Source organism: Nerophis lumbriciformis, linkage group LG01, assembly GCF_033978685.3.
Source record: "Nerophis lumbriciformis linkage group LG01, RoL_Nlum_v2.1, whole genome shotgun sequence".
Lineage (NCBI taxonomy): Eukaryota > Metazoa > Chordata > Actinopteri > Syngnathiformes > Syngnathidae > Nerophis > Nerophis lumbriciformis.
Genome location: NC_084548.2, coordinates 36823601 through 37111958, shown reverse-complemented (window position 1 = coordinate 37111958; position 288358 = coordinate 36823601).

Below are 288358 nucleotides of genomic sequence, written 5' to 3'. Positions count from 1 at the left end.
ATTAATACCACGTGGGTGCTCGGGCCCCGAAGCACCCGCTGGATCGGCGCCTACGGCTCCATGAACTATATTAATTTACTTAAAGTGTTTAGTGTTGTGGAGAGGCGGGGCCGGCGGTCCGACACCGGGGCCCGGTCCAAGATGGCAGCGAGGGGGCGTGGCCTGCGGACTCGCGTCCAAATGGACTACAGGTGCGTGGGTCGGGCAGCTGGGCACAATCAGTTAATCTGTCGGTGTATAAAAGGGTGACAGCCGAGAGAGACGGGAGGAGAGGTGGAGAGCAAGAGGCAAGACGCGGAGCACAGTACACCGCGAGAGCGAGACGGAGAAAAGGCAGCTGCTGAAAAGCACGCCAAAGGCGACGTGCTGCTGAAAAGTAGACGGCGAACGACGACGACGTGCTGCTGAAAAGTAGACGGCAAACGACGGTGACGTGCTGCTGAAAAGCAGACGGCGGACGGAAGGAAACCATTTGTGTGCTCACGTAAGAAAAGGCAGCTGCTGAAAATCCCGCCAAAGACTCTGTTCCCAAAAAAATAAAGAAGTCTAAACCATCTCACGACAATGTCGTCCCTGGAATGGTCCTGAGAACTCACCCGGAAGCAAGGGTCTTCCACAAGTGTCCTCTTGTATGCTTAATTGTTTGTATAAATTGTCTTGTCCCCTCAGATTGGACATATATCATATATGTATATATATGACATACATATGACGCAATTACCAAGATCCAAACACCCTGCGCTAAACAGCATGTACGATCTATAAAATAGCGTGTACTATTAGTGGCCGTGTTGCATGCGACTTACTAAGACTGAAGTGGTGCATACCGCCTTATTTAAATGGTGATTTTGTGTGTATTATGTGGGGAATCACCACTGAGACACTCACATTTACTGCACATTCATGCCATCATGCTCCGACTTGTGGTGTTTTGCTATGTCTTCAAACTTGCAGAAGACATGTACAGGGGCGCCGAAAAGGGGGGGTAAAGGAGACGGATTCTAGGGGCCCATGATGGAGGGGGGCCCAGAGAGGCCCCTAATGATGATGAAATTATAATACAGAAAAAATAATGACACTGTGTTGGGGGCCCTGTAAAGATTATTTTCATGGGGCCCAAAATCCCTAGCGGCGCCCCACATGTACTACTTGTTATGGGCATTTTAGAAGCAGTCCTGTGGTGCATCTACATTGACACCACTTTTCTTTTTTACAGCTGAGTGCGCGCTCATTGGTGAAAGGCTGCACTCACTCCGCTAAAGATGCAAAAAAATGCATACATAAAGACTTTTTTATCATATATGAAATACTTTAATGATATATATTCTATGTAAAAAAAACAAAAAAACACCATTAAAAAGAACACTAAAGAACACCAAAATGCATCAATTTAATTTGTTTTAACAAGACCTCAAGTCATTTAGCAGCTTTGAGGATTTCAAATTATGTTTTAAATGATGGCCATCCAAAATGTTGAGACACACACACGTTAGACGGAGGATTCTCTAAATAATATAGAACTTGAATAGATAGATATATATATATATATATATATATATATATACAAATAAATGTAAACACGTCTTGTAACATGCTTCAAAAATGGGTGCAATTTACATTTAAAGGATTTACTCAAGATTTACTATCCAGGAACTTCTTTTGATCGGAAAAATATCCCAGATTACGATCAAACAGTGCAATACATTTTTTGAAGTAGTTGTATATGATAAGATTAAAGGGCTAGAGATTCATTGTCACGCAAACATGGAAAACAGATGTGAATAGAGACACTAAGTCTGATCTCTAATGCATACAATATTAGCGTATGCTTCTTTTCCTCGTTGCAGGAAAAGTTAGACTTATTAAAAGATAGACTATTATCATTACAGTAACAAAATAACATTTACAGCCTTAAAGGGGAGCTGAACTTTTGGGGGGAAATGTGCCTATCATTCACAATCCCTATGTAAGACAAAAACACCTTTCTTTGTTTAATGCATTCTAATTTTAAATATACAGCAAATGCAGCTAATGGAAGACATTTATTGCACTCATGAAGCCCTCCAAAACACATTCTAAAACTGCCAACAATACTCCTGCTTATTAACCAAGTGTTAGCGATATTGTTATTATAAGCGCAACTGCAGAGGAACTACTTCTAGCAGTGCCGTGATTAGAGAGAGGTAAGTAGCTTATGCAGCTATTGACACACTGAGCCGGTGAGCTGCTGCATCGCCTCTGAGTTGTTAAAAGTTAATTCTAGATTATAAATCATGCCGTTCACTTTTATAGTGGAAGGTTGTTGCCATAATCAAAGATGTTGGTCAACATTGACATTTAACTCATCACAAGATGAGATCAAGAGAAAAACACAAAAATAAGCTTGTTTGTGCCAAATTTTGTTTTTCCTGCATGAGGATTATGATTAATTCTTCATCTAAACGGGAAGATATGAACATTTTATCAGTTGGCATCCCAGTGAGAGCTGACATTGTCCAGTTAGTGGACGTTTCATTATGTTCGAAGTTTGTATTTCTTGTTTAGCTTTTAGCAATAGTGCTACTTGCTGGATCTGCTTATCACTCGGCTTCAAAAACTTATAGCTCAACCTACTTATATTCAGGCTCACAAATATAATGTTCTTAATCAATATTTGTCTCAAAGTAGTTGTTGTTGGCTTTTATTACGTCTGCCATTATTATTTTTATTTTATTTTATTTTTTTATTCATCAATCCAACAAAATAATACACAATAAAACCATAATAATACAATTCCAATTCCAAAACCAAACCTGGCCTTGCAACATTCAGAATAGCAATCAACAGAGCAATTGAGAGGACACACAAACATGACACAAAACAATCCAAAAGTAGTCAAACAAAAATGTATAATATCAACAACAGTATCAATATTAATAACAATTCCAACATAGCAGTGGTTAGAAATCCCTCATTGACATTATCATTACAGCCATTTATTAAAAAAATAATAGTGTCACAGTGGCTTACACTTGCATCACATCTCATAAGCTTGACAACACATTGTGTCAAATATTTTCCACAAAGATAAAATAAGTCCAATTTTAGTAGTTGTTGTTAAAAGGAAATATCAAACGTTTTGATACGTTAATGCATTGCTGTATGCTAAAAATGACCAAAATACATAAATATTACATGTTATTATGAATGTGCCATTGCCATTACATATATACTTACAGCATGTATATAAAACATTGATGGAGGTTCTTAGATGCGGAATAGATCGAATGCCAGTACTTCCATTTTTAGTGTACTCTTGCTTGCATGCATTTACGAATTAGAATGCATAAAACAGAATGTCTCACATAACGATTGTGAACGGTAGGCAACATTTCTCAAAAAGTGCAGTTCCCTTTAAAGTTTGTCCAAACTAACTTAGCTCAGGTAACTGAATAAACAACTTGTGTGTAAGTATTTTGTTTTCTTACATGTTTAATGTTAAGAAGCTAATGAATGTTTACTCTAGTAGACATGCGTTACATGATTTTAATATGCTTTTTTTTTTTCCAGAAGTCTCTTCATCTTACTTTGCATGCCTCCAACTAACCTCTTCCTCATTCTGAACCTGAGTCACTTAGAGACCGTCAGTTAACGAAGCTTAGGACATCACAACTCGATGCTGGTGGCCCTCACATTCGGGTTTCGGTGGAAAATTTTGAGATTTTCAAGCAGCAACCGGCTCACACCAGACAGAGTCACGTTGTTAGAACCAGAACAGGAAAGGAGTGTGAACGAGTGGAAACAATGACAACGCATTAAACGTTATGATGAGCAAAGGAGAGACAATGTAAGGGGAAAGGTCAACAAAGATTATAAATACACAGCGGGAGGGCGGGGGGGCTTCGAGTAATCTGGCTACAACTAGTTTTAAAGAGCCCTAAGATAGTTTTTCTTTTTTACATGAAAACACCCTCAGCAGTCGACATACTGTATACACAGTGCTGTAAATCATTACAAGGAACTTTGCTGATGCAAATGTTCAAAAATAAACTAACGGGGATCCGTATGCAGATAAGCCACTTCAGGAACTCTATAATAGCTCCAGAAAATGAGCTGACCAATGCGACCGCTATATTATTCCCCCATGCATCACCTTGTTGTCCTGCGTCACTGCAGTTTAGTACTCACAGCTACAGTGTAGCGCCCAACTGTAACTGTACATATAGTTGTTTTATTTAAAAGACATACGGTGAATTTTACATTTGCAAATATACACTCATCCTTCAGGTACACCTGCATAATCTATCAAGGGCCAACATAGCAGTGCAATTTTTTATAATTATAGTGGTGTAGAGCAGCATCACCGAGGAATACATACAGTCGTGGTCAAAAGTTTACATACACTTGTTAAAGAACATAATGTCATAGGCAGCAAAACAGGCCCAGAGCATAATATTACCACCACCATGCTTGACAGTAGGAGTGGTGTTCCTGGGATTAAAGGCTTCACCTTTTCTCCTCCAAACATCCATCCATCCATCCATTCTCTACCGCTTGTCTCTTTCGGGGTCGCCGGGGGTCACTATAGCCTAACTCAGCTGCATTTGGGCGTAAGGCGGGTTAAACCCTGGACAAGTCGCCAGCTCATCACAGGGCCAACACAGATAGACAGACAACATTCACACTCACATTCACACACTAGGGCATACTTGCCAACCTTGAGACCTCCAAATTCGGGAGATGGGGGGGTGGTTTGAGGTGGGCGGGGGTGTATATTGTAGCGTCCCGGAAGAGTTAGTGCTGCAAGGGGTTCTGGGTATTTGTTCTGTTGTGTTTGTTGTGTTACGGTGCGGGTGTTCTCCCGAAATGTGCTTGTCATTCTTGTTTGGTGTGGGTTCACAGTGTGGCGCATATTTGTAACAGTGTTAAAGTTGTTTATACGGCCACCCTCAGTGTGACCTGTATGGCTGTTGATCATTGCATTCACTTATGTGTGTGTAAAGGCTGCATATATTATGTGACCGGGCCAGCACGCTGTTTGTATGGAGGAAAAGCGGACGTGACGACTGGTTGTAGAGGACGCTAAAGGCAGTGCCTTTAAGGCACGCCCCCGATATTGTTGCCCGGGTGGAAATCAGGAGAAATTAGGGAGAATGGTTTCCCCGGGAGACTTTCGGGAGGGGCACTGAATTTTGGGAGTCTCCCGGGAAAATCGGGAGGGTTGGCAAGTATGCACTAGGGCCAATTTAGTGTTGCCAATCAGCCAATCCCCAGGTGTATGTCTTTGGAGGTGGGAGGAAGCCGGAGTACCCGGAGGGAACCCACGCAGTCACGGGGAGAACATGCAAACTCCACACAGAATGATCCCGAGCACAGGATCGAACCCAGGACCTTCGTATTATGAGGCAGCGCATTAACTCCTCTAGCACCATGCTGCCCTCCTCCAAACATATTGCTGGGTATTGTGGCCAAACAGCCCAAATTGAAACTGCTGCTTTACAGAGAGTAAATGGGACATTGAAATAGGAGGATTACCTCCAAATCCTTCAGGACAACCTAAAATTATCAGCCTGGAGGTTGGGTCTTGGGCGCAGTTGGGTGTTCCAACAGGACAATGACCCCAAACAAACGTCAAAAGTGGTAAAGGAATGGCTAAATCAGGATATAATTAATGTTTTAGAATGGCCTTCCCTAAGTCCTGTCTTAAACGTGTAGACAATGCTGAAGAAACAAGTCCATGTCAGAAAACCAACAAATTTAGCTGAACTGCACCAATTTTGTCAAGAGGAGTGGTCAAAAATTCAACCAGAAGCTTGTGGATGGCTACCAAAAGTGCCTTATTGCAGTGAAACTTGCCAAGGGACATGTAACCAAATATTAACATTGCTGTATGTATACTTTTGACCCAGCAGATTTGGACACATTTTCTGTAGACCCATAATAAATTCATAAAATAACCAAACTTCATGAATGTTTTTTGTGACCAACAAGTATGTGCTCCAATCACTCTATCACAAGAAAAAGAGAGTTGTAGAAATTATTGGAAACTCAAGACAGCCATGACATTATGTTCTTTACAAGTGGATGCAAACTTTTGACCACAACTGTGTATATATATATATATATATATATATATATATATATATATCCATCCATCCATCCATTTTCTACCGCTTATTCCCTTTGGGGTCGCTGGAGCCTATCTCAGCTACAATCGGGCGGAAGGCGGGGTACACCCTGGACAAGTCGCCACCTCATCGCAGGGCCAACACAGATAGACAGACAACATTCACACTCACATCCACACACTAGGGCCAATTTAGTGTTGCCAATCAACTTATATATATATATATATATATATATATATATATATATATATATATATATATATATATATATATATATATATATATATATATATATATATATATATATATATATATATATATATATATGTATATATATATATATATATATGTATATTAGGGCTGTCAAAGTTAATGCAATAATAACGTGTTAACTATAAATTTCAATAACGGCACACATTTTTTTAACGGGCGATTAACGCACACATGTCCATTTTGACCCTCGGGGGGTGCCGTAGGGGGAGAACTTGGCTGCAAGTGAGCAGAAATAGACAAAGGAAATTCTACCTTGTGGAAATATCAGGTTCAAAGACATGGCAAGTTGTTCTCCCGACAAGAATGGACTATTTATCGCCGTGAAAAGAGGCGACAAACACGCGTCATTCAGAGATGGGTGGTGCTTCACTTCCGTGTTCAGACTACAGTTAAGGTTCAGTCATTACATAACATTTGGACTGTTACTGTGACTAATTTATTAGTAAGTAAGATGACATAAAAGTTCAACATTATTGAAAGACGGTCAGCAGGAGGTCGAAAAGAGACTTTTGTATTACAAACAGTTGGTCCAAGACCAAAACATGTCAAGACACTTTCTCGAACCAATCACACACTTTTCCGGCTTCAAAATGAAAGCGCTATGTTATATATCTGGTTTAACTGCATTTACAAAATGAAAATGTCTTACGGTACGATCATGCTTTGTCTATAGGGGTGGGCATCGGATCAGGTAGTTTTTTGGCACCGACCGAAACCGATTTACGCAAGATCCAGCGGTGCCATGTTTTGATGCCTGGGTTGTCTGTTTGAATTAGCACTTGCGAGTGGCGAGTACTTGCTCGTACTTGAGAGGAAAACAGGGGATTTCAAAGCGGACATACTCTTAGTAATCTTGCAACCATCAATGTTTCATAACAAAAACCCAACCATGTGAAATAGAAAGTGTGGCTCGTCTTTTCCAAATGCGTTGCAGATTATGCTCGCGCTTTTGTGATGCCAAAATAAAGGCAAGTGGCAGGAATACTTCCAATCTGAGGAAGCACCTGGTTAAACACATGTTTCTCATGGCTAAAGAGTGCAGCCAAGTTAGATGTACGGCTACAACGCCAGCATTTGGCACCTTTAGTGACTCGGCTGCAGCCAACAACACGGGGATGAAATAGCGTTAACATTTGGTGACGATAAGAATAGGTTAGCTTTGCATTTTAACCATCAATAGTTATCATAATCAGATCGGTTCGTACTGTACTTTGTAATGTTAATGTGAAGTTTTTGCTTCACTTTCATGTGTAGTTTAATACTTTTGAAAAAAAAATAAAACATTCTAACTGGCTGAAATATTGAGTGAATTATTTTATAACATGTTCTGGTTGAGTCCTCAATTACAAAATGTCATGATCCGTTGCCCGGATCATGTTTTGTTTAGTTTTTGACTCCCTCAGTTCCCGTTTTGAGCACCCCTCAGTTTGTGTTTTGGTTGCCTTGGGTGCAGACTGGTTTCACCCGACTCTGATTAGTGTTCGGCACGCTCACCTGCTGCCGGGCACTAATCAGAAAAGCTACTTATTCACGTTGTGCGCCACACTCAGTCTGGTTTCCTTGTTTGCTTTAGCGCTACGTTCTTGCTTCCTGTTTACATGCTAAGCTTTCGTGCTAGCTAGTTCCTTTGCACGCGTCTCTTTGTTTGTATCCCGTATTTTTGCATTTGATATGATTTATGAGGAATAAATCATATTCTTACCCGAACACTTTGCCCGGAGTCCCGTCTGCATCCTGGGAGAACGACCCCCGACATGACACAAAATGGTTAGCAGGTTGAATATTACATTTTATTAATTGATAGAAAAGGTTAAAACATTGACATGCAGCAATATGAAGAACATTAACTTGTACAACCTGTAATGTACAGAATATCAGAAGCATTTAATCAGGCGGAAATATCACAAATTACAGCTGGGATAGGCTCCAGCCCCCCGTGACACCGAAAAGGGACAAGCGGTGAACAATGGACGGATATTACCAAACATCTTTGACAATCAGAGCATGATCATAACAATTCACATTTTGTGTTAATGTGTGAAACTGCTATCTAACAGAGGTGTGGACTCGAGTCACATGACTTGGACTCGAGTCAGACTCGAGTCATGAATTTGATGACTTTAGACTCGACTTGACAAAATGTAAAGAGACTTGCAACTCGACTTAGACTTTAACATCAATGACTTGTGACTTCACTTGGACTTGAGCCTTTTGACTTGACATGACTTGACATGACTTGCCACTTTCCCCAAAATCCAAAGCTTAAAAAGTTATTTGGGAGCGCTCCGCATTTTTCATTTTCTTCGTCTGTCTATCAGCGTGTTATTCCTGTCAGCTGGTGTGCTGTCAGTACAACAGCCAATCAAATTAGATATACGTTGTTTTCATCACACAGCATTCATCCAATCAAATTGCAGGACAACCAATGACCAAGAGTTGTCCAACAACGTGCCAGTGATAAACAATTATGTTAAAGTTGGTTTCGTTCGGGTATAAAAACTACGACTTGGTCAACAAAAAACGAATTGCCGTATGCAAATCACACAGTTTGAATATTACAGACGGAGACGCAACAACTTCCAACTTCGTTCGACATTTGAAGTTGCACAAATAAGGGTAAGTTTTGAATGTAAGATAACGTTTATTGGCTAAGTAACGTGACTTTTATTTGCTGTGTAGTTAAATCAGTGAGGCTGCAAACTCACTGCTAACGGGGCCGCCATCTTGAAGTGGTGATCCGCTCCACTCAGTGCAATTCATTTGGCAGGAGCAATGAACTGTCAGCGCATTTAATTCATTTTACCTCACTGAATACCACTGATTTTCACGCGCTTTTTTGTCATACATGTGTAACAGACACATGTTTTGGCGTGTTTTATTATTCATAGTTTGCTTAACAGTAATATAATATTCTTATACGCTATAAGTGACCAGACGTCCGAGATCAAAACTGGGAATATAATCCCAGAGAAGGGGAAAAAAAACTGTAAACTATTTTTAAATTGAAGAAACAATATGATTAGGTTATATATACATATGCGTGTATCCTACATAAACAATGTATGAATACATTAGATATCTATATATCTTAGGGACCTATAGACTGTATCTCTGTTGCTTCAGCAGCAGAGAGTTTATTCTGTCTTGACACTTTGTATTGATATTTTCTATTACATTCTTCCCTTAAATGATAATGTTTGCAGTGATTGTTTTATATGTATTATTTTATGTAAGTCGTTTTGGATAAAAGCGTCTGCCAAATACTTAAACATATATAAACACCTGAAAGTCTTCATATCAGCTAAAACCACCAATCTGTTTCACTGGATTCAGAATAAAACCAAATTCTGTTTAACCCAACAATGTTAGTATTTGAATATTGTTACTTGAAGACTGATTCCTGGTTACAATTATACTGTTAAGAAAGTATTGTCTTATACTTTGCCTAAAATGAGAATGCATCATAATCAGTAGTGGCTGGTGAATTTTGTTTTAGGTGGGGCTGAAAGTTTGTAAACCAAACCCCTGTAGGGGCGTCATCCTCCCCCAGAAGATTTATTTGTGATTTTCACATACAAATATTGAAGATCTTTGATCCTTCTCAACTCTGTGGTAATATTATTTTCATAAAATACAACCAATAGTATGTTAATGTTAAATCTTACTTGTGAAAAGTAATCCCCCGATTCCTATTTTCAACAGTCCGCTCATTTGAGCAGGAAAACGCTGAACACCATCTTTGTTTTCTACCTTTCAACTGTCAGTTTAGGCTGCTCGCCGGCTCCTCATCAGCACTTCAAGATGGCGGGCAAATTGCTCACGTCACAGCAACCAATGCTGCGTCTACTTATAAGATGTCTATGGTTATAACGTCATTGCAAACACGGCAATCTGTTGCGTCCACTGCAGTTTGCTACCTTATTCATACTTTTTGTCAAGTGATTTTTTTTTTAAGCAGGGTTTCATGAGGTACCTATACATAACGTTACGTTAGTCAATGTATCACACAGTAACGTAACGTTAGTCAATGTATCACACACAGTAACATTACGTTAGTCAATGTATCACACACAGTAACATTACGTTAGTCAATGTATCACACACAGTAACATTACGTTAGTCAATGTATCACACACAGTAACGTAACGTTAGACGGCAGTCAGCAGCACCGCGTATTTTAGCCACCTACAAAAAGACAAACATAGTCAAATAAAGGTCAGTTAAAATGTATACTATATTAAGAATATGTGTACATATTGCATAGGGTCCTGACATCTAAAAAGTACAACTCTGTTCATTGTTATGTTCATGTATTTGTTATGTTTTTCATGTGTACGCACACATAAACACACATACAGTATGAGATGAGATAAGGTAAGAACAGGATAGAAACTGCTGTGGAACTAGTTACAATGCAATATGCCATGGAAATACAATGTTAACACTTTTGTGCAAATAAGTACAGTTGCACTTGTTTTTTTCAAATGTGTTTATTCTGTAAAGGAATGAGTTACATGTTTAAAATGACTGGTTAATAGTGCTATTTTGAAGTGCAATGTCAGCACTATCTTTTTCCCTGCAATTTCAAATGCACTTGTTTTAATAAATAAATACAGCTTTTTAAAAGCATACACAATCTGTGTAAATATATTAGTCTGTGGTTAAATGACTTGAAAGGACTCGAAACTCAAAATGCAGGACTTGGGACTTGACTTGAGACTTTCCAGTCTTGACTTTGGACTTGACTCGGACTTGCCCTGTCTTGACTCGGGACTTGACTCGAGACTTGAGGGTAAAGACTTGAGACTTACTTGTGACTTGCAAAGCAATGACTTGGTCCCACCTCTGCTATCTAAACAAGGAATGCAAGTGGTCCTAAAATAGGAATAGAAATTCTCTATTTCTACAAAAAACAAAATCTTGCAAGTGGGCATTTTTTTTATTGTCTTTAAATCATGTTTGTCCTTTTTATGTATAGCTGTTTAAAACAGAAATTATCTGTCTAGGGTACACTTAATAATGATTAAAAAATGATGTATACAAAACTGCAAATAATCGCGATTCATTTTTAGTTAACTATGAAAAATGCGATTAAATATTTTAATCGTTTGACAACCATAATTATATACATATATATATACATATATACACATATATATATATATATATATATATATATATATATATATATATATATATATATATATATATATATATATATATATATATATATATATATCAGTGACGTGCGGTGAGGTTCATGGCTGATGAGGCACTAACTTCATCACAGTCAGATTTACAAACATATGAACCCTAAAGAGTATCTTATTCACCATTTGATTGGCAGCAGTTAACAGGTTATGTTTAAAAGCTCATACCAGCATTCTTCCCTGCTTGGCACTCAGCATCAAGGGTTGGAATTGGGGGTTAAATCACCAAAAATGATTCCGGGGAGCGGCGCCGCTGCTGCCCACTGCTCCCCTCACCCCCCAGGGGGTGATCAAGGGGATGGGTCAAATGCAGAGGACAAATTTCACCACACCTAGTGTGTGTGTGACAATCATTGGTACTTTAACTTAACTTTTACTTTACACATACAAACTGTAGCACACAAAAAGCACATTTAATAAAAAAAACATTATCATGGTCTTACCTTTACTTATAAATGAAGTCCATGCGCCGCTCCTTTTGAACAAAAGCATCGATAACTTGTTTATAGAAGTCTTCCTTATCTTTTTTCAGTTTTAAAAGTCTCTCTGTCTCGATGGAGATCTTCCTTTAATTACCTCCTGCTTCGATTGAAAGTCCAGTTTAGAAAACTGTTTTATTTTAGATATGTAATCCTCCATGTTAATAGTCCAGGCAAGAGGAAAAAATAAACGATCGCTGCTAACTGTTGCTGCTTGTTGTCACTTATTCTGCAGCCGAGTAGTCGCAGAAATGCTCTCTGGGATCACTACCGCCCTCTACCACCAGGAGGCGGGATTACTGCGTCTTCGCAGCAGTTTTATGATTGCTCAGCACAAGAAATACGTTACACACATACAGTTGTTGACAAAATACACTGTACATTATATACCTCAGCTAACTAAACTATGGAAATGTATAATATAATTCATATAGCAATATGGTCTCACTGCACAGCAGGCCAGCAGTTAGCCGAGTCATTGCGCAATCTATGGTGAGGCTCAACTTAGTGACGTCCCTCAACTGGCTGCTGACTCACCGCAAGTGTCTTCTCAGTATTTGAACGGCAAATGTGAAAATTCAGCGATTTTGAATAAAAAATAATCTAAAACTGGTGAAGTTAAATGGAAAATAACTTTATAGTGTAATCACTGGATACATAAAATAATTTAATTATTTTTTTTTTTTTTTCTTTTCATGATGGCACGTCAGGCCCCGCCTCACCTGCCTCCCTTGACTGCACGTCACTGATATATATATATATATATATATATATATATATATATATATATATATATATATATATATATATATATATATAAATGTATATATATATATACATATATATATATGTTACACATACGGCATATGTACGAAATTAGGAACGTAGAAGCTATGCATATGTGTTGAGAAGGTGTTTTCGAACTGCACAGCAGTTCCGGAGCCCTGATGCAGCAGAGTTGCAGGCGTTACGCATCCAGTGGATGTGGATGTGGATATTGTGGGTAACTCTGTAACCTATTGTATTTTTGCAAGATATCGTATTAGATATATTTCAATGGTGCAGCTCTACTTAAATAAATGTCCCATGAGTGTCTACACTAAATCAAGTATTAAAGTTTGTTTTAAGTGCTCAAAGTTATTCTACTCAGACTTTGGAAGCATGAAAATAAAATAAAATAGCATTCTAAATGAAAAGAAAGGGTTTGAGGTCCAATACAAGCAGACAAGCTTGGGTTCAAGGTTCCTTCTACTGCAAGAAAGAAAAGATGAGGAAGGCCTTCTTTCAGTTCCTTCAAATAAACAAGAGCTTTCCAGTCTGCACGTCTGCTTGAGTGTGTACAAGGACAAGCTCGTCTGTGAGGGTTTATTAGGGCGGGGTGAGTAAATGGTGAGGCCTGTGGTTTTCAAAGGAATTTGAGATCGTGCCTTGCCGCAAGTGAAGTTTTATGTGCATATGTGAACATCTCCAAGAGGCAGAGAGGCAGCGTGTGAGAGGGACACTGTATGATGTTCCATGATTCACGGTTCCTCTAAGACGTCAGCCGCAGTTGATGTTGCAAGATCTCGTCACAGCAACCGTGTGAGCGTGACAGACAATAGAAGTGGCTCCAGATCCAGACCTGGTTGGTTACAGGCTGTGACCTTATGACTGAAAGCAGAAGTCAAGTCAAGAAATGTAGACACGTTGTTTTAGAGACCCCTGACCCTCTAAATGGCTTATGAAAGGGTCGGGTGAAATTCTTTACTTGGAGGCTCCAGGCGCAAACGCCTCAGTGGCTCTACTTTCTTAAGAGCTTTAAGTCCTTTGCTGTCATTTAGCTCCTCTTCACTTGACCATTCATCCACTTACCTTCCACGACCAACAGGTCAGAGCGGTCAAAGACTTTGTTTATCTTGAATCCAAATTTGCTAGATCTGGCTTGTCGGATCCTAAAGTTGCAGCCTGAAACGCCAGTGTCAGATTTGAAGCAACATAAGCAGATTTGTATAACAAAAGTTGTTCTGTTGCTCTTGAACCCTAAGATGCAGAGATCGCAGGCATAAGCATGAATTTAATGTCAAAAACACAGTAGCTAAAGTGCAGTTTGGAAGTGCACAAGGAACATGAAAATCCCAACAAGAAACAATGATCGAGCACTGTGTGCAAGGCAGGCTGGTTTATAAAGTAGCCTGATTGGCAACCTGGAACAGGTGTGCTCAGACTGCCAATCAGCAGATTGGCAACCTGGAATAGCTGTGCTCAGACTGCCAATCAGCAGATTGGCAACCTGGAACAGGTGTGCTCAGACTGCCAATCAGGGACAGATGTGGGAGACAGCACTTGGGCCAGAGTAGTGAGGCAAACGGGAAGTAGCTCTGAAAATAAGAGCACTGGAAAGGAAACAATACCAAACTCAATAAAGAAAATAAACAAAGTCCAAACCTGTCATGACATTCATGACAAAAGTTCTGCAGAAAAGTGTATCAGTGTATCAGTATCAGTATAAGTATCAGATTGTAGGTGTTTTTTACCCTTTGCGTTCATATTTCACCTTGTTTGCTGCACTTGTGTAGCATTTTGCTTGATTGTAAAATATTTTGATCGAGGAGGTGGTCTGATATGTAAAAGACGTTCATATGTTGTTAATATTCAGTATTCTATTGTTCAGAGTTAATATTGTAAATCCCACATTCTATATTTTCATGAACATTCTGGGTGTCTCATACAGAAAAAAAAGCCTGTAGGAGGATCGACGTAGTTCCAGTTTGAGACCTGGCTGGTTACAGGCTGCGACCTTATAACTGCAAGCAAAAGTCAAGTTGTTTTAGAGACCCCTAAACCTCTAAATGGCATATGAAGAGGTCGGGCAGAATTCTTTACTGGGAGGCTTCAGGCACAAACTCCTCCGTGGCTCCACTCTTTTGAGGGCTTTACATACTTTGTTGTCATTTACCTTGTCTTCACTTGACCTGTAAATATACCTATTACTTCAGGACCCATAATGATCTGGCCCAGGTGCAGTTACAACTGTAAAATAATACAGATTTGGAATCTGTATACAATCCACAAAAACGGTGTGTGTATTAAAACATGTCCAAACTTGATAGCACATGCAAAGCTGGTCTACTAAGATGGTGCACTGAAGATTGTGTCTCTTAAATGAGCAAAATAGCTTTCACAACTAATTTAGAGTTTGAATTACTAAAAGTTTGGGTGTATTAAAACATGTGCAAACTTGATAGCACACACAAAGCTGATCGACTAAACGTGTGCAAAGTGGATTGCGTCTGTCAAGTGAGCAGAATAAGGTGTGCAATCCATTTTGCGTCTCTGTCTTCATTAATATGCAAAATATACGCTGATCATAAAAACACCCACAATACTGGGAGGAGAAGATGCAAATATAATAATTTAGCACGAGTAATTTATCAACACTCGTCACTGTTTTGCAAGCACTATTTTGTGTTGTATTTAGCACATGTGGGTAGGACGTGCAAACTGACAGTTCCACATACAACTGCAGGATCAGTGCTCGAGCTGCACAGACAGATGGACAGAATCCTCTGTGATACGTGTGTGTCAACATTTTTGGAAAGTCAAAAATAAAAATATATTAGACATATCGTCAATTAAGCAATATCATCTTATAATTGTATAGTTACTAGAGAACTTAAAGGACCAGTAGAGTGGAAAAACAAGTTCACTTTATATACTTAATAATATTTCATCGTATTCATTAAACCATATCCAATAGTATTTACAATCCGCACAGTATGTGAAAATACCGTCTTAAAAATCACAAAATGCCACAAATTCAGTCGGCCATTTTGAATATTCTGTTCTGAATATATTCAGCAATTTCCGTAGATTCTACATCAATGTAGTAACGCTTGTGCACTCTGACCATATTATCAGATCAGTCATACTGGAAATACGCAAACATTGGAAAGAGATGCGCTGTTTATCATTCACAATCCTTATGTAAGACAAGAACACATACGTTTGGCTTTTTTTACACATTCGAAGTTAGCTGGGTTAGGCTCCAGCCTACCCTTGGCCCTAATGAGGATGAGCGGGATAGAAAATGGATGGATGACTCTACACCACTTTTGCACTTGTTATCAATAGCACTTGCAGTTTTAATTGATTATCCGCAAAACGTTCACTAACAGTATGTGCAATTTTATAGTTTGCACATGCTATTTAGCACTTGTCATTTAAAATCTTAGTGAATCAGGCTGAGTGTTCTAAATTCAATCAGTTTAATGTAGAAAAGTATAAACATTTTAGTGATCCAGAGCTTTACTGATCCACTCGGACAGCACATACAAGCCTCAAGAACCAATTAAAAAACCTTGAAAAAAATCCAGATAGATGACAACCTTGCAATACTAAAATGAAGACTTACGTATAAGAAAACATCACAGAGAGGAAATATGTTCTGTTACTTAGTTAACTGGTATGGTTTTGGGGGTTACTTAAAAAATAATATTTTTTATATTATAAAATGTTATTAAAATAATATGTCTTAAGCCTAACCGCTTAGAAATGATGGTAGAATATAACCATTTGGAGTGTGAATGCAATGTTGTCTGTTCTGCATTCAAGCCATATTTGTGGAGTCTGCTGCGGCAAGACTTGTCATCTTTTTGGCGTCTGTCACTTGGCGGGCACAGTAATGTGCTGGTTGGTGGAAAATAGTTCAGTTTAAATATATTCCATCCATCCATTTTCTACCGCTTATTCCCTTTGGGACGCGGGGGCGCTGGAGCCTATATCAGCTACAATCGGGCGGAAGGCGGTGTACACCCTGGACAAGTCGCCAGTTTAAATATATTATTGTGATTATTGTTCATGCTATACATTTCCATGCATTATGAACACTAGTATTTAAGATCATTTTGGAAAAAAATAAAAACTGTCATGATAGCTAGTATGGGACCCAGATCCTGGAGCCAGGTTCTTTCACACTCTGGGGTTGGGCCAACACCAACAATATGAGAGCAACACGGAGGATCCTCAATAGCATTATTAAAAAGGGCACTAAGAGGGAGTAGCCCCAATACTTATCTGATGAAAACGTAAATAATGACAAAAATTAAGTAAATAGTTCAAAGGTTTAATAAATACTTTGCAAATATTGGACCAAAATTGGAGGAAAGGATTCCAGACCTAGTTTCAACTGAGGATTCACCATAGCTAGAAACCCCAACTCAATGTTCCTCACGAAAGTGACACGAGGAAATAGTTAAAATAGTGAAAACATGCTAATTTAAGACTTCAATCGATTTTAATGGAATTGATATTGAAATTATAAAAAAGGTTATTGAAAAGATCCCAGGACCATAAATGTATATTAGTAACCTATCATTTCAAACAGGCAAATTCCCAAACAAAATGAAAATAGCTAAAGTTGTACCAATTTATAAGACTGGAGACAAACACCCATTTACAAATTATAGACCTGATTTGTTACTTCCGCAATTTTCTAAAATCATTGAAAAACTGTCCAATAACCGATTGGAGAGTTTCATAAAAAAATATAATACTCGCAGAGAATCAATATGGATACAAAGCTAATATTTAAACTTCGATGGCTATAATTGAAAGAACAGAAAAAAATACCAATGCAATAAATAGTAAAAAAAAATGTGCCGCTGCAGTGTTTATGGATCTAACTAAAGCATTTGACACAATTAGTCACAATATTTTAATCCAAAAATTAGAACGGTATGGCATCAGAGGGTTGGTTTTAAACTGGATATAGAATCTCCTTAACCAACAGGAAACAATACGTGAAGCTTGGCAAACACACATCTACAACGCTAAATATATCCTGTGGCGTACCACAGGGATCAATACTGGGACCAACAAAGTTCAATCTTTATATGAATCACATTTGTTAAGTTACGGAAGATTTAAAGTTAGTATTATTCGCCGACAATACAACAGCGTTTTGTTCAGGAGAGAACACACAGAAGCTAATACAAATAATAACAGAAGAAATGAATAAATGAAAACAAAGGTTTTACAAAAACAGACTATCCTTAAACCTCAGTAAAACTAAAATAATGCTATTCGGTAACAGTAGAAGGGAAAGTCAAACACAAATACAAATAGACGGAATATAAATTGAAAGAGTAAATGTCACCAAATATCTAGGTACAATGATTGATGATAAAATGAACTGGAAATCTCATATTCAAATATACAACATAAGATGGCAAGAAACACGTCAAAAATGAACAAAGCTAATTATGCATTGGACCAAAAATCACTCTATATTATCTACTGCTCGCTAGTGTTACCATATCTAAGTTATTGTGCAGAAATTTGCGGAAGTAACTACAAAAGTACACTTCATTCATTAACCATGTTACAAAAAAGATCAATTAGAATAATACATCATGTTGGATATAGAGAGCATTATATCATTGAATCGCAAATGTCACAAAATTCCACGACATAGTGAATTTGCAGACAGCTAAAATTATGCACAAAACAAACTACAACCTGCTACCCAAAAACGTACAACAATTGTTCTCAACAAAAGAGGAGAAATATAACCGTATAAGTTTTTTAAATTTAAAACATTTGTATGCACAACACTTAAAACATTTAGTATATCAGTATGTGTAATTAAATTATAGAATGGATTAAGCAAAGAAATCTCACAATGTACTATCCATCCATCCATTTTCTACCGCTTATTCCCTTTTGGGGTTGCGGGGGGCGCTGGAGCCTATCTCAGCTACAATCGGGCGGAAGGCGGGATATGATCCAATTCAAGAAACTCTTCAAACTTAAAGAGTTTACAAAGTACAAAGAAGAAGAACTTATTGATAATCCTATTTATCTCACCAAATGAAATACAACTTACTTCATTCATTATTTAATTTGTAATGTTATTTCTAATGGAGTATATTGTGAACAAATTGAGAACAGGAACTGAACAAAAGTGTTGGCAACTGCTATGTAAAGGAAAAGGGGTAGGATTAAATAAGCTCTGCTTCTTCCTACTCCTTTTCGAACAAGTTGAACAAAAAAAAAAAACTGGAAATTGTGATGTATCATGTTGTATACATGCATGTTCGAAATAAACTCAAACTCAACTCAACTCAACAACACCTTTGCCAAAGTTAATTTCCGCCTTTATGATGACCACAATGATTAGAAATATAGAGATTTTGGTGAAACATATGCTGTCTTCAAGGTTATTGACTTCCATTCATGTTTCCATATCAAACTGCAATTTTGTTAAGATTATGCACTGACTGGACAGGAACTTGTAACGTATTCTAAAGAAAAATCAGAGATGCTGTAAAAACAAGTTTCATCACCTCAGTATTTATATTGTGTTACAAGAATAAAATACATACACTTTGCTGTCTTAGTGTTGCAATGTGTTTTTTTTTTTGCATTTTTCAAAGAATACAAAGACAATTTTGGCCTTTTTTTTATTTATTTATTTTTTTACAAATGGGGCTGATCTGTGCGACTTTGGGCTGTCTCTTGACTAAGTGTGGTAGTTTATCTTTGCTGCACTTGAGCCTAGTTTGTGTGGAGCTGCAGTATACGTAGACACTGATAGAACATGGTGAGGGTCACACAGTGCAGGGATGACAAATAAAGACACTAAAAGTCAGTGAGAGATAATTTCCTTTCATCCAATACTTGCTATGAATTGATAATGTTGCCGTCTATGAGAAAAAAGTATTTGAAATAACAGAAAGCGTGACACATTGAGCTGCAGTGGGTCTGTGTAGATTTTTGTGTATCAGCATTTACAATGGGAGACCAGTCTTTACGTCTCCCCTTTAATCCGTGAGTGGGTGAAGTAGACGTAGAGTGGAGGGCTTTCTCGTGCCGAGTTCCTCAATGCGAGCGTTTAAGAGCACAGGAAGCAGAGATGATGCAGACAGCAAATGCACAGAGCCAGACGGCGAGGGGGGCACGCAAAGTGTGTTTAGAGGAGACAGACCCTTGTGTGGCAATAACAAAGTCATGGGTCAGTGACACAACCAATGACAGGTCACAAAGGATGTCTGTGACTAGGCGGCTGAGTGCTTAAAAACATTAACACTTATTTTCAGCTATTAAATGAATGTTGTCTATCTGTGTTGTCCTTGCGATGAGGTGGTGACTTTCCTCGAGTGTACCTTGCCTTCTGCCCGAGTGCAGCTGGGATTGGCTCCAGCCCCCCCGCGACCTCGAGAGAGAGAGTTATTTTCATTTTTAAAAAGTTCTGGCAATACAATTTCGGTGGTTAGACGGTTAATTTTGCCACACTGGATCCAGGGTGATACGCCCTACTATATTGACATACAGTAAGTTCTGAAATATACCTCTTGAAATACACTATATTGCCAAAAGTATTCGGCCACCCATCCAAATGATCAGAATCAGGTGTATAAAATCAAACACTTAGGCATGGAGACTGTTTCTGCAAATACAAACCCCGTTTCCATATGAGTTGGGAGATTGTGTTGGATGTAAATATAAACGGAATACAATGATTTGCAAATCCTTTTCAACCCATATTCAATTGAATGCACTACAAAGACAAGATATTTGATGTTCAAACTCATAAACCTTTTTTTTTTTTTGCAAATAATAATTAACTTAGAATTTCATGGCTTTCTTGTAGTGAACATGCCCTTTCCCAAAATAGTTGGGAAAGGGCATGTTCACCACTGTGTTACATGGCCTTTCCTTTTAACAACACTCAGTAAACGTTTTGGAACTGAGGAGACACATTTTTTAAGATTCTCAGGTGAATTATTCCCCATTCTTGCTTGATGTACAGCTTAAGTTGTTCAACAGTCCGCGGGTCTCCGTTGTGGTATTTTAGGCTTCATAATGCGCCACACATTTTCAATGGGAGACAGGTCTGGACAACAGGCAGGCCAGTCTAGTACCTGCACTCTTTTACTATAAAGCCACGTTGATGTAACACGTGGCTTGGCAATGTCTTGCTGAAATAAGCAGGGGCGACCATGGTAACGTTGCTTGGATGGCAACATATGTTGCTCCAAAACCTGTATGTACCTTTCAGCATTAATGGCGCCTTCACAGATGTGTAAGTTACCCATGTCTTGGGCACTAATACACCCCCATACCATCACATATGCTGGCTTTTCAACGTTGCGCCTATAACAATCCGGATGGTTCTTTTCCTCTTTGTTCCGGAGGACACGACGCCCACAGTTTCCAAAAACAATTTGAAATGTGGACTCGTCAGACCACAAAACACTTTTCCACTTTGTATCAGTCCATCTTAGATGAGCTCAGGCCCAGCGAAGCCGACAGCGTTTCTGGGTGTTGTTGATAAACGGTTTTTGCCTTGCTTTGGAGAGTTTTAACTTGCACTTACAGATGTAGCGACCAACTGTAGTTACTGACAGTGGGTTTCTGAAGTGTTCCTGAGCCCATGTGGTGATATCCTTTACACATTGCTTGTTGATGCAGTACAGACTGAGGGATCGAAGGTCACGGGCTTAGCTGCTTACGTACAGTGATTTCTCCAGATTCTCTGAACCCTTTGACGATATTACGGACTGTAGATGGAGAAATCCCTAAATTCCTTGCAATAGCTGGTTGAGAAAGGTTTTTCTTAAACTGTTCAACAATTTGCTCACGCAATTGTTGACAAAATGGTGACAGTCGCCCCATCCTTGTTTGTGAATGACTGAGCATTTCATGGAATCTACTTTTATACCCAATCATGGCACCCACCTGTTCCCAATTTGCCTGTTCACCTGTGGGATGTCCCAAATAAGTGACGATGAGCATTCCTCAACTTTATCAGTATTTATTGCCACCTTTCCCAACTTCTTTGTCACGTGTTGCTGGCATCAAATTCTAAAGTTAATCATTATTTGCAAAAAAAGAAAATGTTTGAACATCAAATATGTTGTCTTTGTAGCATATTCAACTGAATATGGGTTGAAAATGATTTGCAAATCATTGTATTCCGTTTACTGCGATGAGGTGGCGACTTGTGGTGTACACCGCCTTCCGCCCGATTGTAGCTGAGATAGGCTCCAGCGCCCCCCCGCGACCCCAAAAGGGAATAAGCGGTAGAAAATGGATGGATGGATGTATTCCGTTTATATTTACATCCAACACAATTTCCCAACTCATATGGAAACGGGGTTTGTATTTGTGAAAGAATGGGCCGCTCACAGGAGCTCAGTGATTTCCAGCGTGGAACTGTCATAGGATGCCACCTTGCTCTCAGTGCCACCCACACTAGTTTAAATGTAGCTTAAATGTGAGAATGGCTTTCACTATGTAAAGTGCTTAAGTCTCAAGAGAAAAAATATAAATATAGTTCACTTCACTTCATTTGGTGCACATATGTATACTTAAATAAAATTGGTGTGGAAGAACCCTGACCTCAAACCGCCCAAAATACTTTAGGGCACGGGTGTCAAAAGTACAGCCCGTGGGCCGGATCAGTACCGCGAACAGGTTTATCTGGCCTGTGAGATGAGTTTGCTAAGTATAAAGATTAGCTGTTTTTTGATGAAAGAAACTGCTGTTTTTAAATTTGTCCACTGGATGCCGCAATAGCTATTCTGTTAGGCAAGCAAATGGTTTATGCCGAGGCCAAGCAAGCGGTACACAGTAAAGCGTGGCTGCGGTTCTTCCCCCTTGATTAAAATGAAACGTAAAACCTGCCTGTGGGGGGGCGTGGCTTGCGGACCTGCAGCGAAGCGGGGTGTGCCAGGATCGGCTTCGAGATTAGCGGCAGGTGAGTAGATGACACAGCTTAGAGTGTTTGTCTGATCACCTGTCGCTCTGTTAAAGGCAGCAGTCAGGAAGGAGAGAGGTGTTGATGGTGGAACACGAGTCGAAGCAGAGCAGAGAGACCATTGATATGCTCAATCGAGGCAAAAGACGATTGCTGAAAAGCACAAAGACTTTTGCACCATCCAACAAGATTATTGTAAAATAAACTGTATTGTAAACTCTGAAAAGGAGTGGTGATGTCGGTGATTGGTGGTCCAACGAACCTGGAGGAGCAAGACCTTCCCACTGCTGTTTTACATCTTCTGCTTTGAATGTGTCGTTTTTTGGCACCCAATTGCCCCAAAATGTTTCTGTTAAAAAAGAGAAAAGTGAACAAAGAGTGCAACTCAAACCTCTAGACTAGTTTCTACCTCTAGGGTTTTGTTGAACTAGCACAGGATTAATAGATGGATATGACAAATGAGGTATTTAAGACCTAGAAGAGTTTGTATCTCTTTATTACAGGCTGTGACTTAGTTTGATGGCTTTGTAGATACACTGAGACAAAGTGTAAGTTTATTGTGTTCTTCATTGTGTTTTTGAAACTAAATCTTTTTTTTTCTTCGGAATTTTCAACTAACTTGAAGTTTTTTGTCAAGAGGAGTATTTGTGATTTGTACATTTTCAGAATGTGCTTGTTCTATTTTTTTTGCCAAAGAAAAACAAAGAAAACAATATGAAATTGTCTTTATTTTTAAGTTATCATGCCATGATTTTACAAATCCGGCCCACTTGGGAATAGATTTTCCTCCATGTGGCCCCTGAGCTAAAATTAGTTTGACACCCATGCTTTAGGGCAGGGGTCGGCAACCTTTACCACTCAAAGAGTCATTTTGACCAGTTTCACAAATTAAAGAAAACAATGGGAGCCACAAAAATCTTTTGAAATTTAAAATGAAATAACACAGCACACAAAGTTTTTTTGTGTGCTTTGTGCTATGTATAAACCAAGGGTCTCAGACAGCCCACACCTTAATATGAAAATTGAATGTTAGTGCGGCCCGCGAGTTTTATATGAATGGCGCTTGACAGCGTCATATTTGTCAACCCTCCCAATTTTTCCAGCAGACTACGAATTTCAGGGTAACTATTCTCCCGAACGTGCCGTGATGGTACAGCATTTGGCGCCCACTACAACCAGCGTGCCGGCCCAGCCACACGTTGTATGGGGCTTCTGCTTGCACACGTAAATGACAGCAAGGCATACTTGCTCAACAACCACACAAGTTACACTGACGGTGGCGGTATAAAAACTTTAACACTCTTACTAATAATGTGCCACACTGTGAACCCACACCAAACAAGAATGACAAACACATTTCGGGAGAACATCTGCACCGTAACACAACATAAACACAACAGAACAAATACCCAGAATCCCATGCAGCACTAACTCTTCCGGGCTACATTGGACACCCCCGCTACCAAACCCCGCCCACCTCAACCGACGCACGGTGGGGGGGGGGGGGGTTAATGTGTGGGGGAGCAGGGTTGGGGTGGGGGCGGGGTTTGGTGGTAGCAGGGGTGTATAATGTAGCCCGGAAGAGTCAGGGCTGCATGGGATTCTGGGTATTTGTTCTGTTGTGTTTATGTTGTGCTACGGTGCAGATGTTCTCCCGAAATGTGTTTGTCATTCTTGTTTGGTTTTGGTTCAAAGTGTGGCGCATTATTAGTAAGAGTGTTAACGTTGTTTTATATGGCCACCGTCAGTGTAACCTGTGTGGCTGTTGACCAAGTATGCCTTGATGTCATTCACGTGTGCAAGCAGAAGATGCATACAACACGAAGCTGGGCTGGCTCGCTGTTTATACAGATTGTTGAGGGCGCTAAATGCTGTACCATCATGGCACACTCTTATTATCACTGTTAGGGTGAAAATCGGAGAATATTAATCCCGGGAGTATACTGCGAGAGGCACTGAAATCCGGAAGTCCTCCGGAAAAATCGGGAGGGTCGGCAAGTATGCAGCTAAGCTGCATCAGAGTGATCAAAGAGCTGCATGCGGCTCAGGAGCCGCAGGTTGCCGACCCCTGCTTTAGGGTGACCTAGGACAGTCTTTGTGATTAGGGTCCAAGTAAGGTCAGTGACTTCTGACGCCACAAATGCCCACCTCTTGTCTTCATACTTATACACAAATACTATGTTTCAGATGTTTTGTCAGAATGTTTTCTAAAATAGGATACATTTGAATGTTCACATGCATGAGTCTAAAGTGTTGTGACATAACCACATGCAAGGGTAGGCAGCGAAGTGAGGAAGTGAGAGTGGTTGTGAGAGTGGGACTGCTTGGCCAGGCACGATTGTCCCTGCAACGGCTGCCATTTAGCAGGGCTGCGTGAGGAGGACTGTCCGGTACCAAAGCATGACATCAGCCAATTGGCAGAGGAGGTGTCGGAGCAGGTGCTGCATGGGAACAAGGGATGGACGGAGACATGCGGGGAGAGGGTGGACTCAGGGAAGGACAGGATGAGGGTGGTGTGAGGGGAATGGAAGTGTGGGATGACAGAGCAAAGGGAGGAGCAAAAGGGTGAAGCAAAAGCCAAGATGAGGGTTCTATTTTTAGCTCTCCATCACAGGCTACTCTACCAAGCCCTGATCATGACCGGTTTTAGCCCTTTATTTCCCCACATCAGCTGATGTCCAGAGAGAGGTAAATGCACATTTGGATGAGAGGTATGGAACTGCAGTCTTTTTATTCTTTTGGACGGCGACAATATATGTTTGATGTCTGGGAAATATAATCAATGATACAACTCTTCTAACCGCTCTTCATGATGTTCTAATGTCAGCCATTGAAGGCAAGTCTGTATTGTGATGGAACACTTGACCTGACCACGCGACCTTTTAAAGACTAGCCAGAAGAGGTCCGCTACTGCCCATTGCTGTGTGGGGTTGTCATAGAAACACAAGTACAAAAAACACGTTTTACAAATGTAGCCATCTGGTGGAACTACCCAAACAAACCAGTGATGCAATTCAAGAAAAAACTCAAAATATAACATGCCTGAGCCAACAAATCACAAAACTTTATGATAAAAACAATGGACATTAGGTGTTACACAAAGGCCGATGTCTACCAAAAGTAAGCCACATTATCCTTCTAATAGTCTTCTATTGAAGTGCCAGTGGTGTTAAGAGAATATAAACGTCAGAAGAGATTGGGAGCCACTAAAACACTTCAAAATAAACAAAAATTTTTGATTCTTCACGTCACTTATCAAATGTTGAATGGAGGCAACTGGACTCTTCTTGTTTGTTGAAGACGGACAAAAGCTTAAACTTCTTCAACAAACAAGAAGAGTCCATTTTCCGCCATTCAACTTTTGTGTAGCTATTACATGACCTGATTACTGAGAATCTACCAACTTTACTTATGATGAAAGACAAAATTATAATTTTTTTAGTTCATAAAGTAACGGAACAGAGTGAACTCCCAATACTAACTTACAAACTCTTCAAAATACATGCAGTTTTGTCACAGCTGAATTATTTGTTGTAATAAAACCTTTTTATGATGTTCTGACCTGAATCAGAATGGGGTGCCCGTGTCGAATGTAAACATTTGATTACACTTTTGTATCTAACTCACTATTCTCACATTTAGATTACTTTTTACACATTCCGCTTAATTTCCTCATATTTAGCTCAGGGTGAATATAAATTTCACATTTAAATATTCAATCTAAATGTGTAATCAAAAGATTCAATCTAATTGTTAAATCTAAATGTTATATTTAAATGTTAAATCTAAATATTGAAAACAAATTTTAACCATAAATCCTAAATATAACTGTTAAATGTAAATATCAAATCCAAACATTAAATATATATATATATATATATATATATATATATATATATATATATATATATATATATATATATATATATATATGTTAAATATACATCTGAATGTTAAATATATGTATACGTTTAATATGAATTTAAATGTTGAATCCATCCATCCATCCATCCATTTTCTTCTGTTTATCCGAGGTCGGGTCGCGGGGGCAGCAGCCTAAGCAGAGAAGCCCAGACTTCGTTCTCCCCAGCCACTTGGCCCAGCTCCTCCCGGGGGCATTCCCAGGCCAGCCGGGAGACATAGTCTTCCCAACGTGTCCTGGGTCTTCCCCGTGGCCTCCTGCCGGCCGGATGTGCCCTAAACACCTCCCTAGGGAGGCATTAGGGTGGCATCCTGAGCAGATGCCCGAACCACCTCATTTGGCTCCTCTCAATGTGGAGAAGCAGCGGCTTTACTCTGAGCTCCTCCCGGATGACAGAGCTCCTCACCTTATCCCTAAGGGAGAGCCCCGCCACCCGGCGGAGGAAACTAATTTCGGCCGCTTGTACCCATGATCTTGTCCTTTCGGTCATAACCCAAAGCTTATGACCATAGGTGAGGATGGGAACGTAGATCGACCGGTAAATTGAGAGCTTTGCCTTCCGGCTCAGCTCCTTCTTCACCACAACGGATTGACACAGCGTCCGCATTACTGAAGACGCCACTCCGATCCGCCTGTCGACCTCACGATCCACTCTTCCCTCACTCGTGAACAAGACTCCGAGGTACTTGAACTCCTCCACTTGGGGCAAGATCTCCTCCCCAACCCAGAGATGGCACTCCACCCTTTCCCGGGCGTGAACCATGGACTCGGACTTGGAGGTGCTGATTCTCATAAATGTTAAATGTAAATGTTAAATATATATGTTAAATGTAAATGTTATTGTAAAACCTAAATGTTAAATTTTAATAATAAATGTAAATAGTTTACACTATTAAAGGGGAACTGAACTTTTTATGGAAGGAATGAAAGACATGACGACGGATGTATCTTTTTTTAATGCAATCTAAATAGTAAATAAATGCGATCAAAAGTCCGCTTACAATGGAGCCTATGGGAGTCACTCTATTCTGCCTATAAAGCCCTTAACAAACATCCCAACACCTCCATTGAGGTTAATTAATAATAACATTTAATATTTACATATTTTTATCAATATAAGCATACGCAGCGCATTCATTTCAAAAACACATCACGATGCATGCTTTTTTTTAAAACAACATCACTGATTAATGCTCACTGCTGTCATTAGGGTGCCGACTGCTCGGATGTTCATATATTATCATTTAGATGAAGACTGACTCATAATTCTCGCGAAGATAAAGGAGGTGAAACCAAGCGTCTTTTCATGTCATTCTTACCATGTCCAGGTCTAAATTGGCTGTCAAAGTGTACCAACTTGTCGGAATGCATCTTTGTCCTTTATGAAATGCATGATTTATGATCAACAAAAAGGTTTGTGTTACGGAACAGGGAAAAGAAGACGGCACAGAATGCAGGACGTAGTTTTAGCTCTATTTATTATATATAATATTATGAAGTGTGAAAACTTTCCAAAATGTGTGTGTGTGCGACTATGTGAAGTGAGTAAATGTAGAGTGTTACCAGAAGTGTTGAACAAGGTGCGGAAGTCCAAGGGGGCAAGGCAGGCTCGAAAGTCCAAAGACGGGCTGGAGGTCCGTGGGGCTGGAGTGAGAGGCGTCAAAATCCGTGTCCAGGTGGTAGGTCGAAAGCCAAAGATGCAGCCAGGGGAACCAGAGGGAATACGGGGAGACGAGACACACAGTTTGTGATGAGGAAACAGAGGAATGCTGCTAATGACGACAAGGGACACGAGACAAATGAACAAAGAGGGGGAGGAACACAGAAAGAGCGAGTGTGCATAGAGCTACAGATTGGCTTACTGTACTGAAACAGGTCGCTACGTTCTGGCCCGGAACTCAGGTTTGAACTGGCTTAAGAAGCCCAGGGAGCTCATCAGCGGTGTTGTGTTGAGTGCTGACTGATTGGCGATTGAATGCAGCCGCCTGTTGCAGCTGGAGTGGCGCGCGCAGCGCACAGATGAAGGCGCACTCCAGTGCCGTGACAGTTCGATGAGCAAGGATATGAGGAAGCAGTTGATCCATCGATCATGTCAACATTGGCACACAAGCTCGAGATCACGGCGCTGCATAAATAGTTTGTGTGCGTTAGCACTTATAATAACAATATCACTATTACTTGGTTAATATTCAAGTCACAACATGTAAATGAAGTATTGCTGGAAGTTTTTAGATGGTTATTTATGGGGTTTTATGGACAATATTGAGGACCACCCACAGGCTGCGCTGTGAGCGGACTTTTATTTGTGTTTATTTATGAGTTAGAATGCATTAAAAAAAATACATTCGTCGTCATGTCTTTCATAATGATTGTGAACAATAGGCAAAATTCCCAAAAAGTGCAGTTCCCCTTTAATGTAAATGTACACTGTTTAATGTAAAGATGAAATCTAAATGTCAAATTTAAATGTTATACAGGTAAAAGCCAGTAAATTAGAATATTTTGAAAAACTTGATTTATTTCAGTAATTGCATTCAAAAGGTGTAACTTGTACATTATATTTATTCATTGCACACAGACTGATGCATTCAAATGTTTATTTCATTTAATTTTGATGATTTGAAGTGGCAACAAATGAAAATCCAAAATTCCGTGTGTCACAAAATTAGAATATTACTTAAGGCTAATACAAAAAAGGGATTTTTAGAAATGTTGGCCAACTTAAAAGTATGAAAATGAAAAATATGAGCATGTACAATACTCAATACTTGGTTGGAGCTCCTTTTGCCTCAATTACTGCGTTAATGCGGCGTGGCATGGAGTCGATGAGTTTCTGGCACTGCTCAGGTGTTATGAGAGCCCAGGTTGCTCTGATAGTGGCCTTCAACTCTTCTGCGTTTTTGGGTCTGGCATTCTGCATCTTCATTTTCACAATACCCCACAGATTTTCTATGGGGCTAAGGTCAGGGGAGTTGGCGGGCCAATTTAGAACAGAAATACCATGGTCCGTAAACCAGGCACGGGTAAATTTTGCGCTGTGTGCAGGCGCCAAGTCCTGTTGGAACTTGAAATCTCCATCTCCATAGAGCAGGTCAGCAGCAGGAAGCATGAAGTGCTCTAAAACTTGCTGGTAGACGGCTGCGTTGACCCTGGATCTCAGGAAACAGAGTGGACCGACACCAGCAGATGACATGGCACCCCAAACCATCACCCAACCATGCAAATTTTGCATTTCCTTTGGAAATCGAGGTCCCAGAGTCTGGAGGAAGACAGGAGAGGCAAAGGATCCACGTTGCCTGAAGTCTAGTGTAAAGTTTCCACCATCAGTGATGGTTTGGGGTGCCATGTCATCTGCTGGTGTCGGTCCACTCTGTTTCCTGAGATCCAGGGTCAACGCAGCCGTCTACCAGCAAGTTTTAGAGCACTTCATGCTTCCTGCTGCTGACCTGCTCTATGGAGATGGAGATTTCAAGTTCCAACAGGACTTGGCGCCTGCACACAGCGCAAAATCTACCCGTGCTTGGTTTACGGACCATGGCATTTCTGTTCTAAATTGGCCCGCCAACTCCCCTGACCTTAGCCCCATAGAAAATCTGTGGGGTATTGTGAAAAGGAAGATGCAGAATGCCAGACCCAAAAACGCAGAAGAGTTGAAGGCCACTATCAGAGCAACCTGGGCTCTCATAACACCTGAGCAGTGCCAGAAACTCATCGACTCCATGCCACGCCGCATTAACGCAGTAATTGAGGCAAAAGGAGCTCCAACCAAGTATTGAGTATTGTACATGCTCATATTTTTCATTTTCATACTTTTCAGTTGGCCAACATTTCTAAAAATCCCTTTTTTGTATTAGCCTTAAGTAATATTCTAATTTTGTGACACACGGAATTTTGGATTTTCATTTGTTGCCACTTCAAATCATCAAAATTAAATGAAATAAACATTTGAATGCATCAGTCTGTGTGCAATGAATAAATATAATGTACAAGTTACACCTTTTGAATGCAAACACTGAAATAAATCAAGTTTTTCAAAATATTCTAATTTACTGGCTTTTACCTGTATGTAAATGTTAAATCTAAATGCTATATGTAAATGTTTAATCTAAATCTAAACAATAAATGTCAAATCTAAATATACATTTTAAATTTATATATATATATATATATATATATATATATATATATATATATATATATATATATATATATATATATATATATACTGTATATATAATCTAAATCTATATCCAAATGTTAAATCTAATGTTAAATGTTAAATTTAAATGGTAAGTTCAAATCTAAATATTAAATATAAATGTTAAATGTAAATGTTGAATCTGAATCTAAATGTTAAATTTAAATATCCCACTAAGGGTAAGCCAAATACTTGGCAAGATATGCAAATATCCCACTGTTACCACGCTTCTCTGCATGCACAAAGCTCAACATCTCTGACAGCCAGCGCTTTGAATGAAGGATTACATTTACTGTTTAGATTTCGATTAATCATTTACATTTAGATTTGACATTTAGCATTCAATTTAGATTTGACATTTAGCATTCAATTTAGATTTGACATTTAGCATTCAATTTAGATTTAAGATTTATATTTAACATTCAATATTTAGATTAATTGGACATTTTATATTTAGATATAGCACTTACATTTAGATTCAACATTTAGATTTAGATTTAAATTTACCATTTAGATTTCCCATTTGATTTTTTCACCTCAAATGTAAAGAAAATGAGCTAAATATTCATAATATATAGCAGCTTGAAAAGCATTATAGAATATTTACCATCGGCACCCCATAAGTGTTGTAATGTGTCTGGGCCACATGCTGCTCAGGCCGCAGGCCACTGTTTCACCACAACTACCGGTATGTACCAGAACCTAAGGACAAAATCCTGGTCTGTGTGAGGACCTATTGTCAAACACTCTGCACAGACACAATAATTGTCTGAGCTGGGACACATAGATTGTTACACGCCCACACAGAGAGCTCTGCCTGAATCGATTTGGCTATGTTTAGGTAGTGTTCCACTGAATGTGTACAAATACATTGTGCCGACTGCAGACATGGCAGATACGATACAAATATCCACCACTGAAGAACTTGCTCACCTATTTGTAAGCAGACATGAACATCTTACTGACTGTATAAATCATACATATCTTAAAATAGAATAAAAAAACAGTAGTCACATGACCAGGCATGGATTGCATGGTGTCCAGTGCCCATTTAGGATATGTCCTTGGATTTTTTTTTTTTTTCACGGAAAATCCCAGAGTCCACCCACACAGGCAAGTCCTGCAGAGACCTTCTGTTCCTCAACCTAGGACACACACATGCACACAAAAAGAGAGTCAGACTGCAAAAAGTAATCAAAATACAGCATTCATTTGTTATTTAGTGGTTTGCTTTAAGTTACAATCTGGTTGACTAGATAATGCACAGATGGTAAATTCTATCAGAGGTTCTGAAATCACATGAATTATATCAAAAATGTTTCCAAAAACTGAAAACTAGATAACGTACTTAGTCACATTCAGTAAGTGGTAACATCTGCGGGTTTTATGCCTTTTCTAACTTGGATATGATACTTGATTCCGATTTACACAGTGAAATGAGGTGAGGGGGAGAAACAGAGTAACATTTGATTCAATAGTGCACACCGACACCAGCGAAAACAGTTGGGCTTGTGTGTTTTATGGAGCCAGCAGACAGAGGAGTGCATATGGACGCCTCACATTATGGCACGGAGCACTATAATGTGATGTGGTAATGGCCGTGAAACCACATGTCACTGCGGATGGAAGAGAGACTCCAGAGAAGAGACGAGGCCCAGAGCCATCGAGTGCTGCAGTTCACCTTCAACCACTCTTTGTCTTTGTTCTGTTCTGTCTGTTACTGTCATCTCACTATTAACTCCTTCACAGCTTGTATCATTTTCTTTGTGCTTTTCCATTTATTTGTCCAGAGTTCTCTACTTGGAGAGTCTCCGCTTCCTAAAGAATGTCCTCTACTCGCCAAGCCAATATTGTGGTTATTCTTTGAAAGAGTCTATTTTGTGCTACTCTATATAATCAGATCATGTTTGAAAAAATGTTCCTGCGAGGCAGGACTTCTGTTTTTGTTCTTGATGTCATTACGCAACAAATCATCTTTGCTCTAACAGTCATTTATATGCTTTAATCTTTGTCGTTAGTCGCGTGCATGAATCAGTCTGAACAGCTTGGCTCATGTTCACTTGCCATACTGTTTGATGCTACACTGCCTTTAAGGTATAATAGGGAACATGTCCATACTAAAATGTCGAAAAAAACAACAACACATCTGTCATTTATTTTCTTGCGGCGCAAGCCTTTTTCCAATTCCACCAAAAGTAAGCCGCATTATCCGACAAGGTAACAGATCATCCATGTCATCAAGGTCATGGCAAGGTCAAATTGAACCCTTTAGGGGTCCCTGTGGGAAGAGCTTAGCGTTCCTGCCTGCTTTGCCGCCTCCTCTCTCATTGTTGCAAACATGGGCTCTGTGTTCCTGCCTGCTTGCTTGCTTGCCCTATTTCCTCTCTGTTTGCAGGTTCCACACCTGCACCTCATTGAGCTAATCAGCTGGAGTGGACATCAGCTGGGAGCCCCAGGACCTCTGCTCAGTCCTGCTTGGCTGTTGGCTGGAGCCTGCTCCAGTCTTGTTTCCCACATTCATGTTAGCTTTGTCTTTTGTTTAGCGTACTTTTTTGGGGGTTGTATGTTATACTCCTTTTTCCATCCATCCATTTTCTACCACTTGTCCCTCTTTGTTATATTAAGGCCATGTCTACACTAAATAGTTTAACCCCTAAAACAAATAATTATTTAGCCTAAGCCCCATTTCAGCCACACTAAATCAGCGTTTAAGGTCCCCCTACTCGGACAAATTTTACACGACTAAGTGTGCCGTGTATTTCTTGAATCTCGGGCACTTAGCTTTGTATGGACTCATTGATCGTTTACAAACTGAGTTTGGAGAGGACGTGACGCCAGAAAGACCGCCCCCACACAGGAAATGATGTCAGAAATAACGTGCCACAGCCAGCTTCATAATAAAGCAGTTTCGTAACTCGTAGCTAACCACTGGAAATATGAAGGCGAGTCATCCAGACATGCCCGTGTTTCTCCTTCTTCTACATGTACAGACGCTGGTGGAAATCACACATGAATACCTTAAGAGAAAGCGATTGCAGCTATTTTGGATACAACACTTCTCAGACGGCAAGAGAATTTTCCAATGTCCGGGTCAGCTGTGATGCTACTTAGCGAAAAACTTTGTCCATTTGTCAAAGGAGAGACAACGAGAATGTGAGCTCCCGTGGATGTGATAAAAAAGGTAGCATGTGCTTTGTATTACCTGGCCGTCGAGGGAAGACTAACTACGGAAAACAGCTACTTCTTTTGGACTGGCAAAGCAGACTGTATCAGTCTGCTTTGCCATCATACCATATCATATAGAGTGAGAAGTCTCCTGACCAGATAGTTAGATCCCTAGTTTGATTGATGTAAAATGTTCTCTATCACATTGTTTACGTGTTTAATAAATATTTGATTAATTTATGATGGCTCAGGTGTGATTCAGTACAGTAGGGCCCCACAGCACACTGGATTCCAGTTAATTGAAATACCATAACACCGGATATTGTTCAGATAAGTTACATTTAAGAACTTGCAAACAATGCAACACTGGAGGTGACTATGATGTGCGCATTTTCCACACATGCGTATTAGGTCGCGTTGCGCCGCGAACGGAGGAGGGAGGGGGTCTTAAACGGTGGCATTGTTGTGTGTGGACACGGATAAGGTTAGGTGTGATTTACCCTGGATAACCTTATCCGGCTTAGTGTAAACGGGGCTTAAAATATTCTTTGTGCACGTTTTACTTGTCTTCCCTTTGTCGTTGTGGGCCACAGTTAGGCGTAACAGTCTCCATTATTTGTTCGTCTGAGAGTTACTTTTAAATAATTTAAATGGCAGAGAGCTACTCTTTTTAGTATAATTTTCATAATGTATTTCAACCTAAACAAACAGAATATTTTTGTTTAGTCAGTACATGAACAATATGCTGCTATGTACAGCTTACATTTTGTGTTAACAATTTAAAAAATACAATAAAAAATATTGTATTTCAGGATACATTTATTTCTGGTGTACCTCACATTATGAAGTGAAAACATGAAATTGCTCAAAATTTCCGACAGGGATCAATAAAGTACTTTCTATTCTATTATATTCTATTCTAAAAAAGGTTAATTATCAAATCAAATCAAATCAACTTTATTTATAAAGCACATTTAAAATTATGTATTCTTATTCATATACTCTTTAAAATGTTCTTGTAATCAGACAATATTTTCGGTATATTAGATGGAATCTTTACCTGACATGTTTCGACTGTCATCTGCAGTCTTGTTCAGAAGGGTCACCTGACCACTGTGACGTGTTGCCTATCAGCTGTTCTTATAGGCGTGGCCAACCAGGCAGACATGTCAAGTCTACCTGGTTGGTAGTAGTGGACCTCTCATGTCTGTAATCTAAATAATCAGACAAATCTTCAAAAGACCTAAATCCTTTACCGAAGTTCGAGATTAAGGAAGTTAGGGTACCTTTTGTTACAAGATATTATACCGTCGTTATACAATTGACTTTAAAGCTACAAACCTATTTTTCTTATTAATTATCCCAATTCAATTACATTTTCAAAAGCTGTAGAGTTTATCATTTGGAAAGTGTTAGAACTATTTTTAAAGTCCTTATTGACTTGAAATATTTACTATAATTAATGTAGCTCATAAATGTTTTAAAGTGGTATGTTCCAATTTTTTTTGTACACGTTCATATTTTGATGAAAATGTCACATGAGCATTGATAAATAGATAAGTAATGATCCTAAATAACTGGATCTCTCTTGAATGATGCAATGGTTCTGTATTTCCATCTGGTTTTATTTCCATAGACTTTTTCCTGCAGACAATTGTTGTTTGTTGTTGTTTGGTGGGAACATGCACTTTTCGTGTTGTTCTTGCCAGTTCCAGGTCCTAAATTGGTTGTCAAAGTGTCCCAACTTGTCGGATTACCTACTCAGACGTCTCATGTCCAGGTGAGATGCATGATTTATGATCTACAATAAACTTACAGGGAGAAGGGAAGCATGGAAACGGCAGACCACTCGATGATGTAAACATAGAGACACACGGAAGTGATTAGGTCGCTGCTATAAATAGTTTGTCTGCGTTAGCACTTATAATAACAATATCACTAATACTTGGTTAATATTCACGTCACAAAATGTAAATGGAATATTGTTGGCGCTTTTTGAATTATTATTTATCTGATTTTATGGGCGGAATAGAGGAGCTGTCATTGGCTCTACTGCAAACAGACTTTTATTGACGTTTATTTTTATATTATATGCTTTTTTTTTTTTTTTTTTTATCGATCCGTCGTCATGTGTTTAATAATGATTGTGAACAATAGGCAAAATTAAAATAAAAAGTACAGTTCCCTTTATATGTCTTGTAAAGCCATTCAGGCAACTCATATTATTCATGTAAATTCCCATATCTGCTGTACAGATTTACTTACAAAAGAAACGTGTGGGATATTTCTCTTTTTGCCTTATTTGTATTTGACTTTATTAAATGTTTGGATATATTTAGTGTTTGACGCAGCAGGACCGGAGCAGAAGGGGATAGAAAGTAAAAAAAAAAAAGCACATACTTAAGATGTTTAAGTGTGCATTATCTTTCAACCTGGTGCCCAGGGTCTTAGCACCCTTCAAGTTACACACACACACACACACACACACACACACACACACACACACACACACACACACACACACACACACACACACATACATACACAAACTATATACCGTATTTTCCGCACTATAAGGCGCACCGGATTATTAGCCGCACCTTCTATGAATTACATATTTCATAATTTTGTCCACCAATAAGCCGCCCCGGACTATAAGCCGCGCCTACGCTGCGCTAAAGTGAATGTCAAAAAAACGCTGCGCTAAAGTGAATGTCAAAAAAACAGTCAGATAGTTCAGTCAAACTTTAATAATATATTGAAAACCAGCGTTCTAACAACTCTGTCCCAAAATGTACGCAAATGTGCAATCACAAACATAGTAAAATTCAAAATGGTGTAGAGCAATAGTAACATAATGTTGCTCGAACGTTAATGTCACAACACACAAAATAAACATAGCGCTCACCTTCTGAAGTTATTCTTCATTCGTAAATCCTTCGAATTCTTCGTCTTCGGTGTCCGAATTGAAAAGTTGCGCAAGCGTGGTATCCAAAATGGCCGGTTCCGTCTCGTAGAAGTCATCGGGAGTCAGTGTCGCTGTTGTTCTGTGAATCCTGCCTTCCGGAAAGCTCGGACCACAGTTGTGACCGAAATATCTGCCCAAGCATTTACGATCCACTGGCAAATGTTGGCGTATGTCGTCCGAGGCTGTCTGCCCGTCTTAGTGAAGGTGTGTTCGCCTTCGGAGCTGTGTGAAAAAAGCCACCCGGCATATTCGCGTAAACTTCCCTTAACCACTCGCTCATCTTTTCTTCATCCATCCATCCCTTCGAGTTAGCTTTTATGATGACGCCGGCTGGAAAGGTCTCTTTTGGCAAGGTCTTCCTTTTGAATATCACCATGAGTGGAAGTTAGCATGGCAAGCTAGAACCACAGTGAAGGATGACTTCATTCCCTGTGGTGCGAATATTCACCGTACGTGCTCCCGTTCCACAGTGCGGTTCAGTTGCTGTGAAATACGGTAGTAATCCGTGTGCGGATGGAGAGATTGCGTCTTTTTATGAACCGGATCGCTTAGTAGGAGCCATTTTGTGGTCTTTACAGATGTAAACAGGAAATGAAACGTACGGTGATATCCGCGCGTTTTTTCTTCTTCTTCCGGGGGCGGGTGAAGCGCTTCCTGTTCTATGGGGGCGGGTGAAGCGCTTCCTGTTCTATGGGGGCGGGTGCTTTCCTTGGCGGTTGCTTGCGTAGAAGAAGAAGCGCTTCCTGTTCTACCGGGAAAAAAGATGGCGGCTGTTTACCGAAGTTGCGAGATCGAAACTTTATGAAAATTAATCGTAATAAAGCGCACCGGGTTATAAGGCGCACTGTTAGCTTTTGAGAAAATTTGTGGTTTTTAGGTGCGCCTTATAGTGCGGAAAATACGGTATATATATATATATATATATATATATATGTATATACAAATATACAAATAAATGAAAACCAGATTAAATAATGTTGGCTAATGACATTATATTTGATGTTTGTTTATGTTTTTCAATGTTTCTGTTTTATTAAGAGTCGAGACAAGACATAGAAAAAGACACATGCCATTAATGAAAGAATGCTTTACACTCAATTGTATGCACCCACACACTACTTACCTTGAGATAATCTGTAGAGCTACATATGTTGTTAAAAGAAATCTCACCTAGACATGATGTCACCAAGCTCAAAAAGGACAACGTTAAATGAAACATGACTTGTGACGTAGACGATATGGTCATTATCTACAGAGAGCTTTCCTCTATAAATCTAACTTGTAGACATTGTTTCAAATGAGGCTCACTGTCCCCTGGCGTCACGACGGATGTTAAAGCCAAAGACTTGTCTGACTTTCATATACACTCCACAAGTCGTTACAGAAAGAGCCTCCTCATGGTGGCGCTGGATAATTATAGGTTGTATTGGTCTATGTGTGGGTTTGTGTGCGTATGTTAACTGTCCAAACTTAGTTTGGAGTTGAGGAGGGGGAAGTGGGGAGACCGTTACAATTTTTACAGTGAATTCCAACTTGATAACAAGAACCAGGTGGCTTTTTCTGTTACACATACACGCACACACAGACGCGCACACACAAACAAAAAACTAAACTAATAAATTAATTGTCATTTTTTTCATTTCCGATAGACACTGAGTGTTATACTGTTTACTTACTTCACTAAATAACTAAAATACAGTAATGATATCGATCATCTTTTGAAAATGACTACAAATGTTATGTTTTGTGTCCTACATTTGATTTTTTTTTTTTTTTTTGTCCTCTCTTGCTTCTCAGGCAAATCATATAGTTGATGTAGATGCCCATGTCGGCTGTTCAGATTTACTTTACAAAAGAGAAGTGTAGGATACTTCTCTTGTTGCCTTATTTGTATTTGACTTTATTAAATGTATTTATATTATCATTTGGTGCAGCCGGGCCGGAGCAGGAGGGGATAGAAAGAGAAAAAAAAGAAGACAGAGGGGGAAATTGTGGGGACAAGAGGGGGATTAGACAGAGAGAAAAAAAACAACAGCAAACACAACAACAACAACAACAACAACAATAGAGCAATATCAGCAAATACGACATGTACAAATATGATGGTAAAATACCAATAATTTACCTCTATTATCAACAATACAGTTGTTCAAATGCAACAATACATATACATAATGATAACTTGAGATACGAAAGAATGCAGAAAAATGGAGGGCGAGAAAGAGAAGCAACCTACATTAACCTTGTAGATTGTTATAGTGATAATAGGTTAAGCTTTGTCTACAAGCTACATTTGATTTTTGGAACAAACTGTTCCAAATTAAACTCATCTCAGTAGTGAATTTGGTAAACCATTATTTCAAACCTTCGATGTTGGAATGTCAATCAATCAATCAAAGTTTATTTATATAGCCCTTAATTACAAGTGTCTCAAAGGGCTGCACAAGCCACAATGTGTAGTATAATTTCAGCAAAAGGACATTTATTCTACATAAACACACTTTTCAATTTAGTTTGTCTATTAATTAAATGAAGATGAAGTCATTCCATTGATGATTAAGCTTTTCTGGACATTGTTCTTTCAATACGCTCCTCCCGTTCTTGTGTTTATCTGAATCATTCGTAGGAGCAAAGTTAGCGGACAACACGCGACAGTCAACAGCAGCTCTCAGCAGCTTTAGATAAAATGATTGTGACTTGTGTGTACACTCACAGCGCTGTAGGATACATTCCACTGTACCTTACTTCCAATTGACTGGCATGATGTTAGGTTCCAACCCAATGCACTTCAACCTTCAACCTCGACAACTACCTGACCGCTGCTGCCACCCCTGTGTTGTAGTGTTTAAAAAGACAAGAGGAGCAAAGTCGCTCACCAGGATAACTCAGACGGAGAAGACGGATTAAAGTGCACTAGTGTCCGAAGCGAAGCCTTTAAGGCTACACAGAATAGAACAACTGTGTATATATATATGTGTGAGTATGAGGTTAACACTTTCACTTTCACTTTCTCCACATGACTGTTTGTAGGTCCAGACGTGTGTGCACACCACCTATGTCTACTTTAGCTCTCCATTGGCCTTTCATGCGGAATCGAGACAAATGCCGTACAGGTCCGTACTGAAAGCAATGAATAGAACCATTTCTCCCTACCTACAGATCAGTGGGCTCCCATTCAATTAGAAAATCTGAAACCATTAGCACCCAGCTAATGACTCCATTGTGGGGAGCTGCGAAGCTTTGGCCTCGGGGTAGGAGGGAGATGGGTGGGGTAGCCAGAAAAAGCATCCTAGCATGGTGGAGGATTTCTTTAACTGCATTCATTGTTGGTGTATTACACTTCTTCAGAGTTTAATATGCCACATAATACACTTTCTGACTAGCATATTGCAGCAGAGTGTTTTGTCCCACTGGTTCGTCTTCAAAAAATGCAACTGTCTACATTCTATTTAGTTCTCCTAGGGCTGATAACTAACATGGAACTAAATAGAGCACAGAACTCCACCAAGGCTGACCAGTCTGAATTTGGATGCAACTTAAAGGGTTCTAATTATGTTTTTTTTCTACATTTAAAACACATTTTTGTGGTTCAGATCAATGGTCCCCAACCTTTTTGTAACTGCGGACCGGTCAACGCTTGAAAATTTGTCCCACGGACCGGTGGGAGGGGGAATTAAAAAAACAAATACAATCATGCATGCTTACGGACTGTATTCCTGGACACTGTATTGATATATATTGATATATAATGTAGGAACCAGAAATATTAATAACAGAAAGAAACAACCCTTTTGTGCGAAAGAGTGTGAAATGAGTGTAAATAGGGGAGGGAGGTTTTTTGGGTTGGTGCACTAATTGTAAGTGTATCTTGTGTTTTTGATGTTTATTTAATTAAAAAAAATAAAAAAAAAGTTTTTTTTTTTTAATTTATTGTGCGGCCCGGTACCAATCGATCCACGGACCGGTAACGGGCCGCGGCCCAGTGATTGGGGACCACTGGTTTAGATAACATGTTATGGTGGTGCTTTGGTCAAAAATACTGCATATATTTTGTTTTACAGACCATCTTCAAGCCGCTTTCTGTCTCTTCAGGACATACATGCCAACCTTGAGACCTCCAAATTCAGTAGATTTAGGGGTGGGGGTGAGGTGGGTGGGGCCGTGGGGCGTGGTTAAGGGGGAGGAGTATATTTATAGCTAGAATTCACTGAAATTGAAGTATTTCTTATATATATATATATATATATATATATATATATATAATTAAAATAAATACTTGACTTTCAGTGAATTCTAGCTATATATAAATGTATTTTATTATATATATATATACATATAAATAAAATAAATACTTGAATTTCAGTGTTCATTTAATTACACATATACACACATAACACTCCTCTCTACTCATTATTGTATTTGAAAGTGCAATGCTTTGCAGCCAGTAGCACAGCCTTTGAAGGAGCATAGTTATGGGCAGTGTAATATTCTGGGTTGGAGTCAATAACCAGGCTAGGTGAACCGACTCCCACACTTGCCGTGAGGGTGCACAATACAACGTAAACCGTTGGCCAACCAAAAAGTAACCACAGAACACTATACGTTTTTTTATTGATTGATTGAAACTTTTATTAGTAAATTGCACAGTTCAGTACATATTCCGTACAACGGACCTCTAAACGGTAACACCAGAATACATTTTTCAACTTGTTTAAGTCGGGGTCCACGTAAATCAATTCATGGTATAGTGTTCTGTGGTTACTTTTTAGTTGGCAAAGCGGACTTGACGACAGGCTGTCCTCACTCAGGTCCGCACGGACCTGGAGGGGTCGTGCCTTAAGTCCGGCTGAAAATCGGGAGAAATTCGGGAGAATGGTTGTCCCGGGAGATTTTCAGGAGAGGCACTGAAATTCGGGAGTCTCCCGGAAAATTTGTGAGGGTTGGCAAGTATGCTTCAGGATGTGTCATTTTGTTGGCGGTTTTAATTTACCTACAAAAGTCCTCCTCCAGGTTAAGCCCCCTCCGACAGCGTCTCTACCCTTTTTAGCCGAGTCTACTAAAATATATAAGTTAGAACTATACTTTCTAAAAGAAATGGCAACAGCGGAGGATTTTAGCATGCATGTGCATGTATGAGCCAGTCTGTCCCACATCAAGAGGATTGGGAAAAATAAGCAACTTATTCACTACAACTTTGGACGACAACTGAATAAAAAGTGCAGACTTTCACAAAGATTTTTGGGTAAACTACTACCATATATGGCGATATTCGCTGATGTAACTAAGGCAAATACGTTGCTTAAGCTTGAAATTCCAAATGACTCGTTTTTTTATAAATATCTCCGCCATGCCTCCATGGTTTGATTTACAATTTTCAGTATTTACTGTATGAGGATCCCAAATATACAAAAACAAAAGGTAAAAAAAACGTTGTTTTTGCTTAATAGAACTCCTTCAACTTTTACTAGATCGTGTAAAAGAAGCGTCAGTGCTAACCACTCATTTACAATTCAGGAACTTTTCTTAAATTATTTCTAGGCCTTTTGGGCCTATAAGGCAGTTTGATTCAAAACATATGGAAATCTTCTCACATAAAGTGTGAAAAAAATGTGTAGGGGTGAGGGGGCCAAATAAATTTCTGCTTAAAATGGTTAGGTAGCTTTTCATATACCTAATCACTAACAATCACAATCAGTTGTAAAAATACAACCTTCTTAAAGAATATGCAGTAAAACCTATCTAAAAGCGACCACTCAGATGAAACAGCAAAAATGCCACAACTTGCAGGCACCTTGACTTTTTTAGCCAGTATATTTACATGGGTTTTGTCTAGCGTATGTGATTGGGTAATAGAAATAGCAATGTTGTTGTGAAGAGTTAGGACAGTAAGATGTTGTTTAGGGGGACTTGCAGGGACACCTCATCCACACTGATCACAGAGCGAGGAAAATAACTACACACACGCACACACATATATATATTTATATATATATATATACTGTACATATAATTTATTTGGCATCTGTCTAAAAGTTCAATATCTGTATCGAATATGTGCTAACCTATTAAGTACATGTTGGTTGAGTTAAGCTTCAACTTAGTGTAAATTATCCTACATATCAGATGACACATAACAATAAATACAACAACAATTCTACACAAATAACAGTAATGTATGTGTTTGCGCGGAAAAAATTGTGCAACAAGATAACTAATTAGCGACCATTCAGGGGTCATTATCACTCACTGTGTTGGTACTTGTTAACCTGACTCTCGCCAGATCCTTGTAGTTTGATGAGCTCCACACAAGGATCTGGGCTCGAGGACAATGCAAACTCCTTCAAGATAGCAAAAAATAATGAACCAATCAGGATCGCCGGGCGAGATTTCATAGATGTGATGTAGCGCCGAAGCGACCGTTTGATTGAAACAACAATGGCGGCACGCAGCGAGGATTCTGTAGCCTACTTCAATAGCTAGCTACATGGGACTAACGTTAAAAAGTCGACAAACTCTCCATTATAAAGGAGAGGACTGCAGTCTACCTTGTCTGTATGCACATGTGTCAAGTGAGCAAGTTTTAATGTTGTAAATGTGATGTTTTATGTATTTGTTTACTGTTTTTAATGTAACCTTGCTGCTGCCCTCTTGGCCAGGTCTCCCTTGGAAAAGAGATCTTTTATCTCAATGGGATTTTACCTGGTTAAATAAAGGCTAAATAAAAAAAGAGAGAACAGAGAACTGTTCATATTGTGCTTGCATGTCTTATGAGTCACGATTTTGACTTACCTCACTAACACTTTGTCGTGCTTGGCCCGACAGTTACATTTTGGTTGGCCAACGGTTTACGTTGTATTGTGCACCCTGACGGCAAGTGTGGGAGTCGGTTCTGAAGTAACGATGGAGTCTGATGCGTCATCTATGTTGCTGCTTCTTGATCTTAGCGCTGCTTTCGATACCGTCGATCATAATATTTTATTAGAGCGTATCAAAACACGTATCGGTATGTCAGACTTAGCCTTGTCGTGGTTTAACTCTTATCTTACTGACAGGATGCAGTGCGTCTCCCATAATAATGTGACCTCGGACTATGTTAAGGTAACATGCGGAGTTCCTCAGGGTTCGGTTCTTGGCCCTGCACGCTTTAGTATTTACATGCTGCCGCTAGGTGACATCATACCCAAATATGGTGTTAGCTTTCATTGTTATGCTGATGACAACCAACTCTGCATGCCCCTAAAGCTGACCAACACGCCGGATTGTAGTCAGCTGGAGGCGTGTCTTAATGAAATTAAACAATGGATGTCCGCTAACTTCTTGCAACTCAACGCCAAGAAAACGGAAATGCTGATTATCGGTCCTGCTAAACACCGACATTTATTTAATAATACCACCTTAACATTTGACAACCAAACAATTACACAAGGCGACTCTGTAAAACATCTGTGTATTATCTTCGACCCAACTCCCTCCTTTGAGTCACACATTAAAAGTGTGACTAAAACGGCCTTCTTTCATCTCCGTAATATCGCTAAAATTCGTTCAATTTTATCCACTAGCGACGCTGAGATCATTATTCATGCGTTCGTTACGTCTCGTCTCGACTACTGTAAGGTATTATTTTCAGGTCTCCCTATGTCTAGCATTAAAAGATTACAGTTGGTACAAAATGCGGCTGCTAGACTTTTGACAAGAACAAGAAAGTCATATTACGCCTATACTGGCTCACCTGCACTGGCTTCTTGTGCACTTAAGATGTGACTTTAAGGTTTTACTACTTACGTATAAAATACTACACGGTCTAGCTCCATCCTATCTTGCCGATTGTATTGTACCATATGTCCCGGCAAGAAATCTGCGTTCAAAGAACTCCGGCTTATTAGTGATTCCCAGAGCCCAAAAAAAGTCTGCGGGCTATAGAGCGTTTTCTATTCGGGCTCCAGTACTATGGAATGCCCTCCCGGTAACAGTTAGAGATGCTACCTCAGTAGAAACATTTAAGTCCCATCTTAAAACTCATTTGTATACTCTAGCCTTTAAATAGCCCCCCTTTTTAGACCAGTTGATCTGCTGTTTCTTTTCTTTTCTCCTCTGCCCCCCTCTACCTTGTGGAGGGGGAGACACACAGGTCCGGTGGCCATGGATGAAGTGCTGGCTGTCCAGAGTCGGGACCCGGGGTAAACTGCTCGCCTGTGCATCGGTTGGGAACATCTCTGCGCTGCTGACCCGTCTCCGCTCGGGATGATTTCCTGCTGGCCCCACTATGGACTGGACTCATACTATTATGTTGGATCCACTATTGACTGGACTCTCACAATATTATGTCAGACCCACTCGACATCCATTGCATTCGGCCTCCCCTAGGAGGGGGGGGGGGGTTACCCACATATGCGGTCCTCTCCAAGGTTTCTCATAGTCATTCACATCGACGTCCCACTGGGGTTAGTTTTTCCTTGCCCTTATGTGGGCTCTGTACCGAGGATGTCGTTGTGGCTTGTGCAGCCCTTTGAGACACTTGTGATTCAGGGCTATATAAATAAACATTGATTGATTGATTGATTGATGAAGTAAAGAGATGTAACTTCATCACCTCGCCTGGTTATTGACTCCAACCCAGAATATGACACTGCACATACCTATGCTTCTTCAAAGACTGTGCTACTGGCTGCAAATCATTGCAAATCATATATATATATATATATATATATATATATATATATATATATATATATATATATATATATATATATATATATATATATGCTATAAATATACTCCTCCCCCTTAACCCCGCCCCCTGTAAATACATGTTTGGGAATGTGGAATATATTTTTATTCCACTTGGTGTCACCATAGTGTTTAGCCGACACACGGTCTCGATGCACCGGGAATGTCATTTCCGCAATTTACGCTTTTTCCCCTGTCCAATAGCCCAGTAACAGTCTCCTTTGCGCCCTTTTCTGGCGGTGCCTATTTGTTCTATTGGCAACGTAGTTTTTGTATTTTGAATCATTGACAGTGTGGATAAAAAAAGACTTGTCGCACTCTTGTCCTCTGCACTTTTTGGGATCCACCACGGTAAACCATGACACATATAAATAATCTCCCGCTGGGTATCAAATTTAAAAACTTTTTTTGGAAGTGTTGTGAAAGCAGCGCTGGGACGAATGTCTGCGTGTGCCCAATAAGAACAAGGCAGCCAGCCAGGCATGGAAGAAAACTCTATGGCAACGCTGCTGTAACTTTTACTCATTGAGTAATGTTTCTCTGCTTGCATCAAGCCCAGTCGATGTCCCGCCCCCGAGAGCCTTATACCCAATGATGGGCAAGGTACTTGGAAAGTACAGCTTCAAGAAACTCTCAATTAAATGTAGCAAAGCTACAGGGGAAGCTATCCCCGGAGAATTGTAGCAAGCTACACTACACGTTACACGGCAAACGTAGCTTGCTACATGTAAGCTACATTTAAAGGCATCTCTATCTATGGTCCCACATGTATAATATCAATGTAATGGAACTGAGAGTGTACAAATGGACCCAATAAGGGTCCATTACTATTAACTATCTGTCATTTAGCTGGGGACACCCTACAATGACCTCTAGGGGTCCCCGCATCCCACTGTATGTATTTATTTTAATTTGCCTTTTCTTTGGCCCACCCATAGATTTTATTAATTTTTTTCTACCTACAGCAAAAAACAGCATCTATCTATTTCGACCAAAAAAAACTAAAAAAACAATGACTTGTGTGTTGTTTAGGAACAGTTGGTAATGGTTATGTGCAGTAAAACTTTTCATGAACTCAACTCACCTTAATGTGAGTTCCTAAATTTGTGTTTGAACGTCTCAGATGAAGAGAGCAGTTATGATTTTGGTTTTCAGAGTAAACAACTAAAAACTAAGGTTTTGGGCATGGTTTTCTTTAAATGCATACATTTGTCTAAATATGGCCAAGGACACACATTATTGTGGGTTTCCTGCAGGTCAGAGAGAATCCCTCCCCTATTTTTAAGTATGCTTCTTTTTTTTTTGAGTTGCCAGCTTGAATCATCCCTCTGTCTCGGACTCCCTCGTCGTCATGTGACATGAGTGCGTGTCTGTTATTATTTTGCCTACTAGTTTCGATAGCCTGCCTTATCTTGCCTCTGATTGGCCAGTCTGTATTGTTCCACCCTAACCTTAGCCAGTTGTAACTTATCATACGAACACCAACCAATCATCAAGGTGGGGGCCACAAAAGGCCAACAGACGGCAGATGGAACAGCTTGCTCGTTGGTGCAGTCAGAGCCATCTAGAGCTAAACCCGGTCAAGACTGTGGAGATGACAGTGGATTTCAGGAGAAGCCCCCCCACCATTCTGAATAGCACATGGTCTACTGTGGACTCTTTCAGGTTTCTGGGATCCACAATGTCACGGGACCTAAAGTAGACCTCCCACCTAGGCACAATCAGAAAACAGGCACAGTAGAGTATGTACTTCATGCATCAGCTCAATAAGTTCAACCTGCCCCAGGAGCTGCTGATCATGTTTTACACCTCCATCATTCAGTCTGTCTTGTGCACCAACACAACTGTTTGGTTTGGAGCTGCAACCAAGCTGGACAGACACAAATTGCAACGTACAATTAGGACAGCAGAAAATATCATCTGTGTAAACCTTCCCGCCATCCAGGTCTTCTATTGGTCTAGGGTCAGGAAACGGGCAGGTATACCATTACTGCAGACCCCTCACGCCCTGGTCACAAAATGTTCAAACCCCTCCCCTACAAATCACTGTCTACCAAAAACAACCTGTCATAAGAACAGTTTCTTCCCCAGGCTATCAATCTGTTGAACACTGTGAAATAACTCTGGAACTAATCTGTCACTGTGAATGTACTAACTCATGTTTACTTAATCATCTTTTTGCTCTTTGCTGTATTCACCACTGCACTATTATCATATTAGCCTTGCACCTATACGTTATTTAAGTACTTGTTTATATTTTTAATTAATAGTTAATATTTTTTGTGTACATTGAACAAGTGACTTGTTTGCTAGTAAAACAGGTCTGACTGTATTTACACAGTTTACTAAGCAGGTCAACCTAAATCATACATTTTTCCAACTTTTTAAATTTTCTGGTCACCAGTCTGGGCGGACAAAAAGTTATGCATAAGAGAGAAAGCATGCACAGGAAAAGAGGAAAGTGGGCCTGGAGCCAAGCAAACTGCAAAAAAACGGTAGACATAAGGAGGTTTACAGGTAGGAACCATGTGGCTACAAGCAGAGGTAGGACGCCATGGTCAGAGTCCATATCCTGTGTCTTAATAACGGAGCTGCGGCCTAAGGGGGAAAAGGCAGCTTTAATGGGGAGGCAGTCTGCCACTGGTAAACACATGCTGGAGCTCAGAAAAAAACACTGCTGGCAAGGATTTAGGTCATTTGCGATACGCATGAAGGCTGCATAGCCTTGGAGTCATTTTGGGCTATGCGTCTACAATGAGGAACGTGTCCCCCATGAGACATTTGTTCTACTTGATGTTTAGTTTACTTCAACAGTCTGTTAGCTTAGTCATGTAAATCAAAGCTCACTTTTATTTATTGCTGGAAAAGTGTAATAACTTCAGTTTTACATGTATCTCATCACAAACAGCCTTTTAAATTTAATAGAAGGGGGAAAAAAATACTGCTTTTGACACAGAGGTGTCCGTTGACTCATGCTGCAGATGTGGAGCTGAATCCAATGTAAAGCCATCAAGGAAATAATGATATTACATTTCACGGCAACATTCATACACTGTGAATGAGCCTTGAAACCCGTTACATGAGGTAAGAAGTTGGCTAGGTTCAGGGGTAGCAAGGTTAAACGGAAAAGCAGTGGCCGTGTCATTACACTGAAAATAAAGAACATTTGTCATAGTTTTTGGTCACTCTGTAGTGAGGATCAAGCGTTAGCATGATCACTTCTGCAGATTTGTCGTGAGGCTCACATTAGCAGAAGAGTGTGTGGCGGCGGATGAGCCACAGGTCAAGGCTAGAGTGCAGAAAAGACGGACGCTGTCGTGCACATTATTTTACATCGGCTCAGCTTGGTATGCAATTATTATTTGCATTTCCACTATTGACAAATGGGAAGGGAACCAAAAAAGTGATCCAAACTCAAGCACTTTCTACCAGAGTTCTTTTTGGAAGACTGAGATACCTAAGAGACAGATGTAGACATGCTTTTACTTAGTGAGAATGTCACAATTTAAAAGCATTTTTACTGATTATAATAGCTCTCTGACATTAACTGGAGTTACGGTCTATGGCCTTTCGAAATAATAGAAAATCCATTGATAGGCCATGAAAATGTGTTTTTAACACACGGCTCGCTCTTACCCCTCCAATTCCCCCTGCTAGATATGTTTTCCTACAATAATTGCAATAAGTGTTCATCACCAGAACCCTATCTCTTCAATTGCCTGTTCACTAGTGACAAAAACTCGCAGAAGGCCGTTTTCCACCACAGGAACTTTTTCAGGAACGTTCCCGTTTACCCGGGTAAATGAAGTTTGCATGTGTTTCCCCAAAATACTATCCGGGTAGACTGAGTTTCTCAGGAACTATTTTTAGTTCCTAGTAGCGAGGTGGGACTTTCAAATAGTTGCAGGAACTTTAGACATAATATAATATATCTGTATATACTGTATATTATTCTGTACACATTATGTATATATTCGTATATGTTAGATTTTTTTTATCGCTATATTAGTCTATTTATACCTGCATTGTCCTTTCCATCCTTACACTTTCCATCATTGTAACTGAGCTACTGTGTTGAAAAATTTCCCTTGTGGATCATTAAAGTTTGTCTAAGTCTAAGTCTAAGTCTAAGTCTTAGAAGGGCGGGCTGTGCTGTCGACCCTTGATTGGTTGAACACAGTTGGGGCAATTCCGGCGTCATGGAGTAAGCCGTGCCCGTCCCGGGCTGGAAGCTGTTTATTTTATTTTATACATGTTTTAAATCGAAGTAGGTAAAAATAAGATGATCAGTAATCAAAACAAAGGCACATTGACTAAGATTATAAAACAAGTAACTGAAATGTTAATAAAAGCATAAAAATGAGACAAATAAGTGGACAGAAACGAAATCCAATTATATTTAATTTCTTATTTTCGATGGGTGGCACAAATTAAAAATATATCCAATCACAGCTCTTTAATGGCGTACATTGAAAGAGGGGTAGGGGTTAGGTATAAATGAGAGCCAATCAAATGCTTTTCCACTATGGGATAAGAACCAATATGTGTGGTTTTAACATGTGGTATTTGTACACCAGGGTGATAGCGGACAGGACACATTTCATATTTTACTGCTATGATGCCATCATCAGGCGAGTCATCGATTCTGACATCGACACAACTGTAAGACAAAATCCCTATTTTGCTGCAATCAGAGTTCTGGCAAACACTGATATTGTCAAAAATCGATTCCCCGCGACGCGAAAGCGCGTACAGCTTTTGGGCTTCTTCTGTCCACAACTGATTACTAACTACATTGTAGGACACACACTTATAGTTGTAGTTATCATTAGGATATGTGTTTGAAATTGTTTAAGCCTTTATCGTGTCCGAAAAATGACAAGAGTTGGCCATTTCTATGGTAATAATGGGTTTGTCGAGGACTGTTATTGATCTGATGTTAATGTGCTAAAACCGCTTTCTTGTTTAGAAGCTACGTACAATAATAATACATCTTGGGTGGTGGTTCCTCTCTTTGAGAAGGGGAACCGGAGGGTGTGTTCCAACTATCGTGTGATCACACTCCTCAGCCTTCCCGGTAAGGTCTATTCAGGTGTACTAGAGAGGAGGCTACGCCGGATAGTCGAACCTCGGATTCAGGAGGAACAGTGTGGTTTTCGTCCTGGTCGTGGAACTGTGGACCAGCTCTATACACTTGGCAGGGTCCTTGAGGGTGCATGGGAGTTTGCCCAACCAGTCTACATATGCTTTGTGGACTTGGAAAAGGCATTCGACCGTGTACCCCGGAAAGTCCTGTGGGGAGTGCTCAGAGAGTATGGGGTAACGGACTGTCTGATTGTGGCGGTCCGCTCCCTGTATGATCAGTGTCAGAGCTTGGTCCGCATTGCTGGCAGTAAGTCGGACCCGTTTCCAGTGAGGGTTGGACTCCGCCAGGGCTGCCCTTTTTCACCGATTCTGTTCATAACTTTTATGGACAGAATTTGTAGGTGCAGTCAGCGCGTTGAGTGTATCTGGTTTGGTGGCTGCAGGATTAGGTCTTTTTTTGCAGATGATGTGGTCCTGATGGCTTCATCTGGCCAAGATCTTCAGCTCTGACTGGATCGGTTCGCAGCCGAGTGTGAAGCAACTAGGATGGGAATCAGCACCTCCAAGTCTGAGTCCATGGTTCTCACCCGGAAAAGGGTGGAGTTCCATCTCCAGGTTGGGGAGGAGATCTTGCCCCAAGTGGAGGAGTTCAATTACCTCGGAGTCTTGTTCACGAGTGAGGAAAGAGTGAATCGTGAGATCGACAAGTGAAGAAGAAGCTGAGCCGGAAGGCAAAGCTCTCAATTTACCGGTTGATCTACGTTCCCATCCTCACCTATGGTCATGAGCTTTGGGTTTTGACCAAAAGGACAAGACCACGGGTACAAGCGGCCAAAATGAGTTTCCTCCGCCGGGTGGCGAGGCTTTCCCTTAGAGATAGGGTGAGAAGCTCTGCCATCCGGGGGGAGCTCAAAGTAAAGCCGCTGCTACTCCACATCGAGAGGAGCCAGATGAGGTGGTTCGGGCATCTAGTTAGGATGCCACCCGAACGCCTCCCTAGGGAGGTGTTTAGGGCACGTCCGACCGGTAGGAGGCCACGGGGAAGACCGAGGACACGTTGGGAAGACTATGTCTCCCGGCTGGCCTGGGAACGCCTCGGGATCTCCCGGGAAGAGCTGGACGAAGTAGCTGGGGAGAGGAAAGTCTGGGCTTCCCTGCTTAGGCTGCTGCCCCCGCGACCCGACCTCGGATAAGCGGAAGAAGATGGATGGATGGATGGAAAGCTATGAGAAGTGGAGGGACCCTTTTAAAGGTATTTACAGAGGAATATGAAGTATTAAGCTGGACTCAATGCCGCGACCTTAGCTGCTTGGTACCTTGTTGGATAAATGTGAAATAAAGGAGGCAGTACATGAGTGGAACAAAGGTAAATGACATCAATTATTTACTATTTACTTCATCACATATTCTAAAAATAGTCAGTGACTCGCCATTTGGGTAATTATTAGTCTCAACTCGAGTGAACCGAATGCCAATGCTAACAAGCTAACGCTAAATCTGATGTATTCATATTGTCGACGTGAGACAAAGACTAATATTCATTATTTATATATTGTTATTTAAAGTTTAAATGGATCATAAGGATTTTCCTCACCCTCCTGATTTCATCATTTACTGAGAGGATGACTTTCTGACTATTGGACACTGCAGAAAAAAGCCTGACTTTCCATGAACAATCTGGTACATTTTGTTTTTAAATCCCAGTGTTTTGTATATTATTGCTTTGTGTTTCATTTATTAACACTTTAGTAAAATAAATCTGACCAAATATTTTCTATTCATATAATATCAATGTAGAAATATACTAACTCACTTCCCCATACGTCATCAGACTGATTTGTATAAACTACCCTGAACCGCGAAATGCGGTGGAAACACAAATGACACACTTCTACAGGAACAAATAGTTCCAGGAGCATACAGTTTTTTCCAATTGCTTACACACTAAATTTTTAATTTTCACACAGTTAACAAAGTCTACACACAGTAAGCAAAACCACTGTGCAGATTTGCCTAATATTAGGCATAGACTCTGCTTTCATAGAGTTGCTGTTGCCTCAGTCTGCACATGTAGCCTATACTCTATGCTGTATTTTTTATCTATCTCCAGATTTTTTTTCCAAACCTTTTTATTTGTCTCAGATTTTATGTCATTGTTGAGCAGTTCTTAAAAAGATTACAGAATAGTTTTACTTTCTCTTTAGGTCCTTACGCATGGGCCCATTTCAAAGTAAACAATGACGATTGCTATGGATTTGCCAAAATATTGTGTCAAATTACAATAATCATTCATCACATATGCTAAAAAGGTCGGGCAAAATGCCTCAAACATATGATTTCTTATCGCAAAATAGGAGTTTTTACAAATGTGTTTTGTATTTATCACTGTTCTGGGTAACTCACTCCAATAGTGTCTTATCATTTGAAATATGTGTGAGTGAGATGAAAATAAAACTGCATTTTTACTACTGTTTGCTTTATTTTGATGAATGGGCATATGTTTTGACATAAGTGTGTCATATTGCAAATAATCTAGGAATTAAGAAAATTGAATGTGGTGTTTGGAAAAGTGTGTATATCTTTTGAAAAAAGACACTCAGTTAGTAAAATTGTGTGTAAGCAAATGGAAAAAACTGTAAAAGTACTGAACTTTTGGTGGAGAAGGTCCTATGAAGCACACTCCAGGTTTAAGACCGAAGTATGCCTCACATATATTAAACAAAATGATACAAAACTAATGGATGATACATTATGATCAATAGAACTGATGGAATCAGACTCACAGTCAAGCCTTTCAACTGCTCTTTTACTATAGGGCCGCCTCTATGGAAGTATTATTGTGGCAAAATTGTTTGCAAACGTGTATCTCAATATTTGTGCATGTAATGCAATTCGCGTTTGTGTGTCTGTATATTAATCTGAGTGTGTGTATTCAGAGCCGCGTATAGACCAAGCCATCAATCCACTGTGCCCACATTTAACCAACCACGGAAAACACCACAGGGCCTTAACGTCTCTCTTTCACGCACCTCAGCTGTGCATGCTTTCTGATTGCGTGGTGTCTACCGTGGTTGGTTAAATGTAGGCGCACCTCAGATACGCACACGCAGATTGTATTACACGCCACGCACTTCTGAATGCGTGCGCACAAGTTGTATTACACGCTCACGAGTCTGGATGTGCTCGCTCAAATCGTACACAGCAGGAGTGTAGCAAAAGTCTTGTGTGAGTAAACAGCCCATCGAGGGTTCCTTCTGATTAAGGGCAGACAGACAACCTAAAACACACGTACACACATAGGATCCGGTGGGTGCTTCGGGGCCCAAGCACCCACTGACAATGCCGAGCACCCACTTGGGATTGATGGCACGTTTCAATATTTAAAATTATTTTTGAAAAATCAATCTTGTTGTTGTTATTTTGTGGCGAGTTTGGTCCGTTTCACATGATAAAAAAGTCACAAATCATAGAGTTTATAACTAACATAGCCTAACTAAGTAATCATTGTGCCCGTTAATGAACTAATGACATAATCATCTTGACTTTGAACACATTGCACACGAGCGAATGAAGGGCATACTTAACAGGGATACATGTCATATTAAGAGTGGCAGTATGAACAATGTCAACACTGTCATAAATATGTGCCACATTTTGGAAGACTATTTGCACCGCAACACGACATAATCACTACAGAACAAATTCCCAGAATTCCCTGCAGCACCAACTCTTCCGGGACGCTACAATATAAACAAATGCCATTGGTGGATCTACACCTAACATCCACTGTAATGATACCACGTACAATAGCGTATCAAGTCGATACTACTATGATTACATCGATATTTTGTAACATCACAAAATCTTCTTCATTTTTCTTTTTTTTAATTTATATTATGTTTATATACTCATGAACTATGTTCCTGGACACCTGAGGACTTTGAATATGACCAATGTATGATCCTGTAACTACTTGATATCGGATTGATACCCAAATTTGTGGTATCATCCAAAACTAATGTAAAGTATCAAACACCAGAAGAATAAGTGACTATTACATTTTAACAGAAGTGTAGATAGAATATGTTGAAACATAAAATAAGCAGATATTAACAGTAAATGAACAAGTTGATTAATAATTCATTTTCTACCACTTGTCCTTAATAATGTAGACAAAATAATAGAATGATAAATGACACAATATGTTACTGCATATGTCAGCAGCTAAATTAGGAGTATCCGTTTGTTTACTTACTACTAAAAGACAAGTTGTCTTGTATGTTCACTATTTTATTTAAGGACTAAATTGCAAAGAGAAGCATATGTTCAATGTAGCGTAAGATTTTTTGTTAAAATAAAGCCGAAAATGATATTTTAGTCCCGAAAAGTACCGAAACACTTTTGGTACCGGTACCAACATATTGGTATCGGGACAACACTAATACACACACCAAGCACCCACTGGTAGAAATGTAGATCGGCGCCTATGCGTACGCGGCTATGAATACACACACTCTCGGATTGATATACAGACACACAAATTAGTACACGCGCAGCCGAATTGAGATACATGTTTGCAAATTATTTTGCGATAATAATACTTCCACACGCCTCCATCTTATTCTGAAGCAGCAAGCGGTGACAGTACGTAACTCGGCTGCTCTGCAGGCCGCTGAGTTGTGCCACCTTGCTGTCAAAGAAGGTGTTTCTCCAAGCTTTGTCTCGATAATCACGCCTGTTGCAATTCCAGTAAATTCAATTATATATTAACTCGTGTTCACCTCGCTTCAAGTTTTGAGGCCAGAACGTAAGTAAGACTGACTCATTGCAGAAGCTACAGTTGCCGTGGTGACACACACAACAACAATCCGCCGGCAGTATCTTGAACTGACGTCAGATAATTATGCAAGGGGGCAAAAAATTCCAAGAAAACTTAAGATTGCAGACTGAACAGGGTTAATTCACCATAGATCAGAATCCGGGAATCAGACAAGGGCAATTTTTGGGAGTCTTCCGCTAAATCGCGAAGAATTGGCAAATTTGGGAATGCCTCTGAGAAGCTAACGTTTTCCAGCATGCCCTGTTGTCATTATAACTTTTGACTGTGCCATCATTCATCTTCAACATGTTATTTTGTACGGACAGGTTTTAATAGCAAAGTGGTGTCCTTTTTGGTTGTGTACAAATACATGTATTGCTCTAATTGGTTATATTAGGTAAGTAATTACCGTAAATACCGGACTAAAACCCGCTACTTTTTTCCTACACTTTGAATCCTGCGGTTTATAAAACGGTGCGGCTAATTTATGGATTTGTTTCGCTAATTACCTTAATGTTTTGCGTTCAATAGTTTTCGTTAAAGCATAGGACTGCAATTTGTGCAGTATTGTTTGTGGTATGGCTTTCTTCTTTTGGACAAATTTGCTTACTGCAGGTGCTGCAAGAAGGAAATTATAGTTCCTGTTTTGCCTTGAACCGAAAGTCAAAGCATCCATAGCGTTTCTGCTCGAAAGGATCCTTCATTCATCACACCATGCAATGTTTGTAAGTTTAAAATTGTAACTGTAACAATCATACTTACTAAACTGTCCCATGTGTGATGTCTGTATGAGTGTTTTCATGCATTTTTGTACGGGCTATCGTAATGTAATAACACTAGCCTTGTTAGTATTAGCCAATATGCTAACACGTTTACGAGCACCTGTGTTAGTATTATTAATTTACAATGACATCCTGTTTGTATATTTCAAGTTTTACAAATTCCTCAGGAAATTCACCAAGACATCACCGTGGAGTTATTAAGTCGGTTTAGCCGATTGGAGACATAGCTTCTGCAACACGTCCATGATGATGACTTCTGTTGTGTCTGATCAGCCGTTTTACTGCTGTGTTACAAACACTGTCTGGCAACTATTAAGGTACATGAATAAACATATTTTTTCATCAACACTTTACAGCTGACAGATGTAGAACGATTCAAAAGGTAAGAAATATATACACTATATTGGCAAACGTATTTGGCCACCCATCCAAATGATCAGAATCAGGTGTCCTAATCACTTGGCCCGGTCGCAGGTGTAGAAAATCAAGCACTTAGGCATGGAGACTGTTTCTACAAACATTTTGAGAGCTCAGAGATTTCCAGCGTGGAACCTGTGCAACAAATCCAGTGGTGAAATTTCCTCGCTCCAAAATATTCCAAAGTCAACTGTCGGCTTTATTATAAGGAAATGGAAGAGTTTGGGAACAACAGCAACTCAGCCACGAATTGGTAGGCCACACTAACCGACAGAGAGGGGTCAGTGGATACTGAAGCGCATAGTGCAAAAGGTCAGTTGCTACAGAGCTCTAAACTTCATGTGACCTTCCAATTAGCCAACGTACAGTACGCAGAGACCTTCATGGAATGGGTTTCCATGGCCAAACAGCTGCATCTAAGCCATACATCACCAAGTCCAAAGCAAAGCGTCGGATGCAGTGGTGTAAAGCACGTCCCCACTGGACTCTAGAGCAGGAGTGATGAATCACGCTTTTCCATCTTGCAATCTGATGGACGAGTCTGGGTTTGGAGGTTGCCAGGAGAACAGTACATTTCGGACTGCATTGTGCGAAGTGTGAAATTTGGTGGAGGAGGAATTCTGGTGTGGGGTTGTTTTTCAGGAGTTGGGCTTGGCCCCTCAGTTCCAGTGAAAGGAACTTTGAATGCTCCAAGATACCAAAACATTTTGGACAATTCCATGCTCCCAACCTTGTGGGAACAGTTTGGAGCGGGCCCCATCCTCTTCAAACATGACCGTGCACCAGTACACAAAGCAAGGTGCATAAAGACATGGATGACAGAGTCTGGTGTGGATGAACTTGACTGGCTTGCACAGAGTCCTGACCTGAACCCGCTAGAACACATTTGGGATGAATTAGAACGGAGACTGAGAGCCAGGCCTTCTCAACCAACTTCAGTGTGTGACCTCACCGATGCGCCTTTGGAAGAATGGTCGAACATTCCTATAAAGACACTCCGCAACCTTGTGGACAGCCTTCCCAGAAGAGTTGAAACTGTAATAACTGCAAAAAGTGGACCGACATCATATTAAACCCTATGGGTTAGGAATGGGATGGCACTTCAAGTTCATATGTGAGTCAAGGCATGTGGCCAAATACTTTTGGCAATATAGTGTATATTAACTGAAAAGTTAATCACAATTTATGCATAACATTCTTTTTGTGAATTTTCAGACCAACGACCAGCTTTGTCCTCAACACTTTGAGTGGCAGCTGACAGAACTTGCAGAAAAAAATTAAAGGTAATAAATATTTATATTATCTGAATATTTATTAGAAAATGTTGCTTACATTATTTAGTTGGTTTCAGATCAACGGCCAGCTCTGTCATCAATACTTAGCTTTGCTTATAGAAAGATTTAAAGGTAAAGCATATAGTGTATACATTAACTGAATAATTAATAGTAAGTTTGCTTACATTCTTTGTTTTGTTTCTGATCAATGGAGAGCTATATCAACATCTTGAGTGGCAGCTGATAGACTTTGGAGAAAGATTTAAAGGTAAGAAATATTTATATTATCTGAATAGTTAATAGTATTTTTGGCTTAGCATTCTTTTTGTGATATTTCAGATCAATAGACAGCTTTGTCATCAACACTTTGAGTGGCAGCTGACAGAATGTATAGAACGATAAAAAGAGGTAAGAAATATGTTTCCTCATTCATAGAATATTTTGTTAGCATTGCTACTGATAATGTTACACAGCATATGTTATAATTTGGACAGTCATGAAGTTGACTGTGTACTTTTTTGTATCCATTTTTCTGAAATATTATTTCCTGTATTTTTCAATAGCGTTCATGTATTTTGTAGGCTTTCGGCGCTTCATTCTATTTTGTTAGAATGAATGTACAATGCTTGTTTAACATCGTAGCTTCCATGTACTTATTATAAATTTACATTTTCTGCTCTTATTACTTTTGTTAAAATTAAAATGTTGTTCTTTTTGTCCTTTAGAAGAGGCAATTGATGAGGAATGTGCTCCTTCTTCGTCGTGATGCTGGGAAATGACGATCAGCATTTCGCTTTATACAATGGACCGTTTTTTTTTAATTGTACTTAATTTTTTGTTTGTTTAATTTTTAACTTATTACCTACTTAATAATTTTAACAAATTTAAAAAAAATAACTTAAGTTCACAAAACTTCTTAAAATTGATTGAAAAATGTTGCGACATTTTTTTTTAAGTTGCATCAAATCAAAAAATGTTTTAATTAATATGTATTTTATTTAGGTGTGGTGTACCTAATTTGCTGTCTTCTTTCATTTTTGTCCAACTTAATTTTTGGACATTTTTTAAATGTTACTTAATTTTGTTGCATCTTCAACTTATCATCAACTTAATCATACCAAGTTTTACCCTACTATAAAATACATGTAATAAGGTCCAAATTTACTGCCTTTTTTCATGTTTATAAAACCTACTTTTGTTGCATCTTTAAGTTACTTGTAAAAAAAAAAAAAAAGGAAAATGTTGCGACAAGTTTTTTAAAGTTGCATCAAAGTAACATTTTTTACAGTTTAACTGTGCCTGGTTTTATGAAGGGAGCTGGGTGAGAAAGCTGCAAGGGAGGGAAGGCAAGGTATGGAAGGTTGCAATGCAGGGTTGGTAAGGGTGGGTGGTGGATGTTACACGGCACTTTCCCTAAGAACTGCTAACTTGGACAGTGGGAGGAATTTTTTGTGGCTAATCCAACGAGAACAGCTCCATCTGTATAAACTGGAAACTGCCAAAATGTAGGCTCCATACACACACACACACACACACACACACACACACACACACACACACACACACACACACACACACACACACACACACACACACACATACACACAAAGCAAAGGTTGCCAGAATGTCGACTCCCTCTATCCAAGAGGAGCTGAGAAACTTAACTCCCTCATTGCCTCCTCAGATAACGACAGCTCATAGAATACTGATAGAAAAATACAAGAAAAACACACGGACACGGAAATGAGAAAAAAAAGTCTTATGCTGTTTCGAACTTGCAACAAACTAATCGTGTGCATTGAGAAAGCACACACTGAGTACTTTAACCAATTGTTTAAGGTCGTTTTGATGAACCGCACTAATGACAATGGCGTGGAGACAGGGGTTAGGTAAGTGTGAGCTGCAGTCACAATCAACTCTATTTAGGTGTGACTCAGCTGGCCCACTGCCTGTTGATGAGTGTGTGTGTGTGTGTGTGTGTGTGTGTGTGTGTGTGTGTGTGTGTGTGTGTGTGTGTGTGTGTGTGTGTGCGTGTAAGAAGTAAGAAGAGAAAGCAGCAAAGACTGAAAAAAGATTAGCATGAATCGAGATCACAGTGTGCGAGTGACCTTGCAAAGTATGTGTTTTTAACGGTGTGTCTCATATAGGATGACGCACTGACTGATTACAGTAGCATGGTTGCTTAGGTTAATCTGCTAGAAATTGAGAGAATATACATGTGTGTAGGTGTGTGTGTGTGTGTGTGTGTGTGTGTACACGGGGGGTGTTAATGTGACACACACTGTGGCCCCTTTAGTTTCCCAGCAGTCCTTATGGCAGAGGACTGACATCTTTCCACAGGATGTGAGACTTGTGTGATCATCCTTCAGAGCTTGGACGTGAAAGGAAAACTCTACAGCGCCTCCTTTCGCATTTCGGCCTGCATTGCTTGCGTGTGCGCACGTACGCATGCGCGCAGACAATTCACATCATCTCCAATAGCTTGTTTCTCTTTAAAACTTTGCTCTTCTTTCACCATGGGGGCAGGGTTGTACTCTGCAAGTCACTGGGCTGTCCCTGGCACAGACTAACACACACACACACACACACACACACACACACACACACACACACACACACACACACACGCTTGAAGCACTCCATGTTTATGAGTGGTGCTGGCTTTATTCCCAGAGCCTTGGGGCTGCACTGAGTCACTTAACCCTTTCAGGAGCCTGTGCGCTTTCAACTAAACTCCAAACGGGATATCAGCCCAGATTGTCAAAACTTGGCCTTTGTGGTCAAACCTCCAAAAGAGGCTGTTAAGTAAATGTCTGCGAGTAAACGGCACAAAATAATATTTCCATGAAAGTCCCAACTGCCAAACTTTTACAGTGCACTTTTCCTTTAACGTTGAGCACAGACAGAAGTTTAACTATTTAGGAGCACTCAGAGAATTACTCATGAAATATTGTTTTTATGACTGGTAAAATATATGATCATCTTTAACCTTTTAACCTGCTTTTATATGTGATTAATCCTCCTTCCAGAAATGTTGACTCTTGCTGACACGAGTTATACTATTTTTCACTTTTGATCAACTTTACTTCTCCTTCTGTTTTTGCCTTTGTTCCACTTACACTCTCCGTGTAGTCATCGCTATTCATGTGAGCAGACAATCTGATGTAGTCCGACATATAGAAAGCTGCACAAACTGCCAGCAGGTAATGACCACAGAGCACTTTGGACCACAATGCAGACAGCATAGACGTTTAAGGAATGTGAGGCCACTGAGAGCTGATGTAAAGTGTGTTAAGTGTGATGGGCACAGTGACAGATGCTTTGACCTTATTGGCATCATTTGCAAAATTTGACTGAGAAAGATTATGGACCTGCTCTCTGTTCCCTGCAAAATAGATCCCCAAGGCACTATAGCAGCTCCAATAACCATGTCAGCCTGGAGGCAGGGCTATTGCCCTCCCACCTCTACCAGAGCACAACCTCTAGAATCATCCCAAGAGGGTCCAGGCTAATAATAGGATATGGATGGGATTCTATGGAAATGATAGTCCAGCACAGAATTAAACGGCAGTCAAATGTATGTTAAACACCAGACACTTATGCTATGCATGTGCCAGTGGAAGTGGAAGCAAGATTTTGGGGTAGTTCTACCATAAAAGTTGGCAACACCTGAACCCACAATGGCGGGGTCAAGAAAACATGCATATGGTATAACCGCACACCAGAGGACATGGGCACACACACTGTAAGTACAGTTGCTGAAGGGTGTTCTGTAATTCTAGTGTGTGTTAATGAGTCTCACAGGCACACTGGAGAAGACGTTAAAAACTCTTGCTGTGATTTACCGTGCAGCAATGCAAGCTGTGGCACGACCCAGGGAGTCGCGCCACAGCACAGACACACATGTCGTCATAAAGTACTTGCATGTACACGCGTGCACACACAGTCCTAAACACCATCAACCAGAATACAGGAAAAACAACATTTTGGATTGCATTTAAAGTGAATATTGTTAAATACACATGAAACCAAAATGTTATAAATGTTTGCTTAGTAGATGCATTCTCTGTTTTAGTAATATTGTCATGATCCGTTACCCGGATCATGGCATGATTTATGTTGGTTATGTTTCTGTTTTAGTCTGTTTCCTGGGTGCACCCTCTTTCCCTGTTTACTGTTGGTTTCCATGGGCACTGATTCTCCTCACCTGTCTTAGTTTTGCAATTAGTGTTCCCACCAGGTGTTTTGGCTAATCACTCCCCTTTATAGTTTCCTGTCACCCAGCAGTAAGGGCTGGGTCAATGTTTGCGATAAGCAACATTTACGTTCCCCTGGTTTTCTCCTCGCTCTTTAGATTATTCTACCCTTCAGCATTCCCCGTTCTTCACCCTTGGTGACATTTTGGTTTTTGTTTAGCTCCCCGCTTGCTAGCGTCCTCTGTTTTGTAATTTTGATCCTGCCCTAAAATAATTAAATATACTTCATCTTACCTCTACGATACTCCTGCTTGTCTTCTGTATTGAAAGGAACACTACCAGCGCAGCTATGCGTCCCCACAGACGTAACAAATGTACTGTATATTGCTCTGGCTAATACTTTGTGTATTGAGTCTAGCTTGGTTGATCAGTTTGATTCAAGAAACAAGACAAAGAGACCCATATGTAGAATAGTCCCTACAGCCTACTGGCCACAGCTTAGTCACACGGGCTTGGGATGGCATTCTACTACTCAACCAGGAATCATTAGGAAATGTGGTTGTGCGTCTGTTTAAAATGTTGAAATCATCTACCAAACATACATTTCCTTCTTTGTATTTTATAATAATATTGGAATTATATTAAAAAGCGAAGGCATCAACCAATAGGGGTGCTCAAAAATATCTATTCACATCAGAATTGTGATTCTTATGTATTCTGATTCTGAATCAAATCATAATTTAAAAGAATGGATTTAAAAATAAATTCTTCTTTATACAAAATGTAAAATACAAAAAAGTTTTTTTAAACTTTTTTTAAATAAAATGTTTACAACAAACAATTACAAACATTTTTTTAACAATTTCACTTTTAGGAATGTTTCTTAAGCTCATGATGCCAGTCACCCTCTGTATACCGTTATCAGTAGCCAGAGGAGCCTGTTCAGTGCTAGACTGCTTCATCCCAAGTGCAGGACTAATAGACTCAAAAACTCCTTTGTCCCACACGCCATCAGACTGTACAACTCCTCTCTGGGGGGAGGGGAGGGGTACTAGGATGAAAGGGGATGCAAAACAATAACAATACTGAAATAAAAATAAACTGCAACAAAAACGGTGCAATAACATTGCAATACAATTTCATAACATGGTCTACTGCGTAGTTTCTCTTCTTATATTCTTATTTTTACTGTTATATTTTTATTCTTGTTGTTGCATTTTTATTTGTATTCTTATTGTTATATCTTATTTCCATTTATACCCCCATTATTTACTTTTGACTTTTTAAATTCAATCTCAATTTTGTACACTGCTGCTGGAATTTTCATTTTTCTGAGGTGTACTCCCCTGAAGGAATCAATAAAGTACTATCTATCTTCTAGGCTTTATTTGTGCTTACTCGCTGTACGTATATATTATACGTCAACAACCAAGAGGAGCTATTAGATTTTGTTTTGAAAAGTTGTATAACTTAGAACAATGAGCAATGTTTGTATTAAAACAATGACTGAACACTGACATGATGTCACCACAGTCTAATATGGAACATAATAACTGTGAATGCCAATGAAGAGGTACAGTATAGGAATAGTAAAAAGAGAACAATAATAAAATACAAATAAAAAATGAAAAGTATAACACAAAGCATGGGGCCTGACTTCTCTCCAACAGTGGCTACACAATAAGCAGGAATGTTTGATGTTTTGAAGCAGCCATCTAGCTTCATCTATAGCCACACACCTGTATAGGATCTCAACTAGTGCAAAGCATATGCAGCCCTCAAACTGAAATCACCTCTATTTGTGTTGGATGTGCCGACAGAGCCCAGAGATGGCGTTGTATGCTGAGATCTAGTGTAACCAGGATTGTGGCATGAGCTGGGTAATATTTGACCTGTGTTTGGTTTGAGAAACTGGCAGAACTGATGCAGTTTGTTTTAAAGATATCCACTCCCGATCCCCTGTAAAGCTTTTAGGCTCGTTCCCAGAACATTGCTTTCTGCTTGTCTTATGTCCTCCACAAGAACACGCACTGGTAAGTAGGCTCATGGATTGAAGCAAATAAGGCTCAGTCAGAATGGGAGTTTTGGCTATGGTGCGTGTTTGAAAAAGATGTTTATCTAACCCCATTCACAAGGAGAAACTGTTTTTCCTCCTGCTCTTATCCAAAACTGTAAGTTTATTATTTCTGTCTCCACTGATCACAGTAAACGTTCACTGTTAGCGTAACAATTATCAAGCTCACAATCTTGAGTAGGACACTCACTGTTTCTTCACAAGTTAACGCTTTAGTCTGTGCATTTCCAGGTTTTCAAATAGTTGTGTCTCCAAGTGTTTGCACAGGAACAATAATCTCAGCATTTTCAACTATTTCCACTTTGTGACCGTTTTTAATTTTTTTTTTTTTAAATGGTGAGCTGGACGATCAATGATAATATGTAAGTAAGAGAGAGAGAGAAAACAAGAATTTAGGACGATCATGAAAAGAGGGAAAACGAGTAGGAGGAACGTATATAGTTCTGACTATTTGAAAGACACAAAGATATGCCCCCTATGTTTTTTAAAAGTTAGTTGAATCTCTGGAGCTTTAATTGAATTTGAAATGAGTTAGCAGGCGGAAAGTTCTGGAAGGTTTAAGACAAGAGATGAAGGGTTGCTGACTGACATGAGGGAAGATTCCACAAAATTATTGTGAGAAGGAAAAGGTTCGCCCCCATACTCAGGTAAATTGATCTCCGGGATAGTAGGTAGGCTACTTCTAGAATGGAAACAGAAAAGGAATGCAAGCAATAGAAAACAGAGAAAGAGGAATGAACAAAAAAAATGAAGGAAAACTGAACATGTGATGAGGTTAGAGGGTGGGCAGAGGTAAAGCTTCCAAAAAATGAAGAGGTTTACATTGGGCCTGGGCTAAGGTGCACAACTCTCTCTCCAGAGCAAACACAGGCTAACAAAGAGCCAGTTGTCCAGGTCAGGGTGGGCCGGAGGAGGGGACAGCAACACCGGGATGTAAAATGTGACAGATCTATTTTAGGGTTACAGCGCAGAAGCCCATCTCTACTCCAAACCAAATGACAGGGTCAGGGGTCAAGGGTAGGGCTGGTGCACCATTTGAAGAGGATTGATTTTACAATATGAGATCATGTTATTAAATCTTTAAGGACCTATTGCGTCCAGATGACTGGAATTTCAATAACAACTTATTTTAATGTATTTTTTACACCAGAAAATGAACCTGGCAGTCATTGCCCTTAATATCCATTAGTTTTTGAGTAATCGATAGATAACTAACTATACTTAGAATGCTACCTTTCCATCGCCAGACTCAATATGCCGCCCCCTCTTGGTGTGACGTCATCTACAGAGCTGGAGCCAATTTCCCTGCACAGACAGTGTGGATACAGGAATGTAAAAATATAATTTTGATCACTTAATTGCATATTTTTGTTGCCCTGGTCCATGATTACTTAAAAACTGATATGGTTAACAATATTAGTAAAACAAACTAAAATAATTGCCATTTCCGGACGTCCCTTCTTTTCCATCTCCTCTTCCATTGACACCCTAGCCTTATTTTACTCAAGCATTTTGAGGAAAACATCAGTAGAAGAGGACGTAAAATAGAATATTCACGGCTTATCTTCTTTTTCTCTTGTTTTAAGGGTCTGCTCTCACAGAGTCTTTAAAATTATTTTCCATCCAAACTCCAAACAAAACCCTTCTTCTTCGAAGTCAGAGTCATTAAAATGATGGCAGCAAATTAAATTCCTCTCACTTGGTCCGTCCCAATTTGCATGAGTCAATGAGACAATACATTAGTGGTACTTAACCATTTGGTCGCAAGCCAAAAAATATATATTTTCCCAGCTGTGGTCCGTATGGGCCGCAGCGGTACTCAGTACACTTTTCCACCACTTGTGGCAGTAACGACACTCTCAAACAAACAAAAAAAGTTGGGCACTACAGTCATAGAGAAGTTTCTTAAGTGCAAAAATTATGACTAAAGTGCAAAAATTATGACTAAAGTGGTGAATTTGTATTTTAATTTGCGTTTTAGTTTACTGACAGTTTAGTCTAAGAATTTAGTTTATATATGTCAGCACTACATAATTGTCCATCCATCCATTTTCTACCGCTTATTCCCTTCGGGATCGCGGGGGGCGCTGGAGCCTATCTCAGCTACAATCGGGCGGAAGGCGGGGTACACCCTGGACAAGTCACCACCTCATCGCAGGGCCTACACAGATAGACAGACAACATTCACACTCACATTCACACACTACGGCCAATTTAGTGTTGCCAATCAACCTATCCCCAGGTGCATGTCTTTGGAGGTGGGAGAAAGCCGGAGTACCTGGAGGGAACCCACACAGTCACGGGGAGGACATGCAAACTCCACACAGAAAGATCCCGATGCCGGGATTGAACTCATGACTACTCAGGACCTTCGTATTGTGAGGCAGACGCACTAACTCATCTTCCACCGTGCTGACTACATAATTGTATGTAATTGAATTTATCATCAGTTATTTATGAGTCTCTTCTTATGCACAATATTTTTTCTAATCATCCTGACCTAAGCCCAAATTCTATGTGTCAAATAAAAACACAGTTTCATTTCATATAACAAGGTTGTAAACTGCGAGTAGGTCAGAAATAATTATTGAATATGATTAAGATCAAGAGTAAGTTTACTAATTTAGTGTTAATATTTAAGTGGGCCTCTCTGTACTGTAGTGGAAAAGTTAGTTAGGTTAGAAACCCCTGACATACATGATTCAATGCAGATAGGCTCACACTTTTTGTAACTTATGCGAGCACCTCATTGAAACAAAAAATCCACAAAGTTGTTGTGACTTGCTTTACATGAACTTTTTCTTGTTTCTCAACTTTTTTTAATTGATAAAAAAAAAAGCATATTCATACTTCCTCTACTCTGTTAATTATAAAGAGTAAATGTTGTACTTATGTTATTGTCCACTAGTTAATTTTGCAGTTTTGTCAGCTTTTATATTGACACGCTCACTCTCCAAAAACACCTCACAAGGTTTTAGTTACAAGCAGTGTTTCTCAAATGGTGGGCCGGGACCCCCGTGGGAGTTGTGATGTTCCTGTTTTATGTATATACTCTATTATTAATGTTAGAACAGTGGTTCTTAGCCTGGGTTCGATCGAACCCTAGGGGTTCGGTGAGTCGGGCTCAGGGGTTCGGCGGAGGTCAAGACACACCCGACTCATCATGTAAATAAAAACTTTTCCCTATCGGTGTATTACGGATTCGACAACAGCTGACTGATTTGCAGGTGTGTAATTTGTTGTGAGTTTATGCACTGTGTTGGTTTTGTTCTTTGAACAAGGTGATGTTCATGCATGGTTCATTTTGTTGCACCAGTAATAAAACATGGTAACACTTTAGTATGGGGAACATATTCACCATTAATTAGTTTCTTATTAACATGCAAATTAGTAACATATTGGCTCTTAACTAGCCATTATTAAGTACTTATTAATGCCTTATTTGGCATGGCCTTATTATAATCCTAACCCTAACCAAATAACTCTAAATTAAGTCTTTGTTACTTAGAATATGTTCCCCTAGTGTCCAAAAAACTCTAAATTAAGTCTTTGTTACGTACTTAGAATATGGTGCCCATACTAAAGTGTTACCAAAAATATATAACTTTTTCTTGAATTTGAAAAGAATATTTTATTTTTCACTAAAGAAGGGTTCGGTGAATGCGCATATGAAACTGGTGGGGTTCGGTACCTCCAACAAGGTTAAGAACCACTGTGTTAGAACAAAACAAAAACCTGCAGCTGGGTGGCAGTCGGGCCTAACCTATTTTACAGGCTCCCTGCACTACCCAAGAGAGGTGGTATGTACTCAGGAACAGTCGTCATCAGTGGCATTCATAAATAATATAACTCAAACAGTGTGTTGTGTTTTAATGAATACAAAAGTTAAAGTTAAAGTACCAATGATTGTCACACACACACTGGTGAAATTATCCTCTGCATTTGACCCATCACCCTTGATCACCCTCTGGGAGGTGAGGGGAGCAGTGAGCAGCAGCGTTGGCTGCGCCCGGGAATCATTTTGGTGATTTAACCCCCAATTCTAACCCTTGATGCTGAGTGTCAAGCAGGGAGGTAATGGGTCCCATATATATAGTATTTGGTATGACTCGGCCGGGGTTTGAACTCACGACCTACCGATCTCAGGGCGGACACTCTAACCACAAGGCCACTGAGCAAGATCTTAATATTTTTTAGGGGGTTCTGGGAAAAATACCTGTACCCAAGTGGGTCATGACTGAAAATAATTGAGAAGCACTGAAGTACATCAACATTTTAACAGGAAAGTCGACAAAATGCACACGATTAGGCTTTTGACATCCTTACCGTTCCTTTCCTAACCCAAATTTTAATGTCTATAATGCATCTTTGACACAAACCAGTTCTCCGGTTCTAAATTACCCCTAACCTGCGCTCTGGTCTGGCCCTATCAGCATCCAGGCAGAGTAGCTGATTATGCAGGCAGCTGTCAGCTTTCTCAGGTGAGGCCCCTCGGGCGACAGTTCAACCGCTTCAGACTGAGGCTGTGCCGCCGAGCTTGACAGTCGTATGAACAACAGAGAAAAGAATGCTAATGGATCAAATCAGATGAACGCTGAGATGAGAGGGAGCAGAGAGGAGAAGAGGTGGGCGCTGGCAGGCAATACTGATCAGCTGTCATTCAGACGCGGCCTCTTGATTGTGTGTATTTGTTGTGCATGTTTGTGGGGGAAACACTGGCCGCCCAGGATTATACCCCCAGTGTCTGACATGTTTTCCCTCCTCGATGCCTTGAAGTTTGAGAGATGAAGGAGCGGGTTGGCAAAAGCGATGGATGGATGTGGGAGGCTATATACAGTGCATCACATTCTTCCTTTATTCTTCCAGCAAGCATGCCTTTCGCATCTTTTATCAGGCTGCCGTGACTCCAACTCTCTCTTTGACTCTCTGTCTGCCTGGGAGCCATACCTTCCTGCAGAAAAAGGCAACATATCAAAACTTAACGGCGTATCTTTTTCTGAATAATGCTGAGTTCAATATTATCTTGTTTTGAACTTCAGTTTGGCGCTCGCCTTCTCTCCGCCGCGGGGCATCCTTCATAAGGAAAGACGAAAAAGCTTTTGCGCCGTCACTTACGGGCAGTCAAACAGCCTCGTTGCGGTGGGAACTTGCGATTGAAACGAGGCAAGCTGAAGGCTCCAGCTCCACGACTCTCCCTCCGCCGGTGGAGTTCGTTTCTTACACATTTGATTCCATTCGATTTAAGACGAAAAGTTAAAGCCTACATGTGCATGAGTGAATAATGTATCCTGACAGCACAGACAGATGGATATGTGATCACCAGCTAAAGAGGACTGCAGTGACACTGAACCAGGACGTGCTTGTCAAGTTGTGTTACAACTATCGGCCTTAAATCTAATGTAGATCTCTTTCAGCCTTGTCTCCATTGTCAGACATCATCAACCAGCAAGAAAGTCTCAAGTTTCAACTGAGAGGAAAATTACCTGAACTGGTGAACTGCCATGTTTCTTCAACTTCAGCTCAAATAGCTTTAAACCCAAGCAGCTTGACAAGTCCGTCTCCTCCTCACTCCATCCCTCCTGGCAGATGGCTCTAATTAATAAAGGCATGATAACGAGATTCGCTGTGATTAATACGCACAGCATTTATGGATTTAAGTGCGACGGACTCTGCATAATACGATTAACAGCAGTTGGAGTGGGGGCTTCTGGCATTGGAATTGGAGGAAGGCAAAGTACACACGTCACACTTGTAAGTTTGTGTGTGTGTGTGTGTGTGTGTGTGTGTGTGTGTGTGTGTGTGTGTGTGTTTATGCTTGCTTGTCAATCAAATACACGGTAAGTGTAATGCTATTTATTTGTGTGTGGTTGGTAGCTAGTAATCCAAGTTAATGATACATCTAACAGTCATTTACATCAAGAAAAGTAGAACAGATGGCAAAGGCAGTGCAGTCAGACAAATGCCAACACATTGAATTGTATTTTGTGTAGTTACTGCCTTTATTCCCTTGCATTATTTTGTATATTAGTGTACATCTCTGGACCTCCTTTTTATCACTTTGTGGGGTGAGTAGATGTATTGTCTATGGCAGTGTTTTTCAACCACTGTGCCGCGGCACACTAGTGTGCCGTGAGATGCAGTCTGGTGTGCCGTGGGAGATGATCTAATTTCACCTATTTAGGTTAAAAACATTTTTTGCAAACCAGTAATTATAGTCTCCAAAGGATGTGTTGTTGTTGAGTGTCGGTGCTGTCTAGAGCTCGGCAGAGTAACCGTGTAATACTCTTCCATATCAGTAGGTGGCAGCCGGTAGTTAATTGCTTAGTAAATGTCGGAAACAGCGGGAGGCAGTGTGAAGGTAAAAAGGTGTCTTATGCTTAAACCAAAAATAAACCAAATGTGAGTGCCCCTAAGAAAAGTCATTGAAGCTTACGGAAGGCTATGCAGAACGAAAGTAAAACTGAACTGGCTACAAAGTAAACAAAAACAGAATGCTGGACGACAGCAAAGACTTACTGTGGAGCAGAGACGGCGTCCACAAAGTACATCCAAACATGACATGACAATCAACAATGTCCCCACAAAGAAGGATGAAAACAACTGAAATATTCTTGATTGCTAAAACAAAGTAGATGCGGGAAATATTGCTCAAAGGAAAACATGACACAGCTACAGGAAAATACCAAAAAAAGAGAAAAAGCCACCAAAATAGGAGCGCAAGACAAGAACTAAAACACTACACACAGGAAAACAGCAAAAAACTCAAAATAAGTCAGGGGGTGATGTGACAGGTGGTGACAGTACACCTACTTTGAGACAAGAGTTATATTGATGCATGCTTGGTTATGGTTTAAAGTCATATCCAACAACTGCAATGACGACTTTTTACTGCCAACCGAGTTTATGCTTTCTGCTGGTGGCGTGACTCCGGATTTTGTCAACGCAAAAAATGTGCCTTGCCTCAAAAAAGGTTGAAAAACACTGGTCTATGGAACAGGTCCCTGCCTATGGAATAGAGATTATTTTTAATACATTTAATAAATAAATAAATAAATAAATAATGTAAACCATTTCTTTCATAAATACTATTTGTTTAGATGACTCTTCATTTGCCTTTCTTGAAAAACTTAAAACATAGACAAAAAAAAAAGAAAATTAATATAGGGAAGTTACAAATCTATTTTTGTTGTTCCTATTGAGAGAAAGTCCCACATGTCTCTGGTAAACAAGCTTAAAATTGTACAGCGGTATCTCAATTTTCATGCAACCCGGATTTAGTATGATTTCGTTTTGGGCAACGATTTTCAGCAAACATATGTATTTTAATACAATTAAATGCATATTGATGACTCGGTCTCTGTGATTTTTTTTATTGAGTACAGTTGAGAAATAACCCAACATAAAGCCAAATAAAATCAATGAAAGCCTACTTAAGGAGATTTTTTGAATACACCACCCTGTTATGATAAATGAAGTCAAACAATCACGGTGATATGGACCTTATCTGCCGTCCTCCATATTTTTCTAGAAAGCCTGTTCTTTTTTTTTTCTTGAAAGTCACCTTGATGGCAGATATGTAATTTGCTCGGACTGAGAAAGCTACAAAGCTGCTTGTGGTCCTCCTTTGAATGCACCCGTCATGCTTAGATTGCCCAAAAGATTAGTTCTACCTTATATTCCTTGCTGAAAGGGACGAGGGGCTGCCAGGCAGTTTGCCGAAACACGTACATCTGCATGTAAGCAGGTAAGGCTGCACAGTAACGGCAGTGCTATAAAGCTGTGTTGCGCATGCATGTGATGTAAACAGAGTCGTGTGATACAACAAGAGTGCTCTTCTGTGTGAATTGTGTGAATTATATTTATATAGCGCTTTTTTTCTAGTGAAAACAAAGCGCTTTACATTGTGAAACCCAATATCTTAGTTACATTTTTAAACCAGTGTGGGTGGCACTGGGAGCAGGTGGGTAAAGTGTCTTGCCCAAGGACACAACGGTAGTGACTAGGGATGGCAGAAGCGGGGATTGAACCTGGAACCCTCAAGTTGCTGGCGCGTCCACTCAACCAACCGAGCTATACCGCCCCACTTCTTGTCAGAAACACAATTAAATTCAGGGGAAAAAGTTGTAGAGGTGGCATTGGTGGGTCTCTCCCCTACTCCTCCTCTAACTACAAGCACCACCACCACCCCACCCAACCCTCCACTCTCGGCAAGAGTCTTCAATAGGGGCGGCATGGCGTAGTGGGTAGAGCAACCGTGCCAGAAACCTGAGGGTTGCAGGTTCGCTCCCCGCCTCTTACCATCCAAAAAAGTCGCTGCCGTTGTGTCCTTGGGCGGGACACTTCACCCTTTGCCCCCGGTGCCACTCACACCGGTGAATGGAATGATGAATGACAGGTGGTGGTCGGAGGGGCCGTCGGCGCAAATTGCAGCCACGCTTCCGTCAGTCTACCCCAGGGCAGCTGTGGCTATGAAAGTAGCTTACCACCACCAGGTGTGAATGAATGATGGGTTCTACATGTAAAAGCGACTTTGGGTACTTAGAAAAGCGTTATATAAATCCCAGTTATTATTATTATTATTATTATTATTCAATACATTGATAAATAAAGTGATGTTAAGTGTTTTGTGTTACCGTGTTGGGTGTCTGGAAGGATTAATTGGATTTACATTGTTTATATGGGAAACATTATTTCAGTTTTTATAAGATTAGGTTTTTAACTGAACCTTTGGAACAAACTACAACCACTGTAATTATTAATAATAATGAAGGATTAGATTTACATAACACTTTTCTAGACACAAGTTTACAGTGACAACTAAGAACCTTCATTCATTCACTCCACATTCACACACTGATGGTAAGCTACATTTGTAGCCACAGTTGCCCTAAACTGATGGAAACATGGCTACCAATTTGCATCTATAGCCTCTCCAACCACCACCAAACATTAATTCACATTTTACACCAGTGTGTGCAGCACTGGTAGCAAGGTGGGTGAAGTGTCTTGCCCATAGACACAACGGCAGTGACTAGGATGGCAGAAGCTAGAATCCTACTGTACCAGGGACCCTCAAAAGTCTGGACGGCCGCTCTATCATCTCAGTCACGCCGCCTCAAATTGTATAATTGTATTAGTGCTGTTAAAATAACCGTGTTTATCTATCCAATGAATAATTCATCAAACTTTATTGCCGACTCCAACGACCAAGTAGACATACAATCACATTCAGTACATAAAACAAACAAAATACAGTATACAAGGCATTATCACATAATATTAAAAACAGTGCTTGTGCATGTTTAGTAAAAGGCATCTAATAAATAAATAAAAGAAGCAATACATTTAAAAAAAAATATATATATATATACAATATATATATATATATATATATATATATATATATATATATATATATATATATATATATATATACTTTAAAAATGCATCTATACATTCTATAAAAGGCACAGATACCCATACTTGCCAACCTTGAGACCGCCGATTTCGGGAGGTGGGGGGAGGGGGGTGGGCGTGGTCGGGGTGGGACGAGGGCATAGTTGGGGGCGTGGCTAAAAGGGGAGGAGTATATTTACAGCTAGAATTCACCAAGTCAAGTATATATAAGAAATACTTGACGTTCAGTGAATTCTAGCTATATATATATATATATATCAATCAATCAATCAATCAATGTTTATTTATATAGCCCTAAATCACAAGTGTCTCAAAGGGCTGCACAAGCCACAACGACATCCTCGGTACAAAGCTCACATAAGGGCAAGGAAAAACTCACCCCAGTGGGACGTCGATGTGAATGACTATGAGAAACCTTGGAGAGGACCGCATATGTGGGTAACCCCCCCCCTCTAGGGGAGACCGAAAGCAATGGATGTCGAGTGGGTCTGACATAATATTGTGAGAGTCCAGTCCATAGTGGATCCAACATAATAGTAAGAGTCCAGTCCATAGTGGGGCCAGCAGGACACCATCCCGAGCGGAGACGGGTCAGCAGCGCAGAGATGTTCCCAGTCGATGCACAGGCGAGCGGTCCACCCCGGGTCCCGACTCTGGACAGCCAGCACTTCATCCATGGCCACCGGACCTGTGCCACCCCCCCCTCCACAAGGAATAGGGGAGCAGAGGAGAAAAGAAAAGAAACGGCAGATCAACTGGTCTAACAGGGGGGCTATTTAAGGGCTAGAGTATACAAATGAGTTTTAAGATGGGACTTAAATGCTTCTACTGAGGTAGCATCTCTAATTTTTACCGGGAGGGCATTCCATAGTACTGGAGCCCGAATAGAAAACGCTCTATAGCCCGCAGACTTTTTTTGGGCTCTGGGAATCACTAATAAGCCGGAGTTCTTTGAACGCAGATATCTTGCCGGGACATATGGTACAATGCAATCGACAAGATAGGACGGAGCTAGACCGTGTAGTATCTTATACGTAAGTAGTAAAACCTTAAAGTCACATCTTAAGTGCTCAGGAAGCCAGTGCAGGTGAGCCAGTATAGGCGTAATATGATCAAACTTTCTTGTTCTTGTCAAAAGTCTAGCAGCCGCATTTTGTACCAATTGTAGTCTTTTAATGCTAGACATAGGGAGACCCGAAAATAATACGTTACAGTAGTCGAGACGAGACGTAACGAACGCATGAATAATGATCTCAGCGTTGCTAGTGGATAAAATAGAACGAATTTTAGCGATATTACGGAGATGAAAGAAGGCCGTTTTAGTGACACTCTTAATGTGTGACTCAAAGGAGAGAGTTGGGTCGAAAATAATACCCAGATTCTTTACTGATTCGCCTTGTGTAATTGTTTGGTTGTCAAATGTTAAGGTGGTATTATTAAATAAATGTCGGTGTTTAGCAGGACCGATAATCAGCATTTCCGTTTTCTTGGCGTTGATTTGCAAGAAGTTAGCGGACATCCATTGTTTAATTTCATTAAGACACGCCTCCAGCTGACTACAATCCGGCGTGTTGGTCAGCTTTAGGGGCATGTAGAGTTGGGTGTCATCAGCATAGCAATGAAAGCTAACACCGTATTTGCGTATGATGTCGCCTAGCGGCAGCATGTAAATACTAAAGAGTGCAAGGCCAAGAACCGAACCCTGAGGAACTCCGCGCGTTACCTTAACATAGTCCGAGGTCACATTATTATGGGAGACGCATTGCATCCTGTCAGTAAGATAAGAGTTAAACCACGACAAAGCTAAGTCTGACATACCAATACGTGTTTTGATACGCTCTAATAAAATATTATGATCGACGGTATCGAAAGCAGCGCTAAGATCAAGAAGCAGCAACATAGATGACGCATCAGAATCCATCGTTAGCAGTAGATCATTAATCATTTTTGCGAGGGCTGTCTCCGTAGAGTGATTTGCCCTGAAACCGGATTGAAAAGGTTCACAGAGATTGTTAGACACTAAGTGTTCATTTAGCTGCTGTGCGACAATTTTTTCGAGGATTTTCGAAATAAAGGGAAGGTGGGACACCGGTCGGTAGTTTACCATGAGGTCAGGATCAAGGTTAGGTCTTTTGAGCAGAGGATGAATAACCGCTTTCTTGAATGCTAGGGGAACAGTGCCAGAGGAAAGTGATAAGTTTATAATATTTAGCACTGATGGACCTAATAATACAAAAAGCTCCTTGATAAGTTTCCCAGGAAGCGGGTCAAGTAAACATGTTGTTTGTTTTATCCCACTTACACGCCGTAATAGTTCCTCTAATGTTATTTCATCAAAAAGAGAGAGACTATTTTGTATTGCAGTATCCGTCGTAGATACAGTTGTATCTGTGTTAATAGAACCCAGTTGTAGCTGGGATGCGTTGCCTTTAATCTCCTTTCTAATGAGTTCAATTTTCTTATTAAAGAAATTCATAAAGTCATCTGCCGAGTGGGTGGAGCTATTGGGAGGAGTCCCTTGTTGGGTTAGCGATGCTATTGTACTAAACAAAAATTTAGGGTCGTTTTTGTTGAGGCGGATGAGATTTGAGTAATATTTAGCTTTAGCTAAGGTAAGCATGCGTTTATACGATATTAAACTATCACTCCATGTTTGATGGAAAACCTCAAGCTTGGTCGCGCGCCATTTGCGTTCCAACTTTCTACATGATAATTTATGAGCTCTGGTTTCTTCTGTAAACCATGGGGTGCGCCTTTTAGGGGCCCTTTTTTGTTTTAGCGGTGCTATACTCTCAATGGTTTCGCGCAGGGCATTGTCAAAGTTGTTAGTTAGGTTATCAATAGAGCCGACATAATTTGGGAATGGTGCCATTACCGAAGGCATTAGGTCAGCAAGAGTCATCGTTGTGGCAGCATTAATATTGCGGCTGCTATAGCAGTTATTATTATTATTAGTTTGTTGACAATGAGTCAGAACTTCGAATTTTATAAGGTAATGATCGGACATTACTTTAGTATACGGGAGTACCATAACTTTGGAGGTGGTGACACCCCTGACCAGCACTAGATCTATTGTATTACCGTTGCGATGCGTAGGTTCATTTATTATTTGTGTAAGACCACAGCTATCAATTATAGTCTGGAGCGCCACGCACTGAGGGTCCGATGGGGTATTCATATGGATATTAAAGTCCCCCATTATGATTATATTGTCTGCGTGCGTCACTAGATCAGCAACAAACTCTGAGAATTCATTGATAAAGTCCGAGTAGGGCCCTGGGGGGCGGTAGATAACAGCCATATCGAGAGGCAGCGGTGCGACAGACCTCATAGTAAGCACCTCAAACGATTTGTATTTATTATTTAGGTTAGGGGTAAGGTTAAAGTTTTCATTGTATATTAGTGCGACCCCCCGACCCCTTTTAAGGGGACGAGCAATATGCGCATTCGTATAGTTAGGAGGAGATGCCTCATTTAGCGCAAAAAAATCGTCTGGTTTGAGCCAGGTTTCGCTAAGACCAATGACGTTAAGATTGTTGTCTCTAATGACCTCATTAACTAATAACGTTTTGGGAGACAATGATCTTATGTTTAAAAAGCCCATATTATAAGTATTGGGCTGTTTTGACGAGTTTTTGTTTAAATTATCCGTAGTAGCAATATTAATAATGTTGCGTTTATTATATGTAGTGCACTTTAAATAGTTTCGACCATATCTAGGAATTGATACGACGGGAATTTTCAGATTGTTTGCTTGATGCTGTGATCGACTGAGCGCATCATGATTTGCCACCTCAGTAGAATGCATATCTACCCTGGACACATTCACAACAGAAAACACATTATGTTAGTTGTGTGTTATTCTAAGAAAATTGCTATGCGTACAGGAATTATCCAGCCTGGTGCTGGCTAGTTCTAGCTTAACTGGCTCCTCACCCGGACTAGCAGGCTCTGTAATTGCCTGTGACCGGGCTTGCTCTAGTGTAGTTAGTCAAATGTGACTTAAACAGTAGTCTATGTTTTTAGACAGGATGATGGCGCCTTCCTGGTTAGGGTGAAGGCCGTCTCTCATCAGCAAGCCTGGTTTGCCCCAGAAAGAGGGCCAATTATCAATAAACGTTAGTCCCTGTTGTCTACAGAAGCTAGCCAGCCACTTGTTAAGCGAGACTAATCTGCTATATCTCTCATCATTGCCTCTCGCAGGCAGGGGGCCAGAGACAATTACTCGATGCCTGGACATCTTTCTAACGAGATCACAAGTCCTGGCTATGTTTCCCTTTGTAATCTCTGACTGTCTCATTCTAGTGTCATTGGAGCCAACGTGTACAACTATATTCGCATAACTAGTGGTGCGATTAGCCTGTCGTACGTGTTTACTAAGCCTGTTGCGAGTTAGCTCCCTAAGATTAGCCTCAATGTCAGGTGCTCTGGCCCCAGGGATGCACTTAATTGTGGCTGGTTTGCTAAGCTTTATGTTTCGGGTGATGGAGTCCCCTATGACTAAAGTGTGGTGCCCGGTAGACTGGGGTGTAGGACTAGCTAAAGAGCTAAATCTATTATGCGTCTCAACCGGTACACCGTAGCTTGTAGGCCGCTTAGGACTGCTACAGGCTGGGCTAGTTAGCTCACTACAGCTAACGCTAGCAGATGTGTCCGCAACATCTAAAGTTACGAGATTACTCTGCTCTAACTGGCGGACACGGCCCTCTAGCAGAGCCAGCCTCTCCGTGAGTAAGGTGCAAGACGCGCAGGAAGCCATACTCACGGTGTTTTCTGTCACCGAGTGAAGTTCCTGCTGTCTTCCGAGAAGTCCTGGTCACGGTGTGAGGGGAGCCGCTTCCAACGACCGGGGCCGCCTTTCTCCGCGCTAGCTTCGTTAGCTTAGCAGCTAGCTGCTAGCTAGCTGCGGGAGGGGTGGAGAGACAGAGATCGGGTGATTTGCAAGTTAAATAGTACTACTAAATATGTTGAGAAAGTAATAAAGAAAGCTGCAGAACAATTAAAAGCACACAAATAGAACGATACTTAGCTTTTTCGAAACAGCGAGCATTCAGCGAGCAGTCACGCACGGTGAACCGGAACCGTATATATATATATATATGTATTTTATTATATATATACATATATATATTTATTTTATTATATATATATATATATATATATATATATATATATATATATATATATATATATATATATATATATATATATATATATATATTTATTTATTTTATTATATATATATATATATATATATATATATATATATATATATTTATTTTATTATTTATATATATATATATATATATATATATATATATATATATATATATATATATATATATATATATGTATGTGTGGGGAAAAAAAATCACAAGACTATTTCATCTCTACAGGCCTGTTTCATGAGGGGGGTACCCTCAATCGTCAGGAGATTTTAATGGGAGCATTCGCATACCATGGTTTATATAGGGCACAGAGTGGGTGGGTACAGGCTGGCCTAGGGGCGTGGTGATTGGTTCATGTGTTACCTAGGAGGTGTTTCCGTCTATGGCGGCATGTTGTTACAATTTCGCTGCGCTTGTTGAGGGATGACAGGTCTGGACGGTAGATAATAAACAGTTTCTCTTTCAAGCATAGGTTGCATCTTTTATTACCACTATTGTAAGGTGTGCTGGATGCAAGAATTTGCCATGTTATTGAATATTCAACATTATTGTCTTTGAGGTCCCAAATGTGTTTGCTGAGTTCTGTGGTATTTCGCAGGTTTTTGTTCCTGAAAGAAGCCTTGTGGTTGTTCCATCTGGTTTTGAATTCACCCTCGGTTAATCCTACATATGTGTCGGATGTGTTAATGTCCTTGCGTATTACCTTAGATTGGTAGACAACTGATGTTTGTAAGCATCCCCCGTTGAGGGGGCAATCAGGTTTCTTTCGACAGTTACATGCTTTGTTGGTTTTGGAGTCGCTCTGTCCGGGGGCCGACGGCTCATTTGCAATTGTTTTGTTGTGGTTTGAGATGATTTGTCGTATATTGTTCATGCAGCTGTAGCTCAATTTGATGTTGTTCTTGTTGAATACTTTTCTTAGGTTGTTGTCTTTGGGAAAGTTTTTGTCAATCAGGTTGAGGAATTTGTGTCCAATGTTCGTTGAGACGTTTTTGCTGTATGGGGGGTTGTACCAGATGATGCCGTTTCGTTTTCTGTTCTTTTTTGGCTGGTTTCCTGGCGTGGGTTCATAGGTGAGGGTGAAATTGTATCCGCTTTCATCAAGGGCTTTTTGGTACGGGGGGGTTGCTTTGTCAAATTCAGCTTTGCTAGATGACAGCATCGATAGCCTTCTATTGATTCCGGTAGGTATTCTTTTCGTGGTGGTGGGTGGATGGTTGCTGTCATGGTGCACGTATTGGAGTGTTGTGTTGGGTTTCGTGAATGGTTGGTAGCTGTTATTTCTCAGGTTGAAAGTGACGTCAAGGAAGTTGACGGTTTGCTTGTTGGCTTCAATCGTGATCCGTAGGCCGTTTTCTTTGAAAATTTGGCATATGCGCTTCTTGGTATTCTCGCTGCTCCTTGGCGAGGCGCGACACACTGCCAGTCCGTCATCACGGTAAATACCAAGGTTCAGATTGAGGCTAGCGAGCTGGGAGAGGAGGAAACTCCCAACGAGTTCACACGTTTCTGCTCCGTCAAAACTTCCCATAGTGACGTCAAATGTTGCATTGTTCTTTTTTTGCCATGGTGTACTGTTGTGGATGAGACTGGAGTTTTTTGCGTGGATGATGATGTTTCTTTCGTTGCCTGTGATTGAGTCGTAGTCTGAGGCGAAGTCTAGTGCTTGAGTCAGTATATATATGTGTATATATATATATATATATATATATATATATACGTATATATATATATACATTTATTTTATTATATATATAATATATATATATATATATATATATGTATATATATATATATATATATATATATATATATATATATATATATATATATATATATATATATATATATATATATAAAATAGATACTTGAATTTTAGTGTTAAATGATAAATGGGTTTTACTTGTATAGCGCTTTTCTACCTTCAAGGTACTCAAAGCGCTTTGACACTACTTCCACATTTACCCATTCACACACACATTCACACACTGATGGAGGGAGCTGCCATGCAAGGCGCTAACCAGCACCCATCAGGAGCAAGGGTGAAGTGTCTTGCTCAGGACACAACGGACATGACGAGGTTGGTACTAGGTGGGGATTGAACCAGGGACCCTCGGGTTGCGCACGGCCACTCTTCCACTGCGCCACCCCGTCCCGTTCATTTATTTACGCATATACACACACATAACACTCATCTACTCATTGTTGAGTTAAGGGTTGAATTGTCCATCCTTGTTCTATTCTCTGTCACTATTTTTCTAACCATGCTGAACACCCTCTCTGATGATGCATTGATGTGTGGCACGCACAAAAGTGCTTTCATCAAATGCACTAGATGGCAGTATTGTCCTGTTTAAGAGTGTCACAACATTGCTGTTTACGGCAGACAAACTGCTTTACGGTATACAAAAACGTGACTGCTGTTGTTGTGTGTTGTTGCCGCGCTGGGAGGACGTTATTGAAACTGCCTAACAATAAACCCACATAAGAAACCAAGAACTCGCCCTCCATCATTCTACAGTTATAACGTGATTGGGCAGGTATGCTGTTTATATTGTGGGTTAGCGGACTCAGGTCCTCATGGACCTGAGTCCGCCTGAATTTCGGGAGATTTTCGGGGGAAAATTTGTCCCGGGAGGTTTTCGGGAGAGGCGCTGAATTTCGGGAGTCTCCCGGAAAATCCGGGAGGGTTGGCAAGTATGCAGGTACCAGTGTTTCCATATATATGATTGGTACCTAACAGAACTACACCTAGGATTGGTTATCTGTATAATAAGATCATTCTTGGACCCCTGCAGTCTAAATATAAACTTAAACATCATTTTCTAAGGGTGGCGTGTAAGGTGTTTATCCCTAAGTCACAAAAAAAGCTTACTGGCACTACTACCCATTATATAAAAGTTATAATGTAAAAAATACTGCGTATCAATCAATCAATATTGTGAGATATGTATGGAACATCCAAATGCTAGCAAAAAAAAAAAAATCAACGAAAGCCACTTAAAATGGTGCAAACATTTCATAATTTGTAGCCACGCTTGAATAATCCCAAAAAACAAAATTGTTTCAATGCATTTTGATACATTTTCAATGTTAATATCTACATAAAGTATGGAGGCCACTGTGCGCAGACAGGTAATTATGCCATTTTATCTGGAAGCTACAAAGGTCTATGATTCAAATTTGCTCACTAGGACTGTTTTTTAATTGACCATACTCACAATCTATGAAACAAGTTGTGCTTGAACAGCAAGTATATTGCCAGGCCTTCAGTACAAATTGTTATCTTACTACTATTTGCATGAGAGAAGCTTTCAAATCAAATGAATAAAACATCAAAAGAACACAATGACAGGACCTAATTAGAAAATACTATATTTCTATCAATCAATTGTCAGTTGGATATTTGTTGTTTTTCAACATTGCTGTTGAGCATGGGAGTACTATAGGATGTTTTTAGGTAAGACGACCAAGGTGGGCAGCACGGTGGAAACAGGGGTTAGTGCATCTGCCTCACAATACGAAGGTCCTGAGTTCAATCCCGGGCTCGGGATCTTTCTGTGTGGAGTTTGCATGTTCTCCCTGTGACTGTGTGGGTTCCCTCCGGGTACTCCGGCTTCCTCCCACCTCCAAAGACATGCACCTGGGGATAGGTTGATTGGCAACACTAAATTGGCCCTAGTGTGTGAATGTGAGTGTGAATGTTGTCTGTCTATCTGTGTTGGCCCTGTGATGAGGTGGCGACTTGTCCAGGGTGTACCCCGCCTTCCGCTCGAATGCAGCTGACCCCGAAAGGGACACGCGGTAGAAAATGGGTGGGGAGGGACGACCAAGGTAAATTTACGTTAGGACACGGAGGGATAGAATCAAATATTAAGTAAGCTAATATCAAGTGTAATGCTGTCAATTTGAGACCTACTAAATGTAAGCTATTCTGTATACTGCACGTATTTGTTATTTATTTTTCACTACATGTTTCTATCCATATTATTTCCCCCCTCACTTGCAGCCTCTGTGATGACACTAATCTGGATCAACTAAAGACATATGGTGCACACTGAGGTCCTACATCCAAACCTTCTGTCTCGTGTTTACCCCCTGGCTACATGGCTAATATATGTTGGTGTTTACAAACGTTTATACATACAGGAAAAAAGCTTGAACAAACACAACAGCTTGCATAGTCGTCACTCTAAGGGTTAATGTTGAAAGGTTATCATGTTAATCTCTGGCTAGTTCTAACTGCATGCAGTGTGTCCCAACACATCAGTCACACTCTGATGCAAACAATAAGATCCACCTTACAGATAAATTCAACTAAGGCCTGCCAAGGAAAATTCCTGCTTAGTCCATAGGCTCTAAATGTGGTAGAAGAAGAATGACAGCCATCCATTTTCAACTGCTTGTCCATCTCGAGGTGGCGGGGGGTGCTGGAGCCTATCCCAGCTGCACTTGGACGGAAGGCGGGGTACATCGTGGACAATTTACCACCTCATCACAGGGCCAACACAGATAGACCAGAAAGCATTCACACTCACATTCACACACTAGGGCCAATTTAGTGTTGCCAATCAACCTATCCCCAGCTGCATGTATATATATATATATATATATATATATATATATATATATATATATATATATATATATATATATATATATATATATATATATATATATATGTATGTGTGGGAAAAAAATCACAAGACTATTTCATCTCTACAGGCCTGTTTCATGAGGGGGGGTTCCCTCAATCATCAGGAGATTTTAATGGGAGCATTCACATACCATGGATTATATAGGGCACAGAGTGGGTGGGTACAGGCTGGTGTAGGGGCGTGGTGATTGGCTCATGTGTTACCTAGGAGGTGTTTCCGTCTGTGGCGGCATGCTGTTACAATTTCGCTGCGCTTGTTGAGGGATGACAGGTCTGGTCGGTAAATAATAAACAGTTTTTCTTTCAAGCATAGGTTGCATCTTTTATTACCACTATTGTAAGGTGTGCTGGATGCAAGAATTTGCCATGTTATTGAATATTCAACAGTATTGTCTTTGAGGTCCCAAATGTGTTTGCTGAGTTCTGTGGTATTCCGCAGGTTTTGGTTCCTGAAAGAAGCCTTGTGATTGTTCCATCTGGTTTTGAACTCTCCCTCAGTTAATCCTACATATGTGTCGGATGTGTTAATGTCCTTGCGTGTTACCTTAGATTGGTAGACAACTGATGTTTGTAAGCACCCCCCGTTGAGAGGGCAATCAGGTTTCTTTCGACAGTTGCAACCTTTGTTGGTTTTGGAGTCGCTCTGTCCGGGGGCCGACGGCTCATTTGCAATTGTTTTGTTGTGGTTTGAGATGATTTGTCGTATATTGTTCATACAGCTGTAGCTCAATTTAATGTTGTTCTTGTTGAATACTTTTCTTAGGGTGTTGTCTTTGGGAAAGTGTTTGTCAATCAGATTGAGGAATTTGTGTCCAATGTTAGTTGAGACGTTTTTGCTGTATGGGGGGTTGTACCAGATGATGTCGTTTCGTTTTCTGTTCTTTTTCGGTTGGTTTCCTGGCGTGGGTTCATAGGTGAGGGTGAAATTGTATCCGCTTTCATCAAGGGCTTTTTGGTACGGGGGGTTGCTTGGTCAAATTCAGCTTTGCTAGATGACAGCATCGATAGCCTTTTATTAATTCCGGTAGGTATTCTTTTCGTGGTGGTGGGTGGGTGGTTGCTGTCATGGTGCACGTATTGGAGTGTTGTGTTGGGTTTCGTGAATGGTTGGTAGCTGTTATTTCTCAGGTTGAAGTTGACGGTTTGCTTGTTGGCTTCAATCGTGATCCGTAGGCCGTTCTCTTTGAAAATTTGGCATATGCGCTTCTTGGTATTTACAGCTATATATAATAACAGCTACCAACCATTCACGAAACCCAACACAACACTCCAATACGTGCACCATGACAGCAACCACCCACCCACCACCACGAAAAGAATACCTACCGGAATTAATAAAAGGCTATCGATGCTGTCATCTAGCAAAGCTGAATTTGACCAAGCAACCCCCCCGTACCAAAAAGCCCTTGATGAAAGCGGATACAATTTCACCCTCACCTATGAACCCACGCCAGGAAACCAACCGAAAAAGAACAGAAAACGAAACGACATCATCTGGTACAACCCCCCATACAGCAAAAACGTCTCAACTAACATTGGACACAAATTCCTCAATCTGATTGACAAACACTTTCCCAAAGACAACACCCTAAGAAAAGTATTCAACAAGAACAACATTAAATTGAGCTACAGCTGTATGAACAATATACGACAAATCATCTCAAACCACAACAAAACAATTGCAAAGGAGCCGTCGGCCCCCGGACAGAGCGACTCCAAAACCAACAAAGGTTGCAACTGTCGAAAGAAACCTGATTGCCCTCTCAACGGGGGGTGCTTACAAACATCAGTTGTCTACCAATCTAAGGTAACACGCAAGGACATTAACACATCCGACACATATGTAGGATTAACTGAGGGAGAGTTCAAAACCAGATGGAACAATCACAAGGCTTCTTTCAGGAACCAAAACCTGCGGAATACCACAGAACTCAGCAAACACATTTGGGACCTCAAAGACAATAATGTTGAATATTCAATAACATGGCAAATTCTTGCATCCAGCACACCTTACAATAGTGGTAATAAAAGATGCAACCTATGCTTGAAAGAAAAACTGTTTATTATTTACCGACCAGACCTGTCATCCCTCAACAAGCGCAGCGAAATTGTAACAGCATGCCGCCACAGACGGAAACACCTCCTAGGTAACACATGAGCCAATGACCACGCCCCTACACCAGCCTGTACCCACCCACTCTGTGCCCTATATAATCCATGGTATGTGAATGCTCCCATTAAAATCTCCTGATGATTGAGGGAACCCCCCCTCATGAAACAGGCCTGTAGAGATGAAATAGTCTTGTGATTTTTTTTCCCACACATACATATATTGCGCTCTACTACGGTATCGAGCACTATTTTTTGGATAACCTTATTAAGACATATATATATATATATATATATATATATATATATATATATATATATATATATATATATATATATATATATATAAATAATACAAATAATAATAATAATGGATTCGATTTTATATCGCACTTTTCTATTATTAGATAGTCAAAGCACTCACAGAGAAGTGGGAACCCATCATTCATTCACACCTGGTGGTGGTAAGCTACATTTGTAGCTACAGCTGCCCTGGGGTAGATTGACGGAAGCGAGGCTGCCAGTTTGCGCCTACGGCCCCTTCGACCAACCAATGGCATTCAGCAATTAAAGGACAATTTGGCCGTTTAAGAACAAGTCATGAATTTGAATGGGCTCCTCTTAGGAAATCACTTAGGAAGAAAGATAGGAGGAAAAGTTAGGAACTTATTGCTGAATGGGGCCCATCGTTCTGAAAATTCATTTTAAAAAGTAATTAATTATTCACGGAATTATTCTTTAATAGATGTACTGTAATTAATTATTAAGGAAAGTAAATAATGCATTACTCTTTTTTAACTTCCATATATCTGGTGTATGCAGTTGAGAGAAGTTTCATGAGAGAAGAGTGCGTGAGTGTGTGCCTGTTGCCTGACGTAAGAAAGGGCTCATTGGCTGTTTTAGCTCAGCATTGGTAGTTTGCGGACTGGAAAGAGATTGTTGACGGCAGCGCCTGTAGAATGTTTACCACAGGTCAATGAAGCGAGTGAACTTACGTCAATGGCTGTGTGACTCCTTGTCCACAAACAGGGTACTGCAGGATTATTATTGTTGATGAGTGTCACTTTATTGAATGTTAATTATTCCCCCCTAGTAGTAGCAGTGGTGTGCCGTCAGGGCCAGCAAGGCCTTCTCTGCTGGCCTAACATAACCAGAAATCATGATCATAATTAAAGATAAGTCATTTTTAATTTACTTTCCCTAAATATCTCAAATTATTCATATTCTTTTCATGTCATATTATGCTCCTTTCAGCGCTGTTGTTTTTAGGTTATAGATTTTTAATCCAATCGAAATTCAGCTAGCTTATGTTGCCATGCTGTATGAAATCTGCCCGAGGCCTTCAGAATCAACAATGCGGGCGTCTCTTCACTGTAAGTGAACGGGCACATACAGTTGACAGACCTTTGCGATAGCCAATCAGATCACGAGTTGTTGTCAGTAAGGCCTTTTAGCTGGCCTAAGGCAGATATAGATTGTGATGTTATGAGCTAGGTAACATAAGAACTCCAGCATGCCACAGTAGTGAAGAGCATGCGGAGTAGTCCCGTTTAGGTTGAATGTTGCCATGCCGGCAGCAGGATGTTTTTGATGAGCACGCTGTAGAGTAAACTTTAAGAACTCAGCCAACACGCCTCGTCTGCATCTTTTATGATTAGACGGACAACACATATATTTGCAAGGCCATTTTCAAGAAGGATATTTAAAGAGAAACTACATCTTGTAAGATGATGTCGGCCAACCCTGGAAGCTCGATTGGTTTCTACAAATTGTGAGTTCAGATATGTCATTTTTTTTTTTTTCATGTTTAATATGTTTTGTGCAATTTAAATTTTGACAGTATCACATAAGATATGTTTTAATAGCTGATGCGGGCTTATTGATTTTTAAATGCGCCAGAAAATAACCCGTTTTGTACACTGTTGGTGGTGATCCAATGCACAGTAGTGCGTAAATGTGTTCCTGTATAGTATTTCTCCAGCAATGGTCATGTGATGACATCAATGATGGTATTTTGAGAGGTAATCATTGGACACAGGACATCATTGAAGGCCTAGGTGGAAAACACACAGCCCGCCACTGAGTAGTAATAATGTGTGTGTGTGTGGCTGCCGTGAGCACTAGTAAAGAAATACTTCCTGAAAAGAACTTGCTGGGGTTCTGAAGCTGTCTTGTCTGCATCAAAAAGTTGCGTGACATGTCACATCAAACGTGTAGGTAACTGTGATGTAACATACATGAAAGTAATACATTAGATAAAACCTGATAAATAACCATTCAAAAAGCGCCAACAATACTCAATTTACATTTTGTGACTTGAATATTAACCAAGTATAAGTGATATTATTATTATAAGCGCGAACACAGACAAACCATTTAGAGCCATGCTGTGATCACTTCCGGGTATGCCTATATTTACATCAACCTGTGGTCTGCCGCATTCTCGCTTCCCTGCTCTCTGTAAGTTTATTCTATATCGCAAATCATGCCTCTCACCTGGACGTGAGAGGTCTGAGGAGGTAATCCAACATGTTGGGACACTTTGACAGATACATATAGGACTTGGAACTGGCAAGGACGACACGAAAAGCGCTTGTCGCCCTTCCGTTTCTTCGCAAGCATTATGAGACATTCTTCACCTAAATGGGAATATATGAACATCCTGGCAGAGACAGCCTAATGACAGCAGACCTTGCACAGTAAGGGATGTTTTATTATGTTTATTGGCTATCTTAAAGTCTGCAGTGAGTAATAATCAGTGATGAAGAAAACAAAAAGCAAACGTGATGAGTTTTTGAAATTAATGCGCCGCGTATGCTTAAAGGCCTACTGAAATGCGATTTTCTTATTTAAACGGGGATAGCAGGTTCATTCTATGTGTCATACTTGATCATTTCGCGATATTGCCATATTTTTGCTGAAAGGATTTAGTAGAGAACATCGACGATAAAGTTCCTAACTTTTGGTCGCTGATAAAAATGCCTTGCCTGTACCGGAAGTAGCAGACGAGTAGCGTGACGTCACAGGTTGTGGAGCTCCTCACATCCGCACATTGTTTACAATCATGGCCACCAGCAGCGAGAGCGATTCGGACCGAGAAAGCGACGATTTCCCCATTAATTTGAGCGAGGATGAAAGATTTGTGGATGAGGAAAGTGAGAGTGAAGGACTAGAGGGCAGTGGGAGCGATTCAGATAGGGAAGATGCTGTGAGAGGCGGGTGGGACCTGATATTCAGCTGGGAATGACTCAAACAGTAAATAAACACAAGACATATATATATATACTCTATTAGCCACAACACAACCAGGCTCATATTTAATATGCCACAAATTCATCCCGCATAACAAACACCTCCCCCCTCCCGTCCATATAGCCCGCCAATACAACTCAAACACCTGCACAACACACTCAATCCCACAGCCCAAAGTACCGTTCACTTCCCCAAAGTTCATACAGCACATATATTTCCCCAAAGTCCCCAAAGTTACGTACGTGACATGCACATAGCGGCACGCACGTACGGGCAAGCGATCAAATGTTTGGAAGCCACAGCTGCATGCGTACTCATGGTACCGCGTCTGCGTATCCAACTCAAAGTCCTCCTGGTAAGAGTCTCTGTTGTCCCAGTTCTCCACAGGGAAATGGTAAAGCTTGACTGTCATCTTTCGGGAATGTAAACAATGAAACACCGGCTGTGTTATCCGGCACAACAGTCAGGGGGTGTATTCTACGGCGGGGATGTGTTGTCCGGCAAAACATCTGCCGCAATATACCGCTTCCCACCTACAGCTTTCTTCTTTGCTGTCTCCAGTGTTCATTGAACAAATTGCAAAAGATTCACCAACAAAGATGTCCAGAATACTGTGGAATTTTGCGATGAAAACAGACGACTTAATAGCTGGCCACCATGCTGTCCCAAAATGTCCTCTACAATCCGTGACGTCACGCGCAGGCGTCATCATACCGAGACGTTTTCAGCAGGATATTTCACGCGAAATTTAAAATTGCACTTTAGTAAGCTAACCCGGCCGTATTGGCATGTGTTGCAATGTTAAGATTTCATCATTGATATATAAACTATCAGACTGCGTGGTCGGTAGTAGTGGGTTTCAGTAGGCCTTTAAAATGATCAAAATACATAAAGATAAAAGTTAAAGTACCAATGATTGTCACACACACACTAGGTGTACCAAAATTTGTCCTCTGCATTTGACCCATCTCCTTGTTCACCCCCTGGGAGGTGAGGGGAGCAGTGGGCAGCAGCGGTGCCGCGCCCGGGAGTAATTTTTTTGGTGATTTAACCCCCAATTCCAACCCTTGATGCTGAGTGCCAAGCAGGGAGGTAATGGGTCCCATTTTTATAGTCTTTAGTATGACTCGGCCAGGGTTTGAACTCACAATCTACCGATCTCAGGGCGGACACTCTAACCTCTAGGCCACTGAGTAGGTACATAAATATTAAAGGTTATTATAAATGTGTTCGTTACTACATTGGATATATACTTATATAATTTATATAAAACCCTAATGGAGGAGTTTGGAAGTTTGTTTAGGGGCTCTATAGGCAGAATTGAACGGTTCCTATAGGCTCCATTGTAAGTGGACTTTTGATCCCATTTATTTAATATTTACAATGAATTAAAAAAAAAAAATCCATCCGTCGTCTTGTCTTTCATAATGATTGTGAAAAATAGGCAGAATTCCCAAAAAAGTGCAGTTCCACTTTAAGTAGAGTCTCATACAATAAACTAGAATGGAAATTACTGAAGCGAGCTTCAATGTTCAAATTCGCTTTTACTCCGAAGCACTCCTGCTTTCAAACAGACATGGCAACAGAGTCATTTGACATCAAGTCAAAAAGTTGGCACAAAAAATGAATCAAGGGAGCAAAAGCAAACAGAGGAAGGAAAGCGTGGGATGGGGAGGGAGAAAGTGGAGGAGGGAATTTGACAGGGGAGTAAGGTAATGGGAGAAGAGATGAGGAGGTGAAGCGGTAAGAGGAGTTCGGACAAACTCCAATAAAAACAGAATGTCCGATGCAACATGTTTGTGCAAAGAGGGGACTGCTTGCTATGACCCACTTACACTTCTTGACAAGGAGTGCCTGCACATTTGTGACTCGTCAAACTTCAACCCGTTACTGAAACCGCACCAACATTAGCAAGGAGACACTTTCTGTTGGACAGACCCATGAAAAACACCAACCCTCTGACATGCACGCCACACACACATGGGCTAACACACATGTACATCGCATCAGTGGACATCCAGGGGTCGCATTAACTGCTGCCGCTGGGACAGAAGTGCAAGACAACCATCTACGCTTCCTGTTTTTCTGGAAATGAAACTATGTCAAAGGCAATAAGCTTGACACTGAATAACCAAGCTGAAATAAATCAAAAAAATGTGCGCACACTCATAATGTACGCACACCCACAATCCCTTCGAAACAAACTAAAAATGACATAGAAGATGCTGTCACTGTGGACTGAATAAAATGTGAATGAAAGTAAATGTTACTTCAACAGTCCTCATTCCCCAAAGAGAACCTATGATGAATTTAATCTTTGCTGACTTATAAATGTTGTTACAACGTTGGATACTCCTGTTAAACAATGCCAAAGCATCAAATCATAAGGTTCATGCATTTTGGCGTGAGCTTGCACTCACTTTTGGATGCCTCTGTTTGCGGGGTTTTGTGGATGTATTTATTTAGACATTGGGTCAAACTCTCAGCTTATGGATATGAGAAAACACAAAAAAGTTAGGATAATGTATTCTTTTAATCTAATCGTGGCATGTGCATAACAACATCGACGTGTGACATGCAGTGACATAAATGCTGCTGGAAGCAACTGATTTTTATGCAGGTGTTAAGAATATATATAATGTTTATGAAGTTTATTTTCAACCTTGTCTGCAAAAAAAAAACCACCCCACAGACCAAATAACTTTCCTCCAGAAGGTCTTATCTTTCTCCATGTGATGTCAGATTAAACAAAAATGGAACTGTTTGGTCACAATACCCAGCAATATGTTGGAGGAGAAAAGTTGAGAACTTTAATCCCAGGAACACCATCCCTACCATCAAGCATGGTGGTTTTAGTACTATCCTCTGGACCTGTTTTTCTGCCAATGGAACTGGTGCTTTACAGAGAGTAAATGGGACAATGAAAAAGGAGGATTACCTCCAAATTCTTCAGGACAACCTAAAATCATCAGCCCGGAGGCTGGGGCTTGGGCGCAGTTGGGTGTTCCAACAGGACAATGACCCCAAACACACGGCAAAAATGGTAAATAAATGGCTAAATCAGGCTAGAATTAAGGTTTTAGAATGGCCTTCCCAAAGTCCTGACTTAAACGTGTGGACAATGCTGAAGAAACAAGTCCATGTCAGAAAACCAACAAATTTAGCTGAACTGCACCAATTTTGTCAAGAGGAGTGGTCAAAAATTCAACCAGAAGATGCCAGAAGCTTGTGGATGGCTACCAAAAGCGCCTTATTGCAGTGAAACTTGCCAAGGGACATGTAACCAAATATTAACATTGCTGTATGTATAATTTTGACCCAGCAGATTTGGTCACATTTTCAGTAGACCCATAATAAATTCATAAAAGAACCAAACTTCATGAATTTTTTTTGTGACAAACAAGTATGTGCACCAATCACTCTCTCACAAAAAAATAAGAGTTGTAGAAATTATTGGAAACTCAAAACAGCCATGACTTTATGATCTTTACAAGTGTATGTAAACGTTTGACCACGACTATAAATTTAAACAGTGTGCATTTTCAAAAGATGAATTCTGATACTTTTAGAAAGTGTAGGCATGGTTTCATTCGCGATCTGGAAACACAATTGAACATCTTGCAGACAGACTCAAAATAAGGGTTATAAAAGTGACTGTGGTGCAAAATTTACATAAACATGTACACCAAAGCAAGTGTTTTAAAGTTTCAGATTAGAACCACCACAGGTCCTTTTTTAACCTCTGGTTGTTATATCATGGGGATATTAAGTAGCAACCGAATCACTTGAATGTTGGTTCAACTGAAGTTTGACCAATGTGAATGGATGTAGATGGAGGAAACATCATGGGAAGAAAGGACATACAGTAAACTAGAAACAACATGTAGGAAAACAATTGTATTAGTCATCATTATTCAAGTAGTTTTAGTTTACAATAACATGACTGATAATATTGCTTCCAGGAATTGGTACAGAATTCAGCACATATAGGCCCCCTACCGAATTCAGTCAGTACTACTGGGTATCGATTCACATAAAATCAAACGGTGCCATATTCATACATCATATTTAATAATTATATCTAACCTACTTACAGTTTACATGAAACCATGTGTTAATCACAAAGATGATTATTTATTTAACACATAAACCTTAGGCTTAGGTCAGGCTTATTAGAAAAATAAGTAATAACCAAATATACTGAATAAGAAGGGGCTCATAAATAACTGACAATGTTTGTTTTTAGATACAATTATGTTGTGCTAAAAAAATTTTTACTAAATTAAAATGTTTTTGAACTAAACGTTTATTGAAATTAAAATGTAAATTAAAATACAGCTTCAACCCTTTAGTCATAATTTTTGCGCTTAGAAAACTATGACTTTAGCTCCAGACTTCTTCTGTTTGTTTGAGAATATCATTACTGCCACAAGTGTTGAAAAAGTGTATTAAAACTGAGTACTGTTGCGGCCCATATGAACCACTTTGAGAAGCAGATATTTTTTGGTGGCCCTCTAGTTAAAGGGGAACTGCACTTTTTGGGGGAATTTTGCTTATCATTCACAATCCATTCTATTCCGTAAAATGCGGCAAGTACAAGGTACCTAATTGAGGTAATATCTTCCGCCCAAAAAAGCCTTCTAAAAAACATCCAAAAACCGCCAACTATACTCCATTTACATCTCTTGACCTGAATAGAAGATGGCGCCGTCGTGTGTGGCTGGCCGTCTACCGCTCTCAGTCTGGTTTCAGTTTTTGTTGATTTTGTCCTTCTGCACTAAACAGTTTGAGTCTCTGCTGGTGTATGATCGCCAAGAATTGTTGGTTTTTCAACCAACGATCAAAAATAAAATTTCTTTGGATTATGGTGGTCCAAATGACCTGCCCCCGTTGCTGTCAGGAATACCAGCTCACCTCTTCCGGTTTCCAGCCCTGAGGTTTCCACGGAAACGTCGCCGCGGCACCCGTGGTGGCCGCCGGGTAAAGCAGAGAGTGCTGTTGGCGTGCTCTTCCAGCGCTGCCCGGACGGGAAATGGATTAAGCGGTTCCCTTGTTGCTTTCTGGCCCTCCGTGGATCCATCGGGTTACCCTGTACCGGAAATCGGCCCCGATGAGAGACCCTGGATGCGCCGCACCTGCGCAGCCCGGTGCCGCCAACGTGGGGTGAATCCTTCGAATTTGAAGTTGCTGTGCCGGGATTCCCGGTGTGCTGCGACGCCGGCCTCATCTCCTGCCAGAATTGGTCTGGTAAACGCCAGATCAGTGGCGAACAAAACGTTTCCACTCAGGGATTTCTTCGAGTCACGCTGTCTGGACTTCCTGTGCTTAACTGAGACGTGGCTCGGTGCCGGTGAGTCCAGTGTCTTCTCAGAACTTCTCCCCGCAGACTGTTGCTATTTTAACTCTCCTCGTACTTCAGGCCGTGGAGGAGGAACGGCGACACTTTACAAAAATGACTTTAAATGTAAACAATGCTTTCCTTCGTCATTTTTCGCCAGCTTTGAAATGACTTTATTTGATGTGTGTCGCGCTGATGCGGTGCTGTGCGCTGTCATTTACCGCCCGCCCAAATACAATAAGGACTTCATCAATGACTTTTCGGACTTTTTAGCAGGAATTATGCCCCGCTATGATCGTGTCCTCAATGTTGGAGATTTTAATATCCATGTATGTTGTCCCGACAAACCACTGGTGAAGGATTTTTTAAACCTTATTGACTCTTTTAATTTGACACAGTTTGTGTCTGGCCCCACACACGGACGTGGTCACACGCTTGATCTTGTCCTCTCATATGGTCTGCCTGTGTCTAACTTGGACATTTGTGACAATGTGCTTTCAGATCATATGCCTGTCATATTTGAGGCCAGTTTTAACCGCCTGACAGCTGGAGCGCGCGCTCCTGCGCGTCTCTGTTGAGTTTTTAACCCTTCCACTGCTGGTCAGTTTATTATTGCTTTTAACCAGGTTTTTTTACACTCTGACTCTGTTTTTTCTGACACTGAGAAACTCAATGCATTGTTTGACTCCACCTGTAAGACTGCCTTGAACTCAGTGGCTCCTTTAAAAATCAAAAAGGCTAAAACTAAATCAGAACCCTGGTTTAATGAGAGAACACGTGCGATCAGACGTGAGTGCCGCAAAGCTGAACGCAGGTGGAAGAAGGACAAGCTTCAGGTGTCACTCCAGATTTTAAAAGACTGTTGGCATGGATATCAGAGCACAGTAAAAGAGGCAAAAAGAGAACATTTGGCAAACATTATTGCCTCAAATAGTCTTGACCCTCGTGTTTTATTCAAAACCATTGACTCTGTTCTTAATGCCCCTCAGCCTACATGTTTGGAACCCTCCTCTGAATTGTGTAATGCCTTTTTAGAGTATTTTATTGATAAGATTGCCACAACAAGGGCTCTCATTTCTGTTCCGACCTCTGACCCTTCTGTCCCCTTTAACTACTCTGCTGTTTTTAATCAGTTTGAGCAAGTGACTCTGCGGCAGTTACAAGAGTTAACTCATCATATGAAGCCCTCAGGTTCTCCCCATGATGCTGTCCCTCCTACCTTTTTTAATGAAGTGTTTTCTTGCATAGGGCAGCCTGTTCTTAATATTTTAAATAGCAGTCTGTTTTCTGGAGTAGTTCCTACCAGTTTTAAACACGCCGTGGTTCAACCGCTTTTAAAGAAACCTGGTCTGGACAGTTCAGTTTTAGCCCATTTTAGACCTATTTCTAAGCTGTCTTTCCTCTCAAAGATTTTGGAGAAGATTGTTTTTACCCAGTTAAACACTTTTTTAGAGGACTGTGATATTTTAGAAGTCTTTCAGTCTGGGTTTAAACCCCTCCATAGTACCGAGTCAGCTTTATTAAGGGTTTTTAATGACATCCTTCGAGCAACAGATTTAGGTGATCATGTAATTTTAGTTTTACTGGATCTAACAGCAGCATTTGATACGGTGGACCATAATATTTTAATTAGACGCCTGCAGCATCAAGTGGGCATCTGTGGTACTGCTTTGAGTTGGCTGAAGTCCTATTTGACTAACAGGACCTTCTCTGTGAATGTTGCTGGATCTGAATCCTCCGTTGCTCCCTTGACATGTGGGGTCCCACAAGGCTCAGTTTTGGGACCACTTCTCTTTTCTATTTATTTACTTCCCCTGGGCTCAATCCTAAGAAAGCATGATATTTCTTTTCATTGTTATGCCGATGACACACAAATGTATTTTCCATTAAAGAGAAATCATGCCTCTTCAATACAGCCATTACTTGCCTGTCTTGAGGATATCAAGGCCTGGATGGCCCTAAACTTCTTAAATTTTAATGAAAAGAAGACAGAAGTAATAGTGTTTGGACCTAGTGGTACCTGTGAGCTCCCCCCTGTTGACTTTGGCCCTTTGGCTTTGCACGTTAAGCCCATGGTCACCAACCTGGGCTTTCGTATTGACTGTGATTTTAAATTGGACCGTCAGATTGGCACAGTGGTGAAAGCCAGCTTTTTTTATTTACGTCAGCTGGCCAAGGTTAAAAACCTTCTTTCTAGGCAACAGTTAGAGACAGTAATCCATGCCTTTACTACATCTCGGCTGGATTACTGTAACTCTTTATATTTTGGAATTAGTCAGTCCTCCCTCTCACGTCTGCAGCTGGTCCAAAATGCAGCTGCCCGACTTTTAACTAACACAAGAAAAAGAGAGCACATTACTCCTGTTTTAGCCTCCCTCCACTGGCTGCCTGTGTCTTTTAGAGTCCATTTTAAGATTATCTTACTCGTTTTTAAATCCTTACGTGGTCTTGCCCCACCTTACCTCTCTGAGCTGCTCCATCTGTATGCCCCCACCCGGTCCCTCAGGTCAGCTGATCAGCTGATCCTGGAGGTACCCAAAACAAAGCGCAAGCTCAGAGGGGACAGAGCTTTCTCTGTTGCGGGTCCCAAACTCTGGAACGATCTCCCTCTCCATGTGAGACAGGCCCCTTCTTTGGCTATTTTCAAGACCCTTCTTAAAACCCATTTTCATTCACTGGCTTTTAACCCAGCATGAGACTTTGAACTGTTTTTAGCTTTTAACTTTTTGAACTGTTTTTAACTTTTAAACTGTTTTTATCTAACAAACTGTTCTTAGGGTAATTTATATTTGCTTTTTAATTGTGTATTTTTATTTCTGTTTTAAATGTTATTTTTTAGTCTGTCCTTTGCCTCTATTTCTTTGTGGTGTACAGCCCTTTGTTTTTCAACTGTGCTTGTTTTTAAAGGGCTTTATAAATAAAGTTGGTATGGTATGGTATGGTATTAACCGAGTATTAGCGATAATATTATAAGTGTTAACACAGACAAATTATTTTTAGAGGCGCCGTAATCACAGAAAGCTAACTAGCTTATGCTGCTGGATGGACATTCTTAACCAGTGAGCTGCTGTGTTGCCTCTGAGTTTCATCCATCCATTCATTGTCTACCGCTTGTCCCTTTCGGCGTCGCGGGGGGTGCTGTAGCCTATCCCAGCTGCAGTCGGGCAGAAGGCGGGGTACACCCTGGACAAGTCGCCACCTATTCACAGGGCTTGTCTCTGAGTTGGTAAATCACAAGTGTCTCAAAGGGCTGCACAAGCCACAACGACATCCTCGGTACAAAGCCCACAAAAGGGCTAGGAAAAACTCACCCCAGTGGGACGTCAATGTGAATGACAATGAGAAACCTTGGAGAGGACCGCATATGTGGGTAACCCCCCCCCTCTAGGGGAGACCGAAAGCAATGGATGTCGAGTGGGTCTGACATAATATTGTGAGAGTCCAGTCCATAGTGGATCCAACATAATAGTAAGAGTCCAGTCCATAGTGGGGCCAGCAGGACACCATCCCGAGCAGAGACGGGTCAGCAGCGCAGCAAAAAGTTAATTCTAGATTATAAATCATGCCTCTCACCTGAATAGTAGAAGGTCAGAGTCGTAAACCAAGAAGTTGGTCAACTTTGACATCCAACTTATACCCAAAGATGGCAATTATTTTTTACCTTAACCCTTGTGTGGGACCCGTTTTCATTTTTTATTAAAAGAAAAATGATACAATTAATTAATTTTTCAAACTGAGACACACTGACTTTGGCTCATTTTCTGTGAAGAACATATATCAGAATACATATTTAATGACCACACACCATACACTCCCCAAACACATTTCTATTACATATAAGATGTGTGGGTCCACTGGACCCGGGGCTAATAGAAGTGTGGAAATTGATGTTATATGTACCACACACACACACACACACACACAAACACACACACACACACACACACACACACACACACACACAGGGGGAGGACAGAGTGTAGGTACACAGAACATCAGAGGGTCAAATGTGCGAGAAAATGAGAGCAGACAGTGTTGACAAACAATGTTGCAACCTTGTGTTGTAACCGCAGGTGCAGAAACACAAAAGAAGAATCCCTGTGGGATGCAGAAACTGGCAGATAAATTTTCCGTGCAACGTTCATATTGTTGTTACTCAGCCAGCGTTTGTGGGTCTGATGGACCCATTGCATTTTGTGGCTTTTAATGCCTCACAATTAACATAAACACGTTTATGTTAAAATACTGAACAGATATTTATTGGGATAAGGTAAACATCTGTTCAGTATTTTAACATAAAAGTATTGTGAGGCATTAAAAGCCACAAAATGCAACGGGTCCATCAGACCCACAAACGATGGCTGAGTAACAACAATTTGAACATTACACAAGGGTTAATCTGGGTGAGGATTATGATGAATTATACGTCTAAACAGGAAGATATATACATCCATCAGTCGGCATCTCAGTGAGAGCAGACATCACCCAGTTAGTGATTGTTTTATCATGGTCATAGTTTGTAGTTCTAGTTTAGCAATACTGCTGCATGATGCTTACAGTTTCACTAAAGCTGGATCTGTTTAGCGCACAGCTTTTAAAACTCGTAGCTCATCCTCCTTGTATTCAGGCTCAAAAATATAAGGTTCTGAATCATAATTTTTACCAAAGTAGTCTGTGTTGTCTCTCACAAAGTTGCCATTAGTAGTAGTAGTAGTAGTAGTAGTAGTTGTTGAAGGAAAAAGCGAACGTCGTGAAGAAATCAATACGCCGCCATGTGCTTAAAATGAGCAAAATCATAAAAATGACACGTTATTATTGGTGTGTCTGTTACTAAATTACATATATATTTACAGGGTAGAAATAAAACAATGAAGGAGGTTTTTATAGCGCTTTAGAGGCATAGTAGGGCGCTCAATTGTTAGCTGAGTTTTGCTAGTGTTTATTTACGAGTTAGAGAGCATACATTTTTTTTAAACATATGTGTGCTTGACTCACATAAGAATTGTGAATGATAGGCAAAACAAAAATTAAAAAGTGCTGTTTCCCCTTAAGAAACACTGTACTATATAACACTTGCAAACGAGATTTAGAAGTATAACAAAACAATATATAGCAACTGGACAACCACTGTTATTTTTATCCATTCACTGTTTTAATCATAATCTAATCATAAGCTATTAAACCGACTAACATTTATTAACACATTAACACACGAAAAAGTACCGTTGAGTACTGTTATCAATTCCCAGGTACCGGGAATCCGTACCATATCGATTGAAACGTAAAAGGTACCCATTCATAGTTGCTTTTCTATTTTTGACAGACCATAATGTGAAACCACACTTACGATGCAGGTGAGACAAATGTGCACAAACAAAGCAGAGCAGGTGCTGCTTTGGTCATTTTTTTTTTTTACACGAGCATTCTATCTTGCACCCAACATACACAAGCCCATCAACGCCTACATGCAGAGTCGAAACCATTTGCGCAACATTTTTTGCTGGCATACAGAGAACCTGACATGTACCTAATTACAAGGTACTCCTGCCTGTTGCTGCGTTTCTGTCCTTTATGTGCTTTAGCACCAACTTGCTCTTGTCTTGCAAGAAATGTTCAGTTCGATGCTATTTCACATGAACATCGCCAGGCAGGCACCATTCAATTGTAAGACCCCCGTGGGCCTCACTAAGTTTTGGCCCCCACACGCCCTCAGCTCATTGACCCCCCACATGTATCCTTTGGCCCCGATAGGCAGTGAGGGATTGTACGGCCGAAAGGCGATGAGTGGGAAGACGGAGAGGGGGGTCATCAGCAATAGAGAGGAGCACTTCTTCGGGAAAAGCATTAAAGAGGCAAGTATTGATTTGGGATTTTAAATGTTTTTCACAGTGATATATCCAATTAGCCTCTGAACCTTCTATGGGTTTAAAGTGCGCTCCCCTGAGGCTGAGGAGAAAGCCACTATATCCCTTTTTTACAGCGGATCCCTCAAATGATAAGAAATAGATAATACCTGTTAGAGCCCAGGCTCATAATGACTTTGGGGAGTCGAGTCAAAGAAAATATAAATCTACACAGATATTAATTCCCTGGAGGAATGCACAAGAAAGGCACTCACCCACCGCCCACCAACCTCCCGTTTTTTTATCACATTCTCTTGTCTCTGCTGTGGACGACGCTGTGACTTGTTTAGGCAGTGAGGACAGCTTTGGATCTCTGCACATTGACTGTAGATATAAGCCCCGAACGCTGCGCCTTCCCCCGCTCAATCGATGCTAAGTTATTTAGCAGATAAAAGAGTTGGAACAATTCAGCAGCACATAAAAAAGTGCCAGAAAACTTGTGTATATCATCCGCAGGGTTAGTGCATGTGCATGTGTCTGCATGCCAGCGTCAATGGCCTTAGCATCTGTTTCTGTAGGCCTTGGTATACTGTACACAGACGTGTGTGTGTGCAAGTGTGTGGGTGTGTACTGTGTGTGTAGATAGACTTAGACTTAGACTTAGACTTCCTTTTTATTGTCATTCAAATTTGAACTTTACATTTGACATTTCGTTACATAAGCTCATGGTAGTGCAGGATAAAAAAGCAATAAGGTGCATATATATAAATAAATAAATATATATAAATAATATATAAATATATATATAAAATAAATAAATATATATAAATATATATAAATAAATAAATAGATTACTGTACAGATAAATATATTGCACTCTTTCACATGCGTCCACGTTTTTGGATATATGTTATATTGTCTTTTTTATTCCAGCGAGTTAATCCATTTTGGGGGGAGTTGAGGGGATTATTTAATTATGATGCGTTCAAGAGTCTTACGGCCTGAGGGAAGAAGCTGTTACAGAACCTGGAGGTTCTGCTTCGGAGGCTGCTGATCATGGTAGTGCAGGATAAAAAAGCAATAAGGTGCATATATAAATAAATAAATATGTATAAATAATATATAAATATATATATATATATATATATATATATATAATAAATAAATATATATAAATATATATTAATAAATAAAGAGATTACTGTACGGATAAATATATTGCACTTTTTCACATGCGTCCACGTTTATGGATGTATGTTATATTGTCTTTTTTATTCCAGCGAGTTAATCCATTTTGGGGGGAGTTGAGGGGATTATTTAATTATGATGCGTTCAAGAGTCTTATGGCCTGCGGGAAGAAGCTGTTACAGAACCTGGAGGTTCTGCTTCGGAGGCTGCAGAACATCTTTCTAGAGTCCAGTAGTGAAAACAGTCCTTGGTGGGGGTGGGAGGAGTCTTTGCAGATTTTCTGAGCCCTGGTCAGGCAGCGGCTTTTTGCGATCTCCTGGATAGGAGAAAGAGGAGTTATGCCAGAGATACTCTGGCATAACCGAACAAAACTGTTTGGACGCTATTCGAAAAAAAAAAGCATTGTGAATGAGATACTGACAGACTGTGTGCCCTTGGGCTTCTCACCTTCTCTTTCAGAATTCCTAGCGCCTATTGTAACTTTTTAATTTGATTCCATTCGTTATAAGGTGGCTGAATTGAACCAATTCAGCTGAAGATGTAAACATATCTCTGACTCACAGGAAAAAGCTAATGGACGAGCCAAGTACTGCTTGTAACAAGAAAGGAGTGTGAAGGAGCAGCATTCTGTGCTTGAAAAAGCACAAACACACGCCAAAGGGACAACGATGGAAGGATCCCAACTGGAGGAAGGAGGGATAAGATGTTAATTTGAATATTACGAAAGCAAGGACACAAAATTGTGTTGTATGCCAAAGCTGAAATTCACTTGTATGCTTCAATAACTCAAAGCAAATGTTGATCCGTCAGAGGAGAAGCAGAGATACTGTGGTGAATACAAACCAGAGGAAAATGTATTTCAGTTCCCAAGAGAGCAAGATACTGTTAGTAAGGAAAAAGGGGAACAACTTGTAAATCTCACAGAGCATCAAACACATACTTTATACCCATGGCCGTAACTACCACTGAGGACACCGAGATCATGTCATCGGTATTTTTTGAAGTAACAAAATAAAAAAAATATGACTGACACAAAATATACTTTGTGTAGGACATCATGCGCCCTGTACTGTACCGCGCCTTTACAGCACCATGCCAACATCGCCTCACAATATACGGTCTTTGGTCATAAACAGCGGGCTGCAACTCCAGCAACGTAACACAATGACATCCACATTTACTATAAACATCATCCGATCCGAAATGTGCAGTCAACATAACATTAAAGGCCTACTGAAACCCACTACTACCGACCACACAGTCTGATAGTTTATATATTAATGATGAAATCTTAACATTGCAACACATGCCAATACGGCCGGGTTAGCTCACTGAAGTGCAATTTTAAATTTTGCGCGAAATATCCTCCTGAAAACGTCTTGGTATGATGACGCCTGCGCGTGACGTCACGGATTGTAGAGGACATTTTGGGACAGCATGGTGGCCAGCTATTAAGTCGTCTGTTTTCATCGCAAAATTCCACAGTATTCTGGACATCTGTGTTGGTGAATCTTTTGAAATGTGTTCAATGACCAATGGAGACAGCAAAGAAGAAAGCTGTAGTTAGGAAGCGGTGTATTGCGGCAGGTGTTGTGCCGGAAAACGCACCCCCGCCGTAGAATGCACCCCTTGACTGTTGTGCCGGATAACACAGCCGGTGTTTCATTGTTTACATTCCCGGAAGATGACAGTCAAGCTTTACCATTGGCCTGTGGAGAACTGGGACAACAGAGACTCTTACCAGGAGGACTTTGAGTTGGATGCGCAGACGCGGTACCGTGAGTACGCATGCAGCTGCGGCTTCCAAACATTTGATCGCTTGCCCGTACGTGCGTGCCGCTATGTGCATGTCACGTACGTAACTTTGGGGACTTTGAGGAAATATATGTGCTGTATGAACTTTGGGGAGGTGAACGGTACTTTGGGCTGTGGGATTGAGTGTGTTGTGCAGGTGTTTGAGTTGTATTGGCGGGTTATATGGACGGGAGGGGGAGGTGTTTGTTATGCGGGATTAATTTGTGGCATATTAAATATGAGCCTGGTTGTGTTGTGGCTAATAGAGTGTATATATGTCTTGTGTTTATTTACTGTTTTAGTCATTCCCAGCTGAATATCAGGTCCCACCCGCCTCTCACAGCATCTTCCCTATCTGAATCGCTCTCACTGCCCTCTAGTCCTTCACTCTCACTTTCCTCATCCATAAATCTTTCATCCTCGCTCAAATTAGTGGGGAAATCGTCGCTTTCTCTGTCCGAATCGCTCTCGCTGCTGGTGGCCATGATTGTAAACAATGTGCAGATGTGAAGAGCTCCACAACCTGTGACGTCACGCTACTCGTCTGCTACTTCCGGTAAAGGCAAGGCTTTTTATCTGCGACCAAAAGTTGCAAACTTTATCGTCGATGTTCTCTACTAAATCCTTTCAGCAAAAATATGGCAATATTGCGAAATGATCAAGTATGACACATAGAATGGACCTGCTATCCCCATTTGAATAAGAAAATCGCATTTCAGTAGGCCTTTAATATTAAAATATACTGACGGAAATAATGTTGGTTTAATCCGAATAAATTTTGTTTTGCGTAAAGAAGCAAAGCACACGTCAAATGTGAATTATTGAATGACAAGGCCCTTTATATAACCCAAACATACTCCTGGCCACGTCATGCTCTGTCACTGATAATAATACAAAACATTTTTCCTGGGGATAGGTTGATTGGCAACACTAAATTGGCCCTAGTGTGTGAATGTGAGTGTGAATGTTGTCTGTCTATCAGTGTTGGCCCTGCGAAGAGGTGGCGACTTGTCCAGGGTGTACACCGCCTTCCGCCCGATTGTAGCTGAGATAGGCTCCAGCACCCCCCGCGACCCCGAAGGGAATAAGCGGTAGGAAATGGATGGATGGATTTTTCCTCTAAGAAATCCGTGGTGCGTGTCATTATTACCCAGTTGCTATACAGAAGGATGTCAGTTCAATCCCCGGTCATAGTTGAAACTTTGGAATGGTGTTAAATTGATGTTAAAATTGTATAATACACACAATTTCAGCATATTTACATATATTGTACCTACTTTCACCACACCTAGTGTGTGTGTGACAATCATTGGTACTTTAACTTTAACTTTATATTGATAAAAAAGTAGACTGTCACAAACTCATGCTTATTGTCAAAGATGTTAGATAATAAAACACGTGATATAGTTCTACCTCAACTGAAAGCTTTTGTTATTCTGGAAATGCATTGTGTTACTCAAGGTAATATTATCTCTATGGTGCTGGGATACACATGATTTCAACATTTCAAAGCTCCTTTTGAACTGCCAATTTTTGACCTCGGTAATTGTCAAATCCCACTTACGGCCTTGTGTATACCAGGGCTACATAATGAAAAGGGCCGCAGTTTCAAGAGCCCAAGGGCTCAGGGGCCAGACATCGAAATATGGATGTTTCGTTAGAAAGTACATCCGCGGGTTATATTTCTTTGTGACTGTGTTTACTAAATTGCAAAGTAAACACATCAGCTTTCACACTGCACTGTCAATGAATTCATTACTCTGTCCTCGCTACTCGTGTCCAGTGTGTGCAGCTGGTTAAAAGCATGAAGACACAAAGGCTCTGTTCCTTCTTTTGCATTCTTTTACTTCCTTAGTTTTATTTCTTTAGACTTCTTCCTTCATTTAGGTTTGTAAGACAGAATATAAACATAAAATAAACATTACCAAAGTATAACGTCCATTGTGTATTTTACATTAATAATGTCCATTGTGTATTTTACATAAACAAAATAGAAGGTTTAATGTTAATGCATACATGATCAACCCTTGTTTTAATTGTTTCATAAAGCTTATTTGGGCAATGTTCGGCGGGCTGAATGAAAAGGCCACCAGTTGAGTAGGCCTGCTGTATACGCAGCAACAAAATGCACTATTATGTTCTAGCATATTAACATTTTGTCCGCATGTTTGCAAATAAACTATTGTATAGAATCTTCCACTATTTTCAGTGATGAATGCCTTGTTCCGTTGTTGCATGTGTGACCCGTGTGTTAAAGGGACTCTTCGCAATTTGCTCACAGTTAAATTTTTCCATCCATCCATCCATTTTCTACCGCTTGTCCCTCTCAGGGTCGCGGAGGGTACTGGAGCCTATCCCAGCTGCACTCGGGCGGAAGGCAGGGTACACCTTGGACAAGTCGCCACCTCATTTCTGGGCCAACACAAATATACAGACAACATTCACACACTAGGGCCAATTTAGTGTTTCCAATAAGCCTATCCCTAGGTGCTTGTTTTTGGAGGTGGGAGGAAGCTGGAGTACCTGGAGGTAACCCACGGGGAGAACCTACTCAGTGGCCTAGTGGTTAGAGTGTCCGCCCTGAGATCGGTAGGTTGTGGGTTCAAACCCCGGCCGAGTCATACCAAAGACTATAAAAATGGGACCCATTACCTCCCTGCTTGGCACTCAGTATCAAGGGTTGGAATTGGGGGTTAAATCACCAAAAATGATTCCCGGGCGCGGCCACCGCTGCTGCCCACTGCTCCCCTCACCTCCCAGGGGGTGATCAAGGGTGATGGGTCAAATGCAGAGAATAATTTCGCCACACCTAGTGTGTGTGTGACAATCATTGGTACTTTAACTTTTTAACTTTACACAGAGACCAGGCTCGAACACAGGACCTTCTTATTGTGAGGCACATGCACCGTGCTGCCAATTACATTTTTCAAACCACAAAATATGTCAACAACAAGATTGGCTAGCTTATGTTATCATTAGTGGTATAATAGACCATGTTTGTTTTAAAACGGTCTAAATTTTTCCCAATGACTAATTTTATGGAACTTTATTTTTCCAGCCCGAACACAAATAATTGGTCTTTACAGCTGTCACTCACCCTGTCTCGTCAACAATGCAGGGCGCACCTGCACACTACAGAAGCAGTCTAAGAGAAGCAAATAGCATTTTGTAGTCATGTTGTTGTTATGATAAAATATTATTTTAATGTCAGTTAACACTAACTATCCAAATCGCTGTCATTAGCTAATAACATCCAATGCTAATACACATGTTAGTGTTACGTATGTACCGGTAATAAGTTGGGCTGTGAATCGTTGGGCACCACACGATTTGATTTGATTTAATTCTTGAGGGTAACGATTAGATTCAGAATCAATTTTCGGTTTAAAATGATTCCCGATTCGAAATACATTTTTTTTAATAACATTGGGTGCCAGTTCTATGATTATGTTTAAATTCATCCATAAAAGAAACAGCAGTAACACATTTCTATATTTTTTAAAAGAAAACTGGTTTTGTTTCATAAAATTCTACTCAAACATTTAATAAAGTCAAATACAAATAAGGCAAATCAACAAAATGATTTGCCTGAGTGGCTGGACAGGACAGATACATACATACATACATATATATATATATATATATATATATATATATATATATATATATATATATATATATATATATATATATATATATACATATATATATATATATATATATATATATATATATATATATATATATATATATATAAATCGTTTAAAATAATAATCGTGATTGTATTGTACATTTTTTTTTTTTTGACTCCCCTATTGAGAAGCCAGTTTTTTTTACTCTCACATCACACAACTTGCATAAGCAACACAATATTGTTCCTCCCCCTACATAACCTCCCACAAACGCTGACGTGCACCACCCAAAAATGTTTGCTTCGCGTCAGCGGCGACACGGACCAATAACAGAGCTGTTATTGGTCAACTTTTGCCGAGAAGGATCTCTGAGCACAGGAGTGCAAAAGTTGTGCTTAAAATGTACAAACATATTTTATCAGATATAGCAACAGTGATAGAACAAATGCATGCCAAATGATATTGTGTGCTTAATATATTGAGTACTATAAAAATAATTACTGAATGTGTCGTTTTCATCATGTTGTGCCAAAAAGAAGTCACAGAAAGTACAACGCTCTTTTTTAACCATTATTGTCAATCTTGTGCTAACAACAGGTTCAAGTCTGACACTTTTTTTTTTTGCACACGGGATATAACATTTAAAATACAATGGAAAGTTAACGCCCTCTGTGCCCATCTGTGTAAATGTTGCAAACATTTAATTCAAGTGTTTTAATCCATCATCCATCAATTTTCTTCCGCTTATCCGAGGTCGTGTCGCGGGGGCAGCAGCCTAAGCAGGGAAGCCCAGACTTCCCTCTCCTCAGCCACTTCTTCCAGCTCTTCCCGGGGGCACCCGAGGCATTCCCAGGCCAGCCGGGAGAGATAGTTTTCCCAACGTGTCCTGGGTCTTCCCCGTGGCCTCCTACCGGTCAGACGTGCCTGAAACACCTCCCTAGGGAGACGTTCGGGTGGCATCCTGACCAGATGCCCAAACCACCTCATCTGTATGCAAACTGCTGCACCTCCAGTCACCAGTCCGTAAAGCTGCTCAAGTTTGCGGATGACACTACCCTCATCGGGCTCATCTCGGATGGCGATGAGACAGTCTATAGGAGAGAGGTGGACTGGCTGGCGTCCTGGTGCAGCCTCAACAACCTGGAGCTGAACGCCCAGAAAACAGTGGAGATGATCATGGACTTCAGAAAAGTCACAGCCCCACCATCCCCCCTCACCCTGATTGACTCTCCAACCCCCGTCTTCATTGTGGACTCCTTCCGTTTGTTGGGCACCACCATCACCCAGGACCTCAAGTGGGAGCCGACCATCAGCTCCCTCATCAAGAAGGCCCAGCAGAAGAAGTACTTTCTGCGGCAGCTAAGGAAACTTAAGGTGCCAACCGAGATGCTGGTGCAGTTTTACTCAGCCATCATCGAGTCCATCCTCACCTCCTCCATCACCGTGTGGTTCCCCGGCACCACAGTCCAGGATAAGCATAGACTGCAGCGCATCGTACGTGCTGCTGAGAAGGTGATTGGCTGCAAGCTCCCATCCCTCCAAGACCTGTTCTCCTCCAGGACCAGGAGGCGTGTGGGTCGGATCACAGCTGACTCTTCTCATTCTGGACACAAACTATTCTCCCCTCTCCCCTCAGGCAGGAGACTACGGTCCATCCAGACTCACACCTCCCGCCACCTGAACAGTTTTTTCCCCTCGGCCATAAGGCACATGAACAATAACAAGATCTGATAGCTCAGTTACAGCTCTTTTTATTACAAAATCTGTGTTATATGTGTTTTATGTTACACGATTGCACCAAGAAAAATTCCTAGTTTGTGAACCCGTTCTCAAACAATGGCAATAAAAAAACTATTCTGATTCTGATTCTGATTCTGATCTGATCCCGGATGTGGAGGAGCAGCGTCTTTACTTTTTAGCTCCACCCGGTTGACAAAGCTTCTCACCCTACCTCCAAGGGAAAGCCCCGCCAACCGGCGGAGGAAGCTCATTTCAGACGCTTGTACTTGCTATCGTGTCCTTTCAATCATAATCCAAAGCTCATGACCATAGGTGAGGATGGGAACGTAGATCGACCGGTAAATTGAGAGCTTTGCCTTCCGGCTCAGCTCCTTCTTCATAACAACGGATCGATACAGTGTTTGCATTACTGAAGACGCCGCACCAATCTGCCTGTCGATCTCACGATCCACTCTTCCCTCACTCGTGAACAAGACTCCAAGGTACTTGAACTCCTCCACTTGGGGCAAGATCTCCTCCCCAACCCGGAGATGGTACTCCACCCTTTTCCGGGCGAGAACCATGGACTCAGACTTGGAGGTGCTGATTCACATCCCAGTCGCTTCACACTCGGCTGCGAACCGATCCAGTGAGAGCTGAAGATCTTGGCCGGAGGAAGCCATCAGGACCACATCATCTGCAAAAAGCAGAGACCTAATCCTGCAGCCACCAAACCGGATACCCTCAACGCCCTGACTGCGCCTAAAAATTCTGTCCATAAAAGTTATGAACAGAATCGGTGACAAAGGGCAGCCTTGGCGGAGTCCAACCCTCACTGGAAACGGGTCCGACTTACTGCCGGCAATGCGGACAAAGCTCTGACACTGATCATACAGGGAGCGGACCGCCACAATCAGACAGTCCGTTACACCATTCTCTCTGAGCACTCCCCACAAGACTTCCCGGGGTACACGGTCGAATGCCTTCTCCAAGTCCACAAAGCACATGTAGACTGGTTGGGCAAACTCCCATGGACCCTCAAGGACCCTCTCGGCAGGGTCCTTGTTTTAATTTAACCTATAATTAATTTTTGCTCCAAATATGTAATTAAACATTTCTATATGAGCAGTCTTTATTTGATTTGTCATTTTATTTCTATATTGTGATCTTTGGCACTGCGATGACGTCTTTTACTGTTATCTTCACACGCTCTTCTTCAGTCCCTTTTGGACTGTAGGTAAGTGGGTTGCTAGTTTGGTTGCTATAGTATTTAATTAGAAATTAAACATTAAAATGTTTATAAATAACATGTATTGGCACTTCATGTTGTATACAGCGCTTTTCTACAGCCCACGAAAACTAAATTTATTAATAGAACTAATCTAATCTCATCCTTAAAGGTGTATGTGATGAACATTTCTGAAGTTGCTGTATGCAAATATAATAATTTGTGCACAAAAAATAAACGCCCCCTACTGGTCAGAAAGTGCATTTTAACATTACTCATTCATTTCAGGCAACAAAAGACACATTCCAGTTTATTTTCTAGTCAGTTTTAGCACAGACCGGCAACACATGCATTCTTTGAAGTGTGCAGACTTAGTACCTTTTTATTACGCATTTAGTACTCAAGAATACGGTGACACTTTAATGAACTGTAACTTAGTTTTTTTAATTGTTTCTTGTAATTTATTTGATATTGTCATGAACTCGCATGACAGTTTCATAATTGTCATTATTTCCTTGCATTTTTCTGTGTTTGCGGCTTTTCTGTTCCGGTGCTTTCTCTTTCCTATGTTTTCACTTCCTATGTTGAGTGCTACACCTACTTCGGTTTAGTGATCAGGGGACACCTCCCTCTGATCACTAATTAGAAGGGAACCAGCCTCGCTTCTCGGGCGGGCGCTGGTGTGTTATTTGTGTTGCGTGTTTTTCTGCTTAACTGCAAGCATGTGTTTTCCCCTATAGTCGGCTGCTCATACAAGGCTGGTACTCCCTGCTTTTCCTACTTCTAAATCAAATTACAATTGTATCTGCACGACGTCTCCTAACACTGTACCACGCCTACAACTGTCATGCCCATTGTGACAAATATGTGCTCCTACTGTACTATATGCGCTGACTCTGACACTTTGGTTTGGCTCTCGCTGATATAAGGAGCTGTACAAATAAAGTTTGAGTGTCCCCGTTTACGTTGCACACCAAACCAGATTACTTTGCCCTCAAGTGACACAGATCGGATTTTTTTTGCCAGTCTAAATGCTCCAAAGTGCTTCAAATCTGATCGTTTCGCATTAGATCCAGGCCACATCAGGAGGTAGTCCAAATTCGATTGAAATCTGATCTTTTCAAATTTGACTTTAGTCTAAACGCAGTGCAACCTGCCATGCAAATTGTTGGCGTATCACTTGTCAATAGTGCGCGAATAATAGGCTATATGTAATATATGAATATGTATTTAGTAGGGTTGTGAACGATAAACCGATGCGACCGAGTATTCGATTCAACAAGTGAGCGATTAGGCTGCATCGGTAGCAGACTCCTCAATCAATGCGAATAATTCATGAATTCCTTGCTGAATCGGTTATAGAGTCATGGATCGGTTATCGCGAGACTTTGCATGGGTTGGCTAGATTGCAATATGCGCCAGCGTCTCTAAAACAACGCGAGAGCTGAAGCTACTCGCCAAACGCAGTAGCCGCCTAGCTAGTATTAGCACGAGTGATAAACAAGAGACAACATGGAAAATGAAGGAGGAGAACGAAAGCGTCAGTCTGACCGAAGGTGATAATGGACCGAGAAAGATTTTCAATGCATCGGGGAGACAGAAATCCAAAGTGTGGAAAGTTTTTGGGTTTTATAAGAAGGAAGGGAAGCTCGACAGAAGCCATGCTATTTGTAAATTGTGTCGAGCATCGTTGACGTACACTGGCAGCAGGTTGAAATATTGAATCTTTGTTACCTACCTCTAGTGTTCAAAACTATGCTCAGGCTGAAATATTGCACTTTGTTGTTACTATTCTGTGCTACTTTTACCTCTGGAGTTCCCATCCTACAATTCAGCCAGACTTTTTTTGGTTCATGTCTAAAAATAAATACATTGACATGTGATTTTGTTGTTCTGTTTTTTTTGCCAGTGCCATAAAGCCATAATGCTTGGGGATTTGGAGTCTTGAATATTAACAGTCAAATTGAATCGTATCGTTCGGAATCGAATCCAATCGAATCGGTCTGTAATAAAAGGATATCGTTTTTGAATCTAATCGTAACCTGTGTATCTAGATGCATATCGAATCGTTTATCAGAGAGAGATGTGCAACCCTAGTATTTAGTGATTGTTGAAGGACCGGAATTGACGCTGTGACGCATTTGCTTACAAACCCCGTTTCCATATGAGTTAGGAAATTGTGTTAGATGTAAATATAAACGGAATACAATGATTTGCAAATCATTTTCAACCCATATTCAGTTGAATATGCTACAAAAACAACATATTTGATGTTCAAACTGATAAACTTTTTTTTTTTTTTTTTGCAAATAATCATTAACTTTAGAATTTGATGCCAGCAACACGTGACAAAGAAGTTGGTAAAGGTGATAATAAATACTGATAAAGTTGAGGAATGCTCATCAAACACTTATTTGGAACATTCCACAGGTGAACAGGCAAATTGGGAACAGGTGGGTGCCATGATTGGGTATAAAAGTAGATTCCATGAAATGCTCAGTCATTCACAAAGAGGGTCACCACTTTGTCAACAAATGCGTGAGCAAATTGTTGAACAGTTTAAGAAAAACCTTTTCAACCAGCTATTGCAAGGAATTTAGGGATTTCACCATCTACGGTCCGTAATATCATCAAAGGGTTCAGAGAATCTGGAGAAATCACTGCACGTAAGCAGCTAAGCCCGTGACCTTCGATCCCTCAGGTTGTACTGCATCAACAAATAACATCAGTGTGTAAAGGATATCACCACATGGGCTCAGGGACACTTCAGAAACCCACTGTCAGTAACTACAGTTGGTCGCTACATCTGTAAGTGCTAGTTAAAACTCTCCTTTGCAAGGCGAAAACCGTTTATTAACAACACCCAGAAACGCCGTCGAGTTCGCTGGGCCTGAGCTCATCTAAGCTGGACTGATACAAAGTGGAAAAGTGTTCTGTGGTCTGACGAGTCCACATTTCAAATTGTTTTTGGAAACTGTGGACGTCGTGTCCTCCGGACCAAAGAGAAAAAGAACCATCCGGATTGTTATAGGCGCAAAGTTGAAAAGCCAGCATCTGTGATGGTATGGGGGTGTATTAGTGCCCAAGACATGGGTAACTTACACATCTGTGAAGGCGCCATTAATGCTGAAAGGTACATACAGGTGTTTTACATATAAATTCACATGCTCTAAGTGGCCGTGTTGCATGTGAGCTACAAAGACTGTGTGTGTAATTGATAACAGGTGCAAAAGTGATGCAGATCACCCTATAAAAATGATGATTTTGCATATACCACCGTCTGTCATGAAACAGTCATGTACTGCATTTCAATGGCATCATGCTCCAACCGGTGGTGTTTTGTTGTTTTGTGGAACATGCAGCACACAACTGCAGTATAATCTGTGCCATCACACAACTGGAAAGCTTGTCCACAGCAATAGCAACTCACCAACCCTCTGGAAAGGTATTGGAGCACAAACGGTCTTTTCCTTCGGATTTAAAACTCTTCCATCAATCAACAGAGCCTTTTGAATGAACTTTGAGACATTCGAAAATGTTGTTTCCATGATTCTCATTTTCATGATTCTCAGAGACCTTCTTGGTTGTAGTGTCTTATTTGTGGCACAATCTATGATCATTTATTGATTGTTTATTGCTATTTAACATCAGCATAGCCATCCGAGACATCCTTTTTGCCATAATTACAGTGGACATCAGGTTCAGGAGCGCTAAGCTAGTTTTGATGTGATGTTATAGTCAACCAGAAAAGCAATACATTAATCCACCCTAAAATAAATAAGCAAAATAAGCGCCCCCCCTAGTGTACAGGAAGCACACAGCGTATGACTAACAGTCTCATTAGAGAGTGTGCATGGACACTGGACTTTACATGGAGGTGTGAAAATACCAAAAAACAAACTATTTGAAAAATCAGACTAATTTAGTGCATGAAAACGTAGTGACTTTTAACGAACATGGCATCCACTGTTCAGGACTTCTACACCCTCTCAGAGGAAGACATTCCGCGCACCATAGGCACCAAATGCCCAGTGAACACATGGCAGCAGCCACCGGAAACACCAGCGTCGCCACAACAGTGCCCTGAAGGCCCTTGAAGATGTCTGTGGGGAGGCGGGGCCGGCGAACCCGCGTCCAAATGGACTACAGGTGCGTGGGTCGGGCAGCTGGGCACAATTAGATAATCTCCTCTATGTGTATAAAAGCGTGACAGCCGAGAGAGACAGAGAGAGAGTTGGAGAGCCAGCAGCCACGCATGCACCGAGAGACAGAGAGAGAGACGGAGAAAGAAAGAGGACACAACGAGAGGCTGATGCGGAGCGAGAAAGAAAGCGGAAGAAGAGCGAAGAGAGATAAAGCGCAAGGGGCCAATGACGTGCTGCTGGAAAACAGGCGGAGGAGCGAGCAGGTGAAGCCGGAGCTGAAAAGCGACCAGCAAAATACTTTTTATATTAAATAATAAAGAAAGTCTAAACCTGCCGCAACATGTCTTCCTTTGATGGTCCTGAGGACCCGGACGGCAGCAAGAGACTGTCGCAACGTCTAAGGCCGGCGGCAAAGAAATGCCTGGGGCAGTTACTGCTGCATCCAAAAAGTGCAAAAAGCCCATCAGACGCAACTGAAGGCCAAAGTACTCTGTGATTTTCTCATGGAAATTACGCCTGTAGATAAAAAGCCCACCACCATTGCTGAAGATACTGGACTCTGTCAGCGAGCAAACCACTCATGGGTGATGGTTTGTACGTCCAAGCTGCCGCCATATTTTGGATGCATGTTTGCTGGCAATATACGATGTGATCGCCACACTTCTGCATACAGTGGTAGATAGAGATAAGGACATAAGCTTCACTACTGATTTATGGAGGTGTGATGTTAGCTCAACCAAGGGGTGATGCATACTTGCCAACCCTCCCGATTTTCCCAAGAGACTCCCGAATTTCAGTGCCCCTCCCGAAAATCTCCCGGGGCAACCTTTCTCCCGAATTTCCCCCGATTTCCACCCGGACAGTAATATTGGGGGCGTGCCTTAAAGGCACTGCCTTTAGCGTCCTCTACTACATGTCGTCACGTCCGCTTTTCCTCCATACAAAGAGCGTGCCGGCCCAGTCACATAATATATACTGCTTTTATACACACACATAAGTGAATGCAAGACATACAGTACTTGATCAAAATCCATACAGGTCACACTGAGGGTGGCCGTATAAACAACTTTAACACTGTTACAAATATGCGCCACACTGTGAATCCACACCAAACAAGAATGACAAACACATTTCGGGAGAACATCTGCACCGTAACACAACATAAACACAACAGAACAAATACCCAGAACCCCTTGCAGCCCTATACACCCCTCTACCACCAAACTCGAATTCGGAGGTCTCAAGGTTGGCAAGTATGGGGTGATGTCATATGTGATTGGGAAAATCTACACGTACAGTTTGTTAAATCCACTTTATATTCGCGTTATCGGTTATTGTTACCAGTTTAGAAAAGCAGTAAGTTCCACCTAGTTTTCTGGTTTAGTATTTTGAGGACAAAGCCAGCTTTCTTGAAAATGTGCACGCACGCACCCACACACACACACACACACACGCACACACACACACGGAAGAATGCAGGATTTGCGGACTCAACCAATGCTCCCTGTTCACACCCACAAGCACGCACATCACACATGGACAAACCGCACACTTGAAATTATCAGTGAGTCACTGTGTTGCCCAGCTGGGCCTGAAGTGCTGGGGATTTCCACATAGGCAAAAACAGGTGGCATCTGCCTAGGCCTGAAATTGACATATAGCACAGCTATGTACAGCTGCACTAATTGTAGTAAAACCTGCAGTCAACCATAGGACAGGTAGGTCTAATATTATATGGAGATGGCGCAAGGAAAAGGCGAGGTGAGGAGTCAGAGGTCATTCACATAGTTAAAGGGCACCTGCCACAAACTAAATCACCTCAACAGCTGAGACACACCTGCTATTGTGATTAGCACACAATGCAGAAGTCCCCCTCCCTGAGAACAGACGTTGTGCTTACCCATACACAGCAGAGAGAGTGCCACGCATGGCCTGTTTTCACCGCAAATAAAGTTCACAGAATCCCTACGCAAATCAGTAAACACAATCATAGCTTAGCATCAAACATGACTGACCCACTCTTTCTGTCGCCATGCTTGGGTTTCAAACATGCCTCACTTCCTCCTGTGCTTTCTGTGTTTGTGTCTGTTTGTGTGTGTGATGGGTGCATTTTAGGGCAATGACAAGTTAAAGTTAAAGTAGCAATGATTGTCACACACACACTAGGTGTGGTGAAATGTGTCCTCTACATTTGACCCATCCCCTTGTTCCACCCCCTGGGAAGTAAGGGGAGCAGTGGGCAGCAGCGGTGGCCGTGCTCGAGAATCATTTTTGGTGATTCAACCCCCAATTTGTGCTCGACAAAAGAAAAGTATTGAGAATGTCTCCATGTTAAAAAAACTCGACTTCTGGCTTCGCCATAATGTCTCGTTCGTTGTTATGAGAGTAGTGTATGTGTGTGTGTGTGTGTGTGTGTGTGTGTATGTGGCCCTTTAAGATATGACAGCATGTGAGGTGAGTGACATCAGTGAGTGAGTGGGCGAGAGAGGTGAGCGAGCAGCGACAGTGAGTGCGTGCAGGTGATCTAGCTTGGTGGATGGCTGCGTCCAATAAAGTCACAAAGTTGCAACAAACCGCCGGTATCGTCATTCACCCTCAGCTGTAAAGACCCACTGCCGGGTAAAGTGAAGGTTGTTAGCCCCGAAGACGTACATAGGCCCTGGAGGAACGTCTCCCCTGCGCTCCTCAACTGCGGTATGGGAGTACCCCCCGCCCCCACCCACACAAAGCCCGCCTTTTCTTTTCCACCGCAGCGCTGCAATAAAACACACTCAGATCTTCTGTTTCTAGCCGATACTACATGAAAAATAACGTAAAATAACGCAGTAACGCATCATGTAGTAACGGTAACTGAGTTACTGAATATAAAAAATAACGCGTTAGATTACTAGTTACCGCCGAAACTAACGGCGCTACAGTAACGCGTTAGTCCCAACACTGATTAACAATGACAATAAAAGTAAGCTATTTAATCTATATACTTGTATTTTGAGAACCAAAATCCTTTGTAGCGCACATTTGTTTTCAGTGTATTTCTTTCGTCAGAGTTACACATTTCTGGGAAAAATAACCTTGTTATGCAAAATACAAGTGTCCACTGCAGTGAGCACTGTCTTTTAAGAGGTTTAGATGTCAAGGCAAGGATCTGCCAGTGTGTTTAAGTTCCTCTATACAACAGAAGCGCTCTAGTGTTTTTATTAATTTGCTGCAAAAACTTGAACGTTTTTCCCAAGTTATGAACTAAACTCTGGGGCCCTGCGCTACATCCATTATTTGGCTTTGATCATGGTTTCACATTACAGTTATTATTACTTTGTGGTATTTTGTTTTATTTCCGGTCCAGTGCTCTTATTTTTCATTCTACTTCCTGTTTTCCACCTATTTGACACCATTCCTCTGATCTGAGCGCCGGCTCCCTTACCTGTTCCTGATTGGCAATCAGGACACACATGTCCCTGGTTACATGCTTCAAATTCCAGCCCTGTTGCTTTGCGCTTCATATGCTTGTTTCCTCTTTGTGCACTTCCATGCTGCAGATCTTTGTTTTTTTAAGTTACCTATGTTTTCCCTAATAAAGAGGGCTTATTTCCTGCTCTTGTCTACCGGATCTGCAACCAGGGGTCCAGACAAACATCAAAACGTAACAGCACTCTTCCATCTGATACAGTGGTGCTAGGTTATTTACTGCTGACTGTTGGGTGATCAACATAAAATTGTCACTTATTTTAAAAGACATGAAGAAAGAGAACACGAAAGGGCACAACCCACAGTATTGTTTGGATTTGACTGATGTTGCGTCCCGTCCATTAAATATGCGTGGTGGTCAAGCTTGCTCGGTTTTCAATGGGTACTAGCCACCATTTAGCCTTTCTCGAAGAAACAAAAAAAGCCCTATGTGTCCTGTCTGTGTAATCATGTTTTGTTTGTCATGTTTTGTTTTGTTTAGTTATTGGACTCTTTAGTTTCTGGCTTTTCACTCCCTTGTCTTGTTTCCATGGTTACCCATTAGTTTCACCTGTTCCACGTTTGGACTCATTGTGCACTCTTGTTTGTCACCATAGCAACCTATTAGTTTTCACCTGTCATGTCACGCACCTGTTTTGAGTCACGCACATGTTGTTAATCATGTCTGTTATTTAAGCTTTTCATTTTCTGTTGTTCGTCCTGGTGTGATATATTTTCTAACCCTGCTATCCTCTCGTATCAAGCCACAGTAAGTGTTTTTATTTTGTGTTCACAGTTTCTGCCTTGAAGCAAGTTTTGTTTTCATTCGCCAAGTTTTTTTTACCTCCGCCATTTTGCGCGCCTTTTGTTTGCTTCTGTTTTGTAGTTTGTTAGTGTTCAAAATAAATCATGTACCCACCTTCAAGCCATGTCCGATCCAAGTTCACTTGCATCTCGGGAAAACAAAAACTCCACAGTCCAAGTTCTGACACTATGCTTACGTAATTTTTGGCTGTACGAATCGTTCAATTCTCTACAATGATTTCTTCAGAGTTTCTGGAGAGGTAATCAAAAAGGGCAGACGAGTGCAAGATTTTACGAAATTACGACAAATAAAGCAGCTCATACTCCAGTCCAAGAGAGCAGAGTCGAAAAGGCATGAATTTGCAGTGATTACTCCATTAAAGGCTTGTTTGATACACTTTTAACATTTATTATTCCCCAATTAAGTATTATTTTGATATTATTTGTATTTCTTAAACACATTTGCTACGAGTGTGTCGTAATGCGTCAAATAAAAGAAAGCAAATGTGAGCAAAACCTAAAAGAGTTAAGCTTTTACCAAAGGCAACAATCATAAATGAATCTTTCAGCACATACACAATGTTGACATCTATGGTTATATTTTGATAAAGAGGGCTAGGGTCAGGGCGTAAACGCAACAGTAACAAAAATGGCAGTAGACAGTAAGTTAAATCATGACATGCAAACTTACCTGAGCAAAAACAATGCATACACATCCAAGACAGTCTTGATACCAATTTCTTTGACCCAGCCACACACAAATAAGTTGTGGACCTCCATGCTTTTCCAAGTTTCCATTTTGACGTGTAGAATGGTGTCTGGAGCACAATAGTTCGATATGTCTGGGAATGCGGGCGACGTATAATCCTTGATATCATTCGACAAATCTTTTTTTGATAAAGTATTTGGATCTATTCCATTGCATAGTTAGAGTTGTTGTTCATATCTGCTTTTTGCATGAGGATTTAAGCCTCTTTTGTACTCAGATAGGTTGCTTGCTATACAACAGCCATCTTGGCTTGGTTGACCACCACTGGTTTCACTTCCGGGAAGAAGCCACGTGACGGAGTACAAGCAATTTATACATAATAGAGTACCATAGTGAAGTGGGGTTTTAACTGCAATCTCAAATAATGAAGGTTCTGACTTCTTTCAGCATGGAATATGCTTTTCCCTCCATATAAGACTGTTTGTGTACGTCTATTAGTCTGACTGGTGACCTGTCAGTCATCAAGTAACAGTTTGGATTGGTATCCACCCCCACACTAGAAAATAAATGTTAATCAATGTTTACTTACCACTGTTATTACTCTGTGCGGAAGTGTACTTGCAAAATGGTTATCTATCCAGGCATACACTTCTTAAAATTCCCTTTGACCATCCATCCACCTTCAGGCAAATAGAGAAAGCAAGACATAGCATCGATTCACGTGTCTAAAGTGGGCAGAGAGATCTACAGCGTGCAAATGGCTATCGGGGATATTTGACAGAGACCAATATTCTTTATCCTGAACAATATCTTAAAATGGCTAATTATACAGGCCAATTAGTAGACTAATTAGACAATTATCTAAGCAGACAATCTATTAGCAGGAGGTAATCAATGGGGGGGCATAGCAGTAGAGATCGAGAGTAAACGTTTTATCTCATCTTCATATTTGCCTTCATTGCACACTGCTAAATCAAATTAAACTTTATTTATATAGCACTTTTCATGCACAGGCAAATGGCAATCACAAAGTGATGTACAAAACAAAACAAAACAAAACAATCAAACAATAAAAACAATAATGGAAGAAGAGAAGAAAACACACACACACACACACACACACACACACACACACGCACACACACACTCGCACACAGATACAGCACTATTGACGATAAGGCAAAAAACAAAAACATGGCATAGCTCAGAGGATTTGAAGTAAAACATCACCTTTGATGAATCCACAGTGGTGAATAACTAAAATTAACGCAATACATGTACATATATTTTATCACATGTTTTATACTTTATACATAGATATATATACACATTTGTATATATATACATATTGTCATGACGCGGAGTCGAACCCACGTTTCCTCTGCAGCTGGAGCTGCAGGCACCTCTCTTAACCACTCTACTGGCAGCACACTCAGACAAGCCTCTGCTCGCGCTGAGCACAACACGCCCACACAGCAACAAGCCTGCAACCAATTACTTATCAGCGCACCTGGACTTGACGAGGGGGAGCAGCATAAAGACCAGCGGACCCGAGGAACCTTTGCCAGAACGTCGCTAACCTTCCAGTAAGCATCACGTCTGGCATCCCTCTTTTTCCCAGTGATTTCCTCGCCCTTGTTATGATCTCTCTCTCTCCGTGTTTTCCCTTGGTTCATGCCCTTTTGTATTTTCCACAGTGACTCTCCTGTCCTCCGTGATTGTGCATTGTCACTCGACACCTATCCGGATTCCTGACTGCTCTCCCCGATCCACGACCTCCCTGCTCGGACCCAGACCACGCTGCCCTGTTCTTGCCCACGACCTTTTGCCTGTCCACAAACTGCCTCTTCGCCTTCCCCCTTGGATAACGACGAAGGATACAACCAACATTTGCTGACAACAACCCTTGGTAACATTTACATTTTTAATATTACACATAGTCAACACTCATTTACTTTGAGTAGCATACACACGCCACGTATTCATCTAAGGTTTAAAATAAACCTTCTAAACCGCAGTCCTGCCCTGGTTGTCGCCTCCTTCCCTTCTCTGTTACATAACAGTACGTTCTGGCCAACAACATGTCGGAACCAGGCGACAGCGGCAAGTCCCAGGCCCAGATAGCCATATCTTCCGACCTAGCTATCCTTAGCTCCGTCGTTCGCGAACATCAGGTTCGGTTTACTGCCCTTGAGGATCATCTTGAGAGAGCCTTCACCAGACTATATTCCAGGCTGGACAACTTGTGCCCCGGGGCCAGTCCTGGACCGGTGGTACCTCCGCGTGTTTCTCCAGTCCGTGAACCCGAACACAGCAATTTGGAACGAGAGCCCAGGATTGCCAGCCCTAAACCCTTTGAAGGGGACTTTGAACTTTGTAGAGGGTTTTTGGTACAATGTGACCTCATTTTTCGTCACCAGCCCTCCCGTTATTCATCCGACGGCGCTAAGATAGCATTTATTTTCTCCCTACTTTCCGGCCCCGCTCTCAAGTGGGCTACAGCTGCAGTCGACAGGACCATTGGGCTCAACTCTGACTATTCTGCCTTCCGTGCTGAATTTCGGGCTGTTTTTGATCACCCCAAGGATGGGGGGGGCGCGGCCGGACGTCTGCACTCCATTTCACAGGGATCACGCTCCGTGGCAGCCTACACCTTGGAGTTCCGGACTTTGGCAGCAGACAGCGGTTGGGATGACCGGGCGCTCCAAAGTGCATTCCGTCGCGGTCTTTCTGATGAAATCAAGGACGGTCTACTGAGGGACAGACCCACGTCCTGTAAAGACCTCATTGAACTGGCCCTCCAATTTGACATTCGACTTTGTGAACGAGCAGCTGAGCGAGGCCAGAGAGGTGCCTCTAGGAACCAGACACTGCCTATCTGCAAGACAGAAGGGGACCCGTACCGGTCCACAACTACTACTATGGCAGCCCCGGAGCCCATGCAGTTGGGTAGGACACGGTTACCCATTGAAGAAAGGGAGAGAAGATACAGACAGCACCTCTGCCTCTACTGCGGTCTAGCCGGACACGTCCGGTATAATTGTCCCGCAAGACCAAAAGATCAGGCTCACCAGCATAGGGGATCCTGGTGAGCCATACTTTATTTCCCCGTAAAGAAGATAATCCTGACATACTGCTACCCGCTACTTTGGCCTGGGACAAGAGGAGCATTCAAGTGAAGGCATTTGTGGACTCTGGAGCTGATGAGAGTTTGTTGGACTACATGTTCGCCCGACAGATGGGCATTCCACTGATATCCCTGGACAAGACGCTGCCTGCACAGGCTCTAGATGGACGACCATTGGGCCCCATCAAGTACCGCACGGAGCCCCTTTCCATGACCATTTCTGGTAATCACAGAGAGATCATTAGTTTATTGGTGCTGGAAGCCTCGGTAGCTCCACTGGTACTTGGAAGATCTTGTCTCCGTCACCACAATCCCCATATCTCTTGGTCTTCCGGCAGAATTTTGGCTTGGAGCACAACCTGCATGGCCAACTGTCTTGGGTCAGCATCTCATCCGGTCAACCACTCCACTACCATGACTCCCCAGGCCGATCTATCTCTGGTTCCAGCTTGCTACCATGACTTAGCCGAGGTATTCAGCAAGGTACGTGCCATGGGACTACCACCTCATAGACCTTATGATTGTGCCATCGAGTTACTCCCTAACGCCACCTTGCCATCTAGCCGTCTATATAACTTGTCTCTTCCAGAGAAGGAAGCCATGAGAAACTACATCACCGAGGGCCTTGCCTCGGGCATCATTACACCATCCAAGTCTCCTCTGGCAGCGGGATTCTTTTTCGTGGCCAAGAAGGACGGATCCATTCGTCCCTGCATTGACTACCGTCACCTTAACAACATCACCATTAAGAATAAATACCCTCTTCCACTACTTAACTCATCTTTTGAACCGTTGGCACCTGCTACCATATTTACCAAACTGGATCTCCGTAACGCCTATCACCTGGTCCGGATCAAAGAAGGAGACGAGTGGAAGACTGCTTTCAACACTCATATGGGGCATTATGAGTACCGGGTGATGCCTTTTGGACTCACCAACGCACCTGCTGTTTTCCAAACGCTCGTCAACGACATCCTCCGGGACATGCTGGATCAATTTGTGGTGGTATACTTGGATGATATTCTAATTTTCTCCCGTAACCTCTCTGACCACCAGAAACATGTCCGACTTGTTCTGCAACGTTTATTGGAAAATTGTCTTTTTGTGAAGGCTGAAAAATGCTGCATCCATTCTTCTTCGGTGGAGTTCCTGGGATTCGTGGTCGAAAGGGGTCACATAAAGCCTGACCCGAGGAAGGTGGAGGCCGTGGTAAAGTGGCCGCAACCTACTTCTAGGACTGAACTTCGGAGGTTCCTTGGTTTCGCCGGCTTCTACCGTCGGTTCATTCAAGACTTTAGTAGAGTTGCTGCTCCACTCCACTCGCTTACATCCATTAATGTACCTTTTGCTTGGACTCTTGTGGCAAGGAAGGCCTTTGAGGAGTTAAAGGAGCGTTTTGTTTCTGCACCCATACTAGTTCACCCCGACCTAGACACTGCCTTTTTGGTGGAAGTTGACGCCTCAGACTCAGGGATTGGGGCTATTCTATCTCAACGATCCAAGAATGACAATTTGGTTCACCCTGTTGCCTTTTTCTCCAGGCGCCTGACACCAGCCGAACAGAACTATGATGCTGGGAACAGAGAGTTATTGGCGATCCATGAGGCCCTGGGGGAATGGAGACACTGGTTGGAAGGAGCTAAACACCAATTTCAGATTCTAACTGACCACAGCAACCTTCTACACATTCGTGCTGCCAAGAGAATCAACAATCGCCAGGCAAGGTGGCAGCAGTTTTTCTCTCGCTTTGATTACGTGCTCTCTTTCAGACCAGGATCCAAGAACACTAAGGCTGACGCACTCTCCCGGTTATTCCTGAAGGAGTCCACCAGTCCGGCAGTGGCTGAACCCATCCTTCCTTCCACTCGCATCGTTGGGATGGTTACTTGGAAAGTGGAGGACCTGGTTAAGTCCGCACTGCGTTCCAATCCAGGACCGGGAGGTGGACCTCCCAACAAACTGTTTGTCCATCGGGAGCTACGACCCAGGGTCCTGGATTGGGGACACTCCAGTTTGTTTTCATGCCATCCTGGTTTTCAACGAACACTATCACTACTACGAAGACGTTTTTGGTGGCCATCCATGGCCAAGGACACTCGTGAGTTCATTGCTGCTTGTGCCCGTAGTAAGATGTCACATAGGCCACCTGCTGGTCTTCTTCACCCTCTCACCATTCCTGCCCGTCCTTGGTCGCACATCGCCCTGGATTTTGTCACCGGATTTCCAGCCTCAAGAGGTAACACCACAATCCTTACTATTGTTGACTGTTTCTCTAAGGCAGCCCACTTTATTCCACTGCGAAAGTTACCTTCTGCCTCAGACTTCTGACCTCCTCACTCTTCACGTCGTTAAACAACATGGAATTCCGGTGGATATCGTTTCTGACCGAGGTCCTCCGTTTACATCGCAAATATGGAGAGCCTTCTGCAAGGGTATCGGGGCCTCGGTCAGCCTCACATCAGGATACCATCCCCAGAGCAACGGGCAGGCTGAAAGAGCAAATCAAAGCTTGGAGACCATGCTCCGATGTGTCGCCAGTCATCAACCCACCTCCTGGAGCAAGTTTCTGCCATGGGTGGAGTTATCTTATAACTCCTTGAAGAGCTCTGCTACGGGTATGTCCCCTTTTGAGTGCTCATTAGGTTATCAACCCCCTTTATTTCCCCAACAGGAACTGGAGATCGCTGTTCCTTCTACTAGAGCTCACATTAGACGGTGTCAGAGGGTGTGGAGAGCCGCCCGTATTGCGTTGGAAAGAGCATCTGAGAAAATGTGTCGCAACGCCAACCGTCATCGCATTCCAGCCCCGTCTTATAAACCAGGACAACAAGTTATGCTTCTCACTAAGGAGCTCAGTCTCCAGGTACCATCAATAAAATTGGCTCCACGTTATGTTGGTCCGTTCTCCATCATTTCTATCATAAACCCTGTATCTGTCAAATTGGCTCTTCCACCCTCAGTCAAGCGGCACCCAGTGGTCCATGTGTCTCAGATTAAACCGGTAGCGGAGAGCGCTCTGTCCCCTCCTGCCCCTGCCCCCCCACCCTCGAGGCTCTTGGCGAACGGAGATCAGGTTTGGACGGTCAAGGAAATCCTCAGGGTCCGTCGACAAGGTAGGGGGCTCGTTTATCTGGTCGACTGGGAGGGATATGGGCCAGAGGACAGATCTTGGGTTCCTGCCTCCTATCTTGCCGATCCCTCTCTTCTGGAGGATTTCTACCGTGCCAATCCTGATGCTCCCCGGCGCTCGTCGGTGGCCTCGCATAAGGAGGGGGGGGGGGGGGGGGGGGTACTGTCATGACGCAGAGTCGAACCTACGTTTCCTCTGCAGCTGGAGCTGCAGGCACCTCTCTTAACCACTCTACTGGCAGCACACTCAGACAAGCCTCTGCTCGCGCTGAGCACAACACGCCCACACAGCAACAAGCCTGCAACCAATTACTTATCAGCGCACCTGGACTTGACGAGTGGGAGCAGCATAAAGACCAGCGGACCCGAGGAACCTTTGCCAGAACGTCGCTAACCTTCCAGTAAGCATCACGTCTGGCATCCCTCTTTTTCCCAGTGATTTCCTCGCCCTTGTTATGATCTCTCTCTCTCCGTGTTTTCCCTTGGTTCATGCCCTTTTGTATTTTCCACAGTGACTCTCCTGTCCTCCGTGATTGTGCATTGTCACTCGACACCCATCCGGATTCCTGACTGCTCTCCCCGATCCACGACCTCCCTGCTCGGACCCAGACCACGCTGCCCTGTTCTTGCCCACGACCTTTTGCCTGTCCACAAACTGCCTCTTCGCCTTCCCCCTTGGATAACGACGAAGGATACAACCAACATTTGCTGACAACAACCCTTGGTAACATTTACATTTTTAATATTACACATAGTCAACACTCATTTACTTTGAGTAGAATACACACGCCACGTATTCATCTAAGGTTTAAAATAAACCTTCTAAACTGCAGTCCTGCCCTGGTTGTCGCCTCCTTCCCTTCTCTGTTACATAACACATATACACATATGACAAAACACATGTAAAAAATGTAATATAAATAACACAATAAAATATTAAAAAAAAAAACAGATGATTAGTGAAAAGCCTGATTAAAAAGGTGTGTCTTTAGCATTTTTTTAAAAACAGATTCTTGTGTGGGTTACCTTCTTAAAATCTACTAGGATTGTTTGGCCAGCAAGCCTAAAAACAAAACCAACAACTATTAATTGGGCTCACTAGATGCTCTAATGAGATCCTCATTCTGTGGCGACAGTGAAGTGAAATTACGTGTTTGTGTGAATGTGTGTGGTCGACAAAAAGGTGGCTGAATATCTCTACAGGGAAGAGTCAAAACTTGCGTTCCCATGGGACACCTAGCAGATCTTATCTAAACATCTTGTCAACACTGTGGGGCTTCTTTCCTACTGGCCTTTTTCTGTTTACCTTTGGATTTTTGCCACCATGGACCCGTCACATAAAGGTAGTGTCTTTCTTCTGCGGTACGTCCCTGACACGAGCGCATCATTATGCACACACACGCAAATACGCAAAGCTGCTCGTACGTGCGCTCAACACTGGCATCCAGTCAAAGTGGCGCTAAATTGTATTAAAATAGTGCTTTGGTCGTCGCAAATTTACATGCGAATTAGGGTGAGTAGAAGTAATTACTCTGGGCGAGTGGCGCTAATTAAATAAGGGTGCTGCCTTTTTTTCTCCTCTCTCATTGTATATTAGCGCTGCTGTGCAGTTCTCCTCAATGTCATTGTGCCACTGTTACGCCCTCCTTCAAGGGCCCTCCATCATATGCAAATGTTTGCATGTGTGTGAATATTTCTATCTAAATGTATTTGATGAACTATTGTTCTACTGTGCGTGTGTGAATAAGAGGGGGATCATTGTAGTGCTTACTGTAAAAATCCCACGCTTTCAGGCAAATTAGGTGGATATACAGGACTGTCTCAGAAAATTTGAATATTGTGATAAAGTACTTTATTTTCTGTAATGCAGCTAAAAACATGAAAATGGCATAAATTCTGTATTCTTTACACATCAACTGAAATATTGCAATCCTTTTATTATTTTAATATTGCTGATTATGGCATATAGCTTAAGAAAACTCAAAAATCCCATCTCAAAAAATTAGAACATTTCCTCAGACCAAGTAAAAAATAAAGATTTATAACAGCAAAACAAAATCAAACATTTGAAAATGTCAATTAGTGCACTCAGTACTTGGTTGGGAATCCTTATACACGGATTACTGCATCAATGCGGCGTGGCATGGAGGCAATCAGCCTGTGGCATTGCTGAGGTGTTATGGATGCCCAGGATGCTTCAATAGCGGCCTTTATCTCATTTGCATTATTGGGTCTGGTGTCTTTCAGCTTCTTCTTCACAATACCCCACAAATTCTCTATGGGGTTCAGGTCAGGGGAGTTGGCAGGCCAATCGAGGACAGTAATGCCATGGTCAGTACACCAGTTACTGGTGGTTTTGGCACTACTGGATCATGCTGGAAAATGAAATCATAATCTCCATAGAGCTTTTCAACAGATGGAAGCAATCTCTTGGTACACAGCTGCATTGACTCTGGACTTGATGAAACACAGTGGACCAATACCAGCAGCTGACATGGATCCCCAAAAACCATTGCTGACTGTGGGAACTTCACACTGGATTTCAAGCAACTTGGATTTTGCTCCTCTCCAGCCTTCCTTCAGACTCCAGCGCCTTGACTTCCAAATGAAATACAAAACTTGCTTTCGTCTGAAAACAGGTCTCTGGACCACTCTGCAACTGTCCAATGCTTCTTTTCCATAGTCCAAGTCAGACGCTTCTTCCGTTTTCTTGAGTTCAGGAGTGACTTGATCATGGAAATACGGCTACTGTAGGTGTATCTGTTGAAAAGCTCTATGGAGATGATGATTTCATTTTCCAGCATGATCCAGCAGTGCCAAAACCACCAGTAACTGGTGTACTGACCATGGCATTGCTGTCCTCGATTGGCCTGCCAACTCCCCTGACCTGAACCCCATAGAGAATTTGTGGGGTATTGTGAAGAAGAAGCTGAAAGACACCAGACCCAATAATGCAAATGAGATAAAGGCCGCTATTGAAGGATTCTGGGCATCCATAACACCTCAGCAATGCCACAGGCTGATTGCCTCCATGCCACGCCGCATTGATGCAGTAATCCGTGCAAAAGGATTCCCAACCAAGTACTGAGTGCATTAATTGACATTTTTAAATGATTGATTTTGTTTTGCTGTTATAAATCTTTATTATTTACTTGGTCTGAGGAAATATTCTAATTTTTTGAGATGGGATTTTTGAGTTTTCTTAAGCTGTATGCCATAATCAGCTATATTAAAAATAATAAAAGGCTTGCAATATTTAATTTGATGTGTAATGAATCCAGAATGTATGACATTTTAGTTTTTTTTAGTTGCATTACAGAAAATAAAGGACTTTATCACAATATTCAAATTTTCTGAGACAGTCCTGTAATCTGTCCAAATGGGTTGTGTCATTCACTAGCACACCTGCGGGAGACTATTTCAAGAGACAAATACAAGACATGACCAGGGCACACAGAAACAACCTGAGGCTATGTTTGAGAATGTATTGTCTTTAAGGTGTGGTGTTTATACAGTATGAGTAACTGTCACACTCACACTTTTTCCCACCTGGGCATTTGCAAGACAAACTGCAGCAACTAATCGCTGCATTGCATCAACCTCAAATTACTGCACTGTTGCTGATAGATAACAGATCATTAATACAATTTTTATTTAGACATAGATACACATGGCCGTTGTATGGGGGGGTGGGGGGAGGTGATGACAATTCTAAGGGCCCACAGCCTGTTGGGGACCACACACAGCCTCAGGTAGCCTCCATGACAAAATGATTATGCATACACTGAAGTAAAATACATTATATTGCCAAAAGTATTAGGCCACCCATCCAAATGATCAGAATCAGGTGTCCTAATCACTTGGCCCGGCCACAGGTGTATAAAATCAAGCACCGAAAGATGTTGTACAATTCCATGCTCCCAACGTTGTGGGAACAGTTTGGAGCGGGCCCCTTCCTCTTCCTATATGAATGTGCACCAGTGCACAAAGCAAAGTCCATAAAGACATGGATGACAGAGTCTGGTGTGGATGAACTTGACTGGCCTGCACAGAGTCCTGACCTGAAACCGATAGAACACTTTTGGGATGAATCAGAACGGAGACTGAGAGCCAGGCCTTCCTGACCAACATCAGTGTGTGACCTCACCAATGCGCTTTTGGAAGAATGGTCGAACATTTCTATAAACACACTCCGCAACCTTGTGGACAGCCTTCCCAGAAGAGTTGAAGCTGTAATAACTGCAAAAGGTGGACCGACATCATATTGAACCCTGTGGCTTAGGAATGGGATGGCACTTCAAGTTCATATATGAGTCAAGGCAGGTGGCCAAATAATGTTGGCAATATAGTGTACGTATATCTGAATTAAAACAAATATACTATATTCCAATTTTTATCATTTCAATAACACCCTTTGCCCCTACCTAAAAATATTATTTATTAATTATTGTAGATGCATTTTACTGAATATGCACGAGCACTGTTTTAATATTATGTGATAATGCCTTTTATACTGTATTCTTTGTTTTATGCACTGTATGTGATTCTATGTTTACTTGGACGTTGAAGTCTGCAATAAAGCTTGATTGATAATAAATGGTTTCGTCCACACCGTGGGTTGTTCTTCCCGCCATGGTTCTTCCTCATTGGAATTAAGCAAGCGCGAGCGAACTCCAGCTGGGTTAAGATTCCCCCCAGAGAAGCACAATTCCGGACACCAGAAAAGAGTTGAAAATAGGGGTCAGGAGAAAAAGCAGCAGAGCAGGAGCCCAGGACATTAAAAACGTTTTTTTTCTTCTAAGAATGGATTGGTGAGAGATTTAAACTACCGAAGGCGGCTGCAACAATGAGACTACTTGTTCATTCATTTAATGTCTGTAACATTACCTTTGACGGGTAGCAGGCTGGACACTGAAGCCAACGTTTAATGTCATCTGGCAGCGCTACACTCTGGACAAGTCACCAGTTCATTTAAAAAAATTAAAAAACAAGTCCCCAGTTTATTGTAAAGCAACGATATGACTGTGTTTCATACGTATTTTGTACAGTACTCTATTATGCGCTCATTTATTCAGAGGCTACATTGAATTGTATTGTGATACATGCAAGTTCTGCTCAGTAATTAATAATTACTGAAAAATTACCTTTGTCGAAGGTCAGTTACGTTATCATGATGTGTTCAACGTGGTCTTGTAAAAGTGTTATTAGTGGGCCATTTCAATAACATAAATAGAAAAAAAAAAAATAGGGCTGTCCAATAATGGCTTTTTGCCGATATCCGATATTGTCCAACTCTTTAATTACCGATACCGATATAAACCAATATATGCAGTCGTGGAATTAACACATTATTATGCCTAATTTGGACAACCAGGTATGGTGAAGATAAGGTACTTTTTAAAAAAATTAACAAAATACGATAAATAAATTAAAAACATTTTCTTGAATAAAAAAGAAAGTAAAACAATATAAAAACAGTTACATAGAAACTAGTAATTAATGAAAATGAGTAAAATTAACTGTTAAAGGTTAGTACTATTAGTGGACCAGCAGCACGCACAATCATGTGTGCTTACTGACTGTATCCCTTGCAGACTGTATTGATGTATATTGATATATAATGTAGGAACCAGAATATTAATAACAGACAGAAACAACCCTTTTGTGTGAATGAGTGTGAATGAGTGTAAATGGGGGAGGAAGGTTTTTTTGGGTTGGTGCACTAATTGTAAGTGTATCTTGTGTTTTTTATGTTGATTTAATAAAAATAAAAAATAAGAAAAAACCCGATACCGATAATAAAAAAAAACGATACCGATAATCTCTAAAAATAAATGTTCAAAGATTTGTTGCTTGTTTTCATAGCAATGTAAAATAAAATACACCATATTAGCTGACAACAACAAAGTCAAAAAATATATATATTCAGAATTTGGAAAAGTTTCACAATGACTTTCAATTAATAACATTTCCTGTGACTGTTGCAAGTGGAGAAAGGGCGTTTAGCAAAAACGGAAACTAGTTACAAACTGTTTCAGATCCACAACAATCCAAGAGAGGCTAAATAGCTTTGCTAGACTTACAACTGAAAGTCAGCTAAGCCGACAATTGGACTTCAAAGACCTCATCTAGACACCGGCACCTATTTAACAATACCACCTTAACATTTGACAACCAAACAATTACACAAAGTGACTCGGTAAAGAATCTGGGTATTATCTTCGACCCAACTCTCTCATTTGAGTCACATATTAAGAGTGTTACGAAAACAGCCTTCTTTTATCTCTGTAATATCGCTAACATTTGTTCCATTTTGTCCACCACCGACGCTGAGATCATTATTAATGCGTTTGTTACGTCTCGTCTCAATTGCTGTAACGTATTATTTTCGGGCCTCCCTATGTCTAGCATTAAAAGATTACAGTTGGTACAAAATGCGGCTGCTAGACTTTTGACAAGAACAAGAAAGTTTGATCATATTACGCCTATACTGGCTCACCTGCACATCTGCGGTCCCCTCCGAGGTTTCTCATTGTGCCCATTGGGTTGAGTTTTTTCTTGCCTTGATGTGGGATCAGAACCGAGGATGTTGTTGTGGCTTGTGCAGCCCTTTGAGACATTCGTGATTAAGGACTATATTAGTAAACTTTGATTGATTGATTGATGATCAGCAAATTTGCTAACAAAAAGGCTGGAGTTTCTGATGAGACTTACAGTGAACAAACAAGCCAACTTTAATTGAGATAAGATGAGACCTGTTGTTGTTTTTCATTAATAACAACACATTCCATGTGCTCTTTGATTTACTCGCACATTTAAGTTAAATGCTACATAGTTACCTATGGACTATCTTGAGCCAGGACACTTTGTTTTTTTTTCCATAGTAGTGCATGATTGTTATATAAAACAAATTACCCACTACCTACAATTGTGTGTATTACACCAGGCACTGTCGAGAACAAGAACATTGATGTTGACAATAAATGGGGTAGAGGGGTCCACACCAATATTCTCTCAGGGGGCCCAGAATTTCTCGCGACGGCCCTTTAAATACATATTTGGTTTGTTCTATGAGTCAGTCATAAGGTGTGAAGGGCAAAGTGTGGCTACTCTCAGGAACATCAACCTGCATTTATAAACCTTATCTGATCTAGGTCAGTCAAATGGAACTAAACACACTTGAACACGCTCTCTTGCATGAGACATGATGTGCGGCTGATACACTGTAAGATTAAACTTTCATCATCCATATGATTCTGTGATTGCTGACTGTCAAAGAAAAATGCGTGGAATATATTTAGCAGAAATTGAATTTTTACTAATGTTCTGCATCAACAATTTTGAAATATTTAACATGTTAACAATATGTTTTTTGTATGATTTAAAAACATTTTTGCCAAGATATTTGTGCAATAAGATTATATGTGACATGACAGATGTGAAAACTATATCATGGATTAAAGAAATTAGCCTCTACTCACTAAGCATTATTTTAGATGATATCATCCTATCACAGTCATGAGAGTCACATTTGTATTGAACAATTGACAAAAAAGACTGATAAAGTTGAGGAATGCTCATCAAACACTGTTCTGTGGTCTGACGAGTCCATATTTCAAATTGTTTTTGGAAACTGTGGACATCATGTCCTCCGGACATGAGATTGAAATTATGTTTTCAAAAGTATTGTCATTTACAAAAGGGGTTGAACATTTTTGAGTGAACCTGCATTGTATGTGTACATGTTATTGAGTCCTCATTTAGCGGATGCCGCAGGATTTCCTAAGAAGCTCATTTGAATTCAAGAAACATTTTAATTTTGTATTTTTTCAATATATGTTTTCTTTTGCACACTGTCAACGTTTGTATTACATTGTTGATTAACTATTGTTTAAAGATACTTTGGCATTGGCAGGTGTGTGTGTGTGTGTGTGTGTGTGTGTGTGTGTGTGTGTGTGTGTGTGTGTGTGTGTGTGTGTGTGTGTGTGTGTTCCTGGTGGTGATATTATGATTTTAAAAAATTGTTGCACAACACCCAGACTCAGAGGTTAAACATTTCATTGATTAATGGCTGCAGAAAAAGTGGAGTGCACACACTGGATCCATATGATCCAATTGACAAATAGTCAGATACAAAATTGTGTTTACATTACAGTGTGTTTGCAATCCTGTCTGTCTGCAACTACCCTACTGCTTTTGCCCCAAACAGAGCTTGAGGCTAGTCTGTGTTTCCTGGCCAGGGGGCACAATCGCTTGGTGTTAAGGGTGTTAACAGGAGGCACGCAGAATGAAAGAACAAAAGATATGCCTAGAGCCAATACTCAGATGCCTTTGAAAAACAAGGAGTCTCCATGGGGGTAAGAAAGGTATAAGGGAGTGTGAGAAAGCGACGCTGGATGAGGGACGGATCACTGCGATGCAACAAGGCAACTCCGAGGCAGGCAAATTTAAAATAGGGAGGAGTGTGTTTCTGCCCCCCCAACCCCTACGAAAAGGGAAAGATGTGTCACGAATGCGCTTTACAGTAAACAAGAGTCCTGAACGCCCAACTCCCGTCAAACAAAGACAACAGCGAGAGAGTTTAGAGATAAATAGATGAAAGCCGGTGAATGACAGAAAGGACAGTTAATGATGTCAAAATGATGATTTGTATTTTTCCAGCTTTTCACAGTTAGCGTTTGCGCCTCACTGATGTGGGTCGGAGGGATTTCTCTTGCGTGTGTGGATGTTTTTGTTTGTTTTTTAACATCAAACCCACTTTGTTTAGCAAGCACCTCTTCTGTCAGCATCATTAGTGTGAGATAATCCAGACAGGTGACAAAAAAAGAGCTTATGTGAAGCACATTGAAATTGATGCAGCTGATTTTTATTTAGAACACAAAAGGGCTGCAAACAGGGCGGCAGTCAGCTTGTAAACAGGCGACTATTTCTTGGGTCAGTGACGCTGAGGGACTTTTGTACACAAAAAAAAACTTGTACACACACCCAGTGTCCATGCAGCCAAACACCAAAAGTTGATATTTACATATTGCACTGCCCTTGGATAGTAAACCATAAACAAAACAAATAAAAGAGCATGCATCATTGATATCTACATTCCTAATTTCCTTGTCAAATTCCTCCACTGTTCATATGCCAAGTACTGTATCTGTTTATAATAAAGCCAGATATTTTTTTGGCTGCAACGTTAAAAAGTAAACACTGCTGTGGAAGTCCCTCCATTTCCTGCTGACTTCCTGTCATGAGGACATGCATGCACTAACACATACACACAAATGCGGTGCAGCGGGGGAGGGTCCGTTCTCTATTTCCCAGCAAAGCCATGCCTGTCAGCGCTAGTTTTCCCTACACTGACCTGTCATAACCACTACACAAACAGGTGGCCCTGGGGTGAAGTGGAAGTCAAAAGAGATATGTAGAAGTATTAACCCTAAAATAGGCATGGGTGTCTAGGAAGCCGGGAAGATGTGCATGCAACAAAACCCTGCATTCATTTAAGCTTCCCATCAGGCGAAGGCCAAGACCTCCCCTCCAAGAGTCGCCAACTTCTTGATTAATCACAGGCCTTCGCATAATTTGCAGAAGTTATCATGTGCAATAAATCTAAGCATGCGGGAACAGTCTCATAGCAATCGAGGGCAAAAAACAACCAACATTTAAATCAAGCAGATTTGTGTACTGCACAACCTGACAGCTGTGTACGTTTGAATTTGAACACGTATACTATGCATAGATTACAACACTAGTGTTTCCCAAACACTGCCATGGTGCCCTTCAAAATGCATTGAAATTCCAATTGGGAATCAAGAAATATTCAGGAGTAGCTTGGTTTTCGCTCGCCTCACTATTTGCATGATTCAGTTTTGAAAAAATATTTTCACCAAAACGTTGCCGTTTCCACCAAGCGTCTTGTTGCCGTATTGCCAAATATTGTGTGACACAAACGTTCGTCCACCTATCATTTGGCGGGATATAGTTTCCATTTACGGGAACGGCGTGGCGAGTGGCCGTGCCAGCAACATGAGGGTTCTTGGTTCGATCCCCAGCTTCTACCAACCTCGTCACGTCCGTTGTGTTCTTGAGCAGGACACTTCACCCTTGTGTCGTGGTTAGCGCCTTGCTCCCGCCATCAGTGTGTGTGAAGGTGTGTGTGAATGGGTGAATGTGGAAATAGTGTCAAAGCGCTTTGAGTACCTTGAAGGTAGAAAAGGGGCGGTATAGCTCGGTTGGTAGAGTGGCCATGCCAGCAACTTGAGGGTTCCAGGTTCGATCCCCGCTTCTGCCAACCGAGTCACTGCCATTGTGTCCTTGGGCAAGACACTTTACCCACCTTCTCCCAGTGCCACCCACACTGGTTTAAATGTAACTTAGATATTGGGTTTCACAATGTAAAGCGCTTTGAGTCACTAGAGAAAAGCGCTATATAAATATAATTCACTTCACTTCACTTCACAAAAGCACTATACGAGTATAAACAGAGGTGGGTAGTAACGCGCTACATTTACTCCGTTACTTGAGTAACTTTTGGGATAAATTGTACATCTAAGAGTAGTTTTAATGCAACATACTTTTACTTTTACTTGAGTATATGTATGGAGAAGAAACGCTACTTTTACTCCGCTCCATTTATCTACATTCAGCTCGCTACTCACTACTGATTTTTATCGATTGTTAATGCACGCTTTGTTTGTTTTGGTTTGTCAGACAGACCTTCAAAGTAGGATCTATGACATGCCTGCGTTTCACCAATCAGATAAAGTCACTGGTGACGTTTGACTCAGTTTCACCAATCAGATGCAGTCACTGGTGACGTTTGACTCCGTTTCACCAATCAAGCAGCGCCAGGCGGTCACATGATCAAGTGCACATAAAGTTTCAGCGGCAACAAGCTTAAGCTTACATGAATTCAACATCAAATTTGAGGAAGCACATCACGGTAAGTAATGTTAGTAGATATTTTGGCTGTCACCGAAGGCTGAAGTTAGCTTCCCTGCTATGAATCACTGTCAAATGTACATCGTGTGGGGACATTTATTAACGCACTGCAGCCTCACAGACACACACACTCTCACACACACACACACACACCCATGCATAGAAACACCAATCAGAAGTGCACAGTGTGTTTACCATGAATTGATTAACGTGGACCCCGACTTAAACAAGTTGAAAAACTTATTGGGGTGTTACCATTTAGTGGTTAATTGTACGGAATATGTACTGTACTGTGCAATCTACTAATAAAAGTTTCAATCAACCAATCAATCAATGCCTACTGAGCCTATGGTGCTGTTAAGTTATTGTGGCTCAATTTGCCTTAATTGTATTTATTTTAATGTATTAATATTTAATATATATTATTGTTTTAGTTGCTTAAGAGATATTCCTGGCTCTGAATTTGTTCATTGCTATTTTTTGTTTTTGTGCATTATTTGTTGCCGTCATCATTAAACGAACAGGTTACTCATCAGTTACTCAGTACTTGAGTAGTTTTTTCACAACATGCTTTTTACTTTTACTCAAGTAAATATTTGGGTCACTACTCCTTACTTTTACTTGAGTAATAAATCCCTAAAGTAACAGTACTCTTACTTGAGTACAATTTCTGTCTACTCTACCCACCTCTGAGTATAACCCACTTACTCACTTACTCACTTACCATTCAAAGAATCCTGCATGTTGGTGACTCAGTGTTCATGCCTTTTTAAATGAGTAAGACTGTAAAAACAATCCACCATGGGGACAAACAAAGCTGCAAAAATTGAATAAATAAGGTTAAAGACACTAGTGAATTCAAGAAAGAACTTGTAGAAAAGTACACAGGTGGTGTCCGTTTAACGGTCATCAGTCAAGGTAAATGTGATGCTAAATGTTCATTAATCCATTTCGTCCATTATGTGTATGTATTTTGCATTGTTTATTATCAACTTTCCGTACAAGATATGTTGACTGGATTTACATTATTTCTGCTTCGGTCTCAGGCTGACAATTTTTTGAGCAAATTATTAAAGAAAACTGAGGTATCACTGTAACACAGCCTGATAATATGTGATGCACATTTAATAAAACAATTGCAATATTTTTGAATCCTCTGATACTAAGTTACAAGCATATGCAAAATGCTTTACCAATAACAGTAATAAACACAAAGTTGTTCCCACAAAAACAAAAGATGGGGTTATGCCGTGTGTTTTGAATTATGATTGGATTAGAGTAGATATGAAATATTCATCTGACTCCTACAGGGACAAGATGCCGTTAAAAAGGCATTGATTTGACAAGCCAAACAAACGCTGATGAGGCTTGATAATCAATGGCCTCATTGATGACAGTGTGCAGTGGCCCTGGGCTCTGAGCAATTGGACGACCTCCCCGTGAATAATGAATGAGGAGATTCCTGATTGATCAGTCCGGTTTGTTTCACTTTACAGTCAGCTGGCATTTCAATGGGGCTATTGGCACACAATTCGACAGTCAACAACACCCGATGCCATATTTTTGACACAGCATTTTAGGATGGAAGTACATTGTACCTTTAAGCAGAGTGGTTTGCAATGCTCTTTTACAACACGAAAGCTCTGGGTTCAACTTTTGACTTGCTTTGTGTGTACTGTGTGTACTCGTACTTTGACAGTTCAAAAACAAGGGCACTTACAGTAAATACACTAAATTGACTGGAGGGGGGGAATGCGATTGTAAATAGTTGTCTCTCTTGTGATTGAAAAGTGATCTGATGTGGCAGCTAATCAAACATTGGAGAGTATAAATATTGACAACATGGAAATAAAAAGCAACTGGCGAGAAACATTTAGTCAACTTGTCCTTGAGCTGTCAATACTTGGGCCTTGAACCAGGTATCCAAGTGTGTGCACACTTAAAAAACATTGGTGGGGTACAGTGTGTTTTGTCATTTCACCGGCTTCCCCACACCAGTGCTGAATGTCAGCTCCCTTCTTCTTTTGTACTCGCTAGAGATGGGGGATGATGAGGGGAACAAAAAGCGACACAACAAAAAAGGAGACAATGGAGCTATCTTTGCAAAATCTCCCGCTGCTGTCGCTTCACCACTCTCTTCATTGCTCCCTTTGTGCCACCTTCCACCCAACCACCGTCACACACCTTGCTCCTTCATAGAATATCACTTAGGTCTGTCCTTGAATCATCCTCCATAGGCAAACGCACTAAGGCAAGCCGTGAAAATACAGAAAGGAAGTAAATGCATGCTTTTATCTTCTAGTGGATGCAAGGTAATGGCAGATGGGTAAGGCAAGAATGGTGAATACAATTTGCTCCACTAACTTATCGGTACGCCAATCGTTCGCATAATGTTGCAACAAACTCAAGAGTTCTGTTCCCAGTGTTCCTCAACCAATGTTCTTCAAAGTTTCAGCCTACTGATAATTTCAATAAGAAATTCCCCCACAAAGATTTTGTAGTAGAAGAGTAGTAGTTTTTTCCAAGGACTCACAAACATAAATACAATCATAATCTTTTCAATAATCAATTGTAAATGTACTGCTTATAACTGTTTGAAAGTATGCCCTTTTTGGAACACATCCCTACAGGTGTTAGGGTTTTACGCATTAGCTCTCAAAGTCCCAAGGAGACTCAAGTTGCTGGAAAAATTACCCAGCTCAAACTTTATTGCTTAAATTCTTGTGAACCCTAAATTGTTTTACAATATGTCTTTATACGACTCTCACATCGTTCCTTTGTCTCTCATTACAAATCGCTTACTTTTCCATTCCACAGCATCACTGCAAATATCTGGTTGTAAATATTGATCAACCTCTACGACAGGTTAAATGTTCATAGGCGTGAATGTGAATGCTTGTTTAACTACTGTACGTACCCTGCGATTGACTGGTGAGCAGTTCAAGGTTTACTCTACCGCTTGCCCAAAGTCAGTTGTAACCCAAACGAAGACAAGTGGTATGAGAATAGTTTCCAGATAAGCCCATGGTAAATGTTAGCTGTGGAGGTTTCTTCTAGCACTAGCAATCATTTTAAGTATATCCTCAAGTCGGTTGTTTTGTTTCCCTGCATCACAAGCTGGAGTCAGAAGAACCATCCATGCAGTATATTAAGCTAAAAACAGATGTTACTTTGAGACCAGTTGTCAAATATTTAAATTTGTAGGCCCCATAAGGTCATTGGTGTGTAAATTGATGACCAAAGCAACTTTTTTTTATCAGTTGTCACTACATGCAACCCATCAGTCTCAAGTCAAAATGTCATTCTTTTTACTTTTTTACGTCCAATAAAGTCTGTAAGAGTTAACATTACATTGGATGTAAGCCAAACCACAGCTCACCATATGGCGTAGTCATTTAAGACTGTGGACGGTAGCTATTGTCTGCAAGTCTGTCTGTGTCAGGACGGTGTCCATCATATGTCCAGTAGTTAAGAAACTTTAGCCCATTCTTCTTCTCTCCCATAAGCAGTCTTGTCCTTGGACTCCTTCTAATGAAATTCTCCTTCTGTGAACTCCAGACACATTGAGCTAACCGTCTTTGCTTTGGGAAAAGAAACAAGAGAGCAATCGAAAGAAAGAGGATGGCTAATACCAATGTTTGTTCCTCTCAATTACAGTTTTAAATGGAAATCAATGTCGCACAGAGAATGAGCGGAGACTTTAACGTTAGGGTGATAATCACATTAAGACCAAGCTTAAATCAACACCAGACACAGGTCTCTGGAGGGGTAGGAACAATACAGAGGGACTATTCAATTCTCAGTCTTGCTCTTGTATTCTATCTATCACTTCCATACAACAGTTGTCTCCAGTCTCCCAAACCGCTGTCTGGTTGCTGGGATACCACCCATAACTTTCACCATGGTAACATCTGGAATAAAGGTGGGTGGGCAAGAAGCCAGGATGGGCCTGGAGTTTCACTGGGGCTATAAAACTAACACAAATAAATCTCACCACACAACCCTACACACATACACATATCAGGCAATTGAATTTAAGTTAACCGTTTCTCACCTTTGTTAGAGACAGTCAGGAGCTTGGTTTGTATTGTAGCCTAAACATTGAAGGGATACTTAAACTTTTTTTTTTTGGCAGATATTTTGTGTTATTTTCATTTACAACAGTGACTGAGATATGCAGAAGAAAAATGAGGTTCTTCCCTTGTTAATGTCCATAAGTAAATGCCCATGCGTTGGTATGCTTCCTCTATTCCACCTGCACACTTTGACATATAGTTCCCACAAAATATCTTCTATTTCCCCCATCGATAGCAAAAATGTACAGTACTTTATCAAGTCCCCAGCCACACTCTTCATTGCTTAAAAATATATACACATGTGGCAAAATGCAGTATGCCATCAAATTAGCTATCTGATACTCATGGGGTTTATTCTGTTCCACTCTGTGCAACTGTCTGACCGCTGTCTTCAGAATGAGTATGTACACCACAGTGACAGCGTATGTAATTGATGTCAGTGTGCAAGGCCAAATACATTTAGCTTTAATATGTTTTTATTAGGATTAAATCAACATTTTTGTTCAGCCACACTTTCAGTGAGTGGTTTGCAGTATTTATCGAGTCCCCTTTTCCAGAACTCATACCACATACATAGAGCATAGTGTTTATAGACTTCTTGGTTTTTAATTAAACATAGATTAGGGCTAATTTTGATCAAATGCAGACATGCATTGTATTACAGTCAGCCTTAATGTGGTTGTTCAGTTCGTTTTTTTTTTTCAGTTCTCATAGAAAATCATTAATTCTATGTTACGGGTTTTGTTACGTCTCCACATGTCAATGATTGGTGTGATCCCAAGATGCAGAGAATGTAGGCAGTGTGCAGGTAAACTGTCATTTTATCAGGAACAACCGAGGAGTATCAGCGTGGTCAAAGCAGGAGTGCAGCATTGGTAAGTAAAAAAGCTTGAAATCACAGGAAGCAAACAATGCTGCATCGAGGAAATAAACACAAACCCTTCTAGTGCCAATTGCACAATGATCCAGCAACTCACGAGGAAACAACATTACAAATGAAATACAAGTGAGCTTGCAGGACAAGGAACCGAAAGTAAAGGTGCAGTAAAACATAGGGATGAAACAGCAAATAGTCAAAATAAGAACACCAGAACAGGAAATCAACAGGAAAGCAATTAGCAGAACCAGAAATCTTCATGTGTACTGCAGCAGTACGCTACCCACCAAAAGACGGAATCCAGGCACCTCAAAGTTGAAAACTACTGGAGAGTAGAAGTCAAATTAGCGTAGGACCACAGATAACCTGTGCCTCCGCCACGACGAACCATATCGAACTTCCACCGGCCCAGCCATGAGACCGGAGAAGAGCCAGTGCTGCAGCCGGCGAGGAGGATGATCGCATTAAAGGTTTTCAAGCAGCTGGAAAAACAAGTGTGAGATGAGCATTTCTTTGCGAGCCTGGAAGCAGAGCGCCGGATAAGCGCACCTGCAGCTGGCACAGAAGCGGTGGCGTCTCGGGAAAACTTACTGGAGGCAAAATGGGGGGTGGCATCTTGTTGGGATGTTTGGATTGCTTATTTTAGTATGTAGTAACAATAGCATGTTTTTGATTTTATCCACCTAGTGATTTAAACACGGCAAAGTAAAAGTGGAAGCAAGAACATATTTTTCACAACAGCTTGCATGTACCGTATGTTCTCACTGTATTAATTACATACCTCTGTGAAGGTGTCGGGTACATTATGGTTTCCTTTTACACCTGAAATTGCTTTATGCACCTTTACAAGACATGTATTCCTTCAAAAAATGGCCAATAATAATGTTATGTTACTTACTGTGCCTTGTATATACATTTTTATTTTTATTTTGGCTAAGTACCGTGTGACTTGTTGAAGGGTGGACTAGCAAAGTAAGATTTTTATTGTACGGCAAATTGTCTGTTTAACTGTGCATATGACAATAAACAATCTTGAATCTTGAATAAAGTTGTATCTAATCTAGTAAATGTAAAAGACGAAAGCAACTGTTGGCGCTGACACACTCTCATCAATTGAAGCACACACAGTTTATATACTGTAAGTAGAAAGCCACATTTTAGTCATGCAGTGCAACTTGTTTTTGTGTTTTATTCAATGTTTTACATCCAGCACAGTCATTTCTCTTCACCCCCTAATTAATATTTTTTCCCAATCACAACCTCCAATGCTTGTGCAGTGTGTTGCACATTACAATAAACTGTTGCTGGAAGGTAGCAACGCACACGCTCACTTGTACACACACAGGTTCTCCTCCTGTGCACATCCTCTATGCTTGGAGGGTGAAGATATGCAAAGTGTCACTATCATCAAAACAAAAACTGCAGGGGAATATAGGGCAATTGAGTGAATTAAAATGCATCCCCGGAGACATGTCTTTCTTTTTCTTCCCCTTGCACTCTTCCCCTCATCTCTCCTCTTCTCACTCGGGAGAAATCGTCGTCTCCTCGGTACACATGTTTCAAATTACACCATCTGCACATAGCCACAGTCATTGAAACATGATCAAGTATTGTGGTTATTTTGGAATTGAAATCATTTTTAAAGTTACAAATAATTTGAGAGACACTTTGACAAGCACTTTGGAAGTGTGGCCCTTCAACCATGGAGAGCAATGGGAAGGGAAGAGGTGTGTAGTTACTGTGCAGTATGGCACAAAATACATGAGTCTCAAGGAGTCAGTCATGGGAAATTAATATGGAAACGTGGTTATTGATAAGCAACTAAAATGAAGAAATGGTCACAGAGTTAAATGGCAATGGGGGAGAACATTCACTTTACTGGCATATTCTATCAGCTGTTAATTCGACCTAAGCGGCATCTGCTCTACAAATACAGTCAGAATGAGAGAGCAAGCACCTGTAATGTTTGTATTTGTATTTATTTATTTATTTACAGATATACATAGTTTTGTATTTCATTATTGTTTCTTTTGTTAATATCAGAGGCCGTTCTGCAAAAAGGTCATCCCTAGAAGCACACAGTTTATGGACAGGGACCCACAGTTAAAATATACATCATCATATAATATACAAAATACAATACAATACAATTCAGAATCTATCCACTAAACCCCCATTTACAATTTAATTTATAAATACAAAAGGAATCTTTAAATCCACCAAATCAGTCTCAATATCCTATTATTCAAATTTGATTAAAAGGTTGCATCTTGAAGATCTGCGATAATCTCATCATACATACAGAGGTCAAGACCAAAACTATGTGACGAATGTGAATTCATCAACCGTAAGGGGTGTGCTAAATATACTAAGCACAACGTCGCAATAAATTTAGCTTAAAATACTTTTTAAAATTGTTTAAAGAATTTGATTATTTTATAGAGCTATCAATCTCATTCCAGATCATTGGGCGTCTACAGGCTATACTAAAAAGTTAAAGTTAAAGTACGAATGATTGTCACACACACACTAGGTGTGGCGAAATTAATCTGTGCATTTGACCCATCACCCTTGATCACCCCCTGGGAGGTGAGGGGAGCAGTGAGCAGCAGCGGTTGCCACGCCCGGGAATAATTTTTGGTGATTTAACCCCCTATTCCAACCCTTGATTCTGAGTGCCAAGCAGGGAGGTAATGGGTCCCATTTTTATAGTCTTTGGTATGACTCGACCGGGATTTGAACTCACAACCTACCGATCTCATGGCGGACACTCTAACCACTAGGCCTTTGAGTACTAAAGCTTGTACACTTTAGATGACGATGTTTCCCTCTTAATAAAGGTTGACTTCTAGTGTTATGTCTATGAGAAGGAGTGGTCACTGGAATGAGCTGGCCGAGTCTAGAATTGAATCCATATACTACCTTATACATAATACAAGCACTGTGGGATGCGTTGCACTCAGCAAGCTTCAGAAGATTGTACCCATAAAAAAGAGGATTTGAGGGAGCATTAAAGGTTGCCCATGATATAACACGTATGACTTTCTTGATTGATGGGCGATGAAGGTGGAATCAGACGTTGCCCATTACATATACAAATCAATCAATTCTTATGAGGTAGACAAACAACAACGAGGAAAAGAAAAAGGTGGTAGGCAAAGGGGACATAGGTGTCCAGTCAATGTCCAGACAGTTGGTCGATAAATCAATGATGATGTCACCTGAGCAGGTGGTTAGAAAGCAGCTATTGAGAGCTTCAAATGACAGAAAACACACCTCATGCTAATTAATCAACAGTTTGTCCTTTGCACTAAACACGCATCCACAAGAGAATGCTCTACAATATATGTTTTAGGTGTCTTTTACTGTACAACTGTGTGTATGAATGCATTCCCTGAGATGCTCCACTTGTTTTGAATTGGATGACAATAGTAAATGTTTTTGTTTGAGACAAGAAAGCTTCTTTATTCACCATCACCTGGGTGCAAGCACAGTCGGGCGCCTGCATGTTCTGCTTTAATCCATACCACCTCATCTTTGTGGAAAAGCCCCCCTTATCATTTTTCCACATGTAAGTCTGGTTTTATCTACTTTCCGCCTTGCAACATCTTCACAAACGTACTTATGAAAAATCTCAGACACACACACACAGAATCATGCATGTAATTACCTCACTGCTACAAAATGCCAGACATGCAGCAACAGCATGTATGCGTTTAGACTTTTTTGTAATTAGCTGAATATATTTAAATACACGGGGCTGAAACCCTCCTGGGAGACTTCTTGTTTGCTGTCTGCCTCAATAGCTCGCACGCTTTATTCTACCTGCTTGTGCCCCCTCTTCTCATTCAGACGTACTCCTGCTTCATGCACTGCTGTCTTTTTGTACCGGCTTGTGCATTACAAGTTCATTGCATAATGATGGGTCTATTGTGGGCAGACATGCACCATGTTCAGGCCCACTCTCAGTCCACTACAACTAACTTCCTGCGGGACTATAACCAATCTATAATGTCTTTCTACAACACCCTTTTTGTCCAAATTAAGAAGCGTTGTTTATAGGCTAATCCATCTATAAAATTCAGGTCCAAGTATACCATTTTATGAGACTGGACACACTTGTGTTTAAGTGTAAAAGCCAACTTCCCCCTGAGCCCCTCCTTGCTCGTCAAAGCTCTCTTAATTATTCAGCAGGCAGCCTGGTGTCTTTCATCTCTCTGTTAATTGCTGCGGTCGACTTCTTACTGTGATAGCAGTACCGAATGAAAACCAGTGCCCGCCCTGCGTTGTGCCACCAGAGGATGCATGTGGAGCAGTTGTGTGTGTGTGTGTGTGTTTGTGTGCCTGAGTGTGTGTTTACATGTGAGTAGACATCACTGCTTACCTGCTGAGAGTTGAAGATCCCATATGCATTTTTTTTTTTGCAGTGATTTTTGTGTACTAAAAGTGGAGTTCATGCCAGGTAGTTAGATGTATGAACATTGACACAACATTCATGTTTATATACACACCCATCCAACCATTTTCTACCGCTTGTCCCTTTTGGGATCGCGGGGGGTGCTGGTGCCTATCTCAGCTGCATTCGGGCGGAAGGCGGTGTACACCCTGGACAAGACGCCACCTCATTGCAGTTTATATATACACTATATAGCCAAAAGTATTTGGCCACCTGCCTTGACTCACATATGAACTTGAAGTGCCATCCCATTCCTAAGCCATAGGGTTCAATATGATGTCGGTCCACCTTTTGCAGCTATTACAGCTTCAACTCTTCTGGGAGGGCTGTCCACAAGGTTGCGGAGTGTGTTTATAGGAATTGTCCACCATTCTTCCAAAAGCGCATTGGTGAGGTCACACACTGATGTTGGTCAAGAAGGCCTGGCTCTCAGTCTCCGTTCTAATTCATCCCAAATGTGTTCTATCGGGTTCAGGTCAGGACTCTGTGTAGGCCAGTCAAGTTCATCCACACCAGACTCTTTCATCCATGTCTTTATGGACCTTGCTTTGTGCACTGGTGCACAGTCATGTTGGAAGGTTGGGAGCATGGAATTGTCCAAAATATTTTGGTATCCTGGAGCAAAGTTCCTTTCACTGGAACTAAGAAGCCAAGCCAAACTCCTGGAAAAAACAACCCCACACCATAATTCCTCCTCCACCAAATTTCACACTCGGCACAACGCAGTCCGAAATGTACCGTTCTCCTGGCAACCTCTAAATCCTATGACAGTTCCACGCTGGAAATCACTGAGAGCGACCCATTCTTTCACAAATGTTTGTAGAAACAGTCTCCATGCCTAAGTGCTTGATTTTATACACCTATGGCCGGGCCGAGTGATTAGGACAGCTGATTTTCATCATTTGTATGGGTGGCCAATTGCTTTTGGCAATATAGTGTATATTCATTAAAACCAGGGCATGTGTTCTGTCAAATTTTGCTGATTCCTTGAACAAAGCTACCAGTAGTGTAAAACGCTGATTAAAACGAAAATGTAAGCTATACCATTGTTTGCGTCAATGTGACCCTCCATACGCTGTATTTGTCTACATACTTACTCTCCATTAATATACAGTGTGAACTTTGTCATGCTGTACAGTAATTGTCTATGGGGTGTCGAATGTAAAAGTTCAGTCACACTTTTCTAGCAGATATATTTCTCAGATTTAACTCACTTTTCTCTGATTTAACTCACTTTTCTCTTAGCTCATTTCCATCACATTTAAGTTTAAATTAAATGTTGACTCTGAATTGAGTTTGAATTAAACGTTGACCCTAAATATTATACCGTATTTCCTTGAATTGCCGCCGGGTATATATTATCTGCATGCCTCGTTTTACCGCCGGGTCAAACTCGCTTCGCAAAATAATTAGCGCATGCTTAGAATTACTGCCGGGTCAAACTTGTTTAGCAGAATAATTAGCATATGCCTCGTTTCTCGCCGGGTCAAACTCGTCACGTCACGAGTGACACTTCACCTTTCAAGGCATCATTTTCCAAAATGGAGGAGGCTAATTTCAATAATTTAAAATCGCATAAAGGGAAGAAGATAAAGAGCTATTCAGTAGGATTTAAGGTCCAAGCTATTGAATGTGCTAAAAAGAACAGTAAGGAGGGAACTGCTCAGTTTATTACCTTCTAAACACATTTGTCAGTCTCATCTCGTGGCCAATACTACTGTAGTATTGTTATTTACATGTTTGAAATGCTTAATTTATGACAAAAAAAATTAAAATAAGCTTTAAATAAACAATATCAATATTGTGTTATTATATAATTGCAATTCTTATTATTAATATTGTGTTAGTTTGTAGTGGTGGAGAGCTGACTTTTTGTTGTTTGAGTTGCGTCTTCCAAAGCGCTTTATTTTGAACAAATGTTTTATTAATATAGCTGCGTGTGTCAAATATGTGTCATTAGATGACGCCCGCCTCATGGTGGTAGAGGGCGCTAGTGATCCCAGGGATCATTCTTGTGACTACTCGGCTGCAGAAGAAGTGACAACAACAGTTTTCTAAACTGGACTTACAATCGAAGCAGGAGGTAATAATTAAAGAAAGATCTCCATCGAGACAGAGAGACTTAAAACTGAAGAAAGATAAGGAAGACTTCTATAAACAAGTTATCGATGCTTTTGTTCAAAAGGAGCAGCGCATCGACTTCATTTATAAGTAAAGGTAAGACCATAATAACGTTTTCTTTTATTAAATGTGCTTTTCATGATGGTATCCTTACATCACACACAAATTTACATCACACTAAATTTACCGCATGCCTTTGGTAAGCGCCGGAGTGAGAAGAGGTTTTAAATTAATTAGCGCATGCTTAAATTTACCGCATGCCTTTGGTAAGCGCCGGAGTGAGAAGAAGTTTTAAATTAGTTACCGCCCCGGCGCTAATTCAAGGAAATACGGTAAATATTGAATCTAAAACAAAATCTTAAATAAAATTCTGTCCATCCATTTTCTACCGCTTGTCCCTTTTGGGGTTGCGGGGGGTGCTGGAGCCTATCTCAGCTGCATTCAGGCGGAAGGCGGAGTACACCCTGGACAAGTCACCACCTCATCACAGGGCCAACCAATCTATATGTTAAATCTAAACCTACATTTTAAATCTAAACCTATATGTTAACTCTAAACCTAAATGTTAAATATAAAACCAAATATTAAATCTAAATATAAATGTGAGCGCTAAATGTAAAATATAAACCTAAATCTTAAAGGGGAACATTATCACAATTTCAGAAGGGTTAAAACCATTAAAAATCAGTTCCCAGTGGCTTATTTTATTTTTCGAAGTTTTTTTCAAAATTTTACCCATCACGCAATATCCCTAAAAAAAGCTTTAAAGTGCCTGATTTTAACCATCGTTATATACACCCGTCCATTTTCCTGTGACGTCACATAGTGATGCCAACACAAACAAACATGGCGCATAGAACAGCAAGCTATAGCGACATTAGCTCGGATTCAGACTCGGATTTCAGCGGCTTAAGCGATTCAACAGATTATGCATGTATTAAAAGAACCAAAATTCATGAATGTTTTTTGTGACCAACAAGTATGTGCTCCAATTACATTGTAGAAATTATTGGAAACTCAAGACAGCCATGACATTATGTTCTTCACAAGTGTATGTAAACTTTTGACCACGACTGTATGTATGTATATACTATAAGGCTGTAAATCAGTTCTCTCTTGCATATATACACTCCCATCGATCGATCATTGTACCCAGCGTTTCAGGCATGTTTCAGTCTTTGCAACGTGATAACCAGGAAGCACAATAGATGGTGCAGTCCATGATCAGACATGCCACAATATTTACAAGTATATGTCTTAAGGAGCGTTCGCACAATGCCGGTTTCTCAAGCCTTGTCTCAAAGATAGCGAAAACCTTTCTCAACATGTTTTGAATACGGCACCAAAACAGTACCCCAGTTATCCCCAAAGATGGTAGGGTCTTCCACCCTTTGCTTTGTATCAACTGTATGTTGAGAAAGGTTTTCGCTATCTTTGAGACAAGGCTTGAGAAACCGGCATTGTGCGAACGCTCCTTAAGACATATACTTGTAAATATTGTGGCGAGTCATACCAAAGACTATAAAACAAGTCATACCAAAGACTATAAAAATGGGACACATTACCTCCCTGCTTGGCACTCAGCATCAAGGGTTGGAATCGGGGGTTAAATCACCAAAAATGAATCCCGGGAACGGCACTGCTGCTGCCCACTGCTCCCCTCCCCTCCCAGGGGGTGAACAAGGGGATGGGTCAAATGCAGAGGACAAATTTCACCACACCTATTGTGTGTGTGACTATCATTGGTACTTTAACTTTAACTGTAGTGCTTCCGTGTAGCTTCTTGATGAGCCTGTGATGCTTCCCTGTTTAACTCCGCCACATCCATATAGTTACCATGTGCACGGAGCTCAGGGCCAGCAGAAAAATGTGACGAGCGATTATGGCAGTGTTTGCACATTATATCATGGATCCTGTGGTGCAAATATGGTGGATGCGAAAGGCGTTTTCAACACGGCCCATTCGAAAATTCTTTTGTCGGCTCCCCGCGGTTCTCAGGGTTGATGGCGAATGAGTGACCGATGACCAGGTTTTGTCCATCCATCCATCCATCCATCTTCTTCCGCTTATCCGAGGTCGGGTCGCGGGGGCAGCAGCCTAAGCAGGGAAGCCCAGACTTCCCTCTCTCCAGCCACTTCGTCCAGCTCCTCCCGGGGGATCCCGAGGCGTTCCCAGGCCAGCCGGGCGAGATAGTCTTCCCAGCGTGTCCTGGGTCTTCCCCGTGGCCTCCTACCGGTCGGACATGCCCGAAACACCTTCCTAGGGAGGCGTTCGGATGGCATCCTGACCAGATGCCCGAACCACCTCATCTGGCTCCTCTCGATGTGGAGGAGCAGCAGCTTTACTTTGAGCTCCCCCCAAATGACAGAGCTTCTCACCCTATCTCTAAGGGAGAGCCCCGCCACTCGGCGGAGGAAACCAGGTTTTGTGTTCGGCGTTAACACGGTTTTAGCTGAGCATGGTGAATTACAGGACTGGCCAGGATCTTCAGCTCTCACTGGATCGGTTCGCAGCCGAGTGTGAAGCGACTGGGATGAGAATCAGCACCTCCAAGTCCGAGTCCATGGTTCTCGCCCGGAAAAGGGTGGAGTGCCATCTCCGGGTTGGGGAGGAGACCCTGCCCCAAGTGGAGGAGTTCAAGTACCTAGGAGTCTTGTTCACGAGTGGGGGGAGAGTGGATTGTAAGATCGACAGGCGGATCGGTGCGGCGTCTTCAGTAATGCAGATGCTGTATCGATCCGTTGTGGTGAAGAAGGAGCTGAGCCGGAAGGCAAAGCTCTCAATTTACCGGTCGATCTACGTTCCCAACCTCACCTATGGTCATGAGCTTTGGGTTATGACTGAAAGGACAAGATCACGGGTACAGGCGGCCGAAATGAGTTTCCTCCGCCGGGTGGCGGGGCTCTCCCTTAGAGATAGGGTGAGAAGCTCTGCCATCCGGGGGGAGCTCAAAGTAAAGCCGCTGCTCCTCCACATCGAGAGGAGCCAGATGAGGTGGTTCGGGCATCTGGTCAGGATGCCACCCGAACGCCTCCCTAGGGAGGTGTTGAGGGTACGTCCAACCGGTAGGAGGCCACGGGGAAGACCCAGGACACGTTGGGAAGACTATGTCTCCCGGCTGGCCTGGGACTCGGGATCCCCCGGGAGGAGCTGGACGAAGTGGCTGGGGAGAGGAAAGTCTGGGCTTCCCTGCTTAGGCTGCTGCCCCCGCGACCCGAACTCGGATAAGCGGAAGAAGATGGATGGATAGATGGATGGTGAATTACAGAACCGTCATCCAAACCGGCAATTGTTTCATTCATGATTTTTTTCCTCAAACGTTTCAACCAGTGGAGTCATTGGGGAGGCTTTTTAGGGAGCCTAAAGGTTTCCTAAAATATTGCATTAGCGTTCTACCTCCATTCAAGGTTTCTTGTATGCACCACAATTATGTGCGATGCGTAAAAGTAAAAGTTAATCATAACTTTGTCTGATGCTGCCACAAATAGCTTTATCTTATTTTTACCTTTCTCCTCATACTGGTTGCCAAATGTTGGCGCTGTGTGGGAATGCATAAACATGAGCTTTGAAGATATTGTGATGTCTGTGTTGAGTGAACAGTGAAATGTTGCTGCTACCAGAAAGGAATTAACCATTTTGCAGTTTTGCAAGGGAGAGAAGGTAGTGTTACCCATTCTTAATTTGTTTCAAATTAGCGTTGAATTATGAAAGCACAATTGATTGTATCTTAACTTTTACGTTGTCATATTTTATAACTGCCAGATTTAAATGAAATTAAAAAATATTCAAGTCTTTACAAAAGCTTAGGCCATGATCATGTGACCCCACCAATGGTTGTGGCCCTAAACAACATCATACGGGCAGTACCTGATTAGAACACCTTCTTGCTGTTCCAATATGTTGAGTTGAGTTGAGTTTGAGTTTATTTCGAACATGCAAGCATACAACATGATCCATCACACATGCATGCATACAACAGGATACATCACAATTTCCAGTTTCTCTATTCAACATGTTCGAAAAGGAGTAGGATGAAGCAGAGCGTATTTAATCCTACCGCTTTTCCTTTACATAACAGTTGCTAAAACTTTTGTTCACTTCCTGCTCTCAATTTATTCACAAAATACTCCATAAGTAATCACAATAAAAATAAATAAATAAATAATACTCGGTGAAGTAAGTTACATTTCATATGGTGAGATGAGTAAGATTATTTTGAAAATGAACCGATGGATGGATGAAATAAATTCAGAATGTTTATCATGGTTCTTCTTCTTTGTACTTTGTAAACACTTTAAGTTTGAACAGTTTCTTGAAGTGGATCATGCTAATACATTGTTTGATTGCTTTGCTTAATCCATTCCGTAATTTAATTCCACATACTGATATACTGAAGGTCTTAAGTGTTGTTTGTGCATACATTTGTTTTAAATTAAAATTTTCTCTAAGATTATATTTCTCCTCTTTTTTTGAGAAGAATTGTTGTATATTCTTGGGTAGCAGATCATAGTTTGCTTTGTGTATAATTTTAGCTGTTTGCAAATTCACAATGTCATGGAATTTCAGTATTTTTGAATCAATAAATAAAGGGTTTGTATGTTCTCTGTATCCAACATTATGCATTATTCTAACTGATCTTTTTTGTAACACCGTTAATGAATGAAGTGTACTTTTATAGTTATTTCCCCATATTTCTACACAATAACTCAGATATGGTAACACTAGCGAGCAGTAGAGAATATGAAGTGATTTTTGGTAATGTCGAGAGGTTTTGGTTCAAACAGTGATTCATTCAAGGATTTCATCTATGATATTTATATTTAGTTCACTTGAATATTGCAAAGAAATGCAAGACAAAGCAATTAGAGGCGAGCGACATCAATCTCTGTGTTATCAATATTGTATGCTTATACAGTAACAGGAACAGGACCGGAAACAAATTACTTATGAGCAGTGAGAATAGACTGTTTGAATAAAAGTATTGGAACAGGCCAAAATATCAATCTAAATCCAACTTATTCGTCAATTTCCCATATGAAGCAGGTCCAGGAGACATTCCTCATACTTTGACGAAACCTAACTGAACCCGGCATCAGTGAGCATTTTGACGACTGCATCAAAGAGTAACTTTCTCGATGAAAGGAACCTCAAACAGAAGCGAGACTGGGGCTGCCGCCTGCTTTGACTGATTGTGTTGCGATGGAGAGACGGGTTGGAGAGATAGAGAAGGATAGAGGGACTGGGGGAGTGATTAGAAAACGCTTGTGCATAAACATAGCTGTGTCAATCATGTTAAATAGTGCTCTAATATTAGGCAATAGTAAACATACATTTCCAATACTAGCTAAAAATGTCTTATAGCAGATGTGATTGTGTTGTTTTGACACTAGAGGTGCCTACACTAAATATGTCAATTAATGCCAATCAAGGTTGGGGCTTAATTCATTTATTATCCAATGAATGTCCATGCAGTTACATTTAATAATCGATGCTATGTCAAACACAGGTGTTTCACACATGCAACCCGCGGGCCATTTAAGACCACAGGTCTATATTTTGTGGCATTCACCTTAACTTCATAGTTCAGTGTAATTGCGGTCTGTGCACCCTAAAAAGTAAAAGGTAAAAAAATGAACACTAGTACAATAACGGTGAACACAGCACAACAAACACACATGTTGCAACACAAAGAGCAAAGTCCTGTAATCAAGCGGAATTGACTCTGACCATCTCCTGAGGAACTCAACAGCGTCATACAATGAAATGTTTGCATACTTTTTACATTTATAATCACGACCCCGACAGGGACAATCGGTAGAAAATGGATGGATGATTTCAGGCCTAACATATCCCAGGGTCACTACAGCGGCTGGTAAAACAATTTGAGTCTCGTGGTTAAAACATGATTCTGGAGTGGATACTTTGTGCCGCCCATCTTCGCCTCAACTCTACCTCTAGCTGTCCCCAGGTAAATTGAGTTAGAGACTAATGGTCTGGACCAGACCTGGGCATTTTGCGACCCGCGGGCCACATCCGGCTCTTTGTGCGTCCCTGTCCGGCCCGCGTGAGGCCAATCATAAATTACAAAATACATTTTAAAAAGTATTTATGTTGAGTGTGCAATACAACGGTGCTGCTTTTGTTTTGAAAAGCGTTATTTGTATTACTTCCGTGTGGACGTATGCGCGTGTGTGAGTGGATGTGAACAGCGGCAATCACAAATTACAAAATAAAGTTTAAAAAACATCTATGTCGTGCGTGCAATACAACTGTGCTGCTTTTATTTTGAAAAGTGTTATTTATGGGCGTATGTCCGTGTGTAACCTGTGAGTGAAGGTGCACAGCGACAAGTGATGAGACGCTAAAAAGAGAAAAGTTGATGACGAATGCCGTGTGTCACGTTCAAACACAGGACATCTATTAAACAAGACAAAAGGCAAGGAATCAAACAGAGACAGAATTCAATTTGGACTCAATATTGAGGAGAGACATGGCCACTGCACTCTCTGTGCAATCCTGCACCACGCTCTGACGAAGAAGGTTTTCGTCTACTCCTTTATTCAGATGTTCAATGTTCACGCACCAACATATGTCACAGCAGGAATGGGAGGTATTTAAAACAGTCATTGTTTTCGGTCGCTTTGAAGTCCAAGAAGAGGATTTCTCGGGCTTGGGCTCTTCCTGGATCCAGCTGGGGCAGGTGTTGGGGGACAATGGATAACCCCTCCCGTCTCCTGACCACAGGGACTTCAAGAGGGCAGCGGGTCGTAAATAACGTTGACCTCGGTCACCAAACAGTTGGAAGAGAGTTTGTGAAATACTTCAGAGAGAGTTCGTTTAACACTTCAAAGAGAGTTCCTCTGGGAGTTGAGCAGATCCTGCCATCTGTCCGTGTTGAAATCACAGTGGCGTTTCACGAGCGTTCTTCCTCTTGTTAGGCCTCGAAAGACAGCATTCATAATACAACAATTCTTTTGTGATAACTTACAATTATTCCAACACCGTTTTTTCAACAAGACATAGACTGCCAAGTATTTCTTTACAGAAATTAAAGGTAAAGTCGTGTGCTTAATTTGTGGTACACAGGTTGCTGTGTTTAAAGAATATAATTTGAATCGCCACTACACGACGAAGCACGAGGAAAAATACCGGAATTTGTCTGATGAAGAGCGTGCAAGGGAGGCTGATGCGTTGATGGTAAAACTGCAAACCCAAAAAGGACTTGTTGCCAAATTTCACACCCCCAGAGATGCAGCTGTCAAGTTTCGTCATTTCTCACAAAATCGCCAGAAAAAGTAAGGCGTTTTCTGACGGAGAGTTTATTAAGGAGTGCTTATTGAACTCTGTTGCGCTGATAATGCCCGAAGACGTTGACTGTTTTTCGCTGCCTTTGGATGAGAGCTGTAATTTATGTGACACCGCCCAGCTGCTCATCTTCTTACGTGGGATAACTACAGACTTTCAAATCACGGAGGAACTGGCAGCCATGCAGTCAATTAAAGAGACAACTACTGGTAATGACTTGTTCACATAGGTAAATGCGTGTTTGGACATGTTAGGACTGAAATGGGACAAGCTGGCAGGTGTGACATTCCAATCCAATCCTCTTTATTTATATAGCACATTTAAACAACAAAATGTTTCCAAAGTGCTGCACAACAATATCAAAAACAATATTCAAATATTATCCGTAGCTCCACCAATGACTGAATAAAATAAAAATAATTACATATAAAACCAACATAAAAAACAATATAAAATAAATATTATTAAAAACGATTTTTAACAACAGATGGTTGTCTAAATCTGACGGGGAAAAATGTTGGATAATGCAGGATAAAGTGACAGAAATTAACCCTGTGCAGAAATGGACATTTTTGTATTGTATTATACATCAGGAAGTGTTGTGTAAGACAGTGTTGAAAATAAAACCATCAAAAGCAATCTGCTTTTGTATAAAGTTAAGTTAGGTTAAATGAAATGATTATTATTATTAATAATTATTATTATTATTATTAATATTATTATTATTTATCTTACGGTATATCAAAAATAATATTGAGCAAAATTTAATTGAAATATTGTCGGTGTGGCCCTCCAACAGTGCAGGGGTTGCTCATGCGGCCCCCGGTAAAAATTAATTGCCCACCCCTGGTCTGGACTCTAATGTATGCAAAGCAAAAAGGTCCAGCTTGTTACCCAGTAACCTGAGGGTTGATGGTTCGACCCCATCTTAGTCCTTCCCGGTCACTGCTGTGGTATACTTGGGCAAGATACTTCACTCAACATGTCTCCAGTGCTGCCCACACTGGTGTGTAAATGTGAATAATCATTTGATGTTGGTCAGAAAGGCTTCTGTCGCAAATTGGCAGACATGTTTAAGTCAATTGACCGCAGGGCTACTCTGGCTTACTACCTCAAGTGTGTAACTGTGGTGTGAATGAATGAATAATAGTTTTTTTACTGTAAAGCGCTTTAGGTATATTGAAAAGCGCTATATCAGGGGTCGGCAACCCAAAATGTTGAAAGAGCCATATTAGACCACAGATACAAAAAAGTAATCGGTCTGGAGCGGCAAAACATTAAAAGACGTATATAAGTGTTATAATGATGGCAACACATGATGTAAGAGTCTATATTAGCTATATTAGCCTACTATGAAAATGACTATGTGTCGCAGGTTGACGCAAATCATTGTTGACAGAAATTTTGAAATGTAATATTCATTCTACACATTTTTACAACATTGGAAAACATTAGTAAAACTTCTCAGAAGGTGTGATAACTCCTGGAAATGACTGTCTTATAATGGCCAAAGGTATAGATGTGTGTCTTCTTCCAATGGATATATTACAATCTTTGCAAACTGGGTAATGTTTGCTGTGGTCTAGAACAACATGGCACACTAACAACTATCAGAAATGCAGCCAATATTACATACAGATAATGTGTCATGTGACATGCAAATATAAATTAAATACACAGAGGACATAAGCAAAGGAAATTAAAGGAGCTCAAATATACCTACAAACGAGGCATAATGATGCACTATGTACATACAGCTAGCCTAAATAACATGATAGCATGGATTAGCTTTCAGTAATGCAATGACCAAATATGCCTGATTAGCACTCCAACAAGTCAATAACATCAACAAAGATCACCGTTGTGCATTCACGCACAGTATAAAACGTTTGGTGGACAGAATGAAATAAAACACGCCTTCCTGTGGAAGCGTCGGGGTCACAGTCTACACAACGGTGAGTTCAAGGGCCGCTGGAATTAGTAGGACAAAACGACGCTCGCCAAATACTCTCATCATTGAAGCATAAACCCAAACATATTAAACAGTGGGCTTTCTAACAATTAGGAAGGTTTGTGTCGTGTTTATCCTCCTATAAAAATACATATTTTTCACGCCATTTTTTTTTCCATTTCCATACATTTTTGAAAAAGCCACCAGGGCGCCGCTATAGAGCCGCATGTGGCTCTAGACAGGCTTCGTACACCTTTTCCATGGCCAAATTCAAGCACTTTTTAAGGACTTTAAATATCAATTTTCCAGTTTTTCCAGTACCCTTCAAAAGGTGAAAACCAGTGTGAATCAATCCATATTCTTGTTGTTTGAGGTCACCAAATGCTGTCTGGAAGAAAAATACGGAAAATCTGCTAAAACCTAAGCCTAACATTGAACCAGCAGTTATCATTAACTGAATGGGGCATAGAAAATTAAGCAGTGTTTCTGTAGACTATTCAATGTCATTGGTGTTTGCAAACGTTGTTTACTTGTTTGTTTGTATCATCATCATTCATGTATACATCATTCCTTACAAGATATAACATTAAATATTATTGTTTACTTGTTTGTTTGTATCATAATTCATGCATAGATCATGTTCATTAAAACGACAACCTCCCGGCAAGATGGACCGATGCACCACTGTCCTTTTGGGGGCATATATACGGCTTTGGCATGAAAAGAACCTAATGTAAGGGCTCGTGCAAACCCAACAGATCATTTCATTTTTGAGGAACTTATTTTATTTTTTCCCATTTTATAATAAGCCTTTTGAGTCAGACTGCCGAGAAATATGATGAACATTTCCAAGTATTTCCAAGCACTTCACCCAGAATTCAAGCATTTTTCAAACTTTAAAAACACAACATTAAAATCCAATCATTTCGAGGTTTTTAAGCACCCTGTCTAAAGCCGCGGGTTGCTGACCTCCGCGCTATATGAACCTAATCCATTTATTACCGTATTTTTAGGAGTATAAGGCGCTCCGGAGTATAAGTCGCACCGCCCGAAAATGCATAATAAACAAGGAAAAAAACATATATACGTCGCACTGGAGTATAATTCGCATGTTTTGGGGAAATTTATTTGATAAAACCCAACACCAAAAATAGAAATTTGAAAAGCAATTTAAAATAAATAAAGAATAGTGAACAACAGGCTGAATAAGTATACGTTTTATGACGCATAAATAACCAACTGAGAACGTGCCTGGTATGTTAACGTAGCATATTATGGTAAGAATCATTCAAATAACTATTACATATAGAACATGCTATACGTTTACCAAACATTCTGTCACTCCTAATCGCTAAATCCGATGAAATCTTATATGTCTAGTCTCTTACGTGAATGAGCTAAATAATATTATTTGATATTTTACGGTAATGTGTTAATAGTTTCACACATAAGTCGCTCCTGAGTATAAGTCGCACCCCCGGCCAAACTATGAAAAAAACTGTGACTTATAGTCCGAAAAATACGATACATCACATATCATCTAAATGTAGGGGAAGGCGTTTACTGTCCATGAAAGACAGCATATACCTGTAGCTGGTATTGGAGTTAGCAGATAAATTGCACAATCCAAAGCAAGCACATAGTGCCACAATCAGTAGACAGACATACTGGAGCGTGAGCACACAGAGCAGCAGTTGGAGTGATTGGGTGAAAAGTGATGGATAAAGAGGAAGAATGCGCAGAGCCTGGGCCACTATAGAGTGAAGATGATAGGGTTATACCTTAAGTCTAAGCTGCACAGTTTGAAGAAAGACAGATCTATGAAACATGAGCAGCTTGGAAGGCTGCCTAGGATGGAGGAAATGCATAGAAAAAATGATAGACCCTGAAAGGATTGACAAAAGTGCGTCCAACATTTGGCTGAAAAAGACAACCATAAAAGAAAGGAATGTTTACATTTATTGTATGGACAGAAGACGACAACATTAAGTGCTCTTGTTTTCCCAGAGAGACACATTTTAACCTTGAGGCTGTACATTTTGAGTGAACCCTTGCACCACATCAGACCGGCACTTTTCCACGCTGACACATCCGGCCACCCACACTGCTACATACATCAGTGGTCTGGAAACAGAGCATGATAAATCCTGAACAAAATACATTTTGTCCAAAAGATTTAACATCTAATTCAGGTCTGACAGCACCCTCCATCTTACAGGCGAGGCGAACGGCTTACATTGATCGCCACATCACGCACAGGCGGCCTTGGACCTTTGAGATACACACACACACACACACACACACACACACACACACACACGCACACACACCCACACGCACATACACAGACGACACAAACCAGACAAGTTTAGATTGCTTCACGGATCCATGTGCTTTATCTAAGACTGTTAACTAAAGACTGTCCCATATCCTAGAAATGGCCATTTAAGTTCTGACTTCAAGCTATGGTATGAAAATATGCAATGTATTAGGGGAAAAGTGAAAGATGCGAAAAATAGATTATGTTCTAGTTCATGTAAAATTGGTTAGCGAGTCATGACGGTACAATTTTGAGGGTAGAATGCAAAGATCAAATTGAATGTATGGATGTGCGTGGCAATAAAAAATAACTTAATCGCTGAAAGGAGAAAAAAGAATAAGAGTCACAATCAGACGATTCATTGACCATAGTCCTCTCACTCCCTTGTTTACTTTTCCAAACTCCTTAAGTCCTCCCTTCTGCTCCCATGGGAGTCTTCGGGACTCCTCTGCTGGGTTGGAAAAAGCCACAAGGAATCAATGTCATGTACGCGTGTTTGTAGTGACATCTGCGATGTTTGTTGTTTTTGGTGAAAGGTCAGTGAGAAGGCTTGAGTGTGCCAGTGGATGACATAGAGCATTTATGATGGTCTTGAGAAAATCAATCATATTTGTGGCAAATTAATACCAAAACCCCCCGGTAAACTTAAAGCAGCTGTGCACAGCTGCAGGACTGTTTACTTCTGGGATTCAGAAGCCTTGACACAATGAGCCCAAATTATAGAACTTGGGGGAGTTGCATCAGTAATCATGAGGCATAGGAGGTGGAAATCTGGGGTCCAGATACTCGCACAATGACATGACAGTGCTTTTCTAAACAAAAGGATTACAACATCTGAGTATGAGCTTCAGAAGGAATTACAAGAAGAACACCAGAGTATCAGCTCCTGAAACTCACAGCTCTGGGTATTGAGCCTCAGAGGGCAAAGGTCAGTGCAAACTCTAACTTTATCAACTCATCATTGATGTGTCAAAAGGGAGAATGTGTGAGCGAAGATGATGTCCGGTGAAGAATAAACGTACTCTCAGGCACAATGGGGACGGAAACTGAACCAGCACAGTTCTCAGCAACAAAGCTTGGTAACACTTTAGTGTGGGGAACATATTCACCATTATTAGCATGCAAATTAGTAACATATTGGCTCTTAATTTGTCATTATTAAGTACTTATTAATGCCTTATTCTGCATGGCCTTATTATACAACCAGTAAGCCATTAACTACCGTATTTTTCGGACTATAAGTCGCAGTTTTTTTTCATAGTTTGGCCGGGGGTGCGACTTTTACTCAGGAGAGACTTGTGTGAAATTATTAACACATTACCGTAAAATGTCAAATAATATTATTTAGCTCATTCACGTAAGATACTAGACGTATAAGATTCCATGGGATTTAGCGATTAGGAGTGACGGATTGTTTGGTAAACGTATAGCATGTTTTATATGTTTTAGTTATTTGAATGACTCTTACCATAATATGTTACGTTAACATACCAGGTGCGTTCTCAGTTAGTTATTTATGCGTCATATAACGTACACTTATTCAGCCTGTTGTTCACTATTCTTTATTTATTTTAAATTGCCTTTCAAATGTCTATTCTTGGTGTTGGGTTTTATCAAATAAATTTCCCCAAAAAATGCGACTTATACTCCAGTGCGACTTATATATGTTTTTTTTCCTTCTTTATTATGCATTTTCGGCGGGTGCGACTTATACTCCGGTGCGACTTATACTCCGAAAAATACGGTAAGTGTTTTCCCACAATAACCTCCGAATTATTGCTTATTAGTAACCCTAACCCTAACCCTTATATGTTCCCCTAGTGTCCAAATAACTCTAAATTAAGTATTTGTTACTTAGAATATGTCCCCCACATGTTAATAAGCAAGTAATTAATGGTGAATATGTTCCACATACTAAAGTGTTACCCAAAGCTTTTATATTTTTGTCATTTTGAAAATGTATGAATTAAATAAGGAACCGTATCAAAAAACTGCCCACATCTACCAACACTTGTTTTAGTCTTACAGATAATCATTTAACAGTATAATTACAGGTGGGTTTTCTATTGTAAAACAAGCCGTCATTGACCCATTTTTCCTCAGTGAGTCACATCTCCAATCTTCTCTCCAAATGGACCCCCAGAAGGACCACACACACTCACAGTCTCGACCTACCACATAAGAACACGATAGTGGCAGCGTCACATGGTCATCACTTGCAAAGTAACATTACTCCGGTTTTCTTCCCTAATAGCTGGCATATTATTCACTCAGTCAATTATTTTATTGGGTGACAGACACGAGCACTTGCTTGTCATTATACAAGTATACCCTTGGGCAGGCCTCAAGTTCATCCGTAGGGGGTGAAGCGAGAGTCTGGGTGATATTAGGAGGGGTCACTTTGCACTGTAAACACGCTTTGTCTGCCGATTCATTTATTTACTACACCCCCACCCCACCATTCAGCGCGTCAGCAATAAGAGGCTGTAGGTGGGGTGGCCTATGTGTGGGCTGATGTTTGGATATACTTACAGTAATGGCCAACAGAACAATTTCACTTTTTTAAATTAAATATTACCCACATTTTTTTTTACTTGGTTAATTATTTTAGAATTTGGCTAACTGACATTATTTTTAATCATGCAAAATCTATCTTTGACTGTACCTGAGGGGACCATTGCAGCCTTGTCTCACTATCGACCTCCCATGCTTTTTAATATTCATTAAGTATTTGTTTTTTTCCAGCATGCCCTGTCACTATAGCGTCGCGATGCTACTGCACTAAATCATTCACATTGATCACCAATGGTTTTCCCAAACATGCATTGATCCGATTCAAACTAAAGATTCACTCAAAACACGTTGGCCACTACAGTGCACCTCCAACATATCAGCACATGTTCTTGAGCGCTGTTGCATTTGTTTTGTCTGTGAGCTATAGTGACACCAAAGTGCTGTTTGTAATTGAGGTTATGACACAACAGCGTTTTTCCATACAAAGATGCTGGCTAGTTTACTTTTGGTTTGGCTCCTGTCGTCATCCCAACACGACAAAAAAATACTTTTCCATCACGACACGTCGCTGCTCCGAAGCAGCGTGATCTTCATCCAAGAGCATCACAAAAGCGGTGACAAAATCTTGAATTTTTAATCAAAAAGGCTTCCACCCTCCAATTCAAAGAAAGTGTGTTGAACGTTGCACCACTGCAGTGAAGGCAATACAAACCTCCAAATCCGTGCAGCGCAATTTGGCTCGGTGTGACCAAAAGTGCCCATGGGGAAGTAATGTGTCTCCTGGCAGGGGTAAAAAGAAGTAAGACAGATGTAAGACGGTGCTTGAGAATGAACTAAAGACTGCACTGAGACCTCGTCTAAGCAGACGAGCACACACAATAAAAAGAGAAAATGTGTTTTATCATTTAAATGTTCATCTCATCAAACTGGCTCTTTGTCTTAAGGGAGCCTGTGGCCGCTTATCTGCATGGCTAATTGTAGCATTGTGTTAATTATGGCTTCACAGCTAGCCCCAAGCACAGATGTACAAAGCATCAAATTCACAATCACACACACACACACACACGCACACACACACACACGTTCTCCATATCCTCTTTGGCTGTCAACAGACCTCAGTGTCATTTTGTCAGTTGAGGAAAAACACACTTGCGCCTTTGCCAGTTGATAAAGGTGGATCCACATGTTCACATTCACAGGACAACGGCTACATTATTCATTCTCCTAAATTGGGAACACCAGTCGTCGGCTCACACACAATAAACAGAGAAGAATTCATCAGGTAATCTCCCAAGCGCTGAAAATATGAAAGATTTAACCCTACCAAACAATAAAAATTCATAAGGAAATGTACAAAATCAATATTTCATGCTACTTACTGTACCTATTCTTTGTTACAAACCTATTCAGGAACCGGCATTAAAAATTTAAGGTGGCAAATAACGACAAGAGGGAGGAGAAATGACGGTTGCAGAGGGAGGAAGCTACGCTACTGCGAGGGACCTAAGAGTTCAAAAGCAATCGCATTTCATTCATGTTTAAAGGCAGTTTTTTGTTTCTCTAAGAGCCACTGAGGCAGTTTTGAAACAGGCAGCAAGGCTTTGATAGATGGAGCGCACTGAGCAGCCAAGGTGCTGTCAACATAAATAGCAATAAAGAAGTGGGGGGAAATGTTTTCAACTGGAGTTTTCAAGGTTATGGCCTATGGCAATGATTTGAAGGCGCCACAGCTTCGCAGCAGTATTGGTTATGCATGGAGAGTTGCGTGTCTGTCCACCACACATTAATGAAAACAGTTGATTGTGTGTATTCGTGCAGCACTACTCAGTGTTTTGCAGAAAGCTTTGTTTCATGCATTAGCACTTTGTGCAGACACGCTCAGTCCTCTGTACAGCACGTGTGTTATTGCTAGTCTAATCTACTTGGCACTTTTATGCTTCATATCATTCATATTTGCCCTCTTTAACAGCACTTTACACATGACCTTTTATCTGCATTTGCTATTTCAGGATTAAAACTCGTAACAAGTTTGCACAGTGCAATCACACATTCCTAGTCGCTTAAATGGGCAATGAATAATAACATAAGAGATAAAGCCAAATGCCTAAGCATTGGGAAAAAAAATAGTCTGATGACACAACCCCATTCTCAGCATCCACATAGTTCCTGTTTGGGCAAAGCCAAAAACGAATTCTCTCTCACAATCAGTCTGCTGGCAACCATCAAACGTAAGCGGAATGGGGGTCATTAACACTTTACAGATATATGAAGATATCAAGTGGTGAACGGTTAGAAGGATGGCATTTGTGATGAATGGTATTTACACACAGCTTTCATGCAACAGGTGCTCATTGAAGAAAATACAACATATGAAGTGCAATCTCAGACTAGAAGGAAAGTTCAGAAAGTCTCTTAAGATTTTTAAGTAGCTATCAAATATTTTAGTAATCGAGTATTTTACTGAAAATGTATTCGATTAATCGAAGTTAAAAAGGAATTATAAATACACATGAGAAAATAAGATATTTCACTTATTAATTAATGACCAATTGGTTTCACTCATGCGCATCAACGCTAAAGGTTTCCCTCGGACAAAATAACCATAGCAATTAGGGGAAAAAACATTTCCATACTGTGGTTATTTTTACAATTTCTTTTACATACCAGGAAACAAACCAAAAAAAAACAAAAAACGGTATGAACTTTGATTACCCTAAAATGCATGGCTGTTTGTTTGTCTATACTGTATGGTGACAGAATGAATGTCAACAATAACTATTTTGACAAGCTCATATATGAATAATAATAACAACTAAAAAAGCACTTGTTCATTTTCTGAAACATATTTTAAGAACACCCGCTTGGCTGACAGGCGACACAGGCAGCTGCCTGGGGCGCAAGCTACTAATAAAACATTTCAAAAAAATGAAAAAATACTTAAATACAAATTAATGTACAATGAAACACAGTGTGCAAACGTATTAAGGAAGTGTACTACTTAAGTCTTTAGATCAGGTGAGTAGTTACTTGTTAACATTTATAAAGATGCACTATATTTAAATTAATACACATTTATTTAATTTGTTCTTAAAGGGGAACTGATCTTTTTTTGTTATTTCTGCCTATCGTTCACAGTCCTTTGTTCACAAAAGACAAGAAGACAAAAGTGTTTTGTTTTTTTCCGCTTTCAAAAAATCGTCTTGCTCTTGGTGGCTAGCAATGCAGCTAATGTGAACAATTGATTGTACCTCTATATCACTTTATCAATGCATTCAAAAACCATAAACAATACTTAATTTACATTCCATAACCTGTACAACAACCAAACTGTAGCGACATTGTTATTGTAATAGCAAACACTGAGAAACAATTTTTATAGCGTACTAACACATCGGCATGCTACGGTATTAGCCGTAAAAGCTGACTATGGCCAGAGATAAGCCTGCTTCTACAGCAGCACAAAACACGTGTGTGTTTGTAATGCACAACACAATGCCATAGGACACAAATCTGTGCTGACTGAAAAACACGTACAGTCATATTACAGTATATGTAAAGTATTAGCCCACATTTCATGTTTTCAACATATGTTTTGAAACACAATGTTGAAAAACTCTCACACACACTACTTAATTTATTTTCAGTAGTGTGTATGAAAAGGTTTCAATAGTGTATATGAAAGGATTTCAGTAGAGTGTATGAAAGAGAAAAAAATGTCAGTAGTGTGTATGGGAGGATTTCAGTAGTGTGCATGAGGGGAAAAAATTAGTAGTGTGTATGAAAGGTTTTCAGTAGTGTGTATGAGAGAAAAAGATTTCAGTAGTGTGTATGAAAGGTTTTCAGTAGTGTGTGTGAGAGGAACACATTTCAGTAGTGTGTATGAAAGGTTTACAGTAGTGTATATGAGAGAAAAACATTTCAGTAGTGTGTGTGAAAGGTTTTCAGTGGTGTGTATGAGAGTGTTTCAGTAGTGTATGAGAGAGAAAAAATAAGTAGTGTGTGTGAGAGAGAAGAATATCAGTTTTGAAAGTGTTTCAGTAGTGTGTGAAAGAGAAAAACAATTCAGTTGTTTGTGTGAGAGCGTTTCAGTAGTGTGTATAAGAGTGTTTAAGTCGTGTGTGTGAGGATTTCAGTAGTGTGTGTGAGACAATACATTTCAGTTGATTATGTAAGAGCATTTTAGTAGTGTATGTAGAAGGTAATTCTGAATAATGTCCCTAACGGCTTCTCACATAATTGTGTCCACGTGCACACAACTAATGAGAGCTGGCTTTCAATCTCACTTCTCTGTCTGAAAACACAAGACACAAGCACCTCCTACTGAGTCCTGATTGGTCAAAAGCTTCCAGCGCTCTGCCATATGACTATTTTCAATATGATTTGCATATTTAAAAGGGGGGTTGGCTTGGGCGGGTTTGTGGTGTGCCAAGCCACACACATGTCTGCAGTCAATTTCAATTCGATTTCGAAGTAAAAAAGAAATGTGCTTGGATTTTTGCGTCCGAACACTTCACTATATCTGAACTTTTACTTGCGTATGTAGTTTTCTGAATTTGAACATACATCCATTATTAATAGGAAATCCATGCAACTCTAGTTACATGAGGCCCCAGCTCTTCCGGCCTTCACAATAATAACGTGACACGTCAACATTCTGTCTAACTGGTCTAACACTCTAAAAACTGGTCTCCGAAATATGGTTACCCTTTATCAAATGATTATAGTTTCTCTCAGTTACAGAACAAGTTGGGATCAGTGATATACAAAAAACCCCATGTGATTAGTCTGCAGCTTTCATGGTAGCTTCAAGCAACCAATGGTAAATAGTATTACATTTAGAAGTTTTAGTTATTTTTTTCTCAGGCTAATAATTTAAATAGCTTATATTTTTTCTTACAATAGTTGAGTTGCAAATGTATTTGTCTTTACCTTTTGAAATATATTGGTGGGGGAGTGTTGTGGTCGCACAAAGTCGACTACTGCCTGGGGCGTCAAATGACTATACGGAAACACGAATGTTCCATGTATCACAATTCCCATGTAACTTGAATCTGATTTTTGTCAGTGTGAACAGTACAATTCCATTTTTTTTTTAAAGCCGACCCAGGCCTCTCTTGTATGTAGTCATAAATCCAATATGTTTCCGATGCAATCACAGATTGAATGCTCAGGTTGCGTTCATCCGGCCAGTCAGTCATTGAAAGGTGAAAAATACCCCTATTATTTGCCGAAATAGACAGGCGCGAAAAACATGTATTTAAAAAATGGTATGATTGAAGCTGTTCACGTCACCACACTGACACCACACTGTAGCCAAAATTCTTACAATCTTCCTTCTTAATCTCCTACACAACATAATTTAGCTAAGAAACATTCTTTCAAATTGCCATAAATGCGGCAAGACCGAGACGTAAACAAATTGGTGTCTTGGTAACTTCCGCAAACACGCTGTGTTTGACGTCATGTTTTATGTGCACGCGGGTCACTTCACGGAGACATTCAGTTTACATTAGACACAAATAGAAGTACATTTATTTGAATGTTTTTTTAATTTTGATTTTTCAGACTATAAGGCACACTTAAAATCCTTTCATTTTCTCAAAAATGTAATGTGCGCCTTAAAACCCGGTGCGCCTAATGTTTGTATTAATTCTGGTTGTGCTGACCGACCTCAAAGCAATTTTATTTGGTACTCCAGTATAATGATAAGTGTGACCAGCAGATGGCAGTTGGGGGGTGTTGTGAGAAAAAAAAACTAAAAAAATCTGGGCATCTGGAGATGGGGTCCAGACTGAGGCCAAGGGAAAAACAACTCATAGCCATAGCCCATGTGCTGAAGCATAAATTGGTAACTTAACAGTCGCAGCTACAATCATTAGCTGTGATGTTGCAGCACTCCTTGTTAGCTTTGCATGCATGTCTCCGTTGTCATTCCACATTGCTCAAGCCAAAGTTGCGTTATTTATGTCAAAGATGAAGTGCATCAAAATACTTCATCTCCACATTGGCTGGACAGCTGATAGTTTAGTCTTTTTAGCCTGAATTGCCCCGCCAACTCCGATGCTACATCCCGCTGTTGTCTGTTGATGACGCTTGTGTTAAAGTCTCACTAATATGGAGATAATTCAGTTCAGTTCATTTATTTTTATAGCGCATTTAAAAAACGACCCCAGTTGGCCAAAGTGCTGTACAGACATAAAAAGGGGCATAGTATCACATTTACATTGTAATACGGAAGGATGAATAAAATACAGTAGTAAAATATATCTTAAAAGAAGTTCAGTAAAGATCACCTAAAATACTCAAATGTAATAAATAAATAAAAAAAGACAAAAACAAGAAATAAAAACAACCAAGATATCCTGTCTAACTGGATTTGAACCCCAGGGAGTAAAAAATATGTTTTTAGCCTAGATTCAAATTGGCTCAGAGACTGGGAGGACCTGATAGGTAATGGAAGGTTGTTCCATAGTCTGGGCCTTGCCACTGAGAAGTCTCTGTCTCCGCTCGTTTTTAGCTTAGTTTTTGAGACAGCCAGGAGGAGCTGGTCTGAGGACTTCAGGGTCCTGCTGGGACAATAAGGCTGCAGCAGCTCAATAAAATAGGGTGGGGCTTCTTGTTGTAGGCATTTAAAACCAAGAAGTAACATTTTAAAATGAAGTCTAAAAGTAACTGGGAGCCAATGAAGGGAAGCTCGTACAGGGGTAATGTGCTCACGTCGTTTGGTTTTAGTTAAAAGACGAGCAGCAGAGTTCTGCAGGCGCTGCAGCCGCTGGAGAGAGTCCTGGTCCAGGCCTACGTACAAATAATTACAGTTGTCCAGGCGTGACGTCACAAATGCATGGATAGCTCTTTCAAAGTCAGCCTGTGGAATATACTGTTTTATTTTTGCAAGGAGTCTTAGCTGAAAGAAGTTAGATTTAATGACAGAGCTAATTTTTTTGTCCAACTTAAGCAAGCTGTCAAAAGTGACTCCTTCCTTGCTGATTCATGGCAATATGAGAACAGGGGACCAGTAGCACTGTCATGTCCTTGCAGCGGGTTTGTTTGAGCAAATACGAGAATTTCTGTTTTATTTTTGTTCAAGTATACAAAATGTTATTTTGAATTGACCGGTGACTAAGAGAAATGCTTTTGAATATATAAATAAAACTTAATTTAACACTTACAAAAACATTTTAAATGTGCTTAAAAATATGCATATATATTTTTGTTATATTTTTTTTAAATCTGTGGTAAAGGGAAGCCGTGATCTTTGAAGTGTGTTGTAGCGAGGGATGACTGTAGTTATCTTGCATAATCTTTTTATTGGTTCTGTGCACAATGTGAGTGAATTAAATTGAGTGATGGATTACAATACAGTACCAAGGCGGTAGTGTGGCCGACCAGAAAGAGGGTTCCTGGTTCGAATCCAGTTTAAGCTATCCTAGTCACTGTGCTTGTGTCCTTGGGCAAAACCTCTTCTCCACCTTTCTCCCAGTGCCACCCACACTGGTGTAAATGTAGCTTTAATGTAGCTTTCTTATGCCCCGACTTCCACCCCCACTGAGAAAGCCAGCCCGGTGTGTCTGACACCTGGACATGCGAGACGACAGCTGGAGAGAGTCAACCCAGCCAAGTCAGCAGGCCCTGACCGAGTCAACCCCTGGGTCCTGAAGACTTGTGCTGCTCAGCTAACTGACATCCTGCACTTCATCTTCAACCTGAGTCTGAAGTTAGAACGGATACCAGCGCTATGGAAAACATCCTGCATAGTGCCGGTACCCAGTAAGCCCATCCCATCGGGCTTGAATGACTTCAGACCGGTTGCCCTGAAGTCTCATGACATGAAGGTCCTCGAGAGACTTGTGCTGAATCAGCTGAGACCCCTGGTGGCTCCTTCCCTGGACCCTCTACAGTTTGCATATCAGCCCCATGTAGGAGTGGACGATGCTGTTATCTACCTGCTGCATTGTGCTCACTTTCACCTGTATGGTGGGAGAGGCACTGTGAGGATCATGTTCTTTGATTTCTCCAGTGCCTTTAACACCATTCAGCCGTTGCTCAGGATGGGTGTCAGATCTTCCATTGTCTCCAGGATCACTGATTACTTGTCTGACTGGGGAGCTCCCTGTCGGATACTGTGGTCAGTGGTGTAGGTGCTCCACAGGGGACCATCCTGTCTGCTTTCCTGTTCACCCTGTACACCTCAGACTTCCGGTATAGTTCCAGGTCTTGCCACCTGCAGAAATACTCTGATGACTCTGCTGTGGTCGGGTGTATCAGAGAGGGACACGAATTGGAGTACAGGACACTGATCGCTGACTTTTTGGAGTGGTCTCAGGTGAACCATCTGCTCCTTTATGTGGACAAGATCAAGGAGCTGGTCATCGACTTCAAGAAGAGAATGACCCCTGTGGAGCACATCAAGATCCAGAGCCGGGAGGTGGCAGTAGTGGGGCAGTACAAGTACCTGGGAGTCCACTTGAACAACAGACTGGACTGGAAGGACAACAGCAGAGCTGTATACAAGAAGGGCATGAGAAGACTCATTTTCCTGAGGAAGCTTAGGTCCTTTAATGTGTGCAGCAAGCTGTTGGAGATCTTTTATCAGTCTGTTGTGGCCAGTGCCCTGTACTTTGCAGTGGTTTGTTGGGGGAGCAGCACCAGCAAAAGGGACTTAAACCCAGAGGTGGGTAGAGTAGCCAGAAATTGTACTCAAGTAAGAGTACTGTTACTTTAGAGATTTATTACTCAAGTAAAAGTAAGGAGTAGTCACCCAAATATTTACTTGAGTAAAAGCAACAAGTATGTTGTGAAAAAACTACTCAAGTACTGAGTAACTGATGAGTAACATACAGACACATATCATATACATATATATATATATATATATATATACATACACACATATATATATATACACACACATATATATATATATATATATATATATATATATATATACATATATATATATATATATATATATATATATATATATATATATATATATATATATATATATATATATATATACCCACACACATATATATATACAGTATATAATTTATATTTATTTATTTTGCCGTGTTTGTTTACATGTTAAAGGTGTTTTAATGAATATACATGCATGTTTAACACATATAGATTACTTTCTTTCATGAAGACAAGAATATAAGTTGGTGTATTACCTGATTCTGATGACTTGCATTGACTGTAATCAGACAGTAGTGCTGATAGCGTCCACGTTTTCAAATGGAGGAGAAAAAAAGTTCCTCCTTTCTGTCTAATACCACATGAAAGTGGTTGGTTTTTGGCATCTTATCTGTCCAGCTTCCATATTCGTTTTTATACACTTTACAAGAAATACATTGGCGGCAAACTCCGTAGCTTGCTAGCTTGTTTGCGCTGGCTTTCGGAAACTCTTGTTTTGAAAGTGCAGGCGCGATGGAGCGGCACTTTTATTGTGAAGACAGGAACTGTGCAGTCAGTCTTTAGGCTTTTGACGGGATGTACGTTTGAAATAAAATAGTGTCTTTTTTCCTTCACACTTTTGATTGATTGATTGAAACTTTTATTAGTAGATTGCACAGTACAGTACATATTCTGTACAATTGACCACTAAATGGTAACACCCCAATAAGTTGTTCAACTTGTTTAAGTCAGGTCATGTGACCACCTGTCTCTGTTTGATTGGTCCAACGTCACCAGTGACTGCATCTGATTGGTGGAACGGAGTCAAACGTCACTAGTGACTGCATTTTATTGGTGGAACGGAGTGAAACGTCACCAGTAACGCAGGCACTTTGAAGGTCTGTCTGACAGACCAAAACAAACAAAGCGTGCATTAACAGATCGATAAAAATTAGTAGCGAGTAGCGAGCTGAATGTAGATAAAAGTAGCGGAGTAAAAGTAGCGTTTCTTCTTTATAAATATACTCAAGTAAAAGTAAAAGTAAGTTGCATTAAAACTACTCTTAGAAGTACAATTTATCCCAAAAGTTACTCAAGTAGATGTAACGGAGTAAATGTAGCGCGTTACTACCCACCTCTGCTTAAACCGGATTGACAAACTGATCCGGAAAGCCGACCAAACTATTGGCACGCAGTTGGAGGTGTTTGTGTCAGTGAGGGACAGGAGGACACTTGACAAACTGCTGGCCATCATGGACAATCCTGCCCTCCCACTCCAGACAATTGAGGGGCAGCGGAGCTCATACTCCAACAGGCCCCTTCAGTTTCGTTCCCACAGTGTTCGATTTAAGAACCCCTTCATTCCGCACTCCATCCAGCTGTATAATCACTCGCCGTACAGCAACAGATGATATCTGTCTATTACCTGACCGCTTCTGTATTAGCTACCTCTCTTTGTTTATAATGTCTATTTTCTGCTGGATCTACTCTCTATTTTATGCTGCAGCTGTTACATATACTGTAATATTGTACATGGTAATTGTTATATATTGTTTATATGACATAAAAATATAATATATCAGTATATATTATATACTGTATATAAAATATGAAAATATTACATATACGTTGTATATTATATTGCTACTACGGTACATTTTTAGTCTACTTTATTCCTGCATTGTCCTTTCCATCCTTACACTTTCCATCCTTTTTAACTGAGCTACTGTGTGGAACAATTTCCCTTGTAGATCATTAAAGTTTGTCTAAGACTAAGTCTAATATAGATAATGGGTTTCTCAATGTAAAGTGCTTAGACTTAGAGAACATGTATGTAGACGGTAGAGATACGCGGATAGGCAATTATTTCATCCGCAACCGCATCAGAAAGTCGTCAACCATCCGCCATCCACCCGACCTAACATTTAATCAGAACCGCACACGCGGTAATATCGACGATGCAAGGCATTAGTGAGGTTATAAAGCTTTTGCCTGTTAAAGAAAGGAGACTGATCCAATGCAGCACAGACATTCGCGTGCCACGCTGTCACGGCCCAGACGCACACCAGTGCGCAATCATATGGGAGCCGCGCTGAGCGCACCTCCAAGCGCGTCTCGCTGCCGGCGACGGCCGGGTATGGGCCCGACGCTCCAGCACCATCCATTTTCAGGGCTAGTTGATTCGGCAGGTGGGTTGTTACACACTCCTTAGCGGGTTCCAACTTCCATGGCCACCGTCCTGCTGTCTATATCAACCAGGGTGAGCCCCACCCCTTTCGTGAGCGCACTGCGCGCGGAGTGACCCCTGTTATGCGCCCCCGGCAACAGGGGTGGCGGGCAGGTAAGCTGCGCGGGCGGAGCGCGCGGAGTGACCCCTGTTACGAGCCCCCGGCCACGGGGGTGGCGGGCAGGTAAGCTGCTTACCTGCTGCGCGTGACGCCGGCCGCGGCGAAGGCGGACGAGGCGGGGTGTCGGTGCGGTGGGCGCGGTGGTGACCCTGGACGTGCGTCGGGCCCTTCTCGCGGATCGCCTCAGCTACGGCTCCCGGTGGGGCCCTCTCGGGGGAAGGGCCTCGGTCCCGGACCCCGGCGAGGCGTCCCTTCTCCGCTCCGTAAAAGTGTCCATCTCTTTTTTTTTTCTTCTTCTGTTGTGGCATATGCAGCAGGTGCCTGCTCGTTTTTCGTATGTGGGTAACAACATTTAACTATGTATATATATTTCCGAATTGGTTTAACTGCCACCCGCCTGAATCTATTTAAAATCTAATTTTTTTTTATTTCAACCGCCCGACCCGACCCGCGGATAAAATCTAATTTTTTTTTATTTCAACCGCCCGATCCGCGGATAATCCGCGGATTCCGCGGTTGTGTCCGCAAACCGCGCATCTCTAGTAGACGGAGAACCTCCTCTGTAATGAACAATATTCTAAAATGTTACTTTAAATTTAACCTGTACACTACTTGTGGTGGTGATGATGTATTGTATGTCAGTGTAATGGAGGAAGTGTAAAAATTACAGGTAGAATATGGTGATTGACTTCTTTTTTTATCAATACTCAGATTGAAAACGAGCATAGCAAGTACGCAATATGTTAGTGGTTGTTGCTTTACCCAGTACTTGTGTTTTCATGTATGTAAAGTGTTGTACATGAATGTTCATTGTGTATTACATGGGCAACAGCTACTAAAAAAAGGAGACAAACACAGCCTAGGATGTTTGTATGAACACAACAAAAAAAACAAGACAGTGAGGCATGGATGTACCCTGTTTTTTCAGCAGACACTAATGGAAGAAAGATGTTAAGTTCCACAGAGACAAGCTTCTTCAGACTGTTAGATCATAACCACGACTCTATTCCACTCTTTCTCTCTTTAAACACACCAACTGATGGATTGGGTCAAAAGGAATAAATCTACGGGGAAAAAAAGTTGGTTTGGACAGTTGCACAGTCTGACAGAGACATGTGTCCCTCATGCACAAACATCCCTCCCACCCTGTCCCTTTGGACGCCTCTCATCTTCCTTGTCTACTCCTCCTTTTGTCTCTCTCTCCCGGTGGAAGTGTAGTGCAGGGCCCAGAGCCCCTGCCTGTAATTGCTGTTGAATGGAGTGTTTTCATGGAGTGTTAGGCAGGGCCCTCCCCTGGATTAGCATGCTTACATACACATGCACAAGCGCAAGCACGCACACACACACACCTACACACACACACACGGAACGTACTCAAATACTCAAATGGATTAGTGTGCTCACTCATGGGGAGAGGAGGTTGATTTGAGCAGACAGCAACAGCCCTTTGGAGAAAGCCCGAGGAGGCCTGGTGGATTTTCAAGCACACATGCACTCACACACACACGCACGCGCACACTATCAACACACACATGCACATGTGCATGCACAAACGAATCGAGAGAGAATAGAAGAAAAAACATCAAAGTTGCAATCGCTCATGTGAACAAACACACACCTCGAGTCCCAATCTCAGCTCCCAAGTGGAGGCCGAGTGCTGCAGAAGACATATGGGGTGAATCATGTGTTAACAGGGAGTACTGATTAACACATCTGGAGACTGGAGCCAGTGGGATGCAAGGGGGTAAAAAAAAAGAGGTGGGGTGCAAAAGGCGCAGAGGCAAAGGGGTACGGAAGTACGAGTAATCCTGACTCATTTGGGCCTAATCTGCTCTTTTAGACAAGAAACAAGACAAACAGGGCAACACACATTGACTGCAAGGAATGAGGGACTCTCCACTCGTCTCCCCCAGGACATGTCCTGTGTGTCATGTCAGAGGCAGTCAGCTGTGTCACACCACCATGCTCACCATATGCCCATCAGTCACATATTTTCTGCCTCAAAACACAAAGCACATTAACAAAACACTCCACAGTTGTTTCCACCTTGTGTGCAGTGGTGCAGGAACTGGGTTTCATGGATTGTCTATGATCTTCATTAGATCCAAAGTGTTATGACATAATCACTTCATCCTATCAAACATGTCTTTTCTGATCAATATATTGTGTTGTGTATACTTTTCAATCTCTTCTAGTCTGACCTGATTTCGGTGTAATAGATGTAATATTTTACCGAATGTATATAAAGTGGTACCTTAGATTAAGTGTTTTCTAGTGCATGAGGTTTTCAGGATATGAGCTGTCTCTCTGCTAATTGATATGCTTCAGGTTACGAGAACAACATTGGGGTTATGAGCCTTCCCATCACTAGTTGGAGCAGAGGATGTCACAGTAAGATGTGACCAAAACCTCCGGTCTCTCCCTTGACAGCTTGTTAGCTAATAGCTATACAAAGACGTAACTTTGTTTCTCCAACCATGGAAATTAAGAAGAACAGTGTGAAGAACTTACTGAGAAGAAGAAGTGGATAATATTCATTGAATTAAAGAAAGTAATCATTGAAAAACATGACCAAGGTGTCCGTGTAGCATTGCTGGTCTGTGTTATATAGAGCAGAGGTCCCAAAAATTCGGCCCGCGGGAAAATCCAAGTTTAAAAAAATAAAAAATATGTAAAATATATACAGTATATATATATATATATATATATTTAATTTTTTAAATTTTATTTTAAATGTTTTTTTTTTTTTAAATCTGTCCTTTCTAATCCATTTCCTACCGCTTGTTATTCTCAGGGTCTTGGGTTATTGTTTAAAAATGCATTTTTCCATTAATAACGTGACATCGCGCTTGCGCCGCAGTGTCGCCGCAGTGTCGTCGCAGTGTCGCCACAGTCAATTAGTGTGCGAGGGATATATATATATATATATATATATATATATATATATACAGCCCACCAAATTTCTTTAACCCAATGCGGGTTCCAAGTCAAAAAGTTTGGGGACACCTGATACAGAGGAAGATTAATGTCAGCCAACGGTGTTAAAAATATTTTTAACTAGTTAACATTTTTCATCAATGAAAATATGGAAAAGCTGTTGATGGTGTGTTTGATGGTGAAACATCCCACAAGAGATAGCATAGACGTTCGCTCTCTAAGGTAAATGCTGTTCAATATTATTACTATTGTAGTTTGTTTTAAGTATATACTACGGTATTATTTTTGATACAATATTTGACACGTTTCTTTTTTCTTAGTACAAAACATGTTACAGGTTTAAATTAAGGTGATTTTTTTGGGGGGCCCAGAACAAAATAATGTCATTTTAATTCATTTAAAGTATTTTGGGTTATGAGCTACGTCAGGGGTGTCAAACTTGTTTTCTTTGAGTGCCACATCGCAGTAATGGCCGCTTATTTTTATTAATTAAAATTATGCATGCGGGCAATAACCTATGATTAATCCAAATTCAAATGTATCTGATTTAAAATATATATATATATATATATATATATATATATATATATATATATATATATATATATATATATATATATATATATATATTATTTGACAGCATTGATATACATGTGTACCAGTAATCACCTCATATTATTACATTATTGCCTATGCACTTGATTATTAGATTGTTTCATGTACAAATTAATGGATACATCATACGTAAAAGTGACAACTATTCTGTAACTATAAACTGTAACTGTTTATTTTTATCTTTATTAATCTATTTTTGTAATACACTATGTAATAATGTAATATTTGGCATGATTAGATAATAACGTTAAAAAGATACAAATTTTTTCCTGTCAAAATATAAATAATTATTTGCATTCAGTAAAAAAATGAAATATTTTATCAACACACATTTTTCCCAGGATTTCGCGGGCCACATACAATGATGGGGCGAGCCAGATCTGGCCCCCGGGCCTTGAGTTCGACACCTGTGAGCTACGTCATGGAACCAAATAAACTTGTAAGCTGAGGTATTATTATTAGGGATTCGCAACAAAATCGATTCACATCCGAATTGCGATTTTTTTTTTCAGGCCATTCTCCACACTGACTGGCTGCGCGTACACGTCATATCTTAGCAGCCAAGAGGAGCATTTATAACCTCTAACCCAGGGGTCGGGAACCTTTTTGGCTGAGAGAGCCATGAAAGCCAAATATTTTAAAATGTATTTCCGTGAGAGCCATATAACATTTTTCAACACTGAATCCAAGTAAATGGGTGCATTTTTAAGTAAGACCAACATTTTTAGAGTATAATAAGTCTTTTTTTTAAATAATAACATTGTTATTCTGAAGCTAACCAATATTAAATAAAATACTTATTACCATTGATGCGACTTTTTGAGCAGGTGCGTTACAAAACGGATTGATGGATTGAAAATGCATGCAAATGTTTTATATTTTGAACATTATTTTTAACACTGTGATTACCAGCATAATTATTCATTACTAATCGTGTTAAGCAATGTCAGCTAAGATTTATCTGAGAGCCAGATGCAGTCATCAAAAGAGCCGCATCTGGCTCTAGAGCTATAGGTTCCCTACCCCTGCTCTAACCTGTTTTAAAATGGTTTCATTATAATATTTATAACAAATAATATATTGTTAGAATCAGTTTGGATCGGGAATCGATTGTGAGTTGTTGTAAGATTCCTTAATCATTATCACTCCCTATTTGCACAAATTGATGCCAGCTGTCTACAAGTCGTACAACCTCAGTTCAGAGACAATCAACCGACCTTCTTTTTTAATAATGGGAAATATAATCAATTTGTTCCAGGAGTCACCCTAAAGCCAATATAAAAATAACTATTTCAAAGTTAATATTAGTGTCATGATCCGTTTTCCGGATCATGTTCTGTTTGGTTTTGGACTGCCTCAGTTCCTGTTTTGTGCACCCCTGGGTTTGTTTTGGAGTGCAAATTAGTATCACCTGCCTCTGATTAGTGTCCGGGATGCTCACCTGCTGCCGGGCACTAATCAGAGAGCTTATTATTCACGTCGCTCGCCACACACTGTCTGGCTTCATTGTTTGCTACCATGCAACACAGTTACGTTCTCGTTTACGCTCCTTGTCCGTGTTTTGACTAGCATCTTTTGGCCTACTCAGTGGCCTAGTGGTTAGAGTGTCCGTCCTGAGATCGGTAGGTTGGGAGTTCAAATCCCGGCCGAGTCATACCAAAGACTATAAAAATGGGACCCATTACCTCCCTGCTTGGCACTCAGCATCAAGGGTTGGAATTGGGGGTTAAATCACCAAAAATGATTCCCGGGCGCAGCCACCGCTGCTGCCCACTGCTCCCCTCACCTCCCAGGGGGTGATCAAGGGTGATGGGTCAAATGCAGAGAATAATTTCGCCACACCTAGTGTGTGTGTGACAATCATTGGTACTTTAACTTTTAACTTTAACTTAACCATTATTGTTTTCCGTGCCGTGGGCACCGCACAGCATATTTTTGTCTGCATTTAAGAATAAAGCATTCTTCGTACCTGCAAGCTGCTTCCTGACGTTCCTCTGCATCTTGGAAAGACGACCCCCGGCATCACGATGCCACGACATCGTAACAGAAAAATAGAACATGATCCGGGCAACAGATCATGACAATTTGTAGTTTATTGAATGTTGGACCATATTCTCTTTGAAACAGCAGTTTAAATTCTGATTGTTTAAGCATTCACACTTATAGATGCTCTGAGTGAAATAAACCGGGGCCACTCATTAGTTCCTAATGGTAATAAAAACTGTGTGTGAAAGTATTACATTTAAGTATTGCCCTTGACCTTGTTTCATCTATGCAATACAGACTTGCAGTGAGGGCGCTGTCCACATAATTGCTTCAGACAGCTCCAATATGTGCTGCTCTTTGCTGATTTCTATCTCATCATTTTCCATAGCGGCGAGAACACACTGCTACTCAAAGAAACACCATAACGCCGTGGGACTTACAAGGAATTCCGTTGCTGTTCCGTGTTGCTACAAGCGGGCAATCAACTCTATCTATCTGTGGTTTCACTCTCATCAAAACAGCATCTCTGTGCTCAAACCACCGTGAGGACAAATAAACCAAAACAAATCTGTGGTTACGGTTACTTAAGAAGAGAGTTTGGAAATTGCACTGGCATTTAATAGACATGTCGTTTTGCCAACTTGCGAATAAACACATGCAAAATATGTTATATAGCACCTGCTGCGAGCAACATGTTCAGTATTCATTGTTGTGTTTGCTCTACTGTTGGTTTACACGTATTCATTAAATGTGTAAGGCGTGAGTGGAGTGAAAAGGTTAGCACAAACTGTAACAATGCTTTGACACCATTTGTCCTTAAAGGGGAACATTATCACAATTTCAGAAGGGTTAAAACAGTTAAAAATCAGTTCCCAGTGGCTTATTTTATTTTTCGAAGTTTTTTTCAAAATTTTACCCATCCCGCAATATCCCTAAAAAAAGCTTCAAAGTGCCTGATTTTAACCATCGTTATATACACCCGTCCATTTTCCTGTGACGTCACACAGTGATGCCAATACAAACAAACATGGCGGATAGAACAGCAAGCTATATCGACATTAGCTCGGATTTAGACTCGGATTTCAGCGGTTTAAGCGATTCAACAGATTACGCATGTATTGAAACGGATGGTTGTAGTGTGGAGGCAGGTAGCGAAAACGAAATTGAAGAAGAAACTGAAGCTATTGAGCCATATCCGTTTGAACCGTATGCAAGCAAAAACGACGAAAACGACACGACAGCTAGAGACACGGAGAAAACGAAGACGAATTAGCGATCGCCTTCCAACCAACGATTGGTATGTGTTTGTTTGGCATTAAAGGAAACTAAAAACTATGAACTAGGTTTGCAGCATATGAAATACATTTGGCAACAACATGCACTTTGAGAGTGCAGACAGCCCATTTCAGGCGCGCTAAGAACATATATTTTTCCACGATTTCAGCACTCAGGTTAACCATACCTAAATAGACACAAAATACTGCATTACACAAGACTACCCGAATGTACTCGAATGATTGAAAAAAATAAATGTTTTTAAGCTAAATTATTGGTAAACACAGTTTGTGTATAATAATTTACGTAAAACCGCGAGTAATGAATAAAGTTTTCATCAATTAATATATTCTGTAGACATACCCTCATCCGTGCTCTTTTCCTGAAAGCTGATCTGTCCAGTTTTGGATTTGATGTCAGCATCTGCTTTGAGTGTCGCAGGATATCCACACATTCTTGCCATCTCTGTCGTAGCATAGCTTTCGTCGGTAAAGTGTGCGGAACAAACGACTGACCATTTCGTCGGCTTTCCCCACACCCTCGTATTTTGAACAAATTTCGTCCAATTTCTTGCCACTTTCGCATCTTTGGGCCACTGGTGCAACTTGAATCCGTCCCTGTTTGTGTTGTTACACCCTTCGACAACACACCGACGAAAGTGAGAAAATGGCGGATTGCTTCCCGATGTGACGTCACGTTGTGACGTCATCGCTCCGAGAGCGAATAATAGAAAGGCGTTTAATTCGCCAAAATTCACCCATTTAGAGTTCGGAAATCGGTTAAAAAAAGGTTTTTATTTGCTAACATGAATAACATTTGCTTAAGAAAAAACTAACTAATATTTGGATACAAATGTAATTTTGTAGTCATAACGTCACACGGGAAGTTTTTCTAAATGTTTTACTGAACTGCAAGTCATTTATTTGCTCAGATCACGGTGACCGTAAGTATAGTAAGAATTAAGTGAAACTTTTTATTTTCTTGTCTTGAGTAAAAATATTTTCTGCTTAACTTAACAGAATAAAAAATAAACATATTTCTTTAACAGGAGTCTGTCCTGCTTAACTTAAAAAAATAATACATTCAGCTTTATGATAAAGCAGGTCTCAAAATGTCATCACTATGAAAACTACTGTGACAAAGAGAGAGGTGGGATATTTGTTTCACTAATATGACTGGCAACATTTCAATTGTGCTTTATTTATGAAGGAGATCTCCTCTCAGTGGGGTTATTGTCTTTATGCTGCATTGTGTAATTTGTCATTAAATTAAAGCATCACACAAGATTATAGCTCATTAAAGTGGAATAAATGACATGTTACTAATAGTTTTAACTTGCCACATACCTTTCTTCTCTTACAGAAGGGTGCAAACTGGATGTGTAAAATCCTTATTGAATGACGACGTGTGATCGACCTCGAACCAAGTGCACTCAGTAATCAAACTAACACGCTCACATTTTAATTGCACTTATTGCAAGCATAGACAGCAGAACACTTCTATTTGAACGTGTATACACTTACTTAAGTTATCTGCTGCACTGATAAAATGCCTGCTCAGTGCCTGTTGGCCACTGTGGTTAAACTGCGGAGGCAAAACTGCCGTGTGACGTCGCGGTTTACCTTTTTCTTCTACAGGGCGCACCAACCCGGGAACATGGCTACTTACCTAATAAAAAGACTTGACAAAGTGCGTCCCTTGACAGCCCAATACGGAAAACGTACTTTAGTTTCTAAATATGAAACGATTTCCTTTTCAAGGGATGTTTGGCAACCCTATTTAAGTAGCATTCATGCTCGCGGGGCCATCCTTATGTTCATGTTTCGCTTTAAGATGCTATTTTAAACTTGATGTGCGCCGGTGATAAGAAAGTTTGTTGGCGCAACATTAACTAATTACCTCAAATTTAAATTCCATCGAGGTTTATTTTTAAGGTTTATACATCGCTGTAACTGGTGTCTGACGTGATCACCGCCTGTGCATAATGTGCACTGCCTTCCGGCATTGGTCAAAACAAACACTGATTAATCATCATTCATTTATGGTTACGCGATCATTTTTTAAAATTAATCACAGTCGTTAACGTGTTTGCATTGTTAACCCTAATATATATATATATATATATATATATATATATATATATATATATATACCGTATTTCCTTGAATTGCCTCCGGGTATATAGTATGCGCATTACAGCCGGGTCAAACTCCATCCATCCATTTTCTACCGCTTATTCCCTTCGGGGTCGCGGGGGGCGCTGGAGCCTATCTCAGCTACAATCGGGTGGAAGGCGGGGTACACCCTGGACAAGTCGCCACCTCATCACAGGGCCAACACAGATAGACAGACAACATTCACACTCACATTCACACACTAGGGCCAATTTAGTGTTGCCAATCAACCTATCCCGAGGTGCATGTCTTTGGAGGTGGGACGAAGGCGCAATACCCGGAGGAAACCCACGCAGTCACGGGGAGAACATGCAAACTCCACACAGAAAGATCCCGAGCCTGGGATTGAACCCCAGACTACTCAGCAACTTCGTACTGTGAGGCAGACGCACTAACCCCTCTCCCACCGTTCTGCCGGGTCAAACTCGTTTTGCAAAATAATTAGCGCATGCTTAGCATTACCGCCGGCTCAGGATTAACGCCGGGTCAAACTCGTTTTGCAAAATATTTTTTTTATTAGCGCATGTCTAGAATTTCCGCCCGGGTCAAACTCGTCACGTCATCAGTGACACTTCACCTGTCATCATTTTCAAAATGGAGGAGGCTGATTTCAATAATTTGAAATCACATAAAGGGAAGAAGATTTAGAGCTATTCAGTAGGATTTAAGGTCCAAGCTATTGAATATGCTAAAAAGAACAGTAAGCAGCTATGTTTTATTAATATACCGTAGCTGCGTGTGCCAAATATGAGTCATTAAATGACTCCCGCCTCCTGGTGGTAGAGGGCGCTAGCGATCCTTCTTGCGACTACTCGGCTGCAGAAGAAGTGACAACAAGCAGCAACAGTTAGCAGCGATCGTTTATTTTTTCCTCTCGCTCGCACTTTTAACATGGAGGATTACATATCTAAAATAAAACAGTTTTCTAAACTGGACTTTCAATCCAAGCAGGAGGTAATACTTTAAGGAAGATCTCCATCGAGACAGACAGACTTTTAAAACTGAAGAAAGATAAGGAAGACTTCTATAAACAAGTTATCGATGCTTTTGGTCAGAAGGAGCTGCGCATGGACTTCATTTATAAGTAAAGGTAAGACCATAACAAAGTTTTTTTTATTAAATGTGCTTTTCATGATGGTATCCTTACATCACACTCAAAGCGCAGGCCTAACTTTACTGCATGCCTTTGGTAAGCGCCGAAGTGAGAAGAGGTTTTAAAATAATTAGTGCATGTTTGCATTTACCGCATACCTTTGGTAAGCGCTGGAGTGAGAAGAGGTTTTAAATTAATTACCGCCCCGGCGGTAATTCAAGGAAATACGGTACACATATATATATATATATATATATATATATATATATATATATATATATATGTATATATATATATATATATATATATATATATATATATATATATATATATATATATGTTTATATATATATATGTGTGTGTGTGTGTGTGTGTTTGCGTGAGTGTGTGTGCGTGTGTGTGTGTGTGTGTGTGTGTGTGTGTGTGTGTGTGTGTGTGTGTGTGTGTGTAAAAAGCAGCATTAGTTCAATATTCAAGTTAATATGGTGATTATAAAACCAGGAAGCCTTGCAGACTCGCCACAGCAAAACCTATTTATTTAAAAAAAAAAACAAGAGTAAAAGCACATGTATTATGAAGTGATTATTAATATTCACACAAAAGTCATAATTTCTTGGTAATTGTTGGTCCAAAGCTAATGAGGATTTTGGCAAAATGAGGGGATAAATATTTTTTGGGTTGTTCTGCCTTTTTTAGACGTACATTGCGCTTGCAGGAGCGTGTTAGAGAGCCAGCTGGTCACAAGCACTGCAATGATGTATTATTGCGGGGTGCATCAAATACGGCCGCAAAATTACATTAAAATTATATTTTGACAAAAAAAACATTTTATTGTAAGTTCATGAGCTCGTGTGATTAGAACTATAACTATAATTAGACTTATTATTTTGGTTTATTTCATCAGGAAAACTAACAACAGAACGACTCAATTGCAGACATCCGGGAACAGCCTAACTTTTGATTTCGAAGCAAGTTATTCATCAAATTGTACACTATAAAAATTACCAATAGATTTTACTGTAAAAAATTTGGGAGTTTTTTTTTACATTATATTACTGTAAGTTGAAAAAAAAACGACCAATGTTTGGGTTTTTCTTACAGTAAAATTCTGTCGACTGAGCTGTCAGGTTTTTTTTTGTCTGATGATTTTATGGTACCACATTATGGTAAACAACTGGCAGCTGAGTTGCCAAAATTAAATTAAACAGCGGTACTGTATTTCTTATTACAATAATATATTGTAAACAATAATAATAATAATAATAAATAAATAAAAAACACCATATATTTTACATTAAAATCTGGCAACTAAGCTGCCAGTTTTTTTCTGTAAAAAAACAGTGGTAAAATCCACCGATTTTTTTTTACTCTTTATGTAAATTGTTTTTAAAATATTTAAATTTATAGGCAAATTCATTAATTACTTACTGTTACAAGCGGCACTCTCATGGCAGCCATGACTGCGATGTGGCCCTCAATGAAAACAATTTTAACACCCCTGGTCTAGTGGGACAGGCCAAAGTTAAGTTGGAGAAAATGCAGTCCTTTATAAATTATTTATTGTTTCTGTGCGGCCCGGTAGCAAATGCGTCACGGACCGGTACCGGTCCCTGGACCTGTGGTTGGGGACCACTGCTCTAATGAATAAATGAATGAATGTGGCTGTCAATATGGAGCTCCAAGGTCAAATGTTTCTCTTAACCGGATAAACTGAATACAAAGAGGTGATCATACAAAGTATGTGTTCACGGAGGTTAGATAGTGCTGCTTCAGATACAAATAAAGCAAAAGGTAAGAAATACTCCAAATGTTTTGTTCTCAAAGCAAATTATTGAGACCAAGAAGTATTTGCTAATGCTTTAATGAAAGTAAATTACTCCCTTTTTATTTGTGTGATCATCTTAATGAGCGACCTGTATTAACAGGGATTAGAGCACATGAATATAAGTAAAAATAAAAAAATAATAAAATACATCTCAGAAGGCATATGAAGAAATGTGTAACGATCGGGATGCATAGTGATGCGGAGGTCGTTCTCTCAGGATGCAGACGAACTCCGGACACAGCGTGCAGGTAGGAAATTATTTATTCTTCCTAAAATCATACAGGGAAAAACAAAGGCGTGCTAATAGCATGGTAGACAAACGCTAAGGAGGCTAGCGCGGGAGCTAGCATACAAAAACAGAAATCAAACAATCTGTCGTTAACTGTTGCTTGTAGCAAATCAGGAGGCCAGACAGTGTGTGGCAAGCAACATGAAAAAATAGCACTCTGATTAGTGCCTGGCAGCAGGTGAGCATCCCAGACACTAATCAGAGGCAGCTGCAACCAATCAGCACCCATGGTAACTGAAAACACAAACCCAGGGGTGCAGAAAACAGAACTGAGGTAGTCAAAAATAAGCTGAAAACATGATCCGGGCTACGGATTATAACAAAATTCACACTGTCACTGAGTGGGGAATGAGATAACACAGGGGCAGTAACCTTTTTGGCTGAGAGAGCCATGAAAGCCAAATATTTTAAAATGTATTTCCGTGAGAGCCATATAAAAAATTTTAACACTGAATACAACTAAATGCTCGCATTTTTAAGTAAGACCAACATGTTTAGAGTATGATAAGTCTCTTATTCTTTTTAATAACATTGTTATTCTGAAGATAACCAATAATAAATAAAATACTTCTTACCATTAATGCGACTTCTGGTGCTGCATGGTTTTTGCTGATGGCTTTGAAGTCTGGTTGATAAGCGGTTATTTTTAACACTGTGATTACCAGAGTAAATATTCATTACTTATCATGTTAAGCAAATATCAGCTAAGATTTATCTGAGAGTCAGATGCAGTCATCAAAAGAGCCACATCTGTCTCTAGAGCCATAGGTTCCCTACCCCTGAGATAACGCCTAATGAAGGGCCCCTGTCTTCTTCAATCTTTCAGGTTTGGTTTGGACATCTAAAGTCAAATTAACCTGATGATATTGAAAAAACTAAAAAAAATATGCCTTTTTTTTAAAGTAATTTGAACCTTTATGATGCGTTTTGAGGCTTTTTTGCTAAATATTTTCCAAAAGAAGCCACAACTTTGACAGGATTTGTTAAGGAAAAAAAGAAGATGAGAAGAGACGTTTTCAGCGGTTAAAATCAGAAAGAATCAGAAGGTCGACCAAAGGAACAGATTGTAATCAACCACTGATAATGTGTAATCCTAAAGATAAAAACATAAAACGGTAAAATTGGTTATGACTTTGTATCTGTTGTATTTAATATAACCGTGTTGGTTATGTGTTTGTACAGTGAGACAAATACTCACGTAAAAGTATCACCCCCCCTAAGTGCTAGAGTGTTGATTTAGACACAGCCATCAGCCCACCCACCCAGCCAACCTGAACAGTCAATACTTCTACATTATTCAAACTCCTTCCCACTTAATTAGATATTTAATTGACTACCTGTAGACTGATGAGTGACCGGCCCGCTGGCATAAATTCATGCAAATGACACCCCACATAACCCCCCAGAGGTAGATTTAGTCGTGTAGTCTAGTGAGCACAGAGGTCAAGCTAGTCACTGCTTACTGGCAGTGATGGGCAAGCTACTTGGAAAAAATGTAGTAAACTAAGCTACGAGTTACTCTCGGTTAAATGTTTCTAAGCTGCTGGTGACGCCATCCCCACAGAATTGTAGCAAGTGGTACACTATACATGGCAAAAGTAGCTTGCTACATCAACATTACATACAGTCGTGGTCAAAAGTTTACATACACTTGTAAAGAACATAATGTCATTGCTGTCTTGAGTTTTCAATAATTTCTACCTGTTATTTTTTTTGTGTGATAGAGTGATTGGAGCACATACTTGTTTATTATGAGTCTACTGAAAATGTGACCAAATCTGCTGGGTCAAAAGTATACATACAGCAATGCTAATATTTGGTTACATGTCCCTTGGCAAGTTTCACTGCAATAAGGCGCTTTTGGTAGCCATCCACAAGCTTCTGGCAAGCTTCTGGTTGAATTTTTGACCACTCCTCTTGACAAAATGTGTGCAGTTCAGCTAAATGTGTTGGTTTTCTGACATGGACTTGTTTCTTCAGCATTGTCCACACGTTTAAGTCAGGACTTTGGGAAGGCCATTCTAAAACCTTAATTCTAGCCTGATTTAACCATTCCTTTACCACTTTTTCGTGTGTTTGGGGTCATTGTCCTGTTGGAACACCCAACTGCGCCCAAGACCCAACCTCCGGGTTGATGATTTTAGGTTGTCCTGAAGAATTTGGAGGTAATCCTCCTTTTTCATTGTCCCATTTACTCTCTGTAAAGCACCAGTTCCATTGGCAGAAAAACAGGCCCAGAGCATAATACTATCACCACCATGCTTGACGGTAGGTAGGTGTTCCTGGGATTAAATTCCTTACCTTTTCTCCTCCAAACATATTGCTGGGTATTGTGGCCAAACAGCTCCATTTTTTTTTCATCTGACATCACATGGAAAAATATAAGACCTTCTGGAGGAAAGTTCTGTGGTCAGATGAAACAAAAATTGAGCATGTATACTTTTGACCCAGCAAATTTGGTCACATTTTCAGTAGACCCATAATAAATTCATAAAAGAACCAAACTTCATGAATGTTTTTTGTGACCAACAAGTATGTGCTCCAATCACTCTATCACAAAAAAAATAAGCGTTATAGAAAGTATTGGAAACTCAAGACAGCCATGACATTATGTGCTTTACAAGTGTATGTAAACTTTTGACCATGACTGTATATATGAATATAAATCTCAACTTAATGTAGAACTTTCCACCAAAAATGCTCAGTTTGATTATTTGAAATTAAATGAAATTAAATGAGTTTATTTTGGTCATATAATCAACCATTTTGTGTGATCAATTTAACAACACAGATTATACATATTAACAATCATGCACATACACACACAAAAAGAAATATAATGACCGAAAAAGGAATAGGCTGAAGCCAAGGCTTATATTTGCTTATCTTATACATTCACTGAAAATTAGATTAACTGGAACATCAATGTTCAAAAAATCAATGGGATAAAAGTAATCGTTGCTATATTTTATAATTTTCCATTATTTTACCTTTCAAGCTTTCTTAAACCTTAACAATTGTTATTTAAAATAAACACAAAATAAACTACCCTGTGTCTTTTTTAACATTTTAACTTGCAAAATTGTGATTCCAAGTACAACATAAGGGGGAAAGCCCAAATTAAATTAAAGGCAACTAAAAATAATATTACTATTAAATTAACACCAAAATATGTACTCTCTAGCGAAATTGGGACTTTTCAGCAGAGGATAAATTACTGTTTGAACAGAAACCACAATGGCAAATGACAATAACCTGGCCAAATAAAAAGTCCAAAACATTTGTCTCACATAACAGACATTAGCAAACTCCATCTTTACATGAACAGAAATCAATTAAAGTGAGTTTTGTCCCAGGACTTTTATACCAGTGTTAACTGAGCAGTAGGGGGTAATCGGCATTGACACTTTCCCATCACTTCCCTGCTCCATAAGTGGTTCGCTCACACAGCTGTGCATCCTCGAGTTAGCCAACCCAAAAGAGAAGGCTTATAAAATGTTAAAAATAATGTTAATTACATTAAAGTACCAGTGAATGGCTTATTGCAGGGGTGTCAATCGTACCTGCAGGCCCGCAGACAGGTTTTACCCGGCCCGCGGGATGATTTTGCTAAGTATAAAAATGAGCCGAAATTTTTTAATGAAAGAAACAGCTGTTCTAAATGTGCCCACTACATGTCGCAATAGCAATTCTTTGTATCTTTGTAGATGATGCTACATATGTAAAAAATAATAAACCACATCATGTTAGTGCACCAGTCGAGGAAAATGAGCAACCTACATAAATAACATCTTCTAATTTGATTTTGATATACATTTTTTTTTATCTTGATAGATTGAAAATTAACACCAATGAGTTGACTGATGAACATTATAATATAATGTATTCAGAATGTCTAAATAACGACAAATAAAGATAGAATACTATTAATCGCAACATGTAAGTGTAAAAAAAACAAAAAAAACAACAACATTATGATTTGTACATTTTTAGAATGTGCTTGTTTTATTGTTAAACAAAGAAAACAATCTGAAGTTGTCTTTATTTTTAAGTTATCGTGCCGTCTGTCCCACTTGGGAGTAGATATTTCTCCATGTGGCCCCCGATCTAAAAGGAGTTTGACACGTTTGGCTTATTGATTCACCCTGGAAGAGAAAATAGTTATTAAGGCCATGTCTACACCTAAGCTGGATGACCCCTTAAACAAATAATTATTTAGCCTAAGCCCCGTTTCAGCCACACTAAACTATCATTTTTAACACGGGTAAGTGCGCCGTGTATTTCTTGAATCTCCGGCTCTTAGCTTTGTATGGACTCATTGATCGTTTACAAACTGAGTTCGGAGAGGAAGTGACGCCAGGAAGACCGCGCCCCACACAGGAAGTGACGTCAGAAAGAAATCGCAACAGCCAGCTTCATAATAAAGCGGTTTCGTAACTCGGCGCTAACCACTGGAAATATGAAGGCGAGTCATCCAGACATGTCTGTGTTTCTCCTTCTTCTACATGTACAGACGCTTGTGGAAATCACACATGAATACCTTAAGAGAAAGCGATTGCAGCTATTTCGGATACAACACTTCTCAGACGGCAAGAGAACTTTCCAATGCTGTGATTCTACCTACCGAAAAACTTTGTCCATTTGTCGAAGGACAGTCAACGAGAATGTGAGCTCCCGCGGATGTAATAAAAAAGGTAGCATGTGCTTTGTATTACCTGGCCGTCGAGGGTCTTAAACGCTGGCATTGTGTGTGGACATGGATAAGGTTAGGTGGGATTTACCCTGGATAACCTTATCCGGCTTAGTGTAAACGGGGCCTCAAACAAGACCCTCGCCTCATGTGGTTTCTCCCACCGCTGCAGGCGGTTTTGGCTTTCTGGTTTTAAAGTGTCGTGACCCGCCTTATCTTGCCTCTGATCGGCCTGTCGTAATGTTTTGCCCTAACCTCAGCTAATTGTGACTCAACATACATAAACCAAGCAATCATCAAGGAATTTCTGCATATTCCCTCCTCCCCCATAGCTAAGCAACAGGAATCACTACCAGTTCAAAAAGTAGCGACACCTCCGCCACACTACTGAGAAATGTAGTTAAACTACGTGGTGTTGCTACGTGTAGCTCATTACTGCCCACCACTGATCACAGGTGTGTGAAATGATCAACAAGCCTGCATCCTGGAGCAATATGAGTATGATAAAAGTTGAACTGTTTTCAATTGGGGTTTTCTTCGGAAACCAGGTGGTAAAACACGAGCATCGAACAATATGCCACTGGTTGATTCTGCGTTTTCAGAAAGAAACAAATAACAGGAATCCCATCACTGGTGTCAAGGCCCCACTGTATGTTAATGGGAAGGAGCAGATGTTTTTTTTTTCTTCACATAATGGAGTTTGACAAAGTGAAAATTAACACAACCCCACTCCTGCTGTTACTGTTAGAGGGGGGTGGGAGATGGCTTTGGCTCAAAACTACGCTCCACACAAACGCACACCTTCTGATACCACACCAGCCGTCGCTCTCATTCTCACCCAGACATTTAGACTGTACACCCCCACTACCCTTCCACTCACTCTGCCACCTCCTGCCTTGCTACCCCTATCTGCTAGGTGTTTGTCTCCTCGGCGTAAACATCCCTCCTCCCTCACGCTTCTTCCTTCTTCTTCGTTTTTGCTTCAATGGACTTTCATGACAACTCGTTCTGCCGGGGTCCTTTTTTCTGCCTCTCCCCCTCCTTCTCCTTCACTTTCCCCAGGTGAAATATTGATGGATTTTTTATGAATAGCTATGAAAAATTCATTCAAATTCCAAAATGAAAAAGCGTAAACACTGCGCATATGCTAGGCCTCCCGCATTCATTATCCTTCACAGCATCCTCACCCCCAGCCCTCTCAACACACCCTCCTCCCCTACACAACCCGTCTACCTGAAAAAGACATGCCGCTCTGTCTCTTTTTCCGCCACTTGGCCTAATTGCTTAATTTGACCTGCTCCCTCATCAATTAAAAGTCTGTCAGTGGTAGACAGATGGAGGATGGATCAGAGGGCCAGTCGATGGACAGCTCAATGACAGAACAGCTCAATAAGTAAATGGAGATGGCCAGTGATGTAAAAAGGGAAATGAGGGAGGAGAAGGTGCAGAAGAAGAGAACACATTGAACAGGATGTCCTGACAAAAAGGTGCAGCGCCAACACCCCTCACTCAGGATAAACTAGACACCCTCCTCAGCTGATTTCTTTCCGTTTCTGTGTGCTACTGCACATCATTTAAGACAGGGGTCACCAACGCGGTGCCCGCGGGCACCAGGTAGCCCGTAAGGACCAGATGAGTAGCCAGCTGGCCTGTTCTAAAAATAGCTCAAATAGCAGCACTTACCAGTGAGCTGCCTCTATTTTTTTAAATTGTATTTATTTACTAGCAAGCTGGTCTCGCTTTGCTCGACATTTTTAATTCTAAGAGAGACAAAACTCAAATAGAATTTAAAAATCCAAGAAAATATTTTAAAGACTTGGTCTTCACTAACTGACAAAGAAACAGATAACAGATTTGGTGTCCAGTTCAAAGTGTGACATGATTTATTTATGTCACATGTGACTTTTGTATTTTACATGAGTTATTATTTGTACAAACATGGTGCAAAGTAATTCATGGTTTGTTAAAAAATGTTAGCTAGTTAAAATGGGATATTGTGATTTCAAAAGACTGTCTTAGAAGTGATCATTTGAAAATGTTCAATTTGAAAAATGTGCACTGAGAGAAAATATAAAAATAAAGTGTTGCATATTGATATTCATCTGTTTCAATATATATTTATTGTGAGAAATCATTAAGATAATCAGTGTTTCCACAAAGATAAATATAATTGATTATTAATAATAACATAGAGTTAAAGGTAAATTAAGCAAATTGGATATTTCTGGCAATTTATTTAAGTGTGTATCAAACTGGTAGCCCTTCGCATTAATCAGTACCCAAGAAGTAGCTCTTGGTTTCAAAAAGGTTGGTGACCCCTGATTTAAGACATTATCTCAACAGAATTGTGTAAACAATCACATTGCACAGCAGCTAATAATGTAATACTGAACAAGGCGAGTTAATAAAAAATGATGATGTAGTCATTGTTTGGAAAATTACTTAAAAAGTAAGTAATTATAGTTGCTCGTTATTTTGCCAAAAAATAAGTGGAATTAGTAACAAATTTACTCTAATAAATGTGTCACACCGCGGTGAGGGAGGTCTTGACTGGGTTTTTTTGTCTTGTGAATTTCATGTTTTAGTTTGAAAAGTAATTCTCCTCTCGTTTCAGGCCACTTGCCCTTCCTCTTGTCATCAGTCTGACGTCATCCCTGATCCCTGATTGGTTCCACCTGTTCCCCATTACCCCCATGTGTCTTATAAGCCCACGTCTCCCTTTGTTCTGTGCCAGAATGTCTCGTTGTTGCGTGCATGTCCAGCATGGCGCCCAAGCCTTGTCTCGTCTTGCTCTGAGTTATCCAGATCCTGATTTTTCAAGTTGGTATTTTGAGTTTTCTTTTTCTCCTCTTAAGCAGAGTGAATATTTCTTTGTAAAGTTTTCAAGTCGAAGTGGTGAGTTTCGTTAATGTTTACAGTCTCTTCTTTTCCTCATTTTAGAGTGACCTTTTGTTAATTATTTCTGTAGACCAGAAACAGTGTAGAAGCTTTACAGCCCATTGTTTTCCATCCTTTTGGAGTGTCTTTTGTTGTTTGAATTTCATACTTAAATTCCTCGCTAGTGTAGTTAGAGATTGATATTTTTGTTTCCTCCTTTCGGAGTGATTTTCGGTTTGTTCACTTTTTGTGAAACCTTTTCGCCCAGTTGTTATAGTTTATAGCCGTTGTGTGTTGCCCTGACTCAAGAGGTGAAAGGGAAACATTTCAAAATAAAAGCCTGCCGGATTGTTCTCCACTCTGCATCTGAGTCCTATTTTTGACCAAGTTCTGACAAAGTGTAATTACTAAAAAAGGTAATTTTTACGTTACTTAAAAAAAATACTTTAAATATTTGGCATGTGCAGTGGAAAGGTGTTTCATGAAAGCAGAGTGTGTGAGTTTGTGTCTTTAAAAAGGCGGTGCTTGTTGCCGAGTGACGTGTGATGTCAGTGAGAAAGCTCGACAGAGCAGCGTGAGCTCAGATGTCTATATTAGCTTTTGCGGGACAGCAGCTTCGTTAAATCTTTTCACTGGATTGTATCACCTCTGGTTAAAAAGAGATTGAATGTGCTTTCATGGCTGTCTTATTTTCTAGTCCGCAAGCTGGGTATTGTAAGATTGCAAGTATGTGACTTCAATCATTGATTTGTTGATCATTATTCCCACATAGTAGTATTAGTAGTAGTGTGTGTACTTACATGATGTGTGTTGTTTGCTGTGGGATGTTGCCTCCTTCTGTTTGAAATCAAATTAATTTAAGTGTGGTGCTGGTTGTTACTTTCTCTAGTAAAAACATATTTTCGACATTGAACTTGATGTAAACACTAAATTACAAAGTAAAGTAAAATACAAATGTTTGTGAAGCCATGACGCGTCGGAATAAAATCAGAGGGATATGTGTATCTCTTGTTGTTTGTGTATTCGTGTGCTTGTGAGGAGAGGCGTGACAGCCGACAGTTTCATGTTTACTATCAACAAAATTAATGGAATCAATTGCGAGACGCTAAATTATAGATGTATTTTATATTGAATAGTCACATGGTTCAATGATGGCCTCAAAGTCCAGCCAGAATTGTTCAGCTGATTTGCGCAAAACCTCTTTCGCTGTGGTTGCATTCTTCTTCTCTACCACTCAAACAGACGGTACAACGATGGGTATTTTATTTTTTATTGTGAATTCAGAGTGGCATTATGGTGTTTTTATCCTTATCTCAATGGATGTTTCCAGGTGTCTCTCAAGCGATTAGAATAGATTTGATAGTTTTCTGAAAATGTCTGTTATTATTTTAAATAAGTGTGACATGCACTGCAGCCAAACTTCAAGTGCAATATAATGTTACCCTTTCCTGGAGTGCTGGACTTATTGCAGCCCCAACACCCACATGTTGGGGTTTCTCCACCCAGAGTGCACATTGTGGATGAAGGTGCACAGTGACAGACTTTGTCTTTTTTGGGACAGACATAGCCAGAATCCGCTCAAATGCACAACTTTATCACTTGAAGGGCCGTTTGCAACATGTACATAGATGCTGAGTGGGCGCTATCTTTCCAATGTATTTTAAGCATTATATCCAGTCCTCTTACGGCTTGTAGAACGTAATGACGTAACTATGTACGTACGCAACACGTGTACGTGCATTAGCTTTGGGTGTTGTTAGATAATGCTAGCGATTTGGATAGTTAGTCTGCAGGATCTTGGGGCCCCTACCGGTCGATCGCATAAATATTGGAAAACAAAAATGTATTAATATGACATCAGTGACAACCCCACCCAAAGAATCACCAACAGACCCGCCGAGCGCAGGTGCGCACTACACCTGCTCATCTCGCAAACGCGCATGCATGTTGTGCTCGTAAATCATCGAGCTGCAACAATGCATTAAGGCTGACCGTTGCAACGTATCTGACTTTTCTAGCATCCGACATTAAACGACTCTTTTTTAAACCATGAGTCCACGACCATCATCGCTCGTCTGCGAAGGGAACTAACAAGCTAAATAACAATGCTTGAACCTTGCTCCAAAGTATGGATTTTGTGTTAATTTATTGTGCATACAAAACTAAACATTTACTTGTGCAAAGGCAGAAATATACGATAAAACAAGGCAGAAGCTAAAGAAGGACTTATTTTCCATCCATCCATCCATTTTCTACCGCTTATTCCCTTCGGGGTCGCGGGGGGTGCTGGAGCCTATCTCAGCTACAATCGGGCGGAAGGCGGTGTACACCCTGGACAAGTCGCCACCTCAACGCTGGGCCAACACAGATAGACAGACAACATTCACACTCACATTCACACACTAGGGCCAATTTAGTGTTGCCAAACCAACCTATCCCCAGGTGCATGTCTTTGGAGGTGGGAGGAAGCCGGAGTACCCGGAGGGAACCCACGCAGTCACGGGGAGAACATGCAAACTCCACACAGAAAGATCCCGAGGCCGGGATTGAACTCACGACTACTCAGGACCTTCGTATTGTGAGGCAGACGCACTAACCCCTCTTCTACCGTGCTGCCCAGGACTTCTTTTATCACACAAAATAAACCGTGAACAGCTGATTTTACTGCTACGACGTAAGACAACCATGTGACTCGCGTCCCATATACATACTTGCCAACCCTCCCGGATTTTCCGGGAGACTCCCGAAATTCAGCGCCTCTCCCGAAAACCTCCCGGGACAAATTTTCTCCCGAAAATCTCCCGAAATTCAGGCGGACTCAGGTCCTCCACAAAATAAAAAAGCGTACCTGCCCAATCATGTTATAACTATAGAATGATGGAGGGCGAGATCTTGGTTTCTTATGTGGGTTTATTGTTAGGCAGTTTCATTAACGTCCTCCCAGCGTGGCAACAACACACAACAACAGCAGTCACTTTTTTGTATACCGTAAAGCAGTTCGTCTGCCGTAAACAGCAATGTTGTGACACTCTTAAACAGGACAATACTGCCATCTAGTGCATTTGATGAAAGCACTTTTGTGCGTGCCACACATCAATGCATCATCAGAGAGGGTGTTCAGTATGGTTCGAAAAATAGTGACAGAGAATAGAACAAGGATGGACAATTCAACCCTTAACTCAAGAATGAGTAGATGCAGGGCCGGCCCGTGGCATAGGCCGTATAGGCAAATGCTAAGGGCGCCGTCCATCAGGGGGCGCCACGCCAGTGCCACAAATGTTGGAGAAAAAAAAAAAGAAAAAGAAAAAGTTGGTATTATTATTTCTAAATACAAAAAATAATCCCACGTTAATTAAAATGCAAAGTAAAGCCTATTTAATAGAAATATTATTTGTTACAACATTACGCCCCCCCCTCTACCCCGTACGGTGCGCCCCCTCCCTTCCCGTATCATGACTCTTTTTGGACGTCACCACATCAAAAAATCAACACAAGATGTCAAAACGGCCAAAACTGTCAGGTGCCCAGGGAAGACAAAAGAGAAAAGAAGAGGAGTAGAAACGAGAAAAGACAGAGTTAGCAGGTAGGTAACGTTAGCCTACATGAAATTATTTGTCTGTTCCAGAATGTGATAGTAACCTGGCTTTTTAGCATTAAGCTAATGTTACATGATTCGGCAATTGCTAATCAATAAATAGCTAGTTCTGTTTTAACGTCGGGTTAATATTGTGGAGGGGGCTAAATTGTTATGGAAAATAATAATGTAACGTTAGGTAATTACAGTACTCACCTTACATTCCTCAGGGACATTTGTATTAGATCTTTTAAGCAGGTGTTTTTTGTTTACATTGTTATTGCCTTCTGGTTAGCTAATGTTTGCCATGCAGGTAATAGTCACTTGTCCACCCCTTTATATAGTAGGTATAGTTGTAAGTAAAAAAAAAAAGGTCAAAGACAAAGCTATTCGGTTTCTTGTGAGTATATACACTTCACTGCCGATGTGGGGGGGCGCCACCTAAAATCTTGCCTAGGGCGCCAGATTGGTTAGGGCCGGGCCTAACCAATCATCTACTCAGGCCCGGCCCTAACCATCTATATATATATATATATATATATATATATATATATATATATATATATATATATATATATATATATATATATATATATATATATAATCAAATATATATATATATATATATATATATATATATATATATATATATATATATATATATACAATCAAATAAATATATATATATATATATATATATATATATATATATATAGCTAGAATTCACTGAACGTCAAGTATTTCTTATATATATATACACATATATATATATATATATATATATATATATATATATATATATATATATATATATATATATATATACATTTATATATATATATGAAATACTTGACTTATATATATATATATATATATATATATATATATATATATACATATATATATATATATATATATATATATATATATATATATATATATATATATATATATACATTTATATATATATATGAAATACTTGACTTATATATATATATATATATATATATATATATATATATATATATATATATATACATATATATATATATATATATATATATATATGAAATACTTGACTTGGTGAATTCTAGCTGTAAATATACTCCTCCCCTTTTAGCCACGCCCCAACCACGCCCCCGTCCCACCCCGACCACGCCCACCCCCACCTCCCGAAATCGGAGGTTTCAAGGTTGGCAAGTATGCCCATATATAACCATAGAATGAACAAATGTACAACAGTATTAAGACTATAGTGGCCATAAAAAGTTAGCTTCTACAGTAGGAGTGCCCAAAATGCGGCACATGGGCCACCTGTGCAGGCCAGTAACTCGATAGTCATTGGCCTTAGGTACAGCACAAAAAAACACCAGCAAAAAATGGGAAAACAGCAAAAATCACAATGAGAATAAGCCAAAATTATCAGCTAATAATGACAACACAAGGCTTTGTTTTTAAGAAACAAAAGCAAACAAAAAGCAACAACAAAACGAATATAGTTGTTGCAGGGGTAGATCTTGCTTTGGTTTATGGTTGAAACTAGGGATCTTGGGCTCGAAAAGGTTGGTGACCACTATTCTATCACAGCAACAACATGACTGCAAATTGTTTATTGCTTCTGTTCGGCTCTATGCACTTACTTGTTGACAAGACAAGGTGTTTTTTTCGTGCCAGGCAAATTTTTTCATAACATAAACCTACTAATTGTGAAGAATATAGACAGTTATAAAACAAATGTGTTATGTTAAACCACTAATGGTAACATAAGCTAGCCAATGTTGTTCTTGTTATAAGTTTTGGTTTTAAAAATGTAATTGTAAAAAAGTTGCAAACATCACCTTTGAAAACAAGGAATAATAAGGGCCTATGTGCCTTACAACCCAAGCTGATCTTGCTGTTGCAGCAACATCACACCAAAGACAGTTGTGTGTTGTCCCCTTGCGAATGCTCTTGCGTAGCGTGACGTGAACCTCCCAAACAAATACAACCTCACAGAGCGTAAAGGCTGTGATTTATCAGCTTGTAGAACATCTCCTCTGTGCGACTCGTTCAGAGGGAGTACAGTTCACCTGCACATTCTTCGACATTGGATCAACATTTGCAGTAGAAATGAGTGTTGTAACGCATTAATTAGTTCCAACTGCAATGACTCCCCTTCCTTCCTTAACTACCGTCATTTTCTAACAAGCAAGGAAGCTCACAATATAAATAGAAGACGAAAGTTGTGGATATTTACTAAGTTGAGGTTATATCAAACCTAATGAACAGCTCTAAATGTAGAGGATTCCAAAGTGTGGCCCAGGAGCCATTTGAGGCCTTTTTTTAAATTTGTAAACTAATAACACTAACACATGTCATCTTCAAGTAAATATGTTTTCGAGTCCTAAATTAAAAAAATATTCCAAGCCCGCCCCATGCCTGTCCGAGTCCACCCGTTTAAAAGTAATGTGAAAATTCTGTCTTGTCTCATGAACTGAATATAATGATTGGTCCTTCAAAAGCTGGGTGTATCGTCATATCCCAGTTGATACCATGTATTTTTGATAAATAAATAAATACACAATACAATTTTGGCTGTGGTTTTTGTTTGGATGCGGGATTCTGCTTGCCTCGAGATGCCTGCAAGGTCCTGGGTTGTTCGGGCTGGCCTCCTGGTTGTCTCTTGCATGGGCAAGGCTTTGGGGGCCCCCTACTTACAGCACACAAACCAATAGGACTTTGACAAATCGACCTCCGGGGAGGCATGACGGGTGGCTGAGGATGCCTCTATGGGGCTCCAGTCTTTCAGACTTGTCCCCTGCTCGTCCAACCCTCACTTTTAACTGCATGATAGACATTCAGGGTTTGGGGGGGCTCGGCATGGGAGGGACCCACCATGCCCCTGATGTCCCCCGATTTTAATGGCACCATTAGTTTCCACCCAAATACATATCTTCCTCACGCTACAGCACACACATCAATAGGGACTGGAGGACAGCTGTGATGACTAACCTCCAAATTTGAACTACACAGTACATGGTAGTATCCCACCTTCCGAATGCAGCTGGGATAGGCTCCAGCACCCCTACAACTCCGAGAAGGACAAGGGGTAGAAAACGGATAGATGGACTGTACATATTTTGGAGGTCTTATACACTTCCGAATCATGTGCACAGGTGGGATGGAGTCAAGGGTGCGGCACCCCTCATCGCCTCCTCGACCGGTGGAGGCTCCGTGGGCTGCGGTTTTGTGGCCTGTCAATCCCGTGCCAGGGCCTCTCAGATGGTGTGAGGGTGAGGCGTGCTGTGTCTGTGGGCCGAGTTTTGCGCCTGGGTGAGATCATGGCCAGGGGCAGTGTGGGGGGTTCTGTCTCTGTTGGGGAGGGAGTGGAAGACCCTGAGGTATGCGCGGCCGAGGTGATGGGTTGAGTGGCTGGTTGGAGTTGTTGTGGCCAGGGTGGTCGCAGTTGTCATTGTGGTGTTGTTTGGTGTACTCAGGTAGTGGTTGTGCATGTTTTGCTTCCTTGGTGGTGGTCCATTTCTGTTTCGGCTTTGCGATGTGGGCTTTGTATTGATGGCTTGGTGTGGGGGTAACAGAGCCTTTTTGTTTGAAGTGAGAGCTGTGACTCGTTTGTTTGGGCGGTGGTGTGTTTGTGCAGGTTTGTTTTGGAGATTAGCATTTTTTGGTGGAGGGTGGCATTGATGTCTCTTGTTTGCATGTTGGCATTTGGGCTGGCTATCATATTGACGCTGGTTGGTATCTATGGTTTTGTTGTCATGTTGGTTCCCTTGTCGGGTGTTGTCCCGGGCCTACCTTTGTGGTCTGCTGCGCCGACCTTCGTGCCTGATGCCGTGCCGTCATCTGTCCCTCGGGAGGGGCGGCTCGCGGCCAGACCTTTGGGAAGGGGGATAGATCGGCTGATTCTTGATGGACGGTGGGTTCCGGAGCTGGATCGCTCTCCCGCCGACTTATGTATGTTTGTTTACATACGTGTATGTGTGTGTATGTATGTCATTTTAACTTTTTTTTTTGGAGTGGTGGGCGTTGGGGATTGGTGTCGCCCTCGAAGCCTGCTTTCCCCGCAGGGTTCGGCGTCCCAGGGTGCAACAGCCAGGCGATGTGTGTTTGGTACCGCCGTCAACCCCTTTTTGCGTGCCTTGCTCGGTGGGGGCCTTCTGGGTCTAGTGCTTGTGCACGGTCTATTGTGTCACCTCATTGTGCCGTGGAGCATGCTGCAGTGTTGCGCAGTGGCCAGCTGCTAGATTAGTGGCCTTGTGTGTCAGCGTGTCTGTGATCTCTTTTTTTTTCTCTTCCCTCAGGGGTATGCTCTGCTCGCGCAGTTGCTGGATGTCCCATCTCCATCGTTAGGGTCCCTGCAGGGGTGGGGCGGAGGCTTCACGCATGTTTGACATCCCTGCTGTAACATTTAACAATGCAGAACAACATTATTTAAAAAATAAAAAAAACTAAGAATTAAAAGAATAAAGTTAAATTGCAGTTCTAATCATACTCATATTTTTTTTAACTCGTTTTAGTATCGCTCCTACAGCGTCCATTGCAATAAATTATGCAAATGAAGCGATGACATTATCTAGCGACTTCTAGCGACTTTAAGGACAGCCAAAAGCTACTTTCCTTACTGAGTGAGGAGTTGGCAACAATGCTAGTGTCCAGTCATGGTGTACTATTATTTGCCAGTGATCACACGATTCAGAGTCTTCTAAGTCATCTTTGCACTAACGTATCCATTGACCTGACTGTATAACAACCCGAGCTGCCTTTCAGATAACCATCCACGGTTAAGAGAAAGGAGCATATATGTGTGATTAATCTGCGTATGTACACGATTAATGCAATAATTTTGTGATTAATCACGAGTTCACTCGTTAATTTTGACAGCCCAATTAAAAATATGATACATTTACTTAACATAAAATCATGACTACAACTACACAAGGGATCGTCATGATCACAACCACACACACCACATCAATACTATTTTGTTATTTTTCCCTTCAACACTTTGTTTTAATTAGTTTTCTCATGAGACAGCACCTCGGACCAATTAGGGAAAACTATCAAAGGAGGTCTGGACAGGGCGCTTGCCCACTATGACGCCTGTCCCCAGGGACTGGCAAGGATGAAAGAGAGCTTGCATGCATTGCCCTAAATGAACAAACATTTGTAATTTTCTAAAGCAAAATGTGAGCCTACTCACCATCTTGCCTGTTTGGTATTTGTGCCTGCCTGTAAGAAATAAATACAACCCAACACAGCTGTGTGTATACATAGCATACATTCATGGTCAATCATTGTGTATTGACCATTTGTAGATGGATCACTGAGGAGATACAAAATGGGGTCCTTCCACTCTGTCCCTCAAGGGGAACTCAAAACACTTCATTGATGTAGGCTCTAATGGAGACACTTCAGAACATTGGGAGAGATTACTGTCTTGGAATTTGGCTATAAAAACACACATTCGATGTTTAGAGTGAGTAGAGAAATCACTTGCTTCTCTCTTACCTTATGACAAATCAATGAAAGCTCTTTTGGAGTTATGTTGTGCTGAGAGATTGTGATGTATGACGGAGATGTTTAACCTCAAGGAAATTGTACCTGTATAATTGGTAGGCATCATTGTTTATCTATTTTGCCCTCTGTGCTTTTTCCTTTAACAAAAACAGAACAAATATCTGTTGAAGTGCAGCCTTAATAGCATGTTGATATTTATCTCAGTATAAAATGTCTACACGATTTTGTGTGTATGCTTGTGCGTGTACGTGTGTGTTTGTGTGTGTGTGACAAGAAAGTCTATTACCTGATAGCAAGTTAATAGCATAGGTATTATGTGCAACAGCAATTAGATTGAGCTCGGCAACTAAGAAAGTCAGGGTTCAGAGGCCAATCACCATGCGATCAATGCCACTCAAAAAAATCATTCAAAGACAATTTTGGCTGACTATGACTAAATCTAATGTATATGAGAACTTGTGCAAACCCATAAGAAAATATTTGCCTCAAAATTTCCCTTTGCAGGATCAAGTGGAACAGGATGTGCATGCAGAGATGTGCAGGTCAGACTAGTAGGTGCGGACTCCATTAAGCTAATCTATCCACCGATACAAACTGAATTTAAGGTGGGTGGTGAGAAGAAAGCTCAGAAACGAGATGAACACTTATTAGATCAGACGCCACAATTGTCTTTCAGTGCTTACGGTGGAATTCATTATCAAACACACACACACACAAACAAGCTCCCACATAAGATTTATATGTATGGCACAGTATCAGCCTCCACACCAGTGCTCCGAATAACAGCGTCATAATATAATGACGTTATTAATGCCGTTACTTTTACTCGTAAAGAGTATCTAATTAATTACTTGTTATATATGTTACAACGCTGTAAGCGGGCGCTTGATGTAACATAGCATGCTACTTCTGATGTGTTTGTACAGCAAGTTCAATGCAGAAAAGATTGGGAGAAAAAAAAAAAAAAAAAGTCTAAACCTGGGCCCCTGGAGAGGGGGTCCAGACTGAGGCCAAGGGAAAAACAACTCATAGCCATAGCACACATCCCTCTTACATGTTTGTAAGAGGGAAACATCAAACATCAAAGAACACAAAGGACATTAAAGACATTAAAAGAGCAGAGCTGATGCAACCAGCCACTTCTACATACAGCTATGAATAAAAACTAAAAGAAACATATACACTGTGGTGGCCTCTGCGGTGTTCCACGCCGTCGTCTGCTGGGGTGGAGGGAGCATGTCCAGAGACAGGAGCATACCCAACAAAGCAACCAAGAGAGCCGACTCCACTCTCGGCCGCCCATTAACTCGGCCAGTGTCCAGTCCGCATAGATGAGCGAGGATACGTCCAAGGAGACTGAGGTGTCCGATACCTGCTCATTCAACCAAGACACTGTGACGCTTGTCCGTCCCGGCGCTCAGTGCTAGCTCTGCAGCCCTGTCTCTTCATCTGCATCTCCTCCAGTCTCTCCAAACGGACTCTGGTGTGGCAGAGACCCACCAGCTGGTCTCCATGGCCAAAAGGCTCCTGGGAGGGAGATCCAGAAGTTCACAAAAAAGCACCGCAGAAGTCACGAAAGTGCCACCCCTTGTCACACAGTCCCAAAGGGTCCCGAACCAAAAGGCAAAAATAATATATATATATATATATATATATATATATATATATATATATATATATATATATATATATATATATATATATATATATATAATGACACATGAAAACAAGAGGGAAACACAAAAGGATGACACAAGAGCACAGAGCTCCTGCCAACAGCCTGTGACATGTGACTCGACGCTCAAAACATTCCATGACTACAGACATGAAGGCTATGGGTCTCTAGTCATTTGGGCAGTCAATGGAGGTTTTTTAGATATCGGAATGATAGTGACTGATTTGAAGTATTGGGATACGGAGAGGTTAAACAATTTAGTGAGGATCCCTGCCAGCTAACCAGCACACACCTTGATCACTGTCCAGTATTTTTTGGGAGGTTCACTGCAGTCAGAGTCCTCCTCAACTCATGTTCCTGGAGGGGGCAGGAGAGGGTTTGCTGGTGTTGTGGAGGAGCGGTGGCCACAGGTGGGAGGTGCATTCAAATCGAGCAAATAAGCTGTTTAGCTCCTCTGCCAGTGAAACACTGCTATTGCTGGAAGATTTGAGTATAACATAACTGGTAACACGTCTTACCTATAACTGTTGTCCAAGGGTGAAGCATCAACAGGTGGTATTTGCAGTCTTTCTCCAGCTGTCAACCCTGCCTCTCCACACAGAGCATAGCAAGCGTGTGTGAGGCAAAAATGTTTGATTCCAAAAATGTTTCATACTCATAGCGTTAATAGCAGGAGGATGTGAAGGTGCGGTGTTTCTGCCAGAGTGGCACAGTTTGAGACGCACATCTTACTGTATGTCAGATTTTCCCACAAAGTCACCTTTACCAAGTGGAGATTTAAACAGGCTACATCTGACATTCCCACATACTGTATGATGTGGGCTTTTCCAACAAAAGGGAATTTGGAAAGATATTGTACTAGCCATTTTAGAATATTTTAAAATTACAGCTGCATTCTCTCTGGAAGGTGCCAAATGCTGCTATGTAGTATAGTTCTGGTACTAAAAAAGTTATTACTGCTTCCTACATTGGCTCTACGCTTAAATTTGTGATAAGAGTTTTACAAACATGAAGATGAATGTCATTTTAATTTGGGGTACATAATGAATTATTCCAACCCATAATTTTTCTACAGGGTGGTATGAATACACCAGGAACAAAATTTGCATTTCAGAAATGTGAGAGAGGGTTGTTGGGTAGTGCACAGTTGGCTCACGTACAGTGGGTGTGGTTTGATAGAGCGTGTTTTTTTTTACAGGGATGAGATGCAGAGTAATATGAATGGGAAACAAATTGTTCAATCATTTATTTCTTTAACAAAAAAAAAAAACAGACTAAAAGAAAATAACTTTTCTTTGTTTTTTCGAGATTTCATTATGATTTAGTTTTAAGGTTTACCTTGACTGGGAATCTGACCATGTCCACGGGAACTAAAATCTGATACCTAAAACATTGAACCGCGAGGAAGCCTCTGCCTCCAGATTATCCCAAAAAAATTCCCTTATATTCCTCGTCATTGCATCTGCAAAATCACGTGGTCGGGACAGTCTGTCAAACGTTGCGTCGTGGAGACGACGAAGGTTATGGTGATTTTAAATGAAGAAAAAGAGGGAGGAAGCGTGCAGTAAAAAAAGTATTTAATGATTTAATCAAACAAACAAAAAGCGAGAGCAACAGGGAAGTGCTTTGACTGAACAGACTATGAAAGAAACAAAACGAAAGGCTGGAATACAGCAAAAACACTTACAAGGAATGTGAAGCAGACGGCGTCCACAAAGTACGTGCGTACTTGAGCTCAGCATCGAAAGAATCGTCAACAGTCACCAGTGAATAATGAATAATGTCACAACAAACCAATGGTGTTGCAAGGTCAACGTAAAGGCCTGCTGAAATGCGATTTTCTTATTTAAACGGGGATATCAGTTCCATTCTATGTGTCACACTTGATCATTTCGCGATATTGCCATATTTTTGCTGAAAGGATTTAGTAGAGAACATCGACGATAAAGTTCGCAACTTTTGGTCGCTGATAAAAAATCCTTGCCTGTACCGTAAGTAGCAGACGAGTAGCGTGACGTCACAGGTTGTGGAGCTCCTCACATCTGCACATTGTTTACAATCATGGCCACCAGCAGCGAGAGCGATTCGGACCGAGAAAGCGACGATTTCCCCATTAATTTGAGCGAGGATGAAAGATTCGTGGATGAGGGCAGTGGGAGCGATTCAGATAAAGAAGATGCTGTGAGAGGCGGGTGGGACCTGATATTCAGCTGGGAATGACTAAAACAGTAAATAAACACAAGACATATGTATACTCTATTAGCCACAACACAACCAGGCTTATGTTTAATATGCCACAAATGAATCCCGCATAACAAACACCTCCGAAATCAATCAATCAATCAATCCCCCCTCCCGTCCATATAACCCGCCAATACAACTCAAACACCTGTACAACACACTCAATCCCACAGCCCAAAGTACCGTTCACCTCCCCAAAGCTCATACAGCACATATATTTCCCCAAAGTCCCCAAAGTTACGTACGTGACATGCACATAGCGGCACGCACGTACGGGCAAGCGATCAAATGTTTGGAAGCCGCAGCTAAATGCCTACTCACGGTACCGTGTCTGCGTATCCAACTCAAAGTCCTCCTGGTAAGAGTCTCTGTTGTCCTCGTTCTCCACAGGCCAATGGTAAAGCTTGACTGTCATCTTTCGGGAATGTAAACAATGAAACACCGGCTGTGTTTGTGTTGCTGCAGCGGCCCACAATACACCGCTTCCCACCTACAGCTTTCTTCTTTGCTGTCTCCATTGTTCATTGAACAAATTGCAAAAGATTCACCAACACAGATGTCCAGAATACTGTAGAATTTTGCGATGAAAACAGACGACTTAATAGCTGGCCACCATGCTGTCCCAAAATGTCCTTTACAATCAGTGACGTCACGTGCAGACGTCATCATACCGAGACGTTTTCAGCAGGATATTTTGCGCAAAATTTAAAATTGCACTTTAGTAAGCTAACCCGGCCATATTGGCATGTGTTGCAATGTTAAGATTTCATCATTGATATATAAACTATCAGACTGCGTGGTCGGTAGTAGTGGGTTTCAGTAGGCCTTTAAATAGTGCTAATTACAAACAGAGATGATCAAAGGCAGGCGTAAAGCAGCTGAAGGAAAGGGAAAAACAGGAAGTGAAAAAACACAAAATAAGAGCACAAGACAGGAACCAAAACTACACCCAGAAAATGAGTAAGGAACTCAAAATATGGCACGGCGTGGTGTGATAAGCCTCTAATGTGAATTAATTTAGAATATTCTCTAGGGTCAAAATGAAATCAAATTACACTGAATGCATATTATACACAAACGTTCACCTAAATTTTGAAAATCTCATGATTCCATAGTTCTTCTAACTTGAAAAAGGCACATCATAGTGATGTTTGATTGAACGTAGCTGTTTCTCTTTGGCACCATACAATTCTTTGTTTGAGGCAGGCACTGGCTGAGCTGATACTCAGAATGATTCAAAGATTGAGTCACCCACGTGTGTTGAATCGCACTAAAACCGATACAGTGTATAAAAACCGAAATATATTGTTGGTAAAAATGTTTGTCCAAAACCGAATCATACTAAAATTGGGGCATATGAAAACCAAGGTGCAACTGTATACTTGTGGAGGGACTGGACAAAAATAAACGGAGTTGTTTATGAATGGTTGCTGAAAAAGGTGGATGAGGCCCTGAAAAACCAAATATTTGTTACGTTCAGTCTTGGATTATTATAAATGAGCATATAGTGTGTGAAATGCAACTCTGTAGTCAAAGAGTAGAAAAGAGCAACTGATGGAGAAGAGAAGAGGGTACATACACAGAAAGGAAGAGGGTGCCACGTCGTTCTTAATCTGGTTTGTCAGTCGTAATCGCGTCAATGTCACTCTCAATCAGGCAGCCACAACTATGGCTATACAACTTCAGCTTAATTGGCCCAAACTATGCCTTTAAAATGACCTCTAAAGCAGAGGTGTGTATGTGTGTGCGTTTATGTGTAGATGGAGAGCACAGCAAGACAAGAGGGATTCTTCTGAAGGCAATATGAGAAAGAGAGAGGGGCACAAATTAACTTTAAACCTGTTACTCTCCCACCTGTCTGTCAATTTCACTTTAGTCACTTTCTTTTCTACGATGTTTATGTGTGACGTATCGATTGCCCTCTCTTATTACACAGGAGGATACATAGACGTCTGTGTGGGTGCTTGCTTGAATCTCATCTTCCATCCAGCCACAAAGTTTGAACTTGTCTATGTATTTTCTATGTATATTGAAATTAAATTTGGCTACACAATATTCACAAAAGCCTTTACTATACAATTGTATCTTTAGACTTGCTTTCCACGCGGAATATTTAGTGATACTTAGATACCATGATGGCATTGTGTTCATGCTATTGTCATTGTCCTAATTAACACACAAGTTAATATACAAAAACAAATATTTTGCAATTTGCAATTTGCTTTTCACTTCTCCATGACATAATTATATTTTATATTCATTGAAAGTTGCAGTGATGGTAAAAGACTTCTGCACTGAAATGAACATATTTTATATTGATTCTGACATGGCATTACAGTAAGAGCTATACTATTTTTGACTATAAAACAATTTATATTTTGACTTTTTATAACCTCTTTTAGATTTACAGTCATCAGAATGTTGCTTTTTATGCACCAGTCTGCCCTGTTTTAAATTAAACATGTTTAATAAGTCTTAGATTTGTATTTTAAATTGTAATTTATGATATCCATACCTAAAACAAACACAAGTATGTGTCATTTATAGTCTGGGCTCTCCTGATTCCATGAAGGCAAAGAGGATGTTGTTGCATTGCTAGCCTCATAACTGTTATTATTACAGTAACGTAATATGTAGTGTAATAAAACAGGTTTTGCAGCATTGTTTGTCTTCATTCTAGTTTCAGAAAATGTAGTATATTGGCAAATCTACCAAAAGCTTTAATGTTTTTTAAAATTATTTTCAGTTGTAAAACACGTTTTTAAAAGTAACATGTGAATGTAACAAGTGGTAAAACAAACTTCAATGTGCCATTAAGTTTGTCTAAGCGCTGCAAAACAACACAGAACATCAGTAACAAGAGCAAAAAATATGATATCACAGATCACAAAAACCCAAGGTAATATTAAACCAACGGAAAATATTAAATTACAGATTACAAAGTAGCATATTGTATAATGATGATAATAATAATAGAAATTATTAACAGTTTCATTTTCTTTTTTTTCTTTTTTTTCTTTTTTTGGATTGTTCCGTGTCATGTTTGTGTGTCCTCAATTGCTCTCAATTCATACTTGCCAAACTTCCCGGATTTTCCGGGAGACTCCCGAAATTCAGCGCCTCTCCCGAAAACCTCCCGGGACAAATTTTCTCCCGAAAATCTCCCGAAATTCAGGCGGACTCAGGTCCTCCACAATATAAAAAAGCGTACCTGCCCAATCACGTTATAACTATAGAATGATGGAGGGCGAGTTCTTGGTTTCTTATGTGGGTTTATTGTTAGGCAGTTTCATTAATGTCCTCCCAGCGTGGTAACAACACACAACAACAGCAGTCACTTTTTTGTATACCGTAAAGCAGTTTGTCTGCCGTAAACAGCAATGTTGTGACACTCTTAAACAGGACAATACTGCCATCTAGTGCATTTGATGAAAGCACTTTTGTGCGTGCCACACATCAATGCATCATCAGAGAGGGTGTTCAGCATGGTTCGAAAAATAGTGACAGAGAATAGAACAAGGATGGACAATTCAACCCTTAACTCAACAATGAGTAGATGAGTGTTATGTGTGTGTATATGTGTAAATAAATGAACACTGAAATTATATATATATATATATATATATATATATATATATATATAAAATAAAATAAAATAATAAAATAAAAATAAAATATTTATATAATAAAATATATATATATATATATATATATATATATATATATATATATATATATATATATATATATATATATATATATATATATAGCTAGAATTCACTGAACGTCAAGTATTTCTTATATATATATATTGTCATGTCTGTGTAATCAAGTTTTGTTTTAAGTCATGTTTTGTTTAGTTTCTGGCTTTTCACTCCCTTGTCTTGTTTGCATGATTACCCATTAGTTTTCACCTGTCACGTCACGCACCTGTTTCACGTTTTGAGTCACGCACTTGTTTTCGTTAATCATGTCTGTGTTATTTAAGCTTTTCATTTTCTGTTGTTCGTCCTGACGACATCCTCGCATTTATGCCCCCTGTCACACTCTGTCCACGTCTGCGCACTTCATGTCCATGCCAAGTAAGTTTGTTTATTATTGCCACAGTTAGTGTTTTTTATTGTTCATAGTTTTTTGCCCCCGTGCAAGTCTTTTGTTTTCATTAGTCAAGTTGTACATCCGCCTTGAGCGCGCCTTTTGTTCTTTTGTTAGTGTAAAATAAATAATGTCTTCACCTTCACGCCATGTCTGGTCCAAATGCTCATTTGCACCACGGGAGAACAAACCACGTCAAAGTCCTAGTCATGACAGATGTCGTCAGCTAAAAAGTTCTCCCGCAAGACATTTGGACAATTTTGACGAGGGAACATTGGCGGTCCTGCGCGCGATGGAGGAGGAAACGCTGCGCTACTCCTCCGTGGAGCGCAGAGATCTCATGTGGGGTCCGACCGGCAAACTGGTGCCGATCAGCTCCGTTTGGCCCGGGGACGTTGGCGCGTCATCCCAGCCAAGGAAGCGCCGCCAAAGGCGAGGGACGCCAGGAAGGACATCCGCGAGCCAGCGGGACACGCCGCTCCCACAAGCCCCGCCCCCTCCGGGCGGAAGCAAGCAACAGTCTGCCCGGCTTCCCCAGGATGACATCACAGCCCAGGATTTTTTTTTCAACTCTTTTTCTTTTGAACACCCGCCTCCAACAAAAGACACTAATGGCATGTCTTTGATAAAACATTATCAAAACATGTTTTTAGAAATCAGGTCTAGTCAGTCACAGCCATCCCAATTTCATGCCCCGCCCCCCAAGATTCATGCCCCGCCCCCCAAGACTCAAGTCCCGCCCCCGTCACAATTTTTTTTTTTTTCCGCCCACACAACCCCAGGTGGGGGATAAAGAAAAATATTGTGGCCAAAATAAAGGAGAAATTTCTGCCCTCCCCCGCCCACCCCTACAGAGAGTTCCAGACCGCAGGGAGCGTGTCTGGTATCCGCCCCTTGAGGGGGGGGCTGGGGTCGGGAGCTGTGTAGGTGTGGTGGCTCTGCATCACCATGTTAAGCCACAGCCTCCCTCACGGCCGCCACCACCAGTCTACCGACCTGTCAAACCACAGCCTCCAGCACGACCGCCCTCACCAGTTTTCTGACCTGTCAAGCCACAGCCTCCAGCACGACCGCCCTCACCAGTCTTCCGACCTGCCAAGCCGCAACCCCCAGCTAGACCACCTCCACCTGCACCAAGGCTAGCACCAGTAGCTGCACCACGGCTAGCACCAGCTCCTCCACGCCAAGACCAAGACCCTCCACGCCAAGACCAAGACCCTCCACGCCAAGTCCAAGACCCTCCACGCCAAGTCCAAGACCCTCCACGCCAAGTCCAAGTCCAAGACCCTCCACGCCAAGTCCAAGTCCAAGACCCTCCACGCCAAGTCCAAGACCAAGACCCTCCACGCCAAGTCCAAGACCAAGACCCTCCACGCCAAGTGCCGCCAGTCGCAGCTCCACGATGCCAAGTGCCGCCAGTCGCAGCTCCACGACGCCAAGTGCCGCCAGTCGCAGCTCCACGACGCCAAGTGCCGCCAGTCGCAGCTCCACGACGCCAAGTGCCGCCAGTCGCAGCTCCACGACGCCAAGTGCCGCCAGTCGCAGCTCCACGACTCCAAGTGCCGCCAGTCGCAGCTTCACGACGCCAAGTGCCGCCAGTCGCAGCTTCACGACGCCAAGTGCCGCCATGCCAAGACCAAGACACGCCATGCCAAGACCAAGACCAAGACCAAGACCCGCCATGCCAAGACCAAGACCAAGACCAAGACCCGCCATGCCAAGACCAAGACCAAGACCCGCCATGCCAAGACCAAGACCAAGACCCGCCATGCCAAGACCAAGACCCACACCAAGACCAAGACCAAGACCCACACCAAAACCAAGACACGCCATGCCAAGACCAAGACACGCCATGCCAAGACCAAGACCAAGACCCGCCATGCCAAGACCAAGACCAAGACCCGCCATGCCAAGACCAAGACCCACACCAAGACCAAGACCATGACCCACACCAAGACCAAGACCAAGACCCACACCAAGACCAAGACCCACACCAAGACCAAGACCCGCCATGCCAAGACCCACACCAAGACCAAGACCCACGCCGAGCTTCGCCGCTGGACGCGTCACGCCGAGCTTCGCCGCTGGACGTGTCATGCCGAGCTTCGCCGCTGGACGCGTCACGCCGAGCTTCGCCGCCTGACTTGCCACGCCGAGCTGCCACGCCTGCCAAGTTGACGACGCGCCTGCCTCCTCGTCGGCTACGAATATGGCCGCTACCTGGTCGCCCGCCACGCCAAGTGCGCCCACCTCCCAGTCGGCCACGAATGTGGCCAATCCCTGGGCGCCCGCCTCGCCTGCTGCAGCGGCGTTCCACTCGCCGCCGCCACTTGACTTTGCCTCGGTGGATTCGGGGCCACTTGGGCTGGGGACCCACCGCCATGTCCCCCTCCCGCCCTCCCATGACTTTTGTTAAGTTTTTTCTTGGACATCTGGTATCTGTCCTTAAGGGAGGGGCTCTGTCATGTCTGTGTAATCAAGTTTTGTTTTAAGTCATGTTTTGTTTAGTTTCTGGCTTTTCACTCCCTTGTCTTGTTTGCATGATTACCCATTAGTTTTCACCTGTCACGTCACGCACCTGTTTCACGTTTTGAGTCACGCACCTGTTTTCGTTAATCATGTCTGTGTTATTTAAGCTTTTCATTTTCTGTTGTTCGTCGCATTTATGCCCCCTGTCACACTCTGTCCACGTCTGCGCACTTCATGTCCATGCCAAGTAAGTTTGTTTATTATTGCCACAGTTAGTGTTTTTTATTGTTCATAGTTTTTTGCCCCCGTGCAAGTCTTTTGTTTTCATTAGTCAAGTTGTACATCCGCCTTGAGCGCGCCTTTTGTTCTTTTGTTAGTGTAAAATAAATAATGTCTTCACCTTCACGCCATGTCTGGTCCAAATGCTCATTTGCACCACGGGAGAACAAACCATGTCAAAGTCCTAGTCATGACATATATATATATATATATATATGAAATACTTGACTTGGTGAATTCTAGCTGTAAATATACTCCTCCCCGTTTAGCCACGCCCCCAACCACGCCCCCGACCCACTCCGACCACGCCCACCCCCACCCCCTCCCCCACCTCCCGAAATCGGAGGTCTCAAGGTTGGCAAGTATGTCTCAATTGCTCTGTTTATTGCTATTCTGAATGTTGCTGGGTCTGGTTTGGTTTTGGAATTGGATTGCATTGTTATGGTATTATTTTGTATTGTTTTGTTGGATTGATTAATAAATTCAAAAAAAATAAAAATAAATTCAAATAAAATAAAAAAAGTTACATTTTCGATGTATTGTCTACACAGCAAAGAATAATGTTTAATATTTTGTTTTGTTGTGGAGTATGGAAGAAAATGTTGTTCTGGCTGGTTGAAAATATTGTCAAAATATGTTCTGGTCGCGTCCTCAATTACAGAATGATTAGCAGGCTTCATATTGCATTTTATCAACTAATAGAGAAGTTTACAACTTATTCATGCATCAATATGAAGACCATTAACTTGTACAACTTGTAATGTACAGAATATCCGAAGCATTTATTCAGGTAAAAATATCACAGATTACAGTTGGGATAGACCCCCACCCCCCCCTGAAAAGTATCTGTCTAGGGTACACTTATTAATGATGAAAAATGATACCTATCTTTGATATCGCAATTAATTTTGAATTAACTATGAACAATGCGATTAAATATTATATATTTAATCGTTTGATTAAATTGTATTTAATCATATATTTATGATTAAATTTAAACAGATGTGGAAAGAGATTTATTGTAGATTTATTTTCAAATAAAAAAAATGGCATGAAATCATGTCCCTTTTTATGTCAGTATCGAAACACAAGAGTTTTAGAGATGTGGCTAATTCTCGATTTAAGCCACAACCCTGCATTTTTTTTGTACCAGGAAGTGACATTGCATTTCTGTCCCTATACCTACATGGAAAATAAGTAAATTCCATCCATCCATCCATCCATTTTCTACCGCTTATTCCCTTTGGGGTCGCGGGGGGCGCTGGAGCCGATCTCAGCTACAATCGGGCGGAAGGCGGGGTACACCCTGGACAAGTCGCCACCTCATCGCAGGGCCAACACAGATAGACAGACAACATTCACACTCACATCCACACACTAGGGCCAATTTTAGTGTTGCCAATCAACCTATCCCCAGGTGCATGTCTTTGGAAGTAGGAGGAAGCCGGAGTACCCGGAGGGAACCCACGCAGTCACGGGGAGAACATGCAAACTCCACACAGAAAGATCCCGAGCCCGGGATTGAACCCAAGACTTTTTTGTGTCTTGGAGACTCTGAGGTGAAAGCAAAGCAGCAGTCACCGTCCTCAGCGAGCAGTGATGGCTGCTGCCGGTCAGCTGGTGATGGTGCTCATCGATAGCTACATGCTAGCATGAATGCTAGTTACATCCCCAACAAGCAGAGAAGAATGCTATGCTAGCAAAGTTTACTGATTCAATGTTGTCAACAAAAGTACCAAAGTTAAGTTAAACAATGCCTGGGCTAAACGGACAGCCACCACATGCTGGACATCTAACATCTGTGAAGACCAGGTCTTGCTATCACCACAGCTGATTGGTCGTAAAATACCTTGGACAGGTACAATTATAACAAGGATAAAGCAACTGTACTACACAAAAAAGAGCATCAACTTGCAACTACAGACTGACTGTGAATTTATTTTGCCTCCTGGACATCTGTAAGTAATCACAACGAGCTGAGGTCGCATTGTACCAAAAAAAAGTGATCAGCATTGTTGAGGTAAACAAACATATTTTTTTCAAAACTGTTTAAACTAAGGAAGAGTAAATGGTGCACTACGCTAAGTTGTTTATGAGTCTGTTTACCACATTATCGATTAGTAACTGTACCTTGTTTGCAAGATTATTGCAAACGGCAAAGACTTTTAATTTTTTAACATGCCTTTCACCAAGTTTTGAGCAAATCAGTGACTTGCAGTTCAGTAAAACTTTAAAAAAAACTTTTCTATATGACATTCTGACTACCGAATTGCATGTGTACCCAAATATTGGGGTATTTTCTTCAGCAAATTGTATTTATGCAACAAATAATAACCTGGTTTAGAGTGTGCTTAATCTGATTAAACAATTATCACATGAAAGCCCTAGTTTTTATGAGTGTACAACTCTTCAAATGTGTACTCTCTAGCCATGTGCTTGCTAGCATTATTTAGTTATGGATAAAATTTGCAAGAATTGTCACTACCGAAACATACGGTAACATTTGCGTAGTGACAGTTGTCATTTTGGTCGTGAAAAAATACAATGGAAATTAGATTAAATCTATCATTTTGAAATACCTGTGTTCACAAAGTCTTAAAATAAGTAAAAAATAAGTCAATGTAATCTTCTATTTAAAGCAAATAAGCAGGTTTTTAATGTACTGCTGGTTTATATCTGTAATTGTAGAGTTTAGGGAGAAAGAATCAAGATACCAACGTGCCAAAACCAAATAAAATAGTGGAAAGGAAAGGTCGGGAGAATACAGAGAAAGAGTCAAGGCTGTCCCTGTTAAACACCAAACATATTTGAAGAACAGATGAGAAAGAAATAAGAAAATAAATGACGAAGGAAAGTTGAAAATCATGAAATATTTATTGACCAGGTAGCAAAGGAAGGCTAAGACTATGTTTACAATGCAGGCCAAAGTAGACCAAATCGAAATTTTTCGAAATCAGGTTTTTTCTGTCTGACTGTTTAGATCAGGGTGTCAAACTCACTATAGCTCAGGGGCCTGCATGGAGGAAAAACTAAATCTATTCCAACATGGGCCGGACTGGTAAAATCATGGCATAATAACTTAAAATTAAAGACAACAATGAAGTACACAATGAACTTAGACTTTGTCTCAGTGTATTTCCAAAGCCATTAAACTTTAAGCACTTCCTGTTCAGCATGTTCATGTTGGCAGTTCACCATTAAAGACGTGTTTGGAAAAGCAACCAAGTGTTTTCTCAAACGGCCTAATTGGTGACATTCACAACTGCCACAACACATTCATTTATCATCATTCAAATATTACAATTATAATATAAACAAAACAATTATCAAAATGACACCATAGCCCAAAACAAGGTAACATAAGTACAAACTTAACTGATGTGAACATGGTAAATGTAAGCATAAAATTAAACAAACAACACATGTAGAAACACACATCATGGCGCGCATCTCTGCACGGAACTCCAACTACTACGAAGATGATGGGCATATTGGAGGGGGTTGGAGCCTATCACAGCTGTACTGTACATGTGCGGAAGGCAGTGTACACCCTAAACAAGTCACAACATCAGCACAGGGCCAACAGAGATAGCCAGACAACATTTACAATCACAATCACACACTAGGGACAATTAAGTGTTGCCAATCAGCCTATCCCCAGGTGCATGTCTTTGGAGGTGGGAGGAAGCTGGAGTAACTGGAGAGAATCCACACAGTCACAGGGAGATACACAGGGGATATGCAAACTTGATACACAAAGACTACCAGGACCTTCTCGCTGTGAAGCACGAGACCTATCCATTGCTCCACCATGCTGCCACTGAATACTGAATCCATGTGGGTAAATATTTTCAACTGATATTAACAGTTGTTTCCAAACAAAAATGATTTATTTGACCACAAAACATAAGTGTTTGGAATATTTCCAACAACAAGCATGTTATAAGTTAATATTAAGAAACAAGGTTGAGGGAATGTGATACAACTAGAGATGTCTGATAATGGGTTTTTTTGCCGATATCCGATATTCCGTTATTGTCCAACTCCTAATTACCGATTCCGATATCAACCGATACCGATACATATAGTCGTGGAATGAACACATTATTATGCCTAATTTTGTTGTGATGCCCCGCTGGATGCATTAAACAACGTAACAAGGTTTTCCAAAATAAATCAACTCAAGTTATGGAAAAAAATGCCAACATGGCACTGCCATATTTATTGTTGAAGTCACAAAGTGCATTATTTTTTTCAACATGCCTCAAAACAGCAGCTTGGAATTTGGGACATGCTCTCCCTGAGAGAGCATGAGGAGGTTGAGGTGGGCAGGGTTGGGGGGGCGGGGTTGAGGTGGGGAGGTTAGGGGGTAGCGGGGGTGTATATTGTAGCGTCCCGGAAGAGTTAGAGCTGCAACGGGGTTCTGGGTATTTGTTCGGTTGTGTTTATGTTGTGTTACGGTGCGAATGTTCTCCCGAAATATGTTTGACATTCTTGTTTGGTGTGGGTTCATAGTGTGGCGCATATTTGCAACAGTGTTAAAGTTGTTAAAATGGCCACCCTCAAAGTTGTTTATATGGCCACCCTCAGTGTGACCTGTATGGCTGTTGACCAAGTAAGCTTGGCATTCACTTGTGTGTGTGAAAAGCCGTAGGTATCATGTGATTGGGCCGGCACGCAAAGGCAGTGCCTTTAAGGTTTATTGGCGCTCTGTACGTCTCCCTACGTCCGTGTACCACTCTGTACAGCTGCGTTTTAAAAAGTCATACATTTTACTTTTTGAAAGCGATACCGATAATTTCCGATATTACATTTTAAAGCATTTTTCGCCCGATAATATCGGCAGCCCGATATTATCGGACATCTCTAGATACAACCTTGCAAACAAGATAGTGGTCACTAACGAAACATGTGCAGTGATTACTAAAACACTGATTGTTTAAAAAAAAAAGAAAGTGTGTTAAATTACCAACTAAAATATGATGATACTGATTGGTTAAATGTATGTTCAATTTCATAAATGATTTACTCTGAAATCAATCTTATCAGTGTTATGCATTCTAGAAAAAAAGATTGCATATCGATTTTAAAGAATTGTATATTGTGATGCAAGAACATTTGTTAAACTATTCATTTTTATTAGGGATGTCCGATAATGGCTTTTTACCGATATCCGATATTCCGATATTGTCCAACTCTTTAATTACCAATACCGATATCAACCGATACCGATATCAACCAATTAACACATTATTATGCCTAATTTGGACAACCAGGTATGGTGAAGATAAGGTACTTTTAAAAAAATTAATAAAATAAGATAAATAAATAAAATAAAAAAAATCTTGAATAAAAATAAAGTAAAACAATATAAAAACAGTTACATAGAAACTAGTAATTAATGAAAATGAGTAAAATTAACTGTTAATGGTTATTGCTATTAGTGTACCAGCAGCACGCACAATCATGTGTGCTTACGGACTGTATCCCTTGCAGACTGTATTGATATATATTGATATATAATGTAGGAACCAGAATATTAATAACAGAAAGAAACAACCCTTTTGTGTGAATGAGTGTAAATGGGGGAGGGAGGTTTTTTGGGTTGGTGCACTAATTGTAAGTGTATCTTGTGTTTTTTATGTTGATTTAATAAAAAAATAAAATAAATAAATTTAAAAAATGATACCGAAAATAAAAAAAACCAATACCGATAATTTCCGATATTACATTTTAACGCATTTATCGGCCAATAATATCGGCAGGCCGATATTATCGGACATCTTTAATTTTCATGCATTCATGGATTATGTATATTTTTTTGTCTTGTCCCCCACTTTTCCCCACAATTCCCCCTTCTGTCTTTTGTTTCATTTTTCTTCTTTCTATCAAATTTTCCCCTTCTGTCTTTTGTTTCATTTTTCTTCTTTCTATTCCCTCCTGCTGCAGTCCAGCTGTACCACATTTTTTTTTTTACTATATACAAAAAAGACCTACATGTATTCCTCCCAAATATTGTTCACAAATCTGTCTAAATTGATGTTAGTGATCACTTCATCTTTGCCAAGATAATCCATTCCACTTCACAGGTGTGGCATATCAAGATGCTGATTAAACAGCATGATTATTGCACAGGTGTGCCTCACGATAAAAGGCCACTTTTTGCTTTATTGTTCTGGGGGACAGAAAAGCTGTCAGTATCTGGTGTGACCACCATTTGTCTCACACAGTGCAACACATCTTGATAAGGTTGTTGTTTGTTGCCTGTGGAATGTTGGTCCACTTCTCTTCAATGGCTGTGTGAAGTTGCTGGATATTGGCAGGAACTAGAACACGCCAATCCACTGCATTCCAAACATGTTCACTGGACGCCAAGTCTGGCGAGTATGCTGGCCAAGCAATAGCTGGGATGTTTTTAGCATCCAGAAATTGTGTACAGATCCTTCCAACATGGGGCCGTGCATTGTCATGCTGCAAAATGAGGTGATGGTCTCGGGTGAATGACACAACAATGGGCCTCAAAATCTCGTTACGGTATCTCTGTGCATTCAAAATGCCATCAATAAGATGCACTTGGGTTCGTTGACCAGAACATATGCCTGCACATACCATGACTCCACCCCCGCCGTGGGCCTCTCGATTCACAACGTTGACCTCAGTAAACCGCTCTCCCACACGACGCCAAACACGTTGTCTGCCAACTGCCCTGAACAGTGAAAACCAGGATTCATCCGTGAAGAGAACACCTCTCCAAAGTGCCAGACGCCATCGAATGTGAGCATTTGCCCACTCAAGTCACTTATGACGAAGAACTGCAGTCAGGTCGAGACCTTGATGACAATGACGAGCATGCAGATGAGCTTCCCTAGAACGGTTTCTCACAGTTTGTGGATAAATTATTTGGTTATGCAAACCAATTGTTGCAGGGGTGGCTGGTCTCAGATGATCATGGAGGTGCACCTGCTGAATGTGGAGGTCCTAGGCTAGTGTGGTTACACGTAGTCGGCGGTTGTGAGGCCGGTGGGTTGTACTGCCAAATTATCTGAAACACTTTTGGAGACGGTTTATGGTAGACAAATGAACATTCAATTCACGGGCAACAGCTCTGGTGTACATTCCTGTAGTCAGCATGCCAACTGCACGCTGCCTTAAAACTTGCAGCATAAGTGGCATTGTGCTGTGTGATAAAACTACACATTTCAGGGTGGCCTTTTTTTGTGGGCAGCTTAAGGCACACCTGTGCAACAATCATGCTGTATAAGCAGCATCTTGATATGTCACACTTGTGAGGTGGGATGGATTATCTTGGCAAAGAAGAAATGCTCACTAACACAGATTTAGATTTGTGAACAATATTTGAGAGGAATGGGTCTTTTGTGTACCGTATATAGTAAACATGTTAGATCTTTTTTTTTCAACACATGAAAAAAATGGGAGCAAAAACAAAACAGTTTATATTTTTTTTCAGTGTAAATTATATGTATATGCCCTGCTTCTGCAGAGCATATGGTCCTGGGGCTTTTCATCTTTCCATGGACAAAACACCCACACAAACACATGCGCAGACCAATCCATGCACAGACATGCACATGAGAAGAGGAAATGCAGACAGACACACCAGAATAGCAACTAAACACATGCACATGCTGGCCTTCAGAAGCAAACATTAAACAAAAACAAAAACCAGCCACCTTGAGATGAATAAAACATGGTTTGAGGATAGCCCCTCATCTCTGGTGAGCCCCTCACATTTATTGTATCATGAATCATGACCATCTTCATAAGACTTAAAAGCCGTTACACTGTCTGGAAAAAGTTTGTCTTGAGTTCATAGTCGAACATGGACACTGAGTAGTCCTTTTGTGTTTTAGTTACCAACTAATCTCGTTGATGAACTCAACATAGTTGGTCATGATAACAACTTTGTTCCTGTACAATGAAGTAAACCAACCTTTGAAAAGCATGCGGACACAAAGTACAGGCAATCACAGCTCTCAAACCTCCCCACAATTAGATCTACTCTGCTCTAAATCAAGTATGGGACCGCCTAATGCATGGATCCATACTGCTCTGGGTGAATTAACTTTAGTAATAAGATATCATGGCTCTGATTGATTCTCTATTTCCATGTCCACACCATAAAATGACCCAAGCACGACACCACACGCCATCACTCTACTGCTGCATTGATTCTACGCCGGACTGCTGGGAATTTAAGTTGGGCCAACGTCAGTGGGCACGGGGCTGGAGGTACTAATGCGAGGCTGTATAATGAAAAAACAAGGTTACAAAACTAGAATTGGGGGCTTCTGAAGTTAATGGTGATGATTATTATTACATTTAAAATGATTAATCAATGATAATAGTGACAGCATAGGGGATGAGTGTAGTTTTCCCTCACAGCAAGAAGGCTTTGTTGGCTTGGGCATTTCTGTATATATTCATGGTTATGGTAAATAGTTATACATTTAGATTGCCATTGGTGCGAATGTGACTGTCACCATTTACCCGGATGGTATACCCCATGTCTTACCCTAATCACTGATACAGGCTCCACGATCCATGACTCTAAAGTACAAAATAAGCTGTACAGAAAGTAGTAACAAATGTAAGACAAACAACTGTAATTGCAATAATGTTGACAAAAATAAGAAACGTATGGTCAAAGTGTGACAGCTAATTTAAGGCTGCGTAGGAAGTGTAATCAAGTGCTAATATAGTAAAATAAAAACAAAATTGACTTAAATTGTGTTTTAATTTCTCATTGTCTTTTTTTATAACTTTACACATTTTGTACTTGAAACTTATTTTAATAATGCTACTGTATAATAACATATTAATTAGGGATGGGTCAAACGATACAAAAGCATTGATGCATTTGATCAAAACACAAGGATATATACATATATACAGTCACGATCAAAAGTTTACATACACTTGTAAAGAACATAATGTCATGGCTGTCTTGAGTTTCCAATACTTTCTACAACTCTTATTTTTTGGTGATAGAGTGATTGAATCACATACTTGTTGGTCACAAAAAAAAACATTCATGAAGTTTGGTTCTTTTATGAATTTATTATGGGTCTACTGAAAATGTGACCAAATCTGCTGGGTCAAAAGTATACATACAGCAATGTTAATATTGTCCCTTGGCAAGTTTCACTGCAATAAGGTGCTTTTGGTAGCCATCCACAAGCTTCTGGCAAGCTTCTGGTTTAATTTTTGACCACTTCTCTTGACAAAATTGGTGCAGATCAGCTAAATTTGTTGGTTTTCTGACATGGACTTGTTTCTTCAGCATTGTCCACACGTTTAAGTCAGGACTTTGGGAAGGCCATTCTAAAACCTTCATTCGAGCCTGATTTAGCCAATCCTTTACCACTTTTGATGTGTGTTTGGCGTCATTGTCCTGTTGGAACACCCAACTGTGCATAAGACCCAACCTCCGGGCTGATGTTTTTAGGTTGTCCTTAAAATTTGGAGGTAAACCTCCTTTTTCATTGTCTCATTTAAAGCACCAGTTCTATTGGCAGCAAAACGGGCCCAAAGCATAATACTACCACCACCATGCTTGACGGTAGGCATTGGTGTTCCTGAGATTAAAGGCCTCACCTTTTCTCCTCCAAACATATTGCTGGGTATTGTGGCCAAACAGCTAAATTTTTGTTTCATCTTACCACAGAACTTTCCTCCAGAAGGTCTTATCTTTGTCCATGTGATGTCAGATGAAACAAAAAGTGAACTGAGAGGAGATCTCACTTATAAATAAAGCACAATTGAAATGTTGCCAGTCATATTAGTGAAACAAACATCTCACCTCTCTTTTTGTAACAGTAGTTTTCATAGTGATGAAAGTTGGAAACCTGCTCTATCATAAAGCTGCACACTGAATTTATTTTGTGTTAAGTTAAGCAGGACATACCCTTTAAAGAAATATCCATCCATCCATTTTCAACCGCTTGTCCCTTTCGGAGTCTCAGCTGCATTCGGGCAGAAGGCCTCTACACCCTAGAGTAGTCGCCACCTCATCGCAGGGCCAACACAGATAGACAGACAAAATTCACACTCACATTCACACACTAGGGCCAATTTAGTGTTGCCAATCAACCTATCCCCAGGTGCATATCTTTGGAGGTGGGAGGAAGCCGGAGTACCCGGAGGGAACCCACGCAGTCATGGGGAGAACATGCAAACTCCACACAGAAAGATCCCGAGCCTGGGATTGAACTCAGGACCTTCGTATTGTGAGGCACATGCACCAACCCCTGTTCCACCGTGCTGCCCCCCTTAAAGAAATATGTTTATTTTTATTAAGTTGGGGAGGAAATGTTTAGGTTTAAGACCAAAAAAACAAAAATGTGCACTTAATTCTCACTGTACTTACTGTCACCAAGTTTTGAGCAAATCAATGACTTGCAGTTCAGGAAAACAGTTCCCTTATGACATTCTAACTACAAAATTGCATTTGTATCCAAATATTACGGTATTTATTTAAGAAAACGTTATTTATGTAAGCAAATAATAACCTGTGATTAATCATGATTAATCACAAAATTACAGTGTGATTAATTTGACTTAAACATTTATTATATGACAACCTTAATATATATGTAAATACACTATTTTGAAAATGTTTAATGACACGAGATTTAAACAGTAATATGAGGGTTTTATGAGTTGTTGTGGAACAAAATTAAAATGTTATTTCAAGTACATACATGAGGCAGAAGGAAGAGGAGCATAGTTCTGTCGAGCGTAGTTAAAGTAAAGTTAAAGTACCACGAGGTGTGGTGAGATGTGTCCTTGTTCACCCCCTGGGAGGTGAGGGGAGCAGTGGGCAGCAGCGGTGCCGCGCCTGGTAAACCAGCGTAGGTGCTGGTTCTGATGTTGCTTCAAAAACATAAACCTTTCCAAACCCTGCAGTGAGGGGCTGATCTACTAAAGTTTGGCGTGTATTAAAACACATTCAACCTTGATAGCGTACGTAAAGCTGATCTCCTAAGCTTGTGGACTAGAGATGCCTTCCGATAATATCGGCCTGCCGATATTATCGGCCGATAAATGCTTTAAAATGTAATATCGGAAATTATCGATATCGTTTTTTTTTATTATCAGTATCGTGTTTTTTTTGTTGTTTTTTTTCTTTTATTAAATCAACATAAAAAAACAAAAGATACACTTACAATTAGTACACTAACCCAAAAAACCTCCCTCCCCCATTTACACTCATTCACACAAAAGGGATGTTTCTTTCTGTTATTAATATTCTGGTTCCTACATTATATATCAATATATATCAATAAAGTCTGCAAGGGATACAGTCCGTAAGCACACATGATTGTGCGTGCTGCTGGTCCACTAATAGTACTAACCTTTAACAGTTAATTTTACTCATTTTCATTAATTACTAGTTTCTATGTAACTGTTTTTATATTGTTTTACTTTCTTTTTTATTCAAGAAAATACATTTTAAATTATTTATGTTATTTAATTTTTTTTTAAAAAAGGACCTTATCTTCATCATACCTGTTTGTCCAAATTAGGCATAATAATGTGTTAATTCCACGACTGTATATGTCGGTATCGGTTGATATCGGTATCGGTTGATATCGGTATCGGTAATTGAGGGTTTGGTCAATATCGGAATATCGGATATCGGCAAAAAGCCATTATCGGACATCCCTATTGTGGACAGAGGACTGCGTATGTTAAATGAGCAAAATAGCGAGAGCAATTTATTTTGCGTATTCATGTACTGTATTTGCAGAATATTTATAGATTATTAGAATACCCGCAATACTGTGAGAAGATGCAAATGATCTCATTGAGCACCTGCAATGTAATTGATCAAGCCTGAAACTGTTTGCGGACGCTATTTACATATACCCTGTTTGGAAGGTACGTCCATGTACGTGTCAGTATAGTTGGTTGGTCAGAAATGAAAATAGTAGAGATATAATATCTAACCAGCAATTACATGTTTTTAATACCTCGATTACTTTCAGGCAGATTTTGAGTCAGACACCAATCGAAAATTGCCATATCTCCTCTAGAAAAACTCCTTCAACATTGCATTTTCTTGCATCCGGATCATTGTGCACCATTATAGTCAGTGCCAGTATCTCCCAGAGCACAGCTTCAGCCTGCTAATTTGGTTTTGTTTTAGATCACACTGGTGGAGCTTCTAATAGCCCAGAAAAGATGCTGCCTATTTTAGTTGTGTGCCGCATGCAGGCCCGGCCCTAACCAATCTGGCGCCCTAGGCAAGATTTTAGGTGGCGCCCCCCCACATCGGCAGTGAAGTGTATATACTCACAAGAAACTGAATAGCTTTGTCTTTGACCTTTTTTTTTAACTTTCAACTATACCTAATATATAAAGGGGTGGAAAAGTGACTATTACCCGCAGGGCAAACATTAGCTAACCAGAAGGCAATAACAATGTAAAGAAAAAACACCTGCTTAAAAGATCTAATACAAATGTCCCTGAGGAATGTAAGGTGGGAGTTGTTAGGATAGAGTTCAAGGGTGGACCCCGGGATGCGGAGAATGGAGGCAAGGGAAGCGATAACAAATGAAAATATTTAATAAGTCCAAAAATGGTAACTAAGGATGATGGGGCAAAAAGTGCACACCATGGAAAATCTAACAAAAGGAGTCTCTTTCAGAGGTTGGCGGAACCAAGGTCAGGAACGCACACAGCGTGGCAAAAAACTAGTCCTCTAAAACAAGGTGGCTAGAAAAACAAAAACACAACAAGGTCAATATAACAGAAATATGTGAAGGCAACATACCAGGGAAGCTGAGTCAAGGTAACACATGTCAGAGTAGAGTTCAGGAAGAATAACCGGCGGGGACCAGCTGGTGGAGACGCGCTTAAATACTACCCGGAGATGATTAGCAGCAGGTGTGCCTCGTTGGGGACAAAAGACTGTGGATGAAACTGAAAAAACCAATAGAGAAGGCAGGGAGAAGACAACATACATAACAGTACTCCCCCCTTAAAGGACGCCACCTGGCGGCTTACCTGGCTTCTCGGGGACACGTTCATAAAAAACAGTAAGGAGAGAAGGGTCAAGGATAAGCGATCGCGGGACCCAAGATCGGTCCTCGGGGCTGTAACCTTCCCAGTCGACCAGATACTGGAAACCCCTGCCCCTTCTTCTCACGTCAAGAATGGCCTTGACCGTGAATGCCTGGTGTCCATCGATCAGCCTGGGAGGAGGAGGAGGAGGCACCTCTGGAGGACTCAAGGGACTGGAGGACACAGGCTTGAGTAGGGAGACGTGGAAGGACGGATGGATCTTGAGAGAGTCCGGAAGATGTAGGCGAACCGCTGAAGGGTTGATAACTCGCTCGATGGTGTAAGGTCCAATAAAACGTGGCTGCAGTTTCTTGGAGGAAACTTGGAGAGGTAAGTCACGAGATGACAGCCATACCTTCTGACCAGGCTTGTAATCCGGAGCTGTGCTGCGGTGGCGGTTGGCAAGACGCTGGTTGCGCTCCGAGGTGCGTGCCAGTGCGGACCGTGTGTTCTGCCAGGCTAGACGTGCACGGCGTAGGTGGACAGCAACCGATGGAACGGCGACCTCAGATTCCAGGGAAGGAAAGGCAGGAGGTTGGTACCCGTAGGCAGAGTGGAAAGGAGACATACCTGTAGCCGAGCTGATGAGAGTATTGTGGGCGTACTCAATCCAAGATAGACGAGCGCCCAGGAGGCCGGCTGCTGGTGGCAAACGCAGCGTATGGCCGCCTCCAGATCCTGATTGGTGCGCTCCGTCTGACCGTTAGTCTGTGGGTGGTATCCAGAAGAGAGGCTCGGTGATGCTCCCAACGAATTGCAGAAAGCCTTCCAAACTGCCGAAGAAAATTGTGGTCCCCTGTCCGAGACTACATCCACCGGGATACCATGCAGCCGGAAAACGTGGCGTGTAAGTAATTCTGCAGTCTCGAGTGCCGAGGGCAACTTGGGGAGGGGAATGAAATGTGCCATCTTGGAAAAGCGGTCCACCACTGTCAATATTACGGTGTTACCATTAGATGGGGGAAGTCCTGTGATGAAGTCCAACGCCACGTGGGACCACGGGCGGGAGGGTATGGGAAGTGGCCGTAGAAGGCCAGCTGGTGCCCGATGAGAAGCCTTATTGCGGGCACAGGTGGAACAGGCAGCTACGTACTCCGTCACGTTAGTTCTGAGAGTAGGCCACCAGAAGCGTTGGGCTAGGAGGTAAGTCGTACGAGTAATGCCTGGGTGGCAGGCGATTTTGGAGTTGTGGGCCCAGTTCAAGACCTCCGGACGGAGTTCTGGAATGACAAATAAACGACCCTGAGGACAGTTCTGAGGAGAAGGAACCTTCTTGAGTGTCTCTGTCACGCGACTCTCGATGTCCCACTGTATAGCTCCCAGCACTTGTGATGGAGGGATGATGGTCTCGGTCTTGGCCTCCTCCTCGGGGCAGGCGTACATTCTGGATAAGGCGTCAGGCTTACCGTTCTGAGAGCCGGGTCGGAAGGTTATAGTAAAATTGAACCTGGTGAAGAATAATGTCCATCTGGCTTGCCTTGGGTTTAGCCGTTGAGCAGTGCGGATGTATGCCAGATTCTTGTGGTCCGTGAACACAACAAACGGAGTCTCCGAGCCCTCCAGCCAGTGCCTCCATTCCTGCAGTGCTAAGACAACAGCGAGTAGTTCTGTTACCTATGTCGTAGTTGCGTTCAGCAGGAGTCAGGCGACGTGAGAAGAAGGCACAGGGGTGCAGCCTCTGGTCGGAGGTAGAGCGCTGGGAAAGAACAGCTCCCACGCCGGAGTCGGAAGCATCAACCTCGACAAAAAATTGAGTGGACACGTTAGGGTGGATAAGAACAGGTGCTGAAGTAAATAACTTAAGTTTCTCAAAGGACCTCTGTGTCTCAGAGGTCCACAAAAAGGGGATCTTGGTAGATGTAAGCTTAGTAAGAGGTTCAGCTACCTGACTAAAATTGCGGATAAAACGGCGGTAAAAATTAGCAAAACCTAAAAATCTTTGGAGGTGCTTTCTAGTGGTGGGTGTGGGCCAATCGACCACAGACTTGATCTTAGCGGGATCTGCTCGGAGTTGACCCTTCTCTACAATAAACCCCAAGAACGGAACGGATTCAGTGTGAAACACGCATTTCTCAGCCTTGACAAAAAGTCTATTCTCTAGAAGACGTTGAAGAACTAAGCGAACATGCTGGACGTGAAGTTCGGAGTTAGGAGAAAAAATGAGGATATCGTCCAAGTAAACGACCACAAATCGATCGAGCATGTCGCGAAGAACATCATTAATGAGGTTTTGAAAAACACCCGGCGCATTGGTGAGGCCAAAAGGCATGACCAGATATTCAAAATGACCTAGTGGTGTGTTAAAGGCGGTCTTCCATTCGTCCCCTTGCTTTATTCTGACCAGGTGATAAGCATTGCGGAGGTCTAATTTGGTAAAATATCTGGCGTTGTGTTAGGGATTAAAAGCAGAGTTGAGAAGCGGAAGGGGGTACTTATTTTTAATCGTAATAAGATTTAGGGTCCGATAATCAATACAAGGGCGGAGTGTCTTATCTTTCTTTTGCACAAAAAAAAAACCGGCGGCTAGAGGAGAGTTGGAGGGGCGGATGAGACCTGAAGCGAGTGACGTGGTGATATAGTCCTCTAGTGACTCTCGTTCTTGTTTAGAAATATTATAAAGACGGGACGAAGGAAGTGTAGCACCCGGGAGTAGATTAATAGAGCAGTCATAGGGACGGTGTGGTGGTAGTGACAATGCGCGGTCCTTACTGAAGACCTCCTTAAGATCATGGTAATTTGTGGGGACAACCGACAAATCTATGATCTCTGGGGTAACGACACGTGCGGGTCCGATGCGAGGGCATGCGGATTGGAGACAATGTGCGTGACAAAAATTTCCCCAATTAATGATCTTTGTCTTGACCCAGTCAATATGGGGATTATGCAGAGCTAGCCAGGTAAGACCAAGCACAACAGGAGCCGAGCGAGAGGGAATGACGAGAAAACAAATAGACTCAAAATGGTTACCAGATAATTTTAGCGTTAATGGTTCAGTCTGATGAGTAACGCTCGCTAGGTGGCCCCCGTCGAGGGATCGGACCACCCTAGGTCTGTGTAATTTGGAAATGGGAATGGCCAAACGCTTAACAAGTGCTTCATCAATAAAATTGTCATCAGAACCAGAGTCAATAAGAGCACAAATGTCAAAATGCTTATCCTTATCCCAGGTGAGTATGCCAGTGAGTTGAAGTCGTGATAGAGTCTGACCTGTAGAGGGCGGTAGAGGAGCAGGAGCGGTCGCTGGCGCATGTGTTGCTTGGGTGTGGCGAGTGGGTGGAGCTCGGGTGCGAGGAGGTGATGCTTGAGAACGATGGCGAGCTGGACGATGAGGGCAGCGGTTCAGGCGATGATCGGCCTCTCCACAATACAGACAAAGATGGAGGCGAAAGCGACGATCCCTCTCCGCTTGAGTCAGGCGAGATCCTCCTAATTGCATTGGTTCGTCCTCTCGTGATATCGATACTGCATCGATAATGGGTATCGGTGCGGCAGTAATTTGATGCCTTCCATGGCCACTCCCATTATATGCAGATGAGCGCCATCCTTGCTGTCGGAGTCTATCTGTCTCCCAGTCAACGAGGCGAGTCTCCACCTCCACTGCCGTAGCGACCAGCTCGTCGAGGCTATCGGGAGTTTTGAGCGGAATCATAAGTCTCCGGACCTTATCTGCAAGGCCTAGGGAGAAAACGTCCACCAATGCGGAAGTGGGCCATTCACTTTCCGCCGCCAGTCTACGAAATTCAATGGCGAAGTCCGTGACGCTGCGCTGCCCTTGTTGCAGACGCAACAACGATCGCGCCGCCTCACGCCCTGGCCTCCCGCGTTGGAAAATGCTCTTTAAAGCCTTGGAGAAGGCGGCGTATGAGGTGCACACGGGTGACTGACGCACCCACTCTGCGGTGGCCCAAGCAGACGCTCGGCCACTCATGTGGGTCAAGATAAACGCCACGCGCGCTCTTTCTGACGGAAAGGACGCGGGCAAAAGTTCGAAATAGATCTCACATTGGGTGAGAAAAGTTTGTACATCACCTGACTCGCCGGAGAAACGCTCAGGCTTCGAGAGTGGTGGACAGGCGGCAGGAGGAGTGTCTCTAGGGAAAGGAGTATCTTCAGGACATGGTGGTAACTGCGGGGTTGCTGGAACGGCCGTGGGAGGAGACATGGCGTGCAGAGCGGTGAGTACGCTACTTAGCTGTCGCTCCAATGTGTCAAGGCGGGCATCTTGGCGTTCCGTCATGGCGTTGACGCACGCACCAAGTAAGCCAAATTGTTCCTCTTGTTGCCCCAGGCGAATAGCCTGTTGTTGCAGTTCCCGCTTTACTGGGTCCGTCTCTGCGAGGTCCATTTTGAAATGGCCGGTTATTATGTTAGGATAGAGTTCAAGGGTGGACACCGGGAAGCGGAGAATGGAGGCAAGGGAAGCGATAACAAATGAAAATATTTAATAAGTCCAAAAATGGTAACTAAGGATGATGGGGCAAAAAGTGCACACCATGGAAAATCTAACAAAAGGAGTCTCTTTCAGAGGTTGGCGGAACCAAGGTCAGGAACGCACACAGCGTGGCAAAAAACTAGTCCTCTAAAACAAGGTGGCTAGAAAAACAAAAACACAACAAGGTCAATATAACAGAAATATGTGAAGGCAACATACCAGGGAAGCTGAGTCAAGGTAACACATGTCAGAGTAGAGTTCAGGAAGAATAACCGGCGGGGACCAGCTGGTGGAGACGCGCTTAAATACTACCCGGAGATGATTAGCAGCAGGTGTGCCTCGTCGGGGACAAAAGACTGTGGATGAAACTGAAAAAACCAATAGAGAAGGCAGGGAGAAGACAACATACATAACAGGAGTACTGTAATTAGCTAACGTTACATTATTATTTTCCATAACAATTTAGCCCCCTCCACAATATTAACCCGACGTTAAAACAGAACTAGCTATTTATTGATTAGCAATTGCCGAATCATGTAACATTAGCTTAATGCTAAAAAGCCAGCTACTATCACATTCTGTGACAGACAAATAATTTCATGTAGGCTAACGTTACCTACCTGCTACCTCTGTCTTTTCTCGTTTCTCCTCCTCTTCTTTTCTCTTTTTTCTTCCCTGGGCACCTGACAGTTTTGGCCTTTTTGACATCTTGTGTTGATTTTTTGATGTGGTGACGTCCAAAAAGAGTCATGATACGGGAAGGGAGGGGGCGCACCGTGCGGGTGGGGGGGGGCGTAATGTTGTAACAAATAATATTTCTATTAAATAGGCTTTACTTTGCATTTTAATTAACGTGGGATTATTTTTTGTATTTAGAAATAATACTACCAACTTTTTTTTTTTTTTTTTTTTTTTCTCCAACATTTGTGGCACTGGCGTGGCGCCCCCTGATGGACGGCGCCCTTAGCATTTGCCTATACGGCCTATGCCGCATGTTCCCTAACATAGCAAAACCACAGATTGAAGCAGGATGCCATAGCTGTGCAGGTCAATGACTGCATCCCTGGTGACAGCCGGTAGCACAAACAAAATCCCCTTTACTTCCGGAAGGACATTATGTGATTGCCAGGGTTTTTCAGTTAGTTAGTTTGCTACTCAGTAATTAAACTGAAAATCTAATGGGTGAATTTTCACCAAACTTTGAGGAAATGTCCAAATTGGGATTTGTAACAATTTATTAGCTTTTGGGGCTGATCAAGATAAATTACTTTACCTTACCTTTAAGGTACCTTTACAAGCTTCAACTACTGTGTGTGTGTATGCTAGCGACCCCTCGGAGACAAGGACAGTGGATGATTCACTGACAGGAAAATGTCCGAAATGGGATAAGGAAGTAGTCATTACATTTTAGGGCTGATCTGGATCATTTCTACTACGTCACTCAACATTTACATTACAAACCACCTTTACTTTTGTGTGTTAGAGTATACGAGTGGTGCTGCCTCCACCCACAGAGACAAAGGCTGATTGATCAAAAGAGTTAACTCCCTTTATTTAATCAGCTGTATACAGCTCAAAAAATGATGAGCACATTTTGATTAAACTCTCTGGAAATGTTTGAAATGGAACAAAAACAAGTCATTGCATGTTTGTTACCTTATGTTAAGCTCAAAAAGTTATTGGCACATTTTGATAAAACTTTCAGGAAATGTCAAATTATTACTTTTGGGAGTGAGACGGCCCACCGTCTGGATTCACAACTTTTTTACTATTGGGACATAAAGCCGATTGCTTTTCTAGTTATCCATTGTGAACACAATCTTAATAGATCACCCGCAACATGCACTCCAAATGCCCATGCTTTTTTTTTTTTTTAATTGCACACGTTAGTTAGCAATTGTTATTTGGGAGCTTAATAGATCGGCCTTGTGGTTAGAGTGTCCGCCCCCGAGTCATACCAAACACTATAAAAATGGGACCCATTACCTTACTGCTTGGCACTCAGCATCAAGGGTTACAATTAGGGATGTCCTATAATGGCTTTTTGCCGATATCCGATATTCCGATATTGTCCAACTCTTTAATTACCGATACCGATATCAACCGATATATACAGTTGTGGAATTAACACATTATTATGCCTAATTTGGACAACCAGGTATGGTGAAGATAAGGTACTTTTAAAAAAAAAATTATAAAATAAAATAAGATAAATAAATTAAAAACATTTTCTTGAATAAAAAAGAAAATAAAACAAAATAAAAAAAGTTACATAGAAACTAGTAATTAATGAAAATGAGTAAAATTAACTGTTAAACGTTAGTACTATTAGTGGACCAGCAGCACGCACAATCATGTGTGCTTACGGACTGTATCCCTTGCAGACTGTATTGATATATATTGATATACTGTATAATGTAGGAACCAGAATATTAATAACAGAAAGAAACAACCCTTTTTTGTGAATGAGTGTGAATGGGGAGGGAGGTTTTTTGGGTTGGTGCACTAATTGTAAATGTATCTTGTGTTTTTTATGTTGATTTAATAAAAATAAATAAATAAATAAATACTTTTTTTTTTAAAACGATACCGATAATAAAAAAAACGATACCGATAATTTCCGATATTACATTTTAACACATTTATCGGCCTATAATATCAGCAGGGCGATATTTTCGGACATCTCTAGTTACAATTGGGGGTCAAATCACCAAAAATGATTCCCGTATGCGGCTACCGCTGCTGCTCACTGCTCCCCTCACCTCCCAGGGGGTGAACAAGGGGATGGGCCAAATGCAGAGGACAAATTTCGCCACACCTAGTGTGTGCGTGACTATCATTGGTACTTTAACTTTTACCGTATTTTCCGCACTATAAGGCGCACCGGATTATTAGCCGCACCTTCAATGAATTACATATTTCATAACTTTGTCCACCAATAAGCCGCCCCGGATTATAAGCCGCGCCTACGCTGCGCTAAAGGGAATGTCAAAAAAACAGTCAGATAGTTCAGTCAAACTTTAATAATATATTGAAAACCAGCGTTCTAACAACTCTGTCCCAAAATGTACGCAAATGTGCAATCACAAACATAGTAAAATTCAAAATGGTGTAGAGCAATAGCAACATAATGTTGCTCGAACGTTAATGTCACAACACACAAAATAAACATAGCGCTCACCTTCTGAAGTTATTCTTCATTCGTAAATCCTTCGAATTCTTCGTCTTCGGTGTCCGAATTGAAAAGTTGCGCAAGCGTGGGATCCAAAATGGCCGGTTCCGTCTCGTCGAAGTAATCGGAGTCAGTGTCGCTGTTGTTGTCCAGTAGTTCTGTGAATCCTGCCTTCCGGAAAGCTCGGACCACAGTTGTGACCGAAATATCTGCCCAGGCATTTACGATCCACTGGCAAATGTTGGCGTATGTCGTCCGGCGCTGTCTGCCCGTCTTAGTGAAGGTGTGTTCGCCTTCGGAGCTGTGTGAAAAAAGCCACCCGGCCTCTTCGCGTAAACTTCCCTTAACCACTCGCTCATCTTTTCTTCATCCATCCATCCCTTCGAGTTAGCTTTTATGATGATGCCGGCTGGAAAGGTCTCTTTTGGCAAGGTCTTCCTTTTGAATATCACCATGGGTGGAAGTTAGCATGGCAAGCTAGAACCACAGTGAAGGATGACTTCTCATTCCCTGTGGTGCGAATATTCACCGTACGTGCTCCCGTTCCACAGTGCGGTTCACAGGAATATCAGTTGCTGTGAAATACGGTAGTAATCCGTGTGCGGATGGAGAGATTGCGTCTTTTTATGAACCGGATCCTTGTCGCTTAGTAGGAGCCATTTTGTGGTCTTTACAGATGTAAACAGGAAATGAAACGTACGGTGATATCCGCGCGTTTTTTCTTCTTCTTCCGGGGGCGGGTGGTTGCTTACAGTAGAAGAAGAAGCGCTTCCTGTTCTATGGGGGCGGGTGCTTCCCTTGGCGGTTGCTTGCGTAGAAGAAGAAGCGCTTCCTGTTCTACCGGGAAAAAAGATGGCGGCTGTTTACCGAAGTTGCGAGATCGAAACTTTATGAAAATGAATCGTAATAAAGCGCACCGGGTTATAAGGCGCACTGTCAGCTTTTGAGAAAATGTGTGGTTTTTAGGTGCGCCTTATAGTGCGGAAAATACGGTACTTAACTTTAACTTGAACCTTTAACCACCAATACAGTGCCTCGACTGACAATGAATAGTGGATATTTAATACAATGTTGGAGCCAAAAGGATTGACACAAAAATTCAATAATCCATTTTATATTGTCCAAGTGGCCGTGGGCTATATCATCACACGCCAACTTGCTTGACAGCGCAGGAGTCATTGAAACCATGTGAGGTTATTTAAGGAGGGCAGATTGTTCCAGGAAATTGGTAGTCACTGTCAAAAGTTTTGGTCTGGGTTCAGGGACCTGTGATTAATTATCAAACCACCAGAAGTCTTGTTCTAATCACCCCCAGGACCCTCTCAATTGTGGTTTAAAGGAAGATACGCTGAAAATGGACACCTACACACAAACATACTGGCACACAGAAATTTAGTGACACGATCGTCTGAAAAAATTCCAGTCTGTCTGAAACCCGCTGGACACTGTCCCACACTCATTACAAACAGATTTCTTTGAAGACGCGCAAGCATGATCTTCCACATGTGAACACTAACCTGATGCTTGGAGGGAAACTGTTAGTCTCCAGCGCAAAGTCTAAACGTCTGTTCAGAGACAACTCAACTCAAGACTGTTATTACACTCGAAAAAAACAACCCTACTGGCAGCTGCATTACACAGACAGAGACACAAACACAGACACACACACACACAGTAGACATGAAGTGAGTAATACAACATAATATTAAACAGATAAAAGATCTTATGATCGGAACGCAAATGTAAAAACAACACAACAGGGCAAGCACGGAAAAAGAGAAAACAAACACACAAAAGCATAAAACACAGCAGTGCTTTCCAGAAAAAGAACCTGGATCCCTCTCTCTCTCTCTCAGACACCATTGAAGAAGAAAAGCATCACCTTCTTCATATTAGTGAGCCAACCCATCCATTTATTTTTTCTACATGTTACTGATTTCCAGAACAGTCAACGCTTTGAAAGTGGTTCACAGCTTGTGAAACACATTCATATCCTTGACTACACAATACTAAAGAAGCAAAGAAACAATAAATGTTAAGTGTGTAGCTGGACTAGTGTCTTTACAAGGTGACAAACAAAAAACAGATATAGCTATCACATTATTTTGTCTCACTGTACAGAGTTGATGTGCCAACATCAGATGTTGATACTGTCACAGTCCAACATTGTCATACTGTATCTGCACTTAATTGCTACTCAATATGATGTGCCTATTAAAAGTAACAATAAATGCATATAAAACAGATATTCACTTAGTATTTCTTTCTTTAAAACATTTATTCAGTATTTTTTAACTTTAGAAAATGATTTGGTTGAAAACAATAATGATGCCAAAAAACATAAAAAAAAGATGGAAAGTCCTCAAAGGCTTATTTTGAAAATGTAATTTGTTTATATATGATATGCAATCTATTGTTGTATTCCCTATTTTAAGTGTACATAAATGAAGGTATGTGTTGCTGAGTCCGACTTGGATGTGATCTGGACTGTACATGGGTGCTTAATTTGAAAATTGATTTTTGTTTGTGGATTGAATGCAACCTGTTGTGTTCCCTGGTTTTCAGTGTACATGTGTGAAGGTGTGTGTTGCTGAGCCCGATCTGGACGTAAACTGAACTGGACCTGGTTTTAAGAACCCTTTTGAACAATCTGATTTCATTGACAAGCCGGTCTGGTGAAGATAAGGTCCTTTGTTTTATTTATTTATTTATTTATTTATTTATTTATTTATTTTTATTTTTTTTAATTTTTTTTATTTTAAAGTGGAATAAAATAAGATAAATAAATTAAAAAATAAAATAAAATTAAAAAAAAAATACTTTTTCCTGGATAGAAAAGAAAGTAAAACAATATAAAACCAATTACATAAAAAATAGTAATTAATGAAAATGTTAGTGGACCAGCAGCACACACAATCAAGTGTGCTTTAAAGACTGTATCCCTTGCAGACTGTATTATTCTATATTGTAGGAACCAGAAGTTTTTAATAACAGAAAGAGACAGACCCTTTTGTGTAAATGAGTGTGAATGAGTGTGGATGGGGGAAGGAGGGTTTTCTTGGGTTGATGCACTAATGGTAAGTGTATCTTGTGTTTTTTATGTTGTTTAAAAAAATAAATAAATAAATAAAATAAAATAAATACATGCATATATTTGAGTATTTTGTCTTTTTAGAATACTGCTTCATTCACTATGTTTGGTTGAAATGAAACACAGAGCTTGGCTAAAAGACCCACCTTGGTCCGAGGGCAAATATACAGAAGCATTTATCCGGAACTAATGCAGCTGGGATAGGCTCTAGCCACCCCTGCACCCCAAGAGGGACAAGCGGTAGAAAATGGATGGATGGATGGATACTAGAGATGCGCGGTTTGCGGGCACAACCGCGGAGTCCGCGGATTATCCGCGGACTCCGCGGTTGAAATTAGATTTTATCCGCGGGTCGGGTCGGGTCGGGTGGTTCAAATAAAAAAAAATTAGATTTTAAATAGATGCAGGCGGGTGGCAGTTAAACCAATTCGGAAATATATATACATAGTTAAATGTTGTTACCCACATACGAAAAACGAGCAGGCACCTGCAGCATATGCCACAACAGAAGAAAAAAAAAAAAAGAGATGGACACTTTTACGGAGCGGAGAAGGGACGCCTCGCCGGGGTCCGGGACCGAGGCCCCTTCCCCCGAGAGGGCCCCACCGGGAGCCGTAGCTGAGGCGATCCGCGAGAAGGGCCCGACGCACGTCCAGGGTCACCACCGCGCCCACCGCACCGACACCCCGCCTCGTCCGCCTTCGCCGCGGCCGGCGTCACGCGCAGCAGGTAAGCAGCTTACCTGCCCGCCACCCCCGTGGCCGGGGGCTCGTAACAGGGGTCACTCCGCGCGCTCCGCCCACGCAGCTTACCTGCCCGCCACCCCTGTTGCCGGGGGCGCGTAACAGGGGTCACTCCACGGGCAGTGCGCTCACGAAAGGGGTGGGGCTCACCCTGGTTGATATAGACAGCAGCTAGGACGGTGGCCATGGAAGTTGGAACCCGCTAAGGAGTGTGTAACAACCCACCTGCCGAATCAACTAGCCCTGAAAATGGATGGCGCTGGAGCGTCGGGCCCATATACCCGGCCGTTGCCGGCAGCGAGACGCGCTTGGAGGTGCGCTCAGCGCGGCTCCCATATGATTGCGCACTGGTGTGCGTCTGGGTCGTGACAGCGTGGCACGCGAATGTCTGTGCTGCATTGGATCAGTCTCCTTTCTTTAACAGGCAAAAGCTTTATAACCTCACTAATGCCTTGCATCGTCTATATTAGATATATAACAACGGGCAGGTGCGGGCGGATGCGGTTCTGATCAAATGTTAGATCGGGTGGATTGCGGATGGTTGACGACTTTCTGATGCGGTTGCGGATGAAATAATTGCCTATCCGCGCATCTCTAATGGATACATTTAATCGCAGAGACAATTCCTACAAACTATGGCAATGATGGATACAATGAAGCGGTAAGTGTTACATGTGTACAGGGGAAGAAGACGGCACAGACAGCAGGGATGTCGTTTAGCTCTATATTTATTTATATATATACAAAATACTATAAATAATAAATTAAGTGTCTAAATAATCCAAACTATGTGTGTGGTGTGTGACTATGTGTAGATATTAACTGTAGTGTGTTACCGGTAGTGTTGAGCAAGAAGCGGAAGACCAAGAGGGGCAAGGCAGGCTCAAAGGTCCAGAGAACAGGCAGGAAGTCGGGGGCATTAGTGAGGCGTCAAAAGTCTGTGTCCGGGCGGGAGGTCGAGATCCAAGAGGGGCAGCCAGAGAACCAGAGGGGATCACGGGGAGACGAGACACACAACTTGTAACCAGGAGACGGAGGGATGTGTATGGGAACAGATTGCTATGTTCTGGCACAGGATAGCAGGTTGGGCTGGTTTATGAAGGCAGGAGAGCTCATCAGCGACAGGTGTGTAGATTTTTGATTGGCGATTGAATGCAGCCGCTTGTTGCAGCTGCAGTGGCGCGCGCCAGCGCCCTCTTGGAGGTGCGCCCAGCGCAGCGCACAGATGAATGTGCACTGGAGTGCGCTCGGGCCGTAACAGTAAGTCCAATAACAGTAATTGCAGTATATACATTTTTTTTCAAGATACCTTAGCATGTAGCATGTCCTTGACTTTTGATATTAGCAAATAGCACTGGCACATTAGTAACAGAGTTATAGTTTAGCATACATTTTTGTTAGCATTTCGTAATACATATAAATTAGTATATAACTTAGTGTTCGGAGGGACACAGTTCATTAAACTACAAAAAGGAGTGTCGGGGCATTTACATCTAAGCCTCCTAAAATGGCTAATTTGAGAGACAATCAGCAAAATGTATCCAAAACGTTGACCAAAAAACCACCATTACATGTTATTTGGACCACAAGAAAGTCTTTCAAATGTAGATCAAAAATCATAATATGCTTGTATAACCTCTTTGACAACATATAGAGCTCAATGCTAGGAACACACATGTCCAAATCAAAAAATCAAAAAATCTATTATAATGATTTCAATATGAAAAAAATTAAAGCAATGCTTTGTAACATCATTTGCATTGTGAAAGCATGCAGTTTTACAATGTCACTTATCGCGTTACTTGTTCGTACTAATGAGCTTCTCGTTGGGCTATATTTTTATGATAAAAGTGTATTTTTACTATTTCCCAATATATTGACTATATTACATAATTGCTGTGTGGTGGGATCTGAGCCGAGGATGTCGTTGTGGCCTGTCCAGCCCTTTGAGACATTTGTGATTAAGGGTTATATAAGTAAACTTTGATTGATTGATTGATTGACTGTGTGGTGAGCTTATCAATTTTGTTGACAATATATAATAAAATATTGTTTTGCAGGTTACAATGCAGTTTGCACCCTTAGTCTGTACAAGATGTGAGTGCAATCATGTATGACGCGTGTGTGTGGTGCAGGTACATTTGAGTGAACATGCACACCCCTTCAGCCCCCACAACATACTGTGTTTGCATGTGCGTAGGTGTTGTTGATTTAATTCCTTCCCTTGACATCCGTCTTTTGCCATCTATTTTTTCTGTCAGACAGAATGTGCAGCCTAACAACCCCCCAATTCCTGAATCGCTTGTAACCTAATCACTAACACCATCTGTTAATTATGTTAATATAAAAATGCCTTGGCTGTCATTGGCTGAATAAGTACCCCAATGAGCCCCCTCTGGCTGATTGCTCGTCTTTCCCTTGTCCAATCCTTTCAATCACCTCAACATTCTATAGTATTCCACTCTCTTTCAAATATTGTCATTCTTATCTTATCCAAACTCTGTCTCCTTCTATTAATTATACTTTTTTTCTTCATTCACTCATTGAATTATATGCCCTCGAAGGCAATTGTCTTCATTGTCCTCTCTTTTCTGAGCTCTTTAGTGCACTTTTGTGTCAAAAGTGCCAAACTTGTACTTGCTACTTGCAGTCCCAATCTACCTTCATATTTATATTTAGTCTCAATGCCCTTGCTTTTCTTGCCTTAATTGTCTTCACTTGTGTTACATTTTTCTATTCCTAATTACAATGAATTACTTGTATTACTTTTAGTAATATTTGTATGCCTTTTTTATACATAGTACTGGGTATTTATTTCTTTTTTTAACAGCACAGGCTATTTTAACTCATATGTGCTTATTAATATTTAATAAAACACCTTCCTTTAAAAAAAAATAAAATTAAATATATAAAAGTTATGGTGAATTAATCATCAATAATCAACGTGGCCTAGAGGTGGGATGCAATATAAGCTTGGCTTCTGCCTACTCCTTTTTGGACATATTAAATTGTGCAAATGTAACCAAGTGATGTTCCTTATTGTAACTTTTTAGGCATGTATGAAACAAAAAAACATACAGTACCATACAATACCTGCTCCCTGACTCTATCCTTCCAAGCAATAACCTAAAAGGCAGACTATTTCCCCTGGATAGTTTGATAGAATCTAACTTATTTCAGTGCAAGGTATTGATCTGTTCTCCGTCTTAATTGTTATTCAGTATGTTAATCTATGTTTATGAATATTTATTGATTTGACAGGAGACTTAATAAAGTGTATCTTGCATCCCTGGCCCAGAGTAAGCTTCAGGGTCGCGCAATCAATCAATGAATCAAACTTTATTTAAAAAGTGCTTTTCATACATACAAGAAATGCAACGCAAAGTGCTTTACAAAGTTAAAACAATACCCCGGTGACCCATATGCCCCTTTATCGCATACGTACGCACGGATACATATACCAAACACAAACACACACACACACAACATACACACATATGCAACTATATGGACAAATGATTGCATGGCTGAGTACAGAGGAGACATATGAGTAAACACTATCACAGGAGCCATCTGCATCAGGAGGTCATCAGACCATGGCCACCAGGACGCTGACACAAAAGTGCCCCCACAAGCACGGCCGATAACCCCTGAGGCAGATGGCTCATCTGAGGAACGTTGAAAATAAAAATAATAAAACTTGTAAAATAGTAAGAACCATGTGTAGAGATAACGAATATAATACAAGTAAGACATATGAAGATTAATAAAAAAAACAAAAAACATATATATATATATATATATATATATATATATATATATATATATATATGTATATATATATATATATATATATATATATATATATATATATATATATATATATAGATATAGATATAAAAATAAATAAATACAATCTTGCATAATTAATAGGATAAAAAGTAAAATCCAAATGACTTCAAAAAAATAATTAATATCAGGTAATAGCCAAATCAAAAAGGTGGGTTGAGCCTGCTCTTAAAAACGTTCTCTGCAATGGTGGTCATTATAAGAAAACAATCGAACAGCAGATCTAGCGTGGCATATTCTTATGCATAAGTATGCATGATGACCCTGCAACTGTCCCCAGGGAGACCATGTTCAAGCCAAAGGAGTAAGTGGGCTCTTTGCCCAGAAGAACGTGTACACAGGCCAGTAAGCCATCTGCTGGACTGCAGAAATAAACAGCAAAATTAAGTTGTCAATAAAAGCTCATTCCGTGCTTATGCGCCGCTAAGGAATGTTGTCAATGTACCGACAAGGACGCAACCTACAGTAATAAAAACAACTCTCAGGGTCAGGGGATTTCACACTGCCAGAATCACAATAATAAAACAGAGTAAAAATCACCAGGCCATGAAGACTCTTCAGTTCTCAGTCCAAAGATTCAGCCACAAAAACACACACACCATCGGCTACCACACATGTAAACACTCACCAACCCACAACTCAATGCCCTGACTGCCCCCAGCTTGTTGAGCGAGGCCACAGTTTGGGTGAAGCCTCGAGTTTTTTGCACTTGGTTGTGAATATTATTTATTCTGTGAGTGCTGTGTGCTTTGAGGTACATAGTCGGAGGCCAGAGTAGCTGACCTCCCACCGACCATATTTCAAGACATGCAGAAACAAGCATGCTGATTCCAGTATTTGCGTTCTCTCTTTCGCAGTGTTGGGACTAACGCGTTACAAAGTAACGCGTTACTGTAACGCCGTTAGTTTCGGCGGTAACTAGTAATCTAACGCGTTATTTTTTTATAGTCAGTAACTCAGTTACCGTTACTACATGATGCGTTACTGCGTTATTTTACGTTATTTTTTATGTAGTATCGGCTAGAAACTGAGGATCTGAGTGTGTTTTATTCCAGCGAAGCAGAGACGTGCTTCTGATTCTTCCTCTGCGCTCTCTGTGTGTGCGTGTGACTGTGTGTCTGAGTGTGGGAAGGGGAGGGGAGGGGAGGGGAGGGGGGGGAAGGGGTGCGCAATACAACCGTTGGCCAACAAAAAAGTAACCACAGAACACTATACGACTATACGGTATAGTGTTCTGTGGTTACTTTTTGGTTGGCCAAGCGGACGTGACGACAGGCTGTCCCCACTCAGATCCGCACAGACCGGGAGGGGGCGGGCCTTAAGTCCGGCTGGAAATCGGCAGAAATTTGGAGAATGGTTGTCCCAGGGAGAGGCAGTGAAATTCGGGAGGGTTGGCAAGTATGAGATATTCTCACTTCTTTTCTTTTGTCGAGCACAATTTAGTTAAATGTAAGTTGTGTCTTGGATCAAAGATCCCGTCTACTGCCCAAAACAACAATTCAAATCTGCCTGGTTAGGCTCTGTGTATGTCACGTGTGCCTTCCTTGGGTGAAGCCAGCTTTACAGCTATGTTGTTGATTGATTGATTGATTGATTGAAACTTTTATTAGTAGATTGCACAGTACAGTACATATTCCATACAATTGACCACTAAATGGTAACACCCAAATAAGTTTTTTAACTTGTTTAAGTCGGGGTCCAGATACAGATATATACTATCAAATATATACTATCATCATAATACAGTCATCACACAAGATAATCAGCAGGGTATATACATTGAATTATTTACATTATTTACAATCCGGGGTGTGGGATATGGAGGGGGGGGTTAGGTTTGGTTGGTATCAACACTTCAGTCATCAACAATTGCATCATCAGAGAAATGGACATTGGAACAGTGTAGGACTGACTTGGTAGGATATGTACAGCAAGTAGTGGACACAGAGAGAGAGATCAGAAAGTATAAGAAAAAGTGTCTACATTTGATTATTTACAATCCGAAGAGGTATTATGTGGAAGGAAGGGGTGTTAGTTTAGGGTTGTAGTTGCCTGGAGGTGTTCTTTTAGTGCGGTTTTGAAGGAGGATAGAGATGCCCTTTCTTTTACACCTGTTGGGAGTGCATTCCATATTGAAGTGGCATAGAAAGAGAATGAGTTAAGACCTTTATTAGTTCGGAATCTGGGTTTAACGTGGTTAGTGTTAGTGTTAGTGTTAGTGTTATTATGCTGTTTGTTACTTATGTATGTTATGTTGCAGCTATTTAAAATAGTTTTGTCAATTTGTTCTGGCCTGAAATAAATTGGCCCTTTGAAACATATATTTGTCTTTGTGTGTTGTATGTAGAGCACATTGCTTAGCAGAGTTCAGTGATGCAAATGTATGTCAAGTTGATCAACAGATTGGAATATTCTCCAGTGCAATAACAGTACTGAAATGAAGGCTAAAAGGGCATTAATGGGAGCTTTAAAAAAAAAAAGTAGAAGAAGTAACTAAATAGTTACTTTTCACAGTAACGCATTACTTTTTGGTGTAAGTAACTGAGTTAGTAACTGAGTTACTTTTGAAATAAAATAACTAGTAACTGTAACTAGTTACTGTTTTTCAGTAACTAACCCAGCACTGCTCTTTCGGGTACATTTTGTATTAACACAGTTGATATTGTAGTATCATGCACACAAACACTAATTTGTTATGCACACAAACCGAAGGTGTAACCATCTTTTTTTCACAATGATTCGTTTTTTCCTTTCTGTGCGCAACAACTTGGGCGATAGGACTGAGGAACAGTTTAAGATTGAAGTCTCTGTGGCCTCCCTCAAATGTGAAGTGACGAGAAGCAGGGTTATGGAAGCAACAGCTCCCCACAAACAGCCGTGGGTCAGTGGGATGCAACAGTGTCTTTCTTGGTGTGGTGAGGCAGGTAGTAGACAGACAAGAGAGGAGGCCAAGATTGTGGCCACATGAGACTTTTAAGGAGGAAGCACCACCTTCACCACCGGGCTTCAATCTGCCCATCGTGATTCTCCTTAACCTGACTTACAGTGAAGTACCAGCAAACCGCTCTCATGTAATATGACTTATTCATCAAACATAATATACAATAGAACCTCTACATGCCGCGCCCAATTTGATGTTGAGAGAATCAATCAATCAATCAATGTTTATTTATATAGCCCTAAATCACAAGTGTCTCAAAGGGCTGCACAAGCCACAACGACATCCTCGGTACAAAGCCCACATAAGGGCAAGGAAAAACTCACCCCAGTGGGACGTCGATGTGAATGACTATGAGAAACCTTCGAGAGGACCGCATACGTGGGTAACCCCCCCCCCCCTCTAGGGGAGACCGAATGCAATGGATGTCGAGTGGGTCTGACATAATATTGTGAGAGTCCAGTCCATAGTGGATCCAACATAATAGTAAGAGTCCAGTCCTTAGTGGGGCCAGCAGGACACCATCCCGAGCGGAGACGGGTCAGCAGCGCAGAGATGTTCCCAGCCGATGCACAGGCGAGCGGTCCACCCCGGGTCCCAACTCTGGACAGCCAGCACTTCATCCATGGCCACCGGACCTGTGCCCCCCCCCCCCCCCCCCCCCCCCTCCACAAGGAAGAGGGGAGCGGAGGAGAAAAGAAAAGAAACGGCAGATCAACTGGTCTAAAAAGGGGGTCTATTTAAAGGCTTGAGTATACAAATGAGTTTTAAGATGGGACTTAAATGCTTCTACTGAGGTAGCATCTCTAACTATTACCGGGAGGGCATTCCATAGTACTGGAGCCCGAATAGAAAACGCTCTATAGCCCGCAGACTTTTTTTGGGCTCTGGGAATCACTAATAAGCCGGAGTTCTTTGAACACAGATTTCTTGCCGGGACATATGGTACAATACAATCGACAAGATAGGACGGAGCTAGACCGTGTAGTATTTTATACGTAAGTAGTAAAACCTTGAAGTCACATCTTAAGTGCACAGGAAGCCAGTGCAGGTGAGCCAGTATAGGCGTAATATGATCAAACTTTCTTGTTCTTGTCAAAAATCTAGCAGCCGCATTTTGTACCAATTGTAATCTTTTAATGCTAGACATAGGGAGACCCGAAAATAATACGGACTATAATGTTCATTAACCCTTTTTGGGTAAGGCGGCCTCCTGGTACCTGGAACAAGAACCATCCCTTCTCTTGATGCAAGCACATTGTGGTCAGACTTCCATACGGCGTTGTTTCGTGCTCTCCCATCTTACTCGTAACACAGGGAAAGCGGTCACGATGTCCGGAGGTCTGGATGTCCTTCAAATGAAGGAGGAGGATGTGCTGAAGCTTCTGGCTGCAGGAACCCACCTGGGAGGCACCAACTTGGACTTCCAGGTAGAGAAATATGTCTACAAGAGAAAAAGTGATGGTGTGTACATCATTAACCTTGAGAGAAATGGACAAGGGTATGGAACGATTGCTCATGCACGAGCACTTTCACACAACCAGGCCCTTAAAGAAATTATTTTTTTCTCTATTAAATGGTGAACGTGAGCTACCAGATACATATCTACTGTATAGAGGGCGACTGTTTACACATACTTTCTAAATAATTATACTTTTTTATTAGTGTACTTATAATGTATTTATGTAATTTAAACAATATTACATTTAAAATAATTCATTAATCAACGTGTTTAGCAGGCAATATGAAAGTGCACATTGGTCTGAAGTAACATGTTTTGTCAAGATAGACTAGTATTAAATTGAATCAGCCACTAAACTAGGACGTAAAAAGACGACGACATTACGACTTGGTTTGAGGAAAAACAAAAAGGTAGAATGAAGTATTACTTTCATCTAATCCTGACATGCGCACAATAACACCGACACGTAAAATGCAGTGGCATCATTCTGGTAAAAACAGCTTTGCTTATACAGCTCGGAAGTCTGTTCTGATCGGAGAGTGGGAACGTGTACCTAATGCTGTGACCGGTGGTGGGAAAAAAAAGCGGTGATGCTTGTTTTCAAGATGTAAATCAAACAGTTTTTATTTTCAAAATATAAATTGATGCTTTTGGAGAGAGTGAGGCATGGTTGCATTTGCAATCTGGGAACCAAGACTATGTTTACAATGCAGGCCAAAGTGGCCCAAATCAGATTTTTTTTCCAACAAGTAAAATGTGATCCTTATCATACTCCAGTATAAATGTGCACAGGTCCTAATGTGGCCCCACAACGTCACTTGCATGCGCAGTTTAATAAAGTGAAAACAAAGGAAGTTGACCGGATTCCGTAAATGAACAAGGACTACTACAAAATAAAATAAAAGTTGCCGCCATAGAAAAATGTATGTTGTTGTTTTTTTTTACAAGAAAATAAATTAAAGTAATATAATGTATGAATGAATAAATGGAGTGTTATACATTTGAGAGGGTTCTAATCTGTTTATGGCTGTTAAGTAGAGGAGGCACGGACATTAGCGTAAAGCTACGTTAGCTTTATTTTTCAACTCACATGTAAGCAATTACGGTAGAGCCTCAATTCCGGGCCTTCAACAATCACTATTTATTCTGAATATATATATATATATATATATATTTATATATAGCCTATTATTTGTGCACTATTGACTTGAGATGAACCGAAAATGTGGTTGCCGAAAATAGACTTTCCTCACCGAAACCGGATGCTGTAATGAAGTATCCACCTCTGCTGGAGAGCTGCGCCATTTCTCCGCGCACATGAGCATCTACATGCTGCCGCTAGGCGACATCATACGCAAATACGGTGTTAGCTTTCACTGTTATGCTGATGACACCCAACTCTACATGCCCCTAAAGCTGACCAACACGTAGTCATCTTGAGGCGTGTCTAAATTAAATCAAACAATGGATGTTCGCTAACTTTTTGCATCTTAACGCTAAGAAAACGGAAATGTTGATTATTGGCACATATTTTATAATACCACCTTAACATTTGACAACAAAACAATTTTACAAAGCGACTCGGTAAAGAATCTTTGACCCAACGCTCTCGTTTGAGTCACACATTTAGAGTGTTGCTAAAACGGCCTTCTTTTATCTTCGTAATATCGCTAAAAATCGTCCCATTATGTCCACCACCATCGCTGCATGAGATCATTATGTACGCGTTTGTTACACCCTGTCTCGATTATTGTAACATATTATTTTCGGGTTTCCCTATGTCTAGCTTTAAAAGATTACAGTTGTTACAAAATGCGGCTGCTAGACTTTTGACAAGAACAAGAAAGTTTGATCATATTACGCCTATACTGGCTCACCTGCACTGGCTTCCTGTGCACTTAAGATGCGACTTTAAGGTTTTGCTACTTACGTATAAAATACTACACGGTCTAGCTCCATCCTATCTTGCTGATTGTATTGTACCATATGTCCCAGTCAAAAATCTGTGTTCTAAGAACTCCGGCTTATTAGTGATTCCCCGAGCCCAAAAAAAGTCTGCAGGCTATAAAACGTTTTCTATTCAGACTCCAGTACTCTGGAATGCCCTACCGGTAACAGTTGGAAATGCTACCTCAGTAGAAGCATTTAAGTCCCATCCTAAAACTAATTAATACACCCTAGCCTCTAAATAGGCCTCTTTTTAGAGCAGATGATCCCTCTTTTCTAGTCTGCCCCCCTCTCCTGCATGGAGAGGTTATCAGCTTCCACGGAGGATACGGTGGCTGTTCCAAGTCAGGGGTGGACCACTGCTCTATGCATCAGTTGGTGACGTCTCTGCACTGCTGACTTGTCCACATACAAGAGGGTTCACTGCTGGCATCACTATGGACTGGACTCTCACATTATTAACTGTTTCCACTCGGCATCCATTGCACCTGTCACCCAAGGAGGGGTTCCCACATCTGCGGTCCCTTCCAAGGTTTCTCGTTGTCCCAATTGGGTTTAGTTTTTTTCTTGCCCTGATGTGAAATCTGAGCCGAGGATGTCGTTGTGACTTGTGCAGCTTTTTGAGACATTTGTAATTAAGGGCTATATAACTAACATGGGGACAGCGTGGCGTGGTTGGGAGAGTGGCCGTGACAGCAACCTGAGGGTTCCTGGTTCGATCCCCAGCTTCTACCAACCTAGTCCCGTTCGTTGTGTCCTTGAGCAAGACACTTCACCCTTGCTCCTTATGGGTCGTGGTTAACGTCTTGCATGGCAGCTCCCGCCATCAGTGTGTGAAGTTGTGTGTGAGTGGGTGAATGTGGAAATAGTGTCAAAGCGCTTTGAGTAACTTGAAGGTAGAAAAGCGCTATACAAGTATAACCCATTTATCATTTACCATATAACAACCTCCTGATGTGGCCTGAATCTGATGCAAAAAGATAACAGGGGGAAGTGTGCCGAAGGGTTAGCCTTATTCTCTACTACTGGTTTGACTGGTCAAGCAACTGAACAAACTAAGTTCTCTGTCAGTCTTCTCACTGATCTGATGTGCTCAAAGGACAAATTGGCATGAGTAATAAACCTGTTGGTTGAAAATAATTTTAAAGTAACTGTTTTTGATTTATTGATGCTGGCACAATAAAAAAATGTTTTTCTCAAACCAGTGATGCTATTTTTCAAGATGTAAAGGGTGGGGTGTGGTTTTATTTGCAATCTGGGAACGCCTCCACAAACAAACATCAGATATGCAGACACAGACATGGGGAAACAACAAAATGCAGAAAGTAGGTAAAACATTGTTGCTAAATTTATCTCAAAGCATATCAACTACATATTATCTAGACCCCAAGTAAGTGTTTAAAATATAGAATACAATCATCATAGGTCCCTTCAAGGTAACTGAGAACCCATCATTCATTCACTCTACATTCACACATTGATGGTGGTAAGCAATATTTGTAGCCACAGCTGCCCTGTGGTAGTCTGATGGAAATGTAGCTGCCAAGGGTCTACCCGACCACCATCAAACATTCCTTCACAGTCACACACCAATGTGAGTGGCGAAAGCTGGATCCGTACCAGGAACCCTCAAGTTTCTGGGTGGACACTTCTGACACGTCTGAAGCACACCGCCCATGGTCACTTCTATTATTAACTTTGTCGTGACAACTTTTGTGTTAAATGTTCATCTTAAAATACACTTCTGTACATTTCAAATGTTAACTGAATGACTGGGTCATCTACTTTTAGCAAAGGGCTTGGTCTAACATTTTAATAAAAATTGCACTGTTATCAGGTGAATATGACACTGCAACCTTGATTGTGTTTTTCAAATGTACATCAGTGAATTAGCTATTAGCTCGCAGTATGTTTACCCCGTCCTCGCATGTGTCCCACTTATACTTGTTTTAGCTTTGGTTTATATGAGCCATGTATTTATTTAACAACTCTGCATTATTGCAACATTCCTGATTTGTGGATTAGTTTCAGTTGTTATGTTTGGTTCTATTGTGCAAGGTTGTGGTTTTCATTGATAACTAACAGGAGTGGAATAATTACACTATGTTGGGGGTTAGTGCATGTGCCTCACAATATGAAGGTCCTGGGTTCAATACCCGGGCTCGGGGTCTTTCTGTTTGGAGTTTGCATGTTCTCATTGTGACTGTGTGGGTTCTTCGGCTTCCTCCCACCTCCAAAGACATGCACCTGGGGATAGGTTGATTGGCAACATTAAATTGTCCTTAGGGTGTGAATGTGAGTGTGAATGTTGTCTGTCTATCTGTGTTGGCCCTGTGATGAGGTGGTGACTTGTCCAGGGTGTACCCCGCCTTCCTTCCGAATGCAGCTGAGATAGGCTCCAGCACCCCCCGCAACTCTGAAAAGGATAGAATCAGAATCATAATTTAAATCAGAGTAGTTGTATTGCCATTGTTTGAGACTAGGAATTTGTTTGAGAACGGGTTCACAAACTAGGAATTTTTCTTAGTACAATCGTGCAACATACAACACATAAAAAACAGAATAGGTAATAAAAAATGAGCTGTAACTGAGCTATCAGATCTTGTTATTGTCCATGTGTCTGATGGCTGAGGGGAAAAAACTGTTCAGGTGGTGGGAGGTCTGGGTCTGGATGAACCGTAGTCTCCTGCCTGAGGGGATGAGGGGAGAAGGGATAGAAAATGGATGGATGGATGGATGAACATTAAAAACACCTGCACAGGTGACTAACTGGCTCCTAACAAGGGGACAGGTGCCCAAGGGTTAGCCTTGTTCTATTCTACAAGTTTGACCAGTCAAGCAGCTGAACAAACTAAGTTTTTTGTCAGTTTTCACTGGTCTGATATACTCAAAGGACAAATTGGCAGGAGTAATAAACCCATTGGTTGAAAATGATAGTTTTACTGCAAATGTGTTTGATTTACAAACAATTTCTGCTGGCACAATAACAGCTAATGGACCGGATCCACATTTTTATTGCAAAAGTGTGCAGTACAAATGTGGCCTTTTCTCAGAATTTCACATAAAACTCTGCCATAATATGTACTGTATATGGGATGGCCTGTAAATCCCTAACTGTGGGGGAGGAAGACACGCGATAGTTTGTGAAGCATGCAGTCTCGGAAAATGCGGTTAGCCTCGTTAGGAGTGAGCATTTGTTACAGGTGGTGTGGAAGGCAGGAGGAGTTGGCAGGGAAGTGCGTGTGGAATCTGCTGCCAAGGTGAGTGCATTGGTGCCAAGGTGAAACATGAGTGGGCCATACAGCTGAGCTCCTCAGCCTGACACAATAAAGACTGAGTTAAAAAGGGAATAGGATCACATGGAATAAGGAAAGAATACATGAGGCAAAATAACAATAGGGCAAATGCAGTGTAGTCTAAACCAGTGTTTTTCAACCGCTAGTGTACCGTGAGATATTGTTTGGTGTGCCGTTGGAAATTATACAACTTCACCTAAATAGGTCCAAAAATTATTATTTGCAAATCAATAATTAAAATCTGCAAATAATGTGCAGTTGTGTAGTGTCTGTGCTGTATAGAGCTCAGCAGGGTAACCATGTAATACTCCATATCAGTAGGTGGCAGCAGGTAGTTCATTGCTTTGTAGAAGTCGGATTGCGTCGAGGATGGTTTGTCGTGATCCCAATATGCAGAGCACAGCGGGAGACGGCGTGCAGGTGAAAAGTATGTAACGCTTAAACCAAAAATGAACAAAACCAAAGTAAAACTGAACTTGCTACAAAGTAAACAAAAACAGAATGCTGGACGACACCATTCGTACATGACAACAACGACCCCACAAAGAAGGAAAGCGTCCGCACAACTGAAACCGTCTTGCTTGCCAATAGAAAGCAGGTCAGGCAATAGCACTCAAAGGATGGCGTAAAGCTGCTACAGGAAAGCACCAACAAAACAGGAAAAGCCACCAAAATAACAGCGCAAGACAGGAACTAAACACTACACACAGGAAAACGACAACAAACTCAAAATAAGGCACGACTACCTAGTGGAGTTTAATTTTTTTATGTTTTCTGCTGGTGGTGTGCCGCCGTATTTTTTTAATGAAAAAAATGTGCATTTGCTCAAAAAAGGTTGAAAAACTAAACAGCCGAGAGGAGAGAAAAAAATCACATGCACTTCATTTGACCAAATTGATCCAACTTGTGTTGAACAAATATATATGGTTGGTTATGTTAATGAATACGTACTAATATACAGTAGATCATGCATCGGTGTATGACTATGTGTGTGTACCATTTAAGGCCTGCATGATAAATTGTAGCCAGGCTTTGGGTTAAAAGGCTGTTATGCCGAGATGGACTAATGTCAGTGCCTATTTTTGTTGAAGGCATAATACAACTATGCAAATATGAAAACAAACAGACACTCAAGCTCCGCCCTTCTCTTGAACAAGTAGAGATCTGAACAATCGCATATATAGGATAATTTTTCAGCCCCCAATGGGGAAGAGGTAGTGTGTGGTTTTGGGTGTTTAGAGCTGATTTCTTTTTTTCTTTAAGAGGTAAGATGAAACTTGTCTTCTATGTACCACATCCTCCTTTCTGATCCAGGAAAACAGACGTTTCCAGGACTTCAGACCCCCCCCCACCTTTCTATCTCCAGACCCGGCCAGGGACTTTCCAAAACTTCTCTGCCCAGTTGGGAGAGTGCAATCAGGCTACTTTGTGACCCGTGTAAAACTCAGAGCACAATATTGACAAACTGTGAGTGAATGACTGAGCTCTTTAATAAAAAAAAGCAGAGAAAGCAAACATTGGAGAAAAAATGAAATAAGAGTCAACAAATGCCAAGAAGTGGATCAAAATGTGCCTACTGATGTGTTTTTATAATACAACTATTTAAGTGGCTTGTGTGATTCAGCAACACAGGTGAGATTATAAATTCACAGCTCTGTTTTAGAGAACGTGGTGTTTTATAAAAAAAAAAAAAAGTGTAAAATGAACCATTAAAGCACTTATGACAGCTGGAAGGTGGTAGATTTAAATGCAACTGCGTTCAAACTGACTTTAGCCAAATGGCTGACATATTAATCAGCAGGATGATTGATTTAAAAATAATAGTTATTTATTCGATTAGTATAAGTACTATGAGTGTTAATTTTGAAGTTAATTTTTGACTCTATATATTTGATACAAGAATCCACAGGCAGACATCCCCTTAAGAAACATCACCTGATGCTTAAGCAGCTACATGGGAAAGTACCTATTTCTAAAAGGGTCTGTGACTAAAATGAAGTAACCACAATCTAAACACATGTCGCAACGATTCCTGCCCGTTTCTTAATATAACTTGCTGTCCTCATCTTGGTGGTGATAAATCCCCGTATTGCTGCCCCCGTAAAGTAAGCAACTTTATGTTGTTTGAATTTAGTGCACAAAACCCAAACAAAACCCACAGACCATGAGCTTCCCGCTCAGAAGGTGGGTGGAGGAGGGCAGCCATACATTTACATTTCCCGGCCTAAAAGAGGGGCCCATACTGTGTATGAGGGAAGATACTAAGGCCATGTCTACACTAAGTCGTTTAACCCCTCAAACAAATAATTATTTAGCCTGAGCCCCGTTTCAGCCACACTAAACTATCGGACACATTTTAACACGGGTAAGTCAGCCGTGTATTTCTTGAATCTCCGGCACTTAGCGTTGTATGGACTCATTGATCGTTTACAAACTGAGTTCGGAGAGGAGGTGACGCCAGAGAAACCGCCCCCACACAGAAAGTGACGCCAGAAAGAACGCGCCACAGCCAGCTTCATAATAAAGCGGTTTCGTAGCTCGGAGCTAACCACTGAAAATATGAAGGCGAGTCATCCAGACATACCCGTGTTTCTCCTTCTTCTACATGTACAGACGCTTGTGGAAATCACACATGAATACCTTAAGAGAAAGTGATTGCAGCTATTTCGGATACAACACTTCTCAGACGACAAGAGAACTTTCCAATGTCCGGCCGGGTAAGCTGTGATGCTACTTAGCAAAAACATTTCACCATTTTTCGAAGGAGGGACAACGAGAATGCGAGCTCCCGTGGATGTGATTAAAAAAAGGTAGCGTGGGCTTTGTATTACCTGGCCGTCGAGGAAAACGGCGAATGCATTTGAACTGGCAAAGCAGACAGTATCAGTTATTGTCCGCCATGTATGTCGCGGACTCAACGTCTAGGTCCAAAGTACATAAAGTCACCAAAAACGAATGGACAATGAAGGTGACGGCAAAAGAGTGAAGAGTGTCCTGACCAGATATCTAGATCCCTAGTTTGATTGATGTAAAATTGTCTTTATCACATTGTTTACATGTCTAATAAAGATTTGGTTAATGTATGATGTCTCAGGTGTGATTCACTACAATAAGGCCCCACAGCACACTGGATGCCAGTTAATTGAAATACCACAACACTGGATATTGTTCAGATAAGTTAAATTTAAGAACTTGCACACTATGCAACATTGGAGATGACTATGACGTTCACATTTTCCGCGCATGCGTACAAGGTCGCGTTGCGCCGGCGGACGGAGGGGGGAGGGGGTCTTAAACGGTGGCATTGTTGTGTGTGGACACGGATAAGGTTAGGTGTGATAACCTTATCCGGCTTAGTGTAAAAGGGGCCTTAGTCAGCCTCCCTTGCAATGCTGCCTTGACCGAACATGGATTGGGAGGGTTTGTTTACATGAATTGAATAAGAACATTCAGCCCCCAGCCATCACTGACACATCAATCTTATCTCAAGCACAGACTGACAAACACCTGACAAGCACATTTTCTATTCACTAACCAAAACATACCAGAACACATGTCCTGTTCAAAAAGAGCATTTTGCTAGGACGTTTAGTTTGTGTTCATGGGCCGTGGGTGTTGTGCTGAACAGGTTCATATCATGTCAACACTTCCAGTCAGGTGTGACTGGACAGAGGAGGTCAGCATGATAGCATCATGGTGAAAGGACCAGACCAAAGAACTACCATGAGGGACATGATCTGTACACAAGATGCACCCACACAGGCACAGCAACATCCCGTGTGGTGCTGATGCTTTCATACTGCCTCACACACACACACACACACACATACAGTACACACACACAAACACACACACACACTTTCACATTATACAATTGACTATGAAAGGATGTCAGGCTCATAACTCTGTTCCCCTGAGGCAAAGGAGGCCCAGTCACTGTCAGGCGAGAAACAAAACAAAGAGCTGGCGAAATAGAACAAAATAAAGGCAGGAGAGAAGACAGCTGCAGTGTGATTAGAATAAACGGGGAGAGATGAAGGGGCACTGCGACAGAGGCTACTACCTCTCTCCTTTAATATAGTCAGGAAAATCTTTCTCTTTCTTCCCAGACTGAGGGGACGAGAGGTTTGGGTGATTTTCTAATAACCGGCGGCCTGGGGTTATTTTGTGTGTTTGTTTGTGTGTGTGTGTGTGTGTGTGTGTGTGTGTGTGTGTATGTGTGTGTGTGTGTGTGTGTGTGTGTGTGTGTGTGTGTGTGTGCGTGTGTGTGCGTGCGTGCGTGAAAGAAAACGTGTGCTCCCAGGTAATGGCAAATAAATATTGTTAAAATTAGTTACATTTGGAGGCACATACTGTATATAATATGACCTTGTGTGAGATAAAGAAGTCTTTGTCCGCAATCTGAGACAAAGAGGCGGACCTGGTAAACTGAGACCTTACTGGGAACAGAAAATCTATGTGGTAAAAGAACAAGTAGGGGACAACCCTGTCTACAAAGTGATCCCAGAATCTGGAGGCTGCTATACCCGCACACTACATAGAAACGTGTTATTACAAGTTAACGACTTGCCAGTTGAGACCCCTCAAAGCTTACCTGATAAAACAGCCCATCGCAGAAGGAACTTAAAAGAAGCCAAACACACACGCAGAACATTGAACAGGCACAAAGGTCAGACAGTGGTTGAGATGATGACAGTGATGAGGCTCAAAATCCTTGTCAATATTGGCTCTGGGTCCCTACAGTACACCAGAACAGAAATAACAAATTCCACAACCACCTTATAACACGGGAGACCCCAGATCAGCCAGAGCTTACAAGGGCAGCTGAGCCAGGACAAGAATCTCATCCTGACCGGGACAGTGACATAAGAAACTCTGTTGAGAGACAAGAGATGTTGCATGTGAGTGGACCTGACCAAGGGCTAATCAGGACCAAGAAGTAAATGTAATACGAGACAGCCCTAGACCACTGAGACAATCAACTCGAGAGCGAAGACCAGGCTATGTGTTCACGTACCCCTCTCTTGGCCAACCCACCTATCAGTTGCGCCCTACCATTAGCGCAGTTGAAACATACATATCCAACACAGTACACTCAAATGCAACACATTCCAGCTTATCCCTATCCATTCCACCATCCGATTATAAACACATATATGTACTTACCTGCCACACACACACTCTGCTACATGTTATTGACATTTAAAACACTCACAGTTGTACACATCTGTTGGAAACAATTCATGAATGTTGTGATATTTGAGTTGATAAAAATGAATTGTTCCAATGAAAAAAAAAAGTATTAGATTGTGCAAGATGAGTTTATGATTCTGTTATTCTTAAGTGTCAGGAGTCACCTTTGTTTGTCGGGAAGTGTGTGATGCCTTCACAATGTGGAATATATATGTTTTTTTTTGTCAATCACTTTTTATTGACAGAGGTTATAGCCGTTTTCCATCCATGTAGTAGAAAGACAGAAATGAAGAGTGGAACTAATGTGTAGTGAAGTAGTTGCCCGTAGGTCCCTTTTTAGGTGTGGGTATTTCCTCCCCTTCCCCTCAGAGGAAACTTGGGAAGCTTCAAGGATTGTTCGTGTCTTCACTCTTCTTAAACATTGCCTGTGTTTTCCAGGTCAGTAATGTTGTGAAATATCTCAAATGTAAACGTTTGATACTTAAACACCTTACAATTCGAATGTAATATGGTTCAGCGACAGAGATTGATGTTTTAGTGCCTTTAGACTTTAATACCACCGTGTGTTAGCATCTAGCTAGCTCTTCTTTGCGTGTGGGTCAGTTGAGAGCAGTTAACCCTTTTTATGCCAACCGAAGAGCACTGCAGTGTGTATATATAGTTATGTGTTGTAAAGAAATACTCTTCTATCTTTAGCTCACACAAGGTCATATTATTATCTGTGTAAATATGTCATTGTTGTTTCTTATATTTGTAAATAGATAATGAACTGAGTGATGTGGATACATTTTGTTTGACTCCAAGTATACTTCCCAAGGACATTTCATGTCTAAATGATACTTCCCCATTTGTAAAAGAGTTTATTACTCAAGATGTTTCTGTAACAACAATATATAGAAATGTGAATATACAGAAGTATATACCATTATAATAGCTATTGTGCTATGGAGAAGATACGTTTTGAGAATGTAATATTGAATTTAGAGAATAATAATTATAATGTTATTGTGGATTATAGTAAATATATATAATGTGTAATAAAGAGAGGAAACTTGGGAAGCTTCAAGGATTGTTCGTGTCTTCACTCTTCTTAAACATTGCCTGTGTTTTCCAGGGGTGAGACTATGAACACAACCTTTTGTCTACTGAACTCACACGCCTGTGACACCTGTAACATATATCTGCACAGACAAAATGAATTACCTTTATTTGTTATTTTTGGGACTACAACGTGATTCTGGACTGACTAACATGACTACATGTTGACTGTATTACAGTTTTGAACTAGGATGAGTCGTTTTGTTTGTGTGGCCTCTTAAGACCCAAACTCTTGTATGGAATGCATTTGCACTTTATCTTGGCTCTTTGGAACACAATGAGTATAAAAACAAACAAAAAAAGTAGAAAGTTGTCATCTGAACTTTTGGATGTGTTTTCAGCCATCTTGAATGTAGCATGTTATGTAGTATACACTTCCTCCATTGGGGACGGCTAGGCGCTGTTGTGAGAGTGGCTGTGCCAGCAACCAGAGGGTTCCTGGTTCGATCCCCAGCTTCTACCAACCTAGTCACGTCCGTTGTGTCCTTGAGCAAGACACTTCACCCTTGCTCCTGATGGGTCGTGGTTAGGGCCTTGCATGGCAGCTCCCGCCATCAGTGTGTGAATGTGTGTGTGAATGGGCGAATGTGGAAATAGTGTCAAACCGCTTTGAGTACCTTGGAGGAAGAAAAGCGTTGTAAGAGTATAACCCATTTACCACTTACCACCACTCATTGGCAGTATAATGTCCTTGAGTGGAAACCAGGGTCTCGTAGAAAAAAGTGTGGCGTACACAACCAAAAATGTGATGTCCACATATGTGGACGCCAGGTTGTAGGTGGTTAATGGATTCATCAAAACCCAATGTTGTATTTGGTGTTGTAGCAATTCTTCTTGGAAATTTTAGATTTAGGAAAGCTTGTTTTTTTTGTTTTTAAACGATTCCTCACACAAAGGGAACATGCATTTGCATGTAAATGTAAAATGTGCCAATCTTCACAACCTGCAAAATGCCAAACATATGATTCTGTTGTTGCTGCAGACTATGGGCTGTGTTTCAAGCCGAATACTTCCTTCAGTTAATTTAAATACATATATTGTGAACATTGTGTACTTAATTCCTGAAAACGTGAATCTAGGCAGTGTAATGCTGTCTTTAACTCAGGATTTTCATAGTCAAATCCAATTACCTGAGCTGATCACTTTGGGGGAATTTCAGGCCATTTTAAAGGATCGAGAAACTGTTTCTATTGGCATTGTAATTGTTTTTAAGTTGTTTGTACTGAAACATTTTACACATTGTTTTATGTTAAAATATGTCAGTAATTTATTGTTTAAGTGTGGTGTGTGACTGCTGCTGTTTCTGTTGTTTTTATATGTGCAAAACCCAAAACCAGTAAAGTTGGCACGTTGTGTAATTCGTGAATAAAAACAGAATACAATGATTTGCGAATCCTTTTCAACTTATATTCAATTGAATAGACTGCAAAGACAAGATATTTAATGTTTAAACTTAGAATTTAATGGCAGCAACACATCGCAAAAAAGTTGGCACAGGGGAATTTTTACCACTGTGTTACTTGGCATTTCCTTTTAACAACACTCAGTAACGTTTGGGAACTGAGAATCCCAATTTTTGATGCTTTTCAGGTGGAATTCTTTCCCATTCTTGCTTGATGTACAACTTAAGTTGTTCAACAGTCCGGGGTTTCCTTTGTGGTATTTTACGCTTCATAATGCGCCACACATTTTCAATGGGAGACAGGTCTGGACTACAGGCAGGCCAGTCTAGTACCCGCACTCTTTTGCTATGAAGCCACAATGTTGTAACACGTGGCTTGGCATTGTCTTGCTGAAATAAACAGGGGTGTCCATGCTAACGTTGCTTGGATGGCAACATATGTTGCTCCGAAACCTGAATGTACATTTCAGCATTATTGGTGCCTTCACAGATGTGTAAGTTACCCATGCCTTGGGCACTAATACACCCCCATACCATCACAGATGCTGGCTTTTCAACTTTGCGCCTAGAACAATCCTCATGGTTCTTTTCCTCATTTTGTTTCGGAGGACACGACGTCCACAGTTTCCAAAAACAATATGAAATGTGGACTCGTCAGATCACAGAACACTTTTTCATTTTATATCAGTCCATCTTAGATGAGCTCGGGCCCAGCGAAGCTGGCGGCGTTTCTGGGTGTTGTTGATAAATGGTTTTCGCTTTGCATAGTAGAGTTTTAACTTGCACTTACAGATGTAGCGATGAACTGTAGTTACTGACAGTGGGTTTCTGAAGTGTTCCTGAGCCCATGTGGTAATATCCTTTACACACTGTCGGTTTGTGATGCAGTACCACCTGAGGGATTGAAGGTCACGGGCATTCAATGTTGGTTTTTGGCCTTGCAGTGATTTCTCCAGATTCTTTGAAACTTTTGATGATATTACGGACCGTAGATGGTGAAATCCCTAAATTCCTTGCAATGGCTTGTTAAGAAATGTTGTTCTTAAATTGTTCGACAATTTGCTCATGCATTTGCTCACAAAGTGGTGACCCTCGCCCCATCCTTGTTTGTGAATGACTGAACATTTCATAGAATCTACTTTTATACCCAATCATGGCACCCACCTGTTCCCAATTTGCTTGTTCACCTGTGGGGTGTTCCAAATAAGTGTTTGATGAGCATTCCTCAACTTTCTCAGTCTTTTTTGCCACTTGTGCCAGCTTTTGTAAAACATGTTGCAGGCATCAAATTCCAAATGAGCTAATATTTGCAAAAAATAAAGTTTTCCAGTTCGAACGTTAAATATCTTGTCTTTTTCAAGTCTGTCTATCTGTGTTGGCCCTGCGATGAGGTGGCGACTTGTCCAGGGTGTACCCCGCCTTCCGCCCGATTGTAGCTGAGATAGGCTCCAGCTCCCCGCGACCCCGAAGGGAATAAGCGGTAGAAAATGGATGGATGGATGGATGTATTCTGTTTTTTATTTACGATTTCCACAACGTGCCAACTTCACTGGTTTTGTGTTTTGTATTTCTGTAACTTTGTTTTGCTGCCCTCTTTGACCAGGTCACTCTTGAAAAAGAGATTTTAATCTCAATGAATTTTTACCTGGTTAAATAAAGGATATTGATTGAATTCATTATATTTTGCCCACACACGACAATCAGTCGATGATGGGCAAAACGTATTGGCCATCGTCAGGAGCAAGGCTAATGGGGATCCCCACAAATAAACAAAACTTATTTGAAACTGTTTCTACCTGAGGGAAATTACTGAACACTCGGATAAACAAATAACATACATTCTGTCCCTGTGTTGGCCCTGCGATGAGATGGCAAATTGTCCAGGGAAACTAGAAGAATGCATGGTATAGATTGAATTGTTTAGTGAAATATTTGGATTGGCGTCGTGCCAAATTGTGTTCCCCAGCAGAAAGTTGTTGCCCTGTTACAGGAGCGGCCATGCATTAGAGGGGTAGAGTTAGGAACGAAAATCGAAAACCGATTCTTGTTTAAAACAGGTTCATAGTGTATCAATTCCTTGGAATGGCTTACCAATTATTCAAACAATGCTCTTTAGTTTGTGGTTAAAAGCGTAAACATATTTTCCACAGTGCTCCTGGTTTTCAAGAGGTGAATGTTCAATTGTATTCGAAGACAAGTTGCATGTTTTTCTTCAACCACATTTTTTCAGTCATTGTAATTGTACAGGTGAAACTAAAAAAATTATAATATTGTGTAAAAGTTCATTAATGTCAGCAATTCAACTTCAAAAGTGAAACTAATATGTAATTTTAACTCATGCAAAGTGAGATATGTCAGGCCTTTATTTATTTTAATTTTGATGATCATAGCTTACAGTTTTTGAAGACCCTATGTTTTCTGAGATTTTTAATTTGTTGTTTTCATAAACTGTAAGCCATAATCATTAAATCTAAAGAAGGAATTAGATATCTTGATTTGCATGTTATGTATATGATAGTTTCACCTTGTCAATCGACAAACCCCGTTTCCATATGAGTTGGGAAATTGTGTTAGATGTAAATATAAACGGAATACAATGATTTGCAAATCCTTTTCAACCCATATTCAATTGAATGCACTACAAAAGACAACATATTTGATGTTCAAACTCATAAACTTTTTTTTTTTTTTTGCAAATGATAATTAACTTAGAATTTCATGGCTTCAACACGTGCCAAAGTAGTTGGGAAAGGGCATGTTTACCACTGTGTTACATGGCCTTTCCTTTTAACAACACTCAGTAAACATTTGGGAACTGAGGAGACACATTTTTTAAGCTTCTCAGGTGGAATTCTTTCCCATTCTTGCTTGATGTACAGCTTAAGTTGTTCAACAGTCCGGGGTCTCCGTTGTGGTATTTTAGGCTTCATAATGTGCCACACATTTTCAATGGGAGACAGGTCTGGACTACAGGCAGGCCAGGCTAGTACCCGCACTCCTTTACTACAAAGCCACGCTGTTGTAACACGTGCAGAATGTGGCTTGGCATTGTCTTGCTGAAATAAGCAGGGGCGTCCATGGTAACGTTGCTTGGATGGCAACATATGTTGCTCCAAAACCTGAATGTACCTTTCAGCATTATTGGTGCCTTCACAGATGTGTAAGTTACCCATGTCTTGGGCACTAATACACCCCCATACCATCACAGATGCTGGCTTTTCAACTTTGCGCCTATAACAATCCGGATGGTTCTTTTCCTTTTTGGTCCGGAGGACACGACATCCACAGTTTCCAAAAACAATTTGAAATGTGGACTCGTCAGACCACAGAACACTTTTCCACTTTGTATCAGTCCATCTTAGATGAGTTCAGGCCCAGCAAAGCCGACGGCGTTTCTAGGTGTTGTTGATAAACGGTTTTTGCCTTGCATAGGAGAGTTTTAACTTGCACTTACATATGTAGCAACCAACTGTAGTTACTGAGAGTGGGTTTCTGAAGTGTTCCTGAGCCCATGTGGTGATATCCTTTACACACTGATGTCGCTTGTTGATGCAGTACAGCCTGAGGGATCGAAGGTCACGGGCTTAGCTGCTTACGTGCAGTGATTTCTCCAGATTCTCTGAACCCTTTGATGATATTACGGACCGCAGATGGTGAAATCCCTAAATTCCTTGCAATAGCTGGTTGAGAAAGGTTTTTCCTAAACTGTTCAACAATTTGCTCACGCATTTGTTGAAAAAGTGGTGACCCTCGCCCCATCCTTGTTTGTGAATGACTGAGCATTTCATGGAATCTACTTTTATACCCAATCATGGCACCCACCTGTTCCCAATTTGCCTGTTCACCTGTGGGATGTTCCAAATAAGTGTTTGATGAGCATTCCTCAACTTTATCAGTATGTATTGCCACCTTTCCCAACTTCTTTGTCACGTGTTGCTGGCATCAAATTCTAAAGTTCATGATTATTTGCAAAAAAAAAAAAGTTTATCAGTTTGAACATCAAATATGTTGTCTTTGTAGCATATTCAACTGAATATGGGTTGAAAATGATTTGTAAATCATTGTATTCCGTTTATATTTACGTCTAACACAATTTCCCAACTCATATGGAAACGGGGTTTGTACACAAACCATCTTAATATTTAGAGTTTCATCAGTATATTTTCTAGGGAAATGACGAAAAGTTATTCATTTTTAAAAATGTTGCTCAGTGTTACATTCTTATGTAATTTCCACATGTTTTATTTTGTTAAATTCAAAGCCCTTAATCACAAGTTCCTCAAAGATCTGCACAAACCATAATGAAATGCCCTGATCTGAAACCCACTTCAAAAGAATATGTATTTGTTATATTTATTGTCAATAGTTATTTTAAGTAGAATCGCAAATGGGATTGAACGGGAAAACCTTATCAATTCCCATTCCTAGGTCGAGCTGCGTTTCAGTGTTTGGATCACTGTGGCTATAATAATATAACGTGGATCGTTATTATCAAGTTTTGACTGTCAAAGATGTTTAGTGAGGGGTTCAATGTCGTTATTTTGACTGCAAGATTGATAGTCGAATTAGACTTCTCTGTATCAAATCGTCAAAAAGTCGGCTATTCTGTCTAAATCCATTACAGTTGTTGAGCACTAAGAGCCCTATTTTCCCGTTGGCGCTTAAGAGTTTTTTACGTGCTTCAAGTTTTTTTTCACCAGGTTGCGTAAAAAGTATGGATCATGGAGTTTTATTAACACTAACACTGAATTTCATTGAAAGCCATGAAAAAAATAACACTTTAAATCTGAAAAGGCTGTATCAATCCAGGCATTGGTTGTCGTGTGAACATATGTGTGTCGCCATGGTGATATAGTATGTGTCTGCTCGCACAACACCGTCTTAATTCTTCCTGGCTGGATGTGAATAATTAATCTGTAGATTAAATTATGTTTCACTTGTTATAATCAATCTGATGTTATTAGCAATGTTAAGAGTTCTGTTTTGTACAAATGCTTGTGATTCTGTAACACATCAGAGGGACCAAATAGCTGTTTGTGTGCAATGTTGTGCGTTTGTGCCTGCCCAGAGGAGCGTGACAGTTTGATGTTAACTGTCAAGAAACAATTTAATTGATTGATATACGCTATATTATACTGTATACGTATATTCTATTAAATGGTCAAATAGTTCAATGATCAAGCTCCAGATAAATTTGCTAAACGTCCGTACCAGAATGTTCATACACACCCAATATACATGTGTTCTGCTTCCGCTGTGGTCTCACTCACGAGACAATGATGTGCATTTCGATTTTTGATAGTTAATTCAGAGTGGTGCTACGGTCCTTTTGTCCTCATCTCAATCGATGTTAGCAGGTGTCTCAATTGAAGCGATCAGAATAGATGTGATCATTTTCTGGAAGTTTTTTTTTAATCATTTTAGTACATATATTGTTCACTGCATCAAAACTGTAAGTGCAATATGATGTTTCACATTTTTGGGGAGCTGGACTTATTCCAGCCTCAGAGACACATATAAGAACAAACGTTTTCAAATCGATGGAGAATACGCGGAAGGCCAGATATGACAGGGAACGCCCACATTTAAAGGTCGCTCCACTTAAAGTGTGCATCTTGAATGAAGATGTGGAAAGAGAGACGAACCCTGGATTTTCACTGGATGCGTGGAACAAATGGCGCCACCACGGTGGCGGACTCTTTTTGTTTGTATTCAAGTCAATGTGTTCAGTCTACATCCTGCAGAACAGCACAGTCATGGTGGTTTTGTTCAATTTAGCTCAAATCTGCTTGTGTTGAACAGGAAGTCATGTACAAACAAAAAATACATTTTCCGGTTTACTTTCAAAATAAAATCTTCCTTTTTTTAAGGCGGATTGTATTTTACAGTTTGAAACGGCGGGGACGGACATGGAGTCAATTTGTTAAAGGTTTTCAGCCGTAATTTGACCTCGTTGAACCAAATGCTGATTCTAGAGGTAAACAATTAAAGACTCATATACAGGCATATCCCGAGCAGCGATGTGCGGACATAGGGTCCTGTGTCAAATGCCAGCTGATACAGGGTCTAGGAAAGCATTGGAGTGGTTTGTGGGAGATACGATGTATGTATGTGTGTGTGTGTGTGTGTGTGTGTGTGTATGTGTGTGTGTGTGTGTGTGTGTGTGTGTGTGTGTGTGTGTGTGTGTGTGTGTGTGTGTGTACAACACTCTTGAGGGATGTGTTGTTGTTTGCTACCAAAACAAAAAAATAAGTGGTCGCTTTGCAAAGCAAAACTTGTCTTTTCCATGAGTCAATTCAAGTAAGTGACTCCTGCCTGTGGGTATTGATGGGCGGCACAGCTTGAGACGTTCTGCGGTGTAGCAGTTCAGCAGGCGTTACGTATCTCAGACAGCTGTACCGAGTTTATTTGTTTCTACTCCTATGGAAGGACATAATAAACTGTTAGTATACTCTTTACAATCACCTTATCAAATGAATACGCACAGATTAACAAGATCTCGTAAAAATCTGTGTTATTTCGCTGCACGGCGGCGCCGCAACAGAACGACGATGGGGATTGCAGGATGGCAGATTGTGTGGCGGCAACGTTCCGCTGCCGTTACGCATCCAGTGGAAATCCAGGATAAGACAGAGAAAATGTTGCGCAGGCAGACTCCACGCAGCTGCACGGCATTTTTAACATAAGCACATTGGAGAATAGGCCTTCCTGCTGAAAATGACGTTCCCACTACTATCAACAGCTACTTGTTGCTTCTCAGCTGCCATTACTTCAAGTTAGTCCCTCTACTTTTACTATGTGGCCAAGATGGCAATCACATGTATGTCCGTCACTGCGCACTTTATTGTTGCTAAGAACTAGAGATGTTTTAACGCATTTGTCGGCCGATAATATTGGCAGGCCGATGAATGCGTTAAAATGTACTATCGGAAATTATCGGTATCGATTTTTTTATTATCGGTATCGATTTTTTATTTTTTTATTTGTTATTTTTGTTTTATTTTTTTATTAAATCAACATAAAAAACACAAGATACACTTACAATTAGTGCACCAACCCAAAAAACCTTCCTCCCCCATTTACACTCATTCACACTCATTCACACAAAAGGGTTGTTTCTTTCTGTTATTAATATTCTGGTTCCTACATTATATATCAATATATATCAATACAGTCTGCAAGGGATACAGTCTGTAAGCACACATGATTGTGCGTGCTGCTGGTCCACTAATAGTACTAACCTTTAACAGTTAATTTGACTAATTTTCATTAATTACTAGTTTCTATGTAACTGTTTTTATATTGTTTTACATTCTTTTTTATTCAAGAAAATGTTTTAAATTTATTTATCTTATTTTATTTTATGAATTTTTTTTAAAAGTACCTTATCTTCACCATACCTGGTTGTCCAAATTAGGCATAATAATGTGTTAATTCCACGACTGTATATACCGGTTGATATCGGTATCGGTTGATATCGGTATCGGTAATTAAAGAGTTAGACAATATCGGAATATCGGATATCGGCAAAAAGCCATTATCGGACATCCCTACTAAGAACCCAGGGGTCCAGAAGTGTTGTTTTAAGAAGAGGCTGAACAATACCTGCTTTAAATAGCACGAGACACGACTAGAAACTAGTGAGCATTTGATGATGAGCACTAGACCAATAGCGCTAAAACATGTTTTTAACAAAGTTGTGAGTAGGATACAGTATCTAATGGACTTGAAACAAATCTTCATTATATGCACAATATCTGCTAAGTCTTGTCTTGTCTTTTTTAGGTGTAAAATAGTAAATGAATGACTGTTGCTGTTGAATATTAGTGTTGTAGCTTATTGGTTATATAGTTCATGTGTGATGATAATTCATAATTTGCATACTTGATTTAACTGCTGATAAGTTCATCTATTATTATTTATTGTTAAAAAGAGTTAAAAGGGAATTGATTTCATTTATCAATCAATCAATCAATCAATGTTTACTACTATAGCCCTAAATCACGACTGTCTCAAAGGGCTGCACAAGCTACAACGACATCCTCGGCTCAGATCCCACATCAGGGCAAGAAAAAACTCAACCCAATGGGATACAACGAGAAACCTTGGATGGTGACCGGTGCAATGGACGTCGAGTGGATCTAGCATAATATTGTGAGAGTCCAGTCCATAGTGGATCTAACATAATAGTGAGAGTCATATTGGGGCCAGCAGGAGATCATCTTGAGCGGGGACAGGTCAGCAGCGCAGTGGTCCACCCTGGGTCCCGACTTTGAACAGCTAGTGGTCACTGAAACTGTGCCTCACCCTCCACGAAGGAGAGGGGGGCAGAGCAGAAAAGAAACGGCAGATCAACTGGTCTAAAAGGGGAGTCTATTTAAAGGCTAGAGTATACAAATGAGTTTTAAGATGGGACTGAAATGCTTCTACTGAGGTAGCATCTCTAACTGTTACCGGGAGGGTATTCCAGAGTACTGGAGCCCAAATAGAAAACGCTCTATAGCCCGCAGACTTTTTTGGGGCTCTGGGAACCACTAATAAGCCGGGGTTCTTAGAATGCAGATTTCTTGCCGGGACATATGGTACAATACAATCAGCAATATAGGCTGGAGCTAGACCGTGTATACTACGTAAGTAGTAAAACCTTAAAGTCACATCTTAAGTGCACAGGAAGCCAGTGCAGGTGAGCCAGTATAGGCGTAATATGATCAAACTTTCTTGTTCTTGTCAAAAGTCTAGCAGCCGCATTTTGTACCAACTGTAATCTTTTAATGCTAGACATAGGGAGACCCGAAAATAATACGTTACAGTAATCGAGACGAGACGTAGCGAACGCATGAATAATGATCTCAGCGTCGCTGGTGGACAAAATGGAACAAATTTTAACGATATTACGGAGATGAAAGAAGTCCGTTTTAGTTACACTCTTAATGTGTGACTCAAACGAGAGAGTTGAGTCGAAGATAATACCCAGATTCTTTACCGAGTCGCCTTGTGTAATTGTTTGGTTGTCAAATGTTAAGGTGGTATTATTAAATAGGTGTCGGTGTCTCGCAGGACCGATAATCAGCATTTCCGTTTTCTTAGCGTTGAGTTGCAAGAAGTTAGCGGACATCTATTGTTTAATTTCATTAAGACACGCCTCCAGCTGACTACAATCCGGCGTGTTGGTCAGCTTTAGGGGCATGTAGAGTTGGGTGTCATCAGCATAACAGTGAAAGCTAACACCGTATTTGCGTAAGATGTCACCTAGCGGCAGCATGTAGATGCTGAAGAGTGCAGGGCCAAGAACTGAACCCTGGGGAACTCCACACGTTACCTTAACATACTCCGAGGTCACATTGTTATGGGAGACGCACTGCATCCTGTCATTAAGATAGGAGTTAAACCAAGACAAGCCTAAGTCTGACATACCAATACGTGTTTTGATACGCTCTAATAAAATACTATGATCGACGGTATCGAAAGCAGTGGTAAGATCAAGAAGCAGCAACATGGATAACGCATCAGCATCCATCGTTAGCAGTAGATCATTAGTCATTTTTGCGAGGGCTGTCTCCGTAGAGTAATTTGCCCTGAAACCGGATTGAAAGGGTTCACAGAGATTGTTATACGCTAAGTGTTCATTTAGCTGCTGTGCAACAATTTTTTCGAGGATTTTTGAAATAAACGGAAGGTGGGACACTGGCGGTAGTTTACCATGAGGTCAGGATCGAGGTTAGGTCTTTTGAGCAGAGGATGAATAAACACTTTTTTGAATGCTAGGGGAACAGTGCCAGAGGAAAGTGATAAGTTTATAATATTTATACATGTATTTGATATTGATTATTTGAGAAACACTGACACTGAATTTAGTTGTTTTCTACTTCATAACCTAACAAAGGGTTAACTAAAAAACTGCATGTTCCACAATTCATTGCGGCAAACCGGATGTTAAAAAGACCGGGAGCAGGTGCGTTGTGGTTGTTGAGATTGATTAATACTAGCCTACGGGTGAATGAATGAACGACAGATAATAACAACTTACAAAGATCTTTTTGTACCGTTTTTGTATGCCCATTTTTTGTTATATAAAGTACCACTTAATTTACACATTTCCGACGTCCTGTCCAGTACTTTGATCGTAGTTCATCTTCATGTTTTAGAAAGTAAAAAGATGGAGAGAGGTATTATAATGGCAATGACTCTGGTCACTTTGTTCACAAAAAAATATTAACAAAAGCTCCTGCGGTCCTTATCGGAGGACACAAGTGGAGCACGTGGTTGTGCACCAGCAATGTTGTCTCCTGCAAAACATTCTTGTGGAACTTTGTACTGACACAGACACACAAATGAACAAAGAGAGAATTCCTCATGCTTTGGCACAGCTCTACATGTAAAGGGCATTACTCTGAACATGCTTTAAACAGGACACTCTCAATTGGAGTTTGTCAAAAGTCTTGAACATTGTTCTTTAATCTCATTTTATAGACGTATATAGACAAAATAAGGATTTCAAAGCTGAACTGTTTCAGAGTTCTCATCTGAATCATCTTTTTCCCGTGTGTTATTGTCTGTGTCAGTGAGTCACAGCAAGACATATTAACATGAGGTCTTTGTTTTTAACATGACTTATATTCGAAGCATGAGGTTATGCCTACAATTTATCATACGCATGAAGTGGTAAGATTCAACCTGATCACAAATCCATAAACATCGCCCTCTTCTCTCACAACACACTCAACTATGACACATTCATGTATACTTACAAAGACCACAAAAAACTATCATTGACAGTTTTTTTTTTTTTAATTAAAGGCAATGTTATTATAAAAAAAAAGTGGTTGGCACAACTGAGCCCACCAGTCACTGAAAAGCGGACGTGATGGCATTGGCAATGGTCACATGGCACCGCTTCTTATCCTGCCATGAAAGGAGACCGCCGACTCAGCTGGATTCTACAGCACCTACTTGTTGACTCAAGCTGATGACTTTCATGATGAGAATTCAAGAGAGAAAAAAGAGAAGCAGAAGAATACTCTAATGCAAAGAAAAAAGTGTGAGGCAGGGGGGAAAAACCGGCGCTGGTGATGGGAAGGATCAGATGACCATTAGATCAGGCAGGTCCTCCGGGAGTAGGTGGACCAGCAGGATCAGCAAAATCCACACCTGCAAGAGTGAGAAATATACTGCAAAGGGCCATTGACTCCAGCATTCTGCCTAAGAAGTACACTATATGGGTACAAGTATTGAGAGGGAGAGAGGGAGGCACTGTTGTGTGTGTGCGTCTATCGTGTGTATTCTGTGACAGCTCCCACACACACTGAGGGTGACCTAGGTTAAGTGTCCATCTGTGTGTGAGTAACGCTGGACAGTACACAGTGAGTAGGCATGTTTTTTTGCAGAGATCACATGCAGGACTAAGTGCTGCTGTGTCAGTTATGTGTTCATTTCCTCAGCGAAGCCAGTCAGAAGCATTGATGTGGTCATCACAAACCCTGCCTCGTTATACTGAAGCAAACCAGGAAAAACATTGCTTGCCCTGCCAGCTCCCTCGTGCCAACTCAGGATGGCGTGAATGAGGACATCAGTTAATTAAAAGTTCAGCGTAAAAGGAGACAGCGGTTTTCCAGGCAGCGACACAGTTCAGCCCAGCAAGCAGATTTCTGCACTTGAGCTGAATCGCTGGAGCCAACAGGGCCGTTACACTGGGAGATGGACTACAAAATACAGCCGGCAAACATCCATCCATCCATCCATTTTCTACCGCTTATTCCCTTTGGGGTCGCGGGGGCGCTGGAGCCTATCTCATCTACAATCGGGCGGAAGGCGGGGTACACCCTGGACAAGTCGCCACCTCATCGCAGGGCCAACACAGATAGACAGAAAACATTCACACTCACATTCACACACTAGGGCCAATTTAGTGTTGCCAATCAACCTATCCCCAGGTGCATGTCTTTGGAGGTGGGAGGAAGCCTGAGTACCCGGAGGTAACCCATGCAGTCACGGGGAGAACATGCAAACTCCACACAGAAAGATCCCGAGCCCGGGATTGAACCCAAGACTACTCAGGACCTTCGTATTGTGAGGCAGACGCACTAACCACACTGATCCAAATCTGCACAAAAGTTCATGACCAATCAATTGACTTCCGAAGGATACACATGCCTGATTAGAAAGATCCCGAGCCCGGGATTGAACCCAAGACTACTCAGGACCTTCGTATTGTGAGGCAGACGCACTAACCACACTGATCCAAATCTGCACAAAAGTTCATGACCAATCAATTGACTTCCGAAGGATACACATGCCTGATTGATTAACCCAACAGTCACAAACACTCGGAAAGAGTTAAATGGGCACAATTTGCTATGAAGTGATCAGAAATCCCCACAAACCAACATTTACAGTTCCTGCCGTGACTCTAAATGTACCATAGTAACCAAACACAACAGAGGGCAGAGCACACTATTACAGTAATAGGTAATTCTAATATTTTGGTTACTTTTTATAGCTTCACAAGCATGATGACACATCACACACTATAAAATACACCCACAGAAATAAATGCTAGTGTTGAAATAATACCTATAATAAAGATACAGATGTAACTTATTGTTAAATTGTGCAGGTGTGCCTTATGACTACGGATGGGAATCAAAAACCGGTTGGAAATGATGACGACACTTTTCCCTGCAGCAAGCAAGCTTTATTTTTAATGTCAAACACGGCAGTTTTCAAGCAATTATAACACTGAGATAAAAATAATAGTAATACTAATAATTAAGATAGAAAACAACACAATAAATACTAAAAAAAACATAGGAGTTTAATAAGATTAGTAAAAAGCCGGATTAAAAATGTGTGCCTTATTCTTTTTTTTTTTAAATATCAACGGTCTCCACAATTCTGAGGCTCTCTTGCAGGCTGTTCCACAGGTGGAGGCTAGAATGGATAAATACCGCCTCACCGTGGGTCTTTGTTACAGTATTTGGTAAAGATAAAAGGCCAATGCCAGAGGATCTCAGGATCCGCAAGGGTTGATAAGGTAAAAAGCATGTCAGATGGGTAAGACATTTGAAAACCCATAATATAACTTTAAAATTGACTCTGAAGCGAACAGAGAGACAATGCAGCGACTTTAAAACTGGTGTAATGTGCTCCCACTCTTTGATCTTCGTCAGCACTCATGCAGCGGAGTTTTGTATTAATAGAGAGCAGGATATTACAATAGTCTAAACGAGAGGAAATAAAAGTATCTATTAGTGCCTCCGTGTTGGCCTGAGAGAGAAACGAGCGGACTCTGGCTATATAGAAGAAAAAAAACTATTTTGTAATATTTTTATTTTTGTGGGATAGAAGTCAGCACGGAGTCAAAAATCCGGCCAAGATTTTTTTTTTAAAGATTGTGTTTAAAATCTTGTAATTTTGGTAAACGTTTCTCCTCTGGCCTTCAGGGCCTATAACTCAAACTTTTGTTTTGTCCTCTGTAGAAAATGCACTGCCATCCATGACTTGTTGTTTAAAATGTAGTTTAAAGGGGTGTTTATTGACATTGTGTCATCAGGACACATGGCAATGTACAACTGTGGGTCCTCAGCATAGCTGTGAAAACGGTTGCCATGTCCCCTAATGACATCACCAAGAGGCAGAATATAAAGATGAAAAATAATGGGACTTAAAATTGAGCCTTGAGGAACCCCACATTTTATCTCATGAGTTCCTGAGGAACATGCATCCATACTTACATAGAAACATCTGTCTGTGAGAAAAGAGTGGAACCAGTTAAAACAGTACCAACGAGACCCATTTAATAAAATGTAATGGTCTATTGCAGGGCTATTCAACTACATAATGAAGAAGAGCGTAGTTTCAACAGCCCAAGATCTTAGGGGCCGGACATCGAAATGTAGAAGTTTCTTTAGTAATTGCCTCTGCATGTTATATTCATTTGAGATTGTGTTTACTTAAATGCAAAGTGAACACATCACCCTTTACACTGCACTGTCAATAAATTAATTATTCTGCCCTCGCTAATCGTTTCCAAGGTGGGCAACTAGACAGATAGTTAACAGCATGAAGAAACAGAAGCTACGTTTTGTTAATTGATGTTCCTTCTTTTGAATATATTTTTTCTTCATTTGTATTTCTTTATACGTCTTACTTTATTTAGGTTTGTAAGACTGAAAATGTAAATATTACAAAAGTATACCGTCCTTTGTGTATTTTACATAAATAATGTCCATTGTGTATGTTACATCAATTAAATAGAATGTTTAGTGTTAATACACACAGAAAACATTGCACACATGTGGTTTACCACAATTAAACCTAAGGTGTAGCTTCATTCACCCTCTGCCGGTCAAATTCAGCACTACGTGAATTTAACCACTTTTGATCGCCAAAGTTACACAGCCAAAAACAACATGACCACAAATATAAAAGACATCACAAAGTCAGCAATTTCAAGACATTCATACTTTTCCAGTCGCTATTAAAAGTCTGATTTATTTTGACTACTTTCAAGGTTGATAGTTCCATCTTCATGTATGTTTTGTCATTACCCCTGCAGGGTGTCCGGAGGACTGCCTACATTAGCAGCCCTGTTTTGAATGGTTTCATCAAACCTATTTGGGTGATGTTCAAATGAAAGGTTTGGCGCCGGATTTGGCCCGCGAGCTGCCAGTTGAGTACTACTGTATAGATCCAGCAGAACCAACAATGTGAGCTTATAGATTTTCACCTGATGTCATTTAAAATCTTTAAATGTGGTGTCCTGGTACTGTGGATCATTCTAAAACCAGACGGATGTCTTTGTCAAATGTTATTTCTATTTAAAAAGTCATTACCTTGGTTAAAAATCAGTTTTTATTAAAATCATTCTTAACAACTGTAAGTTGGGTACAGGTCAGTGGTTATTAAAACATTTGGGTCCAAACTGCTCTTCTTTAGAAAGAGCCTCACCACCGCCACTTTAAAATCGTCAGGAAACACCCCTATCCTAAGAGAGCAGTTCTTAATAGTTAAAAGCTGTTCCTCAAAGAATCCATAAATTGATTTAAAAAGTGATGTAGGAATCGGATCTAAAAGGCGGGTTGTTGGGTTTACTTGGGAGAAAACTCGACCGAGTGTTTGGAGACCAGATTTGATGTCTTTGATCTTGGTTCTAAAGTGGTCTGCAAAGTCCTCGCAAAGGCTGTCTGATGGTGTTTTAAAAGCTCTATTAAAATGTGTACTCCTTAAATTAGCGGAAGTGGAGAAGAGGAACCAGGGGTTGCTTTTATGGTCTGTGATGAGTTGTGAGTAATGGTCAATTCTAGCCTGTTTGACTGTGTTACACTAAGTCTTGAGTTGTTTACATAAAATATGATCATGTATAGTTAATTTAGATTTCCTATCCTGGAGGTATGCATGTGGATATTGACGATAAAAGGCTCTTTTATTCTATATCATGTAAATAACTCTGCTGCACAGCTGCTCGAGTTGTAAACAAATACAGGCTCAAGGCTATAACGACGCTACGAGCTACATCGCAAACGTAATAACGAATTGTATAACTTACTTTGTGAAGGTTTATGGGGGAAGCAGGGCTCTTCTTTGCACACACTTGGAGCAACTTCTTCATAGTTAAAAGCACATTGCCGCGAAACAAAAAAAAGTTAGCCAGCACTACTTACTTCTTCAGATGAGACTGGAGATTTGAATAGTGTCCTGAGTCTGATAATACAACCAATAACAGCATTTTCGTTCTTCGAGTCGTATTTCTGGGCATTTTGTGTTCTAAACTACAGATGTGCAAATAAACTGAAAATGGCGAACCCGCACATGGCAGTTTGGGTAGTTTTATACCATACAGTTTATGGATAATCCGCTGACGATGTTCCTAATTGTTAAAGTCACCATTTGTGCGCATTCCAAATGGATCGTTTGGAGGAAGTAGATAGGAAGGCAAGATTATTTCATAAATATCACCGCAATGACTCAACGCTATGATTTTATATTTTCGGGATTCCAAATACACAGCAGCAGGTAAGAAAAGTTGCCTTTGCATGACCCTTTAATGTAAATGTTCCATTCTTGGGTCATTTCCATCCACCCATCCATTTTCAACCGCTTGTCCCTCTCTAGGTCGCGGGGTAATTTCCACATATGTTTTATTTTGTTAAATTCTACGGAAGAATATTTATTTCTTATATTTCATTTTTTAAAAGTTGTGTTTATTTTCAATGCTTTGTGCCTCCTAAGACCTCACTGTTGGCTTCGTAAGGTCATGTTTAGGGATGATGTTTGATAAGAAATTATCGAGTTCGAGCCCATTATCGAATCCTCTTATCGAACCGATTCCTTATCGGTTCTCTTATCGAATCCAAAACTAAAATATAATAAATAAATAAATATTGACTGTTACCCCCCTAAAAAAATAAAATAAATAAATATTGACTGCTGTTACCCAAAGTATATTAAGTGGGATTGTTCAGAAAAACAAATATATACAGTAACACAAAAACAACCTGTCTCTGTGATCACTATAGGTGTATAAATAATAATATAGTGTTAAATAAAATCAGTCCCTTGGGCACAAAACTGAAAATAATACAGCTCTCCAAAAAGTGCACTTCTGCTGCTATTGGAACATACTAACTACACACACAGGCAGACAGCTAACAAACAATCCAAGACGTCTAATAAAGTTTCAAAGCAGATTAATCCATTTAGGCTTTTTATTGTTGTTGATCTTGCTTTGTCTTTTCCTATCTTTACTTTTGTCTTGCACTGGACTTACAGACTTATCTTTTCCAAGGCTTGTAAGAGCTAACACAACTTGTCTACTTCTCAATTGTCTCATGAACTGGACTAACATTGTCAACCCGGAAGTGCCCAAACTATTGACGCATAGTATTTTCATATCGCCACAAGGTGTCAGTAAGAGTCTACAATCAAATGGGCATAACATTGCCCATTTGGGATTCTTTCCCAGGGATTCGAATAAAGAACCAACTCGTTTTCTTTTCTATAGTGGCCTCGATAACGGGAACCGGTTCTCAAAAAGGGATTTGAGTCCATGGAATCGGTTCTTTTCTTATCGAACAACCGGGAGAAACGGTTTCGAACATCATCCCGAGTCATGTTACCTCGAAACCAAACAAATTGATGCTAATCCATATTTTTGTAGTTTTTGAAAGAAAAAAATAATCGATACATAACCGTATCGTTAAGCACAATCGAAAGTGGAATCCTACCTTTGGCATAAATGACTATACATCATCAAAGAAACACAGACTGTCGCATGCATCTCCCTTTAACCTTCTTCTCCCTTCTGCCTGTAATTATGTCAAATTACCTCGAATTACCTATTCCCTACTTTATCATGCCCCATTCTCCCTGAACACAAGATGCAATAGTTCTTTGTAGACTTCCCAGAAGCCAAATGAGCACAATGAGACAGTCCTTTGCCTCCCCAGAGAGTCATACTGCATTAGGGCCAGTGTAGCACAGCTCCTGGAAGACCCAATCTCTTTGGGATGCTTAATATTTCTGGTGGCCTGGAATGGCCTTAAGTAATCATGGAGGACCAGTAAGCTTAAGGTACTCAGGTAAAAAGCATAATGTATTCTTTTAAATTATTCAGTTATTTGCACAGTGAACCGTGCAATTTATTTTTCATCAATTTATCCATTACTGGCCGGTTGTTAGTCAATTACAAAGAGACAAACAACACAGCCTTTTGCGCCTGAGTACTTGAGATCCTGTTGTTGGTCATATTACAGCTGACAATAAGCCTAACTACTTATAGTTGATGAAAAAATGTACTGAACGTAAAAAGAATGCTGGCGGTGTCCATGTAGTTTTTCTAACAGGTGCAGATGGAGTGAGTGCAATTGTGTGATCTCTACAACAGGCAAAGCAGGCCTGCTGTTCACCCTGCCTTAAGGCTTCTTTCTTTCACCTTCTCTCCCTTTTATTCATTCACTCTCTCTTCACCCCTTAATTAGCGATGGCATCAGTGTGGTCTACCTTCCATCGTCTGGGTTTGTTCTTGCTAGCCCCATAACAGCTGGATAGGGCTTGTATCTGTAACCAGGTCATGGCAGTCCTCTGCATTTGCTGTGTTATCAACGGCAAATGTTAGTGCTGTAAATGATGATGATGTATTTTATTGTTAGTATTTTATGTCATCACATCATCACAGCTGTGGAGCACATCTGGATATGCATAAGATACACTCTGTATGATGTGGAGAGCTTGGACACTGGAAAGAAGAGGAAAATACTTACCGAATTTTCCGGACCATAGGGTGCACCGGATTATAAGGCGCACTGCAGATGAGCGGGTCTCGTCAGGTCTATTTTCATAGAAAAGGCGCACTGGATTATTTGGCGCATTAAAGGGGTCATATTATTTTTTTTTTATTCTAAATTGAAAACACTTCCTTGTAGTCTACATAACATGTAATGGTGGTTCTTTGGTCAAAATGTTGCATAGATTATGTTTTACAGATCATCTTCAAGCCGCTTTCTGACAGTCGCTTCAAGATGCGCCGTTTTGTGGGCGGTCTTATTTACGTGGCTCCGCTGCGACAGCGTCTTCTCCCCGTCATCTTTGTTGTAGCTGTGTAGCGTGCAAGGACGGGAGTGGAAGAAGTGTCAAAAGATGGAGCTAACTGTTTTAATGACATTCTAAATTTACTTAGATCAGGGGTGCTCATTACGTCGATCGCGAGCTACCGGTCGATCTCGGAGGGTGTGTCAGTCGATCACCAGCCAGCCATTAAAAAAATAGTCCTAAAAATGAGCGATCATAAATCTTCACTATGACGTCACTTTCGTCACATGATTGACATTCACGGCACCCGAGGGTCTTCTGAGATGACGCTGGCTGCTGCCAGCTCATTAAAATTACCGACAGGAAGGCGAGAAACACTTTATTTCAACAGACTCTGGCGCCGTACCAGTCGTCAAAACTCCAAAGATCTACTGCACAGTTGCACAATAAAAGCGCTACTTCATCCTGCCTGCGCTACCAAAATAAGAGTCTCAGAAAGCTCGCGTGCACAAGCTAGCAAGCTATGGAGTTTGCTAACAATGTATTTCTTGTAAAGTGTATACAAAGGAGTACGGAAGCTGGATAAATAAAATGCCAAAAACCAACCACTTTCATGTGGTATTGGACAGAAAGAAGGACTTTTTTTCTCCTCCATTCGAAAATGCGGACAATATCAGCACCAGTGTCTGATTCCTGTCAATGCAAGTCATCAGAATCAGGTAATACACCAACTTATATTCTTGTCTTCATGAAAGAAAGGAATCTATATGTGTTAAACATGCTTGTATTATCTCTAAACACTTTTAACTTATTAACAATATTAACTATATGTGTTAAACATGCTTGTATTATCTTTAAACACCTTTAACTTGTTAACAATATTAACTATATGTATTAAACATACTTGTATTTTCATTAAACACCTTTAATTTATTAATAATATTAACTATATGTGTTAAACATGCTTGCATTATCATTCAAAACTTTTAACTTGTTAACAAAAACATATGTTTCATAAATAAGTAAATATAAATTATATATATGAATGAGGTAGATCCCCACGACTTGATCAATTGAAAAGTAGTTCGCCTGCAGAAAAAGTGTGAGCACCCCTGACTTAGATCAATAACGGAGCAGCATCTCCTCAGCCGTGGCTCACTAGTGCAATTAAAACGCAGAAAATGTGTTCCATGAAAAACCGTCCGACCGGAACTCTCTAATAACTAAAGGTCCTCGGGTGACTAAAGAAAACTCACGACACCGGTATGTTTTAGCGCTTTCATGGCCAGTTTACTGACACATATAAGTTAGAACTTTACACTACTTTATATTAGAAATGGCAACAGCGGATGATGAATGTCCCATAACAAGAAGATAGAGGAAAAAGAAAAAGCTTATCGATAGGGATGTCCGATAATATCGGGCTGCCGATATTATCGGCCGATAAATGCTTTAAAATGTAATATCGGAAATTATCGGTATCGGTTTCTAAAAGTAAAATGTATGACGTTTTAAAACGCCGCTGTGTACATGGACGTAGGGAGAGGTACAGAGTGCCAATAAACCTTAAAGGCATTTCCTTAGCGTGCGTGCCGTCCGAGTCACATATTATTTACCGGCTGTTCTCATCACAAATTAATGCAACGCATACTTGATCAACACCCATACTGGCCGTATAAACAACTTTAACACTGTTACAAGTATGCGCCACACTGTGAACCCACACCAGACAAGAATGACAAACACATTGGGTTGGGTTGTACTTGTATAGCGCTTTTCTACCTTCAAGGTACTCAAAGCGCTTTGACACTACTTCCACATTTACCCATTCACACACACATTCACACACTGATGGAGGGAGCTGCCATGCAAGGCGCTAACCAGCACCCATCAGGAGCAAGGGTGAAGTGTCTTGCTCAGGACACAACGGACATGACGAGGTTGGTACTAGGTGGGGATTGAACCAGGGACCCTCGGGTCGCGCACGGCCATTCTTCCACTGCGCTACGCCGTCCATTTCGAGAGAACATCCGCACCGTAACACAACATAAAAACAACAGAACAGATACCCACACTCCCTTGCAGTACTAACTCTTCCGGGGCACTACAATATAACTCAAACTCAACTCAATTCAACTCCTTTGTAACTATATATATATATATATATATATATATATATATATATATATATATATATATATATATGTATATATATATATATATATATATATATATATATATATATATATATATATATATATATATATATATATATATATATATATTTATTTATTTATTTATTTTTTTTTTTTTACATCCTTTGTAACTGAGCTACCATGTGGAACAATTTCCCAAGTTTGTCTAAGTATATATATATATATATATATATATATATATATATATATATATATATATATATATATATATATATATATATAAATAAAAAATAAAAAAATAAAAAATAAAATATATATATATATATATATATATATATATAAATAAAAAAAATTAAAAAATAAAAATAAAAATATTTATATATATATATATATATATATATATATATATATATATATATATATATATATATATATATATATATATATATATATATATATATATATATATATATATTATTTATTTGTATTATTATTTTTGTTTATTTTATTTTTTATTTATTTATTTATTTTTATAAAATTTTATTTATTTATCTATTTTTCACCGATACATGTTCTGGTCAAAGTTTAAGTTGCATGTTCGCACTTCAGGTTAGGTTTTGGTTTGATTTTTATTTTTTTAATGATTTTTTTAAAGATATTACAAACAGGGCTGCCCCCGCCCTATAAGCAGAACACATGATCTGTGTCGGTCCTCACGATCTGTGGGGGGCCCCGTTTTGTGTGATGAAATGCGTATAAAATGTCAATTAATGAATGATAGGGCACTTAATATGAAATGTATCTACAAATGTATTCTTAGCTGGTTCCAGCTTCGTCACTGTCAGGATTATAATAGCAAATTTCCCCATATAGGTCATATTATCTTATTTGCGTATACCAAATGTACCTGTTTTGTAAAGCAGACGTATTGGGTTCAAACCTTGGTCAAGGAAATCACATTTTTTTATTTTGCATTAAAAACATTATTCAACAATTTGTTTTCCCTAAATTTGTTTTAGTACAAAACTTGCATCAAATTATATTCAAGTTTGATTAAAAAAATTAATCGAATTTAAAAAAAATGTGTGAAAAAATTGTAATAGGAGAGGGAGCTCAAAATAAGATTCCACTTCGGGCACCATTTTATCCTGTGGTGGCCCTGATTATACATTATATATAAAATGTTTTACGGTCTAGTAACTTGAATATGAACCTGAATTATTACAAGCATCCTTTTAATACACAGACACAACTTACCATACTGCATATTTGAAAATGATCACTGGTGCTGAGGTAGACATATGTCTCTCTCTCTCTCTCTCTCTCTCTCTCTCTCTCTCTCTCTCTCTCTCTCTCTCTCTCTCTTCTCTCTCTCTCTCTCTCTCTCTCTCTCTCTCTCTGTCTTTCTCTCTCTCACACACACACGCACACACAAACGGTGCACAAATTAAGGTTAAATACAGAAAATGCAAACTGTTAATAAATCCCTCCCCATTGTTTTGGCGCCTCCTAGCATGGTGCACCTATGCACTGCATACAAGGCATGGCCCCTTTTTGCGCCACTGAGTTGCTGGTTTTGTAAGAATGAATGCTGCATGCAATCCGACATTTAGGTCATTGTATAAGTGCAAGTGCGTGTACGCGGCAAAATACCTCTAGGAAGGCTCTGAAGCAGTTTTTGTTTCATTAGCATGTCAATTGACTGTCTCTACTTTGCACTTGAAAGAACCAGATGTGTAGGAGGACACCAGAAAGAAAGAGCCATGAGGTGCAAGGCCCAGTGTATATAATCTATATTATACAGTGAGTGCTCTTATTAACGATCACATCATGCTGCAACACACTCACACACCCACATGCACATGTGTATGCAGGAAATAAAATAAGTCTAATGTCTGCAAATACACACATCAGAATATTGTACATTTGATATGGTAAGTTTTCATGTTTTCTTTCATACCAACAAGTGTTTTCCATCTACACTACAATAGACAGCTTATATAGAAATTCCGTGAAAAAATATCGTATTTTTCGGACGATAAGGCGCACTACCAAAGACTATTAAAAAAATGGGACCCATTACTTCCCTGCTTGACACTCAGCATCAAGGGTTGGAATTGGGGGTTAAATCACCAAAAATTATTCCCGAGCGTGGCCACTGCTGCTGCTCACTGCTCCCCTCACCTCCCAGGGGTTGATCAAGGGTGATGGGTCAAATGCAGAGAATATTTTCGCCACACCTAGTGTGTGTGTGACAATCATTGGTACTTTAACTTAGCTTAAAGTCCTTTCATTTTCTCAAAACTCGAAAGTGCGCCATATAACCCGGTGCGCCTAATGTGCGGAATAATTTTGGTTGTGCTTACCGACCTCAAAACTAATTTATTTTGTACATAGTGAGATGATAAGTGTGACAAGTAGATGGCAGTCACACATAAGAGATACGTGTAGACTACAATATGATGACAGTCACACATAAGAGATAGGTATATACTACAGTATGATGACAGTCACACATAAGAGATAGGTATATACTACAGTATGATGACAGTCACACATAAGAGATAGGTATATACTACAATATGATGACAGTCACACATAAGAGATACGTGAGACTGCAACATGACTCAAGTAAACAACACCAACATTTTATATTTTCCATTGAAAATATAGAACATTACACACCAAAATCTATCAAAAAGTTTTAGTACAACTTTTGTAAGCTATGAAGCCGCACCACTTTATGGATTGTACTGTGCTTCAACATACGAGTATTATTATGGTGTGTGTATAAGGTAAGACATATTATCTGCCGTTTTTGTTTCGCAATATTATGCAAAAGTACCTTTTCTTACCTCGTGGTACCTGCTGATCTGTATTAGGGATTTGCATAAGTCCTGAAAATTTGCACGTTTTTGTCTTTGTAGTCCGTGCTGACATTGTAGTCGATAAGTAGAGATGTCCGATAATGGGTTTTTTGCCGATATCCGATATTCCGATGTTTTCCAACTCTTAATTACCAATACCGATATCAACCGATACCGATATATACAGTCGTGGAATTATCACATTATTATGCCTAATTTTGTTGTGATGCCCCGCTGGATGCATTAAACAATGTAACAAGGTTTTCCAAAATAAATCAACTCAAGTTATGGAAAAAAATGCCAACATGGCACTGCCATATTTATTATTGAAGTCACAAAGTGTCTGTTTTTTTTTAACATGCCTTAAAACAATAACAGTGCAATACTTTTTCATAACATGGTCACAACTGCCTAGTTTCTCTTGTTATATTCTTATTTTACTGTTATATTTTTATTCTCATTGTTGCTTTTTCTTTTTATTCTTATTGTAATATTGTTCTATTCCGTTTCCATTTATACCCCCATTATTTGCTTTTTACTTTTTAAATTTGATCTCAATTCTATACACTGCTGCTGGAATTAAAATTTTCCTGAGGGAACTCTCCTGAAGGAATCAATAAAGTACTATCTATCTATCTATCTATCTATCTATCTATCTATCTATCTATTTATATATCTATCTATCTATCCAAACAGCAGCTTGGCATTTGGGACATGCTACAAGGAGGTTGAGGTGGGCGGGGTTAGGGTGGGTGGGGGTAGGGTGTAGCGAACATGCATGCATACAACATGATACATCACAATTTCCAGTTTCTCTATTCAACATGTTCGAAAAGGAGTAGGAAGAAGCAGAGCTTATTTAACCCTACCCCTTTTCCTTTACATAGCAGTTGCTAAAACTTTTGTTCACTTCCTGTTCTCAAGTTATTCACAATATACTCCATAAGTAATAAAAATAAATGAATAAATAATACTTTGTGAAGTAAGTTATATTTCATATGTTGAGATGAGTAAGATTATCTAGAAAATGAATGGATGGATGAAATAAATTCAGAATGTTTATCATGGTTCTTCTTCTTTGTACTTTGTAAACACTTTAAGTTTGAAGAGTTTCTTGAATTGGATCATATTAGTACATTGTTTGATTTCTCATTCCATTCCATAATTTAATTCCACATACTGATGTACTGAAGGTCTTAAGTGTTGTATGTACGTACAAATGTTTTAAATTACATTTTTCTCTAACATTATATTTCTCCTCTTTGGTTGAGAAGAACTGTTGTATATTATTGGGTAGCAGATTTTAGTGTGCTTTGTGTATAATTTTAGCTGTTTGCAAATTCACTATGTCGTGGAATTTCAGTATTTTCGATTCAATAAGTAAAGGGTTTGTATGTTCTCTATATCTAACATTATGTATTATTCTAACTGATATTTTTTGTAACACCGTTAATGAATGAATTGTACTTTTGTAGTTATTTCCCCATATTTCTGCACAATAACTCAGATATGGTAACACTAGCGAGCAGTGCAGAATATGGTCTAGAACATATTTTGCTTTATTCATTATTGACGTGTTTCTTGTTACTTTATGTTGTATATTTTTACATGATATTTCCAGTTAATTTTATCATCAATCATTATACCTAGAAATTTGGTTTCATTTACTCTTTCAATTTATATTCCATTTTTTTTGTATAATCAGCGAATAATACTAACTTTAAATCTTTTGGAACTTTACAAATGTCATTTATATAGAGATTGAACAATTTTGGTCCTAGTATTGATCCCTGAAGTACGCCACAGGATATATTTAGCGTTATAGATGTGCGTTCGCCTAGCTTCACGTATTGTTTCCTGTTTGTTAAATAACTTCTAATCTAGTTTAAAAGGTTAAAAGATAAAGTACCAATGATTGTCACACACACACACTAGGTGTGGCGAAATTATTCTCTGCATTTGACCCATCACCTTTGATCAATCAATCAATCAATCAATGTTTATTTATATAGCCCTAAATCACAAGCGTCTCAAAGGGCTGCACAAGCCACAACGACATCCTCGGTACAGAGCCCACATAAGGGCAAGGAAAAACTCACCCCAGTGGCACGTCGCTGTGAATGACTATGAGAAACCTTCGAGAGGACCGCATATGTGGGTAACCCCCCCCCCCACTCTAGGGGAGACCGAATGCAATGGATGTCGAGTGGGTCTGACATAATATTGTGAGAGAACAGTCCATAGTGGATCCAACATAATAGTAAGAGTCTAGTCCATAGTGGGGTCAGCAGGAAACCATCCCAAGCGGAGACGGGTCAGCAGCGCAGAGATGTTCCCAACCGATACACAGGCGAGCGGTCCACCCCGGGTCCCGACACTGGACAGCCAGCACTTTATCCATGGCCACCGGACCTGTGTCTCCCCCTCCACAAGGGATAGGGGGAGCAGAGGAGAAAGGAAAAGAAACGGCAGATCAACTGGTCGAAAAAGGGGGTCTATTTAAAGGCTAGAGTATACAAATGAGTTTTAACATGGGACTTAAATGCTTCTACTGAGGTAGCATCTCTAACTGTCACCCCCTGGGAGGTGAGGAGAACAGTGAGCAGCAGCGGTGGCCGTGCCCGGGAATAATTTTTGGTGATTTAACCCCCAATTCCAACCCTTGATGCTGAGTGTCAAGCAGGGAGGTAACGGGTCCCATTTTTATAGTCTTTGGTATGACTCTGCCGGGGTTTGAACTCACAACCTACCGATCTCAGGGCGGACACCGTAACCACGAGGCCACTGAGACCAACCCTGGAGGAAATCGACCCCAATGGGGCCGCCATGGGCTAGCTACTCATTTTGGCAGTTTCCGATGCTGATCCAGTATGTTGGAGACACCCGCTAAATGCTACATAAAGTCACATAAGGAACATACCGTTAGAGCCTGCGAGAGCTGGGGCACAAGATCCTCATCGATTGATCACACGGCTACAGACCCAGGAAAGGAAAACGACTCACAGTAAGAAGAACACAACACATGAGACATCTGCAACAGCATCGGGACACACACTCCAAGTGTGTCGCTGCAGTTGGGAGAAAGTAACATCGGCAACTGAATTGAAGATCCACCAAGGTGCTTAGGAAAGCAGAGACAGGAACCTTGCATTGACCAATACTTCTTGCGAAGCAATCAGTCAAGTCAGTCGAATGAAGCACCGCGACGGGACACAAACCAAAGTTCGCAGAGCATCAGCACCCCTGTCATTGAGGAGGATAGCACAACCACAGATATGCCGGTGGACGAACTCACCCAACAACAGAGATCTCCAAAAGAGGAAAAGATCAAAGGGCACAGGCCGAGAGTGAAATGGCCCAAAGCTGTTGAAAAGAAAGAGTGGGAAACAATCAACAACTACCTGACAAAAATCATGGAACAACAGACAGGCACAGCAGAGAAAAAGCTTGAAAGGATAGGAGACATTATCTACCAGTACGGAGAAGAGCGCTTTTGGGTAAATATCAGGAGAAGTGGAAAGACACAACCAGCACCAGCCAAGTCTAGGAGGCAGCAAGAGATCGATAGACTTGTCAAAGAGAGAAGGCAGCTGCGAAAGCAGTGGAAGAAGGCCTCTGATGCTGAACGGGAAGGTCTAATGCTACTCCAAACAGACATCAAATGTCGGCTGACAACCTTGCTAAGAGCAGAGAACTTAAGGAAACTTCAAAAGAAGAAGGAACACTCAAGTACTCGGTTCTATAAAAAAAACCTTCAAGTTTTCCAAAGACCTCTTTGCTAAGGAGAAGAGCGGAACCCTGAAAACATCAAAGCAGGAATTGGAAGAACATCTGGAAAAGGTCCTCCAGGACACGAAAAGGCATGAGCAGATAATCATCCCGCATGACATCCCACCTATTCAACCTCCTGAATTCAACCTGGACACCGATCCGTCAAAATGGAAGGAAGTGGAGAATGTAGTCCGGCGAGCAAGAGCAACATTTGCTCCTGGGCCTAATGGTGTACCATACAAGCTCTATAAGAACGCCCCAGATGTTATACGCTTTCTTCAGAATCAGAATCAGAATCAGCTTTATTGTCATTACGCAAGGTAACGAGATTGAGGCCATTCCATACAGTGCGATGTGTGCATGCTAGAAAAACAATGTGCAAATATATAAAAATATAAAAAATGTAGAAGTGCAATGAATATGGTGTGAAATGAATATATACATGAAAAAAACAAAAACAAAAACAGGGTGGTTGGTGGAATGGGTTATTGCACCGAAGAGAAGGCAGTTATGAGGGACAATGGGGCAGTCCGTTCAGGATGGTTATGGCCCTGGGGAAGAAGCTGTTCTTTAGCCTGTTTGTTTTGGTTTTAATGCACCTGTAGCGCTTCCCAGAGGGCAGCAGGTGGAACAGGTCAGAGCCAGGGTGGGTGCTGTCCTTGATGATGGCACTGGCTCTGTTGAGGCAGTGGGAGGTGTAGATGTCCGTCAGAGAGGGGAGAGGGCGGCCGATGATCTTCTGAGCCGTCTTGACCCCTCTTTGCAGCCTCTCCCTGTCTGCTGCAGTGCAGCTGCCGTACCATACCGTAATACAGTAGGTCAGCAGGCTCTCGATGGACGAGCGGTAGAAGGTCAGCAGCAGGTCAGGCTTCAGGTTGTACTTCCCGAGGACTCTAAGGAAGTGTAGCCGCTGCTGAGCCTTCTTGATGATTGATGTGGTGTTGACTGTCCAGGAGAAGTCATTAGAGATGTGGACTCCAAGGTACCTGAAGGTGTGGACCCTCTCTACACGCTCGCCGTTGATGTAGAGGGGGGCAGGGTCGGTGCTGCTCCTCCTGAAGTCGACGATGATCTCTCTGGTCTTGCTGGTGTTGAGAGCGAGGTTGTTCTCCGAAGACCAGGCCGTCAGCTTCAGGACCTCCTCTCTGTAGGCAGCCTCGTCACCCCTGGAGATGAGCCCGACCACTGTGGTATCGTCGGCGAACTTGACGGTAAGGTTGTCACTGTGGGCTGGACTGCAGTCATGGGTGTAAAGGCAGTAGAGGAGGGGGCTCAGCACACAGCCCTGTGGGGAGCCGATGCTCAGCGTGCGGGAGGATGAGAGGTGCGGGCCAAGTCTCACATTCTGGGATCGGTCCGTTAGGAAGTCCCTTATCCAGGCGTTTGTGAGAGGGGGGAGGCCAAGAGTGTCCAGTTAATTGCAGAGTCTGTACGGGATTATTGTATTGAAGGCAGAGCTATAGTCCACAGAGAGCATCCGGACGTAGCTCTGCTGCTGCTCCGGGTGGTTCAGAGCAGAGTGGAGAGCAACAGCGATGGCGTCCTCTGTGGACCTGTTCGCCCGGTATGCGAACTGGTGGGGGTCGAAGTCTGGAGGGATATGGTCCTTGATGTGCTGGAGAACAAGTCGCTCGAAGCACTTCATGATTACCGGAGTGAGGGCCACTGGTCGGTAATCATTCAGGCTGATGGGAGACTTCTTCGGCACCGGGATTATTGTAGATGACTTCAGGCAGGATGGGATGACTGCCTGAGCCAGGGAGAGGTTGTAGATCCTGGTGAGTGGGGGAGCGAGCTGGTGGGCGCACGTCCTGAGCACCTTTCCAGGTACTCCGTCTGGTCCGGTAGGCTTCCTGGGGTTCACAGCCAGGAGCACTCGTCTGAGACTGTGCTCCTGTACAGTGAGTGGAGTGGCGCCGGAGCCCGGTGGGGGCGGGGGCAGGGCTGGAGCAGATGAGTGTCGCTGGGGGGTTTCGAAACGGGCAAAGAAACAGTTAAGCTCCTCTGCCAGTGTCGCACTCTGATCCGCAGTTGTCATATTGCAGCCTCTGAAGTTCGTGATGTCATGAATGCCCCGCCACACCTCCCGTGAGTTTTTGCTGGACAGATGGGACTCTATGCACCTCCTGTGGTCCGCCTTTGCTCTTTAGAGGCTCATGAAGGAAATAATACCCAAGGAATTGCGAAGAGCTGGTGGTGTGCTAATTCCAAAAGAAAAGGATGCAACTGACATAAGTCAATTCCGGTCAATCTCCCTCCTCAATGTTGAGGGAAACATATTTTTCAGAATAATAGCACACAGGCTGTCCACAAACCTGGAAAGGAATAAGTACATTGATACATCTGTACAGAAAGCAGGCATTCCTGGATTCTCTGGTTGCCTGGAGCATACTAGTATGATTTGGTACCAGATCCAAGCAGTACCAAATCTCCATGTCATATTCCTCGACCTAGCCAATGCCTTTTGGCTCAGTTCCACATGAACTCCTGTGGGAATCCTTCAACTTATTCCATGTACCAGAACCCATCACTACGCTGGTAAAGGCCTACTTCCAAGATCTTCAACTGTGCTTCACAACACCTGACTTCACTACAACATGGCAACGCCTGGACATAGGCATAATGGCAGGCTGTACAATCTCACCTCTGGCCTTCACTATGGCCATGGAAGTGGGCCTCGAGGTGGGTGGTGGGCGGTGAGCGAACTAAGACCAGGCTCCGTCTCCCACCTGTCAAAGCGTTCATGGACGATATGACTACACTGACCAAAACTGCAGCATGCACCAG